The sequence below is a fragment of the Xiphophorus maculatus genome, chromosome 19 (genome assembly GCF_002775205.1).
Source record: "Xiphophorus maculatus strain JP 163 A chromosome 19, X_maculatus-5.0-male, whole genome shotgun sequence".
NCBI lineage: Eukaryota > Metazoa > Chordata > Actinopteri > Cyprinodontiformes > Poeciliidae > Xiphophorus > Xiphophorus maculatus.
Genome location: NC_036461.1, coordinates 25,779,130 through 26,020,782, shown reverse-complemented (window position 1 = coordinate 26,020,782; position 241,653 = coordinate 25,779,130). Strand labels below are relative to the sequence as shown.

Genomic DNA, 241,653 nt, shown 5'->3' with positions numbered 1-241,653 from the left:
TTGCGATGTGTACCTTAAGGTTCTACATTTGGTCCTCTGTTTGGTAGTTAGTATAATAAAAAAACAATCTTAAGCTTTTTACTTGTACACTGCAAAAACACAAAATCTTACCAAGTATTTTTGGTCTAGTTTCCAGTGTAGATATCTTAGTACTCTTGAAGTAAGACAAACTAACTTAAAAGTAACTTTTCAGCAAGACATTTAGGCTTGTTTTAAGTAAATAACTCCTTAATATTGATGAAAAAGTATTAGTTCCATTGGTAGATAAATTAACTTATAACATGAGAAAAATGTCTTGTTATAAGTGAAGCAATCTGCCGATGGAACTTTTTAATCAATATTAAGTGGTTATTGACTTAAAACAAGCCTATATGTCTTACTAAAAAGTTACTTGTAAGGTAGTTTGTCTTACTTCAAGCATACTAAGATATTTTTGCACTAGAAACTAGACCAAAAGTACTTGGTAAGATTTTGTGTTTTTGCAGGCATTGTATATTTCTTTGAAAAAACAACCAAGCTGCAGGCTGCAAAAGAGATGTAAGCTTCGATGATTAGGATCCCCAGCTTATTATGTAACTCATGTTTTCATCTCAGTGTGTTTAAACCGTGTATGTTAACTTTTAGTGTTTTGTAAATAGCGGCCCAGATCTTATAGAAGTGGGGTGGGGCGGGATTTAGATGGGCTATTGATATCACAACTTCCTTTTGAAACATTTAAAAGCAAAAGATTAAAAAAAAAATACGATGATGAATTTTAGGCACAAAAACAACCCAATTACTGACACTTTGCAGATGTACAGATTGTTATGGTGAATTAGTGTATGACGAGTTTGACTCAAACTGGATGAAAAACAATACTCAGTGAAAAAAAAACTGTTTAGTCAAACTTTTAAAAAAGTGGGTAAAATCAGATTCCTGTCATCACTCCAGATATTTAGCCAATCGACAATCTGTGGCGACATTCGAAATTGCCGCTTACATAAGCTTTCCGTCCACTTGTTGCGAGTTTTGGCGAAAAACTAGTCTAGACATCGACGGCTGGTGGAGACTTTCCCAGAAAGACTTGCCACTGTCTTTGCAACAAAGGCGGATTCTCAAAGCGTTGACTCGAAAGGGCAGGATACAAATGTATTGGTTAGTATTTGTAGGAATTTAAAAAAGGAGGAACCTTATGCATCATTTTTCCTTTATTTAAAAATTATAAATTGGTTAGTGTTCTTTCATATGAAATTCCAGTAAAATCCCCCTGAAGTTTGTGGTTGTTGTGGACAAATTGTGGCCGATGTTCAAGGATGAGTGTGAATACTTTGGCAAGATACTGTTGAAATTAGACGGTTCCGTCAATCTGTGAAACGACCAATTAAATCTGCGATTAAATGTTGCTTAATGAGAGTTGTTTGTGTTTTTTAAATGTAGATTTTACACTTTGACAAATCCTGTGATTGATTGTTTTTATCTTGTTTTATATCATCTGCTGCAGATGGAAATCAGCTTGTGGCTTCATCTCTCACACTAACATTCTGAACATCGTTTAATTTTGATCAAAGCAATAAAAACAACAACTTCTTGAGCACAAATGCTCTAGAGTCAAGCAAGGACAGACTCAATAAGAGTGCATCAGCACTGTGGTGTGACACTGTCACAGCTACCTCGTAGTCGGTTGTTGAGAGGCTCAATTTGGCCAGCGCCGAGAGTGCTTATGAGCACAAGTTAAACATTATAAGATCAACCAGAACAGCTTAGTCAGAGCTCCGCATGCTTTACAAGAACATGTGGTCAATATAAACAGCGTGTTATCTGCGCTTCAAATCACATCTGTCTCACAGCAGATGGTGCAAGCTAGCCAGTGTTGCTGTAGGTAAATTTAGCCTCATGGAGAACTATGTCAAATATGTTTAACTGCTTCAAGAAATTTAAAAACACGACAGTTTAGTGTAAATTGGCAGTGGGTGTGATGATGGCAAATCCAGCTTGAATAGGTTTTTGTAAAACAATTCTGCGCACCAACAGTACCAGTGTTTGGCTACGTTCACACTACAGCCTGAAGTGACCTAAATATGATTTTTGAAATTTTTTTTGTCCTTACGTGAGCCGTATCTGACTTTCTTCGTGACAGTCTGAACAACACAGGTTCGATTTTTTTTTTACAAATTCAACCCAGGATGTACTGATTATCGTCCTGATACGTGGAGCTCCACCATTAAAATCCATGTTTACTTCTTCAAACAATGAACTCGCTCGCTAAGGGTGACGCCATCTTCCTCCTTCTGTCTTCTTCTTCGTCTTCCCCGCAAGTAGCGGCGTCCGTTGGTTGATCAAATCACTCATCTGATGCAAAAAGAGTGTTTCCATTGCAGTTTTGCGAAATACGCAAATTTTGATACAGCTGAGAAAAACAATCACCTCATTCAAGCATTTTTAAAAAAATCAAAAAACATGTTTCTTTTCTAAAAACTCGTGTTTTTAGAAGACTTGATGGAAACCGCTTCCATAAAGCAACTGGTTTCCATCACTGGTTGTTCGACGTTACTCAGTGTTTCCATTAAGAAAATCTTATTTTGTACTTTCAATTTGCGCAATTTTATGGTCAGTGGAAACGCAGCTACTACCTAGGAGAAAAAAAAAACTCTCAAAAGCTTACACCTCCATTTTCTAACACCCATTTCTTCTAATACAAATTTCACAAGAGGACACTGCTGTATAGTTCTGTTCTGGTCCTACGTGAAGCTCAGCCGGGATACATCACTGTGGACAGATTGGCTTCGTGTGACAGGAGCTCTTCTATCTTGGACGTCGGACAGGTGTCCGACCGGTGGCTCAGACCAAGCTCACCCCGAGCCCTAGGCCTGGCTCTGGTTGCCGTAACGCTGGAGGTCAGGGGTTAATGGAGCAGAGTGGCGCCGGTCGGTCATCCCTCAGGATCCTGGGTGGATTTGGTAAACAGTGAAGCTGTCACTGCAGATTAATACTGAGAGGAGGAAGAACAGGGCCAAGCGCACGGGGGGCTAATAGCTCCTAACTCAGCCATGAAAGTGCCTGTCTTCTTCCTTCTCTCCTCCCTCCATCCCCACAGATGAACCTCACCGGTGGAGAGAAACAGGAAAGAAGGCAATAACTACAAGCACTCTTGAGCACTTAAAACTCTAAAAGACAAATGCATAAGAGTGTCCTTAAGGTGTGGGGCCTTTTAGATTGAAGGGGAGTTTGGGTTTCTTCCCGTTGTGTGGATGAAGGGGTCAGTCAGTGGTTACAGCTCGAAGAGCACAACCCACCAGCTCTCCTCTGCGGGGACTTTTCAGCTCTGAGGCCTCGACACTAAAGGTTTATCTGTCTCTGCATCTTGAATTTGAGGGGGAGGCCCCCGTTTTCGTATCCAGATTGTGCACAGGCAGGATATTGTATGTCATGTCGCTGCTTTGCTCTAGACTGCGGTTACACTTTCACCACAGTGTATGCGACACAGCGTGACAAAAAAAAAAAAAAAAAAAGAAAAACAGATGTGAATCTCAGCAAAGGGGCCTGTCTAAATACTTCGTGTAATAATGATGCCCGTTTTTGTTACTCTCAAGCAGCTGGGGGTTTTCCATTTATGTAACGTGACGATCGCTCAATCTGTAATCTGAACAGCGCCGTTTATAAAGGGTTTTTTTACGTTTTTGTCAGTTTGCAACCACAGAATTTAGTGATGTTTTTTTCCTTCTGCGATAGAGTGAGTGAAAGTAGCATGAAATCGTGAAATAAAAGGGAAAAAAAAACCAAACATTTTGACTGTCCTTTGTGGAACTACCTTTTATTTGTCTTTTATGGAGCCATTTTTTCTGCGTGAAAGAGCTTTATAGCATTCTCTTTTACCTCTGGCTGTACCTTCCAGGTTCACTGGAAGGTACACCTCCACTTCATTTTCAAATCTTTCGCCTCTAGCATCATAGCTTGATGCTGCCACCACCAGGTTTCACACTGGGGGGTTGGTGTGTGCAGGGTCACATGTGTTGCTACTTGTCTGCCATGTTTAGCGTGTTTTTCACGCAAGCCAAAATATCCAGTTTCCCACAAGTTTTCTGCTTTGTTTGTGGTGAACTTTAAACTGAACTTCTTATGGGTTTCGGTCAACAATAGGTGTCTAAACACTTATTTTTGATAGATCAAACACCAAATATACTTTAATATGATTTAATAAGCACAGTGGAAGTTGATATCTACAGTCTTCCTTATCTTTGCTCAAACGGGAATAGCCAGTCAGTGAGAGAGAAATTAAATGGTGCTCCTGGATTGGCCGCTTTGCAAAGAACAGCCAATTGCACGACTAGTATCATTGTGCCTTCCCAAGCTGTACTTTCCTTCAAATATTGTAGATATGCTTTATGAATAAATTCATAAATAGCCAGGGATGACCTGTAGACTCATGCTGGGCTCAGGTTTTCAAAACTTCCACTTTTCAGCCTTGCACTACTCTGTGTCACATGAAACCTTGATAAAGTTCATTCAAATTTGTGACAGTGGTGTGAGGAAATGTTCAAATGGTGTGAATACTTTAGCAAGGCACCGTGTTTATAAAACGGATTTGGTTGAACAGAGGAATTTTGCTTTGGTACATGTTTTTTTTTTGGCTGCGCATTCATTACTTTATAAATTAATTCTTGAATGCCGTCTTTTATTGACACAACAAATAGTACCTGTGCGGATCAGATGGAAGGTTTGATATGAAGAAAAAGTGAAATATTTCCATTCTCACCACACAAAAAAAAAACAACTTTTTTTGGTTTCCATCTGCAGCTGTTTGCTCCACAAACCTGCAGAACTCTACCTGCTCAGCACAGAAAAACCAAATCCGACAAAAAAAAACAAAACGCTGACATAACATTTGTGGTTGCTCAAGATAAGAACAGATAAGTTCGACTGCATTTAGGCTTCACTCTTTTTTTTTCTTGGAGGAAGGCAGAAACAATGTGGTAGCAACAGCAATTTTTTCTTAATCATATGTTTGTTCTGCTGCCACCAAGTGACAAAAAAAAGTAGGTTTCACCCAAAACCAACCTTACAGTGGAAGCATGAGCCACTGTGCTGATGCAGCTCTAAAATCAGGTGTAATGAACTTATGACCTGATTTGTTAAAATCACTTCATTTACCTCACAGCTTTATTGCCAGTTGGCCTCATTGGGGGGGTTTGGAGGGGCCTGGGGCAGTGGAGGAGGTATTTTAGCAGTTCTCCATTGCACAGTCTTCACAATAGAACCGAGCCTTTGATCTTGGAGGGGTGCGCTTCGTCCCTCACTCTCTTCCTCCTCCTCCTCAGTTCTGACCCTCCACGTACCGCCAAGAGGGCCGAGAGCAGAGAGCAGAGAAAAGGAAATGAAACACTGATTGAAACGAATGAAAATATAATGAAGTGAAGAGAGCGGTCGAGCCTGGAAGACAGGGCAAGGAGGGGAAACAAAAATCAGTTGTTATTCCTTCCTTATTACAGAGCCTGAGGGACTTTTGGCTCTTTGAAACATTGTTTGCGGTGTACCGTCGAGGCCCCCTCGTCTCTCCTCTGACACAGCGTGTGTGCTGCCACAGAGGAACATGAACCGACGGGGGGAAATCAAACGAAAGGGTTTAAGCTTGTAGGAAGAACCAAAGGACTAGGTGGATGAAAAAACGAGGATGTATGTAATATATCCCGATTCTTTTCTCTTTTTTTTGCTTTGTTATTCTAACAGCACTGCTTTTTTGAGCCATGTGATTTTATTTGCTTCTCCAACCAAATCATGTTTTCTTTGCTTTAAGAAAAGCCAAGACTTAACCCTCGCAGCCTCGTCCATCGATTCAGCAGCCCAACGCTGCGGAGCGTGTGTTCAGAGCTGAACAGCGCTGCGTTGTCTCCCCTCGCTGGCCCCCTGCCAAGAAACAAGCCAGCTTTGCAACACCTGAACTCTACCAAACCCCAACCTTTCCTTTTCTACGCTTCAGTCCTTTGCACCTGTTTATTTCGTTTCCGTTCTTCCAGCGTGTGACTGTTTTGCACGGATTCTTACTTGATAGAGTCTGAAGGTCTGAACGGATGACATGTGCCCCGGCTGGAGAATAAAGAGACCTCCATGCTGTATAGATATTAAGCTGTCATCGGGACCCCAGACGTTCTTGTTTCGAGGCAATAGTGCTACCTATGCCACAATGCGGCCTACAAACGTTTCTTTTCTGCTCAATTGGTCATAAGTCCAATATCCTATTCTGGTCTATAAAACTTTCATCAGCATTGAAATTACAGGTTCAGTTAAAAGTTCATTTAAATTTTGTGGCAAATACATTTTTGGCTGTTTGTGATGCATTTGAACCACTTTTTCCCCCATGGGACTATAATTGTACAACAATAAACTTCTATGAACTTTAAAAGCAACAACCACACAGCTTTAGATTTATTTTGGATTTTTTTCTCATACGTCCCCTAAAGTTGCAACTGTAATGTCAACTTTTCCGAGACTTTAATAAGGTCCTGGCTTGTCCAATCACTTTGGATGAACTAGTAAAGATGATTTAAACCAGTGTGTGTCCCTGGCACGGCGACTCCAGAGGCCTGATTTGTCCATTCCTAAACCAGTTTCAATGTGTGTGCTTGGGATCATTATCCTGCTACAAAACCTAATTCCACCCAGGTTTTACCCATTTGACCCTAAAGGTCAACTGGCTAAGATGTCTAAAGTGAGGTGAGTTCTACATCAATATGGACTAATTAGGTGCGAGACAGAGAGTTTAATGTCCAGATAAGATAAATGTTATTTGGCGAATATATTTGCTAGGAGGAATTATGCTAAGCCTTTCATACCATAGAATGACTGTTAATCATGGTGGTGGTTGCATCATACTGAGTGTATTTCACTGCCAGTGGTATTGGTGAATCTTATAAAATGGATTTCAAACTGGAAAAAAATAGGATAACCTCCAAATTGTTCAACCTAAATAGTTGAAACATAAACATAATTTGGTCTTCAAACAGACATCTAACATAGCTAGGATAAAGCGGGGCAACTTTAAGCCAAACACAACCCCAAAGAGAATTGGTGGACTTGGTTTAAAAGCAATAATCGCCTGGAAACCAGTCAACTCAAACGACTGGTTTCCTAGGATGATACAATGAGCTGCTGAACTGTTTGAAAATTGTCCAGCCTGAATTTAGTTTTGCGTTTTTCCAGACACACCAACCAGTCAAAGTGATTTCCACTGGAGCCACATTCACAGACTGCAACGCGTGTTTGTTCCCCGAGGTTTAGTCCCACTGTCTCCTCTGGGAAGGGTCAACTATTGTTTCAAACTTTAAGGCAAGAGTCGAAATGTTATCATTTGTACAAATGCACCACACTTTATTTATGTGCTAGGTGTACTGCCCGTTTAAAATATAAAAAAGAAAAGAAAAAAAGAGTACTTCCCTTCCATATTATGACTCATTCACTATCTCAGTCACTCATTAACATGCTCTAAATCTATTCTGTGCTCTCTGGGACATGATAAGACCTTTGTTTCCTCAGGACAGCTCAGAGGATCTGCCTTAGAAACCAAGAGGCCTTTCCTGCACTCCTCCACCCAGATGTTGACCCCCCTCGGCTGAATCGCCGTGTCCCTTATCCCTGCACCCACACCCTTGAGGGAGTTCACGGGGGTGGAGAATATCCTATTCCGACAAAACTCTGCCGTCCCAGACGTAAACACGGGTGACAAATGAGCCACAATGTCAGCTATCAGGTGTCGGCACGGAAGATTAATAAGGTAACAAGACAATGGGAGGCAGGCAAAAAACCCTATCTAGCACCAGAACAAAGGAGATTTCTTTCCCACCACAGCACAGTGCACTTCAGCTCCAGCGACCAAAAAAAAAAAAGAAAACATTTCCCCTCCAAGTCCCTCACTTTTCTTATCGATGCTGCACAGATTGGACTCTGTCACAGAATCTAATCAGTGGTCCATGGATCACTTGCGAGACTTGTTTTGGTGCACTGCAGGGAAGTTGTTGTTGCGAAATGAAGCATTATTGTGAAATTAAATGAAGGAAGCCGCGAGTCGTGGAAAGGGAAGTCAGAAGTCAGACAAAAAACACCCGACTGTAACGGGATCGTGTCCACAGCCGGTTAATTCACAACGGTGCTGTGAAAAAGTATTTGCGGCATTACAGATTTGATCTGTTTTTGGCACAGCTTTAACGTTTCAGTGATCTTTGGTCAGCCACTTTTTCTGGAAAACTGAAGCGTCGAGAAATCTCTTAAATAGAGCCTGCTAGGAGATATGAAGTCAGCTGAAAGATCTTAAAAGTATCAACAGGCTGTTGATGTTTGAAAATCCTCCAAAATGGTTGAATTTACACAACTCTGCAAAGAAAACATGGGCCAAAACCTTTCCACAGCAATATAAAAGACTCACAGCCAGTCATTACACATGCTTGTTGTTAGTTTTCACCAAGGCTGGCATAAAAATTAAGAGGTTTGCAGGGCAATTACTTTTCACATTGTCCAAGTTTGGTTTGGATGTTGTTCATTTAGTAAATCTGAGCTGCATTTTGTGTTCACCCAAGTTTTCTTTATTTTGTATGAATAGTTTTTGATTAAAAATCAGGAAAGCCCTTATTTTTTCATATCACTGTACAAAGACTTTAGATGGAGTCGTCCACTTTTCCTTCAGGATATATGAAAAATAATTCAGCCTTCCTTATCTGGAACTTGACATTATCTTGAGGTCTGCTGACCAGAGAGAGATATAGCACATAAACCCACAGCGACGCCTCCGTCTCCAAATTATCGAGGTGATGACGGTCAAGAAACGAGACAAACCTCCAAGTTGGAGAGGAAGGGAAACCCGGTTACCCGATACCCCCAGAGATTAGAATATTTAAATATTCTAAACAGTTTTTCTGATATGCTCTGAAGATTCACTTTAATTCCTTTGCAGCATGTCGGCAACCACCCTGAAGAACTGAAACCGTAGACTCGGTCTACAGGAGAGAACCTCCATGCAGCCCTTTGTCAGCTCACAATGCGAGGTGACACAGTGAGCTCTGACACTGATTCCTCATGCAGCTCCTCAGGGGAATTAACTGGAGCATGTGTAGCTCCCTGCATTTGCTCTCACTAAGCCCACACTTAAGCTCTAGATAGAGCCCGGTGTGGTTTACCTTGCCCTAAACTTGCCCTTTCATATCACTCAGACCGACTGAGATTCAAAGGTTCACTGGGTCCGACCCTGATAGCACAAAATCAAATTCTGCCTGAATTTATTGTCAGTGCTGTACTGATAACCATGTGTGGTTAAACAATTAAACAATTTTAGCAACATGTAGTGAAAAAAAAAACAAAAAAAAAACTGTTTCAAGTAAATGGTGAAGTTCTGTTTGTTGCAATTATCACTCGCTCCTCTAGGTGGCACTGGATCTCATTACCGGCATTTTTTTTTTTGTCTAGTTGAACAGATTTTCTCATTGCTTTTTAACACTCACCAACTGACTACTGAGAAAATGAATTATTCAAACAACATTGAAAGGAAAGTAAATACAGCACTGTATTTGAAACAAGAGGCAGTCCTTTAAAACAATAAACTAAATATTGAATGTTCCAGCTTCGCCTGATTGAGACAAGCTCACAAGAAGCTAAAATACATCTACAACATGCATCTAAAACAGGCTAATAATGGAAGAATATTAATATTTAGATCACAGACTGGAGTTAGACGCAGTGTTGATGATGTCTACAAGAAGGGACAAAGTAGATGTCAATTTTTGAGGAAGATGTTACAGCCAGAGCTACATCCTAACCACATTGTTGCATCGGAAGGGCCTCTATGAAGCTCACACCTAAATTCAAAATCTGTGGCTAGATTTCAAATTTGACAAACACAGACACCCTTCATCCGATGTGACCAAGCTAACAGTTCATAAGAAAATGCATCCTAAAGAAACAAACTTGCTGATCTGCTGTCATCTGTCAAAATCAGCATTTTTTCTTCACACCAAACAGCCACAGAGAAACATTTCTTCCTTCCCACTGACCATAACTTCTTGCTGGATTCTTTAAGTTCCCCCTTGTTGGTCAAGTTTTCCCAGATGGTTGCTGATGCTGGGCCCTGATTGGCTCACAGGGGAAAGCTGAGTTGAGTGACGGCCTGTCAGAAGGGATCCATGGGGTGACAATGTCCCACTCGAGAGGCTCGGAGATCAGCTTACTAACAACAGCTCCACTGGTGAAGTTTGCTTTCTCAGTGGGGATTCCGCTTTTTTTCCCCCCGCCACTTATTCTCAGAGCGTACCCACCCTGCCCTCCAACTTCCCCTAACAAGACTGTCTGTGTATATCATTGGATGTGTCCTTTATGTGCATGTTGAAATTTGTAATAAAAAATTAAACTTGAACTCACATTGATACCGTCTTGCAGGGACTGGGGTCACATGCAACAGGAAGAGAATCTGACTCGAGGTGAAAAGAGCTCGTCTGTGTTTTGTTTGGCATCAAAGATGAAGGGCAGGAGGCTATATATGGGAGAACAAAATAAAAAAAAAAATTAAAAAAACTTCTGCCATTTTTTGTAGGGTTCACTGTTTGTCCAGGCCCTTTAAACGTTTTCATCATTTCAGCTTTTCCCAGCTGTTTGACCTCAAAGCTTTTACATAATCGGTGTTGCAAAAGAATGCATCTCCCGAAAAACAGTGCGCTGATATGTACCATTCGCCGGAGTCTGACTGCTGTTGTTGTTGGCGGGCGGAGGGAGTCGGATTTTTAGCAGGCGCCTGGAGAACTCTGAGATCAGAAGAGACAGTGGATGCCCTGTGGAGGACCAGATAAATGGTGATCAATGGCTTGCAGAGAGAGAGAGGAGTGTTGCTTTGGGGCAGAACCCCGACAGACACAAGCTGTTTGAGTTCTACATGAGGGGGGACTGAAGTCCGTTTTGTTGCTGACTTGGTGTTTAAATATCTCTGTGCAAGAACCATATGCGGAAATGAGGATGGGTTGCCTTAGGTGAACTTGTGCAGAGACTTTTTCTATTGCAGCCAAAAAATCTCAATGCTTTTTATTTGGATTTTGTTTGGGCGTGCAACACAAAATAGTGAATTTTGACGAGGAAAGAAAACAGTCGTGCTTCCATAAAACTGCACAAATCGAAATTACGAGAATAAATTCGCTTAACGGAACCATGGCAATTTTGGAGAAAAAACAAACTGTTGTCGACAAGTGGTTTTTGTTTTTTTTTCTTCGCCGTATCAAAACAAAAACGCTTTTTCCAATCACACCAGTCACATGATCAACAGCCGGATGTTTCTAATCACAAAAACAGCGGGAAGTAGTAGGAGGATGACAGTTCATAAAATGTTGTGTGTCATTCAAACGTGACATTCAGCTGTGTTGGTTTTCTCACCAAGTGCTGCTACTCCCCCACTTAGCTCCATCAGACTAGCGGCAGCAGCAACTAGCAAACACCTGGTGGAACTGTGCATTATACCGGCTACGACTCGGGGCCACGCTCCTAAGAAAGATGTTCCAGGCTTAATAGAAGAAGGCTGTTGTGATGACTTCCTGAAGTGTCAGAAAGAGCGGGAGCTTCTTAAAGAGACAGAGGCCCAATTTCAAGGCGTTAAATTGCGAAGTCAAATTTCCTTTAAGCTATGTTTCATGCTGCCCCTTTGAAAAGTGTCTCCATGTAGCATGTAGCTCAGTCTGAGTCTGAGGTCTTGGTGCTGGATCTTCCTTTCAAGCGCATGAAGATGTATTAATCCAACAATACAACAGTATATTTCATGTAGAAAGTGATTCTCTCACTTGGCATCCAGACTTTTGCAGCTTCTAACAAGTTTTATTCCAGGATTTCCCTCCATTCAGCTGCCAAAATTCAAGTTTGTGGTTGTAACATGGCAAAAAGTAGAAAAAAATTCAAGGAACACGAATGCAGAGATCAGATCTTGTCCTTTCTCCCGTGAAGAAAGCGGCTCGTTGTCTTGGAGCTGTCTCGAAGCTAAAATCTCGCCTGGTCCGACCTGAAACCGCTATCGCACGGCTGAAGCTTGGTGCTTCTGCACACTGAAGACGGCCCTTGTTCCCAGCTGTTTATTCAGCTGGCCCACCAGCAGGGACACCGGGGGAGACTCCGACCCAACCCCTCCCTAAGTCCAGTCAGACACCTCCACCTCTGCTCCCACCCAGGTCATCAACCTCCTGACCCCTTTACCCTGCGGTTATTTGCTCCGAGGCCTCTGTCGCCTAAGAAGGCTGTTTTGTTCTGCCCTCATTTCGTCCAGAGTCTCGGCTTTAGCTCTTGTCATCAGCGCCATTGATCTGCTTCGAAATGAGAGGTGATTAGGGGAGCCTGCAGTTTGTCCCATTGAATAGGTTGGCCTAAGCTGGGCAAAGCCTGGCAGGATCATGAGGGAGGGGTTATGAGGATGAAGGACAAGGGTCAAAGGGCACAGAGAGCCAGCACAGTCAGCCACTCATGTTGAAAAGTGCAACATGAATTTGGTTTTTTGAGGAGAATTGGAACAAGCCTGTTTGGTTGTGTTTTTACTTCCAAACTCATCTGGCTCTAAGAATTGCTCAAAAAGAGATTAGCATGTGACATTTATTTTTAGTAGTTTCTCTTTTTTCACAGCAAAGTGTCAAATTTACTCGTTCCGCAACTAACAGCTAGCATGAAACCAAAAACAATATTCAAAAAAGTGACCCGGCTCTAGATCCAATGTGCTCAAACCCAGCCTCCCTAAAATCAACAACTTGATCCGTTTAGATCTTACTTGAGGCTGGATTACGTTTCCCATTCAAACAAATAACTTCAGTATGTATATTAGGCCGGACTAAGGCAGACTTCCTCCCAAGCTTGGATGTTTCAGTCACATCCAGGCTTGATTCCCATGTCCACATGTGACAAATCAGTTAGAGCAAAGGGATAAACAAACCAGAGTCTGATCCAATTGCAGAGCTCTCTGAAAAGGCGCCGCGAGGCAGGATGGGGCTGCAAAATGCCCCAGATTGGTGGCCGCCTCAACGTTAGACATCTCTGACCACAGTTAAGTTCTGCATCCCGAAGCAAGGCGTTCATGTCTGTGAGTGCAATCCACGCATTCGTCTTTGCTAGGATTCATATGTGTGTGTTTATCAGCCAAGGGGCCTTATAATTACAGTCTTAGTGTAACCTAATACTCGCACCACTCCCTCTATAAACCAAGAGTCCCGGACTCTCCTGGGTCGGAGATTAAGGACGAAGCCCCGCTGAATGAGTCGCAGATTACTTTGAGGCATCCTCAACACTTGTCAAGCAAAAAAAAAAAAAAAAACGTCAATACTATTAGAGGACGGGGAGACGGTCAAAGTCTGGCTGATTGGGACACGGAGCACTTAATGACAGAGAAACTTCAAACAGCCGCACAATTAGTTTCAGAGGCAACGACAGAAGTGGTGATTTGAAGTAATGAACGGTGTTGTATATCAATGGAATATGGACATATTGTGGACATGCTTGGACGGGGACTTTCCTTACATATCTGATCTGAAAGATCCTCAGTGGTGCCTTTGTTTCCTCGCTTGTTTACTGCGCGCTGAGATTTTCCACAGATTTGAGCTGGTTTGTAGCATCACGCTGCGTGGAGACAGCAAAACTCGTCAAGTCAGTCCTGAAAGTGGAAAGGATGTGGCACAACTTCAAATGCGCCAATACAGAGCCGTTTCCAAAAGTCCAATGCTATTTCTGGAGGAGCTGCAGACAAGAGGGACTCAGCATCCATTAACTGGACAATTATTAGTAATAAGCTACACAAGTGTGTCTTTTTTGAAAGAGTCGCAATATACTGTATATTGTGGCGGTAGCATCATGCCGTATGGATGCTTTTCTTCATCAGGGACAGGGAAGAGTTTATGGAAGAAGGATGGAGCTGAACACAGGGCTGTCCAGGAAGAAAGACTGTTAGAGGTTGCAAAACTCTTGCAGGCCAAAAAAATAAATAAAAAAACTAAAGTCAAGCAAATAAAGTTGTCTTTTTTCTGCTATCTGTAAGAAAGAGGTTATTCATCAGAGATCCAAAACGTAAAATGGCTTTTGGACCTTTTTAAAGATAAAACTAAACTATTTGGCTCGATGGAATAAATGTATTCTCAGTAGAAGACTAGCATTTGGGTCACTTTCTTCCAAGAAGTTTGCTATATCTAGCCAAGTTTAAAGCTGATTTGGACGCAGCAAAGTCGGCTTTTCAGCAAAAGTTCAGCTCATTATAAAAGCTTGGTTCTAAAAGGATGAATACTTAATAAGTTTGCATTCACTGCAAGGAAACTATGTTTATAATAATTTTACCACGGCTAAAAATAGCTTAAAGTGGTAATAAAGTACACCGTAAATAAAGTTAAAGGGATGTTAATACATTTTGCAAGCATTGTTTGTCACATCATTAAACAGCAAATGAAGCCAACCCCTCTTGACAGATTTCCCTTTTTTTCTTTTCTTTCCAGAGCCACATGCTGATCCGATGCTATGCTGTGTCACAGGTCAAAGTTTACAAGGTTGGGGGGGTCAGTTGCGGTGTCCTCACATCCGTCTTCATTCATTAGAGGTCTGGAAGCAGTCAGTGGCCAGACCTCCTTTTCCTTCTGCAAACTATCTGTCCATTTCTGATAAACAGCCAGATCAGACGAGAGCTTTAAGCCGTCAGCCGCGGCCTGACGTGATCCACCAGCGAGACGCTCTTTGTCTCTCTGCAATAAACAGCACCCTCTTTCTCCAAGATGTTATCTTTGCGGTGACAAAAAAAAGAGAGAAAAAGATTGAATTAATGAGATAAGTCGCCCTGCTTTTCCACGGAGTTTCCTGGTCGTGGTTCTCGGAACACATTCAGGTGATCTTTTATTTATACGTCGGAGATTAAAGATTGCGACCTAATTAGATTCACGTAAGCGCAGAAATAAAAGCCCAACAATGCTCGATCTGTACGCAGCGTACAGATCTCAGCGATCGAGTTAGCTGCTGTAGAAGAAGAAAATCTGTAGGAATCTGTCAAGCAGATGGCATTTTCCTCATTGTCGACTTTAACATTTGTGCCCTTTGAGTGGAAAAGTTTGGAATCGTCTCATCTGACTAAAACTTACCGTAACAAAAAAAGATGTGTCAGAGACTTTGTTTACGGGAAGGTGAAAGGCGTTCACGCACAAAGAGCGCACAAAGTGATTTACAGATAAAACCAAAAGTCACAATCAAAGTAAAAAAAAAAAAGTCAAAGTAATAGCCATGCAATGTCAGTATTACATAGAAACACATCAACTGTAAAAAACACAATTTTAAAACAAGAAAATGGTTAAGATCTGACAGAAAGTGGTGTGACGACAATAAGAGCTGTAAGCTTTAAAGTAATCAGTAATGTTTTCAGCTCTGATTTCAGGAGTCAACAGTTTCTGCTCATCTCAGCTTTCGGTGAGTTGACCCCAGAACTGAGGAGCACAGAAACTGGAAACTGCTTCCCCTTGTTTAGTTCTAGTCTGGGGAACGCTGAGTAAACAGCTCTGACGACTTCAGGTCTCTAATCTAGCTCACCTGGATAAGTACCTCCTGAGATCTATGGAGGCACAGGACTACTCAAGACTAGAAGCAAGATGTTAAAACTTGAACTTTTTAAACAAGGAAGTAGGGCTGTTGTAAAATAATATTTTAGTACTCAAGTACTTTCGATTATTTTACGATAGATTGAGTAGTTGAGAGAGAGAGAGAGATTTCCCGCTCACCTTTAGCGGTCTTCCCACCGTTCGCTCTGAACCGTACGGAGCCCTATAGGGGACATGGGGAAAATTTTTCTTTTGCATTCCCTTGCAATATGCTTACTGCGATATTTGCTAATATATACACATATAAAGAGCCTCAGTGTTTATTCTTAACTCTTTGGTGAACGATTGAAAATGGATTTATACACTGCATGTTTATGTCTGTCTGTGTAAGGTTGCGACGGAACTGCACATGGAAACATTCCTTAAAACCCTTCAGACCAGCAACACAAAAGAGACACAATCAAAACTGTCAGATGACTTCTTACCCCGCGATAATAACTCAGAAATAGTCCGAATAGTTTGAATGTATTTTTTCTTTCTTTTCTACTTACGGAAAGTTTCTGCTTATATCACAGGTTTGTGGTGCATCTCTATCCTAAAGAAAAATATATAAAACTTCAGATATTCCACAACGAGATTTTAACATGGAAAAACCTCACATAACCCTATATTAAAGCAGAAAGTACAATGGCCACAGCAAGAAAGGCTTACAGTATTCAATTATGCCGCATTAACTGATCAGTACATTATTGCGAGAGAATGCAAAATGTTTTGTACGGAAGAAGATTAGGGCCACCAAAAAAAAAAAAAAGAATTCTGAGTTTAAAGTCAGAATTCTTTTTTTTTTTCGGTTGCCCTAATTCTCTTCTGTAGTTTTGCGAGGGAAAGCAAAAGCAAAAAAAAAATCCCCATGTCCTTTGGGTTGCTCCGTAGAACCGGCCCAGCAGGCAGTTCCGGAAGGAGAAACGCTGTCGTACAGTTGATGAAAATAGACAGAGAAAAAAATAAAATAACAATTATAATAATAATAATAATAATACAAAAAATAAAAAGAATAATATTATTAATAAGTAAATAAAATAAAAATAAAACAACACGACAGAAAAGTTACAGTATCAGATGTAGTATCCGATGTAAACTTAAGTCAAAGTTGGGTTCTACGTTTTGAAGTAGAATCACAGATCTGTCATGGAGTTCCTTCACGTTCTCATAGCACTGCTCTGTCAACAGACACCAACAGCATTTTGACCTAGATTCAATCAGACACAGAAGTAAAGCAGAACAGACACAACACTTGACGTGACCGTCTTTCTCACTCAGGGGGGCTTTATCAGAACAACGTGGTCATTCTAGTTATATCAGCAAAACCTCTGACGAGGTTTGGGGCCAGAAGAGGAAGTTGTTGAGTGGTCAAAAAAAAAAAAGAACAAAAACAAAAACAAAAGAAAAAAACAGAAAAGGAAATTAAACCGTTTGAAAGAGTAAAAGATGAGCAGAAAGAAGCATTGAGATAGATGCAACAGTCCCAGAAAGAGAGAGAGAGGAAGAGACAGAGAGAGGAGGGAGGAAGCCTGGAGCAGTGGCTTGGCTGAACTCGCTGTGAACCTCGGCAGATTTATTTTCTCCGGAGCCTTTTGCCTGCTCAAAGGGGGCGAGATTTACATGCCTCTCCCTGGACCGCTGTGAAACACGGACAGGGGAGACGATGATGAGAGCCGAAGAGGAGAAGATGGAGGCTTTTTTTTCACAGGTTATGGAGGTGACGGGAGTGGGAGGCCAATTATTTGCTGTTTTAGCAATGCGTCCGAAGGTTTCACGTGTCCGTGGCGGAGCCTTCCAGCTTGCCAGTTTGCCATCCTAGTTAGAAACAGTTCCCCCCTTTAACCGGGGTGTTTCATTTAAAAGCCTGTCATTCTTGCGGACGGGGCTGGTGTGAGCTGACGGATCCCTCCTCTTACTGCTCCGCTCCCTGGCAGCCGCCCACCTACTGCGGCAACACATGCCTGTGTTTTGTTCTTTTACCGTGAAGGTTATGTAAGTTTTGCACAATAACTGGTTTAAGTAACACAGAGTACAAGGAAACAGTGAAGTGAGCCAGGAAGCATAGTGAGAAACTATACAGTACCGCATTATGTTTAAAACAAACAAACAAACAAAAAGGGATATTGAGTCAGAGGGATTTTTTTTTTCTCATTTATCAAAACAATTTTTTTTTACACTTTCCTCATTTACTCTTAAATTTTGCAAAGCAGTAGCAATGAGGTGACACTTCTTGTTAAATCTAACTGGATTTACAATAAAACCACAGTTGATTTTAATTTTACCAGAGACATTCAGACTGACCACTGATGCCTGATTTCCTTGTTGCAGTCGCTATATGATCTCATTCAGGACAGAGGGAATGCTGCGATCAATCTTGCTCCAATCTTTCCTTAAACTTAATGTCATTGTGTTTTGTTTTTTTTCTGAACAATACCACTGACTCTGGTTCTCATTCCCAATTTGATTCAAATATGCTTTATTGATCCCAAAGGCAAATTAAATTTGGGTCAATTTGCCCATGAAACAAACCGTTGGTGGAAGTCATTAACTGAAGTTGCACGACAACATTTGACTTTCAAGGAGATAAATGAGCAGAAAATCCATTTTATCCTACAGTGAAGCCCTACCGATTCACGGTTCAGTGTTCACTATTAGTGGATTTTTCTGTGTGATGTAATTTCAAATTATTTGGGGAAAAATTGCCTCTAGTCACAGATTCTTTTTTATTTATTTATTTATTTTTTACAGTGAGCATGTATAAAATATTTGAAGGAAAATGTAGCTCTGGAAGCTAAAATAACTAGGGTTACTTGTCATGCTCTTCGTTGCCATTTGCAAACCACCCAATCCAGAAATGCCACAAATTTTTCTTGCCGTTGATTCGCTGTCCTCCAAAGAGCGAACCTAAGAAAGGCTGTGGATGCTAGCTTCTGCAGTGGTGCTAAGACCGCTCCATTGTGACGAGTAAAGCATACTAAGATATATTTGCCATTTGAATTGTTAAAATAGTCATTTATAAGCATTTTAGAGGGAGCATCATGTACATCAAAATGATTTAGCACTTGAAAGAAATAGTTCTAAAACTCACGCCAACAGTGGCTACCACTTTTTCAGCTTTAAAAGATTAGTCATTTTCTCTTGAGCAATCTCTACCAATCACTGAATACTTTTTCTAATTACAACATGTATTCATTTCTGTCAGATAATCTAAGTAAAGACCATAGGACGGAATCTGGGTGAAGCTTGGGAAGACAGAAAGAAAACGGGGAAGCTCTGTTTTGCTAACCTGGCCTAGCGCAGATCTAACGTGTGAGACAGCGAGGCCAAAGGCCAGAAAGCACTTGTGAAACTGCCATTAAAACATCATTTAGAAGAAGTGAAATCAAGTTCTGCAACCAGACTATTTCTTGAGAAAACATATTATTATTAATATTATTATTATTCTAAATGCTGTACAGCCCAGATTAACAAGGCCTTTCTAGGCTTGTAGCAATTATATTCATTTCAATGACTGAAATTAAGAAAATAAATAAAAAAATTAGTAAAAAATGAAACACACCGTGTCTGCACAGGACTATAGATTTGATTTCATTATGTGAAGAAATCACTTCAAATATCTAAGCTTGGTAGTTGGAGAGGTAAAAAAAAATGGGACCATATGGAGAAACTCACAAGCTGTCTGTTGCTTGTAATTCAGCACGGTCAGAAAGGACAATTTGGGACATGTAACTCCTAGCCTTAGACAGCCTTAACTTATAACACGCCATTTGGCTCTAAAAGCCATTTACAGCTGATGCTAGTATGCTACATATGGAAAGTTAAAACCCTGCTCTGCAGTCAGACCCTGGCTGCAATCGTGTCCATTCAACTAAAACACGCAGGAGAAAATTAATCACAGATGCAGCTAATTGTCATTGCTAAAAATGTATCATTTTAAGAGAGTAACCAATTGATCGTACAGTCTTCAGACATCTGAAGGTGAAAGACCGCACGAAAACTGGAAACCGCTGCAACAAAAGGAATTTATTCGCAACCAACCTCACTTGAGTGAGCATCATTCTCAACTCAGCATCGATGAGGCCTGAACTCATTTTTCTTCAGATTAGGGCTCCCTTTGAACTAATATTTAGAATTTTTCTAAATCTCGTGACAAAAATTGTATCCAACCAAGAAATGCGTCTTTCCAGAACACGTCTACCTTTCCTGCTAAAGGTAGACATAATACTTTTTTGTATTACCGACAAGCAGCCACACGTACCTTGGACACAGTCCTGCTGACGAACGGTCTATTTTGAAAAGACACAGTTTTGTGTTTAACCTCAAAAATCACCAGACTGTGATGTTACGAGTCGTCACCCACATTTGGAAGGTGCCTCCTGCTTTCATCAGGCAAAGAAAAAGCTCTTTGTGTTCCAGGAAGGTGCGTTTTTGAAATCACTTATCCTCACTCAATATGGAAATCTTGCATACTTTAAAGATTTTTAAGTTGTCTGGCTTCAAATTATGACCCACATTTGCATAAATAAATAAATGTAAAAGTTTTGGTGAAAGCATTTGTATTTTATTTTTCATTAAAATAGTTCACTATTAGTGACATAGTTTCTCTTCCAGCACAGACCGGTTTAAAACAGCTGCTCGTTTAGCATCCAAAAGCTGACCTCAGTCTAATTTCAGAAGGATTCAGTAGAGGATAATGCTGCATGCGAGCTCACACTGCAGCCCACTAAGCAATGGAGGTCAGGGGGATTATTTAGCTGTGCTGTGCCTCTCACTCAACTCTCCGTGAACCGCCTGTGGAACCAGGGGTCAGTGACTCCAGGTTTCATATCATTTTTCCCCCCTTCCACTCCTCTGCTTATTTGGGTGAGCTAAGGAGGAGGCAGGAGGGCCTGCGGACCCCCTATCCCAGAGCTCGCTCTGACAAGTAACGCGGCACACGCACGTAGGAGCGGGGTCAACTGTGACACGGAGAGAGTGAGGAGGTGTGAGGGTGAAAGGGCGACCGAGGGAACGGCATAAAACCCAGGACTACAGATTGATGAAGTGGGAAGACGTCTAAACATCAAGCTGGGCTGGACTTGTGTTTGTGCTCAACAATTATACTTTATATGTTTGCTTTATTTGTTATTTTGAGGAAGCGATAAAAGCACCTTTGATTCACATTTGCTCACTATGCAGTTTTACTTCCCTGAACTACATGTCGAAAACCGCTTAGCGAACAACAAAATCTTTGATGTGCAGGAGAAGCTGACAAAGTTTTTGTAAAGCCGTGATTATCAGTAAATGATATGAACTCGCAGGCGGGGAAGCTGGAGAGGATAGCGGTGCAAGGCCTGGTGCCAAACACGGTTTCTACTTGGTTTCAGTTTTGTGCAGACATGCATTGAAGTAAGGCCTTTGCTTTGAAACTTAGAAACTTTGTGGGGGGAAAAAAGCACAACTTTGGGCACAACAGTTGCTTTCAGCCACCACGCTCTTTCTGGATTGATATTTATTTCTCCAGTGTCTCGTTTTCATTTGTCCTGATGCTTCCATCATCTGGGATGATCACATCGGTCACCACGATTATCCTCTGCTGTTTATCAGTGATCAAAATGTCCTGTTGGTTGACCATTACCGTTTCGTGGTCTAGAAGTCGCACAGGATAATCATTCTCTACCCACTTTCACCCAGTGGTCTCCGTTTTGTGTTTCTGCACAGATGTTTCTGCACGCTACACCAGCCAGTTGGTTATGACGTGCATGTTTTCCTTTTCTGCTGGTATCTTCCACTCCGCTGAGAGATGCTGGATGTTTCCTGGGGCCTCTTTGCACATTCCAAGATAATTCTGGCTGGAAATTGCTAAAAAAAAAGAAAAAAAGGCACTTCCTGTTTTTTTTTTTTTGCTTTTTTTTTTAGGAAGTTGAACTTTTATTTTACTTACGACACCTTGTTTCATTTGTTTTGTAGCGATTAAAACTGTAAATTTTAATATATTTGCTTTTTAGAATTGAGAACAAAGGTTTCAAATGTGGTTTTAGAAATGTGTTCCAAAATTATTGTGAACATTTTTGCAGCTCAGAGTGAGGAGAAATAAACTCTCTAAACCATAATCAGTGAGATATATAATTAAGGAGTGGAAAATATGAAGACGGGGATAGAAATGTTTTCATTTACTCATCACAGAGACAAAAAGTACTTCATTTGATTCGCTTAGAAATTCACAATAAACAGGTTTTAATCTTTTTCGATTATCTTTCTGATGTCTAGGAGGGTAAATATTACTTTTTAAAAATAATATGAATCAGCTTTTGGCGGATGTTTTGGACGGTAAATTAAGTGGTAAATTATTGAAAGATAACTGTTAGTAAACAAGAATAACACATAATAGAAGATCAAAAGATTGAAACAAAGTTACATGTAGAAATTTAAGCCGAAGAACAACCAGTATAGGTTTGAATTTCTAACACGAGTACAGTACTGGTGTTAGAAATCCAATTCTAAGAGGTGTCAGCAATTATTACGCCAGCTTTATTTCTTTAATGTCAATAAAAATGTCCATTGACTATTAAACACAGCGAGCAATAGAAACCGTAAACAGCGGTTTCTGTGTTTATTTACCTGCTCTTCTTCAGCCGTCAACATTTCCACGTTCAGCTGATGAAAGCCTGTAGAGATGAAACAAGACAAACTATAAAGTCGTCTTTTCAGTCTTCCTGTTATCTCCCAAAAAGCTAGCTCCGTCCTTCCCCGAGTATAAACCCCAGACATGTCTCGACATGTTCGAGAAAATACAGTTTCCTTCCTCTGTCTGTATTTTTAAAACCCGTCAGTGGCACTGACGGGTTTTAAAATAGCTACATTTGAGTCTTCTCCACTCGGTTCTTGAACAAAGAATGTCTTTGGGTTTGTGACAGGTCACAAGGAGGTCAAGCTGAAAAATCATCCGGTTCTGGTCGCCAGTTGTCTCACCAGTTTGCTCGAATTCACGCGGCTTAAATGTAAAATTTCGGACGGTCTCGAAATGGCCTTTCAGTGCTCAAAGTGTCTTTTTGTCTTTCGAAACAAAAAAAGCGTCATTGTGCTTCTTCAGACTCTTAAAAGTCCCATGTACACGTACGCAACGTGATCACATTTCAAGACCATCACAGTGTGTGTGCATGTGTTTCTCCTTACAAGTTAATGCTGTAACCATACTTACCTGAAACGCACACACCTCGCCGCACTCGAGGGTCAGAGAGAGAGACGGAGGAACAGATCAAAGAAAAGGTGGTTAGAAAAGAACATGAGGAGACACCGGGCTCCACGAAAACACGGGGATCTCCTTACTGAACACAAAGGGGCAAAAAGCTCCCATCCAGCGGAACAGGGGAGGGTAGGAAAGGGCTTCAGATCAAAACAACGCGCTACATGCGGAAAGGTGAAGCGTAATCATTCATCAGCGTAATTACAACCTGAGCTCACTTACTCTTTCATTCAGCCAACGGAGAAAAGCAAAGAGGGAGAGGAGAGAGTAGAGGTGTTAACCGCACACTGGGAAATAGCTCCTGTTTTTTTATTTTATTTAAATAAAAGCAGTTGAGAGACAAATTTAGAAAGAAGAGCATTTCTTTTCTTTTTTTTTTTTTTTTAAAGAACGCTCTTTGTTCCTATCATGACTGTAATTCTCTCAATTTCTCACCCCTTCCTATACCTAAACAAATAGTTCGGGATTTTTACATTTCCCATAAAAAAATATTCATCCTCATTCATTTTTTACCCATTTTGTTGCTTTTACACAACTAGCATTAGACCACCCCTAATGCTAATGTCAAATTGAAACCTGTTTTCTACAAAATGATGACAATGAAATAAAAATGTCAGACATACAACAGATGATTGCATAAATATTCACCCAATTTAAAGTGACTGATCTAATTTAACAGACGTCCGGCCACGTTCCGGTTCTGGTCTGCTCTGCATCCCCAGAACCAGAACTAAACGAGGAGAAGCAGCTTTCAGCATCTATGCACCACAAATTTGGAACAAACTTCCAGAAAACTGTAAAACACCTGAAACACTGACTTCCTTTAAATCTCGACTAAAACCCCACCTGTTTAGGATTGTATTTGAAACGTAATCAATTACAAATTTATTGATGGAACTTGACTTAATGTCATGTTTTTATTGTTGATTCTAGGTTGCATTGTGTTTCTGTCTTTGCACTTTGAAATGCCTTGCTGCTGAAATGTGCTATACAAATAAAATTTGATTTGATTTGAATGCAGATCACTTAACTGCAGTGAGTGTATTTTCAGGTGATTGTAGTATAAAGATACGTGGGTCTAGAATGTCAATTCACTGGTTAATCAGTATTTCTGTCGGCCATCACAGCATGAACAGTTCCAGCAAATTGGAACTGTTCATGCTGTGATTTAAAGGTACATGTCAGGGGATGGAAGCAAAAAGGTCCTGAGCATCCCCTGGAATTCAGTGAAATCCATCGTCAAGAAATGAAAGGAACATGTTTTTTGTTTGGGTTTTTTTTGCATGTTTCTCGTTACAAAGGCCAAATTTTGTTGATCTTGATTCTGATTGGAAAAAGCAATAAAACAGGGTACAACATCCAAGAAGGGGGTTTAAGCAGGCACTGTATCATGGAAAGCAGACTTGCTGAGTTTGCTAATGAGCATAAGACAAGTTAGTCGGAAAAGAATAATCCAAACTTGTTTTATTATCAGTAAACAAGCACAACAACTTTCCAAATGCTTGGCTCTGTCACGCTCTTATTGGTCAAAGTGAAGTGTGACTTAGCAATGTATTAAAGCACACACTTCCCAAAAGTGGTGTCATATGCAGTGTCTCTGTTTTGTTTTGTTTTTTTTCTTTTGTGGTGCACAGTGCCAGCTGACTAATATTTACTTCTTCTGTGTAGGTGTGACTCATGCTGGCGATGCCCAGAGTTTTACAGGAATAGAGTACGTTTGTTTAACGTGGCGCCGAAAGCCTGGAGGCATGAAATGTTTTGCAATCAAACACCATGAGGCGGGATCGCTCCCCACGTTTGGCGAATCGGCTGCTGGTGCAGCAGGGTGGAGTGTCAGTTTTCTGAAAACAGCATTTTATTTCTCTCCAGATGTTTTTTTAATGTTATAGTTTTTTTTTTTTAAATTTGCATCTCCCCTTCCTAATTTTTTTCTTTTCCTGTCATGTTCGTTTTAGCAAAGACTCTTGACGATCTTCCTAACAAGCCACACATGTCGAGTTTTGTTTTCTAATTGCGCTCTCACAAACTCACTGACATGTTGATTATTTCGCCCTGGGAAGATTACCAACTGCTTTTCATCTTTCTCACTTGTTTCTCACTGGTTCCATAAACTGATGGCCTTCTAACTTTTTTGGAAAAGGCTCTGAGATCCTGCACACACTGATAGAATCAACAATTGCATCCTTATGGCCAGTTTTTCATAGCAACATGTCAACAGGCCATTGCATACACCAATAAGAAAGGCCACACTTCACTAAGCTCTTTATCTTAAGACTGTATACTGCTGCAGTTGAGACAATATTGGTTTATTGTGCCCAGAAGGTGAGATAGCTTTAGTATGAGTGTGGAGAAGTAATAAGCTAATGTGACTTTAGCATCTGAGAAGGTTAGTAATCCAGTAAATTAATCAAAGATCAAAATAATCCATACAGATTTCTTTATCTCTATCTGGAAGCTTAATTCTTTGTGTCATCAATCAAACTGCATACTTTACAACGAAAGAATGAAACAATCAACCTATACTATTGGGATTTTGGTGGTTGGTGTGTTTTTGAGTGTGTGTGTGTGTGTGGTGTGTGTGTGTGGCCTTGTATTTGCTGGAGAGTAAGCTCCATTTTTACAAGAAATACTATGTGGCAAGGACCAACTTCCCCTTATGGTGAAGAGGGGTTTCTTTTTGGGTTATGGTAATGGGTAGGGTCAGGGTTAAATGAGTGGAAGTAAATGCAAAAGTCCCTGAGAAGATGGGAAGACATATTGTTTGTGTGTGAGTCCGATGAAAACAGAATTTTTCTGGTAGCGTGGCCATGCTGCTGCAGACTCCACACCTTTCTACAATCACTCCATGATCTGCTCCTGAAACTCAACCTTTCCCAGTAGAGTCAAGCCAAGTGTACCTGATGTCTGATCGAGTTCATCACCAGCTCTTACCCTGCTCCACGTTTACTTCTCATGTTCTCTGTCCCTCCAAAGGTTGAAGCTGTTCCGTTGGCTTCATGTGCCAATTCTGGATCCTACCGAGCGTCTCCTCAGCCATTCAGATATCCACACACTCCACAGTCGTCCACTGAAGATTTCCCTCAAACCTTCATCGGACTGCCCGCTCTCCAACACACTCTGTTCAGTAGCAAACCAGATCCCATAGGCCATCTGCTCTGTTTCCAGTAAATCTGCATGAAGAATCCATGAATCCACAAACATAATTCCCCCCTATCCACCACCAGGGTCATTCCTTTCCCTTGACACCGGCTTCCTTCCCCCAGAACTGTGAGTCAACATCACTTCCTATTCACCAAGAGTTATTTTCATGCCAGCTTCCTAAAACTGACACCCAACCTTTCATTCTGCTTTGTGTCAGGAAAATACCTGGAAACATGACAACAGGTGATCACATTAAAATGTCTAGGCAAAAAGCTTTAGAAATGTATGATATCTAACTTCTTCCAGTGAATATTGAACGTATCACTAATTAAATCTTGCACATAATTATCCAAATGTCTCTCTAAAAAGTGAACGCTGCGTAATATGGTTTCTAAATATCTGACTTAAGACTAAAAGGCGAAAGGGAGAGAAAGGTTATTGAGGTCTTGGCTGAAATAAAAGCCTTAGATAAATTGACACCATACTTCCTGCCTGGTTCTTGTTGAGTCACTCAGCAACAAACCTCCATAAATGAGACATTTCTGCACAACATCTGTCCAATCGAGCCTCGAAGTAAACAGTGTGAGTTTGGAATCTTGAAACCACAGCGACGCGGGGTTACAGGTCCACGAGATGTCATAGAATTGGTGATCATTTATTTTTTATTTCAGTCTTGAAATAAGACTTGACATAGAGAACTTGTGAACATCTCTGACATTTCTGCAGAACGATCAAATTTCAGATCCTTTCCACCTCTACGCAGACGACCTTGAATTATAAGAATTAAGCATGAAATATAGTTGGAATTGAAGCCAATGCTTGAGTTATCTTCTGATTCACTTAGTTCTGGTTCCAAGGAACTCTAAATGAAAACCATCAAGGGCAGTACTCTAGGTTTTAGAAAGATTATTAGAAAATCTTTTTGTGTTGTTTGTTCTCTTATTTCCAGGCAGCATGGTCAGCAGTGTTAATGGCAAATCAGCAGGGACAAATATGTAGATTTATTTTTTTATGCCTTGTAGTTAAAAGTCTGAAATCACTGTTCTTTCACACAATGATTGTGTGCCACTAAAGACTGTTGTAATTTTTAAGATAAAATAAGCCAAGTATCAGCAAACAAAAATTAGGATTTCTTTATCTCTTCTGCTTAGCCTCTGACAAATGTTTCTTTATTCCTTTGTATGCTGACTCATGTGGAGTTGTTAAAGTGCGTGTCACTTCATCTGTTCCTGATTTCATGCTTTCTGAAACAAACTGAACCTCTCGCCTCGCTTTTCGACTGCTTCCGGTTTCTCCACCTCGGTCTTACCGGTCGACGTGTTTACCTTGCTCTCGTCTCTTTGTCCCACAGGACGTCCTAAGCACCAGAGTCCCTCTGGGGAATGAAACCGACTGCGGGGAGGAAGAGGAACCGTGGCCCAATGAAGTCTGACGACGACAACAACAACAACAACACCAGGAAAGTTCACCTGCAGCGCTCCATTCTGCTGTGGCTTCAGCTGGAGCTGTTTCCAGTGGTTCAGAGATGCTGCAAGTGTTCATTTGGCAGGAAACACCCCTCTGTTATTCTGTTTCAGTTCTACCTGAAACAAAACATGCACCGCATGTCTTTTGTAGATGTCTAGATAGTTTTGTGCAGTTGTTGCACTTTCTTCTGTGTGGGTCGCAGGCAGAAATACGTCTATAAAATGCAGCTTTTACTTTTTTTTATTATTTGACCTGCTCATATCGGAAAAGCAGGCAGTGACGTAATATTCTGAAAGGCCCACCGGGTCTGCACAAGTCAGCGTGCAGAGGTTCTCTCCAGTGAATTAGTTCAGAAGCAGAGCACAAGTATCACCCTGTGGACGTAAACGGGATTACGCCCTGACTCAGGATCCTGAATCGCTGCAGAGCACCATCTTCAGTGACAGCTAAACTGTAACTGATAATTACTCAGATTACCGGTTACTGTAATCTGAGTAACTGATATGATTTGTCTGTTTTGCAATACAGTTGGATTTCTCCACATTGTAGGTCAACCATCTCAGCGTCAGGATTCTGTCTGTTCAACCTGGAGTCGCTTCAGAAATCAGACTTCAATCAACTTTTATTACAATTTTTGTTCTTTTAATTTATGAAACAAACCCGTCATTAATATCTAAGAACTGTCTCACTTGTGGCAAGAATAACTGGAACAACACTGAAGGTGGCCTTTTAGTAGCGGCAAAGCATCTCTGCTTCTTGCATTCAGATTCCTGAGATTTATATTTATAAAAGAGTTTTTGTTAGTTAGACTATATCTGTTTCTATGAAGACTCATTTCCCCAGAGGCAGAAAGTACCCCTTTCCTTTGTATTTTAGACCACAGGTTCACAAATTTTTCAAATCCATGTCGCTACAAAGCAGCGTTTGGTTCGGGACTCTCTTTACAGAATATGCGTATCTTTACAAAATATTTTTTTCCTCGCTTTTATCTGATATTGAGTTTATTATTCATTTTGTTTAGCATAAGTGCGGCCTCATATCTTTTCAATTTACTTATCAAGTCGTATATTATGACTTTTTGAACTTAATATTTACGTCATTATATGTTACACAATAAAAAACGTATTTTGTCACCACCAGCTCCTCTTTTGATTATAAGAAAATGTGAAATATTTTATATTAATCACATATCAAATTTGATTCCATCCCCACAGTTCTTTGGGGTTTTTTGTTTTTTGTTTTTGCAGCAGGAGCTGTGTCCTTCACTGCAGGGCTGCTGGACGGTTCCTTCTGTCTTTTCCTTCACAGAAACGTATCCGTTTCATGGGATCAAAGAGAATTTATAAATTCAACCGGCAGCCAATCAGAAAGATGAGCATGGTAACCAAAATTTCATTATGTATTTGTAAGTATATTTTATAATATTGATTGAAAAAGAGGTCATATTTAATTTTAAAAAGTATAATTAAAAATGTATGATGAAAAAATATATAGGACTTAATTTTTATTTATTTATTTTTTCCTTCAAAGAAAAAATTCTCATCTTCCGTTACATTTTCTGATACTCTGGTACTTTGAAAAAAACGCTGTTTTAGGACATTTCAGCTGATATTTGCTGTCTCAAAAAAAAAAGAAGAAGCATATTTTAGCCAAATTAAATATTGCTTCAAACTCATATCAACACTTGTTACTCTGATGTGTGGACCCGGGACAAATCCCCCATGTCTTTCTTTTATTTGATCTCCACTTTTTCTTTCCACTTTTGTGTTATTTCTCAGAGTTTATGTGGAGGTCAGACCATCTCTTTCCATCTGCGCCTCCTGCTGACCTGGAACTATTTTCTTCTGCCCTTCATACCTGTCAAGTCTGTGTGCTTTTCTGAATGGAAAGCAGCTCTCAATGCCTGACTGTATTTACTCCCGTGAGGTCACGCCCGCGATCCTCTCTTTTTCCACCCACAAACTGCCGCCTCTGCCACGGCCCATTTGGTTACATACATAGGAGCACGTGTGCGCAGTCACTTCATAAAACGCAAATGTGCAATGTGCTCCCTGTGTAAACATGGACACTCGCAGTTGCTCATAGACACAAGCACCCGAGCACGCATGCGGAACTGTACTGCAGCCTCTTTCCATCTGCTGACGGCACATCTGCGGCCCAGATGTGGAGGTGCTGCTCGAGCCGGGATGTTTTGCATTCCCCCCGTGGTACATGTGAGGCGTTCCCGTGGGCCGTCCGTCTGACTGCATTTGTCTGTGTGTCATTGGGATCTGTTTGCCTCAGCCCCTCGTTGGCTGGCTGCAGGGGTTTGGGTACGTACGTTTGCATGCTAATACGGGCCAGATGTGGGAGGCTGAATCAGGTGGAGAGAGGAAACTCCAGCCCTTGCAGGAGGAAGACGCAGCGTGTGCTCTGTGCGACGGCCGGGACCTCACATACAACAAAATCGTCCGAGCTTAACATCTAATGGTGCAGAAAATTATTATTTTAACACCCCAATCCAAACAGACATAAACAGGAGCCAAACACCCGAACAAAGAGCACAGATTTTGAATTTTGTTTTGTTTGTTTTTTGGAAAAAAATATTTTCCTACATTTCAAAGCCAACCGTTGTTTTAGGAATCTGTTACAGCAACGCATGAATTGTGAAGAGGGCATCTTTTGTCTACTAAGTGCATCTTAATGACTGATCTCATTTGAAAACCATTTTAAGCTTGAATAATAATTTTTTTGTGCAGTTGTTGTACAGATAGGATTATTGTTTTCAGAATTGGACAAAACTCTTTGCTTTTCCTAAGAAAAATCTTGATTTTGTAATAATCAAATTCCTAACGTACGTACATGACAGATGACATCCTTGACAATTACCTGCTTTAAGTTACTCAAGCAGGTCGTCTGACCCGGCCTGAAGCTGTAGGGTAGATGTTTTTGTATGTGTTAAAGATTGCATTTTATAATTTTGATGCCACTCTCTCACTATCTTGTGTATCTGCACTTCATCTTAGGAAGACGTGTCAAAGGAAAACTACACTCCAAAATCATGTTAAAATACATTTTATACTGCAGTATAAGCCATCTGATCACCAGGTTAGCCTGAAATTATTATTTTTTTTGGATATTTCAAGAATATCCACCAGAATTTCCACAGGTTTTGTATATCATACCTATAATGAATTGCAAATATCACAAAAGAGACACAATAACAATTTTGCTTATCCCTGTCTTTCATGATGAAGATTCACTCACTTATCATGCAGGATACTTGAAACCTAAATTGATATTTAAGGTTTACTCCCAAACTTTACCAGCAGTGCCAAAAACTGTGGGCAGTTACCCAGGGCTGCATTACAAAGGGAGTGGCACATGCTTTTATTCATTTGCCCTCAAGAGGCAATTAGTCTCCTGTTTGCTGATTGTCTTGATTTTACCCTGACTGAACTGCATTTTATTCCACCTGAGAATGAATGTAGCTGATTTTCTTCATTTTTAAATGGCTAATGGGTTGCAGACGGAGGTGGCCATTCATTCAGGAACCACAAGCAACTGAGTGACTAACAGCCTATCTATCAATCACTGGGCAAACTGGACAATGCTCATATTCATACAGCACCAGCTAAACAAATGCCTTTTCTTTGGGAAGTGGAAGGAAACCGGTGCTGTAACGACTGACGTAATTTTAAATCATACACTTCCTTGGCCCATCGCTATGTACATAAGCCCATGCATCTATTTCCATACTGGGGTTTTTCCTTAGCCAAGTTTTGCCGTTGGCCAGCATCTCCACAGCTGGCCTGGAGCAGATTCCAATAAGTCTCTAGTCCAGCATTTGTTGCCCTCACACCACCTGCTCAGGGGTCACGGTCCTGGAGTGAGACGTCTCACCACGGAGTAGAGTTTGCGTATGTCGGCGCACGTGAGCGTAGAGTGTTGGAGCAAAGGGGCCATGGAGGATGCTTAAACGCACAATCACACATAACTGAAACAGCATGAGGTGCCATTGTGTCGTAATCACTATAGCTGGCCCTAAATAACCATCCTTCACTCCAGTTGACTGAGTCTTGCAAGATTGCAACAGTCAGAGACGGAGAGCAGGAATTCCCCTTTGATCAAAATGTCCGTTATTCAATGGGATGTGGCGTTGCTGGGGCAGGGGGGTGAGGGGGCCGGGCATAGAGAGAGAGAGTACTCAATTGTCTCGTCCCTTCCTATATTCGCCCCCACCATCAGGCCAATACGGAGATCGTGACCTTTCTGCCCCCTGTTCCTGTGCTCATAGAGAAACGCTTTCTGTCATGTGTGTGTTGCTACTGAACAGCCGCCTTTCAGAAATGTGTCCGTTCCAATTGTCACACACAACTATGTCTTTCCTGCTTCAGCTGGGATGTGCAGACCGAAACGTTTGCTGGAGGGTGGGGGGTTGGGGGCTGCAAAGGGGGAGCTTTGGGAATAGATTAAAGACAAAAGCTGACAAGAACGGGACAAAGGACAAATTGACTGCGTCGCTCAAGAGTGCAGAGTGTGTTAGTGAATGCAGCATCTGTTAAATGGAGTGTCGTGGCAGTTTTATATATATATCTAAAAAAAAAAAAAGAAACCACAAGCGTTTTCTGGGAATGGCAGGGGGGAGCTGTTTGTTTCAGAATCTGGAGTTATTTATGCTTTGTTTTATCTGTGTGTACAGACAGACCATCAAAGACTCTTTAGTAGAACATTTGGTCATCAACAGCGCTTTTGTGTTTGACAGCTGTAACACATATTGAGTCTAGGAACCGTCAGGTCTTCAAAGAGCGCATCTGCAGCCTGCAGAAGATGCAGTGAAGGTCAAGAACCGGTAACTATTTACCAAGTACAGTTAAAAATGGATATTTACATGCATTCTATAATCAAACAACCTGCTCTTCCTCATTGTCTTCCTTACATTAAATCAGACTAAGTTTTTCTTGTTTTATATTGGCTAGGATTACATTACAGCATTATTTAAATTTACTAAATGCCAGAATAATGACAAAGACAATTTTTTGTTGTTGTTGTTGTTATTTTTCATAAAAATGTTTTATTACGCTTTTAGTTCTGGAGTTTATATAAGCTCAGATACGAGAACAAAATCTCTTGTTCATATCAGCAACTCCACCTTTCCCTAAATACATAAAATGATTATTTGAAAGCATTTTTTTGAATTTATTTAGGTTCTTTCGTTGTAATGTCTGATGCGTGAGTTGACACAAGAAAAAAGGAAATTAGAAAAAGAAATCATGTGTAAGGCTGCACATACTGCTGTTGTATGTTTTACATGCCTTATCTGCGTAAACAGTTACAAAACTATCCTGCACCATATGCAGCAAACGAGTCCCTACCATATTACCACTCATTTTGCAGAAACAAAAGGATATTTATAACAGATGTTTGGGGACCTTAGAGTCCATCAAACACCTTATACATGCTATCTTCAGAACTGCACAACACACAGGAACCCAGAGGCCACATTTACAGTATTTGCAGTATGAGGCGTTTACATATTCTTTTTTTATCTAATAATGATCAAATCAAAACTCTGTCTATGGAAAGTGACACTTTTTGTGAATTACATTGAGTTAAATCAGTATCGACCCCCTGCATATCATGAAGGGCATGACATGGGAGTTTTGCATCTCTGGCGGCCTCTTGTGGTATAAAATTAATACTACTTTAGATTAGTGCAACTGTTGAGCCACCAGAGGCCAGTATGCCGCCAATATCGGAGCCTGCCTTGAAATTCCGCTGTCAAGGGAGGACAGCGACGAGCATCATCATAACCCCATTGTACATTCTCTCCATTTCCCCTGACTTCCGTGTTTATTACATGTTTACACTTTTATTCCCCGCCTTCCCACCTTATTCTCTTGCCCATTTTTTGATTGTGAGTCAGTTTTAGTTATTGATGCTCTGAAGCACTGAACTTTGCTAAATTAGACAGACAGGCAATCATAAAGTGTTTGAGTTGTGGCTCAGAAAGCAGCTTGTGTCTCCCGTCTGACCTGCAGTCCTCTCAAGCATGAGTCTGCTAAATCTATCACCCTGTCCCCCTCTGACGCTCACCCCTGTTTTTCCTCTCAGTTAAAACATTTTCTCCCCTTTTCCCTCCTACTTATTTGCCTTCTCCTGCTTTTCCTCCCTGCGTTTCCCCTCGTCTCTGTTTATTTGCCCTGAATTTTTTTCCTGACTTGTGTTTCATATTTTATCAACTGCCTTTAACGCAGGGGTCTCAAACTCCAGTCCTCGAGGGCCGCAGACCTACAGTTTTTAGATGTGCCACAGGTACAAACTACTGGAATGAAATGGCTTAATTACCTCCTCCTTGTGTAGATCAGTTCTCCCAGCCTTGCTAATGACCTAATTATTCTTTTCAGGTGTGGTGCAGCAGAGGCACATCTAAAAGTTTCAGGACTGCGGCCCTCGAGGACTGGAGTTTGAGACCCCTGTTTTACCGTCTTAGCAGTTAGCATGATTAGCATTGTTGCCTCTTAACTGCTAACAGGATTCTCTGTGAGTATCTCTTCAACAATAATGAGCCTTACCTTTATCTCAACGAAGGCTGCAAACATTTCCAAATACAGCAGGTGAGTGTCACTCTCTTTCACAGCCAAACTGGCCTCAGACATGTATGTACAACATACAGTTTTTTTCAAAATAGCTTCTCACATATCTGCTATTCCTCTGAATTCATTTAAAACAGCTCACTGACACTAAAACTAGCAAACTTTTATTATTTTTCCTTCCTTCTGAAGAGTGTTGTCATCGCCATGTAATGGGAGTCGACATCCCAGTCACCAGTAATGGCCAATCAAGCTGAAAATCGTCTGATTCCGGTCATATTTAGCTATGCATGTACTTACTGTAAGCTCCAACAAAGTGCCTTGTTTTGAGCAACCATTCTTTTTACCAGATGGATATTACACCAACTTTTCTCTCGCTTTGATAAATGAGACCGACATGTAAGAAATATACTTGAACCAGGATGTAGAAAATGCACATGAAGACTAAATTAGCTTTTTAGTTTTCCTCTACCACCAGAGTGTTTCCCACATTTTTTCCTCGCAGAAGAACATTCTCATCTAGCCAGGAGGCTGAATCAGCCCTGACCACAAGACTATTTTTTTCCATCACATTTAGCTTTACACGGTTATGTAGCCTGAGCGTCCAAAATTTAAATCAAATCTAGTTAAAAATTGAAATAAATTGTGATTTCTATTTGAAAAATACAGCAGAGTAATTTGAAAACTTGCCAGAACTGAACACAATTACAGGATAACTCCACTTGGACCAAGCTAGTGGCGCCTGTAATTTTTAACTACACTGTTCAAACTGAAATAACAACGACTTATCTTAAAGGCTTGCTGTAAAACATTATGAAAGTTGAATCTTTGGCCAACTTCTTCCAGGCAAAATGTGTCGGATGAACAATTATTCCTGTTCAATTGTGTTAAAAATGGTTTGAGCTCAATTGTAATCAAGCCAGAAAGTTACCCCTACTTATAGGCACATTTTATTTTTCTTTTGAAAGTGCTCTCTTTCATTGCCTCAGTATTTAAGTTCCTTGTTGTCATTTACTCCTTGCTGCACTTATCATGTCATCTCCTCATTGTTCCTGGATTCTGATATCTTATCGTGACTTCTGATGCCATGCTGCCATCTGCTACATACGGCTGTTGATTATCTAGGTAACAGGAATATGAGAAAGTAGTTTCCATCTTTCTATCAATTTCTTCTTGAACAGTTGTGACGTTTACAACGAAAACGCTGACTTAAAAACATTCAGAACTCGATTAGCAGACATTCCTCTCCCCTTAAATGATCCCAACATTAACTTAAGTTTATGTTGTGCAGGTGTATTAAGTTAATTCACAAATGTGGAGAGCTCAGGGTAAATGATGGGTTTTATTTAGGCCTAACCTTAGCAAAGACACACTGTGTCCCTGCGTCAAACGAGGCCCTACTCTCTTTCTGGCCCTGGACTGCAGGGCAGGACGGCAGCCAAACGCTCCTCATACTAGTAAAAGTTTCAGCCCGCAAAGTTACATTTTATATTGCTGGGTTTTGCTCCATGGTCTGCTCTCACAGTCGCCATTGTCTTTGAGCCTTTACAGCTCTCCATCTGCAGGGATTCTACAGTCATGTGACATTGCCTCATCCTCTGCCTGCAAAACTCCTTCCTTTTTTTTTTTTCATCCCCACCCTGTTTGACAGCTGTTTTCGTCCAACTTTCTGAACAAATATCTAAGCTATCTGGCAAGTACGCTAAAGTTCCGTCTTTCCCAACATCATTGTTTGTCTCTTCACTTCATTTAGCTTTTTCCTGCATGCACAGACAATGTTCAGTGTCAGAGGAGATCTTGTTTGTGTGTTTGGTGCTGACTGTTTTGTCTGTGCGAATTGCCATGCGCGACGCTCAACAACAAGATCAACAATTAGGAGTTTGCTTTTATACCGATGACGCTCAGATCTATTTCTCTGTAAAATCTGACAATCCTCATGACTAAAGAAATGGACGGCACGCTACTTTAAGTTTAAACGAGAGCAAGAAAACGATGTTCACCCAATACTTGCAGCCTTGCAGACTCAATCATACCTCTTTTACTTTGAATTTTGTCAGTTCACCATGAACTTAAAAACCTTTGGAGATTTTTTAAGAAAATAAATAAATAAAAACATAAAGCAGTGCATAATTGTAAAATGAAAGGAAAGGTTAGATGTTGTTCCCCAAATTAAATCTGTTTTCAGTCCCTCTAGTTCAATTATTTGCAGTGCCAGGCTCCATTGATTTCACAGCTACAAATATTTTAGGGGTGTCTCTTCAAGTTTTTTTTTTTTTTTTTTTTTTACAAGATAGCTCAAGTTTTAAAAGGAGCGTCTGAACATTGATTCTTATGTTTTGTCACAAATCCTCAATTAGGTGTAGATTAAAACTTTGACTGGGCCATTCAAGCACATAAATATGATGCGATATAAACTATTTCATTGTGGGATTACTCTGTGTTCAACTCCATTCATCCATCATCATACCAACTCTGACCAGTATTTTCTTAGCAATTTCTCTGTTAGTTGCTGGTTTCATGTTTGTTTTTTTGTTTTTGGGTTTAGCCTTTCTTCAAACTGAAAATAAATAAAGGAGATTTTTAATTAAAAAAAAACAACTCCCAATACAATCTTCCAATCCCAAACCAAAGTCCTAATAGCGTACTTCTCAAGATAAATAGAGTTTTTTCTTACAACATATTCATTCCCTTTCTGCAGAACCGCCACTGTAACATGATGAATATTATCCTGTTTTCTTGGGGCATGTGTTGTCCAGGGCTGTGGTCCCTGGTTGTAATACTACGTTAAATTTATCACAGGGGTAATGCAAAAAACTTCTTATAAGAATTAATAAGTTCAATAGCTGTAAACCTCCTTCGAATCTCAGCCAAGACTGCTTTTTCTTTTCTACCGTTTGACAAATTTATAGCCATGTTTTGACTGAACAAGCCAGTCAGCTAATAAAAGATAGAAACTCTGATCTAAAAGTGAAAAATATATTTAATAAAAACTTCAACAAACACTTGTGGTTTCGGTGGTGTGTGGACTGGATCTGATTTGCGCCGCAGACTATACTGTAAACACTGTGGTTGGATCATATGACAAGAAGATGCTTTGCCCCAACGCATGATTTTCTGCTCCGGGTCTAATCTTTACAGGATTTTTATCTTGCAACAGACAGGACTTTATGCCTGCAAAAACATATACTTATTGTACAGAGGACACAGGGCTTGATTATGTCCCGAGGCACCGAACCATACATGCAGTCTCTTCGGTAGCTTTTTAAAATGAGTAGTATTTCGAACTAGCTAAACACTCATCACTTTGCGGACCTGTGATTTGAGGATCAGTGCCTAACCGCACTCGCTCCGTCTGTCTCCAAAGCCACTGTCACCAGATCCGCTGCATCACAACTCACTCATCAGGCGTATTTTCCAATAGCCCCTAAATGGTGACGATGTTGACAGCAAACGAAATGCCAACCCAAACTTCTGCTTAAGTACCTACTACACATGCCCAGTATTATGTCACAGTAGGCAAACTAAGACTAGGAGCTCATTTGCTTGGAAAACTACATCAGAACGGGGCAAATAATGAATCAAACTACACCTATGTAAGATCACCACTACCTTTTTTTCTACGACAACATGCCTTTTTATTAGTTGGTGCTGATTCCTCTAATTGGTAGAACACACTTTTGAAAACAAGACCTCATATCTGACACAATGTTGCAAACCCCTTAACTTTTTCATATTTCATGATCTTCCAAGACCAAAGTATTTTAGTAGGAGTTCATGACATAAAGTTGAGTTGAGTTGTTTGATGTATCTCTCTGACATCTTTCAATATCCAGAGACTGAATTTGTTGCCTATTCTTTACAAAATTAGCCAGGCTGGATGGATGGTCCCTGTGAGTATGATTCTCTGTTAGATTTTGGTTTGGACTTTGACTGGGCCACTCTACCACATGAATATGATATGCAACAAGTTTTCTTCTAGGATCATCTTGTATTTAGATCTACCCATCATCCAATACTCTCAGTTCTTACTGGAAAAGATGTTTCACGGTGGAGACTATGGAGAGAACTAAAACACGCAGGATGTCGGCCCTCGAGGACCGACTTTGGGCACCCCTGTTTTACATGTAGACTGAAAAGATACTTTTACATCTCATTTGTAGATGTCTGAGGCTCATCTAGTTATGAACGATACGCTGGACATCTTGGTTGCTTCTCTGTTTGCTACTTCCACCACACTATTGCCTATCTTTTGTTTCAAAAATCTAAGCAATAGCTTTTTGAAACGTTGTGTTGGAAAAACACGACGCAAACTGAGAATAACGCTTTCCGTGTCCTTCCAGTGAACTTGACACTGTAACAGACACAATTTAATCTCTAGTTAAGACAAGCTAAGCCAGATATTTCTTTTGGAGATGTCAAAAAGTTCCACCACATCAGTTTTCACAAACATTATATACTGAACATGTGCACGAAGAAGCAACATACCAGTTCACGACACAGCAGAACACTGTGAATCCCACACTACCAATCCCAATATACACACACCATTCAGAATGATGTGCATCAAGCAAAATAAACCATCTTAGTCAAAGTCAGGACAAAGTCCTGCCCTGACATAGAGATTCTTCAAAGTCAGGGCCGGACTTAATGTTGAACAAAAAACACAATTAGAACCATTTAAGAGTTTTTTTTTTTTGACACAGCAGCAGACATGGGAATATCTTAAACAGTATTACAGCAGTTTTAATCAAAAAGCTGCAATGAATCAAATCAATTGACATGCGTCAAATGACACTTTTAATAAATGAAATGCATCATACTAAAGATGCACCGAGACAGAACAGATTTCTGGAATTCAGTCTTGGATGAATTTGTCACAAGAATCGTCAATGCTGTTAAGGTGTAGCAATAGTTAGTAGTTTTGCACCAATAAGAATTGCCCAGAATTAAACGTGGATATATTTCAAAATCTAAAGTGAAAACAATGCACTGACAATGGAAAAGGAAATAGACTAGCGACCTATTCATGATGCACCCCTTCTAACACCCAATCTCTGGAGATAAGCACCAGCCGCCTCCCAAAATGAAATTCCTCTTAGGGTTTCATGCTTTTAATTTCTTTAAATGAATAAAATTAGAACAAACTCTAAGATTGACTTTCAGAAAGTAGAGTTGGGGGCAGAGGGGGGGTAAACTTGGTGTCTCAGCTTTCTCCTTTCACAGCTGTGTCTGAAAGAGAAATAACCCTAACCTGCAACGTTGGCCTTTGTCAGTGTAAGGCCACTCTGACACTACTTAGGCAGACCACACACAGAGCGAGAGGAAGCTCAGCAAGCCCAAAAAGGAGGCGAAAAAGAAAGAGGCAAAGGGGAGAGGAGTTAACTGTCTTGTTATCACAGAGGGGGGAACAAAAATGAAATGGTGAGTAGTTTTTTCCGCCATAAAAACTTATAATGTATGTCCAGTAACCCCTAAGCCCCCTTCTGATTCCAGTGTGTTATCCTTTGCATTTCTTATCCAGAATCCTGTCTTCTCTTCAACAAAGTTGCTGCTGAAGTGAGCTGGGTTTATTTTCTTTTTTTATATGGAGTTTCCATCAAGCTCCACTCCCTCCGCGGTACCAGCGTGGCTGGCCAAGCGGCAGTAAAACGCTCAGAGGACATCAGAGATGGAAAGGAGACCTATTTGTCAATCTAACAAAATCTCCAGTGGCTGAGCAACCGGACAACATGCAAGCGAAAGGGAGCAACGCTCTGCTTAAGGCGTGCAGGAAAGCCAAGTGGCTCGACAGCTGCTGAGATATTTCTCACCATGGTTAGCGTACGGGCGGAATATTTGGGGGTTTTCTTTTTATGTACAGTCGCAGGGAAAGCCAACACACTGGAGAACACTCACTGAAAATGTAAGGAAGCTTTAGTTATACAAAAATTCAAGGAACGTTTTACGAGCGAGTGTGCAAGCCCAATATGCAGCCTTTTGCCTTATCGTCCCGAGTCTGCTGCTTGTGTTTTTGTCAGTTCTGTCACTGAAAGAATCTGCCAACTCTTAAGATCATGGGTTTTTTTTTTTCTTTAAAATGGAAAGTATGTCATATTTATCTGACAAGCTAACTCTGGTAAATCAGACGTCTGGTGTTACAATACGACTACCAATGTCTGTTTCCCTCACCTGATCTGGTTTATTAGATTCAAGTCATGATTATTATTCAGCAACCTGTGGATGTGGAAAACAGAAAAAAACAGAGGATAAATTAGTACAAATCTTGGGTATCCATAAGACCAGATAAATTGATTGCAGCAAAAAAAAACCAACTCTACTCTGTTGACAGCTGCAAATATATATTAAGACACATTTGTTAGCAACCCTGGTGAAGATGCATGAAAGAAAAAAAACCTTGGAAATCACAAGATGTTAGCAAAATTCCAGCCAGATGTTTGGGAATAAAACCATCACAACTTGATGAAATACCAAGTCAGGCTTTAGCTGGAGCCGTGTGCATTAATGTATGTGAAACCACCTCTATACACTTCTGTATATGGGTGGGTCTGTGATGCTGTGGGCCTGTTTCTCTTCTCCCATTGGAACCTTGCTAGTGCACATTGTGTCATAAACCCGTGTGACATAGCAGGTGATTTTAAGTAAAAATCTAGTGGCCTCTGCCAGTAAAATGGAAAACTGTTAGGAATTTTAACACAAATAATAACCTGCAGCATATGTATAAATCTGAATCTTATCTAAAAGTCTTCCAGATTTAGTCTCCAGAACTAAATCGGGCAGAAAACCCGTGGGGTAAGCACAGGAGAGAATGCAGCTCTCTACTTCACAAAGGAAATTTGTGTTTGCCCACATAAAACGCCTTCAAACCTTGTGTTCAACATTTTTATACTATTAAAATCCATGCTCCCTATAATCTAAAATCAGATGCAATATAAGCGTGTTAGCTGTGTTGCTCTGTGACCTGGCTGCAGCCCAGGTCATCACATACCTCTGGAGGCTAAATAGGTGCAAGAACACACACTAATCTGCAAACACCTGATGCAACCGGTCCTGCCGTGCTGCACCACGGCCGCCGTGCTGGGGGTGGGGGGAAGCAGTCATGTAAACCCTGTAGGCCCTGACAGCAGTTGTTTTGACTGAGAGCACTGAGGCACTGACTTATTGTGCAACATAAGGCAAAGACTTCAGCCCGGCCAGCTATAAAGCTGAATTCCCTACTGGAACCTCCTTTCTCCTGGAAATGTTTCCCCCAGGAAGGTGCAGTTAATCATATCAGAAACTACAGAGCTTCACACAGAGTGGTGCGTACATATCATCAGTGCCTCATTGCTCTGGAGAGAATCCCTCCCACTGAAGTCAGTGGAATGGTTGCTTTTCTTTTTTTTCTTTTTTTTAAAGAGTTTTGAAGAGGCATTAAGAACCACATCAGTACAGACGGGGACAAAGAACTTTCCAGATGCTAATTAAATACTGTGCATGAAACAGAAAGCCCACTGAGGCACCAAAACCAAACCGTCTGCCTAAGCAAGGCGGCGCGTTATATTAGCTTGAAAAACTTGCAGTGTAACAATTTTAATTTTTGAATAAGAGGAAATCAGAGTAAGCAATATGGTGCAGACTCTCAGTCGGCCAGAGATGGACAATTCTGGCAACTGGGCATCATTTCGATGCTTTTAGTTCTGAACACTAAGCGGAAGTACATTCCCAAAACTAATTGTCTAAAAAAAATAGAGTTTATTTTATATAGCTACATTTTATTCACCTTTTTCATTCAGTTTTGATTACACGAATTCAGTGTGAAATAGACCTTTAGGGTGATTTACTCAATTATAATAGAAAAATCCAGAAAAATCTCAAATACTCCAGAGAACACATAACAGAAATTGTATTTATGGGTGCACACACATTTAAGCTCTTTAAATAAAACTCAGGAATTTATTAAAATCCATTATTTAAACTATTTGATAAACTATATTAAGATTAATTCATTACAAAATAAAACAGTATCATGTGGTAAAATCATGTACTTTATCCTAATTTCTTTGATAAAAATTTTAATCACTTAACAAATGTTAGTTTGAGATATATTTCTTTACTCACCAAAGATACATTTTCATAATATCAGAGGAGTAAGGGGAAAAGCTATTTTTGAGAGATCTGACTTAGTTCCTATCAAAAGTAAACTTCTTTGATGAATATAAATAACTTTAAATCTGAAGTTATTTAAGATTTTTGTTCTTTAGTTTCTAGTTTTCTGTAGATGTGTTCAATGCTGATTTGCTTTGTCCTTCCAGTTCTACAATCAAACCACCATCTGTGGACACATTTGAGTTTTTGTTTATGGATTATTTGGGTTGCTGATGTTGATTTTATGACCCCGTTAGAAATATTTAAACTTGAATTTGTTTTTTTGCTCTTAAAATGCATATTAAATATCCATGTGTACAAATATGTTTGAAAAGCATACAAAAATCTATGTTCATAGATGTAAAAGTGAAAAATTCAAAGGGGGTAGTGCTAACTGGGACTGACCAGAAAATCCTCATCTCTTAAATAGTTTTTGTTCTTAGTGTGCGACTCAAATCTCTGGCCACTTTAAATGAACACAGCTGCAAAAGTCGAGCAGTATTAACTTTTACAGTCAGTGGGCCAGCAGGGTGTGTCACACCATTACAAAGTATGACTCCTCTCTGTATCTAACATTTTAAGGAATCCTTGAGAGGTTTCAGCAAAGCGGGAGCCACCGCTGTGGGGACCGGAGCAGGCTGGGATCTCAAGTAAATAGTCTTAGCCCGCCCAAAAAGACTCCCCCTGCAACTCCTTTACTACCCAGATAATGATTCATTACAGTTGCAAAGTTCCACATGTGAGTTTAACAACATATTATCCCAGTAAAGTCTGCCCTGCAAACCTTTGCAACAAACAAACACAATCTGTAATTAGACTACCTTTAAACTAAAGAAGTTGGAACTTTTTGGTGTTATTAGTTGGTGGTCTTGCCATTCTTAATTTCCAACCCGAGGCAATACTCGCGCTACTCTTAGCGAAAAATATTTGTGCAGGCTATTTCACGTTCATCTGGTGGAGAAGAAAAAAAAATCTCTGAAAGCAAAGTAGTATAAATACAAAACAAACAAAAACTGAAGCCTCAAGTGAATAGAAAGAACTACTTCTTGAAGTTGAAGGTGACACTTTCAGCTATTTCAACCTTTTCATTCTGCCCCAGTGGAACAAAGTCCTACCCTATGTGTTTGTGCCATCCCCTTACAGAATGATGCCCACAAGACCCCTACCAAATAAACCACTGACCAATGTTGGACTGTGGTGCACATTAGCTGTGTTTCCATGAGAAATCTGAGCAAATTTTGGTCTATCTTCTACTAATGTTGAAAAAAAAAAGTACAATTTCCCCATTGTGGTGTTTCTATTAAATAAGAAAGAAAATTTAAATTACCTGTGAATAGGCTTGTTCAAATGATTAAAAATCATTATCCCGGATGTAAAGAATTGATTATGTACATAATTCATTCATGGCACCAGTGTGTTAATCAGCAGATGGAGTGACAGGTACCTTATATTTAGGAGCCGCTATGTATGCAGCATTTTGGGGAAGTTGTAATTGCCGATTAAATTCAACTGACACAGAAGTCTTTATGAACTATGCTGTGCTGTGAGCACTCGGGTGGAGTCAGCTGCACAATGTCCGAAAAGAAAGAAAAAGCAAACAAAACAAATCACAACAAAGACTACTTCCTGTCACCTTTTTCCTGGTTTTCGCCGGTAGTAACATCCGGTTGTTGGTCACGTGGCTCGTGTGACGCAAAATTTGTGTTTCCGTTGCAGTACTGCGAAATATATCATTTCAATGATTTTCTTGAAATTGGCGTGTTTCCATTAAGCTAATTTATTTTTGGTAATTTCAATTTACGTAACTATATTTAAAGGAAACGCAGCTACTGTCTGCAAGGTTAGGCAGTTATAAAAATCAATGTACTAAATTATTGAGCATTTTTCTTTTCTTTTGAAAAAACAACAACTTTGGAGTAGTTATGCAGATAGTAGGTCAGTATTTAAAAATCTAATCTTCACCTCAACAAACCCTTTAAAATCCAATCTATGCAATATCCCGAGCAGCTCCTGCGCACACAAGAGGGGGCCTGACTCTTGGAGAAATCTGATCCCGCTTTCGGCCCTTTAAAGGAAAATGGGATGAGTCTGTTGAATGGAGCTATGAGAGAGTTTCACCGGAGAGTTCAAAAGCAAGCGAAGCGCAGCGGCAGCAGTGACGGGACTGCCCGGCCACGGAGCTCATATGAAAACGCGAATAAATGAGATGAATGAGTGGAGAGGAGGGGAAGACGGCAGAGCGGAGGGCAGGTTATGAGCCGAACTGCGACGAGTCGCCGAGGAAGAGACCCGAGAGAAGAGGAGACAAGACAGCAGAGTCACAAGGTAAAGCTACCGCCGCGAGCGGTTCCGTTGTCAAATGTACGGAGCTCCCTGACTGTCACTATCCTGTTAGCAGAGGAGACTGTTAACTTAGCCTCGGGAGGCTCGTCTGGACAAAAGACGCCAGCACAGCTGTGTATTTTGAGAGATGTCTGGCTGAACTTTTTTCATTTTTTTTTTTTTTTTCATTCTTGCTGACCGACAGTTTATGGTTGCTGCTATATTGGAGCTATAGCAGTGCGCACACCTGTTGCTCGTGGCCGTTTTCGTGGAGCATTTGACCACATTGTGCCCTTCGGAGTAGCTATAAAGATAATTAAAGCTTCGGTTAGTTTGTGGAGTAAAATAGGGAGCAGAATTGGCATAAATAGAAGATTTCTAGACCGATAAAGAAGATGTGATATAAGCAGTTTCAGGGTTTAAAGCTAAAAGCTAGACCTTCTTGTAGAATGAATCAAGCAAGCTTTATATGTAGTTTTCCACTTATAGAACTACATGCAATGGTCAGGTTATGTATTTGTCTGTTTTTTTGTTTTGTTTTTTTAAAGTAAGTCATTATTTAATCAACAAAAAAATCCACCTCCCATAAAGAAACGCACATTCCGTGTGACATCACACAAGGCGTCTTGGTGCATTGGTTTCTGTTGGAAATTGTGGTTTTATGTATATTTGTAGGTAAAAGTTGGAAATCCAGTATGTCTTTTTTGTTGTTTAGGTACTGACAATACGAGGTGATCATATAAGCAACAAAAAATGTACTTCTCTCCATTCTGTTTATTCAAACCATTAAGAAAGACATGTTTGCAAATAGAAGTACAGAGTGTTATGGATGTCATTGGGTTAATACGGTACATTCCATTAGAACTTCTAAGAATTAGTTAATAATTGAAACTTTCACTATCCTATATGTGTGGGAGGCATGTCAGGATTCTGACCTTTTGGGGCTCATTTTCGTGTTTTCCTTTGGGAACCTGGGAAAACCAGACTTCCGAGTTTAAGAAGAACACACCAGAAACGTATTCATCATCGTCTACTGCGTCTTTTTGTTGCCATTTGGTTAAATCAGGGTAAAGGCGCATCACCTGCACTTAGTGGGCTGGTTGGTTTAACGGGAGATTAAGCACGAATCATGTATACATGTTTTTGAGGCAGTAGATTTTCTGAATGAGATCATATTTCTTACATGTTGATAACTAGAAGGTGAGATGAAGGCCTGCAGAACTGACAGGGATTAATCACTCCTTTCAATAATCAATTTCAGACGAGACTAAAATGCGTCCTACTGCTTCTAGACATTTCCCAGTTAGATGCATCTTATGTGATGTGTATTTAAAACCTGTACAATTCTAAATTTTAGTAGATTCTCTGCATTTGCAGCGGAATGTTTCAAAAACCTCTTGTGATGTTATTAACTTAAATATTAACAATAAAAATTTGCAGTCTTTTTTTTTTCTCTTCAGGACACTTAAAAAGACACATCCATACTCCAATAACCTATTGATTTTTTTTATTATTATTTGTTTACATTTGTTACCCCATTTTTTTCCTGCAGAAAAACTAGTCCTGCCTCCATGCCCTGCAGGGTTAGTCAGAAATCCACGACCTGAACACAGAGGGGCAGGAGAGCTTGCAGAGGTAGATGTTTACACCTCAGAGGAGAGGAATGTCAGGACCCTGTGTTTAAGTCTGAGACTGATAATGAGTGTGGTCAGTTTTTTGTTGAGGTCTGTCATTAACCTGAACTAGTCGGAGAGAGAGAGAGATGCAGGATTGCTCGCCTGGCGGTGGCTTGGAGGAGGAGGAGGAGAGGCAGCGGAGGGAAGAGAGGAGGGTGGGAAAGGCGCTGCAGGAGGAGAGGAAAGGAGTGCAAGGAGGGAAAAGAAGAGAGGTGATGCAGAGGTAATGGCAAGAGCGATAAGAGGGTAAAAGTAGGGAGGATGTGCCATGAGGCAGGCTGACCTCTGGGACTGACATTTATTGTGCTCTTTGTTCAGTTTTACTTTCATTTTAATCACTTCTTCACTTGCGCTGACTTAAAGCTGTTTTGCATATGTTGGGGGTCAAAAGGTTGGGAAACAATGACGCGGGATTTGAAATCCTTTTGCGCCGTACATGTGAGCGCGCACTACGGCTTTGCAACAAATTTAAACCAAAATGCAAGACTAGCTCAGTCAACTGGTAAGAACCACAATGATGTAAGGACCGAGGGGCAACGTCTCAAGCCCTCGTACTCTGATCTGCTCAGATCATTTGTCTGTGTCACCCATAGCGTACACGCACACACACACGCACACACCCACACACACACACACACAGGGATCTGCCACGCTGACACAAACCTGCAGCGACTGACCCAGATCCGCGCTCAACTCTCCGCCTTAACGGGAGTCATTCTCATTTTCCGAAAAACCCAGGAGGTGCCAATTCGGTCCCCGACAGAAGAGACGGCAGCGGCGGAGATTGAAAATGTCTGCTGGGAATGATATCACTGAACCACCTAATCACTTACATCACCGCAGCTGCATGCTCAGCAGTGTATGCCTCTGCCTGTGTGAGGGCCGATGCACACGTGTCTGTCTCCAATCTGTTTCTCTATGTCTCCTTGTGTGTGTGTGTCTGTGCTCCAAAGAGAAGAGTTACGACTGGCTGTGTAGTGTGTATGTGTTTGAAAATCTGATGATTAAAATAAAGAAAAATGGAAGAACTTGCTTACTTCGGTCCGGACTCGTACGTGTGCTGCATTTCTCTTTCATCTGGCGGGTCATGCCAGAAGAAAACATCCCACACGATCCCATAGAAATGATTCTATAACCATCTGCGTCCTGGATGGATATGCTATCACTCTCTGATGAATTATATGTCAGTGGAAAGCAGCAGACCTTTATAGCAGTCATTGAAAGCATCCTGTCGGGATTACTCTGGTGGCATTTCTAAATACTCGGCCCACTTTTCCCAGTGTTTGCTCTGGCTGGGACCGTCTGCAAGATCCTGCAAGCAGTTTAAAGCGGAGCAGCTCACAAGGTCATCGAGTTGTTAAATGTGGAGACGGACTCAAAAGTTCAAGCCGTCATCTTCTCTTTTTTACTTTTTTGGGTGGCTCAAACATGAAGATATACAGAATTGAATGCTTTTAGCACAGACACATGCCATAATATCAAACTTGACAGCCTTTCGACAATCCAAAACCAAAAGTTAAATACTACAATCGCTAAAACCTGACGCTACTCCATCTGCATTTGTGAAGAAGAAACATGCGCTCGTGTCTTCTATGGATGTTTTCGTAATGTTTCTTCCGGTGGTTCTTGCTGCAGTGCCGCCACAGGCGGGGAGGAGGAACAAATTTTTTAAATGGTTTGGATCATTTTACACAGTGCAGTGTGAAAGCAAACCACACCAGCTGAAAATGTAACAAATGTTGCAATTTGGTCCCTAATCAAACCAAGTCTCCCTCATTGTCCGGTATGAAAACAGCCTTAGAAATAAAAAGAAAGGTGAGGCGTGCATTTGTAGGCAGCTCCTTTTACACTGAAACCCATGAATAAAATCCAGCGTTGCCCGCCTTCTTTCAGAGGACACGCATGTAATAATCCACATATGTGTATTTTAATCTCACTGTAAATTAAGCTGGTGCAGTCAAAGTCTGAACCCACTCTCTAGATCAGGGTTCTCAAACTCCAGTCCTCCAGGGCCGCTGTCCTGCAACTTTTAGTTGTGCCTCTGCTGCACCTCACCTGAATAGAATAATTAGGTCATTAGCAAGGCTGGGAGAACTGATCTACACAAGGAGGAGGTAATTAAGCCATTTCATTCCAGTGGTTTGTACTTGTGGCACATTTAAAAACTGCAGAACAGAGGCCCTTGAGGACCGGAGTTTGACACCTGTGCTCTAGATTGTTGAAAGCTGGTGGAGACAGACATCCTAAAGATTTGTCGCTTTAATTGCAGTGGAAGGTCGTTCTGCAAAGTGCCAACTCAGACGGGGCTGAATACAAATGCACGTGACACTTTTCAGATATTTATATGCAAAAAAGAAAACAAAGAATTGTACGTCATAAGAAAATGTGAAATTCAAATGAAATGCGTTTTAATTTTTTGCCTGCACCATGTCAACATTTGAAATAATTGCAAGTCTTTTGTAACAACCTTCTGCTACTTCAGTGTTCTTTTGGCGCTTTACAACTTTAGCCTTTCCTGAAGTAATGGAGGATCTTGCTTGAGAGAGAGCTAGCATGGCAGCGCAAATGGCTTGTTTACATCTGTTTCTGCTCTGATGCTGCTCTCCACACGGTTTGACCAAAAAAAGGGTTTCTGGCTGGCTTTCCCCCCACCTCTTCCACTCAACTTTGCTCAGAGCACAGACCTCTAAGTTTGTCCCGGACAGAGGAAGAGACGCTGGTAGTTGGACCTTGACTTGTCCGGCCTGGGCACAGCGGTCGCCTGGTGAAACCTCTGCAAGCATGACTTCTGTAATCTGCCTGCTGGGTCTGCATTTATGAGCACGCTAATTGTAGGGGAGCAACGCGGTGCACTTATAGCTGCTGGACTTTGAACGTCTGCTCTCCTACTGACGCAGTCTGGCTGTGCTTTGATTTTTCTCTCAAGCTGGGCCGTCCTCACCTATTTTTTTCACATCTCACCTTCCGACATCTTCACCCTGCTTTTATTATTTTGCAAATGAACATACAAACCGGTCAACAGCCAAGTCAGGATTTGGTAAAAAAAAATAAATAAATAAATAAAATAACTTGAATGCACCGTTTTTTCCGCTTTTGGCGTTCTGCCCATTCGTTGTCGCACATTCTTTCCTCTTTTCTCTGCAGAGGCAAGCTGACGGCTCCAGCCTCTAGCTGTGATGGGACTGTCATGCAGAAAGGCACTATTGTGCAGTGTAGGATCCTGTTTCGCTCCTTCCTTGTAATTAAGAAGGGATTGCATGGACTGGGAGTTGTGGGTGGGTGACTGGGGAGGGGGCAGGGGGATTGGGTTAGTAGGTAATTGGGCTAAAAAGCAGAGCTCTGACCTGCTTTGTGGTGGGTATGCAGGCCTGGGAACTCCAGCTCCCCCACTCACAGCGTCTCCCCGCTGAGGTTTTGTTCAGTGTGTGTGGGCATGTAGAGAAAAGATGGAGGACAAGAAAGGGGGATGCAGGCCGCTGCAATCTGTTTTTGTGCAACCAACATGTATGTGTGTGCATGTTTCATTTCAGTTACACGTGTCTCTGACACAGAGAGGTAGAGGAAGCTTTCATTTAAGTCGTGTCACTTCTGACTCATCATTAGGGGTTGCTTTTTGCTCACGCTTCCTCTGTGAATCATGGGAAATGCGGTCAGCAACGAGCTCCTTTTGATGTTTAATCGCTTTTTTTTTTTTTATCATCTTGTGGTGTAAATGAAAACAGGAGCTGGACTGAACACAGAAATACCATCTCGGAACTAGCTGTGCCTCGTGTTCAGAACTAAATTAGTGCTTTGCAGCTATTCTTCATGGGCTGGTCTAACAAAAACTTTTTCTTTTTTTTTCCTCCCCCCTTTTCATTCCAGCCTGAGTCCAAAGGCGGAGGCCTGAATCCTCGCCATGGCTGACGTGCTGGAGAGCAGCGGAGCAGGACCCGGAGCCGGAGCCGTAGGAGCGGCCAGCGTGGACTGGCAGAAGCGCTGTGTCGCTCTGGAGATGCAGCTGCTGAGGTTCCGCCTGCAGGCAGGGAAAATCCGAGAGCTGCTGGCAGAAAAGGTGAGACGGTGAGAAAAGACTGCACACGAAATTGGATCAGTCTCTTCCAAAACATAACTCAGCAGGGAGCCATCATTTTGGAATATGGACAGAAATTTGGGGATGTGGCCTTGGTCACGGATTCAATTCATAGATACAATGAGACTTTATGACTAAAAAAATCTTGAGATTTAACGGCCAACTTCCAATCACTGATTTTGTATAATGGTTGATTCTGTTTGTTCTTTAGTAACTTATAAATAACTTTGTTTCTCCTTTCTACACAAGTTAATAATGTATCTGAACAATAAAATAATACAAGAAGATAGAACTATAATTTTCTCACATATGTGAGGTGCATCACTGAAAATCCAAAGCTACAAAGTCCTCTAGTTTAGACAGATTAATTTGTGCAAATAAACCCCAAAAAACAAAATAAATGATTAGATTTTATTTCTCCTTATTAAGGAACATTACAGATGAATAAGTTTTGTAACTTTGTCTTATATCACACCATTCTTTTTGATCCATTCAAACTAGAAATGTCCCATTTACTGCTGTTATAAAATCACTGTTCTGTTGTGAACCATTACTTTTATAAGGCAACATGAAAGAGGGAACGTTTTCTGTGATGCCTCAGATAAACAGACAGCAAAACAAAGACAGAATGATGTCTTAACATCTAAAATTAGCATTTAGCATGGTTATCATAGTTAGCACAGCTAGCATGGTTGATGTTACATGAGGTGTTGGCCAATGTGGCCTCAACACAGTGTTATCACAGTGTTTTAAGAAAACTTTGGCACAATATAACCAATACTAGTAATTCATCAATTTAAAAGAATCAATTGAAAATGATGAAAATTGAATAAATTCAGCTGTTGGCTCTAATTAGCAAAATATAGGGATTTAAGTCACCTGTGTCCTCAATAAAATGATTAAATACATATTGTCACAAGATTAAAATAAAGGATGCCTCTTTATATTTATATATTAATTTGTGTACTTTGGATGTGTCAACAGTTATGGGGTGCAGCTTTTTTTCCAGTTTTGCTTCATCTTTGGTTAAAGAAAACTGAAACAACAGAAACTGTGGTTTGTGTTTTCACACACCTGAGGTTAGATTTCAGTATTTCACAGCCTGGTAAAGGTCCGCTTCATTCACAAGTTTCAACCCTACATGTGAAATAAAGTGCATCTTCCTGTATCAGTCAGACTGAAATGATTAAATAATTACTGAGGTACTTTAAACTTGCAAAGCGTAAAATGAGCTGAATTTCCAATGGAAACTTCAACACAGACTAATTGGAAACTAACTTTGGACTTTAGTGTCCACCAGTTTTCCTCACGTTCAGAGAAAATCCCAGTACAGATTTTCTGCACAATGTGTGAATTCGAGTGCCACGCATCTGCTTCTCGTCGGCAGATTTTTGTTGTGGAAAAGCTCTGTTTATAGTCTGTGACGACTATAGAGGGCGGTACGATGGTATTTTTACATATTTACGTGCATGAGGAAACAATTACAGCACGTGGATCGGTTTGAACTCCAGGTGCTGATGACTGTTTATTTGTGTGCGTAAATACACGAGATTACCCATCGCTTTTGGTAAACACTTGGTCCAGTCATGGTGTGTCATCAAGAGTAGGTTAAACTTTCAGCTAAAAGGAATGTTCAAGCTCATTCGTTCTGGTAATTTCCCCCCCCCCCCTTTAGTTGGTGGAAACAGCAGCCGACAAAATGCTTGTAAAATTTTGGTAATAAAACCGATTCGCTGACCTTTTTGGAAAGCAATCATCGGGAGATAAATTGGCGCCCGTTAAAAGACTCAAAGGATGAGTGGCGTCTCAACTTTTCCACCGTCTTGATTTTGGAGAAGTATTTGTGTCATCCAACTAACCGGCTTCAGATTGCCTTTGTCGTAGTGGTTTCAAACTCTCTCGTCTCTGAATTCCATGGCCGAGCAGAGCTGCTCATTCAGTCTGCTGGCAGGATGTCCAAACACAACCGTGTGGTCGATAAGAGGAAGACGACTCCATGCCGTCGTGTTCTCTGTCAAGCCTTTTAAGACTTCCACTTCCCCTGTGAGATCTCATGCTGTACAGAAGCCCATTTGAAAAGTGAAAATGGTAGAGTATGAAACATCTCATCACTGAAATATTCAGGGAGGAGTACAGTCATGGTGTGACAGGGCTTTTTCCTGACCTGGCAACCTCCGTTAGCTGATTAACATTGCAACTTGTTTCCCCCGACGGGGAAACGTGAAGAAGGTTACATCTCAGTTTTGTGCAGATGAAGTTGCTTTGGTTGCGTTCTCAAGCCAAGATCGGGAGCGGTTGACAGCAGAACCATGGCGTGACCAGGATGGGATCTTATTTTACAATGAGTAATGAAAACGGATCATTTAGAAAAAGAAAAGATGAAATGCAACATTGATGAGTTCAAATAAACGTTTCCACAACACTTAAAAACCCAATTCCTAAATATGATGTAGTATTCCTAAAGAAAGAGTAAAACTCTGTCAGTGACATTTATCAAAGCTGCCCCTTTTTCCATGCTTTGACGTTTGTTTTCCCAGTCTGGACAGCTTCTTATTTTGCTGAATTATAATTAAGAGCAATTTGGCCTAAAACACCACCTTCTTCTTTACTCCCAAACACCACATGCAAAAGTGTCAGGTTCTAATTTAGTTTTTTGCAGCTCTCTGATTTAGATTTAGATTTAAATGTTTGTAAATGGAGACGACACTCTCTTGCTCGCCGTCAAGGGACTCCATGTATACATGGTCATTTCAGACTCTCACAAACGTACTACGCTTCTTGCCTTAGTTCTCTTTCTGGTTATTCCACAGTTGTTGTTCTTTTTGTGATGATACCTAGTTTTTAGGTTATTGCTCCTTATTGCAATAACTTACATGCGTAATGAAACACAATTACATAGAAGGTTTACAGTGAAGGCCCGCATTGCTATGTGTGGATTAGTGTGGAATGGGGGACTACTATGCTGTCATCTTATTGCTGTTTGGAAATACCGTTTCATGCTCCTCATCTTGCCTCTTGCCAAGTTAGGAGTGTTTTATGCATTGACCCACTTAGGAATGGAAAAACATAAGTGAAAAAAAAAAAAAGTTGACGCAGTTTGCCTTTGACATAGGATTTATCTCCAGCAGCAGACAGTGAGTCAGACAAAATAAGGAAGAGAGGAAAAAGTCCCGTTTGACTTGTGGATTTTAACAAGTCCTAATTAGAAAGATCTGTAAAGGAAAATTGTTCTTTTTTTTTGGATGAAAGTACCAAAACGTGACAGTTTATGAAGGTCTTTTGATGTTCCAGTGACGGCATTTTAAAAGAACTCACTATTACAAAAAATAGCTACCTTTAGAGTTTTCTTCCCTCAATAACAACTTCACACCAAAGAGGGTTGTTACAATGCACATGGTTGTCCTGGTTCTGTTTACTGCAGGGAGGAGGCAGGCGGGTCAAAAATGAAGGAAGGTCAAAAATCCCAGAGTTCAGAGCAAAAAAACGAAACTGTAGAAGTAATGGAAAGAAAACTCAGAAACGCCAGTGGCAAAACAGGATCTGACAAAGAGCTGACAAACTTACAGGTATTTATCTTGGGGTGTTGATCACTAGAATCTGGTTTGTATAATAAACAGACAGTGATGCAGCTGAGGCGAAATGTGTTCTCAGAAAAATAAGTGACAAAACTAAAACAGGAACTATGGTCTAAAGGAGAAAAACTAAAACTACAGCACAGAATGTAAAACAATCACTTAAAATACTTAAAGCACCCAATTCCCAAATATGATAGCACTAGGACTCCCAATGCCAAAGGATGAACTAAATTTAGATCCACGTTTAACAAAAAATAAACAAAATACATGAAAATAATCTAAATGCAAAACCAGTGTGCTGCTCTTATGACTAGTTAGTAGCCCACCAGAAACGGCCAGTTTTTGTCGCCAAACATGTTGATGAGATGCAGGGTATTCTATGGTTGTTTACCAGTCAGAGAAACTAATTTACAAGCACTTGAAAAGAGTAAGGGACCAAAGAGAGCTGTGGACATTATACTGTAGAAGCAGCCATTGTTCACTATACAAGATGTTCTGCTGTAATATTTCCGCTACAAGTCACAAATGAATAGCTGGAAACCGTTGAACGACTTTCTCTGAAGTCGCGTCTCAGATGCAACATAGCAGTAGCGAGTCTAAACTACACCAGCTGACCATTTCTAATTCAATTTAGGACAAATTACATTAATCACTTAGCCTCACATGGTTTGATCTTCACAGTGTTGCTTGACAATTAGTGTGGGTCAGGAATGGATTGTGCTGAAAAGTCACAAGGTTTACTGCAGTGTGTGAGAACACTTATTTATCTCATACTTTTTTTTATTACTTGTTCAAAAATAAATCTAAATTGTTGTCTTTGTAGGCATTTCGTAGGATGTCTAAATGTTTAGATGTACATATTGCTCTGGATTCATTCCTAACTGAAAGCCTATACAACTGTGGCACCTGTGTATATTTATATTTTCTAACTTAGAAAAACATTCAAAGGAATTGTGAACCATCACCATTTTTACACAAGAAGTGATGGCTCTTACATTTAGATCTTAAAATTCAAATGAATAAAAAAAAAAATACATTCATCTGTTGTCAAATAGCTTCTTATTCTTTACATTTAACGTAAATTAAATAAATTCAATTCCTGGTCTCAGGCCATTTACTGCATGTCTTCCCCTTCTCTCTCCGCCCCATTTACTGTATAATAAAGTTTCAAAGCTCGCCAGAAATGTTATCCCAACTTATGAACGAGCTTGTTTGTGCAAAGCAGTGACCACCATTTACAACCCTCCTGCGTGCAACATAAAAACCACATGTAACTGTCCCATATGTAACCAAACCATGTACTGGTTTGGTTACATATCTCTGGTTTCATCATGTATAGCTGAATTACAGAATTAGACAATGTCGTATCATAGAAGTGGAGACGGAAAAGGCCAGTATAATAAGGTTATATGTGGAGATTAGTTATGCCCCAAGGTAAAAAATAAATGCATGCATTTTACTAATTTTGAGAGATAAAGTAAATTTTAGGGTAGTTAATTATCTGTAATATATCTTTAAGTTGATTGAATTGCTGTATCTTACATGAGATTGTTCTCATTGGTTCCCATTATCCAGCGTCTAGCAGGATGTTGCCTCCATTTTTATTTTTTGTTCTTTTCTGATATGAAGTTCTTCCATCTTCCTTCCAACATTGGAACCTTAGAGGGGCCTTAAAGTCACCACTTGTATTTGCTTGTTCTAAAGGTTATTAGCTTTCAAATGCAAGATGCATTCAGTTTGCTTCTCTCTATCGATGAAGCCTTTCGCCCCCGCTGACCTTAGGAAGAGGAGTCATCCCACCAATAACTGACGGTCGGTCTTCACCCCCGATCCTCCGGCTGTTGGCGGACTTTAATCTGGCTGAAGAGAAGTTTTTCCATGCTGGCCTTCATTGAGGCAACGAGGAGTAAACAGGGTAGATGGAGAAAACACAACGTCTAAGGGGAATTCACACGTTTCTCTCAACCAGAAAGAATCCATTAACATGTTTGTTCTCCTTTGAACCGGGTCGTTGAACTCACAAAAAAGAAAAGGCCGTCCAGGCTTTCAAGGGAGTGCGCGAGTGTGCGACGGGGTACTTGCAGATGTGTGAACTGTCATGATGACGGTGTGCACACAACCACACTGCTATTATCTACGTTTATAGTGTGAGAGATGCTGTTCCACATAAAAACTGGCGACGAGGAGGGTTTTTCTCTCAAGCTTGCGTTGTTATGTGTTCTTGAGCGAATGCTGAGACTCGTGTCTGTTTTTAATGCAGTGCTGCCTGAGGTCCCAAAGATGAGTCAGTACATTTCTGGCCTGTTGCCATTTCAACTAATTAGCTAAGTTGCTAGATGTTCCACCAGGTGTTTTTAGATTACAGAACGTTTCCAGCCATTAGTCTGTCTTTTTGTCAACATTACAGCCTGCATCCGTTTTTTTTTTAAACATGAGATCAGCTTATGTTTTTATGCTAGTTTCTGTTTTAGTGTTACAGCAATTTTCTTACTGAAGAAGCGGTACTTAGCGTTTCAGCTACACCTCGCTAAGTACCGACTTCTTCCCTCTGACGGAAACAGTTGATATGTTGAAATATGTTTTAACATTTTTCTCTCTACTATAGATGCAGGAGCTGGAGCACAGGGTGTCAGACGCTGATCAGAGGGCAGAGAAAGCTGAAAAACAGGTAATGGATAAAATGTGATTTTTGACCACAAAAGACAAATGAATGTGAGTATTTCTGGTTTATGACATGAGACTGTCCATAAACATGACATAACACCTTTTATGAACATGAAGGAGTCTTTATGAATGTCCATGCCTCTTGTCATGAAGTGTCATTTGGTAAGTAATGACCCTTTTAATGCATAGTTTACACTTTTAATTGACTTTTAATGTACGTTTTAGTGCAATTTTGCATTAAAGGGGCAATTATTTACTGAATAATGGAAAGTTTACACTTTTAATGGACTTTTCATGCAACTTTTTGGAGCACCTTTGCATTAAAAGTGGCATTATTTACTGAATGAAACTTCAGGACAACAGTTGTAATCATTTATGAAGAGTCATAAATGATAAACAGGTGTTTTGTCACGTTTATGACAGTCTCATGTCAGTCTTAAGCACACCCCTTCAAATACAGTGTTATCATATTACCTGATTACAAAGCAGCAATTATTTTAGGTGTTTAAAATTACAAAAAAATTCAACATTGTCATTTTATTTCAGTGCATCAATGTAATTTATTAAGTAGTTTAGATTTGCTGACAAAGTACAAAACCAGTTGAGAAAATAAGTTGTTTTTTGTTTTGTTTTTGCCTCTTCCTCATTTCAAATTCTATAATGGTTCATACATGTCTCATCTGATGAAACACAGCCAAACAGAGGGATGCTTTTTATTGGAAACAAAGAGAGTCACTTAGCCAATACTGACAGTAGCTAACTAAGTAGATTCTTCTGGAAAAGAGACACAGCTAAACATTTGGGAAATTTCTTTTTGAGTAGACAAAGGTCAACGACTATCCAGGCGAAAGACACTTCTAAACACAGGAGTGATTTGAATTAGAAAGAAATGTTATATCAGCAACAACTATGTCAGTGGCATTGCCCAGGAAAAAAAAAAATACAAACAAACCCAAACACACTGAGCCAGCCATATTTTATTTGGGAAAGAAAAACAAAGAGTACATCAACTTATGGGTAACAGTAGCTCCAGGAGAGAGACGCAGCTAAACACAGAAGGGCTGAGCTGGGAGTACTGTTTGTATGTTAAAGCAAAGTACCCATAAAGTACTGAAATACGCATAATGAATCCAATGTAAAACTTGAGGGATACCTCACATTTGAACTTAATTATGAACTAACATAGCTTGCCTTAGCACAACTAAAAAAGCATTTGTAATTCTTTGTTTGTTTTTTTTTTCTGTTTCTTCTGCTCTCATGCTGTTGGCTTTAATCGTGAATTTTCCATCATTTCTGCCTGCTCCAGGTGTTCTCTGTAGGTAGTAATTTAAGGACACCGTGTCTTTTCAACCCCAAAAACTACCTCAGGGCTATAAAGGGCTTTTCTGAGCAGAGCTGGGAAATGGCATGCTCTTTTTTTTTTTTTTTTTTTTTTTTTTATCGTTGCCTTGTCAGCAGTCGGTGAAAACTAAAAAGGATCATATTGATTCGAGTCGACATTGCTTAAATGCACATTTAATTTTGCATTTCAGATCCAGGTCATGGAAGAGAAGTTGAAGTCTACAAACGTGCAAACTGGTGACTCAGAGAACTCGCTTTACAAAAAGTATCAGGACCTGACCAATCAGCTCCAAGAGAAGGATGCTGTAATCAGGAGATTAGAGGTCCAGCTGGAACAACAGGTACGGGCTGAAGCTTCAGATAAAGAAGCGAAACGTCTATTTATGTGCCTGAAGTGTAAGTCGAAGCCCGCAAATCCCATTTTCTGCGTTACAGATGTTAGTCAGAGCCCAGGAGGCAAAAATTATTGAAGAGAAGGCTGCCAAGATTAAAGACTGGGTCACGTTTAAGCTCAGAGAGGTAAGATCAGGCATGTTCAGATGAATCCGCTAAACAAACAGAGACCGCTTGTTAAGTACACAGTAGCTGGTGTACATGGATAGAACCAAGTACTTTGCCTTACCTTTTATGGTTCAAATCCCATTTACTTGTTCTCTTGTACAGATGGAGCTGGAGAACCAGCAACTGAAACTTGCAAATGTGAAGCAGACGGAGCAGATTGTGCTGCTGCAAGACAAGCTGCAGTGTGAGTTCTCAGAAAACAAGCTGGAATGTTTTGTCACGTGGAAATTAAGTTTCTCTTCATTCTCCATTTAGCATCACTATGTTTATTGGAGAAGACATCTTAGATTGCGATTTAAGAATCGCATGTTTTATGTGCCGATTTTAAACTTGCATCAGGAGAATGGGTCAGGAAATGCATACATTTTTGTTATAGAACCATGGAATCACTGCTGCAGAATTCACCCCGGCTTTGTCTTGCTAAAAAACGTAGAAGCATCCCCGAATAAGACGTCATGAATCAGGCACAAATTTGGGCCAAAAATGTTCTACATTTAAAAAAAAAAACAAGCTTTGTAACCATTATAATAAAATGAAATGTGTATATTATGTGAAACATTTTAGCACTTTCTTGTCAGTTTGTGCAGAAATAAAACACAAGTCCGCCTCTGATCTGCTTGAGTGCGAATTTCTGGCACAATCTTTACGCCTCAAACTGTTTATGGCTATTTTGTTGCATTTAAAGTCCTCAGGAATAAATGGTTCTAATTCTGGGTTTTAGTGTCCTTGCTAACTTTCCTGGCTGCATGTTGTACATTTGTGTTGAGTAAATTAACATTTGGAAATAATGAGGGCATAATCATCTAAAAAGCAAAGTAGACAGACTATTTCACTGCAGGTAAAACTATAGTTTTCTGTAGCAAATTGGATTTACACACACAAAACCAGCAGGGATCCAATTACTACAGTACGAACCAATAGAATACAAAGTTTCATAATCCGTATCTCGTCTTTGTTGCATTAAAAATGCAGGTTCGAATTTAAAAGTATAATCTTCTCGTGAGGAAGCATATACATTTTTAGTAACAAATCTTTAAATACATTTTGTGACAAAGTAGTGGCATTATTTCAGAAAACCAATAACTTCCATCCTGCAATATCTGTCCAGATTAATTTCTCTACTCTGAAACCCGCCATCATTCTGTTGCTGAATCAGAATAGTAAATGGTGGCAGATGTAAATTGTTTTATGTTTTAATGGTTACAGAAGTCTGACAACCAGTCAGTGGTGACTTCATATATTTACTACCTTGAGTGAAACTTTCTAGCCGACTGGCTTCTTTTGATTATTTATGGAGTATTTAGAATGCATTGCCTTCGACGAGCTTATTTCTGCTTTTCATCTGTAAAAACTGCATCACCAACACAAATATGTTGTAGAGCTGTCCAAACCTTTCATTCACATATACTTGATTTCACTACACCGCATGTTTTTGGGACAAATTAAATTTAAATATATAAAAAAACAAAACACCACCTACAACACAAAGTATTTCTCTTATTCAGTGGAATAATCTGCTTCATCCCCTCAGTGAGCTTCTTTCTGGTGAGCATGTCCTGTAGCAGCGCTCAAACCGTCCAGACAATAACAGCATAGAAGTGACCCAACACTGTGGTGCACTACCGGAGCCGGGGTTTACGCCGCTGCAAAACATGCTTCTTATGATGAATGGCTGTGTGGACAGTCTGCTGAACTGTGCAATCTCTACCGCTTAGCAAGCCTGTAGTTAGAGACAGCAGTGCAGCAATCTCTAAATCTCTGTACCACGGCCGTCCCTTAATCCTCCTCTTGTCTGTGTTTACGCAGACGGGACATCCGTTATGCTCTTAGACTGATGTTAACTGGTGGTCTTAGCTGGAGTGCGGTGTCAATCAGAGTTGTTTGAATACCTTCTGCTTTTGTTTGTTTTGCAGCTCTCTTAGAGAAGCCTCTGTCCTCTGGATCCCCTGCCACCTCCCCCGTGTTAGATGCCCACCTGGTGCCCAGCAGTCCGCTGTTTCCTCCCAGCTGCCCCGGCACGCCACCCGCCCAGGATGACAGCTGGAGAGGTCTGCGTGGGGCAGCCTCTAACATCAAGAGCCTGCCAACAGGTGGACTGCCTTTAATTTGGATTATTTTCCACACTATGCCATATTATATCCACAAACATCAATAGATTCTATTGGGGCTTTTATGATATTCTAACACAAGTCGCTATTCAAGTGTACGCTTAAGGAAGTCAGTAGTGAACATGCAGCACCACGAAGACCAAGAAACACACACCGAATGCTGATCCACACCACACTTCTATTTTTGTTGTTGTTGAAATATTAGAAAATGTGTTGGTTTTCTTCCACTCCCCAACAGTGCACTGCTTTTAGTGCTGAAACGATTAATCAGATTAATTGTGATGAATCGGTTATTGTAATAATCAACTAATTTAGTAATCGGTTAACCCTTAACTGGAGTATAGAGACAAAAAAAAAAAAGCCGTTTGCTGAGAAAACAAAACAACACAGTTAAAGCAGTAATTATGTCAAACCTGTACAAAAAATACTCATTTTGCACTGAAGATAAAAAATATTTTAGTTTGTGTATATAAAAAGTAATGAGCAACAGATCAACCCTACACTGTATCAATGTTAAACTGATTAGAAAGGGCTGAGTTTTTCACATGTTGATGTTAGAAGTACACTGCTGAAAAAAATAAAGGGAACACTTAAACAGGTGTTTAACACTTAAAGTGTTCCCTTTATTTTTTTGAGCAGTATATTTTTTTAGCTCCAGGTTCATCCTTTGTTACAACGATCAAGCGCTCGCTAAAGGAATGCTGTTATTGCATTTTAGGCAATTAAATGTTTATGTTTTTATTTTAAAAAAGAATTTCAATATTTATATAGACGTGTGCGTATAAAAATAGATGAAGTAGTTAAATGAAAAATTGGTTAATTTTTTTATTTTTATTTGATTGAATGTCAGAATAATCAATAGAATAATCAGTTACTAAAATAATTGTTAGTTGCAGCCCTGAACGCTTTATGTTGGTTTGTCACATGAAATCCTACTAAATACAGTGAAGTTTAATCAGTATTAATAGTAATTTCCAAAGTACTTTATAATCTGCCTTTTTTATGTGTATTTTCTTTTGCACCTTTAGATGTTCTGCTTTATGTTTTAGCCAATTACTGCCCGTTTTGTCTGCTGCAGATGTGAAAAGGACTCCAGAATTGGTCAGCAAAGGACTCTGTCTCGGAGACCTGACAGCCTATGACAGTCAGAGCTGGATCAGGGACGGTCCCAGCAGCTCTGTTACCGGACCAGAGCTCCCAGTGGGCCCCGAGAGCAAACCAGGGGGCCCCGACAGGGACAACTCCTCCGATGAGCTTAGCAGCAAGTTCCGCTCTCAGTGCCTTCACTCGTCCTCGTCCTCTTCATCTTCGTCCTCTGCGTATGAGTTGGCGCACAGACCGAGCTCTCCCGGGTTGACCATGACCGTAGCCCCCAAAAGCCCCCTCTTTTCCCGATCGCCCTCCACCAACAATCCCTTCCCCATTTGTCCTCAGCTTCCCGGTCATCAGTCAGGCACCAGCATGACGCTCCCCAAAGTACGAACTCCGCTCACCCCCAGAGACAGCATCCAGCTGGTGAAGAAGCACTACAGCCAGCCGCAGCCCAGCCTGGACAGACTGCACCACCTCAACGTCCACATAGACATCATGACGCCGTCCTCCGCCTCGTCCACCCTGAAGAGCACTGGCACCGCCGCTTCGCCGTTCTCGCAGCTCGTGGAAGAAACGGACATCGACGACGGGCTCCTCGACGGCATGGATGAAGCGATGGAGGGGACGGAACTGGAGGAGCTGTGTCAGGACGGCGTCTCCTTTGTGGGACTAGCAGAGGAGCTGGAGCAGCTGGATCCGGAGGCAGTCAAGCCACCGACTCCTCCTCTGCATCGCTTCCCCTCATGGGTACAAAATGACCCAAAGCTGTTTCAGTTGTTGAGTAAGGAGGTTAGAGAAGGTTGTGAATTAGAATTGGACTCTGGATCAAATTAAGGCTGAGGGGGAAAAATAAAAGAAACTAGAAAAACAAAATTTCTGAAGAAATTTAGCCGGGGCCTGCCAAGGCGCGCCCGTGGGGTTTGGGCCCGGCGTCGTCACGCCACAAATTTGCATCGACGCTAAAGAACGCCGCTACGTAATCAGTGGCATGCGGAGAACCGCAAGAACGTTAAGTGAGGTGGACGTGCACCATTCGGTACGATTTAAAATTTTCTCAAGGCTTTTATTTTGGAAGTTTTGTTAAACTTCATTTCAAAGGGCCAAACTAATCCCATGCGTAATAGTCCTTGGGTTAAAATAGTTATATAATGCTCAAAACACAAGTAGCTGATGTAAAAATATTCAAGGCTTTTATTTTGAAATTTTCAGTATGCTTCATTTTAAAGTTCCGAACTAATACCACGTGTAAGAGTGCTTTGGATGAAAAAGTCAAATAAAGCCAAAAAGAGCAATTACGTCATGTAAAAATATTCAAGGCTTTTATTTTGAAATTTTCAGTATGCTTCATTTCAAAGGGCCAAACTAATACCATGTGTAACAGTGCTTTGGATGAAAAAGTCAAATAAAGCCAAAAAGAGCAATTACATGATGTAAAAATATTCAAGGCTTTTATTTTGAAATTTTCAGTATGCTTCATTTTAAAGTTCTGAACTAATACCACGTGTAAGAGTGCTTTGGATGAAAAAGTCAAATAAAGCCAAAAAGAGCAATTACGTCATGTAAAAATATTCAAGGCTTTTATTTTGAAATTTTCAGTATGCTTCATTTTAAAGTTCTGAACTAATACCACGTGTAAGAGTGGTTTGGATGAAAAAGTCAAATAAAGCCAAAAAGAGCAATTACCTGATGTAAAAATATTCAAGGCTTTTATTTTGAAATTTTCAGTATGCTTAATTTTAAAGTTCCAAAATAATCCCATGTGTAACAGTTACTGAGTTAAATCAGTTATATACAGCCCATAGCAGCGGGTAGTTCTAAAGGCCAGTTCTCAGTCCTGATCTGTTTCAACTGAGGATAGATAGAACTACAGCGATGCGAATTTGTAGTCCAAATCAGCAGCCAACAGCCTCTTGAGTTCCGTTGCCATGGTAAATAATGGTCTCAGCAGGTGTGAGCTGTGAGTCATACATGCTCAAACACACAATTGTGTGTTTGAGCCAACACGGTTTACTGAAAAAAAGCATTGGAAACAAATCCTTCTTGTTCGGGAACCGTAATACATATTCGAAAAGCGTTTCGAGCGTATGAGAGGCCTATGTGTCGTCTGCGATAGTCCCGAGATTCATATCTGTACCTCACTCAGAGCATTTACAGTGATGAGAGAAAGAAATGTTGTGCCCAGATCTGAAATTCTATTCAAATACATGGGAGAGAGCCTCAGACAGCCTCAGAAAATCCTGTCGCATGACTTTGCTCTGAAGCACCGTGACAGAAAACCGTACGGTCTAGATAAATTTCGAAAACATTTTACCGGAGCAGACAGGCGTATCAATGTCAGGACCGATTTTGATACTAATCGTGCGATATTTGTGGGCGTGATGGCGATTTCAAAAATGATTTGGGCTGAAAAAGTTGTCTTCATCTCTCACTCTAAGCAGCCAGAGACGCACTCTAACTTTAGGAAAAATGAGAAACTTTGGGTCGCTTAGAGGCAAATTGTGGACAAACCGTAACTGGTATCGACGAGCCGTCTTCACTTTCGAAGAGATCACAGACGTATCTACAAAATGAAATTTGAATGGCATTTCTAGGTGAATTTGTGACGACACAGCAAATCCTCAAAAATAGGGTATTTCTAGGATTTTTCCCATTGAGTTATAATGGGGTTTTTTTCGTAGTTTTTTGCGAATTATGTCGCCACGTTAAGGCCAAATCCCACCAGAAGTAATAGCTGGAATGGCGTGAATTTTCTGCAGGTTTTGATACCTCATTTGTAGGTGTGCACCAAGCGGTATGAGCCGCATTAACGGTTACGGAAGAAAAATAAAGAAGAACTAGAAAAACAAAATTTCTGAAGAAATTTAGCCGGGGCCTGCCAAGGCGCGCCCGTCGGGCTTGGGCCCGGCGTCGTCACGCCACAAATCGGCGTCGACGCTAAAGAACGCCGCAACGTAATCAGTGGCACGCGGAGAACCGCAAGAACGTTAAGCGAGGCGGACGTGCACCATTCAGTACGATTTAAAATGTTGTCAAGGCTTTTATTTTGGAAGTTTTGTTAAACTTCATTTCAAAGGGCCAAACTAATCCCATGCGTAATAGTCCTTGGGTTAAAATAGTTATATAATGCTGAAAACACAAGTAGCTGATGTAAAAATATTCAAGGCTTTTATTTTGAAATTTTCAGTATGCTCCATTTTAAAGTTCCGAACTAATCCCATGTGTAACAGTGCTTTGCATGAAAAAGTCATATACGGCCAAAAAAAGCAATTACGTCATGTAAAATCTTCAAGGCTTTTATTTTGAAATTTTCAGTATGCTTAATTTTAAAGTTCCAAACTAATCCCATGTGTAACAGTGCTTTGGATGAAAAAGTCACATAAAGCCACAAACAGCAATTACGTCATGTAAAAATATTCAAGGCTTTTATTTTAAAATTTTCAGTATGCTTCATTTCAAAGGGCCAAACTAATCCCATGTGTAACAGTGCTTTGGATGAAAAAGTCAAATAAAGCCAAAAAGAGCAATTACATGATGTAAAAATATTCAAGGCTTTTATTTTGAAATTTTCAGTATGTTTCATTTTAAAGTTCCGAACTAATCCCATGTGTAACAGTGCTTTGGATGAAAAAGTCATACAAAGCCAAAAACAGCAATTACATGATGTAAAAATATTCAAGGCTTTTATTTTGAAATTTTCAGTATGCTTCATTTTAAAGTTCTGAACTAATACCATGTGTAACAGTGCTTTGGATGAAAAAGTCAAATAAAGCCAAAAAGAGCAATTATGTCATGTAAAAATATTCAAGGCTTTTATTTTGAAATTTTTGTTAAGCTTCATTTTAAAGGGCCAAACTAATACCATGTGTAACAGTGCTTTGGATGAAAAAGTCAAATGAAGCCAAAAAAGAGCAATTACGTCATGTAAAAATATTCAGGGCTTTTATTGTGAAATTTTCAATATGCTTAATTTTAAAGTGTAAAACTAATCCCATGTGTAACAGTTACTGAGTTAAATCAGTTATATACAGCCCAAAGCAGCAATTAGTTGTAAAGGCCAGTTCAGTCCTGATCTGTTTCAACTGAGTATTCCACTATAGATAGAACTACAGCGATGCGTATTCGTAGTCCAAATCAGCAGCCAATAGCCTCTTGAGTTCCGTTGCTATGGCAAATAATGGTCTCAGCAGGTGTGAGCTGTGAGCTCTGAGCTCTCAAACACACAAGTGTGTTTGAGCAAACACACTTTACTGAAAAAAAGCATTGGAAACAAATCCTTCTTGTTCGGGAACCGTAATACATATTCGAAAAGCGTTTCGAGCGTATGACAGTTCAATGTGTCTTCTGCGATAGTCCCGAGATTCATATCTGTACCTCACTCAGAGCATTTACAGTGATGAGAGAAAGAAATGTTGTGCCCATATCTGATCCGAGGTCTGCTGTCACTCTAATTTGAGCAAAAATGAGAAACTTTGGGTCGCTTAGAGGCAAATTGTGGACAAACCGTAACTGGTATCGACGAGCCGTCTTCACTTTCGAAGAGATCACAGACGTATCTACCAAATGAAATTTGAATGGCATTTCTAGGTGAATTTGTGACGACACAGCAAATCCTCAAAAATAGGGTATTTCTAGGATTTTTCCCATTGACTTATAATGGGGGTTTTTTCGTAGTTTTTTGCGAATTATGTCGCCACGTTAAGCCCAAATCCCACCAGAAGTAATAGCTGGAATGGCGTGAATTTTCTGCAGGTTTTGATACCTCATTTGTAGGTGTGCACCAAGCGGTATGAGCCGCATTAACGGTTACGGAAGAAAAATAAAGAAGAACTAGAAAAACAAAATTTCGGAAGAAATTTAGCCGGGGCCTGCCAAGGCGCGGCCGTGGGGTTCGGGCCCGGCGTCGTCGCGCCACAAATCGGCGTCGACGCCAAAGAACGCCGCGACGTAAGCAGTGGCACGCGGAGAACCGCAAGAACGTTAAGCGAGGCGGACGTGCACCGTTCGGTACGATTTAAAATGTTGTCAAGGCTTTTATTTTGGAAGTTTTGTTAAACTTCATTTCAAAGGGCCAAACTAATCCCATGCGTAATAGTCCTTGGGTTAAAATAGTTATATAATGCTCAAAACACAAGTAGCTGATGTAAAAATATTCAAGGCTTTTATTTTGAAATTTTCAGTATGCTTCATTTCAAAGGGCCAAACTAATACCACGTGTAACAGTGCTTTGGATGAAAAAGTCAAATAAAGCCAAAAAGAGCAATTACGTCATGTAAAATTATTCAAGGCTTTTATTTTGAAATTTTCAGAATGCTTCATTTCAAAGGGCCAAACTAATACCACGTGTAACAGTGCTTTGGATGAAAAAGTCAAATAAAGCCAAAAAGAGCAATTACCTGATGTAAAAATATTCAAGGCTTTTATTTTGAAATTATTATTATGCTCCATTTTAAAGTTCCAAACTAATCCCATGTGTAACAGTGCTTTGGATGAAAAAGTCAAATAAAGCCAAAAAGAGCAATTACCTGATGTAAAAATATTCAAGGCTTTTATTTTGAAATTATTATTATGCTCCATTTTAAAGTTCCAAACTAATCCCATGTGTAACAGTGCTTTGGATGAAAACGTCAAATAAAGCCAAAAACAGCAATTACCTGATGTAAAAATATTCAAGGCTTTTATTTTGAAATTATTATTCTCCATTTTAAAGTTCCAAACTAATCCCATGTGTAACATTGCTTTGGATGAAAAAGTCATATACGGCCAAAAAAAGCAATTACCTGATGTAAAAATATTCAAGGCTTTTATTTTGAAATTATTATTATTCTCCATTTTAAAGTTCCAAAGTAATCCCATGTGTAACAGTGCTTTGGATGAAAACGTCAAATAAAGCCAAAAACAGCAATTACCTGATGTAAAACTATTCAAGGCTTTTATTTTGAAATTATTATTATGCTCCATTTTAAAGTTCCAAACTAATCCCATGTGTAACATTGCTTTGGATGAAAAAGTCATATACGGCCAAAAAAAGCAATTACCTGATGTAAAAATATTCAAGGCTTTTATTTTGAAATTATTTATATTCTCCATTTTAAAGTTCCAAAGTAATCCCATGTGTAACAGTGCTTTGGATGGAAAAGTCAGATAAAGCCAAAAACAGCAATTACATGATGTAAAAATATTCAGGGCTTTTATTTTGAAATTATTATTATGCTCCATTTTAAAGTTCCAAACTAATCCCATGTGTAACATTGCTTTGGATGAAAAAGTCATATACGGCCAAAAACAGCAATTACCTGATGTAAAAATATTCAAGGCTTTTATTTTGAAATTATTATTATGCTCCATTTTAAAGTTCCGAACTAATCCCATGTGTAACAGTGCTTTGGATGGAAAAGTCAGATAAAGCCAAAAAGAGCAATTACATGATGTAAAAATATTCAGGGCTTTTATTTTGAAATTATTATTATGCTCCATTTTAAAGTTACAAACTAATCCCATGTGTAACAGTGCTTTGGATGAAAAAGTCATATACGGCCAAAAACAGCAATTACCTGATGTAAAAATATTCAAGGCTTTTATTTTGAAATTATTATTATGCTCCATTTTAAAGTTCCGAACTAATCCCATGTGTAACATTGCTTTGGATAAAAAAGTCACATAAGGCCAAAAACAGCAATTACATGATGTAAAAATATTCAAGGCTTTTATTTTGAAATTTTCAGTATGCTTAATTTTAAAGTTCCAAACTAATCCCATGTGTAACAGTTACTGAGTTAAATCAGTTATATACAGCCCAAAGCAGCAAGTAGTTGTAAAGGCCAGTTCTCAGTCCTGATCTGTTTCAACTGAGGATAGATAGAACTACAGTGATGCGTATTCGTAGTCCAAATCAGCAGCCAATAGCCTCTTGAGATCCGTTGCTATGGCAAATAATGGTCTCAGCAGGTGTGAGCTCTGAGCTCTGAGCTCTCAAACACACAAGTGTGTTTGAGCAAACACACTTTACTGAAAAAAAGCATTGGAAACAAATCCTTCTTGTTCGGGAACCGTAATACATATTCGAAAAGCGTTTTAAGCGTATGACAGTTCAATGTGTCTTCTGCGATAGTCCCGAGATTCATATCTGTACCTCACTCAGAGCATTTACAGTGATGAGAGAAAGAAATGTTGTGCCCAGATATGAACCGAGATGGGCTGTCACTCTAATTTGAAGAAAAATGAGAAACTTTGGGTCGCTTAGAGGCAAATTGTGGACAAACCGTAACTGGTATCGACGAGCCGTCTTCACTTTCGAAGAGATCACAGACGTATCTACAAAATGAAATTTGAATGGCATTTCTAGGTGAATTTGTGACGACACAGCAAATCCTCAAAAATAGGGTATTTCTAGGATTTTTCCCATTGAGTTATAATGGGGTTTTTTTCGTAGTTTTTTGCGAATTATGTCGCCACGTTAAGCCCAAATCCCACCACAAGTAATAGCTCCAATGGCGTGAATTTTCTGCACGTTTTGATACCTCATTTGTAGGTGTGCACCCAGCGGTATGAGCCGCATTAACGGTTACGGAAGAAAAATAAAGTTCTATAATAATAATAATAATAATAATATTAAAGAGACGCTTCTCTCCGACAATAGTAATAGGTTCCTGCCATTGCTTTGCATGGCAGGCCCCAATAAAGAAACACTTTCTCCGACAATAGCAATAGGTTCCTGCCATTGCTTTGCATGGCAGGCCCCAACTAGAAAATTTCGGAAGAAATTTAGCCGGGGCCTGCCAAGGCGCGCCCGTGGGGTTCGGGCCCGGCGTCGTCACGCCACAAATCGGCATCGACGCTAAAGAACGCCGCAACGTAATCAATGGCACGCGGAGAACCGCAAGAACGTTAAGCGAGGCGGACGTGCACCATTCAGTACGATTTAAAATTTTTGTCAAGGCTTTTATTTTGGAAGTTTTGTTAAACTTCATTTTAAAGTTCCGAACTAATCCCATGTGTAACAGTGCTTTGGATGAAAAAGTCATACAAAGCCAAAAACAGCAATTGCATGATGTAAAAACTATTCAAGGCTTTTATTTTGAAATTTTCAGTATGCTCCATTTTAAAGTTCTGAACGAATCCCATGTGTAACAGTGCTTTGGATAAAAAAGTCACATAAAGCCAAAAAGCGCAATTACCTGATGTAAAAATATGCAAGGCTTTTATTTTGAAATTATTATTATGCTCCATTTTAAAGTTCCGAACTAATCCCATGTGTAACAGTGCTTTGGATGAAAAAGTCACATAAAGCCAAAAAGCGCAATTACCTGATGTAAAAATATTCAAGGCTTTTATTTTGAAATTATTATTATGCTCCATTTTAAAGTTCCGAACAAATCCCATGTGTAACAGTGCTTTGGATGAAAAAGTCATATACGGCCAAAAAGAGCAATTACATGACGTAAAAATATTCAAGGCTTTTATTTTGAAATTTTCAGTATGCTTCATTTCAGAGGGCCAAACTATTCCATTGTGTAACAGTGCTTTGGATAAAAAAGTCACATAAAGCCAAAAAGCGCAATTACCTGATGTAAAAATATTCAAGGCTTTTATTTTGAAATTATTATTATGCTCCATTTTAAAGTTCCGAACTAATCCCATGTGTAACATTGCTTTGGATGAAAAAGTCATATACGGCCAATAAGAGCAATTACGTCATGTAAAATATTCAAGGCTTTTATTTTGAAATTATTATTATGCTCCATTTTAAAGTTCCAAACTAATCCCATGTGTAACATTGCTTTGGATGAAAAAGTCATATACGGCCAAAAAGAGCAATTACGTCATGTAAAATATTCAAGGCTTTTATTTTGAAATTTTCAGTATGCTTAATTTTAAAGTTCCAAACTAATCCCATGTGTAACAGTTACTGAGTTCAATCAGTTATATACAGCCCATAGCAGCAGGTAGTTCTAAAGGCCAGTTCTCAGTCCTGATCTGTTTCAACTGAGGATAGATAGAACTACAGCGATGCGTATCTGTAGTCCAAATCAGCAGCCAATAGCCTCTTGAGTTCCGTTGCTATGGTAAATAATGGTCTCAGCAGGTGTGAGCTCTGAGCGCTGAGCTCTCAAACACACAATTGTGTGTTTGAGCAAACACATTTTACTGACAAAAAAGCATTGGAAACAAATCCTTCTTGTTCGGGAACCGTAATACATATTCGAAAAGCGTTTGCAGCGTATGACAGTTCAATGTGTCTTCTGCGATAGTCCCGAGATTCATATCTGTACCTCACTCAGAACATTTACAGCGATGAGAGAAAGAAATGTTGTGCCCAGATCTGAAATTCTATTCAAATACATGGGAGAGAGCCTCAGACAGCCTCAGAAAATCCTGTCGCATGACTTTGCTCTGAAGCACCGTGACAGAAAACCGTACGGTCTAGATAAATTTCGAAAACATTTTACCGGAGCAGACAGGCGTATCAATGTCAGGACCGATTTTGATACTAATCGTGCAATATTTGTGGGCGTGATGGCGATTTCAAAAATGATTTGGGTTGAAAAAGTTGTCTTCATCTCTCACTCTAAGCAGCCAGAAACGCACTCTAACTTGAGCAAAAATGAGAAACTTTGGGTCGCTTAGAGGCAAATTGTGGACAAACCGTAACTGGTATCGACGAGCCGTCTTCACTTTCGAAGAGATCACAGACGTATCTACAAAATGAAATTTGAATGGCATTTCTAGGTGAATTTGTGACGACACAGCAAATCCTCAAAAATAGGGTATTTCTAGGATTTTTCCCATTGAGTTATAATGGGGTTTTTTTCGCAGTTTTTTGCGAATTATGTCGCCACGTTAAGCCCAAATCCCACCAAAAATAATAGCTCCAATGGCGTGAATTTTCTGCACGTTTTGATACCTCATTTGTAGGTGTGCACCCAGCGGTACGAGCCGCATTAACGGTTACGGAAGAAAAATAAAGAATTATAATAATATTAAAGAGACGCTTGTTGGGTGTAGAGTAATAGGTTCCTGCCATTGCTTTGCATGGCAGGCCCCAACTAGAAAATTTCGGAAGAAATTTAGCCGGGGCCTGCCAAGGCGCGCCCGTCGGGCATGGGCCCGGCGTCGTCGCGCCACAAATCGGCGTCGACGCTAAAGAACGCCGCGACGTAATCAGTGGCACGCGGAGAACCGCAAGAACGTTAAGCGAGGCGGACGTGCACCGTTCGGTACGATTTAAAATGTTGTCAAGGCTTTTATTTTGGAAGTTTTGTTAAACTTCATTTCAAAGGGCCAAACTAATCCCATGCGTAATAGTCCTTGGGTTAAAATAGTTATATAATGCTCAAAACACAAGTAGCTGATGTAAAAGTATTCAAGGCTTTTATTTTGAAATTATTATTATGCTCCATTTTAAAGTTCCAAACTAATCCCATGTGTAACAGTGCTTTGGATGAAAAAGTCATATACGGCCAAAAAGAGCAATTACGTCATGTAAAAATATTCAAGGCTTTTATTTTGAAATTTTTGTTAAGCTTCATTTTAAAGGGCCAAACTAATACCATGTGTAACAGTGCTTTGGATGAAAAAGTCATATACAGCCAAAAAGAGCAATTACGTCATGTAAAATATTCAAGGCTTTTATTTTGAAATTATTATTATGCTCCATTTTAAAGTTCCGAACTAATCCCATGTGTAACAGTGCTTTGGATGAAAAAGTCATATACGGCCAAAAAGAGCAATTACGTCATGTAAAAATATTCAAGGCTTTTATTTTGAAATTTTTGTTAAGCTTCATTTTAAAGGGCCAAACTAATACCATGTGTAACAGTGCTTTGGATGAAAAAGTCAAATAAAGCCAAAAAAGAGCAATTGCATGATGTAAAAATATTCAAGGCTTTTATTTTGTAATTATTATTATGCTCCATTTTAAAGTTCCGAACTAATACCATGTGTAACAGTGCTTTGGATGAAAAAGTCACATAAAGCCAAAAACAGCAATTACCTGATATAACAACATTCAAGGCTTTTATTTTGAAATTATTATTATGCTCCATTTTAAAGTTCCGAACTAATCCCATGTGTAACATTGCTTTGGATGAAAAAGTCACATAAAGCCAAAAACAGCAATTACCTGATGTAACAACATTCAAGGCTTTTATTTTGAAATTATTATTATTCTCCATTTTAAAGTTCCGAACTAATCCCATGTGTAACATTGCTTTGGATGAAAAAGTCATATACGGCCAAAAAGAGCAATTACATGATGTAAAAATATTCAAGGCTTTTATTTTGAAATTATTATTATGCTCCATTTTAAAGTTCCAAAGTAATCCCATGTGTAACAGTGCTTTGGATGGAAAAGTCAAATAAAGCCAAAAAGAGCAATTACGTCATGTAAAAATATTCAGGGCTTTTATTTTGAAATTTTCAATATGCTTAATTTTAAAGTTCCAAACTAATCCCATGTGTAACAGTTACTGAGTTAAATCAGTTATATACAGCCCATAGCAGCAGTAGTTCTAAAGGCCAGTTCTCAGTCCTGATCTGTTTCAACTGAGGATAGATAGAACTACAATGATGCGTTTTTGTAGTCCAAATCAGCAGCCAATAGCCTCTTGAGATCCGTTGCTATGTTAAATAAGTTTCACACCAAGGTGTGAACTGTTACTGACAGAGCCTGAGAGCCTCAGAAAATCCTGTCGCATCACTTTGCTCTGAAGCACCGTGACAGAAAACCGTACGGTCTAGATAAATTTCGAAAACATTTTACCGGAGCAGACAGGCGTATCAATGTCAGGAGCGATTTTGATACTAATCGTGCGATATTTGTGGGCGTGATGGCGATTTCAAAAATGATTTGGGTTGAAAAAGTTGTCTTGATCTCTCACTCTAATCAGCGAGAGAAGCACTCTAACTTTAGGAAAAATGAGAAACTTTGGGTCGCTTAGAGGCAAATTGTGGACAAACCGTAACTGGTATTGACGAGTCGTCTTCACTTTCGAAGAGATCACAGACGTATCTACAAAATGAAATTTGAATGGCATTTCTAGGTGAATTTGTGACGACACAGCAAATCCTCAAAAATAGGGTATTTCTAGGATTTTTCCCATTGAGTTATAATGGGGTTTTTTTCGTAGTTTTTTGCGAATTATGTCGCCACGTTAAGCCCAAATCCCACCACAAGTAATAGCTCCAATGGCGTGAATTTTCTGCACGTTTTGATACCTCATTTGTAGGTGTGCACCCAGCGGTATGAGCCGCATTAACGGTGACGGAAGAAAAATAAAGAATTATAACTAGAAAATTTCGGAAGAAATTTAGCCGGGGCCTGCCGAGGCGCGCCCGGGGGGCATGGGCCCGGCGTCGTCACGCCAGAAATCGGCGTCGACGCCAAAGGACGCCGCGACGCGATCAGCGGCACGCGGAGAACCGCAAGAACGTCGAGCGAGGCGGACGCGCACCGTTCGGTACGATTTAAAATGTTGTCGAGGCTTTTATTTTGGAAGTTTTGTTAAACTTCATTTCAAAGGGCCAAACTAATCCCATGCGTAATAGTCCTTGGGTTAAAATAGTTATATAATGCTCAAAACGCAAGTAGCTGATGTAAAAATATTCAAGGCTTTTATTTTGAAATTTTCAGTATGCTTCATTTTAAAGTTCTGAACTAATACCACGTGTAAGAGTGCTTTGGATGAAAAAGTCAAATAAAGCCAAAAAGAGCAATTACGTCATGTAAAAATCTTCAAGGCTTTTATTTTGAAATTTTCAGTATGCTTCATTTCAAAGGGACAAACTAATTCCATGTGTAACAGTGCTTTGGATGAAAAAGTCAAATAAAGCCAAAAAGAGCAATTACGTCATGTAAAAATATTCAAGGCTTTTATTTTGAAATTTTCAGTATGCTTCATTTTAAAGTTCCGAACTAATACCACGTGTAACAGTGCTTTGGATGAAAAAGTCAAATAAAGCCAAAAAGAGCAATTACGTCATGTAAAAATATTCAAGGCTTTTATTTTGACATTTTCAGTATGCTTCATTTCAAAGGGCCAAACTAATACCATGTGTAACAGTGCTTTGGATGAAAAAGTCACATAAAGCCAAAAACAGCAATTACCTGATTTAAAAATATTCAAGGCTTTTATTTTGAAATTTTCATTACGCTTCATTTTAAAGTTCTGAACTAATACCATGTGTAACAGTGCTTTGGATGAAAAAGTCAAATAAAGCCAAAAAAGAGCAATTACATGATGTAAAAATATTCAAGGCTTTTATTTTGAAATTTTCAGTATGCTTCATTTCAATGGGCCAACCTAATCCCATGAATAACAGTCATTGGATAAAATCAGTTATATAATGCTCAAAACACAAGTAGTTGATGTAACAATATTCAAGGCTTTTAATTTGAAATTATTATTATGCTCCATTTTAAAGTTCCGAACTAATCCCATGTGTAACAGTGCTTTGGATGAAAAAGTCATATACGGCCAAAAAGAGCAATTACATGATGTAAAAATATTCAAGGCTTTTATTTTGAAATTTTCAGTATGCTTCATTTTAAAGGGCCAAACTAATCCCATGTGTAATAGTCATTGGGTTAAATCAGTTATATAATGCTCAAAACAAAAGTAGTTGATGTAAAAATATTCAAGGCTTTTATTTTGAAATTATTATTATGCTCCATTTGAAAGTTCCGAACTAATCCCATGTGTAACAGTGCTTTGGATGAAAAAGTCATATACGGCCAAAAAGAGCAATTACGTCATGTAAAATATTCAAGGCTTTTATTTTGAAATTTTCAGTATGCTTAATTTTAAAGTTCCAAACTAATCCCATGTGTAACAGTTACTGAGTTAAATCAGTTATATACAGCCCATAGCAGTTCTAAAGGCCAGTTCAGTCCTCCTCTGTTTCAACTGAGTATTCCACTATAGATAGAACTACAGTGATGCGTATTCGTAGTCCTAACCAGCAGCCAATAGCCTCTTGAGATCCGTTGCTATGGCAAATAATGGTCTCAGCAGGTGTGAGCTCTGAGCTCTGAGCGCTCAAACACACAAGTGTGTTTGAGCAAACACACTTTACTGAAAAAAAGCATTGGAAACAAATCCTTCTTGTTCGGGAACCGTAATACATATTCGAAAAGCGTTTTAAGCGTATGACAGTTCAATGTGTCTTCTGCGATAGTCCCGAGATTCATATCTGTACCTCACTCAGAGCATTTACAGTGATGAGAGAAAGAAATGTTGTGCCCAGATATGAACCGAGGTCTGCTGTCACTCTAATTTGAAGAAAAATGAGAAACTTTGGGTCGCTTAGAGGCAAATTGTGGACAAACCGTAACTGGTATCGACGAGCCGTCTTCACTTTCGAAGAGATCACAGACGTATCTACAAAATGAAATTTGAATGGCATTTCTAGGTGAATTTGTGACGACACAGAAAATCCTCAAAAATAGGGTAAAATAGGGTATTTCTAGGATTTTTCCCATTGACTTATAATGGGATTTTTTTCGTAGTTTTTTGCGAATTATGTCGCCACGTTAAGCCCAAATCCCACCAAAAGTAATAGCAATCATGGCGTGAATTTTCTGCACGTTTTGATACCTCATTTGTAGGTGTGCACCCAGCGGTATGAGCCGCATTAACGGTTACGGAAGAAAAATAAATAAAGAGACACTTCTCTCCGACAATAGTAATAGGTTCCTGCCATTTGCATGGCAGGCCCCAACTAGAAAATTTCGGAAGAAATTTAGCCGGGGCCTGCCAAGGCGCGCCCGTGGGGTTCGGGCCCGGCGTCGTCACGCCACAAATCGGCATCGACGCTAAAGAACGCCGCAACGTAATCAATGGCACGCGGAGAACCGCAAGAACGTTAAGCGAGGCGGACGTGCACCATTCAGTACGATTTAAAATTTTTGTCAAGGCTTTTATTTTGGAAGTTTTGTTAAACTTCATTTTAAAGTTCCGAACTAATACCATGTGTAACAGTGCTTTGGATGAAAAAGTCATACAAAGCCAAAAACAGCAATTGCATGATGTAAAAATATTCAAGGCTTTTATTTTGAAATTTTCAGTATGCTCCATTTTAAAGTTCCGAACGAATCCCATGTGTAACAGTGCTTTGGATAAAAAAGTCACATAAAGCCAAAAAGCGCAATTACCTGATGTAAAAATATGCAAGGCTTTTATTTTGAAATTATTATTATGCTCCATTTTAAAGTTCCGAACTAATCCCATGTGTAACAGTGCTTTGGATGAAAAAGTCACATAAAGCCAAAAAGCGCAATTACCTGATGTAAAAATATTCAAGGCTTTTATTTTGAAATTATTATTATGCTCCATTTTAAAGTTCCGAACAAATCCCATGTGTAACAGTGCTTTGGATGAAAAAGTCATATACGGCCAAAAAGAGCAATTACATGACGTAAAAATATTCAAGGCTTTTATTTTGAAATTTTCAGTATGCTTCATTTCAGAGGGCCAAACTATTCCATTGTGTAACAGTGCTTTGGATAAAAAAGTCACATAAAGCCAAAAAGCGCAATTACCTGATGTAAAAATATTCAAGGCTTTTATTTTGAAATTATTATTATGCTCCATTTTAAAGTTCCGAACTAATCCCATGTGTAACATTGCTTTGGATGAAAAAGTCAAATAAAGCTCAAAAGAGCAATTACATGATGTAAAAATATTCAAGGCTTTTATTTTGAAATTTTTGTTAAGCTTCATTTTAAAGTTCAAAACTAATCCCATGTGTAACAGTGCTTTGGATGAAAACGTCATATACGGCCAAAAAAAGCAATTACATTATGTAAAAATATTCAAGGCTTTTATTTTGAAATTATTATTATGCTCCATTTTAAAGTTCCGAACAAATCCCATGTGTAACAGTGCTTTGGATGAAAAAGTCATATACGGCCAAAAAGAGCAATTACATGACGTAAAAATATTCAAGGCTTTTATTTTGAAATTTTCAGTATGCTTCATTTCAGAGGGCCAAACTATTCCATTGTGTAACAGTGCTTTGGATAAAAAAGTCACATAAAGCCAAAAAGCGCAATTACCTGATGTAAAAATATTCAAGGCTTTTATTTTGAAATTATTATTATGCTCCATTTTAAAGTTCCGAACTAATCCCATGTGTAACATTGCTTTGGATGAAAAAGTCAAATAAAGCTCAAAAGAGCAATTACGTCATGTCAAAATATTCAGGGCTTTTATTTTGAAATTTTCAGTATGCTTAATTTTAAAGTTCCAAACTAATCCCATGTGTAACAGTGCTTTGGATGGAAAAGTCAAATAAAGCCAAAAAGAGCAATTACGTCATGTCAAAATATTCAGGGCTTTTATTTTGAAATTTTCAGTATGCTTAATTTTAAAGTTCCAAACTAATCCCATGTGTAACAGTTACTGAGTTAAATCAGTTATATACAGCCCATAGCAGCACGTAGTTCTAAAGGCCAGTTCTCAGTCCTGATCTGTTTCAACTGAGGATAGATAGAACTACAATGATGCGTATTTGTAGTCCAAACCAGCAGCCAATAGCCTCTTGAGATCCGTTGCTATGTTAAATAAGTTTCACACCAAGGTGTGAAGTGTTAGTGAAAGAGCCTCAGAGCCTCAGAAAATCCTGTCGCATGACTTTGCTCTGAAGCACCGTGACAGAAAACCGTACGGTCTAGATAAATTTCGAAAACATTTTACCGGAGCAGACAGGCGTATCAATGTCAGGACCGATTTTGATACTAATCGTGCGATATTTGTGGGCGTGATGGCGATTTCAAAAATGATTTGGGCTGAAAAAGTTGTCTTGATCTCTCACTCTAATCAGCGAGAGAAGCACTCTAACTTTAGGAAATATGAGAAACTTTGGGTCGCTTAGAGGCAAATTGTGGACAAACCGTAACTGGTATCGACGAGCCGTCTTCACTTTCGAAGAGATCACAGACGTATCTACAAAATGAAATTTGAATGGCATTTCTAGGTGAATTTGTGACGACACAGAAAATCCTCAAAAATAGGGTATTTCTAGGATTTTTCCCATTGACTTTTAATGGGGTTTTTTTCGTAGTTTTTTGCGAATTATGTCGCCACGTTAAGCCCAAATCCCACCAAAAATAATAGCTCCAATGGCGTGAATTTTCTGCACGTTTTGATACCTCATTTGTAGGTGTGCACCCAGCGGTATGAGCCGCATTAACGGTTACGGAAGAATAAAGAATATTAAAGAGACGCTTCTCTCCGACAATAGTAATAGGTTCCTGCCATTGCTTTGCATGGCAGGCCCCAATAAAGAGACGCTTGTTGGGTGTAGAGTAATAGGTTCCTGCCATTGCTTTGCATGGCAGGCCCCAACTAGAAAATTTCGGAAGAAATTTAGCCGGGGCCTGCCGAGGCGCGCCCGTGGGGTTTTGGGCCCGGCGTCGTCGCGCCACTAATCGGCGTCGACGCTAAAGAACGCCGCGACGTGATCAGTGGCACGCGGAGAACCGCAAGAACGTTAAGCGAGGCGGACGTGCACCGTTCGGTACGATTTAAAATGTTGTCGAGGCTTTTATTTTGGAAGTTTTGTTAAACTTCATTTCAAAGGGCCAAACTAATCCCATGCGTAATAGTCCTTGGGTTAAAATAGTTATATAATGCTCAAAACACAAGTAGCTGATGTAAAAATATTCAAGGCTTTTATTTTGAAATTTTCAGTATGCTTCATTTCAAAGGGCCAAACTAATACCACGTGTAACAGTGCTTTGGATGAAAAAGTCAAATAAAGCCAAAAAGAGCAATTACGTCATGTAAAATTATTCAAGGCTTTTATTTTGAAATTTTCAGTATGCTTCATTTCAAAGGGCCAAACTAATACCACGTGTAACAGTGCTTTGGATGAAAAAGTCAAATAAAGCCAAAAAGAGCAATTACCTGATGTAAAAATATTCAAGGCTTTTATTTTGAAATGATTATTATGCTTCATTTCAAAGGGCCAAACTAATACCACGTGTAACAGTGCTTTGGATGAAAAAGTCATATAAAGCCAAAAACAGCAATTACCTGATGTAAAAATATTCAAGGCTTTTATTTTGAAATTATTATTATTCTCCATTTTAAAGTTCCAAAGTAATCCCATGTGTAACAGTGCTTTGGATGAAAACGTCAAATAAAGCCAAAAACAGCAATTACCTGATGTAAAAATATTCAAGGCTTTTATTTTGAAATTATTATTCTCCATTTTAAAGTTCCAAACTAATCCCATGTGTAACATTGCTTTGGATGAAAAAGTCATATACGGCCAAAAAAAGCAATTACCTGATGTGAAAATATTCAAGGCTTTTATTTTGAAATTATTATTCTCCATTTTAAAGTTCCAAAGTAATCCCATGTGTAACAGTGCTTTGGATGAAAACGTCAAATAAAGCCAAAAACAGCAATTACCTGATGGAAAAATATTCAAGGCTTTTATTTTGAAATTATTATTATGCTCCATTTTAAAGTTCCAAACTAATCCCATGTGTAACAGTTACTGAGTTAAATCAGTTATATACAGCCCATAGCAGCAGTAGTTCTAAAGGCCAGTTCTCAGTCCTGATCTGTTTCAACTGAGGATAGATAGAACTACAGTGATGCGTATTCGTAGTCCTAACCAGCAGCCAATAGCCTCTTGAGTTCCGTTGCTATGGCAAATAATGGTCTCAGCAGGTGTGAGCTCTGAGCTGTGAGCTCTCAAACACACAAGTGTGTTTGAGCAAACACACTTTACTGAAAAAAAGCATTGGAAACAAATCCTTCTTGTTCGGGAACCGTAATACATATTCGAAAAGCGTTTCGAGCGTATGACAGTTCAATGTGTCTTCTGCGATAGTCCCGAGATTCATATCTGTACCTCACTCAGAGCATTTACAGTGATGAGAGAAAGAAATGTTGTGCCCAGATATGAACCGAGATGGGCTGTCACTGTAATTTCAGCAAAAATGAGAAAGTTTGGGTCGCTTAGAGGCAAATTGTGGACAAACCGTAACTGGTATCGACGAGCCGTCTTCACTTTCGAAGAGATCACAGACGTATCTACAAAATGAAATTTGAATGGCATTTCTAGGTGAATTTGTGACGACACAGCAAATCCTCAAAAATAGGGTATTTCTAGGATTTTTCCCATTGAGTTATAATGGGGTTTTTTTCGTAGTTTTTTGCGAATTATGTCGCCACGTTAAGCCCAAATCCCACCAAAAATAATAGCTCCAATGGCGTGAATTTTCTGCACGTTTTGATACCTCATTTGTAGGTGTGCACCCAGCGGTATGAGCCGCATTAACGGTTACGGAAGAAAAATAAAGTTCTATAATAATAATAATAATATTAAAGAGACGCTTCTCTCCGACAATAGTAATAGGTTCCTGCCATTGCTTTGCATGGCAGGCCCCAATTAAAGAGACGCTTCTCTCCGACAATAGTAATAGGTTCCTGCCATTGCTTTGCATGGCAGGCCCCAATAAAGAAACACTTTCTCCGACAATAGCAATAGGTTCCTGCCATTGCTTTGCATGGAAAGAAACACTTTCTCCGACAATAGCAATAGGTTCCTGCCATTGCTTTGCATGGCAGGCCCCAATAAAATGTGAACGGCAAGTGGGCCGGAGACCGCTCCACAACAAGGAAGCAAACTGTAGTGCAGGGCATTCTGGGTAAATACAACTAAAACAAACGCGAGTCAAATGCTAGAGGGAGAAATGGTTTGATGTCCTTTACCAAACACAAATGAGAAATCCTGCAACTGCTAAAATCTTACGTCATTTTCATTTTACATGAAGAAAGAAGTTGCACCTTTTTCTTCTTCTGAGGTTTTTGTGTCATTTCCTTCAGTGGTTGTTGGTGCAGCGCCCCCACAGGCAACAGGAGGGGAACAGGTTGCTCAACTGGTTTGGATCATTTGACACATTGTCGTGTGAAAGCGAACCGCACCAGCTGAAAAAGTAACAACTGTTGCAATATTAGATTCCCAATTGAATGGATTCTGCCGGATCACGAGGTGTGACAGCACCCTCAGCTTTAAAATTGAAATCAAGTATATTGCTGGCCAAATAAATTTTTTTTCTCTCACTCGATCATAATACTGTCTTCCAATTGGATGTAAACAGAGTCAATAATCCTCATAAAAGCAACTCCTTTAAAGGTTTCTGGAGAGTGGAAACAGCGAAACTTGAGTATTGGTGTTTGTGTTGTTCCCTGCAGGAGAGTCGGATCTATGCTGTGGCGAAGTCAGGAATGAGAGTCTCGGAGGGCGGGGCTTTAACCAGGGGTCTTGGACGAGGTGAGAGAGTCACCGTCTCATTCATCACCACACTCATTCTATAATAGTAATCAAACCCCATAGTTCCTGTCCGTTTTGAGCCGCAGCGGGGCTACCTGTGGGAATGAGTCAGTACTGCGAAGAAACTCATCATTTAACTGATGTTTAAGCTGCTGAGACAGGGAGAGTGGCTTATTGGGACCCATCATTGCTGCTTTTGATGTCACTTCCTCTGGCCTCAGGCTACACACACCTGTTCAGGTGTCTGTTTCACCTCAACCAGGCTTTCCAAACCTTCACCTCCCCTATGATTTTTTTTCTTTCCTCCAACAGCCTTGAACTTAAAAAGAAAGGAAGAGAAGAGGATGGGAAGGCTGCTCTTTAATGAGCAGCAGTAAAACGTCACGGTCTGGTTGTAATAACGGCTGTGGCTTCAGTCCTGATGTCTCTGTTATTGTCGAGATGCAAACACTGAGGTTTGAAATGCTGGGTTGAAGGGCATATATTATCAGTTTTACCATTTTTTTCCATTTGTGTCCAGACCTGTAGCTCTTGATAAATATTTTTATTTACAGGTTTGAAGACAAAAAGCATTTTTTTAATAGTGTAGTAAAAAGAAATCTATCCATTTCTCAATGGCCACTCAAGAAGGACATATCTCCAGATTAAAGGTGACAATTTTAATGGCAATTTGTGCACTGAGGAGGAAGAAATCAGAAGGAAAAAGTGTGACAAATGACCTGATGTATTGCACCAACAGTGCTTTCACAGACTGACTGAAAGTTGAAGTTGCAACATGCCTGACCATGCTTGCCAACTTCCACCCTTTTGTTTCCTTCTTGTGGCATTATCATACAATGACAAATGTTCTTAAATGTCATACCTAATTTGGCCACTAGATGGCAACTAAATGAACTAAAACAGTGGAATAGTAATAAGCAGACATTCAACAGAACAGTTAGTTTTCACGCTGTGTTACACTTGCTGCGGTTGGAAATGAGGCCCAAATACTAATATGGAATCTGTCATTCATTTGGCTCAGGCACTAAGAGAAAACAAAAACAAATGCAGCTGCAGCTAGTTAGGGTGGGTAAACGGACAGACGTTTTTGCTTCTTTGTTACGCCTCAAGAATCCCAGTTGCAGCCATCCATTTGTCCGCTCATTATAGAAAGTGTCCGTCTGACACTATGCAGCTCATTCTGGGGGATCCCAAGGCAGTCCCAGACCTAAAGGAATGACATAATCCCTGAATCTCCTCATTTGACTCATTTGGATGTGGAGGAGGCGGTTCTGTGTTCTGAGCTCCCCTCTGATGCACCGTGACCTCAGAGGCTTCATAGTGATCCTGCCTGCTGTGCAATTTTTCAGATCTCTGATAAAACTCTGTAACGTTTCAGGCTCCACCCTACCCCAGTGTCCTGCATCAGGGCCTTTTACTCAGCTGATCTACAAGAACATCAATGTTCCAGTCTACACCACACTGAAAGGGGTGAGTACGGTGTTACACAAAGTCTCACTGTTACACAAAGTACTCAGTATTTCCAGCATCCATCTTTGTTCAAGCACTTTATGTCCCGGCTTGACAAACGTAGGCGTTGTTAGCATGAGAAAGACTTTTGAATTTAGACATACGTTTCCTAGAAAGCCACTCAGATCAGCAGCGTGCCTCTCCCAGACGACGACTCCGGCTCGGAGGACGACAGCAGCTCGCTGGCCAGTTTGCGAACCTCCATCTTGAGCCCAGAGAGGAAGGGCAGCGTTCCCGGGAGCCCACGTGCCGTAAAGAGAGGTGAGGAGAAAGCGGAGAGTTCAGACAAGCCCTTCGCGTTCACTTGGTGTGTTTCTAGATTGCTACGTGTCTCTGTTGTCCAACAGGTGTGTCCATGTCCTCCATCAGCTCTGAGAGTGACTACGCGATCCCACCGGATGCGTACTCCCTGGACAGCGACTACTCTGAACCCGAACACAAAGTCCAGCGCACTTCCTCCTACTCCTGTGAGAGCACCGGGCCCGTAAGTCCACGTTTGCTGCGCTACTTTACACCCTTGATTTGATTTCGTAGCAGCGAGGAGAGTACAGTCTGACCCAATAGCGTAACTGAAATATATTTCCGCCTCCGTAGGAGACGATGGAGAAGTCGGGGTACCTGCTGAAAATGGGCAGTCAGGTGAAAGCCTGGAAGCGTCGCTGGTTCGTTTTGAGAAACGGAGAGATCCTCTACTACAAGTCTCCAGTGAGTTCCTTCCTGCTCACCTGTTATCTTGATTCTACCCCTGAAAATACTGCTGGGATATGTGTAAGATTTTTCTATCATTCTGAGGACGGTGATTCTAAAATCTAAACTTGCATATGGTTTTTGAATATCAGCTAAAACCGCATGTGGTGACTTGACGTGGTGTAGAATACAATAACAGCTGCAAAATGTGGGTGGTGTATTAATAGTTTTATATCCTAATGCCACTTTAAACATCTCCACAAACTTATCCCTCAGACATTTGTTTGCCAACATGTTATTCAGGTGTATCAGAGTCAAGAGGGGCTGAATTCACACTTTTCCAAGTTTTTAATGGCAAAAAACGTCATTATTTCACAATTATGCCTCACACTTATGTACTGCTGAGAGGATATTTTGAACGCAGACCTGTAGGCCTACTTATTTACTGTCCGTATTCTTTTCTTTTTTTTATTCTTTAGAGTGATGTAATCAGAAAACCTCAGGGTCAGATTGAGCTGAACTCGTCCTGCTGCATAGTACGTGGAGAGGGAGCACAGACTTTTCAAGTAAGTGGAAACACATTTTACCTTAAACGCTTTGTTCATAGACTCCAATACCGCTGCTGCTGGTTGTTTAACAGCAGAAAGTCTTATCTGGAGAGATCCAGAGTTGGAGAGCTGAAAAGACAAAAAAATAAAATAAAAAGGAATACGAGTAGAGTTTTACTGCTACATACCAGAGAAACGCATAGAGGAATGGCATCAGGTAAAGAGTCAGACTGGAATGTTTTCAGAAGCTGATTCTGATCTCCCCTGACGTGAAACGCATTTCTCATTTTGATTCTTGCGTTTTTCCATTTCTCTCTTTATTTCTCCCTTTCGCGCCATCAGCTGATCACGGAGAAGAAGACCTTCTATCTGACCGCTGACTCGCCCAACATCCTGGAGGAGTGGATCAGAGTTCTGCAGAACATCCTGAAAGTCCGATCCAGCAGCCCTGTTACCGTGGAGACGAGGGCAAAGCCCACCGTGAGAGGCTGGCTTACAAAGGTGATTCATCATATTAACAAAAAAAAACCAACAGTAACAGGTTAAGTTGAGCAATGGAAATGGCAGATAAGCCTGTCGCAATTAATCGATTAATTGCACGATAAATTTAAATGAGATTAATAAATTTTATGCCGATGATTAATATTTTTTTAAAGAAAATTTTGCTTACAGAGGCATCATAATCCATTTTATTTATGGTTTTATTCTGGATATTTAAAACATCTTCCATTTCTAGGGTTAAATGTTCTTTACAAAATGAAAGTTTATTAGTCCTCCAGAGGGCTAGCTTGCATTACACCACCATTATCATTGTATTACTGGAAAATGGTTTCGAAACAATAACATTGTCATTGGAACACTTTACCATCCAGAAATATTTATTTTTATGATGAACCTAATGGCAGATGTAGCCTGAGATGAGGATGTTTTTCTCACTGAGATAGCCACCTTCAGACAAACTCTTCATGTTCAGACACGGCCGCCGGATCAGGAGCTGCAGGAATGTTGCCCTCCGCACCTCACGCCGTTAAAACAGGCACTTGTTGCGGGGCGAGCATGACGGGTCTGTGGCAGACGAATGATGGCCTCAAGCTGAGACGATGGCACTCACATCCTCTCACTGCGGCACGACTTTGATCTGTGGCTCGTGACACGACGGTGGTTCAGGCGCTGGAGGTGGCTCCACCCCCATCTGGCGAGGGCGGTTTACCACGACGACCCCGCTTCTGATGGAGGCACAACTGGCTTCGCCTGGACGGAAGCCCTCGTCAGACGCGGATGTGTAATTATCATCTCCAGCTGCACTGCCTGTTTATGTTATGTAGCGGAGGATGAGATGAGTTGACGGCAGGTAGTTGTCACCTTCCCTTCAACATGGAGGGTTGATTGTAAAAGGTTTGCTTGCCTGATGACAAAACTTCCAGAACATCTGCAGCTTGGATGTAGAAATCCCCTAAATAAATATATGTCAGGGTCTTAACAAAAACAAAATCACAGATGCAACGCCGTGAAAAGTTTTCACATTCATGTACTCCTCTGAATATTTGCTGCACATTTGTATTCAGCCCCCCTGAGTCAGAACTTTGTTGATCTTGACAGCGAGATAAAAGAATCTAAATCTCTTTCTGCATTTACAAGAAGTTTGAAGATCATCGCGATGAAGCGATATGGCATTGATTAAGCTGATGTGTAGTTTTTGTGAATTTGAAATATGTTTGTAATAATGTTGAAATAATTTCCCTACTAGGATGAATAAAGTAATTCTTCTAATAGTCTTTAGAGTAGAATAGCTAATTTTCTCTTTATGTGAATCGGGGAAGAATATTAAAAGTTTATACTTCTTTCTGCTCCTTTTCATTTATGGTTTATTTGAGCTGTTATATAAACTATTCAGGCTTATTGAGTGAATTAAATAAAAAATTAAATGAAAATGAACTGTTTTTTCTCCTTGCAATCCATTTTGGACACATATTCCCATTTCACTTTGCAAAAGTAAAATGGGAAAACTTGCCCATTTTAGCTCACGCAAAAGAAAGCATTCCCACTGCATGATGCTGAAACCCTGTTTTCCAATGCAGTCACTATTAAAACACATTCAAGTTTCTGGTTTTAATGTGGCAAATTTCAAAAGGTTCAAGCGGTTTCATCCCTACTGCTAGAATCTACGAAAGAAGAAGTTATTTTGCAAATAGCCATACTGTTGAAGCTTTTTCTAAAACTTGTGTGTGCCGTTTGTTTTCTTGCAAAGGTCAAACATGGACACTCAAAGCTGGTGTGGTGTTCGTTGGTGGGAAAAGTCTTCTACTACTTTCGCAACCAGGAGGACAAGGTTTGAGATGTTAAAATTTCTCTTACTTTTACTTAATTTTGTTCAAATAAATTCCCTTTAAGGCAAAAAACATTTTACTGCTTCTTAAGTTTCACTTACTTGTGCTAATTTGTCACGTCGTAGCTTCCTCTGGGGCAGCTGCAGATGAGGGAGGCGTCCGTGCAGGAAGTCGATCGCTCCTGCGACTCAGACGAGGACTACGAGGCCGGCGACCGGGGCTTCCTCTCCTCTCACTGCACCTTAGTGGTCCAACCCAAAGACCAGAGCCCGACTTACCTGCTCATTGGCACCAAGCAGGAGAAGGTAGAACAGTAAAAACTTTTTTTTTGTTTGTTTGTTTTTCTCTTTCTCTTGATTTCGACAAGTACGTTTCATTTTGCGCAGGATACCTGGCTGTATCACCTGAATGTAGCCGCCGGCAGCAGCGCGACGTTGAAAGTCGGCACGGAGTGCGAGCAACTCATTGGTAAACTGATGGATGTGGAGGGAGACCCAGGTGAGAAATTGTAGCCGACTCTTTCAATATTTGCGTCTCTTTGAGTTTTATGTTTGGGAGGTGAAAGTAAACTTGAAAGCAAGGAGGTATTAAATTATATTTTCAACTGCTGGGCTAATGAAATTTTTTTTATTTTCAAGCAAAGGATTTGAACAAGATATTTTAATTTAAAGATTAAAACCTTTAAATTTAGATTTTAATCTCTGTGCAAGACACTAGGAAACATTATTAAATGTTTATTTTTTTTGGTTTGTTTAAAATTTACTTTGTGAACACCTTCAAATTGTTATATTTCAGCCTGGCGTTGCATGCTTTCCTTGACCCTGTTGTATTCTTGCTTTAATTTAGATCTAAACAGGGTTGCATTTCTCCATTTTCCCTCCTTATAAAATGCTTTGTGTTTTCTGCACTTGTACACATACAATCGAAGAATTTACTGGAGGTAATGTGTAAGTCCAAGGACATACACATTACCTCAGTAGCACTCGATGTGTTGTTGCGGTTCATGTTGTGCGTTAGCTCCACTTCCCACTGCAGACTGTGTTTGTCATAGCAGAGCAGAGCCTGTGATTTTTTTTATTTTTTTATTTTTTGTCCAGCTGTTTTCTGACTCACTGCAGTTTTGAAACTCCATCTTTGCTTCGTCTGGTTTACGCATAAACACCCACTCCTCTTCCCAGAGTCTGTGCTATGGAAGAGCGAGGCCTTGAGCTTCTGTAAGGAGGGTCTGCGCTCGCCTCTCACCACTTTGCCGTCTGAAGCCCTGCAGACCGAAGCTCTCAAACTCTTCAAGGTCCGTCTCCAAACTCTTCATCAACATTTTTTTTGTTTGTTTGTTTTCTTATTTGTCTGCCGCCACCCACTAGCGGGAAAAAAAAATAAATAGAAAAACTCTTTGCAATTCTTTCCGCATCGCTTTCATTTTGTACCGACCTGGATGTGCGCCGCTTCCTCCCGCTTCCAAAATAGATCAGACGCTGGCGTCCGAGGGGTCTGTGCTCATCGAGAGCGTGCGAGCGAGATAATGGCCTTGATTATCTGCTCTGTTTGAGGCCAACTGTTCCTGTGGTTTGGCTGCCACTCTTCTGCTTTGAGAAGAGTCGTGACAGGTTGGGGGCCGGGGGGCCCTTGGAGAGCGGCACCACTATGTGGAAGGGGACGGGACTGGGGACGCAAAACAAGATCAAAGCAAAATTCGGGGAGATTCTAGAGGGACGTCGGTTCCTTTTTCTCTCTTTTCAGCTCTCATTGCCGCCCCTCCGAAACCTTCCTCCCCCTCGCTCCCTGAGCTGTCAATGCTCCACACCCCCAATTGCTCAATTGAAGGCAGAGATGATGGGCTCTATTTTTGAGCAGCCAGCCCTAAAAACTGTCCCAAATGCCAAACAATGAGTCAAAAATGGAACGAGTAACGGTCTTTTCAACTCGGGCCATTGAAGTTTTAATGAATCCGAGGAGACCGATGAGAAATATTACACAGAGTCCGTGTTTTCAGCTGCCTCAAACAAGAGGAGTCCGTAATTAAGCTTCCCTGTATATGCGCTGCTTCAGACCGTCTAATTTTCAGTGATATGCAAACACATCAGAGGAGCATCATTTCTATCTTATTTTGCTGTTGCCATGAAGACTTATTGTATTTTTTTTTTTCATTTTTATGGTAAATCAACACAACGTAGTATATAATTGTGAAATAGAAGAAAAACACATACATAATTCCCACCCAAAAGTCCCATAAAATTGTGTGTACCAGTAATCATACCAACTACTTTTATCTTGGCCTTTCAATTAAATATTAACTCGCTAAAAAGTTGCTCTCAGGTAAAAGTAACACTGATATATCAAGCAAAAGTAATACGTAGCTGTCCAAGAAATTACTCAAATGTAAAATGTAAATGTTACAGAGAGACTCTTCAAGTAATGAGTAATTGTTCGATCAAATCACCTGATCTAATAATTATAAATAATGTAATCGGATTGGCAAAAGTAGAAAGCTTAGTGGAAATACTGGTATTTTAAAGACTAATATAGTACAAATAACAGTAGCATGACTACACATTAACTAAATAGCGATGGACTTTTATACCTAAAATTGATTTTGTTTCTTCTAAGAGAGTGATGCAATACAATGTTTTTTAACATGTTGTGGACTTTTATTTTTTCCATTTTATTAACTGTTTTTGTTTGTTGTTTGTTTATTTTGGCTATTTAAATATCTTCCAGTTCCAGAGTCAAGTGTTATTTACAGAAAGTTTATTTGTCTTTGCATTAGTATGCCACGATCAATATACCGGTAATAGCTACTTGAAAATGATTTCAAAACAACATTATCGTTTATCGCAATAATTACTGGGACAATTTATCATCCGGCACAATTTGTTATCGTCACAGGCATATCCAGTACCCGTAAATAAAATCCTTTTAGAATCCTTTCATAAGTAGAAAATGGTCCTGCTTTGATTTATGTACACGGGTTGCATCCAAGATTACTTGTGTGTCTTTGCGTCACTCTGTTGTTAGTTATTCTAAGTGACTTTGTTCCATCTCTGCAGTCCTGTCAGCTTTTTATCAATGTTCTGGTTGAGTCCCCTTCCGTTGATTACCACACATCGCTGGCCCAGAATGCTCTGCAAGTGTGTCTGACCCACCCGGAGCTGCAGAACGAGATGTACTGCCAGCTGATCAAGCAGACCAATCGCCGGACGCCGCACAACTACTCCCTGACCCAGGTCAGTTGGATGCACACGATTCAGAAAAACAAAACAAAAAAGAACCCAGATGGAATAAATTGCTATTTTGTAATTTAGCCAACAAAGCGGCAAAAAGCGTAACTTTTTTCTGCTTTCTGTAGTGTTGGCAGCTGTTGTCGTTGTGTGTGGCGCTGTTCCTCCCACAGCAGCATTTCCTCTGGTACCTCAGGCAGTATCTTCAGCACAACGCTGACCCCAGGTGGGAGCTGATCCCGTCACTTTGCAGTACACTACAAAGACACAGAATCCGGCCTTTTGGGCGCCTATTTTTGAGTTCTTTCCCTTTGAGTTCGTTATTGTTTCTGTTCTCTCACCACGAAGGACTGAGGTGGGGAAGTATGCCGTGTACTGTCAGAGATCTTTGGAGAGAACGCTACAGAATGGAGAACGGGAAGCGAAACCTTCCCGGATGGAGATTGTGTCCATCCTGCTGAGGAACCCTTACCATCATTCGCTGCCTTTCAGCATCCCAGTACATTTCATGAACAACACGTATCAGGTACCAATTCGCTCTTAAAAGGACTGTCAGAGTCACGGTCCAGCTCTCATAGCATCCAAACGGTAGCTGCGTTTCCATTACAAATGTGTGCAAAACTTTGTCAATATTCCGCTAATGTCAAAAAAAAACACAACTATGCAATTAACGTGTTTCAATTAAATAAGAAACTCACACGTGAATATGTTTTTTCACGTGATAAGTCATTTAGAAACATGCTGCTTCATTGTCCTCCAACTACTTCCAGTCGTCTTCCACGTAGTTTTCTGACAATGTCCGGTTGTTGGTCATGTGACTTGTATGATGCGAAAAAAGTGTTTTCATTGCAGTTTTGCAAAATAAAATCATTTTGATACGGCCAAAAAATAAAAAAAACGCCTCATCCCTCCAAAACTTTTTACCTAAACACAAGTTGTTGTTTTTTCATTTTTCAAAATTGGCATGTTTTCATTAAGCAAATTTATTTTTGACATACTTTGTCCAATTACAAGGTCAGTGGAAACACAACCAATGATCCTATTGACTATAAATCAAAGACTAATGTTTGATTTGATAGTATGAGGCACATGTAGACTTTAAGTCTCCTGATTGAGAACTCCTCTAAATATAATCATGTTGGGTTATAATATAATGTAACAAATATAATCAACTTGGGTTCTAACTTTAGGAAACTTTTGTAGAAGAACCTTTTAAAGAACTTAAAAGGAAATATATTCCCCCTTTCCTTATTGACTGCATGATCATCACTGCTGTCACTTTTGGAATAAAATTGAAAGAAGAAGATCTTGTATGACATGAGCTCTGATTGTTTGCCCAGGTTGTAGGGTTTGACGGCTCGACTACGGTGGACGAGTTCCTAAGCACACTGAACCAGCGGATCGGCATGAGGAAGCCGCAGCTGACAGGGTTTGCCCTTTTCACCGATGATCCGTCTGGCAAAGACCTGGAGCACTGCCTGCAGCCGTCAGCAAAGGTAGGACTTCTAGCTGTTGGTGGGTGTCAAATGTTTGGTCTGATTTACTTAAACTTCAAAAAGGACTTGGAGGAAGTGGATTTCGGATATACAGGCTGTGTATAACTTGGAGTAACAATATTGAGAAAACTGCCACAGTGCAATAAACGCTGGTCAGTATTTTTTTACATGCAATAACTAAAAAATTAATATGTAAAATATGTAACAAATTTATAATTATTCTGATGTGTCCGGATCTTTGTCCCGCCTGGAACTGCCACTGCCATCTGCTGGCTGAAATTAAATAAGGAAAAATGGAAGTCATACAGTACGTCCGTTGTGACATCTGGCTGTTTTCCCCCTTTCTCCAGGTCTGTGATGTCATTTCCAAGTGGGAGCAGGCTCTGAAAGAGCTGCATCCTGGGAAAAATGAAGGGACGCGAATTGTTCGGCTAACCTACAAAAACAGGTCATCTTTTTTTTCTTTCTTTTTTTTAATCTTTGGGGATTTTTAGCAGGAAGACCATCGTTCTAAACTGTCTGGGCTCAGAAGTTTAAATTGAATGTTCTGTCCACATGTACACTTTTCTTCAAATTCAAACATTTCATCACTATGAAGCGCTCTATAAAAAAATATGCCTCCCAACCAGGAAATTCCTCTTTTCATGTAGAGTTTTGTAGCTGACTGAAGGGCTTTTCCTTTGAAAACAAGATGTCTCTGTCTGCACGTTACCACAGCAACACAGACTTTACTTTGTCATGCAGATGAAAGGTCACATCTTTAGTGAAATTATTATTTTTAGAAGGTGTACAAGCCTGGACAAGGCCGCGGAATGCCTTTTTAAGAGTTTGGGGATGAAATTTGGCAGATTGATGTGAGGAGTCGTTCTAGGAAAACACGTTTCATCATAATGTTTCCCTCCTGCGTGCCCAGGCTGCGTTTCAGATCTCAGGTCAAAGGAGAGACGGAGCGAGAGCGCCTCCTGCTGGTCTACCAGGTGAACGACGAAGTTCAGCAAGGCCTCTTCCCTGTGAACAAAGAGCTGGCTCTGGAGGTGGCCGCACTCATTGCACAGGTCCGGAAAACGATAATTCAATGTTAGAGTCGAGATTATTGGTAACCCTCGAACTGTTTCATTCTTGTCTTGTTACAATTATGAGCTTTAGTCTGATAAATTGGGATTTTATGAGCTTGACCAACAAAAAGGAGCGCGTAATTGTGAAGTGAAAGGGAGAACATGCATAGTTTGCAGAGTTTAATTTGTAAAAATGTTTAAAAAGTGTGGTGCGCTTTTAATCTCAGTTTTCCTTTGGCAGTACGTCGTAGGGGACAGCGATCACAGCCGCACTTCTTTTGAGTTTGCGTGTTTTCAGTTCTTGCCTTGATTCTGAATTAGATTAAGGTCTAAACTTTGACTGGGCCATTCAAATAAGTGAATTTACTGTAATCTAAACCATTCCTTTGAAGCTTTGTTTTTTTTGCTTCAAGTCAGTGTCCTGCTGTCTTGCACCCTCTTCCAGATTTTCTCCTACATTTTTCCATTTCTTCAGCTCCATTTGTCTTCTTATCAACTCCCTGTTCCTGCTGCATCGTTAATTTCCCTTTGGGATTTGAGTAAAACTGATCCTCATTGGCACTATCACCATTTAAAACTCTGCTATTTTTCATGCTTTTTTTAAAGAAATACCAACACTATTTTTGGTCTTTGTGATTTAATGCGTTGTATTAGAGGAACCTACCATGTCAAGAAAATGTTCTGTCTTATCTGTCATTTGAGTAATTTTGGAAATAATTGATACGGATATTTTTCAACTTCTTTTGTTGAAAATACCAAAATGATTTTCCCCTCAGGTTGAACATGGTGATTTCGAGCGGTCGGGCGTTTCCTCTCCTGCCGGCTTTCCTCAGTCCAAATCTCAGCTGATTCTTCTGCAGGCCTTGGAGCGCTTCTATCCCAAACGCTACAAACAGGAATGCACCACAGAGCAGCTAAGGTGAACCAAACATCACTCTCCTTAAAGAAACAATGTTGGTGCACAATGAGGTTTTCTGGAATCTTTTCTTTAGTTTGCGGCGCAATAAAACAAAAGCAGACCCGATTCATTAGGGGGTCTCTGTTGCTTTTCTCCCCTTCAGAGATCTTACCGAGCGTCTGGCCTCCAAGTGGTCGATGCTTCGTGGGTGCAGTGCGGCCGAATGTGTGAGAATATATTTGACCGTAGCGCGGAAATGGCCTCTGTTTGGCGCCAAGCTCTTCAGTGGAAAGGTATAAGTTTTAATTCTCACTTCTTTCTATTGGCTTTTTGGGGGAGAAATTCTTTTGGCTTGTATTTTTTTTTGTGGAATGGAAAATAAATAGATGTTACCACTGATGCAGTCTTTGATTCTGAGATGTTCAGGAGGATGACACGTCTTCCTTTGTCCGCAGCCTGTTCCTCCGTCTCCGGTTGACCAGAGCCAGGTGTGGCTGGCAGTCAGTGAGGACGGAATCTGTGTCCTAGACGGCACAATGGTGAGCTCGAGGCTTGGAAAAACCGAAACGATATAAACACAATTTATCCTCTAGGAAGTCTCTCCAAGGTTACATGTCAGACTGTTTCACTCCAAAGCTCGGAAACTGAAGTTGGTTGGTGAATTTATGCCGTACAGCTGGCTCCGCTACAGCTGCAGAGCTGTCTTGACCCTGGAGACACAGCGCTGTGTCAAGAAGCAGAAATCCAAAGGAAAATAAACTGGTCTGCTTTAGATTTGGATGTTCTTGATCCTGACAGATGGCCGTTCCCAACATGTAAACAATGTTAGCGCAAGCTCTAATTTTCTGCAGCCCGCGTCGATCCGTTTCAGTCCTCGGTTTGGCTCGTCAGTTCAGACGAGCGCAGAAAGAAACGTAGTGAAAACCGTGTCATTCTCTGTTTTTCTCAGTTTGGGCCACAGAAAAGCAAAAGTTGAAGTAGCTTCCCAAACAAACTACAGGCTCTGCTTCGTGTGAAACCAGAACATGCTCTCGGCTTCTGTTTTACTTTTTTTTTTTTTCTTTTTCCCACTGACTATGTGTTTGTGTTTTCTTGTTTTTTTTCCAATGTATTTCAGCACACCTTGTTCATGTACCCCTACCATTCAGTGGTCACCTTTGGTGGGTGTCGTGAGGATTTTATGGTGGTCACCAGCCAGCAGAGGGAGTCTGGCGTTGGAAACAAGAATGTAGAAAAGCTGGTTTTTGCAATGACTAAGCCAAAGGTAAGGTGCTAGCTCCCTTCCACTTTGTTTTGATATGACTCTTTGATTACCTTGATGATAGCATGATTTTGCTATCATCAAGATAGTAAGATTAATTACGCGTGAACAAAATCTTTTTTTTTTCCCTCTGCGTTTTGCTTCTGATAAAGATCCTGACTTACAGAGGACTTTGCAGAAATGTCAGGCTAACGCTATCTTTGCCTCTTCTCTGTTTGATATGACTCTTTGATTAGACTCATGTTTTCTTTGCAGTTTTAGCAAAGCAAGTGTAAACAAAAAAATGTTTTTACAAAGAGTTGTTTTTGCACTTTATAACCCAATGACTATGCTTTTTAACATTAGAATTCACGTTACAGCATTATGCTGTGTTATTGTTTAGGCAGATCATAAGAATCTAAAAGGACAGACAGTGGGATTAAAACACACATGTAGGTTAAAACGCAATTCTACGATATGAGATGGTTTGTTTTTTAATAAGATTTTATTTAAAGTGTACATTTACACGATTCCTTCTGCATTTTCTGCACAGAGAAAATCACAGAACTTTAGTAGTTCTCTCACTGACTCAAGCTTGGCGCAGAATCTAAACTTTTTTTCTCTTCAAATTGCAAACCTGCCATCGTGGCTTATGGGTTGATCATTTTGACCCTGCTTTTGAAAAGTGGTGTGTCCTAATTTTCACCCCTGTGACATAATGATGGACCACGCCAAGTTCTCACTGTACTTTTTAAAGACATATTGAGTCGTCTTTTATACACACATATGATTTTACTCAGTTCATGTACAATGATGAGCCATGTCAAGTTCTTGCTGTTCTTATTTTTTTTTTTTTTGAGATATTGGTTCTTCTTTTACATAAAGTCTCAGGACTTTATTCAGTTCTTGAATAAAAGAGTATGTAAGTATGTAAAAGAGTATGGCAGGACATTATGCTGAGGTGGCTAAAAAAGGTCATTTGAGGAGGTGACAAAATGTGAAAATATGGGTTTGTAGAATAGATCTTTTCAGGTAAAACAGGCAAAGGTTTATGGAAGAAAAACAGGCTTCGCACTACTCCTTTTTGTTAATGAAGAGACCAGATTTCCTTCTGTTTTTGTGCATGAAGGTCTGTGGAGCTTGAAGTCGGGGTCATGTTACCCCTCCAGGCGAGGCTAATGGGGGTAACTTCATTCTTGATGGAAGATCATTTGGGTTTCTCAAGTTTTTATGGTCTCGGAGCAAAACGTGACAGGCCACCTCCCCGGACTCAAATGAAATGCGTTCATGTCATAATGTTAAAGCAATTAGGTCTGCTGTGATCTGTCTCGCCTTTTCTCCCATCTCAGATACTGGAGCTGACTCTGCTCATGGCTAGCTACATCAACCACTGGAACCCCACCGTCCCGTCGGCTTCCCACCAGCCCCTCGGCCACTGGGATGTGGACAGCCGGCACTTCCCTGCCATGAACTACACCACCAAGGGGCCGACCCTACTGTAAGCAGCAGCAGAGAGGCTCCATGACCGCAGTTACTGTTGGAAGACGCTGGGCCGCGCCACATGCTGAGTTTTTATCCTTGCAGAACAGAGTTTTTATTCTTTTGTTTTTAACATCGAGACTAAAATTCAAAGTAACAGGAAGAGTGCTGTTACACAATTTATTTCTGCAGGAGAGTACTACTCTGTGCTTTTCTTCTGTTTTCACTTGTTTTATTTATTTTGAAAATTGGAGGGACTGTCGGTCACAAACAGCTCAGTTTTCTGTCTGCGTCAGCAGTCATTCACCATGGATGTGACAAACAACTTTTCGTTTTATTTAGGGTACTGCTTGAACATATAGGCCAAGTGGGATGTGGTAGTGTAGTTATTAATGTAGTATTACTGCCCCTTAAAACTTTCCACATTTTTTCATGTGACAATTATTAACTACGATGTATTTTATTGGGATTTTATGAGCTACACAAAGTAATGTATGGCTTCCAGAATAATGTCTAATAAAAGCAACTAGATTGCAACAACTTTAACTAAAAATACTTCAATTTGGTATTTAAATTATTTGATGTAACTCACGTAATATTTCTAAAACGTAATATTTTTTTCCTATTGTTTATCAAGCAGAAGGAATTTTATTTTATTATGAATCACCTAACTTATTTTCTCAATTTACTGTTTGATTTAATTAGTTTTGTTTAGTGTAAAAAGTTTATTTCCTCTTGCTGATAGTTCTGGCAAAAATATTTTAACAATGCAGAAATGTTTTGTTACTACCGTGTGATAAAATTACATCTAAATCTAGTCTAAATGAAAAGTTTAGGAGTTGGACTAGATTCTGGACTTGACTTGAGGCTTCACTCAAGACTTGGGTGGAAAGACATGAGACAAAACAATGACTTCATCTAAGATTGGATTCCACAATAAAAACTGTAACGTGACCTCTGAAGGCTCTGGATTTTATTGTGGGGTATCAGATTATCAGTCAATGCAAGTCGCACTTTTTAGATGTTTATTTTGAAAATATTTTTTAAAGTCATCTATTAATTGCCTTACATTGTTATGCACCTCTTTGTGTTGGTTTATCACCTAAAATCCCAACAAAATACATGGAAGGGTCACGGCTAACTGAAAAAGTTAAAGGGGATGTGAATACTTTTACAAGGTACTGTAATTATTTGTCTCAAATACATTATAATTGTCGCATATTTGTACTCAAGAGTATAGGAAGGTCATTGTAGATAAAGGTAGTTGGTAGATAACGGTAATCAATACGACTGCCAAATCAACAAAATAAGTGAAAACTGCCTTTTTAATAGATTTATAGATTTTTTTTTTACTCTTAAGAGACTAAGGTTAAATTGATTTATTTTGTTGTTCTTTGGGGTTATATAAGCTTCTCAATACAGCCAGATGTAGGCCTTGCAGAATTAGATGGGCTGATAATGAAAGGTTCACAAGGGAAAATAGTGAAACATGGAACAGAGTAGTTAGCCATCTACGATGCATGTGGAGCAAAACATGAGACTTGTGACGTTTTCCTGTGCTGCAGTGACCATCACTAAGACTACTCACTGTTTTACTGACAGTTTGTACAAAGAGCTATCAAACATTTGAAAGACTTGAACTGCTTTGGATAAACCACTGTTTCACTTGTGTTTTTATTACTAATTTATTTGCTCTGTAACAATTTGGGACTTGTGAAAGGTTTTCCATAATTGCAATGTTTTCATTAGAAGACCTAGGTTTGCTCGGGTAATTTAATTACAACGTATGTTTTCTTTGATTATTTTTTTTATATGGCTGTTTATGTTGCCCGTGCACATGTGAGGTAATAAACTAAATGGTACGACCTTTAAACGTTGAACAAATATTCCGTGTATGTTGTTCATAAAATAAACTTGCCACCTATTGAGCTTGGTTACTTTTTGTACCACTAAATATTCCTCTGTGGTGCCAGTCACATTTATTGGTGCCTCTGTTTAAAAAAGAAAAAGCAAACCGTGTTTATCTTCTTCTGAAGTAAAATAAATATTTGCTGAAAAATGTGAAGAAAGAAGCAGTTTTATCTCCTGTTAGGAAATTACTTTTCTAAGAAAGTAACCGGTCATTTCATCTAACAATTTGTTAATGACTTTTTAAAAAAAAGATTGTTAGTTTTTTAGTGCTGGACGATACCAAAATTTAGTTTTCTGGTTTGATTTGGCCCCTAATACCTATTGACAAGCGCAGCAGAGAATCTGTGATGCTGCGGATCTAAGGCAGCATTTGACTATTTGAAATGCCACCACTTTAAATAAAAATCACCTGACCTATAAAAATTGTTCTCTAAATTGATGCAAAACATCAGTCCAAGTGAGAAATCTCTGGCTTTGTATGTAGCTGAGACGAAACATTTATCCTTGGTGTCACGCTGATGCTTTAAATTTGAAACTTTTGTCCAGCAATATATTTGAAAAGCTGTTGCAATTTGTCCTTGCTTCAATTATTCCTGAATGTTTTTTCAGATATCGAACAATTAAAACCCATAAACTTGTTTGATCACAAACGATTTTAGTAAAAAATGTCTCTGCTTTCTATGCAAAACAAAAACAAAGCCATTCCCCTAGGCTTAGCAGTTAACACAAAAATCCAGGAAACTTCATGCAGCAATAATTCTTAAAGGGAGAGAAAAAAAAGAAGTTTTATAAACAAATTTTCATCATTCTTTCAATCCATTAACCGAATAATCACCCTGTGTGTTAGTTACGCATCGGGAAGCTGTACGGCTTTTTCTTGTCCAAGAAGGTCAATGTAGTAATGGCGTTTTCTTGCCAAATTTAAGCTGTAAATGCCAGATTTTTATAGCTTGTCTGAAACCCTTGTTGTTCCCGAGTTGCTCGCTTATAAAGGGAAAAACTCATTATAAGGTTCACTGCTGAATTATTGGGAGCATTCATCTCTCGCCAACAAAGAAGAAAAATTCCTCCATTCTTTGGGCCTGAAATGCAGCCTAGACCGCTTGCTTTACAAGCGTTTAAATCATTTTAAAAAATTATTTAATAGCAAAGATGCAGAGTAATAGATGGGCTTTTTCATATTTTTACAGTAAACCCTCATTGCATTTCACTGGCTCTAGTCATTATTTGTGCTGCAGACGTAATGAGAAAGGTTGGTGTAGAAAACCTATTAGGCAAAAAAACACACACACAAAAATGCTGGGTTCTAACAAAGGACCACAAATCTTGGGGGAAAACAAACAGTAAACCAGCAGCTTTTTATCTTTCATATAGTTCTTTTTTATTATACAATTTTATAGATATCCACTTCTCATATTGTCTTATTTTAACCAAAATAAGAAACATAAAAATTAACAAATTAAGCTCCTTTCTGTTTGTGCTAAGTGTACAAAAGCACAATCAAGCAAGAACTACACTAGTAGAGACAAGATTAGCCAACCTGCAACCCATTTTCCACCCATGATACTTTAATCAAACCTTTAACACCTGAACATGCTAACTTATCTCAAATAACTTTTTGAATCTGGATATTTGTTGATAATTTCACACAATCAAAATAGGCAACCTGTTAACAGCGACAAATATTTGGCACCTGACGGTTTACCTTTTGTTGTGAAGGGTCTCGCACCAGGGCTACCATACAAAGAAGCAAATCAGCAGAATATTTACATATTAAATTGAATAATCGGTCCATTTTGGCTCACGGGTACCGGAGTTTCAAATGACAAGCCAACAACAAAAGCATTTCAAGATACTACTTGCAATATTATTAATGCTTCTAACCGTAATTTAACGTAATAAAAATAAATTGAGTTCATTGTGTGTTTTAAACTTTTATAGTACAGACTGTAAAATGGAGTTTGTGGTGTGAATATGTGTACAAAACACCACTTTAGAAAGGACATACGAGGGCATATTTAAAGAGTAGGTGAGTGGTGGGAACGGTTTCCATGTTAGCTTAGCGGAGTTAGCCGGTGGCACGCGGAGAGATCTCACCGTTGCAGTCTAGCGCGTGCAGAGGGACGTGAACTTTGAGCAGCGAGACACACGCCGAGTAACCTCGTAGCAACTGGAGACGGCAGGTTTGTAACACTGAAGCAACTGCTTTATGTCTGACAGGTTAAATGCACGGTTCTTAACAGCTTTCCTCCACGTTCCCAGAGTTGAGACCTCGCCCAAGAGCCAAAACAAAACAATGACAACCAACAAGCCAAGGAGCGTGCTCCGCGAAGCCTCCCATCAGATTATAGCCGGTGGATCCGCTGGTGAGTTAATTATCCACAGCCATTAATTTTTGACGCCTTTGTTCCGATTACGCAACAGTTCTAGCCGCTGTGTATTAAGTGCTCTAAGGGGCAGCTCCTCTTGAGTTATTTCCATTAAACAAATAATTGCGGAACTGGCGCGTGTTTGTTGTTGTACTCTCGCAGCTGAAACGCATACTCGGCTTCAACGAGAGATGTTTAGGTCACAAAGAGTTGGCGTTTCTCACCAAGATGGTTCCCACCCGTTTTACGTACACTCGCTTTACGCCGTTTGCGCATGTTTACGCATGCGTAGCCGTGTTTCCCTTTTCGACTAAAGGTAACATTATTTGCACTTCGTGCGACACAGACGCTATCTCAACATACTTAACCTGGACAGGGTTCAAAATGAACCAGTAAACATGCTGTTAATCACCTACATTTTCATGCAGCATCGAGAAATAATATGTATAAAGTTATGTGCCGTTTGAATGAGTTAAGAAATTCAGAGGTACGAGCTTTGACTGAATATTTATGGTGACAAGGTAGACATTAAGTTTCAGTAAACTAAGGAAGTGCAATTTTCTAGCGGTCTCCCTCGGGGTTAACGTAGCAAAAAAGATATATTTATTTTTTTAAAAAGGTCATTAATAGCTAAACTATGTAGAACTATTAATGGTAATGTGTGCATGCAACGTTTTTCATGTCAGGCACAGGCAACAAAGATAACGAAATTAACATTAATTTATCACTGTCTATGTAGACAGAATGCCCCAGATTTATATAAAAGTGGTAGAAATGTTAAATGTAGGTATTTTGATGGGGACATGAGGGATGGACTGGTGTCTCTTGCAATCATTTGAATGTGACGGGAGCCTAATTTTCAATGGGATAGACGGTGATGGGATTTGGATCCATATTCCATTACAAATAACCAGCTGTATTAAATGTTTGAACAGGACTTTAAAGTGTTGAGCGGAAAAATTAAGTGTAGTTACAAAGTGCAGACACTAAGGGGAGACACTTGTAGAGTTCAAAATGAAGGGGATGAGAGGAAAGCAAAGAGGCAGCAACAGAAAAAAAGTGTTGAAAACTGTAGAATACAAGATCCATATTTGAATTGAGTTATACTAAACATGACAATAGATTTGCAAATCACTAGACAATATAGGGTAAGGATTATCCAAATGTTAAATTTCAAAGTAAAATTGTAAGTCAAATTTGATATACGTAGCATTTTTGAACGACTGAAGTTAACACAGTTATGTGATTGTGCTATAAAATGCCACTATTTATCTGGAAAGCGCATAATCCTGGGCTCTTTGTGCTGTTTTTAATTAACTGATTTTTCTTTTCTTTAATTTGCATGCACATGTAAAGCCACTATTACAATAATTTAATGTACAGAAAATTATACTCTCTATTTTACTTTGTCCTCTTTTCTCCAGAATACCTAATTTTGGTAGATTACTTAAGAGAAAACTGTCGAGCTGTTTTAGTTACACATTTCTTGTGGCTGTTAAGGTTTAGTTTGACTTCATGACTACGCTTAGGTTTCTCTCTGCACCACTGAGTTGGTTATGTATTAATTCCCATCATTGCATGAAGCTACTCTTCTCGGACTCCTAAGCAGTGAATATGTCTTCATGGCGATGCGTCCCTGATCATTTTTAAACATTAAGCAGGACTTCAGCTTACTACTCTTGTGTTATGCATTTTAAAATAATAATTGCAAATTATTTTAAAAGTCAAAATGCATGCATAATGTTGGCATTTCAACTTGGGTTAGTGTGTTGTTTTATTCTGCATATAAAAATGTCCATTGTTCTTAACCAGGAAGTTTGAAGGTGTGAATGTTTGTGTGCATTTGTTAACCTTTGCCAATTTAAACTTCAGACTGTTTGTCACTTTCAGCAGTGACTTATTGCAAACTTGGGATATTTACATATTGACATGAAGCATTTGCTCAGTTAAAGTAAAACGGGAATGACCCAGAGCTAAGCATTAGCTCGCGATATGGCAGTTAAAATGTTTGTACAGCTTTCCTGAGCCTCCAGATGGCAAGAGACACTGTCAAACAATTGTCAGTACGTAAACAGATTTGGTGAAACTACCTGTTCTTATTTTAGTTGATTTCAAGAACTATAAATGCTAACATCATGTTTTTTTGTTTTTTTTTTAGAACTGCTTGAAAATTTAAGTGTCCTAATAGTAAGATTGAAAAATCAAAAGTGATTTTCTTAAAACCAGTCAGTGAGGTTTTAATGAGAATGAGACTGCAAAGTAATAGTGCAGCCTCATTCTGCATAGGTGGTAATCAATAAATACAACATTATTCAGATTATGAAACAGTGGTATATGTGCAAAACTTTGCAACATGATTTTTAGTGCATCTTATCTGCTCCTTTACAAGACAGACTGTAACTATCTTTTTTTTGCTTTTTTACATCTGAAAATGTACATTGGAGGTTGACTGTTACATACTGGTCTATGGCCAAGACCGATATTTGAAATTTAGGGCAGTCCATGACCAATATTTTAAAAATACACTATGTGTAATTTGAAAAGTTATGCAGGAATTTTGTGCTGAAATGAGCTGGCTGAAGCAGCAGAAGCAGCTCCTTCTGTAACGCTACTAATATGGCAATGGAGACATTTAAACATGCACCTTAAAAGTCAATGAAAGCCAAGCACCCAGAAAGATCATGCTTCTTTTTCAGGGTTTGTTTTCAACATATTCAACCACATTTTCCCATGTTGCGATGTTTTCTGTTGCTACTGTATTCTTACCCAGCCTTTATCTAATATTGGCAAATACTGCACCAAGAAACCGTCACTGAGAAGATGCCACTGCTGAGGGCGTGCACAGATGAGATAAACGAGCAGAGCTGGTTGCCCACTGCCGAGTGCAACTATGTCAAAAAAACATGTGAGAAATTCACTCATATTCCTTCCCTCTTATTAAAACTCTCTACATGCTTTACGTTCATAATGTTCAGCTCAGATTACCGCCACTTTTTCTCCACCTTTTTTGAAAACACTGAATAGAAGGAACAATCCCTTAAAGAAGAAAAAAACATTTTACTTTTGTTGAAGAGCTTTACATTTTCTCAAACTTTATTCAGAGTACCTGTGATAGTAGCAAGGGCTAAACAAGCTTTAATTTTACATTAGTAAGCTGAAACACTGAAGATTGTTGGCTGGCGTATGTATGGAGCATTTCCTGATTTGGGAAAAATGTATGTATATATTTTATCTCTGACGAGGCCCCATCATGCTCAAATAAACAGATGGCGATTACTGCTGATTTGATCAAATGTCAACACATAGTTAAAAAAACAACAAAAAAAACCATTTTATTGATGCTTATATTTAAAAAATACAGGTCTGATAACTCTCAAAAGCACAATAATTACTCAGTTTGATGTATCTTGTGCAGATGTAGAGAAAACAAGTTTAACATGAGCTCTTTCTTGATTGGTCAATGCAGATAAATACTCCACAAAGTCGGTTACATTAATGTGTTTACCTTTTTTCCGCCATGGCTGTGAGTTTTTGTTTGCAAGAATTATTAAAAGTGTAGAGAACAAGTGTGGATGCTTGACAAAACTCTTTCATCTTCTACACGTTTTTCATGCTTCACACCTAGCTTCACGCCTTGATGATTTTTAATAACGACTGCATTTCAAAGACTGCTCAGAAAGCTTGACGACATCGGGATATTTACATTTGCTCATCATTCCTAATGAGCCATGTTATTTGTTGGCAAACCTTGCCTCTGTTAATTTTTGGTCTTAAGAATCCGTTGCGTGATCCCACGCGATGAAGGGGGGGAAAAAAAGCCGGATGTGTCATCCGATCTGGCACCAGGAACAAGTGCAGATTGTTTCTATTCCATGTTAGTTTTTCCAGCTGAACAAGCTGACTTCTGTTGACTATACGGGATCACAAAACTATTTCCTTATTTTTTAGGCTAACTGATGTTTCAGAGCATTTCAGCAAGTTGAGAGGCATGGTATTTGCTCTTCTGTTGACAAGTGGATGTAAATCATATTCAAGACAGTTTGCCTGTTTGGGTTCTCTCAGTTTGTTGACTATTTAATTGAAAGTTTTGTTAACTTTTAGAGTATATTTTGGGGCAAACGTAGTTGATGAACTTTATTTACTACATTTTTTTTAAAGCTTATTAACAGCACTGTGTTCGACAGCCAGAACGTATAGAGATTAAGAGCTGAGAATCCATCCCAGAGTCACCTTTCTAATGTTGTTCAAGTAAACAATGAAAGAATTATGCTTTTATGAAATGCTAGATACATTATACGGCTTATTTGATGTTACTTGTTACATAGCCTATAGTCCAGCTCTGTTATCACCTCACAGGTCTCCTGGGCGTGCTAACCGGTTGACTTGAACTCCTATCCCGAAGCTGAGGGGCTCTCATCTGTCTTCACTAAGACTGATGGGGGCACGCAGGGGACAGAAGTTTTATGTGAGGAAAATGGGCTTAGTGTTTCTTCATACCTTCACCTCCCCACCAGGACATTTTTTTTCTGCCTTCGGTTTGGTGTTAACAAGAGTGGAGAGATATAATTTATATGCTCCTTTGTCTCTGGGCTTCTTTTAAATGTAGTTCAGGAGCAAACGCTGCATTTGGGCTTTCTAAAGTCTTAGGTTCTCCACAACTGAGCTCCGTATCTGTGTCAAGACGATAAGAAGTAAAAATTATAATCTCAGTTGACATTTGTTTGAGAAGAGATTATATTTCTTAAATTCTGATTATCTTGAGCCCCTAAATAATTCCATATTTTACTTTTTTTATTTATTTGTTTTTTATCATTTTATTAAGACAGTCATGGTTTAAAAAAGGTTTCAGAATTAGACTTATTTTACTTATTAATTACATCTGAAATCAATCTAATTTACAGCAAGCTTTTGTGAAGGCTAATTAAAAAGAAATGCATATAAAAATAGGGACTTTTATATCTAAAAAAAAGTGTATCCAAAGAATGAAACTATTAGAAACAGCTCTAAAATACAGCCCTGAGCCCCTTCACAACCAGTGTTAAACTGAAGCCAAGCAAATAGTTTTTTCTTATTAATTTAAATAAAAACTAGTTCCTTGGTTTGGATAGATCTTACTTGAAAAGGGAGTGTTGGTGCTGAAACCAAAAATGGACTGTTCTTTTTGTTGTTTTTTTTCTACTTTTTCCTGGATCTAGGAACTTGTAAAAATAGCTCGTTTGACAACCTTAGAGCTCTGGTAGGGCTGCAAGTGATTAAATGATCTATCAGACACTACGGTGCCAGTCCATGAAGACTCTTTAAAACCTTACAGGTGATGAAGTAAAGACTGATCCAGCCGACTGTGCAATAAATCTTAGCAAAAAAAAAAAAAATAGAAACATGCTTTCTGATTGTTGACTTGCTAAAGGAACCAGGAGTTCGGTTTGAACTTTCATTGTGTCCAAAATTGTGGACGTCCTAAATGCTTTGGAGAATATTTTTTTACCTAAACTGAATAAATTGATCTCCATTCAAGACAGAGTATTTTTAAGACTTCAACTTTATGATGACTAAGTTGAAGCAGAACTAGTATGAAAGCACAATTTTATCTGTAAATTATCTGGAAAGAAGTAAGAAAACATATTTGCTTTTTTTTCTGGTTGATGTCAGTGCTGGCAAAATCCCATGAAAGTAGAATGAGCTCTCAAATGGGAATCTGGAGTACTTTGCAACTAAGATGGATGGTGAATTGAATGGTTAAGCTCACGTTGTACAAATATGACTGAATCTGCCAGATTGAACAGTTTAAAGCAAACATTGAGTGAACAACATGGGCTAACACTTTTAGAATAAGTGATAAAGTCCTAAGATCATGTAAAGTGGTCCCCATTATTTGTCTTTTTTGTTTTAAATTGTCCAGTGGAGTGAAAAAAAACAACTTTTCCATATGTGTTAACCTCTGCTCTGTACATGCCTTACAAATGTATAAATAATTCACACAAAAACAAGGCTGCCACTCTAAAGAGGCTTTATTTTGAGCTTTTCCATATTGTTTTGTTTGTCCTTGAGCTTTGTCAGATAGCAGATCCTTATCATTGGCATCATCTTTAGCTACTTCAGCCTTCGCAGCTCCTCTAGCAACCTTAACTCCACCATCTGGCATAGTCCAGTCCTCCCTTTCCTGAGAGACATTCATTGGCCTTGGAGAGGTTTACAAAAGTTTTAGCAGTAAGATATGTCAACTCTTTTGTTGCAACTATATCAAAATGTTACTATGACCAACAATATTTGCACTCCAGTCAAATATTGGAGTGCTGGTGCTATAATATAGCACCAGCTATATTAACATAGCACCAGTTGACATTGTGAACATGATATTTTCGGTTTATATTGTCCTTACATTAATGCTGCATTCAATTTGTCCCAGAAATCTGAGTGTTCTAGTTACAAATCTGAAAATCACTGGGATTTTCTATTTGTTTTGGTGCCAACTACAATTAGCAATACATCATTATGACATATTATATCTAGAGACATAGTTATATCAACAACCTTTCCTACATGTCTGTATGCTTGAAACTCTATTGAATACTAAACCTGGGACTTATTGTCCTCCCAGTCAGAATTTCCACATCAAGAAGAGGATTTTTTTAAAAAAATCTTTTTGTTCCAGTAAATGCTTTTTTTCTCTTGGAACCAGAACACTTAAACAATAAGTGTTTACAATATTGCCCATTACAATATTGAATAATGGGTCATCATTATGAATGAGAGGACTGTTTTTGTGTTAAAAACCTGCCTTGAACTTAGTGGTGAAAAACACCTTTTTTTGTCATTTTGATGTCATTCGCATTATGTCCACAAGGGGGTAGTAGCTCCATGCTGGATGCGTTTTATGGGAGAGGTATGTAAAGTTTTTTAAGTTTCTGTCGTTACTTTCAGGTACAGGGAGATTGATGCTTGACTGCTCTGCAACTTGTCATTGGGGTCTAAACAGAAATAAGAACAAAAACTAGAGGCAACTTGTAAATAAAAATAAAATCGAAATGGAAGCTGAATTCTTAAAGAAAATAAACAATGATGAAATAAAGAGTGCAGTAACTGTATAAATAGCTAATCTATCTAGTTACACGATCTTTGCTGTAATGTCTTTTTTCTAAGTCCTTTGTTATTTCCTCGCTGGGAGCTTTTTCTTTTTTTTTTTTTTTTTAAACTCCATGAGTAAATCGATCCGTCTCCAGCAAATGGACTGTGACGACATGAGACAGATGTGATTGCCGCAGCTCTCCCTCCAGACTGTCAGAGCCTCGCTCCGGCTGCACCGCAACCCTTTCCATTTAATTGGTTTTAAACAGGGGGGGGGGCTGAAATCAGTCGAGGAAGAACAAATAAAGCCCATTACCCTAAATGAAAGAGAGGAAGAAAAGAGGAGAGAGAGGAGGAAAATAAAATAAATAAAGTTGAAGAAAATGCACGTGCGCGCGTTGTGCCAGTTCGCGCGCGCACTTGCACTTTTCAGCTTTTTTTCCCTCCGCAATTCCCTCGTGGCAGCAACCAATCACAGTCGAATTAGGACTAATATTTATTTCCAGAAACAATTGTACATGTTTCGGGAGAGGAGGGCTTTGATTGAACTCCTGGCGGACATGTTGTGGACAGATGTTTAGATGACCTCATGTTTGAAGTAATGTTGGTTCTGGATGGATCTGCTTGGCTCCCTCTGCTTCCCATCTTTTTTGTCTTCAGTCCTCCTGCGCAGTGCTCACATTTTGATGTGTGCTTTGGCTCTCATTGAATGCCACCCATTTACTTATTTTTTTTTTTTTTGGTTCCATCCTTGACAGACAGATGTTCAGGCATGCTGAGACGGTTAAAATGGGCCATGATGGTGGTGAAGGATGGCTACTTAACCGGGCACACGTGTGCTTTGTTGTAGACATGTCTGTCCTGCAACGAGGTCAGGATTCATCATCAGCGCAGCTCCGCTGTCATCCTCGTAAAAGCACGAGAAAAGAGTTTTCCTCTTGATGGACCTACCAGTTCTTTGGCAATATGTGACTTTCTCCAAATGATTAAGTTGATCGTGCTTTAGTTAAAGTAACCCCTCATTTAAGAATGGAACAAAAAAAAAAAGAAAATAACATGCTAATCAATATCAAAATAAGCATACGAATTAATGATCGTTTCTCACTAATTATAAATGTTAATCAAAATGTCAGGAGAAGTTAGATGAACGGGAAAAGGGTCTTATTGATTCAAAGAGTGCCGAAGAAGAATGATAACGGTGTTTAATGTTAATAATGAACCGAAGCGCATTTGTAAAACATGTGTAACAATTTAAAAGTCACGCAGATTAACTAACTTATTTATCGTCTTTTCATTGCACGGCTATCTACAACTACAACATTTCGAGTCGAAAGTAACCGCTCTGTTTTATTTTTGGGAAATATGGTCATGCTTGTGGTTAAAGAAATATCTCTATATACACAAATACTCACACACGCATTACCTCTAAATAAAGCAATTGCATCTCATTTCCTTGCCTTTCTTTTTATACAGTATACTTGCAGATAAAAATCTATATCGAAATATTGATTTCATATTTCCCTACATTAAAATATGACATAAACAAGAAAGAAATGGTCTTAGTTTTTCTCTTTTTGTTATATAACACTCATCAGTTTTAATTGAGGTGGCCGCTCTCATATTTATATCTACGCTAGATGGTAATTTCAACAACGCTACTTATGTTTTTGTACATCTAAAAAGCACAACCAAAAAAAAGCGTGCAAGTTTAAAACTGATAATGTTTTTGAAGACAAGTGTCCTCCAGGTTGTAGAATAGATCTACAAACTTATATTGAGGGCATAATTAACTTTAAGTAAAAAGGGGGGAAAAAATAATGAATGCATGGGTTCATTCTGAGATCTTGACGTTATCTCAATGATTAATGAGAATGGTTCAGTAAATGGGTTTAGAGGAGCGCCTTACTCACCGCGATCTGGTGTTGCGCGGGCGGCCTGAGTGTGAAGCGTGACGGGAAGGAGGGCGCGCGCGGTTTCAGGACATCAGCGCAACATCGAAAAGATCACACGCACCGCATTACGTCAGTTGCCAACAAACAGGAGCGCGTGGACGCATGTACTTCTGTAACGGGCAATTACACTCAACCGGAATAGATGACGTATGAACACTGATGGGATTATTACAGTGCAATATTTCAGTATTACAGCCTGATAATGACCTTTAAAAAAAAAAAAAAAAATCAACGCAAAAACCAATTGGAACATTTCCCCAAATAAAACGTGTATTTTTACTCAAACGCATAGTAATGGTGTTATGGTGCAATAGTTTCAAATAAAAACCCAAAGGTGGTTTTGTTGATCTATGACGAATTGTTGGAATAAAACAAGCTGTTGTAGGACGCAGAAAAATAGAAGAAGACATGCACAGAAGACTCAGAATAAATAAAATGTCAAATTGAATAAATGTAAAGAAAAAAATGAATGAATAAAACAAAACCTTTATAATAGCAAGCATAGCTTATTTCCTTTGATCATAATACACAATCGACCAGTTTTCTGCTGAATGGCAAGACTATGAACAGTTTTCAGTCTTTCAGTTTCTTTAATGAATTGAGCATTTATGTTTTGAATGTGCTAAACAATGTCAAGTTTCAACTAATTTGTTTTGTAGATAAAGTACACCTTAGCTACGTGTTAGTTTATCGTAAGCCAGAATTGTTAATAGTTTATTTTAAATAAGGCTTCAGAATAAACATTCACTTATTAGAATTTTATATAATACCACTACAAGAATGTGTCTGTGTGTGTGTAACAATTCAGGCAAATGACACAGCTGCTTTCAGACACTAACAATGAATAATCTAATATTAATAACTAAACGTTGTCATGGTTGCAGCTGATTCAGGGTTGTAATACAATGCTGTCTCTTTATCATGGGCTCCTATTTCACCACATCATTTAGCTGTCCAGGAGCACAAGTTATTATAATATGATTAGCGTGAAACGGCCTTGGAGGAGGACAGACGTAAATGAAAAGCCGACATCACTCAAAATTTCCAGGGTACCAGAAAACCGAACGCAAACACTGTACAGCACATGGCAATGTCAATAAAAGTGGGAGAGGAAATCAGCTCAACAAGCAATGCTTAATTGAGCACTTACACTAAGTAGGGAAGGAGCAGGGAAAAAAAGAGACAAAGTATGCAGTTGTGGGAATTGGCTGTGTGTATGGCTGCATCCATCTGGAATATGTATTTATGAAGAAAAAAGTGAGTGTGTGTGTGGAGGGGGTTGTGTTGTAATGTAAGAGTCAGGTTTGTGTTCTGTTTGTTTCTGCGTGTTGGGCATTTCTGTGACATATATTTGCTGGTAAGGAGGCTATAATTGGATGGGTTTGTGGGTGGAAATCTACATGTAAGCAGTGGTGTATGTGTGAGGTTTTTTGTGTTTTCGTGTATTTGGATTATGTTGTGATGTGTGTGTTTATTTTTGAGTTGTCAGCTTTGGTATTTATGCTCAGTTTAAACAAATCTTTAAACAGTCTTTACCTTCAAAGTAGAGACTGGGCCGCTGTCATCGTTCCTTTCATGTATATAACCTTGATGTTCGATCACCAATATTTAGGTTACTACACAGAGATTAAAACATATCAGAGAAACAACAAATGCAAGAATAACACTTTTTGTTTCATCTGGATTTCGCTTCTCAACAGCCACAACATGCTTTCTGTTTATTCTCCAACACTTTGTTCCTTATGAACTCTGACGTGTGTTGAAAACTCTTGAATTGGGCATTTAACCTCCTGCCCCGCAACCCGTATCTACGGTTGGTAGCAGGTCAGACACACGGGGTCGTTCTCTTGCAGTAAAGGTTAATGCTGGATGAATTGCTAATCCTGCTTTTTTTCCCCCCTCTTTTGATTTGCTATTGTTTCAGAAAATCTTCATAAACAAAAAGGTCAGGGTCATAGCAAACATTTCTTCTTCTTCTTTTTATTTTTTTAGATCTGATTTTGACAGCAGAGTTCATATCCAATAATTACAAGTCCTTCATGCTCTTGCTGCAAGCACTGATATATAAATAAACATAATAAGTACTGTCAAAAAAACAAAAACATGAAACCCCTGAATTACATGCCTGTTTTAGTGCGTGTGGGCGTGTGTGTGTGTGGATGTTTGGTGTGCTGATTCTCTGGATGAGCTAGAGATTTACAGCACAGGTCTGACCAGCGAGCGTCTGCCAAAAACTGTCATTCCTTCTCCCCTTTTTAGCCCTGCAGTCGGGAGGCCGGGTTAGCCATTTTTGGGTTAACTCTATCAAGAAGAACAGCACTTTGGGCCAATGCAGTAATTATAATGCAATTTGTTGGGCTCAGGGGCCAATTTATGCCATTTCAAAGGATCAAGTCTATCCTCTGCCTGGTGGCCATGCTGGTAGATGTCTCAGGGCAAGGCTTTAATTAGGGAAGCTCACATTTTGAGACACTTTGCATTATTTCTGACCTCCTGTGGTTGGACGATGACATAATTTTGGGAAAGATACTGGCAGAGGATGAGGGGCGGGGGGTGGATCTGATGATTTAATGAGAAACAAAGCTGAATGAAAGGTCGTGTATGGAATTTGTTTACCATTATCATTTTGAAATCAAAGTCGTGCAGCGAAATCAAAGCAGACACGTGAAAACGTCACAGTCTGGAAAGAGTTTCTGAAGAGCTGTGGGAGGAATCCACCAGTTCTCCTCAATTTGTTTGAAATAAGAGCGAGTAATGAAGATTTTGAGGACGCTGCCAGCTTGCTGAAAAGAGCAGTGTGTTAGCGTCTTAATGTTCATCTGCTGCGACCCTGAGGACACTGATGTGTGCTTGAAATTGGTCTGGTTTTCATTTTGGATTAAAGGGCAAAGTTTAACATCTGTGCAAATTAGGAGGAATGGAAAAAACTGGCTATTTAATTAGGTGCACAGCTGGTTAATAAGCCTTTTATCCAACTATTTAACAATTTTTAAAGTCGGAGGTATAGAGGGCAGAAGAGAGCTTTTTTACTTCTCCTTTATAGTATGCGAAGGGAGAAATCTGTATTTATCCCTGTAGTACTTTTAGCATAAAGGCCTGGGAAAGATCATGGTCTTTAAGCCAATATCAAGATGGATAAGTTCACTGATTCTTTTCCATGTACTTGCGAGTGAGTTCAGTTAGCCAAGATGTTCTATCCTCAGAATAGGAGATGATCGCATCACATCTGGGTTCAGTTTGTCACAGGTATCCTTGGAAATGTTAATATTTCCAGCAGACGTCTTCATTTAAGCTGAAATTTCTCCAAGCCTTCATTCAACACATGGATACTTGAAAACCGCTTGCTCTCCACTGCGGTCCAAATCATGACTCAGGAGTGACACAAAATATTTTTTGCGGTCTGCGTGAGTTTTAAAGACAAGAGTTCCCACTGAGATGCGTTTGACGGCACAGAAAAGCGCCACTGTTTACGATGTTTGAGGCGAGTCGCGAATAAAAGAAGAGCGGCGGCCGAGAGGTGGGACAGTAAAACCTCATCAGCGGTTTGACACTGTGCGTTTAACACGGACCAGATTCAGATTCTAACTGAATGATGACTTGGAGTAAAAGAAAAGTACTAAAGTTCATGGCCACCATTGTATCTTTTTTAAATTTTTTATTTTTTTTACCCCTCCAGGGGGTCTTTTGTGGGCTCTAGTGTCCCTTATATGATAGTAGGCTGACAGGAGAGGGGGGAAGACATGCGGCAAATGTCGTCGGGTCCGGGAGTCGAACCCGCGACGGCCGCGTCGAGGACTCGAGGCCTCCAAATACGGGTCGCGCCAACCACTATGCCACCACGGCACGCCCATTGTATCTTTTTATATACATTTAAAACACAAATTTCTGTTTATTTGACACATTTTTCTAAAAGCCTTGTGCTCATGTTTTCTTACACTTTGTTCACTAAAACTAAAAAGATGATTAAACACTAATATTTTAACAGTGATGATAAGATAAACTTTAAAATAAATTTATTATTTTGATTTTTTTGCATAGTAAATAAAATTACAGGGCAAACGGCTTATAAATTTCTCTTTCTAAAATAATTTAGATAATAATTTATTACATTAAATAATTTATTTAATGTAATACAAGTTGAATATGCTGATGTCTGGTGTCAGTTAGTCAGGCCATTATCTGGCTGAATATTCTTTTTGCTGTTGTACTTTTTAAAAATAAAACATGCATATTGAGTAACATTATTATTACTGTTTAACACGTTAATGTTAGGTGTCCGTCAGGCTACCTGCCATCATCTTAATAAAAAAAAAATCTGTCTGTGTGTGTGTGTATATATATATATGTATGCTACTAAATTCTTAGTAGCACCTTTCTGCTCTTTACACAGAAACATGAGGATTTGTTTATTTTATTCTTTTGAAATCATTTTACAAATGTTTAAACATTTGATTTATGCCAGAATGCCAGAAAAAAAAGCATTGGATGATTTTGGTAATTTTAGCTGGTTGATTAAACAATTCAGTTCAAATTAGCTGGTCTACCTGCAGTCAAAACAGTTTTATCATTATAAGAATGATTGTTGGTGCTCTATTAGTTTAGTCGAAACATTATTTCTCTCTTTTTTTTTTTTCAGACGAGAATATGTCCAAACAGTCAAATGTTGCTTTCTCTTGAGCAAGAGAAAAGTGTAGTAGCCTTCTTCCTTTATTCCAGCTGACTGGCAGTATGCAGCAAGATGTGGAGGGGGGGAATGGGCAGCGCTGCTCCACATTGCCAGCAAAAACTCCAGTTACTTTTTCACCGTCTCTGACATCTCCAACAAAATATCTTTCAACCGTACAAAATGCTAGAACTAAAGTTTTCTTTTGCTTTTGTGTCTTTTTAAACCCTTGCTATACCTTTATACCAGTAACCATATGTGTAGTGAGGATGCTAAGCAACTAATCAGACAGTCTGGCAGAGGCATTCTTGATAAGAACCACCTGCAGGCTCATGTAGGCTGACGGCTGTTTCTGCAGTGAGACACTGATGTTAAAATCCTCAAAATGAGAAAGTAGTTTCAAAGATAGAAGAAAGAGCAACTCTTTTGAAAATCCCAATGTAACTTCAGTGATGTATCAGAGCCTATAATTTTCTCAGCTTTTTTTTCCTGTCTTTTATTCTGACTTAGACACGGGCTGCTATGATACCGTACTGGTATTCTGACATGGAGTGAAAATACTATAGATTCATGGTGCTTTATAGACATGATGCTCTAGCTTGTTAATTGTAGTTTAAAATGGTGATGCCATTATAAAAGTCATGAGTTGCATTTCTTTACTATCCACAGCACGATTGTGTGTATTTTTGGTGACCATAAATACTTCTAAACAGAGAAAAGTGAGTAATTGTTTTTCAGACAGCTGATCGGCACTGCTGGATTACTACAGCCAGGTAGAAACAACCACAGTTAAAGTTATGGGTAGTTCGCGTTCATTTCTACATCAAGACAATTTTATATTTCTTGTTGTTCTGTTTCTTCTTGAAAGCGAGCTAAAATTAAGCACCCCTCTTTCAGCCAGCTGACTGGCAGTGCTCAGCAATATGTGAGGAAGGGTCAGCGCTATATTTCTCTGGTTTTTTTAAGTAGTTTTTCTGGTTATCTCGTTAAAAGGACTTTAAAATGTGAGGTGGGAAAGGTGTGTCGGAAACCTTAAAGGCTTTCTGACAGCTTGGTAAACTTTGATGTCATTTAGTGACCTATTCCTATTTGATTAAAGCTTTCTGTCTTCCAGCATTTAGTTTTTTTTTTTCCTCTTTGATTCTTTTCCAGGTTTATACTAGCTGTGTAAGAGTAAGAGGAAAGTTGTTCAAAAATTTCTCCCCGTCTCCTTTCTATGCCGCACAAGAAGAAATCTTTCAAGGGCTCCATTGGTGTTCTGCTCTTTCCTGAATTGCGGTACTCTCGGGTGTGTTTCATAATGGTACTTGGACCGTTGCAGCCTGATGTATCACACCCGAGGGAGAAACTGCGCTCCGCACCAATCTATCAGTCCCCAGTTTGAGGAAGACGAAATGACACGCTCATACGTCTGCGATTATAGCCCCGTCATATTCAGAGTTTGCTTTAATTTGAGGCTACATGGTCTTTTTTTCCTATTGAGGCACACCTCATATGTGATCACACACAAGCTAACATGGTTTTGCAAATTTCGATTTCATTGTGCTTACTCAGGAAACGCTCCGTTAGTAGAATATTTGCTGCTGGATTATTTTATCGTAGCCATTTTTAAGCTGCTGTGTAAACATAAGAATGTAAGCAAAGCCCCTATTAGACCACCAGTTGCCTGTATGCTTTATTTTAGTAGTTCATTGGTATTTACAGCACCCACTTTAGTACATTTATTATTCTAACTGTAATAATGACTATACAAATATTACAAATTTTTCCTAAATTCAATTTCTACATTATACAAAAACTCTATAGCTTTTGGTTTGTCTTAAGTGGGAAGGAGACAAGGTAATTACCCTTGGGGCAATTAGAGAAAGGGGCTGAGGGAGTAGCAAGTCATTTTCTAACCCAAACATCCTGGTCCGAGGGGCCGGAGTGGCTGGAAAGCCTCCCGGAGGCTGCTGGCTGGCTCGCTGGGAGCCGTTCGCAGGGAAGCAGATCAGGGTTTGTTTTCTTTCTCCAGAGGCAGGCCCCTGAAACTTCTGCCAGATGAACAGCACCTGAACGCCAGCAGCTCTCCCGCTGCAGTCGGCAGAGGGAGCGATTCACTGTACTTGGCCGAGTGCGCCCATGTGCATGCAATCCTGCAGACAGCTTCATCGCATTAGCCAGCGCCGAAGATCAGAGACGAAGCATGTTGCTGGGTGTTATTTTCATGCAGCCTCCGTTGGGCGGTCTGACAGTGTTTGTGTGGCTCTCTAAACATGCACAACCACTACAGTATTGTTGGGCCACTACTTCCAACTTTCGGAACAGTAACAACAAAGAATCCCTGCTAATCCTTGCGGAAAAGTGAACTTTGAAGGAAAACATAGTGCAGTGTTGCATGACTTTTTGTTTGGTGCATTTTTACCATGTTCTCCCTTTTCGATAAATTATTCAAAAGAAATTATTCCATTCATTGCCATTTGGATTCAACTACCAATGTCATACTATAAAGGTTTTAATATTTAGATGATTTAGGGAATGTAAATAGACAAATAATACAAGTTCCTAAATATATATTTTTAAAATGTCTTTTTTGGTTTTATTTTGCCATATTTATTTAGAAAGAATATTTCATCTTGCAGAATGATAAATAGAAAATCTCTCTGAAATTATAAATTCTGGCATTTCCTGCAGCAGATTACAACACTGAGGAAAAATTCTTAAGAATCTGCAACAAAGAATTATTACATATCTCATTTCCCTTTTGCTCTTTGACAAGACAGACAAAACCTCCACATCTTTCTCTTTCACTATAGAGGTGGATAATATAAGAAGATATAATTTTTTAAAATAAAAATCCATTTAAAAATATAACCCCATCTGACTTAAGTATTTGAAAGGAAAAAGTTGTGATATACTTGTAAGGTTTCTTCAATCATTACATTTTTCCTTCATTCTTTGTACAGGAGCTTTTCCGTGATTGATCATTGATTTATTTTCATTACGAACAGAAGCCACGCTACATTGTGTTTGTGAGAGCGAGAAAGTAGTTGGTGTTGCACAGTTCTGCTGTCAAACAAGATTTTCATTTTGTCTATTCAAAGTAAAGACAATATGCTTATATATTAGAACAATTAACTTGGTTTCCTGTAGTTTGAGCCCAGAAGTTTTACTCTGAACAAAGAAATTAAATTCTGTCAAAACTGAACTTTAAAGAATCGGCTGACAACAGAGGCCCTCCTACTTGGACTCCAAAAAAATTGGACTGAATTTCAATTTTATATGCAAGGGCATTTTCAGTTCTTTAAAATGTTTGATTTTGAAACGTTAGATAATCAGAGTGAATGTATGGGTATACTCACTCTTGATAAATGATTATTACAAACATAAGGTTTTAATTCTTTATTCTGAATGATAAGTCAGGCACTCTGCCTAAAGATAGATTTGTAGAGGTTGTAGTTCTTGATTCAGTCGTCTTTTGTTCGATTCCCGGTCTTGGACCATTTGTGGCATGTTTTCAATTTCTCTTTCCTCCCAATTTCCTCTCCATTTACTGTAAAATAAAATCCACTAAAAAAAAGAGATAGGTGAGCTAAAGTTGTGGCATCATATTTAAAAAAAATAATAATTAGGCTAGTTGTTCTACCTAAGGTGGATCAACAAAATATTAAACGAAGGCTTAATTTTGTTTAAATTAATAATACGGCTTTTATAATATGTATCTTAATTATATGTATGTGATTTCTTGGTTTTCTGTTTTTAATGCGTTTACAAAAATCTCAAACTTTTTTCCACATTGTCATGGCGTGATATTTGTATGTTCGTTTTTTGAAGAAAGTGATTAATTCAGTACAATTTGGAATAAAGCTGTCTCATAACAAAATGTGAATACTTTCCAGATGATACCAATACCTTCATTTTGTTTGTGTATACAAGCACTGGTATCATTTTAAGCTAATTGTTCAGACTTAATTTTTAAAATTTGTCTGACGCTAAAACATTTATTCACTTTCCTAATATATGCCAATAACATACTTTCATTCTTATTTTTACGAGGCAAGGTTCCCTTTTGATCTGCAGCACAGAGCTAAATTAAAATTCATCAAAAGTTGCATACACTGACCAGCAGTGACACAAAGAGTGTACAGAAACTGTTGCTGTTCATAGGAACGACAAAAAGGGAAGCCAAACTGAGAATGTGGGTTGAAAAAAAGAAGAAATCTGTAAGGTATTTGAATGGCAACAGAATAAAAGATGGATGGAGCAGGTAGCCTTGTAGACCTCCTCTGATTCAGACACGGTTTCTGTTTAAGAATCACTCAATAAGTCGAGTCACAGCACTGACAGAATGGACTAAGGAGCCCTTCAGAAGCTTAACAGCTTGTGAGTGATACCCAACAGGAAAGAAACAGGTTAGAAAGCTCCACTTGAAGACTCAGGTGAGGATGAAATAGATGTTTTTTTAATGTAAATAAATCGAGTTAGGGCAAAGTGAGCTGACTGAATGATCAACGTTATCTCCTCATTTGTCACTCTAGTGAACCCGGCCTCCTCTTCTTTGTATTTTTACACGCTCTAAACCTCCATCAGGGCTGCCAAGAGAGAATAGTAGAAGTGTTTGTATTCACGACTGAGTGAGAATTGGTTTTGGCTTACTGACAAGAATTTCTACGCTGGATCATATCATTTTGAAGGTTTTCGGCAAATTAGCTTGATTAGAACAACGCTCCACTCACACTTCGGCCAGAAGCCTCTTTCACCTACGATGGTTTTGGTTTCAAACCAAATGCCTCCGACTTAGTTTCGGTAGGCTTAACGCAGAAGAAATGAATGAAAGAAAAAAGAAATTCTAGTGTTCACGTTTCGATTTGCTTCCTTCGGTTCTGAAGTAGAGCGGAAGGATCGGTAGCGTGGGTTTTATGTCGTTTAGGGTTTGTACAGTATTTTGATTTTTTTTTCCTGGGATGATTGAGTCTTGCCATCAGCTTTCTAAAAATAACAAGCTGCGCCTGCCAAACTTCCTACATAATTAGTGAAGTATTTCACACTTTGCAAAACATCAAAATGCAAAATCGGTAAATTAAGCATGGTCTGTGTGGAGTGGGTGGGGACTTTTTAGAGGAGACATGGCTGACATCCAGTGCAGCACATGGTCACTCCTAAAAAAGCGTAAAAAAAAAAAATAAGGAAATATACACAAAGCAGCAATGCTGGCTATTTCCTGTTATACGGCTACAGTACTACAAGAAATCTGAATTGGAGATCATTTGTTCATATTTATTTATCATATAGCCTTCTATTTTATATTTACAAACACCCGGATAGACATGAGAAGAATGTGTTAAAGTATCTTTTAAGGAGCCATGAATGGGATTTCTAAACAGAAGGAATGTTATTGCACTTCCTGGGTGGGTCAGGCAGAATTTTAAAACCCAATCAAATGCTGAGCTTTAAATAGGATCAAAATGTGTTTGGTTTGGAGTGTAATTTGTATAAAGTTCTCATTTGTGTTGTCTGTGCATGTGAAAAAAAGAAGAAAAAGCTTTGTAGTCCTAATGAAATTAAGTCCTTCATCCAGACTCGCGAGATTAAGGTCAGGAAAATTCTTGACTTGCAGCATATTGCACATGGGTTATAAAGGTTCAATACCAACCTGTTGATTCTCTGCTGGATATACAGAGCTGTTCAAAATCCCCAAAACATGAACCTTTATGTATCAAAATGTTTTTATGATATTTCAACAAGTACACACATACCGTTTTTGAAAACGTTGTAATTTTTCACAAATTGTTACGTTGGAGTCACATGTCAAAGTATTGCATTGGATTTTGTGTAATGGGCATTTGTATTCAGCTCCCTTTACTCTGATGCCCCCAAATAAAACCTACCTAAAGTCTACCAGTGTGTATTTCAATGTCAGTATAAAAAGAGCAGTTCTGTGACAACCTTAGAGGTTTGTTGCAGATAAAAGGAGAACAAACATTAGTAAACTGTATTATGAAGACCAAGGAACACAGCAGGTGGGTTAGGAATAGGATTGTGAAGACGTTTTAAGCAAGGTTTGATTTTAAACAATGTTCAAAGCTTTTAAAATCTCACACTGTTCAATCTATCTGAAACTGGAAAGAGTATGACACAATGTCAGATCTACCAAGAGATGACCATACTAGGCCAGAAGAGTTTTAATCAAGGAAACAAACAAGAGATGTCACTCAGAGGGGACATCAGAGATCCACAGCCCAGGCGGGACGATCTGTTGTCAGGACAACTATTGGTTGTGAACTCTACTCAGCTGATCTTTATGGAGGAGTGACAATAAGGAAGGTATTGTTTTAAAGAAATACAGGTCTCCTGCAGTTTCCATAATGTGATGACAACACACAGTGTTTAGAAGAAGATGTGCTGGTTGAGACCAAAATTAAACCTTTTAGCCTACATGCAGAATGCTTTGAGTGGCAGAAAACTGACATGCACATCACCCTGAACAAAACATCCCTATGATGAAACATGGTTGTGGCAGCATCATGCTGGAGTACTTTTCCTCAGAAAGGTCACAATCAGGAGCAAATGCAGGGCTTAGAAAAGAACCTATTAGAGGCTGGAAAAGACTAAGAGAAAGCTGTTACAAGTTCAGCTTTCTGTAGAACAACAATCCTAAGCAAACAACCAGAGCTGTGATGAAATGGGTTAGTTTGAAGCATGTGTGGTAGAAGAACCCAGGCAAAGTCCAGTAGCAAGACATAAAATTGGTAGTTCAGTCATTCTCTGTCCAAGCTGAGTTTAAGCTATTTTACAAAAATGAATTTTAGTCTCTAGGGATTTAAATCGGGTAGAGTACCCTCTTTTCTCTAAAAAAAAAAAGAACTCCAGCTGTAAATGGAACAAAAAGTGGTTCAATTGACTCACAAATGGTCAATCCAAATAAAAGCCACAAAATCAGCATCAAAGTCATAGTTGTTGCATGATAAAATCTTAAAAAGTTGAAAGGATATGAATATTCATGATGCACAACTTAATACACGGGTTCTGACCACTATGCCGTCAGCCCTCCAGCCCCGAGTCATCAAGGCCAAGCCATCAGAGCCAAGCCATCAGAGGGAACTGTCACCATGTCCACTGTTGCACTCTGGAGAGTTGAACTTGACTAAAACATATGTTTTCAATTTTAATAGCTCTCCATTCTCCCCCCACACCCCTGCAGATGGCTCGAAGGGGGGGAGGGGTTGCCTGAGAAGCTGCGTTTCATGTAAGAATAATTTGCGCTAAGTAGCTGGGCGATCTGTTTGTTACGCTAGAGCTGACAGTTTGTTTATGTTTCTTGAGGAGTATGATGGATGGAGCAGGAGTTGATGCTAATTAGACTAAATTGTTGCGAAAAATGCTGAGGGTCTGCGCTGCACCTCTAAGGCCAGTTTCCATTGTTCTTGCGTCTTCGCATTCTGGACGTAAATGAATGGAGTTTGGGCCCATTCATCACGGCAGCGGGCGTCTCGAGCAGGAACCAAACGGCTCGAACTGGATGGAGTAGTTTGAGGAGAGGGATGTGACTGTAGGGCGGGGAGAAGACCACTGCAGTGAAGAAGTATCACTTTCTTTCCCCCTGTTCAATTAAATGAGACACAACCTGATTCCAACCGGCCATGAAATTATGTTTACTCATGAGAAAGCTGAAGGTTTTACCCTTTGCAGATTGACATATTTGGTCAGTGCCCATTTTACAGTGATGATGCTTGTTGTATCTTATAGTTCATGTTGCATTTTGTGCATAAAAACAAATAAGTAAACAAACTTGGAAAATAATTTTTCACATACTTTACACTTTTTTTCTCATGGTCTGAGATTATACTTAATTTTTCTGAAATATTTATTTTTATTTTTACTGATATACCTGAGTCAGGTTTGTAGACCAACAATCTCCTATTCCATTCTGGCCATAATTTTCAATAGGTCACTCCAAGACATTGACTTTGTTGTCCTTAAGCTGCTAGGTTACTAATTTGGTCTACCTGGATAACTTTGCTTATTGTTCCCTTGTAAGACCCATTTGTGTTCAGGCTTCAGCTTCCTGCCTGACGTATTCAGTTGTTGCTTCAATATTTCTACATATTGTTTTTTGACGTTAAGCAGCTCACAGCTCTTCCAGGGCTGCAGCATGTACTTTCGGGGCAGCACTCCATCTAAACAGCAACAGAAGCATTGAGCAGATTCTGCAGAGAACTTACCATTCAACAATTAGTCTAAACCTTGTCTGGGAAGAGTTGCAGGATTTAAAAATGAAATATCTTCTAGATTTTATTCAGATCTATCAGACACAATCACACTGAAGAAAGAGCTGCATTTTGTACAAACTATTATTAGAATTATTTGAATTGTAAATTACTCGGGTGTTTTGATGTGGGGAAAAAAAACAAAAACATGTCTGACTCATAAATGCTTTAATGTGCATCCGGAACAGGCGGCTGGTACACCTTTCCCTAAATCAAGTATGCTTTTAGTCTGTATGTAATCTGCAAATGTATGTATTCATTTATGGCAAAACCTACAACAAACAGAAAACTTCATAGATGAAGATCTTTGAACAGCATAAAATGTAGTCCTTAGTGTTTCAGCTGCTTTTTGCGCATCTGCAATATTAGCACTGTCTCTTTTTCCCTATAAAGTTTACTGTAAAGGACAGAAATCATGGTACACTTTGAAGAACCTACATTTGCTGTCAACAAAATAATATACATGTACTGTATATGGCCTATGATATAGTTTTTCATGACACCTACATAAAAATAGGTGTGATTTTTAATTCCTGCTCAAAATGGGACCCCATTACCACTGGGCAGTCTTTCAAGGTTGCTGACCTCAAATCACAGATTGTATACCAAATACAGGTATTGAATGTTGAGTCTAGACTCAGATACCAATACTTTGAACACTTGCGTGCTTTTGGGGACGGAGCAAGACATTTCAATCTGTTTACCAAGTATTGTATTGACTACGCAAGATCTGGGCTGTCATAGGGGACAAGTGTAGAAATATTGTCATATTATGCTATTTTAACCACTATTTCTTTTGTGCAATAATTTCTCACTTGAGAAATTTTCACCATTCATGTGAAGAACACGAACCAGCTCACAGTACCACAGTGTATTTTTAATGACCAGCATGACTGTAACAATACGCTCAGACAACATTTATCTTATTTGAAACAGATCTTAGTCCGTTGCTGAACTCTGTGTTCTCATAATGTAAGGTTTGCCTCCACATCTGTGCAGTGCCTTCTTTGGGAAATTGCATGTTTTACCAAAGTAATTCTGTGTACACAAAACTTTCATGTCTCTACTGTATATTGGTTTTTCTGTCTTGTTTATTTTCGTTTCATTTTCTGTTTCTTTTTTCATCTGGGGAAATAGTTTGAGAAAGAATGGAAGTAAATTAGATTACTAAATACTTAGACCTGTAAGTCCTGCCTTCAATGCTTTAGACATGCCTTGGCCCCTGTAGGTACACGCAATTGTGCATTGACTAACTTCTCCACTCCCTCGCCCTCCTCTTTTTTACAGTTGATGAAAAACATTTCCACCATGTAGCTTTAAAAGAACAGTGTAATTTCTGACATTGGAGCCAAGTAAACATATGTGTTGGACCTCATAGTTACTACCAGGCTTGATGAGATATTGACAATACAACACTGCTGTGTCCTCTCAACACGTTTGCTGTTTTCACTCTCACCCTGTTACTTCCTCTTCTAAGAAACATATCTAACGCTTCATCTGCAAGTCATTAACTCCTAAACACAGCAAGCACAACAATACTGCAAACTGTACGGCATTGTCACAGTTGGATGTAACATAGAACAGAGCTCAGCTGAGCAGACCGGACCCTCCACATGGTCTGCCATATACGGGGTTGACAAGGTTCTACCTTCCTCATGTTTAACTGGATGTAAACGTGAATTTCCTCCAAAGTTCCACATTGTAAACGAATAACAATTGGTTTTTAATATCCCGAATCTCTCATGAAAAGGCTAAACTTTATTTTGATGAGAGACATATGCCACTGAAGAGCCGTTCTGTGTAAGCTTTCAAGCAACAGAACTCACTGAAAATGAATTTTAGTGTTTACATGAGCAACACTGAGACGAACCTTAGAACAGATACAGAGTCAAGGTGATAGGAGATTGAGTGAAGGATTACATGACTGACCTCTGTTCCTTAAAGCTCCACTGGCATAAAAGAGGCTCATCATGAATGCTGTTGATCTGTAAACAAAAATAACACCAAAAGTAGATGTTGTACTGTGTTTGCAGTGTAAAATATTATTTATTAACTTCCTGAATGGGGCAATTATTAAACCCAGAGAAGCATCGATAAGAAGCTTGCTATGATGTTCTGATCTATTTTTATTGTAAGACTGTGAATTGATTCTGATTTATCTACATGAACTTTAAAATGGGACGCAAGAACCGCTTTCAAAATGTTTTTCTTCTCTCTCATACCATAAGAAAACATTCATTAATATTATAAACGAGGAATCCAACAGTCGCTGGGTTTTATTGCTATATCAAAATAAAAGATCCAACATTTTACACTTTCATTTGGATTTTGTATTCCTAACACAGTTCTATAGTTTAAGAGCTTTTATTCCGACTGGTGATTCATTTGACTTTTCAACTTTGAACATGGAAATTCAAACACCTATATCATAAATCGAGTGCATCATAAATACACTTTTTTTTAATCTCTTTTTTGCCTGGCGATCAGAACACACAAAAATGTGCAAGGTGGCCTAACATGGAATCCTGCCTGGAAAGTAAATAAATCAATGTGAACATGGCAGAAACGTCTCCAAAAAGAAAAAGGCCTTAGCAGACTTCGACAATAGCGCCTTAAGAGCTACAAGATGTAATAAATTTATTGAATTTTAGAAAACAATACACTTTCTTTTATATTTTTTGATGTCTTAGTTCTGATCAATATCTTCATAGTAGTTTTATGTATGCTGTAGTAAACCTTTTTTTTTAATTATTTTGCACTGCTTTGTCCTTTAAGCATATATCCTGTTCTTCTGAAAGGCAAATTTCTCAATTATCCATTGATATTCTGCTACAACTTGTTGCAAGAAGCAGTCAGTCGCATGTAAGAGCAAACAGAATTTCACTTTAAAAATGGAAACTTTTTCCAAGTCAGTAAGAATAAGTGACAGCTGTGGGTTTTGTATAAACAAAGCAAAATCTCCAACTCGGATGGGGCATAAAAAGGCCAGCCAACCTGATGAAAGTTCTGCTCAGTTAGTTTGTGTCCCAAACTGTCAGATCAGGGAGCCTGGTTTCCTGTCTTGTTAAGCAGACATGTCTGTATGTTTTTTTTTTTTTGTTTTGTTTGTTTGATGGACTGTGATGGAGCGAGGCTCGTCTTATTGCACAAAGGGTTATGTGCTCGCACTTTTTCTACTCCTTTAGTTGATCACATGTCAGAGGGAAACGAGGCTGAGGAGACATTGAAACTGAACCCTGACATTTAGTTTGAAATAAATGAGAAACTTTGCTGCGACAATGAAGGATCCCTTTGTATCTGCACTGGAAGTAACTGAACATTACTTTTTTCTTTTTTTTTTCATATTTGGCACATTGGCTTGCATATGGAGAAAACGCAAACAAACAATGAAATGGAGAAGTGCATTACCAGTGCAAAGTTTTTTAAGCAATGTCATAGTGATTTAAGGATTGGATTTTCCTAAAGCTTTTTGGAGAATTAAATGTTTAGGATTTTCTGAAGCAACATTGGCCTGCGTGTGGATGTGTTGTATATGCATTTTCTTCCTCTTTTTTTTTTTTAAGTTTATGATTTTAAAATAGATGTTGAGCAGTTCAGTAATTGGAGGTTTAAGAGACAAATAATATAAATTGATAAAAAATGTTTTGTAAATGCATAGATCCTACTGTATCCCCAACTTTTTAAATACCTTTACTGTACTATGGCCAAAAAAAGAAAAGTCAAACTGTATGGGTGGGATGTGAGTTAAGGATTTGGAGCATGGGGGGCAGAATGAGGGGATAGAGAGAGGAAGCGAGTTAGCCTCGGATGGGCGAGAGTGAAACCTGAGCATGATTGAGTTAGGGGAAAGGAGACAGGAACCCCGAGGCTGCCAGTCAGATGCTGTGTGTGTGTATATATGCTGCTCTTGTCATGCTGCCCTGTTAGCATGGGGAGATTGTGATGGAGTTATCTGGCTTGGCCCTAAAAACTGCTTGTCATCTTGTGTATACACAAGGAGGTAGCGTTAGTCTGTGTGTATGCTTATACGGTGCCAGCAACATTACTCACCGGCCTTTTGGGACACCAGCAAAGCCTCGCCTGGTTCCTTTCCCTTTCAGTGGAAATGTACTCATTGTATCCTCTTAATTCTCAGAAGATGAAGGTTATACAAACAGACATGGAAATTAGGTCTTAGAGGGTTAAACTATTACCTTTCTTGTGGGATTCATCTTCACCTGCTTTTCAAATGTGCTGTGAAACGGCTGGAAACGTTGCCATGCATAAAGGCAAGTGGCATTACCGAACCATAATGTAATTTTTGTTGCCATTAAAATTAAGCTTTATACCTTTTCCACTGTGTGAGATGTTGTATAAACTGTGGGGGGAAAAAAAAAAAGTCCCGAACTGAACGCAGTATGGAGCCCCTGCTTCACACTGCAGCGGCACTAAGCAAAAGCAGATGTTATAAAGTTTACAGAAATCAGAACATTATTTTCCTGTTTCCATTGCATTCTTCTAAACACTTAGTGAACAAGCTTTGAAGTCACCCAAGAAATCTCGTCTGCGGGAGAAATGATAGGATCTCCTGGAGCAATGGAAGCTATTGTGGAGAGGTGGGGAGGGCGGCGGAGGTGGCTAGAAGTCTGGGGGATTTGTAGAAGCCTTAAAAAGGGCGGTGGGTTGATTAAGAATAAGAGGTGCTTCTATTGTGTTGATTCTACTTTCTCATCTGATTTAAGCTTCTGAATGGGTTTGGTCTGCACATCTTGATCTTTTTTGTCAAGATGTATTCCACAGACCTGATGTGATCTGGGATGTAGGTAGGAGATAAGATGTGTTTAGGCAGGTCTGCTGTGGGTCTGATCATAACATCAGATAAATCCTAACTGTTAGCTGGCCTCGCTGCAGGCTGTGTGCAGGGTCGACACGAGCCCACATTAGGCCTCTGTAATCTGTAGGAAACAACCAACCAGACTAGCTACAGAACCTCCAACGGTATTCAGACCCATTGAATTTTTTCTCTATGTTTTGTCACATTACCTCCACAAACTTAAAAGTTTACAAGTTAGACAAAGAAAAATGTGCATAAATGTGAAGGTGGTTGAAATATATAGATGCACCTTTTTCATTGCAGAATGCCATAAGTCAGATTTTATTGGTAACCTTAATTTCCAAATCTCTTTGAGATTTAAGAATTATTTGAGTTTAGGCCTGGACTCTGACTGGACAGCTCTAACAAGTAATAATCTTGATCCATCTGTATGTTTATCGGGTGCTTGTCCTGCTGGAAGGTGAATCTCAGCCACTGACAGATTTTCTGCCAGAATCTAATTTTGAGTTGGTCTCTCACATCAAATGACCGTGGAATGTATTTCAGAGCTTCTAGATGTAATGATCCTGCCTCTATCAAATTTTGTAATGCCGTGTTTTGTGTTATTTGCAGTGTTCCGCCATACATAATGTTTTGCATAAAGGCAAAAGTCCGATTTTGGTCTCGTATCACATTCTGCTTCTTTTGCTTTTTGTCAACAACGGCTTACATATTGGCACTCTTCTGTTGAGGCAGGATTTAGTTAGTGCATGACATGATGGTTGTCTTGCCTACAGATTCTTCTACCAGAGTTTGGTGATATCTGCATCTCCTCCAGAGTTACTGTGAGTGTCTTGGCTGGTTATTCAATTCTTTCTCTTCTGACCAAACTTTTCGTCTGGGTGGGCGGCCATGTCATAGTGAGTTTGCAGCTGGCCTATACTCTTTCTATTTATTTGAATTCAGTTTGTTAGCTATTAGCACCAACTCACAAGAAATGTCATTTCAAAGCACTTTACCAAAAAAAAGAAAATCATTTCAATTCAATCACACATACTTTCCAGTTGATCCTAGTTGTCTTAAAATGTCCAATGACGAAGGAAACCCAGTAGACTGCATCAAGTCACTGACTTGCAGCATTCATTACGCTTATGTTTGGTTGATGAATTGAAGAGTCCTGGATTGTATTCACAGGAATCAAAGTAAAGAGGGGCTAAATAAAAATGCACTCAGTGTTCACTTGTTAAAAAAAGAAGCTTAGACAACCATTTATCCATTTACACAGTAAATCAAATTATGCGCCCCATGTGTTCTGAATATTAAAATCCAAGAATGTTTGTGGCTTACTGTGACAATATATTAAAAAATATATAAGGGGTATGAATACTTTTGTAAGGCACTTTATGCCTTGTAAATTTCAACTCTCCATGGAAGTGCCTCATTTTCCATTTGCAGTGCACCAATCGTTCATTAGTACATCTTTAGGAGTCGGAACCTGTTTTTCCTTAAACATTCTCAAATAACTGAACACTTCTGTTGCTGTTAATGTGAAACGTGTGTACCCATCAAAGTGGCGTGCAACATTGTTCCTTACACCACATTCTAACTAGATGCAACTCTGAAAGGGAGAAGAAATGAAGCAGTAATGCAGCAAGGTTTCAATAAAGAGTGTGACTTGTAAGATGGCTACATCTGCTGCGCATTAGAGTTCAAGCACGCTCTCACAGGTTAACTAATTCTTTATGTTACCTTGACTGACTGAGTCCCCTGAGAAGCGAATGAGCTCCGATGTGAGGCACAATGAGGAGCTTTATCATTTTAAGATGCATTGGACTTCAATGTCACCATCACTCGGTTTTGATTTAACTGTGCAAATCACCCTTGTTACCATGTATTAGGAGCATAGGAAAATACAAATACCTTGTCCCTCTCTGGTACTGTTCCGAGCAACTCTGCTTCCTTTCAGCCCTTGTTGTGCTCTAATACAATGTGGCATATGAATCACGCACACAATGCATGTCTTCATTCGTACTTCATAGAGACAGGACCTCACAGGGCAGGCACTTTAGCATTTCCTGCATTCTCATCTTCAAGGCTTAGCAAAGACGTGCATTCCTTTTCTCTTCACATAATTAAATAGAGAGTTTGACAATCACAATTAGGCTAAAGGCAGAGTACCCTGGCAGCTTTCCTTTGGTTATATGGAATTACAAAACTATGCCCATTTACCCATCCATATGCGGTGGGTCTCAAGCAGTGATGCATCTGTGTTGGGTTTGACCCATAAGACCCCCACCCTCTGCTAAACAAAGTGCCTACAGAGAGCACTGGAAGATGGCCAGATTAGATTGCCACTGAAGACCCTTGGGAACTTTTCTACGGGCTTGGAGGGTTACAAAATTTCCTAGAGTGTCTGAGTAAGTAACGCGTCTCCTTTAATGTGTGATGGAAAAGGAGGTTGTACACGCAGAAGGTCGACTTGCAGGTATTTCAATCGGTGAGACCTTTTTTTTACCCTGATTGTTTGCCGTGTTTCTTCTCCACACACTTCTTTGTTTTTATTGGCTGCACAGTTGATGATGCTGCAACGCTGGAAAACGACTGGTGTGATTTTTACAGGAGGACAGGGAACACGGGTGATGAAACTCGCCTCCTTTATTTTCCACAACCAAAAGAAAAATGTCCCCTCCCCTTCACCTTCCCTGTCAAAACACAAGCTGTCTGTAGGAAGTCTGCAACATACAAGAAGCAAAGATGTAAACTACCACCCTCGTCGAGGCGGTCTCACGTCAGACTCAGGAAAAACTCGCAGACAAAGGTGTGACATGATGTCGTGATCAAAATATTTTTCTGTGTTTTTTAGTCATTTTTGGGAGCTCACTGGCAGTGAAGGGAATCCTGTGGGACTTTGGAACAATAAGCAGCCATCCTGGTCTGAGGACTCCTGGGAGAAGGAGAACCCACAGCATTCCTCCCCTCAATGCAAACTGCCTCTCCTGGACAGACGGGGAGCCCATCCTTCTTTTTGCCCTCAGGAACCTCTATTTCTAAATTCAGATGGTTGCTACAGTGAGTGGATGCTGTCCAAGCGTAGCAAAAAACAGCCATCTGTTTGCTCCACATAGCGTTTTTTGACCACTACTTTAATAAAAACTTGTAACCCTCTGCGTGAATTCACACATAGTAGACATTCCCATTGTCTTGACCTTTCTTGTAGGTCAAACTGACCATTGGGGATTGCAGATGTGTGTGCATGTGTAGGTCAGATGGCTGCAGCAGGAAATCTCTTCCGCTGCGTGCTGTTTTGGGGTGTGAAGGCGGGGAAAACACGGGGTGAAAGATGGTCCTGCAGGACCCGAGTCAAGCCATGAAAGTTTAAGTAAATATGAAGAGAGGGGGATAACACTGGTGGTCCGGGGTCCCCTCCTAATTTCTCAGCTGATGTTTTTCTTCTCCTCTGCCCTTGTTTGGACAACAGTGTGCGGTGCCGTATGATGACCCTGTGACCCAGTCTTCAGCTTTGCTTTCCTTAAGAACAAACTACTGTATTTTCAGTGTGCTGGTGTGAGTTCTTCCTGATTTCATGGGGTCACTCGAGCCTAAATTTAGGTAGACGAACTTAAAGGGGCAGGACAACTCGCATCCGTAGATATTCGACTTTCCGTAGAGATAATCAAATGTAGACATTTTATAATGGTGTGGTTTAGTACAACATAACGTTAAATCAAGAGATTTTTTGTCACACACATTGCAAATGACAACACGTTTCTCTTTTTGTGCTTGTCATGTAATCACAACTTCATGTCAATTATTTATCCCCTCTTTGGTGTATTTTTCCACCTTGATCTATTCTTCTCAGCTCTGAAAACTGCATCATCAGCATTTGAAATGATTTTTCACACCTAGTGCATTGACACGCTGATTGCTTTTATGTGTGGCTACAAGCAGACTAATCGGCACCTAAAAGTGCCAACACATATTTGTGGGATTGTCGTGTGTTTGGGTTTGTACTTGCACTGCCTTGCCCAAAGTATTCATACACTGTGAACATTTTCCACGTGTCACATTGCTACAACAAACTTCAACGCCTTTTAGAGGGAATTTATGTAGCAAACACAAAGTAGTGAATAAATAAGTGAACAAAACAAAAAATATATACATGGCTTTCTAAAAACTACTAGATGAACTTGGATTCAGTCAAAGTCAATACTTTGTGAAAGCACCTTTCACCCAAGTTACTGCTATGTGTCTTTGCATAGCTAGAGACTAAATGTTTGGCCTTACTTGCAAAATGGCTCTAGCTCAGATTGGATGGAGAACATCTGTGAACAGTAATATTCAAGTCCTCCTACTCAATTGGATTTAAGCCTGGAATTTGACTGGACCTTTCTACCATATGGATATTCTTTGACCCATTTCATTTCTTCTGAGATTTTTATTCCAAGATCTGTATTTAGTTCTAGCTTTCTTCTCTAAACATCCCCAGTTCATGATACTTCCAACACCATGTTGGAACCATGCTCAGATTGAGAGTAAATTACTCGTGGGTAATCTCTATTTTCTAAATAGGTTCTATGGGGAATTTGTTGGGTTTTACTGAAATATCTGAGTCAATGGGGCTTAATGCAAATACAAGCTGTGCGTTTTTAAAAGCATACATCTTTCCTTTTCACTGCACAGCTATGCACTGCACTACTTTGTGTTAATCTCAAAAATACAATCGAAATAAAAACAATTAAATATTTGGCTCCATTCTCAAAAGTTTAATGGGTATGAATACTTTTACAAAACACTGTCATTTCAGTGCTTGTCACGTCTATGTAACAATGTCAATGCAGACCTTTTCAGTCAGTGATTTGTGAAGCTGCTCTGGAAATGTCTTACATTTTTGTAGCCTGTCGGGAAGGGAGGTTTGCTGCAATCTGGATGTATGGGTTTAGTGAGAAAGCGACGAGGATTAGATTTGTTTTCCCACTGCTACCAGCAGCAAGACGGAATCACAGTCTGGTGTAGGGATGGAGTCGCTAAGAGATGAGAGCATATTCCTACATAGAGTGATTGAATCACAAGCTGACCTGTTAGTCATGGGAAATGTTTCAGTGTTCCTCATAATTTGTTCAAAGGGATAGTTGAAGCTTCTTTCATTCTAATGACAATTTAATTTTAAAGACCTTGGTGAGGAAAAAGGGAGCATAAAATGCCAAAAAGAGCACATTTTGCTATACAACTTTGAATTATTTGTCAAATAATAATCCTGCTGGTGGAAGCTGTTGTCAAAACAAACAAAATTAAAAGCCATACACAGATGTTTAAACATGCATCCACAATTACTTGAGTCCCCAATAAAAAAAGCATGAAAGGTTCAAAATAAATTTTGATTTATTGCTGTAAGTTATAAAAGAAAAAGCAACCTTTATTTTGAGTTTAGATTTTTTGTGATCAAAATCACCAGTGCGATTATTAGCTCTTTTTAGTTTCTTTGTTACTAAAATATTTTTTTTTAAATTAGCAATCCTGCAAGTATATAAAACCCATTTCTGAGTCCATTCCTGGTGTAGAAAGATATTACTTTCCTCATTAGTGACCCTCTACTGATTGAAAGAGAAATGCAGCAAGTGTGCCAAAATAACATGTTTTTGTCATTAAATAACATTAAATGACTGAATTGAATTTAAACTGCAGGGTTTCCCCCCAGTGTATTATAAGCCTGGCGGGCCACCAGGCTTTACTTGTACCCCCACCAGGCTTATTTACAGATGTTTTTTTATACACCAGTAACAGTGATGGTAGTAGAGGTTAAGACTCTTTGGTAAAATGGTTGGAAGCACAATGGCAACATACAGTATGTAGTATGGTCAGTATGTGAACACAAACAGAGACTGAGGTCAGGTGTCTTATTTTTTATTTTATTTTTTATTTTTGGTTACTGGAACATCATAACCACTACCTGTCAACACACTAACAACTTCAGCGAATAAATCACAACTCACTGATAAAACATAAAAACATTTTGGACTCTTTAATTAGTATGAAACAACAGAAGCGCAAAAAATGTCTATTTATTTTAATTGTTTTTTTTTATATGTTTACATTTTTTAAGACTTTATAGTTGGTGTTTTGATATTGCTACTCATACCTTCCAATAACACATAATTACCTAGCGATATTTTCAGATTCTTTGTCAACTTTAAACATTTTATAACTCAAAAACATAATGGGGCGCTGGACGAAGCACTTTGAACCGTCTTGCACCATTGTGAACCTATGTGCGTTGTAGCCTGCTTTCTGTGTTCATTACTGACAGGAGTTGCATAAAGTGTGGTATTCTGCTGTAGTAGCTCATTAGATTCAAGGTTTAGCATGTTGTATCCTCAGAGTATGTAAGTTCTACATACATAGCTTGTAGCGACTTATCATCTAGAACCAGCCTGCCCATTCTCCTGTAACTTCTAATATTAACAGGACATATTAACTGGTTATTTTCTCCATTTTCATACCAATCTCTCCATATTTTAAAAATGCATATGTTTTAGCCTGTCTCTTTCTTTCTGCTTTCTCGCGTTGAAGGGTTGCAGGAAGCGTACTCCATAGAATAAAAGTAACCATGCTGCATTCTGTTACAATATTTAGAGATGTGAATTTGAATGGCACCATCTGTTAGATCGCTCAGCTGTTTTTAGGATGCTTGTGGTAATTCATAGGTCTTTCCAGAGATGAAACTATTTTGGCTCAGACGGTCGCGTTGCATTCTGTCTGCTGCAGCTCCCAATATTAAAATTCATCATTGGACTTTTGAAACTTTGTGGAAATTCTCAATTTAGCAGGTGTTCACAGCTTGTTGGATCTTTCCCACCATGATTAAATTGGTATGTTTTCAATTATGTTTGGGTTTTTTTGGCTCCTCATGGTTTAGAGGTTCTGTTCGTATTTGTTTCTCTTTTCTTCTGCTTCTGGGTTGAGTATAATTACTGTCTTTGCTATGAAACCAAACCTTAATTCATAATGACAGGGATGTCTGAGAAAATGGATGTACTAACAAAATATGATTTTTACATACAAAATAAGAAGGGTTTTGCAATAATAAACCAAGTGCTCATTCAGATTTTTGAAGTGCAGAGATTTTATGCTTTACTGCAGAGGTGGACAATTAATGTGTAATAAAAAAATTCAAGGAAAGAATTTTTGATTTTGGATTCCCTCTGACTTATTGAAGTAGTCTAACATAATTTCTTTCTGGTTTTCAAAGGTCAAAGAAAGTTTTGAAGGCTAAAAAAAACAACCCAGATTTAACTTTTCTCATTTTTTTTCTTAAGAGAGCCACAAATCAAAATATGAGTCACTAGGTCCGAAAATCTGTCAGAATCCAGCATGTTTAGTAGAAATTCAGATGGAAATCTGGTAGGGTAACTGTTCGGCCTGTCCACAAGTAACAAATCTAAAAGGAAGAAAATCTGACCAGTTTTGAACTCACCCAAGTTTCAGGGTGTTCCCCAATACAGCGACGATTCTCCCATCTCTACGGCGGCGGCCCTGAGACCTCAGCTCTAAATCTGATGGGTGGATGTAAGAGGAGATGCATGGCACAATAACAGAACGTGGATTTTGTTCACCCCTTGGCTGCAGTAAAAATCTCAGAGAATTACAGAGTGAGAGACAGTTTAACACAGAGTCGTAAATATGTCTTTGGAACATTTTTACTTTTTCCCTTCCTCTACGCTTCTCCTGTGACATCTCTGTTACTGTGCTGCATTGATACTTTAGAGTTATTTGTTATTTTACTTTTTATGATATGTATGTATCCCACTAAGCAGTTTTTCTTAGTTTCTAGTTGGGATCTTGCAGAAAGATTTATACCAATTTCTCAAAACGCGTTTTAAAATTCTTAGACGGAGTGGTGGAAAGGAAGAAAGTGTGCCAGATCAGCTGTGTGTGTAATTGATTGACTTCAGGGAGTGAAGTTAATGTTTATTAGTAATGAGGAATAACACAAGGAAGCTTCACTCTTTTCATCGTCGTTCAATATTATTCTCGTGACCTTGTAGGCTGTACAAGTGTCCAAAAATAAGCTCCATCAACTATTTCAATGGAAATTGCTTGTTTAGATATAAATTCAAAACCCAGCAACATTTAACCCTTGGTACACCAATTTGTCGGTGCAGATTTTCTTAATTTTGGGTGATCAGTGATCAGCCGAGACCTACATGGGAAGCTTGTCGTTCAATCTTAACTATTTCAGCAAAGGTCTAAAAATCAACCACTGTCCTCTTCTGCTTATCCGTGAAAGAGGTTTGACTTGCAGGCCGGCCCACCACATCATGTCTGTAGTTAGCAATAGTCACCCCACTGTTGCCAACTCAACGACTTTCTTGCTATAAGCAGAAACACTTCAGACTAAAAAAATTGGTATCGGTCAAAATCGGGGATCGGCAGGTCAGGCTTTTTAAAGATCGGTAGTTGACATTGGTTCGCCTCTAGTGGATTTCAAGTGCATTCCAAATCTTTCAGACTTGTATTTATTTAATAATATATTTTTTAAACCATATATTACTTTTCCTTCACTTCACAAACACTTTGTGTTGATCAAACACCAAAGAAATGCATTAAGGTTTGTGGTTGTACTGTGAAAAATTCATTGAGTATGAAACTTTTGCAAGATGTGTGTGTGTGTGTGTGGCCTTGTATTTGATGCAGTTTAAGTACCAGTTTTTTGAGAACCAACTGCTGCTCAAAGCCTGTGTGCCCCATGAGGAAATGTGTTGCTTTTGGCTTAGGGTTAAGATTAGGACTACTAGGGTGTGAACTGAGTTTAGGTAAGGGTTAGGTGTGCACTGGTAATGGTTAAGTTTAGGGTATGGGTCAGGGATATGCTATAGAAATGAATGGAAAAATGAATAAAAGTCAATGCAAAGTCTCTGTGAAGATACAAAGACATACTATGCGTGTGTGTGTGTGTGTCTGTGTGTGAATGCCAGAGAGGTAGAGGTCTCCCTCTTTTCGTTTCCAGCCTGTGGGAGAGTCCCTACCCAAACCGCAGCAGGGTAATAATCACTTAACCCAAATCAAGCGCAATCAGGACGAGCTGGGCTGCAGCTGGGAGGCACCCAACCCACGGGGCTGAGGGGTGGCAGCGGGTGAGAGGGTGGGTGACTTAAGTTAGTCAGAGTCTGGAAGGGCGGCAGGGTGGGGTCAGTCTGCATTACGATGTGGACACTGATGACCAGGGAGAAGATCAAGAGCGCCAGCCTTTGTTGTGCCATCCTCATCCTCATCTGGCTCCAACAGGGAATGAATCAACAGGGGGAAATTGGGGAAATCAGAGATGAGATTCCTCCCACTGAGTGAAGGTTAAATGGAGCTCTGGTTGTGTGTGTGTGTGTATTTTGTTCACATTTGATTGTTTCCCACCAGCTCCTCAGGCTCGTGCTGAGTCACTGAATCTAATCTCGAGTGATCCAATTATTGTGATCAGAAATGTTTTGCCAATGTTTGTGTTATGATGGAGGTCCTGTCACATTTTCAGGATCCACAAGAGACACTGGAGCATACACTCTATATACTCACCCACACACACACGCATACCCACCCCAGTCTGTGGAGGCTCTGACAGAGCTGGGTCTGTTGTGGATACAACAGAGGATTAAACATAGCCTGACACACAAATGTGTATGTCATATACGCTGCACATACATTGCTCTGGAAATATATTCATATAATATTAAACTTTTCACATGTTCTTAGCTTTAATGCACTTTAGAGATTTTATGTGAAAGACCAACCCAAAGGAAGAAAAAAAATATATATTTATCTTATTTATTAAAAACAGAAAAAAACATCTGCTACAAATTCTCAATTGGATTAAGGTCTGGACTTTGACTGGACCATTCCTACTCCTTTAATCTCACCTTTGTTTAGTTTTCTTAGAGTTGTTGTTCTGTTATAAATTGGTTGAATGTCCACCAGTCTTGAGTATTGTATAGCCTTCTTCTGGGATTGTGTTGTATGTAACTCCATCCGTTTCCCATCATGTCTGACTAAGCTCCCTGTCCATAGGCGTAAATCCCAGGGGGTCCGGACCCCCCAATCTTGGAAAAGTCTAGAATTAAACCCCCACAAAGAAAAATTATTGAAGAAACGTTTGCATTTAAATAATATCAATACGACAAAAGAAACAAAAAAGAAGTAAATCTGCCATTTATCTCAGAATAAAATAAGAATGATTTTTTAGGTCCCCCCTCCCATTGTTAGAACAATGGTTCAGTCCAAAGTGAAGGAGGAGCAACAGCAGCGCTGAAGTGAGGAGCTAGCTGTTAGCTGTAGCTCTGCAGCACAAACATAAAACCCTCCAGTAAGTAAATACTTAAAGCAAAATACATGCAAACCTTTTATTTACTTTCACTGCTCAGTGGGAAGAAACACATTAACAATAAAAATCAGACTGCAGTTCGTTGTTTCATTACTTTGGCTGAATCATGATAAGCTGCCTCATTAGCAAAACTGCTACACTGCTTTCATAAACTTAAGTTTTTTTGTTGAAGGTAGCAAACATTCATATTGAGATTCTTTAATTTTAAGTTAATTAGAAAAGTTTGAAACGGCAGTAAGAGGCTGAGGAGTGGCTGACCGCTCTGTGTTTGGGAGCCGAGAACAGATAGAAAAAACTACAAGTTAGGCCTTTATTTCTCACTGTCTTCAATGTAAAGCCTTTAAAACCACAAAGTAAAATCTGAATATTTTTCTATATAAGCCCAGTGCTTTAAGTGTTGCATTAAAGTTATGATACTCCCCAGATATCAATTTCTATCTACTTATTTGTTCTCAGTTACCCAGGACATGCCAAAACTAAAAAAGGCTTAAAAACAAAGCAACTGAACAAGTTATAATTTAAATAGCCCAGAACTTGTATTGGGAGCCATTTCAATAAATCAATGTTTATGAGGAATTTTATTAAGAGCAGTTACTCAATAAAGCTTTTGTATTTAGAACCTTAAATTTTTGTAGCAGAGATTAGACCAGTGAGACTGAACATAATTTGCATAGAAGCATCATTTGAATTTTAATTTTACTTAACAGTTTGTTTATTGAGAAAAACACGTTTGATGTGCATTACTAGTCATTTTTGGTCCTGCAGCTTGAATGTGGTTTAAAAACTTTTTAAACCATATCTTGCATTACATTTCACTGTAACTTCGCCGACCCCCCAAAAATTGGTTTTAAGAAATTTTGCTGTTTATGGTCCCCCCCAATAATGAGATGGGATTTACGCCTTTGTCCCTGTCCGCTTTGAAGGACCCCCACAGCATGGTGCTGCCACCGCTATGTTTCACTGTTGGAATATTACTGAGATTCACTGAGATTACGTGACGCAAAGAATAAAAATGGTCATATTTGAATTTATTTTAGAATATTAAAGGAGGCTGAATAAGAAATAAACATACTTTTCAGATTTGTGTTCATGAAAACATATCAAAACCATGTATTTTCCTTTCACTCTACAATTGCACATCACTCTGTGTTGGTCTGTTGGTGTTGGTCACATAAAATCCCAACAAAATACGTTTAATGTTGTGGAAGTAACATGACAAAATTAATAATGCTTTTGGAAAGCACTATAGGTTGTTGGATATTATAATGAAGGTGATTTATTGCATTCCCCTCAGGCTTAAATCTACAATATTTAACATGTCAAAGCCGTCTCCATTTCCTCGTCCATCTGCCTCTCTTGGTGGTTATCTCCTCAGCTCGCTCCTCAATGACTCAGGCCTTCCTCTAATCAGACTGAAACAAAACTATATCACGCTGATAAGTCCAAGCCGCTTATGGGAATACGTGACTGAGTCTCTGTTTGTGTGCTGAGATTATTATGTTCTGCAGGATCCTGGCAGTTCTTTAGTTACCCACCTTGCATCTGTCATTCATTTGGAGTAAAAGACATACAGGCTGATGAGAATGACTCAGACCACAAGAACATTTCAGTCTGGATTTGTCTCTTTCACTTCTCTTCTCTGTCTCTGCTCGTGCTTCTTTTCTTTTTGCAGCCTTCCTGGGTCTTACAGGAGGTTCCAAAAGTATCAAACCGGCCCTGTCGCTTTGTATATGTGCACATTTCCACTGCATTTTTAAACACGCTGTTGCGTATAGCGCACGGACCGCATCTTAAGCGCCCGCTAAATCTCCACAATTGAATTTCACTTTGTTTAAACACTCTCTGGCCGAAGACTTCATATGTCTGAGGAGATGTGTAGTGCATCTGCATTTGATTTTTTTTAAACATGTTTAACATGTGCATTCTCAAAGAGGTAGAAAAGGAAAATCCTAATGCAATTTCGAGGCCTTAGCGTCTTTCCCGGGCTATTTGTTGCAGTTGATGTTTTATTTTCCATACATTTCAGACCAGGCAGGGTGGCCTGGGAGTGTTGCCATCGACAAAGCTCTTTGGTTGTAGAAGGCTCACATTAGTGGAAAGTCTCGCTTTAATGGCCTGTGTCTTCATTTTTATAGTCTTGATCTTCACTGCTTTGAAAATAAGGGGAAAAAAAGTTTTTCTTTTTAAATACATCCAGTGGGAGAAGGAGTTGGGGATGCAAAATTTCCTAAATACTCATGATTTAGCAACGGGGGGTGAAGAATTCGCAGAAGTGTTTGACAGGTTGGTTGGTTGGTTGAAGTAGAGCAGCCCACAGCTCAACAGGGTGGACACCTGCTCCCTGGAGCAAGTGACCCGGAATGCTCCAAATCCCTCATCATGCAATGAGGAAGCTACATTAACAACAGCTCAAGAAGCTGCATGCACGTTCACACTAATCAAGTCTCTGCTGTCATCCGTGTGAACGCTACTGTTGGGTTGAAACACCTGGACGTTTGTCAGGCATTCCATTTATCTCCCTGTAGCTTTTAATTAGTCTTGAGCATTATTCATAAAAAAACAAATAAATAAAATTATATATTCAGCTTAGGAGATGTAACATCAAACAATATTAGGTTCACAAGGTGAGATTTTAGAAAGCTTTTTATGAAAATTAGGAATCTCCACCTTCCTTTTGCCAAATTATAAATTGTATTTTTAAAAAAATAAGTAACAGAATAGAATATTCTGCATTTTTCATGCTTGACAGCAATAATGCAAAAGAAAAAAATACTTTTTAGTTTTCTAGTTTTATGCATGATAAAATTGAAACTGCCGTTTAGCCATGGGCAGTTCTAGACGGGGATGAACAGAGGCCAGTGCTCCTGTAGAACGGGTTCCAGCTCCCTTCATAGTTTTACTTTGAATTAAAAGTCAATGTGTTGCACTTTTATCTTGCGCCACATTGAGATAGGATCACAGTTTTTATCTCCTAGATTATGGGTCTGCAAACTGCAGCCCTGGAGCCACAAATGTAGCTCATTAATATGAAAAAAACTATATTATCGTTTTATTCTTTATTTTATTCTTTTGTACTGTACTTCCATGAAAAAACACTAACCCCACCCCGGTCCCCTGACAAACATGTTTTGCAGTTCGCCAGTGGCTGCATCCTCCCAGTGCTCCCAGTGTTGACCTGTGTTGGACTGTTGTTTCCACATGGAACATGCACAAAAGAAAGCAAGCGGTACAAAATTCAATTGTTTTTGCGCTGGTGTTTTTTTTAGAGACGGACTCATATTGGCATTTTTTGGTGTTCTTGTTTGCTCTGCTGTTGATGACTTCTGTGCTGTTTTGGTGGATTTTGTTTATGCTATTCATGGTTGCTTCAGTAAAGACACATTTAACCCTTTAGTTAACCGAGCGATTGACGGGTTAATGGTGAACTTAAGTACACATCTGTAAATCGAGAGAGTTGAACCATCATCATCGTGATGGCGCCGCTTTGTGTCCTGATTGAAGAGGTCAGATTTGACTACAGAAGACTGAATTCCAGCTAGCACATATTGAGCTCACAGGACCCTGATTTTAGTATCCAATATGGCTGCACTTATAGAGAATGTACTGAAGAAAACAGTAGCAGGTATTCATTAGCACTTCTGATGGTTTGTGTGTCACTAAAAGAATGACACGCATAGTGCTCTGTAATAGCTAATTGTGAACTTGGTCCTTTATTGTTTAAACACTGAAAATGGAGAGAAGATAATTATCAAGTTATTTTGGTAATAGAGGTTGGAACCATACAAATACAGTTGATTAAATAAATTAGATATATTCTGTTGAGGCTTGTCTATCAGACTAAAAAAATATCTTTTGAATATAACTTTTAAGCAGATGTTAAACATACTTTTTTTAATTAAAAGCACAGTTCTGTATTAAAATGTCATGTTTTCATTAGCTGTAAGTGTAAAACCCTTATAATTAAAAGAAATACAAAGCTATGCATCATAAAGCCAGTGATTTCAACCTTTTATATGTTTTCCTTAATAAATTGAGTTACTAAAATTACTGAACTTTTAAACAATACTTTTAATTATTAAATGATGTCTGTAGCCAGAGCATACCACTGTTTTCTGCCCTGCAACTAGAAAACGTTCGTCTTGTGCGTGGCATCATTTCTAGCTCTGGAATCTGACTTGTGAGATACAAGATGTCACTGCTGAGAAAACAATACTGTTACATAACAAGATTGGCAGCAGAACAAGAATTAAGAGGAAGTGCATTTTTCACACATTAAAATAACAGAACGAAAACAATTTTCACCTCGTTTGAAAGGCAACATGAGATTAGCAGCATGGAATGGTTAAAGCCATACTATTGCTAGTTTTGAATTCTTCCAAGTAACTTTACTCTGTCGTGCAACAATATTACAAAATATTTTTTTCCCACATAATCCATAGTAAACAGCAAAAAATAAATAAAATTTGATTAAAAATATTGAAAATCACCCTCTTTATAGTAATGACTTTATGCCACTTTGCAGTGCTATCATGCCCTTCGTTGTTTCAAAGCAGCTCAAAGTGCCAATGTCCTGTTCCCCCCTCCCCTCTTCCCCCAAATAACTTTGCACCTCTCAGTGCAGGCTTTGATAAGGGTAATAGGAGTAGTTGCACACTGAGTGTGTTCTGAAGCACCTGACCCTTAAATAGGTGCTGAGTGTAGGGCTGAGGCTGGGCTGCCGAGACGTGCTCAGGCTCTGTTGACTTAAGCATTCAGACGAAGCCATCAATCATCCGAGTGTGACGGCTCTGCCCCTGTACCCCGGCATACTATATCTGCCAGCAGAGCCTGTCTGCTCAGAAGTGTGCATGTAACAACCAGCCCTGATGTGAAAGAAGCTAATTGTCTTGTTGTTGCCGTTATCTCCTTGCAAAATTCGGCTTTTCTCACCGCCTCACCCACACCTTCCTTCTCCGTCTTATTTCTTTCCCTCTGAAATCCTTCCTTCCTAGTTTGTGCAAACTGCTGGGGGCATTTGTGGGGAAGAAAAAAAAAAAAAAAGGTTATTTGTAATTATATTTAATCATATGCGGCCATCCCAATCAAGGCTGATTCTGGTGATCACATTTACATGGGTTTCAGGTTTTACCCATGCAGCCTCTGGGGGGAAGGACCACCTTGATGATCCACTGATTCTTTCCTTCTTTTTTTTTTACTCCTCTTTTGTTTTAACTTAAGTTAAAGTTAGCGTGTGTTATTCATCAATTTTCATATATTCTCCCTCAGTGCGAGTCGTTCAGCTCATCGGGTCAAAGTAGAATGAAAATGTTAAAAAATGTATTTATTTCTTTTCAAAGTGTTTCAGCAGAATTCCCCAATGAACTCCCTCATCCAAGTCCTGCTGACCAGCCCACCCAGCCTGTGAGAGAGTGGACTTCCATTTTTCCATTTCTCTCTGGACCGTAGAGGTCAGCACAACTCTTTGAGTCTGTGTGTGTGTGTTTCAGGATATCAGGCATTTTTATTTGCACTGAGCATGTGTGTACATGTACATATGCTCGTGTGTGTCGCTGGAAAGCAGCTTCTGTCTTCGAGACCCAGCTCTCCTCATTTTTATTTTTATTTTCCTGCTGAAAGGTGGCATTATTGCTTCTTTCTATGACCTCAAGCTGGTGTTTTTGCTCCCTTCAAGGCCTGCGTGGCCTGCGCCTTTAAGGCGTGGGTGTATATGTGTGTGTACATATAAATATATACATATATTATTTGTGTGTGCACGTTATAACTGCTTTCCATGACCTCCAGCCAGGACCTTCCTCTGCGGCCTGCCTCGCAGCGCTTGTTTAGACAACAGTGGTGCACATGTTGGCTGAAATATGGCCACTGTGCTCGGGTGAATTAAGCTACGGCATGTGTGCTTAAACCCAGACGGGTCGCTGATTTATCCATATATTTAGATGATTGATTTAGGAGTCAGCCGGCCAACACTTGTTGAAGCCGAGGATAGAGGCGAGCTTGAGGAGATGAGAGAGAGGAAGGGACGCAATTCAAAGCAGAAAACACACAGCCCCCCTCTCACGCAGGTAGTGATATTTACGCCATCCATCCTGCAGCTGAGAGACATTATTCACAGAGCCCAAATGAATAATTCAAAAGTAAAGCTTGGCTATGCACAAGATGGATAAGTCTAACGATGTACTGATTGCTTTTTAACATACTCCATTTTCAAATGAGCTATAAAATTTTGTTTATTATGGTTCAGAACATGACATAGGCCATCTATTTTAATGTCAGAAGGGCCTGGAAGAGAGTGTATGAAAACACATTCTCCCATTTGCGGTTGTGTGCGGGCGTGTGCATGTGTGTGTGTGTTAGCGGGTGCATGCAGTGCCAGTGTGTTTTATTACCTGTCTCATTATTAAGTAGAGGCCGTCTGAGCAGGGACAAAACATTCCAGCTCCTTTAATGTCTCCCTCTCGTCTCGCACGTCCTTTTCGCTTCTCTCTTTGATAATACTTCGCCTTATTAGCCCATTAAACCAGATGTTTTCAAAGAGAACCCCCATTTCCTTTTTGCGCTGATAAAAACTAAATGTATTATAGACTGTACAACTTAATTTATGCACTGATAATCTGCATTTCTTCTGGTGTAGATGGAGAGAAGTGCAGAGTTCTATAAATGTAATATATGTCTATGGTTTAGTAGTGCATATGTATATATGTGGTGTGTGTGTTGGCATGTACACACACAAGTGTGTGTGTAGATAAAGCCATGATTTTTATGATGTAAAGGACTTTGAACTGCGTTGTTGCTGACATGTGCAATACGAATAAACTTGACTGATTGGTTGACAGAGTAGTACATGTTCCAGAAGCGAAATGATTCATGGTTTTCTAATTTTTTATTAAAAATAAAAGAAATTTCAATGTGTATTATACTTTTGTCTTCAGCCTTTCTGAGTCAATATTGTGTATAGCCACCCTCCCACCAATTACAGATCACTAGGTGTATGTCTCGCCCAGGTGTGTGCCACTACAGACTTTAATTTTTCTGCTTTCTTCTTTGCAAAAGAGCAAAGGATCAGTTCGGTTGGTTGGAGCGTGCCTGTGAACAGTATTTTTAATTCATGCCTCACCTTCTCAATTGAATCCAGACTTTGACAAAGTCATTCATCAAATGAGTTGGGTTTTTTTTATCTAAAAAAAGTCGAACGCAAATTTTAAGATGTCCACATCAGTAAGGCACCCATGAAGCAATGGTTTGTTGTGATTGTGAATGTGCTTTTGTTTGCGATTACTTTCTTAAAAGCTGTAAATCGTGTTTTGCGTTTTAAAGTGATCAAAATGTCGTGTGAACTCATTATACAAGATCTGCACTTAGGAACTCAGTGGGACCGACTTTGTCTGTCTTGACACTTCCTGCGTCTGCCTCTCCAATAATCAAAACTTGTGCATCCATTTGAGCAATTGATGTGGTGCATTATGGGAAAAATTCAGTGAAGTTGATGAATTGATGTGAGCAAATACTGGCAGGCAATTAACAATAAATATATAAAATTATTTTGGGGCTTCAGTAGAATTGAGCTTGACATGTTTTATGTAAACCCTTCTATTGTATCTCTCCTGGAATTTAAATCTCCGCCTTAGTTTGAAATCTATTTTGTAGTATTTAACAAGTTTCCTCCCATGACTGCTCTGTATTAGCTCCTCTCAATTTAGCTGATTGAAATTGGCTAAAAAACATTTTAACCTGATTTATATGTTTATTAAGGGTTTATAACGAACCCTGATCCCTTCACATACCTGTATTCTGATAGTAATTACACCCAGGTGGACTTCATTAACTAATCAGGGGACTTCTTTTAAAGACAATTAGTTACACTGAGATTTATTTGGAGGCATCAGAGTTAAAAGACTTGAAATAAAAATACTTGCCACTTTTGTTTAGGATTTTTCTCTGTAAAATAAAAAATAAAATTGGAAACATGTATATTTTCCTTCCTTTCTGTGATTCTGTGCCACTTCACACCAAAGTGCATGAAAGACTGAGGCCAAAATTGGAAAAGGTTTGAGGGATACACTTACTTTTACAAGAGATCCTACCCATAAAAATGTTGGAACTGACATTCTTTGCGTCAAGACAGACCTTTTTCATCAATCCTCCCTTTACAGTTCAAGAATTTACCTCAACAGAAAAATGCTCCCACTAATTTGTTCCTGTATTTTCCCCTGTGTCCTTTTTCCACTCATTTGTTTTACTGCATTTACTCTCAATATTCCTTTTCCTCTCCCTCACTCCACCTCCTCCTCTCTCCTCTTTCTGTCTCTCTTCTCCTCTCCCCAGCTCTCAGTTTCTCTCTGCAGGGCCGAGTTAGGCATAAGCGAATAATTAGGTAATTGCCCCCTTGATTGAGCTCAATAGGAAACATTTCAATTAGGCTAAAACTGCGCAAGGAGGAAGTAGGCTCTTACAAAGGGAAACATTCCTTGTCATGCAACTGTCAGCCCCTGAGCCCACACCACGAGCCAGGATTAACTGGATACTAGTGGAGGAAATGCTTGCGAAGATGGAGGTTGTTCTGAAAAGCCAGGGGGAAAAAAGGGAACAGGGAATGGTGGGGGCCTGCCGGAGAGAAGGAAAGTTCGGGGAACAGAGGGTGGGGCTTTTAAAGTGGGAGGCTGGGGCCAAAGAGACGGCAAGAAATGATTGCCGTAATTACGGCTGTATTTAAACACGCCTTTGCTCTGATATGATTTTCGCTGTGATCCCCTGTCCAGATAACAAGGAGACCTCTCTGCCGGCCCTGCTGCCTGTAACAAATTACTCCCTCCCAGCCATGGAAGGGACAAGGTTCCTGAGCGAGAGGAGGGGGCTGGAGAAGAGGCGAGCATGGAGCGAGGCAAAAAAGGCTGGAGTAGGCTCAAAAAAGGCAAAATCCAACCGTAGCCAAATTCAGCCTGATCAAGACTAATGAGCATCTCCCCTTGTCAAGAAAAACACAAAGCCGTCTCTTTAAGCTCAGGGATACATCCGAACTCATGTCCGCCACCTGTGTGCTTGTGTGAGGATCAGCGATGAAGCGATTTCAGCTGCAGCTCACATGTCCTTCTGTCATCACATTCACCTCTGCTGCCCTCATACATGGGCCATGAAATTGAGGAGCCGGGTGCTGACCTCTAATAGAATACGGGTGCCTGTAGGTGTTTTATGTAGGTGTTAATGGATAGTGTGTGCACATCTGTGCAGACAGGTGCTAACACTCCGAGGGGGAGAAACCAGTTCCTCCTCTCTGTCAGTGAGAGCATCTGTGTCGAGTAAAAGGTGCGTGAAGCCGATGTCGGTCAGAATCCGACCTTCTTACTGCGTTTTTTATTTATTTATTTTTTAAGATTTCTACTTATGTTACCGTGTGTTTTAGCCCCTCGAGTTTTGCTATTTATTTTTGAAAATTCCCTTTTTTATATATTAATGTCAAAAGCCTACAGCAGAACGAATATGTTTAGGTGTGTTTATTTGCATGTGTGTTTAAATTGAGACGCTGACCCGAGCCGTCTAATCCCTGCCCCTGTGGGACACGGTGTGGTCGGGAAAGCAAACGTTGTTCTGCGTTAATATATTTCCTGTGTCTTGGCCACCATACCTGTGCGGTTCACCTCGAAACAAACTCGCCTCATAACTGAGCAAACCAGATGCAAACCTATACTTCCTTTGGCAACACCGGGGACTGCGCTTTCGAGGTCTGGAAAACTAGAGAATCTGATTTCTGTGTTTGGTAGAAGAAAATAAAAATATGGAAGGATTATCTTCAATTAACTTTTTTTGTTTCTCTTTTTTCTCCCACTTTCCATTCTTTTCTCCCCCTCTCTGCTTCCTTACTTTCTTCACTCCCTGTCTTCTAACCGTCCTTCTTTTCTTTTTATCTTTCTTTTATCCTCGTGTCCTCCCTCGCTGCCTCTCTATCCCAAATCCTTTCTTCTTTTCCCCCTTTCTTCCTCACAACCTTTTCTTGCAGGTTTCATGTTTAAAGCCTCATCTTATCCTTGTAGCGGAGAAAAAGATTAAGGTGATGGAAAGCAGGGCTTACACCCGTAAAGACTTTGAGACTATAACCAAAGGTAAATTGTCAAAAGACCAAAGAAAATGAAAAGAATATATAAAAAAATGAGAAAACTTGTTGGCAATTGTAAGAAGGGTTTAATAGTTGTACCATATAAAAAATGTGTAAGAGCTGGATAATGGATTATCATATTTTTGAGGCTCCTCATGTATGGTGTCCCACAGGGCTCAGTTTTAGGACCCCTTTTATCTTTATTAGATAGGTGGTGATAAAATCAATGCAAACCATCAGAAAATGCAAAGAAGCTGAAGAGCACAGCTTATGTGATGCTAGGCTAAACATTAAAAAGATTTTACTGACATGTAGTTCATATTTTCTTTAACAGGAATGTTTGTTCATCAATTTATTTTCTTTGAAGTTTAGTTGTTTGGTTAAGAAATTAAGTGTTTTATCACAAGGAATTTTTTTTACCAACCAGTTACCAATCAATTTATACATGCTTGGGGATGTTTTGTACCCACTTTAACCGCTGATTATTTAAAGTAATTTCCAATAATCTGCATTTAGCTTCCTGTTAGGGAAGTTTTATTATCTCTCAGATTACGTCAGAATCTCTAGTTTCCAAATGGGGATAGCAACCAGTTTATAAGGATATAGGAATTTTAAACTCTTCAGAATTTATATATATATATATATATATATATATGAATAGAGGATTTGTAAAGACAATTTATGTTGATTATCTATAGAAATAGATAAATTAACTGTTATTCATTTGTTCAAGTCTAAAATAGTTTGTGTCCAGGTATGAAACATAAGTAGAAAGGGACAAAATGGCAATGTCTCTGAATGACTTGACTTAAAACTAGGACCGAATTGACAGAGAGCCCTTCGGACACGCCCTAGCCTTTGGGAAAAGCATCAGAACAAAGCGAGATAGATGTGGAAAAATCAAAAGATAAACGGCTCCATGATTTCTAGCGCAGAAAGAGGCCAGGCACAAAGTGTGCCTCTGTGTCACTGGTTTTAATAATCTCCTGATTATCCACTCCACATAAATACAGGACAAATGGAGTAAAAAAAAAAATTTAATCTCCACTTTGTGAAGTGTTTTTAAAAATCCCCTGTGGCAGAGACGTGTAAACACTGGAGAAAGTTTCTTTTTTGCAAAACATCCGTTTCAGAGCGAAAAGAGCATTCATGTTGGCATTGCAGCAAAAGGTTTAATCAAAGGAAGTTTTATAAATAATGAGCTGCAGAGATGAAAAATTGTAAATATTTTGATATTTGGTATTTTATTTTGTAAATTACCAAAATATGTGTAGCGTAAATAAATTAAACTTTGTAGTGAGAGACAGTATTTCCAGCTAAAGCGCATTCGTTCTCTCCTTTTGAACAAAAATCTTTCTGTCTTTCTGTATATTTTGGTCAGGAAATGAGGTGGCTTGTGTATGATTACAGCTTGTTTCTATGATTTGTTTACAGCAATCTTACCATGAAATTACAACACAAAAGAGACTGATGTACTAGGATTTCATAATAGTACCTTTAAACATCCTATTAATCATCCCCGGGTGCCCTACCTTGCATGTTTTGTTTTTCTCTTCTGTCCTTTGTCAGCTATCCAAGCCATTTTCATTACAGTTCCCACTGACATTCATAACAGGAATCACATAAACTGACCACCTCTGCAAGCCCCTGTTATGACAGCTTCTAGTGCTTGACTTGATTTAGTCAAGGCGGGACACACACATCCGCACGTATAATTCAGTAATTTGTGTTTGTGCTTTTGGTGACAATTGTGACAAATGACTGGCCTGGAGTGAAATGCCTACCTGCCTCCCCCTCGTTTCCTGCTGCGACAGACGCTTGCTTACTCTACTCAGGTGTACGGTCAGAAAGCGCACATTCCAAGCGTAAATAGACTACCTGAAGGTGTAAAGATTGCAAACATCTCGCTTTGATTTAAATGAGATTTTAATCTATGAATCCTATTAACTTTTGTGGGATGTGATGATCTGATCCCAGTGAGTTCTGGTCCATTTTTTTTTTACTTTACAGTACAAGAACTCCTTAAAGGGCTTGTTGGCATAATTTGTAGCTTCGCAGGGCAACATGCTCTGCCTGAGCGAACTCTCATCCACCGATCACCCGCATCCAACCAACCCCCTCATTTACATTTTCCAGGGCATTTTTCATCGTAAGCACTCTCTGTCATCAATATTTTTGCGGGGAGCCTACGGGGTTCGCATCAGAGCAGACCTTCATCTCGACACGGAACGCATTATGAAAGCCAGGCAGAAAACAGGAGGGGATTCTGGTAATGTTTTATCTGCAAAATGAGTTCCATTCTCCCTGAAGTTCTGCACCGAGTTAGGACATGTAATACTCATATGGAGCAGTTTATGAGGATTAAGAGGTTTTATTTAGTCTGCGGGACCAACAGAAATCCTCTTGCTGCTTGACCATAAGCAGGAGAGGCTGCAGAAGTCTGGAAGTGAACATTTGTGGAGACAGATGCTGCTTGACTTTACCATGTTAAAGCTTTAACACCTGTCTTTTTTATTCTTCACCTGCTTTTTGTTTTTTGCTTCTCTCCAAGTCATTTGTAAAATTGTAAAATAGGTATATATATATATATATATATATATATATATATATATATACCTATTCCAAAAGCAATGTGGATATTTTGTTGAGACAAAATTTGTAAACATTTATGCTTGTAGTGTGCGTGTGTGGCTTTTCTCCATGTTCCTCCCTGAAGGAAAAGGCTCATGTTCGCTCTCTAACTCGTCCTGGTAGAGGGTCAATTGCAACCAGTTGGCCGCCAGTCTGGTCCAAAGTAAACATTTGCAGAGAGTCGACTGTACAGGCAGGTACTTGGGGGCTCTGTGTGTTGCTCAATTTTGCTATTCCCCTTCCTCTTAGACTCGCACCCTTCTCCCCCCTCCAGTTTTCTGCCTTCTTCATGTGCGCCGGTGGGCCACGGTTTCCTAAGGGCTGGACGTTGAGCTGCTCTTTGAAATCAGCCAACTGATCGGCTGGACACACAGGATCGCCTGCTTTTTGTGGCCTGAGTGCAGATCACATCCACGACAAAACCAGCCAGCCTGGTTCTGTTTTGAGTGTACACAGCTGAACAAAAAGCAATTCTTCCTCATTGTGCAAGCGATCAACAAAAGGCTTTAATTGCTTAAAATCCCCGCATAAGATCCAGGCATGCACTCCCTTTTGTTTTAGCACAGAAGGGGAGGTCTGCTGCAGATTTGCAGGGAAATGTCAGCAGGACTGCAGTTCAGAGCACTCAGCGTTTTGAGCCTGATGATCGGCGACTGCTTTAACTGGGGCTGGGGCGCTGTCTGCACAGCTCAATTTTGCCCACATTAATCAAACTCACATTTCCTCACATCAGCCGGTGCGCCTATCAGCAGGGCTGGCTTGTTAGCATAATGAATGCAGGTGATTTTACACAGAGGAGCACAGTCTTCAGCTGGCAAACTAATACTGTTGGGAAAGGAATAAAATGCAGATTAAATTTCTGATGCATATTTATTATATTTTTTTCAAACTTAGAGTTGGTTTTACTTTAACACCAAAGTCCTAAATGAAACAAAGTGTCATTGTGAGTTTTCCTGTTTGTTTTGTTGCGAATTGTGCTCAAACTGGTTAAAATAGCCTTACAAACCAATTTCAACATAAGCTCATGATTAGTTTACGGAACAGAATGTTGCTAAGAGTAATGTGCTTAAATTTAGACTATTTGCGTTTTTATCTACTGCTGTTCTCAGTAGCATTTATATGTACTTTATTCAATGGCAGCAAAACCTGCTGAGCCGTTTGTTGAGAACACTGTGTAGGTTTTCCCAAAAAATTTGGCAACAAGAAAATGGAAACAGTTTGTCAAGAGGACTAGAGAGGACTTTAATGGCCAGATTGGACTTTGAATGACCAAATTTATATCCTGTAGGATCCTGCATACCTGATGCATCAACCATATTACATATACAACTACCACGAACACTGAGTTACACAGATTTACAATAATGCGGACATTGTTATTACAGCATAAAAAGCGAGGTGCACCATAGTGATTGAGAGAGGAACCATAAAAGATAGCATTCATTCCATTCTGCACAACTTTGGTCCGCCTGTCCGTTTTTGCACTTTTTACAGTGCTTAATGCATGTTACACTGGATTTATATGTCTGCTGTATGACTGGTGGGTGTACTTGCTAATCATAAGTTCAGGTGATGTCAGCAGAGTATAGAGTTCACAAATCACAAGCGTGCATCGAAATTAATGAAGTAAAAATGCCAATAAGGAATTACTAGCACTTTCTATTTAACTTTTGGATTGCCAGATTCATATTCTAGCTAAAATATATAGTAATCAACCCCTCTGCCTGCTCTTTATTTTATTATTTTCCACATAAGTTATATTCCTGAGGCATAAAGTTCATCAGGTTGGGTGTTTTAAACAAAAATGTATGAAAGTATGTACAATGATTACCAGCCTACAGTTGGCTGGGAAAGAGACATGCCTTTAAAACACTGCTACCCTAAAAGGAGTCATGGGGTTTTCTTTGTGGCTGGGAATATTTCCAGACAGCTGAATTTATATTTCTTGGTAGCAACCAAAAACTGCAGGAGACTTCAGTCAGCCAGCTGATCAGCAGGGGCAGCTGCATTACTCTACGCTTCGTTGTATAATACGAGTTACAACAACATCCAATTTCCCGCTGGGATTAATGAAGCATTATTTTATTAATTGGATTGAATTCATGCAGAAAACAAAACGCCTGTTACTCCGACACTTTCCCTCTCATCAAAAGGGACTGTAAACTGTCGGGACAGAGACATTGTTGTGCTTTTGAAACCATTATTTTTTTTAAGACGCTGGATTACTTTGGTGCCAGTAACCAACCCATGTCTATGTCAGACATGATGGAGTCGCTTCAGAATCCATTCTTGAATGTGTCAAAAGCCGCACACCCAGGGTGGTGTTTACTGAGGCCTGTGAATCCCATTGAAACCTGCTTCCTTTGTATTAATCCCACTTTCCTAGTCATACTCTCAGCTTTAAAAAAAATCTTGGGACATCAGGCATCTAGATGTTCACAATGTGAAAATTAAATATTTTTTATGAAGTGCCCTAGTTTGTAAATAAAACCTTTTTCTTTTTTTTCTTTTTTTGCAAAATCCTGCTTTTTTGTCGTAACTGTGCAACAGCTGAAAAGGAAATGCACCACTGCTAACTTTCTTCCAAGTTTGACACTCTTCAAAATAACTTTTTTTTACTGCCTTCCGTTATTTTTCAGCTGTGATGTTAAAATCTGACCACATTCAAGCATGTCAGTTTCTTTCACACACCCTTAAAGTCACCTCTGCATTAAATATCAAAATCTGTTATTTCATGCCGAGTTCAAGCTAAAATGGCCGTTTGTGTACGTGCTGAGTTATTTCTATTTAGGCAGACTTCCTCTTGGTTGAACTGAAAGGAGGGCACTGAAGGTCAGAGAGGAGTGTGGGGGTTGTGGGGAGGGGTCTGTCTGAGAGTGAAAGCTTGCAGTCAGACAGTGAGAGAGACCTTTGCTTTACCATTCATACATACAGGTGCTTATAATTTGCAGCGTGTGATTAATCATTGTTGTTTTTGCGGGTGACATCTTGTTTAATGGATCTGTCCATCTCTCTTCTTTCGCCCATTCAGTTGGAAAAAGGAGCTATGCAGCACGACCGGTTTTACATATTCGGCTTAGACGCTCATGCGTAAACACAGACTCTGACTCAGGTTCGTATCAAGATCGAGCTAATTGTAATTTCTAGCTCGTCTTTCTTTTTTTTCCCCCCCCGCTGCAACACTGTCGTGTTGTTAAATCCGCAGACGCTGTCCAAAGTATGAGGTAGCCAAATGCAACATGTGTGCGAGCCCACCAGCTGCCACCGCACAGAGGCGGTGGTGTTTTCCGTAGCTGTTTGCTTTGGGCGGAGGGCAAACTGGCTGGTCAGCGTGGCTGTAAATCAGAGTCTTCCTGATGGAACCCTGATGGACAGGAACCTAATCTGTCCCCGGTGTGTCATTATGTCCAACCTCCCAGATAGCTGCAGATCCTGCTGCTCCTCTCATCTCTCTCAGCCTTCACAATACACACGCATGCACGCCCCCACACACACAGGCCCACACATACCTCAGTCTCCTGGAAACCAGAGACAGTAACACAGACACACATGTTGAACATAAACCGGTTGAGCCGGTGTCAAGAGTTCATCATCAGCATCTGTCATAGCAAAGCCGATGCCCAAAAAACCACTGGCTTCTCCCGCGCCACAGCCCCGGCGTTCCTGCCTCAAATGTTCACAGGCCGTGCATCTACAGTCGCCAAACTGGCTTCAGTGATGGCTAAACATAAGCAAACAGACAGATCCTTTTAGGACATGTTAGGATTTGTCCCATGAGCCAACTGGCTCTTGCACAAAATGGCCCTCACACATTGTGGAGAGTCTGAGTCAAGGTGTCATCTGTTTCTTTTATGAGCCCTGACGTTGCCAGATCCAAAAGGAATGCCTCTATCTCTATGCACCACAAATACATTAAAAAAAAAAAATCACTGCAATAATTTGCTCATCGTTTTTTTTAAAACATTCACGTTTTACTTTCCTATCATTTTCTCATGCGAGTCTCCTTTCTCTGAATCTTTTTTTTATCCTCTAAAAAGCTAAAATTCATAACTCTCCGCAGACAGTTTTGAGTTATTTCAGCTTTTCTGACAACAAGGAGGGTAAAAGCAAGAGACTCAGCACAGTTCACTTGGAGTTTGTCCAAGTAGAAGCTCTTGACCTCTCAATTACAGGATGATGGAGCCATTTCTTCTTTTGCGTGTTGCTGAATTTCATTAGCAAGCAGGCATCCGCACATGTTTGTGCAGCTTTGAGCTATACCTTTGAATTGTTTTGCTGTGTTTTTCTTTTTTTTTTTTCTTTTTTTTTTCTTCTGCAGATTCATGATATGAAAGCTAAGCATGGAGCAGGATTATAACCTTAAGTGAAAACGCCATGGTTTCAAAGTGTTTCCATTTATTTATAAAGGAAAAGCAAAAATAATCTCTACTGGTGCTAAATTCTAATATTGTATTGGGTGATGTAAAATTTACAGTTGTAACATTAACATTCATACTCTACTTTGTGGGACGAACCAAACCCGTTTACCACCTCACCTGCGGTGGAACTACACCACTAACTACTAAATAAAATTACAGAAAAACCTCAGAAGACATGAGCTCAACTTTCCTCTACGCAAAACGTAAGCAATAATGAAGAAGCATCAGATTTCAGCAGCTGTAGGATTTCTCTTTTGTAAAAGACCATGACCTATTTGTCCTGCTATCTTTAGACTCTCGCATTTGTTTTGGTTGTATTTACCCAGAATGCCCTGCTGCATAGTTTGCTTTCCTGCTTTTGAAGGAATTGAATGCATTCAAACCGCACCAGAGTTAATTTTAGTCGAACCGAGACATAGGTTTTTAGGCGGACCAGAGTTTTCTTTCTTGGTCCTCATCAAAGTTCGATTGTGCTTTCACACCTCTCCAAAAAAAGACTTTGATTAAAGTGGACTAAACAGGACTGGTGTGAATGCAACCTATTTTTTTTAATTATTATCTTTTACTTCGGTACCTTGATATCTGCAACAAATCCACGCCTACATCGTAAGACAGGCTGCTTTCAGGGTTTCGCAGATTATCTCGTTTTAAAACTCGCTCGTATGTATTTCTTTTCATTCTCTTATCTTACGTTGCAAGTTCCTTACAAAACCAGAAAACTAAACACACACTGGCATAATCTGATGCCATCAAGAGACAAAACACCGATGCACTCCATCGACAATGAATGCAAGACTTATGCACTCAAAGAATGTTTGCTTGACCTTTCTCAGCATCACCTCAGACACCAAGCCACCTCTGAAAGTAAGCCTCTCATTCAATGCCAGTGGAGCAGCGCCGAGGTTTGTCTCTCTAATGCCCAGAGAGCCTGAAGTCTCATTTCCAGCTCAGGTGACAAGTGATCTTTTAAACAATAAGACCAGCTTTCCAGATTTATACATTTCTCTTTTTTTATGTTCTCTACCAACACAACGCACAAGCAATCCAGTATTAGTCTTTACACATCTTTTGCACCATCTCTTCATCTGTTGTGTCTTTGTTTATAATCCAGGAAGTACTGAAAGGCTTGAATGGTGATTAAGCCCAAGGGCTGTTTAACTGGTGCCGGGCGAGCAACGTGGCACTGAGCCATCTGCCAAAACAAAAGCCATCAGCGATGCCCTTTCACACAGAGAGCCAATAAGCCTGGCTCTGCACCCGGCTGTGGAAATGAATTACCCTAATTCAAATAATGGAGACGAATCATAGACACAACACAAAACTCGGCTGCTGATTACATAATTATCGCATCCAACCGCTGTCTTACGGGACGTAATCACTGTCTCTCATCAGCAGCAAGCTGCCATTGTGCATCTGGAGCTGTGTTACGCAATATTTGGAGAGACTCACAGCAAGCTTGCTAACAATGAGCGCGATGCTTGTATGTCGTGTTGGTGGTGTGGATAAGAAAGCGCTTTCTTGTTTAAACAAGAAAAACCTACTCGTAATGCCTGCCACTTTTTCTTTAAGTGCTGGAACATATTGTGACTTTGTTTAACCAGTAATGGCTGAGTGCCTTTGCTCTTTTCTAATCGCTTCCTGCCTTTAGCGCCAACGGTGGCGGACAAGAAAGACACATGCAGGTTTCCCTTTCTTTGAACGTGGAACCTTCACGGCTTCTCTTTATATTTTCCTCCTTGTGTCTAAATGCTGGAGCCAGGAAAGCCAGACCACCCCTTGAGCTTATTCAACACCGCCATGACTGTGTCAGTCCTACCACGAATATTTTGTAGATCATAAAGAAGATCATATCACCCCACAGGAATGTCCGCTGGTTTTTCAGCCCCTGCATCATTTGCATTCATCTACCTTGCAGCCGTTTTCTGTGCCCACAATGATTGTGTGTTTCGGAGAACATCTCTTCCGTGTTGGATCCCAAAACATCTGCCAAAGGGGGTTTTCTTCCACAGAGGATTGTTACCCTGAGCTCTTTTTTTTCCCACTTAGAACCAGTCCTGATCTGCAAAGGTTTAAGCTGTCAGTGGCTGTTTTTGTCTTTAATTGTCTCCCAGCAGTTTACTGTGGTAACACGTCCTGTTAACAGTAAAAGCGAGGGTCTTTATTTTAAAGACAAGCTCCTGGCCTTCTGTCTGAGTGTCCATCCAATCTGCTCCAGACAGCAGGCACTAACGGGTGTGGGGCTGGGGGGGCTTCTACCTATCCTATAGACATAGGGTGTTAACAACTAATTAAAGAATTTACTGCCTCACTAAAACATTATTATTGCTGTTCCCTCCCAATTATTGCCTCTATTATCAGCTTTTATGGACACAGGTGAGCTTCCACAGAACGTTCTGCGTGTTTTGGCCGAGCGGTCAGTTATGACGTCGTGTTAACACCATGGCAGCTGTGAAGCAGAGAGGTTGGAATCAGAGGGGTAGATACAGGGCTTCTCTACTCATTTGCAATTCTAGTTGCTACATGAAATGGAAATATGCTTTTTCAGCTGGCCTCTTTCTCTCTTAAGTAAAGAGCCATCTTTTGTGTGGTTCCCACATGTGCTTTACATCACCTCAATCAATCTCTGTCTCCCCTCTGTCCACTAGGTGACAGTAATGACACAGCTCTCCCCTTTTAGGGGCTGGGGATGGGATGCACTGTAATCTTTGTTTACACAAGGTAAAATACTTAGGCCTATGGGGTGTAGGATGTTAAAATGATGTGGGAACATGCTGGTGAAGGTAATAATGTTTGTGTCTATGGTGGGAAGTCCACACATTTCCTACTCTGCTCCTCATCACTCAGCAGCATGTAAAGGCTCGCCATAATGACCCACATTATGGCGCTCTGTACACTTTCACAGTATCAGATTTAGATCAATTTGGATTTAGTGATTTTAAGTTTCAATTTTTCTAAAAGGATGTCATGAGGGATTTTTTCCCAGCAGAAATTCTGACAATCCGTAACCTGTCTGAGACTCTATATAGATTAGCTTGATTAGCTCACACCAATCTTTTCTTCCCTCCACACATTCGCTGTCAGACTCCAGATTCTGGCCGGGTCACTCCAAAACGTAAACATTACGACCAGCCAGAAGAAACAATTTGGTAAAAAATTAAGACTGTCTTAAACTGAAATCTGACAGATGTATGAATAATTCTGGGCTGGCGTCTTCTGCTGTGAACCAGCAATAATTTAACACCACTTTTGTGTTTCCATTGTTTGCAGCCACATTTAGGTGGATATTTTATTATAGATCACTGCATGTTGGCCAGTTTGAATTAGTGTGATAAAGGAATAGAGCTAATATATTGAGCTGTTTTTAAATAATTCAAGGAATTACTTTGAAAGGTGGAATAATCTGAATTATTTGGAAATCTATAAAATGTGACATTTTTTACCTTTTAGATTTTTTTTGTACTGTATTAATCCGGTGAGAACCGGTTTGTCCGCCTTGAGTCAAGACCTGTAAGATGACACTGTAGTTGAAGAGTTTTAGATTTTTTCAGTCTTTTTTTTTTTTCCCCCAACCGAAATGTATTTGCCATTTTATTTATGTGCCATTTGGAAAAGTGAATAATAAGTGCTTATGACTGAAAAATTCATATGAAGTTGTGATAATGCTAACTTTGTTTGTAGATAGATACCCACGTACCAGATTACAGAACAAATAATGGATAAATGTGTTGACTCAGTGAAGTGTTTCAATGTCACACCTATTTTACCAGAAATTCTCTGTAAACTAAACAAAAGTAAAACACCAGAAAAAAAGTAAATGTTGTATTTCTGTTTTTGCTGGAAATAGTTGTCTCTGTGTCTGTGCAGTTGTGGTCACGTCTAAACTTGATCTACAACTGGAAATTGATGACTGCACCAAACGAGATTTGTGGCTTTTGATGAAACTAGAAAAAAACTTTTTATCTCGTCTATTTTCACTTTAATGTCAGCGTAATGTGCTCCTTTCTAATTTTGACTCATGTTTGTGTAATTACGCTGCTGTAATGAAAGCATTTGGTGCCAAGAATAACACAACAAGCAGTTTCAGAGCAGGACTGAGACTGTAAATGTCTACAAATGTTCTGCGCATAACGTCCTTGTCTGTCTGATGACATCATTTTAAAATATTACATGATATAATTTTTTTTAAAACATTATGTCTATATGTCTGTTTTTTTCAATGTGTTAAAAAAGTATTAATATTGTCAAAAACAAAGGCTATTGCTGATATATTATGCATCACTGTTTAAAAAGTCGATAATTAAAATAATTTACAGTGTAATTAGTTATCAAGATATTTTTAGGTGTCTAATTTTAAAGAGTAATAAAAACTAAGAACGTGTTTGTGAATAAAAAAAAGTGTTAAAGAAGTCATAACCAAAATGCTTAAAGCCTAATATTCAAATTTATTTTCATCTGAACCTTGTTCATAAGTTTTTTAGCCGCCTACCCAGAAAGGAGATGAAGAGAGGAACTAAAAAGAAAGACAAATTTTTGTACGCCCTAACTCTTCTTCTACTACTTCTTGTTTAATGGTGGGTGGCAAACAACTTAATGAATCATTACTGCCACCAAATGGGTAAGTGTGAACCAAGTGTTGCCAAAGGGGAAAGATAAACAAACTCATATTCTACCCATACAAATTACAGCAGCTTAAAAATAAAATATGGCCTGGTATGTTTTACATATTGAGTCTATCTGAAATAAATCAAGAACAAAAAAATAAATACCAGTCTTCATTAGATGGAAATTACCTCATCATACAATCCAGACTGCATGCCTCACATCAACATACAGTGCTTGCTGTTGGCACAGCTCTAACCATTTTATAGAGAATACTTCTCCTTTATGCCACGTTCACTCCTTCAGACACTCACTAAAAAGGTGAAATATAAACTTTTTCCCTGATAAAACGGCTAACCTGTACCAACCATCGGCAGCAACTGGTTCAGGGTCTTGGCATGCTAACAAGAGACAGCCTCAACACTGAGCCAGCTAAAGCTGAATACAAACCTCTTTTAAATTCTTTCTCTGACACACAAACCTTCTGAACCACAAGTCTTATGAGAATTATTGACTTTGGCAAAGATATATACATTCATAATACATCCCATATAAACATATCAGCGTTCCTCTTCCTCTCTGGATGCCGCAGACCACATCAGAATATTCTACTAGGATTATTTACCAAAATAAAGTAGCTGGCTTGGTTGGAACTTGACCATAATTAAACGTTACAAATTACTGTAATATAATGCAATTTTGATGATTTTAATTGCTTATATTTAATACCTTCCAATTTTTAAAAACTATTTAAACATGCTGAGCCCCAGTTCCATACAAACAGCATCTTATTACTAGAAAAATCCATTCGGCCAGAAATATATTAATGATTACATTATATAAATCAGCAAAACAATTTGCAGACTTGCATGTTTGAGCTCTTTTCCCGCATCGGATGTGTTTCACTTATCGTTTTGCTTCTTCACTTAGTGACTGATATCAAGACTTTATGCTGCACAACTTCATTTCACAACTTCACTGATCCAGAGTTTGAGATAAATATTTCAAACATAAAAGTGTACTCATGTTGACTAAAATATTTTACACTGAATGGTGATGTACAAACTACCTGTTCTTGTTGGAAGTGTTTAAAAAGTACAATTTTAGACTGTGGTCTTTGTTCTGAGATGTTGCTGTTTATTTAGCTGGAACAGGTCTCGTCTAGGGGCTGGAGATAGTTTGTTTAGAGAGCAAGAAGTCTCAGATAATACTTCCTCTCCAAAACATCAGTTACTGCACGTTTTGCATCCATTTTATACCCTTTTTGTTTTTACTCTGTCACACATTTCCGCCCGTCCGGTATCTCTATTTGCATCAATGATGATGTATTTAAACACACACACACACACACAAGCACAACAAGCCACAACAGGGACAGTAATGGAGGAACGAAGGCTCTGACACCGACATCTGAAAGCTGACATTTATCATTAGCGCGTCTGCCCAGGCAGGTCGGGTTGACCCAGTCAACCGCTCACACACCTCTACTCATCCATCAACATCAGAGTTCAGTTCAAGTTTGACAGACTGGGATGCACCATGCCAGATTGCTCTCTCTCTCTCTCTTTCTCTTTATCTCTCTGTCTACCTAGTAAGGGAGAATTGGAATTGAAATTGCGTTCAAGATGACTTTATTACTGAAAGAATTTCCACAAAAAAAGATACTGTGTCACTTGAAAGCAAGATATAAAAGTCTGTTTAGTGTTTTTTTTTTTTTTTTGTCTTACTTTGCTGGTAAGTGTGTAGTTTAGAGACATTAAGAGGAATGGTTAATTTTATTTTGTGCGTGATTTAACTTTTACCTGTACAATATAAAGGCAAAGTATCAGTTGATATACAGTACAGACCAAAAGTTTGGACACACAGTTGTGTCCAAACTTTTGGTCTGTACTGTATATATATATATATATATATACCTATTTTTTTTCATTCCATCAACCCTGAATGATGAGAAAAGCAACAACTATCCTCACTATAGATAAAATAATATAACAGATTATTGCAATAATTTTTCTTTTGCAACCATAATCGTTTACAAACCACAGAGTTTATTGTTGATCTCGGCGTGTTGAGTGTAGTGGACTGTTTTCAGGTAGCTGCATTGCTGCAGCTTATGGTTCATAAACTGATTAAAATGACAGGCACTCTGGCACTTTCTCTGCCATGTCACTAAAATGACTTTAAACCATAGAAACGATATGGGGGAAAATGTTAGCAGCTTTAAAAATCTTGCTATTCTTTGATGCTGGCCCATACCTCCATTTTTTGCAGGGTAAAGTGGGCAGAATGAAGATATTCCTTAATCGGTCACCTTCTGTAATTAATTTTGTTGAAATTTTAATTACGTGTTACATGAACGTGTTTAGGATCACATACTTGTGAATTGTGTGTATTTTCCAAGATGGTAAAAAAAAAAAAATCCTATGTGATTGCAGCTTTGTTGATTCGTATGCGTCAGAGTGAACGTAAAAACAAATAAGGATTGCAAAACCAAGCAGGACTTAGACTTTCGTGTTATTGCAACATGCACGTATATTATTTTTTTCATGACAACTTTGCTTTATTTTCCAAAACAAGTCAGTTTTTACAAGCGTTTACTTACTACTTATTCAAAGTTATCATTATTTTGTACAAATCTTATCTAAACGAGGTTGTTTTCCCAGAGGGATTTTAGTTTGTCAACACATCTATTCAAAAAACACCAAAATGTTTAAAATCAGTATTTGAAAAAGTTTATTATTTCTCTCATACTTAACACTCTGAACAACGTGGTTTGAGTTGAGCACCTGGACATCCTATTTTATGTTTAAATTACCACTTTTGTCCATTTTTAGCAGCTTGTGCAAAACTAATATAGGCTTGCTATTGGTGTACTTGGCAAAAGTAGTTTACTCCACATTATGTAAAGAAGAAGAGTAAATTGCAATGCACCTTTTTAAAAAGCATTATTCAGGGTTGTCTGCATTTACCAACAGGACAACATAGCACACTCTCTACACACCTTTACAGCTTAAGGGGAAAAAAGAAGTACCTACTGGAATTGTTTCTACAAAACTGGCCTCCTCCCAACAGTGATGACCCAGGCTGTTTGCATATCTTAATACCACAAATGACTCCTAAAATTATTAATTATGAGATGTCAGCAATGCCAGAAAGTTTTCTCAATGTTCCGAGGAAGAATTTTGAAATAATAAGAGAGAACTTAGCGACCCTGAAATATATTACTGGTTCAGTCTTTAGTGCATTTTCTTTTATTTCGTCTCTTTTAGATTTGTGGTTGTTTTTGATCTTATAGCTGTTTTATAACATCTATTTCGGCGGTCAAACAATAATCACGATGCAGCTTTCATGTTAATATTTACTAGCATCTCCCATCGGTCGTAAGGTGGGAGTGTTGAGTTGCATCCAAGCTTTCAGGCATGAAAATAAAGTCTTTGTTGCAAAGCAGCGACTTCATGTGAACATTTAAGCAAATTAGAACAGATTTTATTTTATATTTTGTCAATATCCAAAGAGACCTACAGTACATAGCAATGCAGCAAGTCTCACAACTGGAAACACTCAGGAGTGTTTCCAGTTACAAAATTATCCAAAAACCATACAGTTTAGGATTTGCAGATTTGTTTGTGTCATGGTGAGAAAAGGTGAATGAAAATCCACAAACATCCATGATAGATGTTTGTTTCTTTATGTTTTCTTCGTAAAGACGAATACAACAACTAGAAAGGCCGAAAAAGTTAGTCGCAGTGAGAACTTGTTGGATAATTACTGGTAATATTCACACGTGGGCTTATTTTGAGATCTTTCTGACCCTTCTTTTGTGTGAAGTGCCACGCATGCGCCAGGAATTGTCTGCTCCATTCACACAAGAGCTCGGATGGACATTATTCCCAGCAAATATACTTATTTACATGCAGTCCTCCGAGGCGATGTACAGGAAATCTCAGTCCTTCAACGGGTGTGTAAAAACAACTGTGGCGGCTGCGATCTAGCAGCCAGCACAGGCCCATGAACGTCTAAACCTTTTAACTGCAGCCTTAAGTGAGAGAAATCCCCTGTTGTCATTGGCAATGACTCCACTTGGGTTTTCTGTTTTGTAAGATCTCTTTGAGTTTTTTTTCCCAAGTGCAGATTTAGCGGAATTAACTGGGACATTTCTGCGCTCCTGAACCAGGAAACTTGAACTCTGTGATTAATGGCTTTCTCCGTCTTTGTTTCCGTGCTGCATCTTCTCCCAGATGATCTCTAAGCCATAATATATTTTCCTTTTATAGTACAGCTCTGGCCACATTTATTTGGCTCTCCTGTTCAAGATGTGTAAATTCATCTTTTGTTGCAGTCGCATAATCTTGCTCTGAAAATCCAACCTTTAGTTTGTATGCTATAAAATAATTGATTTGCCCCTAAAAATCAATACATGTAACTGAAGTATTTTATATTTATGCTTTACTTTGTAAATTTTTCAGAAACTTTTAGCTTATAATTCATAATTTTCTCTTTCGCTAGACTATAAATCTATATCTCCCTGCCATTACCCACATTGATCAGATATTGAGTCGTACTTCTAAAAACAGGTTTGGTTTTAAAGCCGTCTCTCCACACTTGCTTGTGTGTTTCTTTGACTTAAACTAATAGTTTATTGGCTTGACAAATTTGTGGTACGTAATGTTACGTTTATTTTTTAACTTGCTGAATTTACTTTGATGTAAACCACAACTGTTTTTTTTTTTCTAAAATTAAAATGCAAATTTACTGTAATATATTACAATTACCCAACTCAATATGGGCTTTTAAGTTTCCAAGTCTTTTATCTGGGTTTTCTCACAAACACAAAATGAATGTCTACCTTCACCACAGTCAGAACAGCTGAGGCAAATTTAACTGTGAAAAATGGACATATCAACCTACAGTAAATGAATAAGTAAATTATTTTTTGACCAACAAAATCTCTCCTCGCCAGCCCACCCATGATGATCTATAGCCAGCAAAACAAACGTTATACCATGCATTTTAGCAAGCAACTAATGAGCTGCGTCTGTATTCACAAGGTACCTCAGAAGGCGTTGCCAGGTTTTATCAAATTGTTCGGTTTTATCTTTCTAAACAGATTCTGTTTTTTCCTGACTGGTTGTAGTCGTTTTATCCTCCTCCAGTCACATCTTTATTATCGGCGCATCTTTTATCTTCCGTATTATGTGAGGACTTGCTTTTTGTGCTATTTTGTGCTAGACCATAAAAAACGTAACATTATTGTGCTATGTGTAATGATTTTAGGGTTTGAGATACTCCAATAAGAATAAACATAGAATCCGGCTTGATCACAATACCCACAGTTGCAGACATTATATTAAAAATATCAATTCAGAAAGCTTAAATCTTTGGACTTACTGTATAACAATGAAGGCGGATTGCATTAGAAGTTGTGCATTTTTCACAAATAATATTTCTGTGTGTATGTTATGCAAGTAATTTTCATCTTTAAAAAATCAGCCTGTACGTAATTCTAATTTGTAGAAGATAATGTCTTCCACTATTTTAGCAGGTATTGATATTCTGAAGGGCTTTTTCCTGTGGAACAACAATTTATTTCTCTAATTTTCATGTGTGAATATGAACAGGAGGAGAACATAATAATATGAGATTAATACAAATTTGTTTGATCAACTTTGGTTCATCTATCAGCGATGTGGGTCCATATGTAGTCTCTGATTTGTAAATACTGGGGGGGAAAAAACAGCTATTTTTCCCCAATCTAAATTTCTGACAGTTGGAAAAAAATGAAGCAAATAACCGTTGTATTTAAATTGCAAATCATCGACATATTCAATACTCAACCACTCCGGAGGGAAGGATAAAGACTAAAGCTTAAAATTTGTCTTAATTTTCTTCCGTTTATGAATCATGTCGTTATTAATAGGGTTATTTTTGTATAGCTGCTTATTTACGTCAGTTGGAGCCAATAAAATAAGGTAAATCTTTATTGTCATTGTCACAAGGACAACAAAATTCAAAGGGTGCCATCAGTCGGTGCACATGCCCAAAAACAAAAAATAACTGTCTCACAATTCACACACAATGCAAGAATCAACAAACAACTGGCAAAAAAAAAAAAAGAACAGCCACCTTCTCACATACATCATTTATGCGTTTAATCATCATTTATGATGATTAATGGTTGTTTTTGATTGCATTTAGTTTTGTTATTGCTATCGGGTATGTGATGGACCGAGTTAAAAACAGGAGGAGTCACAGGACATATTAGAAAAATAGGGTTTTTTATTTTAACCCAAAGATTATAAATAACAAAAGATAAACTGAGCTCATAAAAGAGGTCAAAGAAACAAAACTGAACTCAGGCAAAAAATGTAAACAAACTGGCTGTACAAACAAACATAACTGACCTAACAAAGAAATGACACACAGGGGTTTATATACTGGCTGATCAGACCAATTAAGACACAATAGGGGTAACTAAACAGAATACAACTACAAATAACACAAAACAAATAACAGTACAGCTAAGTTTGGCTAAACTAAAGACCCAAAACTGAAAATCAAAAATATTAAACTTTAAATACTAATATTTACTTAAATACAAAACTTATCTAAAGAAAGAAACTACAAATCCCCCTGCCAGCAGGAACTAGTGGTTCAGTCCAATCAGCAGGTAAGTACCGGAGGGAAAAACAAACAGAATTAATCTTAAGCAAACCAAATTAATTTTAAGTTGATATAAATACATATGTTAACTAAATGTGCGCGCTAACAAATAGAACAAATGCATTCAAATCAACTAATGTTTTTATTGAAACTAAAGTGTTGTGTTTGTATGAAAAATAAACTGTGCATAAAAAGAGTTACCGACAGAGTGTGGCCATGGATTTGGCCATCACAGGGTAGAAACTGTCTCTGAGACGGTTGGTTCTTGTTCTGGTTGCTCTGTATCTTCTGCCTGAAGGCAGCAGTGTGAACAGAGGATGTCCGGGGTGAGAAGTGTCCTTTGTGATGTGTTGTGCTTTTCTTAGACAGCGGTCGCTGTGGAGGTCCTCCAGTGAGGGGAGAGGGCAGCCAATGATTTTTTTGGGCTGTATTCACAACCCTTTGGAGAGCTTTCCTTTGAGTCGTAGTGCTGCTGTTGTACCATACGCAGATACAGTAAGTCAGTATGCTCTCTTTGGAGCACTTGTAGAAGGACACCAGCAGCTTCTCCTTGATGTTGTTCCTCCTGAGAACCCTCAGGAAGTACAGTCTTTGCTGGGCCTTTTTTATCAGCTCAAAGGTGTTCATGTTCCATGTGAGGCCCTGTTCAATGTGGACCCCCAGGAAACGGAAATCAGCTACCCTCTCCACACATTTTCCCCCAATGGTTAGTGGTGTAATGTCCGTTTTATTCCTCCTGTAATCTATTATGAGTTATTTTGTCTTTGAGTTGTTGAGGAGCAGATTGTTCTCCCTGCACCACTGCAACAGCCGCTCCACCTCACCCCTGTAGGCGGACTCGTCGCCTCCTGAGATGAGCCCCACCACTGTGGTGTCATCAGCAAACTTGATGATGGTGTTGCTGTGGTGGGCAAAGGTGCCTATAGATACCTATAGAATGAGAATAAATGTCTTCTTACCATTAAACACCATCTTAAATTGGCTTTTAAAATGAAAATACATCCTTCCTTGTGGTGTTTGCAGTGACCTGTGATATCAACTAATTTTACCAATCGTTCTACTTTTACAGAAGAAACATGCAAGCACTGCCTCTTCTTGTTTCTGTGACGTTCTTTGTTCTCTCACCCCTTTTCATCTGCCTGAACATTAAAAGAGCCTGAAATTAATCAAGTTGTCTTTGACATGGCGCTTCGGTCTCGTCGCTGATGGATATCATGTTGGCTTTGTTAACCGTAGCAGACAAATTACAGGGAGCGCATCACCCTCGCAGGCCTTGTTTGGCATTCCAGCTCCGCCATGTTTTGAAATGTATTAATGGAGGACATGCAGGCGTGAGACATTACCTGCAGGTTCAGTCAGGAGCTACTGTCAAAACCAGAACGGGCCTGTGAGGTGTAGCCCTGTCATCGCGGCACTCCTCTCACACCTTCAAACCGCAGGGCGAGCTGCTATTTTCTGCCTTGGCTCTCAATGAACCAAAAAATGCGCCATGTTTGTAAAACAATTAGGAATATCAGGGTGTAAATGAATCATAAGCTCAACGTGTTTCTTTGTGATTTTCTTTCATTCGTTGTATGTTTTAAGAAGAAATAAACAGCCAGACACCCAATTTACCACTTGCCGTATTTCTTTTCCTTGGAGTAATCAATAAAACTATCGATGTGAGTAGCACGCAAGCTGTCTTTGAAGACTGAAGCAAACTTGTGCAATGACAGGTCTCTGCTTCTTTTATGTATTAAGCACGTTTACCCGGGTGAGTCTCTCTTCCAGTGGCAGTGACCTCCTCCCTGTGCCTGCTGGGAATTACAGTCATTCAGTGAGTTTCTCAGCATGATGGATGACACCTGCACCCGTTGAGCAATCGCTCTCTGGTGTTGTATTGTTTTTCTTTCTCACTTTTGCGTGGGAGCGAATGGTGTGCATTCCCCGAGCCAAAACCAACCCAGATAATCATCTCATCTGAGTGATGCATGATCTTCGCTCCGTGGACGACAAATTATCAGGAAACGTGGAATGTCTTGCCAGTAGGGCAGCGGTGATACTGGTGCTACCTGTTGGCTCAAGTCTCTTGACACCTGTGCATTGTGTGCAAAATGCTAGCAAGGCATTCATTCTTCTATAAAAAATTTATTCTTATGCAAAGCCAAACCCCAATTTCTGCAGTAGGTTTGGGCATAATTTCATGTTGTAACAATAAATAAATAAATCAAACTAGCGTATTTATCTTCTTGCAGCTTTATTGGCTCTGCTGCAGATTTGAGACCAAAGCATATAAATTTTGTCCCGTTTCAACCGCAGACCTCAGTGTGTTGGAAAAGGAGGATAAATGGTTTGCAATATGTTTTGCAAATGAACAAATCAGAACGGTTTCGTCAACAATTTGTACCCTCATTAAAATCTTGTGCAACCAATACTCTCAAAAGGCATCATTACACGCTGGATGCAGCTGGAATTAAATTTTGCATTGGTTTAAAGTAGAGTTATGTCAGATTGGAAAAGAATATACTATTTTTTAAACATGATATGTCTAATACACAATATCCACTTGGAAGCACGATGGTCACCTTGGTGTGGGTGGATAAGAATGCTGGAAGAGAACCTATGGTTGCAAAAGATTTAAGCTACTTGCACAACCCTAAACACACAACCAGATTGGAATAGTTTCAATCAAAGCGTTACTATGTTTTATAGTGGCCCAATCTTGATGCAATTTTGCAATCTGAGCCAAAACTTGAAAATTGCTGTTCACAGACATCCTTAGTCATATCTGACTTTGGGATTGAGCTGCTCTGCAAATAAGATGTACAAAAATGTGTTCTCTAGTCATGAAACGTTTGAAACCATTCACCAAAATCCCTCCTGCCCGTACCTGCAGTGAAAAATGTATTTAATTGTCAGCGTGTGTTGCAATATTACACTAAATACTGTTTTGAATAGAGAGGTTGTTGACTTTAATGTTCCAAGAATCAGAAGTTCACATATTGTTTTAATTATTCAGTCTGATAGATGAGTCCCTGCAGTAAATCCCTACACATGGAAACGGATTAAAGTACCATAAATTAAGTGTCAGAAGTACAAATGAGAAGTTTAATAAACTATGTTTCTTAAAATACTTAGTAGTATTATCACAATTATATGGTTTTCTTATTTGACAAAGTCCTAACTCAGTTCACACTTTTCAGATTTGTATTTATAATAGATTTTAAACCCTGTGTAATGTATCTTCCATTTCCTGATTATGAATTATTTTGTCTCGGTTTTCCACATAAAATCTGAATACTGTAAAGTTTGTGGTTTTAACATTGCAACAAGTTGGGAAAATGTAAAGGCACTGTCTAAATATAGTTATGCATGATCTCCTTTCTCCAGAAACGTCTTTGGTATTCACATGTTTACATCTTCGAGAATGTGACTCTGCGAGGCAATGGAAGACAAGCACTTCCTTGTAGCCCAGAGACAAAAGACTGTCAAAATAACAAAACATCTCCATATGTCGCTCGCTGATGCGAAGCCATAAATGCCAACCAGATGGGCACGTTGCTGAAAATATTAGGGCGCTTGCAAGACAACAAATGAGAGCGACTTGGTGGCATCGTCTTTTAAGCCGGGCCCTCTCAGTTACTGGATTGGAGAGAGGGTATAGAGGCGAGTGAAGTGTGTGGGTTCACTACCACTGAGCTCTATGATTAAACAGTAGCATGTGCTGACAGCTGGAATAGAAGGGCGGTGATCCTCTAGGTCACTGTGGAGGGCAAAAGCTGCCTCTCAGCAGTCCTGTGGAAATCACATACTTGGCAGAGTCTTTCACATTTTATCACATTACAATCACAAACTTTAGTGTTTCAAATTTTTGTTCAGTGGGATGTTGCTTTAAATGTTGCTTTAATTTCTTAAAAACTTTCTAGCTGACATGTCTGCTGTTCGTTCTCCATTGTTCTCTGACAAACCTTTGAAGCGTTCACATTTATAAGAAGATTAAATTACACACAACTGACTTGGTATTGGATGCACTGGATTAAATTTAGACTTATCCAAGAAGTTTGAATACAATGCATGCTATACTTTTTTCAATTTTAATTAGATAAAAAGCTACTTTTTGTCTATTATCTTATACAATTCAATTCAAAAATGCATTTGAAATTTGTGGCTGTAGTAAGATAAAATATGAAAAGGTTCACTGAGTTTGAAGTATTGATATAGCCTCAATCTGTTTTAATTGTGTTTTGCGGGTTTATCAATGTTACCATTTATCAATAAATCATGAAAAAGCTGGGATAGAAAAAGGTTTCTCTTTCTGTATCATCTATAACTTGCTTTAGGAAAATATCCACGGTGAATAAACTTCTCTTTCTGGCTAGCTGGGGTTTTTACATGTTTGTTTTCATAACTTGACAGGACAGTGTGGCATTGTTTTTTACTTTCATTTTGAAGGGGCAAAGGAGGAAACATCTCACAGTTACAGTTAATGGCCTGAAAATGTTGTGCCAGCTGCTCCAAAAGACGTTAGAGTAGGGCTAAACCTTCTGCCGTTTCAAATATTTCTCCAAACCTGAATGGGCTGTCATCTCATCTGCCATCAGCTGCTTTTAAAGTGTCTGGTCTGCAACCGTGCCGCAAAGTCGCTTACGTAGACGCAAAAAGGTTTGCATTTCTGCATGTCACCACTTGATCCTGCCACAACTACCGAAGAGCACACTCCACGTTCGGTCACTGTTTCATAAGGAAAAATGAATGAGTAAAAGTTAAATGTTTGTATTGCAACATGTGTGATTGATGGCATCAAACCTATCTTTTGTGATTTGTAACTGCCTCTGTCGCTCAGTCAGGGATGGTTCTTATCTTTGCTATGCGACAGATTCACTGAAGCTGTTAACAGTGAAGTTTTAAAAGAAAGCATTTGATCTGTTTTATCGCTACTGCGGAAGCTGTTTTTTTTTTTTATTATTATTATTCAAACTCTGCTTCCCCATCATTAGATGAACTTGAGCATGTTCGGTCACCTCCCCCCGTCTTTGTGTTTGCACAAACCGATGGAGCAGGCCAACAGGTTTAGTTTCGTCATGTAATCGGATTACTTACTGAAAGATTTGACGCACCTTTTTCCCTCCGCAGGAAAGAAAATGATTGTTCCAATACGGTCTTGCATTTACCTTTTCAGCATGCCGTCATTAGTAACCACAGTCCGGACGAGTGATTGAATTTTGTTCTACTCTTTGCCCCATGCTGCCCCGGTTCATTAGTTCTCGGTTTTCCCATTCATACTTTAAGTAGCAACTTTAGACAAAGTCATTTTTTTCTCTGGTATTTTGCTTGATAATTACTTCCCTAGAAAACCCCCAGAAGACACACTCTTTTATAGACAATGTGTTTAATTGGGCAAATTAGAAAGAGCCCGTATTGCGCAGCAGCTGTGTACACACACATTCCCCTGTGGAATCTGCAAGGAAAGCCCTCAGAGCAGCGGAGAAGCAATGCAGAGAGAATCAGGAGTTAAAAGTAACTTGATTGAGTCAGAGGGCCTCCGTGCCAGAGCAGTGGCTTTTTCAACACAGATGCACATAGTTAGGATTTGTGTGAAACCTCAGTCTCCAAATGATCTCCCAGCTGCATCAATTCTCCAACTTCTGGCAGATTGGCTGACATATCCAGTTTTCATGCATGGTATGGTTGGTGTCATTAAATTGTAGCAAATTTCAGTCCCTTGAAGAAATTTTAGACCGTTTGTTCACAACCGAGTTGTGGCGCAGACGGTACCTGAGCAAAAGAAAACACTAAATTCACGACATGAACGCTAATATGGCAAAATCCTTTTTGCTTGATTTGTACTTTCAAATCGGAAAAATAGTTCACATGAGCAAAGCTCCAATTTAGGCCAATTACATCATTTTAGAGTTGGTTCTAATGTTTGACATGGTAACGTTTTTGGAAACGCCTGACTGTAAATTCAGCCTAGGAAAGTTCTTCAGTTCGCTTGTTGTGTCCAGACCAAAGATCTGGCTGTTTTTATCATTTGGTGAGGTTTGCTTTGACAATGTACTTTTAGCAAGTGAGCTGTACCTTGTGTACAATGATCATTGCTCCCACTGGAAAAAAGTGACAGAGCCAGGACAAGGCACAGAACGACAACAACCATGTAATGTCCTGCTGCTCATTTCTGTTGGCCACAGTTGTGACGTTATTAAAACTGCAAAGCCATTTTAAATGACAAGAGCAGCTCATTCAATGCAGATTTCACTCCATGTTTTTTTTTGGTAAACAGGCTGGACACAAAATTCGTGTCTTTTCTACCAGTTGGGTTATGTGCGCATCTGCCCAAATGTTGAGGAGGCACAGTAACCATGCAGTAGTAGCCTTAGCAACACTGAAGGACTAATTTTTACCATGATGGTCAGCAATGGTGGCTTGAGATGTCCAAAAAAGGTTGATGTTTTCTGTAATTGGTTCAAATTGAGGTAGGTTTTGCATTCACATTGGAATTGAACAGCACCAGAGTTCGTTTGGAAGTGGACTGAGACCAACTCAATAAGCTCGGTCTGTTTTTTTTGTCCATGCCATGGTTCACTTGAGCGTATTAGCCCCTGCATATAAAGTACAGACTAACAGAGGAACTAATGCTAAAAATATATTCTTTTGAGATTTTGTTCTTTATCATAGCATCTCTAGTTGCTGTAGATTTGCCAGCTGGACATCCAAAATTTGAACCTCCTGTTCCACCACAATCCACTGTATTGGATTGAGATCTGGTGACTTGAAGCGAAGGCCACTGGTGCACAGTGAACCTATTGCCACTTTCAAGAAACCAATTTGAGTTTATAACAGCTTTTGTGACATGAATCATTATCTTGCTGAAAGTAGCCATTGAAAGATGAGAACGCTATGATCAGAAAGGATGGAAAATGGTCAGCAATAGTGATGAAATGCTGGTTGATACTTGGCAGGGTGAAACAGTGTTTGGGGCACATTTTGACTGCACCATCTGAATGTTGAATAAGATTCATGTGTGAACTGTGGCCCAAGACTCCTCATTATAGCTACCAGCAGTGGTGCCTAATGTGGTTTTCTGCTGCTGTAGCCCATCTGCATCATAATTTGACATTTTGTGCAATCAGGAATGGTACTCCATAAACCTTGGTGGTTACTTGAACTACTGCAACCTTCTTATCCTCTTCAACCAGCCTCCTCTGACTACAGCAAGGCATTTTTCTTCACAACCTTCTCTGTAAACCTGAGAGACGTCTGTGTGTGAACATCCCAGTGCTTTGCTTAGTTCTAGTTGGACCTTGGTTAGAATTTTGTGCTTTGTTTTTGAGATCAATCTTGGTTTCTTTTTACTAAACACCCCAGGTAGATTTGATATAAAACAAATCTATCTAAGGTCTGTTGTTTTGTATAGGAGACGTTTTAATGACTCTGTGACCTGGCTTCACACCGTGTCAGAGGGCTTGTCATCACAAACTCTTTGAAATACTTTGGCATTTCAACAAAAATGTGTTGGACTACTCAAACGTCCCTCTCTCATTTCTGTGAAATGTTACAGGAGAAGACTGAAAGGGCCACTATAGCCAGGTCGAAGCCGAACAGTCAACACATCAAGTGGTTGAGCTTCATTTTTCCACACACTCTTCCCCAGACACTCTGTGGCGAAGAGTGTGACAGAGTGTCATCTTAAGACCCCTCCCACTGCGGTATACATCATGGTGTTTTGTCATATATTTGCGAACCTTTGTAAGTCAGTCTGGAAGAGTCGCGCAGTTACGTACTTCTGTCATGCAACTGCGACAATGAAAGCCAATATTGTCACATTGACCCGACCTTGCTGAGTCCTTTAATGGGGTAACGGCGGCGCATTATGTATTTTCCAGGCACGTAGTGCCATTTTACAGTACAATCAAGTAACAATGTTGCCTTCAGTTATTATGAAAATGCAGTATATAACATAAACAACTTAAAAGAAATTAGACTTTGCATCCTAGCTGTATCTTTACAATTGCTCTTAGGAGCTCAGCAGACATGCAGTTCCACCAGATGCTTGTTAATTGCTGCTGCCACTAGTCTGGTGGAGCTGTGTGGGAGAGGGGTGTCCTGTGGAGTGGGAGCTCCGCTCAGGACTGAAACTCAAAGGCAGTGCTTTGGGTAAGGTTAAAAAAAAAAGTTGATTTTGCATAATATCTCCCACATTTATGTACAGTCCTTTTGGCAAAAGGAGGCAGCCCAAAGTTTAACAGCATGATACCAATAATTGGGCCACTGGTGAGTTTGTAAAAATAATTGTTCCTTAACATCTCAGAACTGGAACTCCCATCTTTCAGATACAGATTACAAGACACTGATGACCATAACATCTGCTGTGATTAAATTATGTCAAAGCTTTAACTCCCTGAAGCACTTCAATTCAATAACTACAGTTTTAAAACTGAATGCTTGTCATGTCTGTTTTTCTTTTTTAGGTCTGGTGGAGATCTGCTTAATGCATCCACTTGACGTTGTGAAGACGAGGTGAGCGTAAATTATAAAAATCGTAATCTTCCTGTTTGTTTTCTCGCAATGAACGAAACTAATTTAGCTGGAATCTGCTTCATAAATTTTGGTGATGGGATTTTTTTTTTTTTTTTTTTTTTGCGGCCAACAGTATACGGGGTGTTAAATCTTAAGATTAGTAGGCCCCCTTGGATCTGGGCTCATTCCCCACAAAAGTAGGTGCCAATGTTGTAACTTTCTCACACATTTAGTTGCAAATTAAATGCACCGTTTCACTGTTCAAACCTCACAAAATGTGCAAATATGCCGCTCTAAATTTATGTTTTATATTTGTCTTATTATATAACCAAAAAGCACAATATATAGTTTCTTCTTTTCTGCAGTTCTTGCCAAATCAATCAGTACCCAATGAAAGCAGCTTATGTTTTTATCGGCTGCTTTTCCGTTACCATCCTAAGAACAGCAGCGGCGTTGAGCTGTAGAGTTTCCTGGAGCCTAACACCACAGTGTCTCAGTCAGTCATAAACAGATCGTGGGCTACTACTAAAGCTTTATAGTCTTTCACAGGACCAGCCAAGACCTCTGCCTTCACCCCCCTTCCTCCCACTCGCTCCTCGTCTGTAAATTGTACCACTTTTTCTGTCATTTACGGCAGCACTTTCTTGGTAAATAAATTGCCCGGCGTGCCTTTTAAAAAAACTGAGACGCTTTCACTTTGAAGGCCGTGCCACCGCTAGAACGCGGGGAGCAAGAAGTGGGGATGAAAGCCAAGGGTGAGCGGTGCTGTATTGGTCGATATTTGATACTTTGAAGGCACACGCCGTGATTTATGGTCACGTGTGGAAACTGCGGGCTTTATTACAGGTAAGTCTTGAGCTCTGGCTGTCCGTCCTCACATGAGGTCAGGGTTAAAAGTGCGCTCGCTATTTTCTTTGTAACGCTCTTCCCTCAGAAGTGATAAAAGTCGCTTTAAAGCAGACATGTTTATCTGTTTGTTTTCCGTTTGTGTCACCATGTGTTTATGCTGATAAAACTTTTGTTGTTTGCAGTGGGCCTGGGTAAATTGATTCCTTTTGGTCTTGACTTACTTATTTGTTTTGAGTTTTTAAATGTAATTGTTTCCATATATGCATACAGAAGACACAATAATCTGTCTATGGTTCCAAATAACACAGAAAGAAATATTTCTGCCTAATCGGCCGGACGTTTTCTACATTAAGGAATACAAGCAGAAGGAAGTTGTGTGAAAACATGTTCATGTTCGCACTCTAATATCTACAGATGAATTCATAAAGCAAGCATACACACCGGCTAATTGGGACACTTGGGGAACTGAAATCTATTAGCAGGAACCTTGGAGCCGAGAGTCAGACACACCTCGGCTGGGTTTCTCTCCCTGGCTCGTGTGTGTGTGTGTGTGTTTCTCTCTCAGGCATGGCTCTTATTAGGAACTGCTTTAATGTCCAACAGTCCAAATTGAACAGCAACTGGAGTGAATTTACTTTTTTTTTTCCACAACCAAAAAAAAAATCAAAGGGTTTTTTTCCCCTTTGCCTTTTGATTTTCAGGAAGGTAATCTCGACTAAATGTGTACCTGTTTGCCTTGCTGCGAGGGTTTATCTATCTCTCCTTCATTTGAAAGGATGAGGAGAGTGTGAATTAGCACAAGTTAGCAATGACTAGCTCAGTCCTGCTGTTTTATATTAAAAACTGCAAAGACAAATTGGCCACTTTGGAAAACCCCTACCAAATTTGGAGCTATTTTTAAATCACATTCATGATGAGAAACACACTGACAAAAAAATACTTTGTAGTTATGTAAGAATTGCTAGAGCTAACTCAGCTGCAAATCGCATGAGATCTGACACAAAAAACTTAAAAAAATTTCACATATCGTGTTGCCTTTGTACTAATCTGCACTTTGACTCCGACCAGTTAACCTCCGTTATTCACTTTTCCTAACAAGTACATGTTTCTTGCATCTGAGCGATTCCATGTTCAGTCAGTTGGATTTACAACCTCTTTCCTTGTTGAGAGAGAACCAGACATGTATTTCTGACTAAAACAGTAGAACAAATTCCTTCGAACTACTGAGTGGCTCTGAAGATAACCCATATTTTATCTGACAATTCTTTTCCTGAAAAATCTGCTGGTGCTTTTTTGAACTGTGTGACTTTGGCTCATGGTTGCCACTAACATTTAATAATCAGTTGATTACGTTTTCAAATAAGCTAAACAACTAATCCATCTCAAAAATTGAAAATATATTTCATTTTTATTAGCTTTGTTTGATTTAATTATCTTTCAACAAAAGTTAATATTGATCTGCGCTTTAGGTTATGAATTCTAAGAATAAGGTGAGAAATGACACTACCAGACTAAATACAACAAATTTTGTATCATTTATGTACTTCCAGATGCAGAAAACATACTACATATTTAGGATTCAAATATTTTGAGGCTCAATTGAAAATGGACAACAATAGACATTATATCTGTTTCTTCTCCTTAAATTCTAATAATGAAGATGGTAACATTTCCATGTCAGTTACACATTTGATAACTGTATGTATTGGTTATTATCTGTCTGGTTTAAACATAATTAATTTAGTTATTAGCAGTATCTTTGTAGTATTTCTTCAAACATTTATTTTCTCCAAAATGTAGCAGACAGAAAAACAACCCCCCCCCCCCTGAGTTCATGGAGTAATCAGCAGCTTAAGAAAACTTTGTGACTTTGTCTTTTCTGTTAGCTCACCAGTTGCCCCTCAGGTATCAACTCTTCAGTTGCTCGTCATGCAAAGCTTGAATAACCAGATTCATTTGAAAGTGACGTAGACGACATAGCCGCCATGTTTGTTTTGAGCCTGTTGGTCAGACAAAGCCGACTATTGACTTTGGTTCAACTCTGCTGACATAAGCACGGCTCACAGTAACGGCGTTTTATTTACATCCAAAAATGTGCTAAAAATATCGTTTGTAACGTTTGCTATCTACTAAACATATCAAGAGAGCATTTTAGTTTTCTCTAAAACTTTTTCACATTTTTCCTTGTTACAGTTGTAGTAACAGGCCAAAACATTCAAGTGGGATTTTATTTGAAAGTCCAATGCAGTAAGGGGCATAATTGGAAAGGAAAATGGCAAATAGTATTTTAGTTTTTCTAAAGAAAGATCTGAAGTGTAGTATGTAGTGTATAGAATCCCCTTTACTCTGAAACCATGGACTAAAATCCACAGTATAATTGAATCTCAGTATAAATCCAGATGTTCTGAAGGCCTCGGTTGTTCGTTAGAAAACACGAGTGAACAAATGGCATCACAAAGAGCAAGAAACCATGGTTACCACGAGGGTAGTTGCATTGCATAGATTTTCCAGATTGAATTTACAACAATGTTTTATAATACTGTCATGTATAGAGTCCAAATATGAAAGCAAAATCTGACATTAAAACTAGACCATCATCATGCCGACATGAAAGTATAGCATAGTTCACACGATGTAAACAGTTAATTACCCCTCACCCTGATACCATGTTCATATGTGAAGGTGGGGGGGTTGTGAGGTGCTGGAAAGGCCTTCGTCGGAGACGGTGAGACCAGAGTTACAGCTTTTCATTAACCTGGAAACCACCTAGTTACATGGTTCATGGGCTGGTCTCAGCTCACTTGGAGGTAACAAAGGGTGTCGGGCGGCTTTTTCTGTAGGGGGCTGTGTGCTCCAGGCACCCCATCTGACTCTGATCAGGGTCCACTTCTCATTAGAGAGTTGCTTCAAGCCTGGATTTCCCTTCATGTCGAGATCCTGTTACATGGGGCTCCGCCCTCAACATAACTTGCATGCCCAAACCGTATGTACCAATCTAGGAGCAGCTACTCACCAATCTCCTTTTACTTCCTTCTGTAGCAGAAGGGCAACGCCTTTCTCATGTTTTGGAGTCTGTGTGAATGTTTTGCAGCGTAATCTAATTTGTGTTGGAAAGATCCCAAAAGTGTATCTGTTGTAGTAAGTCTTGAACAAGCCACTCCTCCTGCCCCTCTCCCTTTTGTTCTCACTGCCCCTTTTTTTTAATTCCTCTTTTCCTGATTTCCTACGGCTTCAACTCCTCCCCCCATATGAACTATGCCTTTCTGTGGTTTGAGATTTTCAACAACTACTTCTGTTAACCTGTTGTTGAATCGGCTTCTCTGCTTTTTTTGTGAACAGGAACCATATTACATAACTACCTCATAAATAACATGTAGAATCCATTGTTTGGTTTGCTGTGGTCGCCGTGTGGATTTGTAGGTTGTTTTTATTTTTTATTTTTTTGGAACGATTATGTAATGTTTTGTTTGAAACCCCCGGTTTGGAAAAATAAAAAGTGTGTACATTTAAAGGAGTCTGTACTGAATTGTGCAATTCTGTAAATTGTGTTGTATGACATGGCTGTCATTGCTAACCACTAAGCCTGCCAGTAGCCTGTTTCAAGTCTGATTAGAAAAACCTGGTCTTTGCTTGTTGTAGCGTTTTGGGACAACACTACACAGGAGGATGTGAGTCTCTTGAGAGGCTTGAAAGTGATTTTTGATGAGGGCTTCTACTGATGACAACCAGTCTCTATCTGTACAACCCCGACGATATCTGAAAGTCTTCACCTCCACCTTCCTCTGCCCTTTATACCCCCAACTGCTTGGTGAACCCCTATGCACTTAAAGAGGAATCCCTTACACCACTCTCAAACAGCAGGGCACAAAGCAGCAACAGCCCTGATAGCTGATCTTTCCTTGTAAAGGAGCAGGCAGGTCAGCGGTAGTCAAACTGGCTCCTAATCTCCTCCTTCCACCCCCGCGGCAATGTGAGACTCCAGGGCAAGACTTTACTCGCAGCGTTAAGACAAACACATGCCACGTGCATCCAGGATAAACCGATGAACTCAGTCCACGTACGAGAATCAGCAAGTCCAGAATTCAGGCCATGAGAGAGAGAGAGAGGAAATAGTTTGTGAGTAGTGCAGCGTAGCATGTTCAATAGGATTAAATATGATCCATTTACTTTCTAGTAGTATTCTTTCCACTTTCCCTAGCCTTTTATTTGCTGAAAAGTAGGTCATCTAAATCATCTGTCCAAGTAGGTTTCTGAAAAAATGTAGCTAGCCTTCCTGACAAAGCAACTTAGTGACTTATGTAGAATTAAACATAAAACCTCCTCAGCCTCTTCTCATAATGTGGAAACCCATATTCAGTGAATATAAAAATGTAAGTTAAAACATATTTTAGACATGCATCAACAAATCTGGGGCTTTTAAAGTGACTTGGTCTTAAAGCTGAGTTAGGGCAGGACCGAAACACAATCTTTGGAGATCTCGGAGAGGGAATCTATCAGAATAGAAAAGAAAAAGAGAAGAGAGAGTGTAGAGAACAACTGTAAAGCTACCAAGACATGGATGTTCACTGACAGTGACAGAATCGACGATGAGAGCGTTAACCTGAGAAACAAGAAAAAAACATTCATGGTGAATTTGGAGGAGATGCCGAGATCCTGAGCTCTGGTTGTGCACTCCAGAAATCTAACCTTGATGAAATGATGGCAAAAAGAAAGCCATTGTTGAAAGAAACTTCAAAAAAGTCACATTTTTAGTTTAGTACAAGCTGTGCAGGAGACGGATGAGAGGTCAAAAACTGAACCTTTTGGCCTACATGTAAAATGGCTGTGGGTAGCGGAAAATTGACACAGTACGTAGTGACAACATCATGCTGTATGGATGGTTTACTTTAGCAGCAACAGGGTTTGAGTTAATAGAAAGCTAAATATGGGCCACTACTGGAAGAAAACCTGGTTCATACCTGGTATATACAGGGTCAGAGGTTCAGCTCTTAGCAGGACAAGCCTGAAAATACAGCCTGAGCTACAAAGGAGTGATTTTTGTTTAAATAATAATCATGTGCTACAGTGGTTTAGTCTAACTCCAGACCTTAGTCCAGTGGAAACTGGTAAGAGCTTAAAAGTGATGTTCATCTCTTCATTTAGACTGCCTGAGCTTGAGCTGTTTTACAAAAGATTTACAATAAAAAAATTTTAAAAAAACGTTGCAGCTGGCAATGCAACAAATTGTCTATCAAGGTATTAACTGTACTAAGGAGGGGAATCCAACTGCATACCACAATTTTTCTACTGGTTTTTGGAAGAGATTTTACACTAATTTGTGTCGCTCCGACCCAATAAAAATCCCCTGGAGTTTGTAGCTCTGATGTGACAGAATGTGAAAATACCTCAATGGGTGTGAATATTTTTGCACGACATTATATAAACGCACACTTGTTACCAGCCTCTGTCAGTATTTCCTGTGACTAAGCCATTCCATGACTTGCCACAGCTTTAACATCACCTGAACCATTAAAACTTGTTTTCACTTCGAGGTGTCTTATTAAAGCTGGTAGCCTGTTGGGTATTTTCCCGAACAGTCCTTGGCAGTGAAGCCAAGGTATGGCATATTACTGCAATTCAAGAGCAAACACTCTGATGTAATTTTGGAGTACTATTTTTTTTATTATTTTATTTATTTTTTTTGGAGGAATTTTGAGAAGAGGTACAGCAAAATGACGAATAAGCAAAGCAGAAAGCCTCAAGGCCTTTTAGTGAGGCCTAGTTCTTTATGCACCAAGCAGATATTTCAGTCCGTAAAACTCGAACAGAAAACTGGAGGTTGAATGTTACTAAAATAAGTTTAGCGAGATATACTTTGGGCGAATTTGAAAACAAAAAGCATACATGCTAAATTTTGTTCTCATTAAAGGGACTTGTCGAGGACACCATGTAACTACATCATCCATTTTTCCTCACGTTTTATTGTTATCTCATAAAGGCAAATGCCAAAAAAATAAACTTTAAGTTTCAAACACATAACTTTTAATGTGGTGACAGATGTTGCTGTAGTTACTCACAGATGTTGGGCATTCAACTAACACCCGCAAATGGTTTCCTATAGAGATAGAAAACTCAGTTACAGAGATTTACATAAAGAGCAGATGTGCATGTTAGAGCGATTACCTGTTATCATTATCATGGAGGGCCTTCACATTCCAGTATACTAATTACAGAGTGCAAGTTTTGGATTTCTCCAAACACTGGTGCAGAAAGAACCACAGTGTTGGCCCCCTGCTGCCTAAACCTAAAATATGCAACAGTGCCATCACATCTAGAAACTTTCACAGAAGGCAGGGGCATGTCACTGCCTGCTAAGCCGATGCTTGGACTTCTCACTGCCAAGCTGGAATTGCATCACAGTTGTCAAGCAATTTCCAGTGACACAACCTTTTGCTCGGAGGGCCCATCTGTTCTTCTGTTAATTAAATGAGAGTCGTTTTAAATATAGCATCGTTAGTTGGGTTTAGGTCACTTCTCCCTTTGTGAGTGCTTTTGTAAAAATCTGTGCATAAAGTAATAGACAGAGTGACAACAGTCTACACACATGAAAGAAATTCAGCCTTATCGTGCAAGTAACTGAAAAGAATAACAATGCCAATGTACGCTGCCTGCAGCACATCTTCCAACAAAAACTCGCCAATTTTGCCATGTTCAAGGCCCATTGTGTGCCTTTTAAGCTTGTTTAAAAACCCTTGCGTGGTTGCAGCTTACAAAGGGCTGCATCTCCATCTGGATCTGTAATACTTTTGCCAAAGTGAGAACAGAGACTGAAGGTTTTTATTTGTTTTGTTTTGTTTTATAGGATATTCAAGCAAAAAAGAAGCAAAGAATTCATATAACTTGGCAGCAATATAAAACAGTCATGGAAAATAAAATATGTGCAGATCCTTATTAAAGTTATAACACCTCTTATTTCATGTTAAAACCACAAACACTATTTTCTTTGTATAATGTGATAAACCAATACATTGTAATGCATAATTGTAAACTAAAATATTATTTTTACTCTGATTCATATTTTCTTTATTCAGATACCCCTAAATAAAATTGGGTACAACCAATTTCTTTAAGAAGTCTTCCACTTTGTAGGCAGAGTCCAAATGTATGTAATTTAATCTTAGCATGAATCTAGCTGTTCTGTGAAGACCTCAGAGTTAGAGAGTATTGGTGAACAAAAAGAATCATGAAGAAGAAGGTCAGGTTTTGAGCGTCTCATTGAGCCCTTATTTATTTAAAACATAAAACAGCCATAGCACAACTGCAAGCCTATCAAGACATGACCATACAAGTAAAATGAAAAGCTTAAGTCAGAAAAACAGTCAAGATGAACAACTGCTGAGTTGGGAGAAACACCTATTTTAAGTCGAGCCTCTATGAAACAATTGTAAGCCATTATTGAAAGAAAACCAGTGTGAAGTTCAGTTTGCAGTCTGCTACAAACCATGTAGTGGACACAGAAGATGATAGGAAGGACAACACTGAAATGTAACTTTCTGGTCTACATTGTAAATGCCAAGTATGGAGGAATACTAGAATTCTTTGCACATCGCCATGAGCGCACCTCCATGTTGTAACACGGTGGTGGTGGTATCAGAATCATGTAGTGAGAATACCTCTCTGATGGAAGAGTGTTAGTCGATGGGAAGATTGATGGAGGTAATTACAGAGTAAGCCATATACTCATTTTTTAAAAGACATCCACACCAACCCTGTTGAATCGGCTCAAAGAAGCAAGCTCAGGCCCATGTGATCATGTAGGTCTCAGTCCACTTCAAGAGAACCAAATGCAGGAAGCAGAGTGCAACACAGGACACTTTGGTTAAACAAAACACACTTGCCAGCAGAAATTCCCCATGGTCACATATGGAGGGGGGACATGTTAAAAGCCTGCAATAAAAATATGAAAGTATATCACAGTAAGTCCTCACAAGAACAACAAAAATGGCAGTGAGTTAAAAGAATTGAAACACTTATTATTATTTTCCCCTGAAAAACCAAGGAGAAATAATTGTAGGCAGTGACTTAAAGTCTGTGCAGTACTTACATGCTAGCGGTTCCACATATTTTATTATTGCTTTTATTTTTGGATTGAAGCACAGCCAAGAAAACCTTGCATGTTAAGCAAACTGCTCTCGCTGGTGTTAGAAGAAGAAATAGAGCCAAGGACTAGATGACAAGACTGGAGTTAAGAGTTCATACTTTTTAGAACTGGTAAAAAAAAAAAAAGAAAGAAGATACTTTAGTATTTTTTTCCTGGCAACATTTAAACATTAAAAGGCAGTGGGCCTACAATGGTTCCTTGAGGAACCATGCAATATAGAGGAGATACAGAAGAAATACATTACCCTAATTTAACAGTTTTGTAGTTTTTTTTGTTTTGTTTTTTTTACTAACCATAGCAAAATAAAATCTATAACAAAGACGAAACTAAGCTATAAAAGAAACTAACTAATCTACAAAGATGGCATCTGAAAAAGTTATTAAACATCAAAAAATATAATTTGGAAAGTGATATTATCCTTCACATCAACATATCTGCATTTAAAAGCCCTTCTAATTCCTGTTTATGGAAACATGCGTGCTAGTTGCCTTCTTTTTGGACTTCACAGTAGTAGCCTGCTGTCACATGAGCCCCAGAGTCCTGCAGCATTTCCTCACATCAAAGTGGCAGCTACTGTGTCGATCTTTACATCAGCAGCAGCAGCAACTGCAATTGACCTAATCTTATCGCTGTTACCCCACTTGTCCTGATTTCATCAAAAGTTATCTCATTAATTGCTAGTCTATTAGGAAAATTAATTTTCCCTAATAGAAAGTTAGTGATTTTGGAAAGAAAGCATTTAATGTCATTTTTAGTACGTTTCTTTCATTTTAAATGAAATGAACATTTTTGGTCATTGTGACCAAATTGTATTTGATGGAAGTAAGTAGAGGTGAAATCTGTGAATTTATTGTTCCGGATGTCCTTTTATGCTAACAAGTTGAATATGTGGCTAAAATCACTCGCTCATCAACTTAGCTGGCACCTACTTTGAACATTTGCAGAATTCAGCTCTAACATATTGTAGAGTTGTCTGTCAGTCAACAACTTTTAATGTCTAAAACATCTAGGTCTCCCTGTACTGTTTCCTGCTTGTCTCCAATAACACAGCCTTATCGCAAGTTACTGGGGTCATGGTATATAAGCAAACATCTGGAGGAACAAACTAGTCCCAACATGGTCATATAGGAAATGGGAGAAATCAATTTTAGCGGTGTGAGAGAGTCCAAAAAGACATAAGGATGTTGTCTTTTGAACAACTAGAGTAAATTATCCTTCCCTTTCAGTAGTCAAACCCACAGAGTTCTCCAAAAACCCGGGCAATGCCAAATTCAGAGAGGCAAAAAAAAAAAGTAGATGAAATCCAACTTGATCTGGTCTCATGATGCTTTGGTGGCCCTTCAAAAGTATCAGTAGATCATCCCGTTAGACTTTTTTTTTTTGTATGCAAAATGTGTTTGTTTTTTTTGTTTGTTTTTTTTTACTTAACAAACTAAACCCTTTATTAACCTTTTTTTAGCTTTAGAAATCCCAGTTTTTGGAAATATATTAAAAAGTTGAAATGTTATTTGTTTATTCTGAACTTCTAAGCAAACTGAATAGCTACAGAGTGGACTGTGGTAGTTTGCCACGCTCCTATGATAGAACATTTAGGCATTATTTACCAACTTTAATACAAAATGGTAGCAATTTGAGAAGAGGCGGTTTTTGTTTTATACCATATGGCTCACTGCTCTCAAAGGCTGGCACAAGCAGGGACAAAAAAGTTGCCACTAGGACTCAACTGGTTTTTGTTTTGCTTCTTTTGCAATGTCCATTTTATGGTGAATTTAAAGAAAATATGGTAGTAAAATTCAGATAATTACAGACATGAGGTAACGTGATTCCACATTTATAATCTGTGCTTAAATTAGGTGTTATTTTTACTCTGAAGCCTGAAGTTTAGTTGATCAGCTCTAATTAAACATTTAAATACAACAGAACTGAACTGGATTATTCTGCACTCAGCGGAGATTATTTACACAGTTTAAGATTGTGTTTGTTCTATATTTAAACACAAATGGGATTTTTAATGCTGTTTATCGGGACATGTTTATGTCAACAAATAAAACCTCAGACTAGTAAAACATAAACTAATTGACTAACTAAACAGATAGATTTTAACATTTTAGTTTGTGAATTGGTAAAACGAAATGAACAAATCAAAAACATCAAGAGCCTTTATGTAAAAAATCTGTTGAAAATCTTGTGTACCCATACAGTGTGCAAAAGTTTTTTTTATGGTACTATTCCTGCTAGAAGTGCCACTGAAGTGAAGAACTACTTTCTTATTTTCCTCAAAAAAAGAGCCTTTAGCAGTGACATGGGGTGCCAAATGCAAAGCACTCGGATTCACATATTAACTTTATTTTCCTGTAAAAAAAAAGACTTGTAATGATAGCAAGTAGATGGTGCTTTGTGATACAGATGTCAATTTGATGAGAAACAATGTATCTTGTGCTACAATATCTTGTTACACTCCCAGACTTAATTTAATAATGCTAAATGATCTGGTAAAAAGCGGTATGAACTTCTAAAGATGAGAACGTCCAGTCTCTACTTTTTTGTGTGCATAAATCTCTTTGCTGCCCCATTAGCCAGTTCAAATTCATGAATCATTATTGAGCTCCACCTCATCTTTTCAGTTCCTTAGAGCTGCCAGAGTCTGGGAGCAGACCACTGAAGTTCCTCAAACACTTTGTTGCCGTTTATAAAAAATACATAGAGTGGGGCTCTGGCATGCCTCTTTGCCCTAATTTACCTTTTTGACTTCTTGTGATTGCATACCTTTTGTACTTTTACAGGCACTAAAGGTCAGAGTGCTTGTCTTGTTCATGGAACCGCCAACCTGCCCTCACCTTCACCCTCACCTGGGCACCTCTGGGCCCGTAAAGCTAAAATACAGGGAAGGTAGAATGTGGGTGAAGAGGTCCTGGGAGATCATTTTGATAGACTAGCACATCTCATCACTTCGGAGTACACTGTGTATCTATCTTCAGTGACGGTTGAAAAGGATGCTGCAAACCGTATATCAGGAAAAGGCCCCAAGGTTTTTCTTATTCAGAGTTTATGGTCTATAACCCAAAAGCCATACTGAGGTTTGCTGTTCTTTACAGGAACAACATATCTTGTTACATCACATTGCTGACTAATTTTAACCGAAATCATAATCTTTTTGTCTTTGCAAATCAAAGGAACAGGAGATTCAGCTCGAATTGACAAAATATTCACATTATTGCAGTGAAAAGTAACATTAGAAGCTCCCTAGCCGGGGGCAAGACTGTTCTTCAGTTGCCATAAGTACTTCTACTTCACCCTATTATCTCCCACTCCTTGCGCCCCCTGTTTGGTCCCCGGCTTTTACAGGAGGGTAGAAGAGGGCCATTAGGAAATGAGTTGACCCGAAGGTCAAGAGTGGAGTCAGGGGGCTGGAACCGGACCAAGGCCCTGCCAACCTGACTTTTTTAGGGTTGGTTCGGGTCGAAGTGTGATGAGCAAGGAAACCAAGAGACTGGGGATAGGGTGTCTTCCAGACTCGACTAGCGATAGTTTGACTTTAAGTCAGATTTGACTTTGTTTACAAGCCCCAGTGGTCTTAAATCATCTGGCGCTTTACACCCTCTCCTATCCCGCTTATTTCCCTGTCCCCTCATACCGTGAGTCTTTCTTTTCTTCACTTTTAATGCGGTGTCAGACATCTATTTATTATGCCGTTTTTACTGGTTTTCAGAAACTTGTTACAAGCTATGGGGATTCCATCAAATAGGATATTAGGGACACCCCTCCAAGATGTCAATCTGTTAGTGATATGAAAGGCCGCTCACCCCACTAAACTCCCCCTTCGACTGAAACCCGGAGCTCTTTATGGCCCCATCAGGCACCCACATGGAGGACTTACCGCTGACCTTGTGACCAGGCAGTTGACGCCATATGAGGAGGGAATCTTTCTCTTGTCCCGTTACATCAGACATGTCTTTCTGTCCTCGCAGACTTGCTGACGTCTTTTTTTTCATTGGGAAATCATTCCCAATTCTTACTTTACCATATGTTCTGCTGTTCAGAACTATTGTAATTTTCTTGCTTTTTATCAGACCACTTTATTGAACTGATTTATTTGGTGATTTTTGTACTATCTGATGAAATAGTACAAATCTCTTTTAGTAACTATACAGGGAGCATAATTTCTGAGCTTAAAATAATATTCTTTCATATTTAAAATGCCTACACAAATCATATTATACTTTTATTAGGTATTACCTGCTTACAAAAACGCCCCCAACAATCCCCATCACATTAAAGGTTTACATGTAACTAAAGAGTTGTTGTAACAGGCTTACTGGCATGTTAGCAGTTGGTAAGCTTGCTGCGAAAACTCAGTGTTGGGGTGTAGGGTTACTAATTGGATCAGTTGGGTTAAATAAATGTTTGAGCGTTCCCCCGTACTAACATGACCTAAGGTTGCGAGTCTCTCATCTTTGCAGGAGCGGGTAGGGACTGGGGGGGTAAAGCAAATGAAGGAGAGGGGAGGAAAATAAAGTGGGAAATGAGCTCATTAATGATAACATCAAATTTGTTCAGTGTGTTTGACACATGTGTGAAAGTGCTTCCAGAAAAAAGAACAGCAAAAAGACATAACTACAGTAAAATCCCCAGTGACGGCTCAAATTTGAGTAAAAATCTTCTGTCCTTGCAGGTTTCAAATCCAGCGAGGATCAAGTGACCCCACCAGCTACAAGAGTCTAAGAGACTGCTTCCGCACGATTTTCCGCAGGGAAGGGTACGTAATTCCCAACCAGTTTTGACAATGACAGATCCTTAGAAATAAATGGATTTTTTAAATTGACATTTCTATTATGAAATGCTTATACAGCACCTTGAAAAAGACAGTCCAGGCCATCAATCACAGGTGCAAGATTTTTTTGTTTTTTTTGGGGGGGGGGGTGACTTTGCAAACAGCACATCTAGAAACTAGCAAAATAGTTCAACCTCAATCAGACTGGATGCAAAATGTTTATGAACATACATTTGCATGTCTTGCCACCAATTCACAGTTGGATTTTGATCTTGATTTTGACCTTTATAACACATGCATATGATTTATCCTAAAGTCCCGTCCTGAAACTATCCTGAAACCTTTAAATGCGTCTCTTCTCCAATACACCCAGATCAAATGAATGGCTCATTACCAGGCTTCTGCAGAGCTGAATGACATACCAGTGAGGGAATTCAGCTATTTGATTCAGGTGTGGTGGAGAAGGAATTCATCTAAAACCTGCATGAAAGCAGCTCTTTAGGACTGAACTTGCACACCCCTGAACTTAACCAATCCATTGTAGCTCTGGCAGTGTGTTTAGTTATCCTGGTAGAAGATGTACCCCCGGCCACAGTCTCAAATGTTTTTTTTAGCTGCTAATAGGTTTTCTTTCACACCACCTCCCATGTCTTTTGACTTGCTTTCAACAATGCCGTTTTTCTTGCTATTATTCCAAAAAAGCCACATTTGTGAAGTGCATGATTAATAGCTGACTTGTTGCCAGATTCTCTTACTTGTGCCGTGGATCTCTGCCGTTCATCTGCTTGACTGGCCTCTCACCTTAGTCATATCTTTGTATCTTTGAAATTAAATCACACACAAGTACGCTATCGATCTGAAAACATCTGTTGGAATTTTATATAGGCAAATATTTCAGATTTTCATATATGAAAAATGTTGCAATGGGAGACAGATTAAGAGGTATGCATACTTTTTGGAAGCGATTGTAGCTTGATAGCTGGGTCTGTAATTAGGGGAATATGTAAAAAAAACACATGCGTGCCTTTTAATTGCAAAGTAGCGATGTCTCAGAGATTAAAATCTTGATCATTCTTCTGTTCTTCTGGCTCGTCAACTGCTTGTCTCTGTCAAACACAGTCCTGAATATCTCCACGTTCACTATAGTTTGTGCCAGACGAGAGTAGACTAACTAATGACAGAGATCCTGCTGTGCTCCATCCGGCTCTGCTTTCCTCGTGACAGCGCTGTGAGACAGTGCAGGTGTAAGAGAAAGTGTTTGCCACTTGCTCTGTTTACGGCGAGTCGACAGCTTTACTGCGGATATAAAGTTGATCTGCTGCGAGGTGTGAGCAGGCAAAGGGCGATGAAAGGGCGGTTAGTGACAGTTGGCAATCTTCACTTGGCTGGCGTTCATCAACAACAGCTTCAGTCAGCCCCCCCGTCACTTGACGCACATTATTATTATAATATTTAACATCTTTGCTAGCACATGTTTTCTGAATTGGCTACTGGGGAAGTCGGTCTGAGTGAATTTCCAGAGAACTGTAATAGTGAAATGACTGCTATATTACATCATGTCCCTCAGATAAGCTAGAAAACTACGCTGACTTTGAGTTTATGTAGCAAAATAATGCCATGTTTGGAAGAGTCCCCAACGACAGTAGATCCACTTTCTTTGCTGGCCAAATATCTTTATAGTATATTTTTGCTCAGTCTGTAATAACTTCCCGGTAGCACGTTGTGGATCACCTCCAGGCCAAACCACTTAGTTATAATTATACAAGAGTATTATAGGCCCCACTGTTGTAGAATTATTATTAAAAATAAACATTTCCAGTCAGCTTATGGCAGCATTCAGCTAACACCAGACCTCACTCTGTCTGAGGTGAGGAAGAAGGAAATCTGAGCTTTTAGCTTAAGCTATGTCATTAAAATGAACAAAGACTTGAAAGACTACACATAAAACACAGGCATATAGGATTTGCTTATTCAAAGGAAAAAAACACATTTGAGCATTCGTTCTTAAAGTGCAAATTAAGAAAAACCAATCTGTGGGAAAAGAGTAAAAAAAAAAGTCACCTTTTTTTTATCACCTTATGCATTAAATCCTCTTACATTTGCTTGTAATTACTGCTGTTAATTGTTTGCGTCTGGAGTGAGACTAAAAATTAAATTTATGAGAACGTTTGTGAATATTTTCAGCAGGGTCACAAAATTGTTTGAAGTGCCTATGCATCATCTGAGAATGATGGAACTACAATAGAATTGTGATTAAAAGTTGGCATGGACTGGTATGAGATTCCCATGGTATGACAACCTTGAGTAAAAATACCACATTTAAAGTAGTAACCCAGAGATTTAAATTGAAAAAGGTTCAGCCTGGTCTCAGGTTTTATTTTAAACGGAAAAATCCGTCATTTTAAGTGCTGCTGCTGTTGAGCAACAGGTCGAATGACTGAAAGATAAGCAGCCGAGCTATAATGCCATCTATAAATATTGTTTATTGATTATGATACAAAGACACAGAGTATAGAAAGATTATTGTTGATGGGTGGTCTATTTTATGTATTCATGACATTATTTACTAATCATTTTATTTATGGTCTTGACTTAGACTTATGGTCTGAGACTCAAAGCTTGACTAAAAGAGCTTGACACACAGGGGGCAACATCGCTCTCTCCATTTATTTCCCATGGAACGTAAGCAGTGATGCAACAAATGCTTGTCCTCCTTCAACATGTGAAGTTTCAACACGCAGACTTCTGAAGCAACACAAGAAATTTGAAAAACTTTTGTTGCTGGTTGCTATCGTATCCTGAATGTCTGGAACCTTTTTCCTTTGCTGCTGCTGCTGTCCATGTCTTGAGCCCATAAGGAATCTAGACTTGACTTAGTCTTGCAGTCTAATGACTCAAGACCTGACTGAGACTGGTGGGTTGGGACTCAGTACTTGACAAAAAACACTTCTCTACCTTTACCTGGTTCTGCACCGGTTTGCGCTGGCCAGAATGATCTCCATTAGCAGGTTGTTTCCGTTTTTCATACTCGCTTCAGGTGTAGCACAAGCCGCGTCGAACAGGCTGCATTCGTTGATTGACCTGTGATTTAGTCACTGAAAACGCCAAGCAACATTTCAGCTACTGCAGGGAATTTCTACAAGAAAGTACTGAAATATCTGGGTTTATTTGAGTCGATCAAAACCACAACCTCAAGGTTATCCTCTGCTGAGTGTCATTGCTAACATCATCAGAGAGTCTACCACAGACCGTAACTGAGACTCGCTCTCCAACTCAAGATCTGACTCATGGTCTGTGAGTCGAGACTTAACTCATGGTACACTTGACCTAGACTTGTGGTCTGGGCTTAGAAGTGTGAGTTAGACTTGCATGCTAATGATTCAAGACTTAACTTAGGCTTTGATATAAAGCGGTGGTCTCAAACTGCTGTCCTTCAGGGCCAGAGTCCTGCAACTTTTAGATGTGTCCCTTGTCCTACACGCTTGGATAAAACTTTGAAACTGCCTCACTAATATGCAGTCAGGCTCTACAGAGCTCAGCGAATTAGCTTATCTTGGAGCCAGGTGTGCTGAAGCAGAGACATCTAAAAGTTGCAGGAGTCTGGCCCTTGAGGACTGGAGTCTGAGACCACTGTACTAAAGAGTTGACCTAGATTCACACTCTGAAGCCTCACAAGTCGACTTGGACTTATTCTTTGGGAATTAAATCTCATTAACAGCATTTATTTAATTTATTCAGTAATGAGTGCAAACTGAGATCTATTGTAAGCTACATATAACAACTTTGATGCAAATGCATAAGCAGCATTTTCTGTGAAAAGATGTGCATGAATTATTAGTCCCTTATCTTGGTTTACTGGTTTATAGCAGTCAGTTTGTGTTTGGTGTCACATCCAAAAGAGGTCCAAACAAATTTTTCTTCACCTGAGTGCTTTATTAAATGATTTTTGAGCCATTTCAGACTGAAATACCCTTATCTGGCCTTTTACATTTTATTATTTCACAGTTAAACATCCAGCACACTGTAGGACATATGTGCTGTTTAGACTTGACAATAGTTTTAATTGTGGATTTGGATTTTGAAAATCCTCTTGCCAAGATTAAAACCCTCCAAAGCCAGTAATATATAAAGTTTAGGAGTGAATAATTTAAACACGTATTAAGAAAATCTTTTTAAAAAATAAATAAATAAAAAGTACCTTAGTTTATTTAGAGATGTTAATTTTGTTCTGATTTTGTTAATACTGAGGCAAATATTGCACACAATCAATCTTCAAATTATTTAAATCACTTATTTAAAACTATTTATTGCTGTTGATTTCTTGTTGAATTACATGTTTCAAGAGCAGCAGTTGTGTTACTATTTTATCTGCACAGACAGGATTTCGCTTGAGTTACATAATTATGGTCATAAATTCTTTTATAGTCAAAGTGAAATTAGGCCTAAGAAACAATGGCATGGCTAGACAGCATAAATATTATAAATATTTTCACTCAATAGAGACGGGAGACTTGATTTGAACTCGTGTAGCAAAAAAGGACTTGTGAATATTTCTGCTTTATGCTAAAAAAATGTTTGGAAATTAGTGATTAAAGAGTGGTGAGCCTGTGTCGGCTAAAACAGAAGGCCATCAATTTTTACTTTCTTTTTATAGACGCACAGGATGTTTAAAAACAGATCATGTAGGACCACACCCCACCGCTCCTAACATTTTTGTGTCTTCCTGTACTGGTCTGTGTAAACCAGCAGTGGAAGCCTTAACAAGCGGGCATAAAATGGTGAATCAGTCTGAATATTTGCTCAGGTAGCCTGCCTGCAGAAGGCTGCGTAACAGACACGCTACTTGCTAATCTGCTTAACTGTACTTGTGAAACGGTGATGACTTTGTCTTACTTGTAAGGAAGTGAAACGTGTAGGAGTGGCAGACACCAAGCAGAAACAGGTGAGGGAGGGGGAGCATAGAGGTGCTTCACACAGCCAAATCTTTGGTATCTCATTAAAAGGACGTTAAGCTGTTGGAACAGTTTGATGGAAAAAAAATTAGCAGATTGAAAACAATATCTTTTTAAAACCTTTATTTCCCTTGATACCGGTAACTGGCCTCTGCCCATTTGGACCTATTGCATCAGGGTTAAGAGGGGATCTAAGGTTGACACCAGCTGGGACCACCCGTAACGGCAGTAAATACGGGTGGTATTTAATAAGCGTGTCCTCCAAATTAGATGAGAAACATTGTGTACACCTTGTTTTTTCCTGCACCTTTTGTGTACTTTTTTATGGGACCAAGAGAACATGTTAATTGTTCTCTCAATGTTATTTTGGTGGGGAATTTATGTTAGCCTTGAATAAAATAAGTCGGCCTGTCTTCTGTTTCGGAGAATTGTTTCCATTTAAAAACCACACAGTAAAATAAAACATTGCAGGTTATGATTTACAATTTGTATCTAATCAGATGCTTGAAATGTAATCCAGAACGTGTCGAAAGGTACAGTATATGCTCACATTGAACTTTTGCCAGAGGACTTTTGCCAGTGACTATTTAGTGTAGTCATTAGGATGTACAGTGAGTTGAAATATTTTTAGTAGTTTAGTGTATCCGCCTGGCCCACATCTGCTGAATTGTCCCTCAAGGTCAAGGTGAAAGTCGACCTTGGGTAATGGAAAATATTTGCAGGTGAGGCAGACACATTGTTTACATGATAAAATGTTCCCCGGGGTGGTTCATATTGCCTGGAAATCTTTTCAAAGCCATGGTGTGAAGCGTATATTTAAAAAAAAAAAACATTTACATTAAAACAATGCGTTTGCACAGTACACCTTCATTATTCACTGCTTTTCTTGATTGTTCTCATCAAGTGCAGTTCTGTCATTGGCACGCTCCTCTCCAGATGGATGGAGGCTGTTAAAAAAGGAAAGGTTTATGAAAATGAAAGCCAAATTATATACACCAGAACAAACAAACACAAACTCGCATCCATTTGGCTCTCCCCCGATGTCCCACTCTGTGCCATGAGGCCATTTGTTTAGAGGAGACAAAAAGAGACTTAGTGCGTACTTTACATTGACAATCAAATGAGGATTCAAATGACGGCCACTCACTGGAGTCCATATTTGTTCTGTAACAAATTTCACTCCTTCTTCATCACCCAGTGGCTCCCCAGTCTGACCACACCCGGGAAATCTGTGGCCACCATTTGCATGAACATAGAGAGCCGAGGGAAGGGCCTTCCGTCTGACTAAAATAACTTAACACTGACAATGCGAGTGATTCGTTTTTGTTTTCTACGTAAGAAACATGTTGGGATAAAATGATTAATTTTTACTTACAAAACAATTTCAGCGGTTGCATAAGAACGCTGCATAAAAAAAATCTACTATATAATGAGAAACGTATAGAGCCATTGTTCTCAAAGGCATATTATGTTAAAATGCCTCTACAGATTTAACCAACATAAGAAAATCCAAATGTTAAGAACTGTAACTTGCTGTGCATTTTGGAGCTTCACAACTGCATGTTTTCAGTAAACTCTGGATATGACATGAATTTATATCCCCAAATTATTAAATGTCAATCAGTGCCACGGAAAATAAATGGCGCCACTTGACTAGCTGCCAGTATCGTGTCAAGTAGCGTTGTGCCTATGTATTTCAGTTTCTCAAAACGTGTTTTCTTTTTAATATTTTAGAACGCCCTATAAAAAAAACATTGTGAGTAGACAGGTTTTCCAGGAACAGCTTGGAGTCATTTTCTGACAAAAAAAAAAAGTTAGAAATTGGTTTCCACAAAAAAATCTGATAAGGTAAAAGAAGTTTGACTGCTCAATTTACAGTGAGCTGCAAAAAAGACAATTTTAACATTTTGCCACCAAAAATCTTACATTATTTGATGTGAAAAAGTGCAGAAATCCACTAATCAATTAGGACAAATGGTTACCATGACGACTGTTGGTTGTGCACTCAATCTACATGGCTTACTTACATTGCTGAAAATAATTTATTGGAAACCCTTTTAGTAGTTTGGCTAGAGGAACGTACACAACACATCAACATGTTGGTGATTGTGTATACAGGTGGTTCCGGCGTAACGCTATGGTGATGCAGAATCTGGTCAAAGTTAAACTGGAAATGGTTACAGCTAAATATAGGATTATATTGGAAGAAACATTTTAAAGACCACATAAGACTGAAGACTGGGACCGAGTTTCACCCTGTACATTTAGCCAGACAGCTACAATCAAATGATGATGATCGAAGCACTTTTATGTGCTGTGTGACTAATCTGACAAAACTTGAACTATTTTGCAAGTGAGCAAAATTCTCTACCTCTACTTGTGCAGAGCTGATGGATACATCTGCCAAGATACTTGCAGATGTCTCTGCAGTAGGAGGTGATTCAAATAAGTACTTGCAGATCAGTTTTGCTTGTGCAATATTGTTCAGTGGCATATGGAAAATTAGCTATTAGTGCATTTGCCCTTAATTTGCAGGACAGCATCTACAGGCTGAGAAAGTCAATGCCAAACATGTACTATCCCATGTGGACTATTTGACAATCCAATCTTGACTCCTTACTGAATGGGAGTTTGGTTGATTTGCATGTGCTACACTGTAAGAGGAACTGATTAAATGAGGTCTTGGCCAGAGTTCAGCCAACCATTTGGCACTTTTTGTGGATTGGCCGGCTGAGCAAGTAGCCACAAGCCAGTTGGATTAGCTTATACACAGATCCCCATTCACTGAATAAGGAAAAGGGAAATTTTTTCCTGTATTAAGATTAAGTTCTTCCTAATAAATGCTAACAAAATGCACAACTTTGAAGAACACACAGAGGTTTGTTGAGATCAACTGAATTGTCTGAATTTAGTTAAAAATATCTCATGCTAATTCAATACCTTATTTATATCTTATATCACCACTGACTGAGCCCATTGTGACAGTTAATCCATCAACTAGTTAGTGCTAGGCTAAACAATTTTTTTCATACTTAGTGACGCCTTGTAAGAAAATACAATTCCTGGTCCAAATTGGCCTGTACTCATTACCACAGTTGTTCTAGTCTATAGAACAGGAAGTGCAGCTCTACATCAACTCAGCTGTTGCAGGTTTATTAGTGTCTTTAGCACATAAGGAATAAGTTGTCCTGAAGTAAGCTTGGACAAAACTGATTTCTGGACTTCATCTGCAGATTGTTTTATCTGAAGACTTAATTTCTCTGAACACGTTTAATCCAATTCAGTTTATTTGTATTGCGCCAAATTCAAAAAGAATCACGGGGAACTGTATCTTGCGATGTTGACCACTTACTAGATGCCACTGGTGTGGGATGTTTTATTGAAAATAATAGATATGAGTACTTCTTTGATGTACTTTGATGTACATCAAAGAAGTACATCAAAATACTTCTTTGATGTAAGTTATTACTTTCTGTCCTGCACAAATGTATCCTTTATGGAGAAGGGGTGAGTAGAAAGCTTAATCAGATGACTAGTGCTCTAGTAAGATGACACCAAAATAAAACTTTTTTGCCATTATGCAAAATGAGGATTTTCATATCTGCTAAAAAGGGACATGTGTGGCAGAAAACTAAAACTGTACAATCTCTTGAAAGCATCATCCCTATATTTAACACCTTCAGGTAAATATGTGACCTCTGAGTAGAGCATAGTCTTGTTGAATAAACAGTACATAGAAATTTATTTTCCTAAATGATTCCTATTATTAGTCCCTGGTTATGATTCTCTAAATTCTTGGACATTAAGTTTTTTTTTACTCCACATAAATCCTGCTGTTGTCACGTTCAACCTTATGAACAATGTGTCACATTCACTACCTAAAAATATCCTGGCTGGCTCCACTTAATGACAAGTGCTTTGATAATTAGTTGCGGTTCACTGCAGTTAATGGAAGGCGGCGCATCTTCTTTGGAAATGTAATGGCCCGTCTTCGTCTGGTTATATTGAGTGGAAATATGCGCCAGCAGCAAAAATATTTACACTCGTTCTGAATCAGCCAAGATCATCTCTGGTGACTTGCAGAGCGTGTTGTCACAACAGAGCCAATGCAGCCTTTCACAGGATGTAGTCGGTCACGCCGCGTTGTCCTCTCCGTTCACGAGCAAAGATCATCTGTTTAGAGGTTCTTCGATCTCGGTTTACAGGAAAATCCTGTATATTTATTGCCACCTTTCAGCTGACTCAAGGTTCAAAGTCAAGACTTACTTTTAAATTGCTTGCTTGATTAAAAGTTCTCTACCAGCTATATATTTGTCCACCACTCAGAATCAGGGCCAGAAGAGAAAATCATACTCACCATTGACCGAAATCCCTGCGCTACATTTTATAATGCCAACACTATGAACCTATTAGTTTCTACAAATGTTAATATTCATTCACTGCACAGCAGCAATTCATATGGCAATGTAAAAATGCCTACATGATTCTGAAAATTTTGGGCAAAAGACTCTGAAGTTGCTTGAAAAAATGTGTTGTCATGTTATAGGATTCAGTTTGGCTTGATCATTATTTTTATTTGTCATAAGTGCCATCTAGAAGAATTCATGGTGGATTCTATGATGTTGAGCTATCCTTCTCCTCCTGGGGCTAAATGTCCCCAGACTATACCCTTTGCATCTCATTTATCCAAGGAACAGTATGCCAGAGGTTCTGATCTTTGTTCATATTCTCTCAGGCAAACTCTTACCTAAGAGAGTAAAGGTTCCTGCTTACGTTCCTCCTGTTAAAGGACTTGTCTCTGTCTTATGGTCACAGTATACACTTTTATATCAACAGTAGGAACAAGCTGGTGGTCAGATGATGACATATGATTTCTGGAGGCTTACTCTAGCATGCTGCAGTTTTTTCTAGGGTATTTGCTTGAACTGTCAGATCTAGAGATTTTGGCATTTCTCTTTCATTTCTTTTCTCTACCCATATACGTTTTTCATGCAGTGGGATGGCTGATGTTGTTTTCTGAGACCCTTTTGAGTCCCTTTCTATATTCTTTTAGCTAAAAGCTCTCAGATACACCATGTTCACTCTCACTTCAACCGTCAGGAACACATCAGACTAAAGCTGCTTCTCGCCTGTCAAGTCCCAGTCTAACCAGTTAATGTATGGTTTGGGTTTCATCCCAGTTTGTAGTAGCTCCATTACGGTTTGCTCTTCACCATTGTGGGCGTGAATATGGGTGGGCCCTGATCGCAGCTGTGGTCAACTCTCCAATGATGTTGCTGGCCCAAACATAATGAACTGTCCAGATTTATTTTTTTTTAGCACTTCTGTTTTTTTTTTTTTTAGATGTGCAACCTTATGGATTTAGTTAATACAAAAGACATAAAGCGATATCCAGGCATGAACTTTATTGGAATTAAAAGAAAAATGGCAAACTAATACAATCGAGTCCCTGAGTTTCACACCGATCGGCACAAAACTGTAACTTGCTCCGACAGAACGCTTACCAGAGCTGCGCAGTTCCTCACTTCGTCATCGCGTGCCTGTTCCTCAGATGAACAGATTAAATCACAATCATTCTGCTACCAAAATGTTGACACATGTTCCTTGTGCTGCTCAAGATTAAACTCATAATTACGCTCCTCCACACTGTCCTGATGGCAGACGGCATGTCCGCTAAAGGCTACGGTGGATTAAATGTCCTACTTTATTCTTAACTGAAATGTGTTTTTGTTACATTTCAAGCACGTTTGAAACATATAGGCTGTCATAGGTCTACTCGTTTCTTTACATGACTCATATGTACAGGCTCATTCAGTAAATTTTAACATTATTGAAAAGCCTTTTTACACATATTATATAGATTATTTACACCAATGGATATTTGAAAGCCTTTATTTGTGTTAATCATGATCATTTTCCACTTACACCAAATGAAAACATGATATTTAAAATTCTAACATCACTGATCACACCAATAAAAAAAAAATGTTTCCAAAAATGAAAATGCTGGCTTAATAAAAAGTCTGTTTAATACATGCTTAAAGGTTATTGTTTTCATGAGGTACTTTTAATCTGACAAACGAGACTAATTGGGACATAGGTTTTAATTTATTGAATATCACTGTATTGTTATTATTAATATACAAGCAGGATATTTGGAGGTTTGGCTCATTTGGATAAGACCTAATTAACAGGGAATCCACTGAGAGAAGCTGCGTGCGCATCAATACAGGATGAATTGTGGTCTTTGACCAGTGACATAGACGAGATATTAAAGGACTTTTTTTATTAAATCCAGGAAGTATTTTTATCACAAGCATAGATGGGATGTGATATTTAGATCTTTTTTTAATACAAGTAAAATATGCATATCTTTCAAAAACCTCAGGAAGCTTTAAAGGCTGCAGATGAAATGTGTGTTTCCGATTTTCCACGAATGGAATATCTGTATGGTCACGGAAAAATACTCCATTTGTGAATGTACAAGGAAGTGTTCGAATATACAAAGCTTTTGACAGCATGTTTCCATAGCAACAGACTTGTTTACTGTTAAGCACTGATTATTTCCCACAAGTTAAATTTAGTTCATGTTTTTCACGCTACCATATAAAGCACATCTTTATACTCTGTATATTTTGAACCTGCAGGGAAAAAAAAGTTTTAAATTAATTGTTTTTTTAAATGCACAAGGGCTTGGACCTGTTTGACCTGTTTGACTTAAAGTCCATCCCCTTAAAACAACATTTAGGCATAAGAGCAGGGCACACACAGGTAGCTGTCTGTTGCTGGTGACAGATTGTTATCAACACAAATGCCAGCAACCTAAAAAACGGTCTGATGATTAGTCTTTGCTGTGTTTCAACATGGTGGAGTTCAAGAAATACAAAAAGTTACACTCCGAGATGCTAGAGGAATTTTAAATGGTATGTTTGCATACAAAATATACCTAAATTAGCTAAGTACCTCTATCATTTTTGGCACAACACTGTCACTGTAAACCTTACACAAGTTCCAACATATGAACTCTTCTTACCCATGTTTTCACCAAGTCTGAGGCTGTGGGAAACGCATGTGTGTGCACTTCTAAATGTATACGAAACACCCTTTGTGCTCCCTTAGCAAAACAAACCATTGCATTATCCCCTGAAATATACAACATGCTCCGACCTATCACTTGGCTCCATTCAGTAAAAAGAGTACATTCAGTTTGAAATAAAAATATAATAACCCTCTATGGCATGACTTTTTATTTTTGTGGGGAAGAAATATTTTCCTGCATTCTTTGGGAGCTTGGTGGTCCCTAATTACATGTCAATCATAAAATCGGACTCTGACACCTCCTGGAACCAGATTTGGGTTTGTTGCCTCAGGGTAACATTGGTCTAGAACACCAAGATTGTCTACACTGATTATGAGAAATGAAATACAAATCAAACAAAAACTATATTCATAAAAGAACTATTTTTTGGACAAAAATATGTCAAAAATCATGCCCCCCAAAAAATAAAATAAAGGAGCAATGTGAGGTACAGCTATGTGGTTTGTTGCCTGAGGGCAACGCCATGCCATAGAGGGATAATAATTGCAATGGCTTCTGAACGTCAATCTAACTAGCATTCTGCAAACGGCTCAACTTAAAACTGATTCATTTCAAAATACAGCCTTCGTCATACGCAGGCATACATCTTCATTTTCTGGCTCAAAGCGTGCTTTAAATCAGTGCTGGCAAAGCCAAGTTGGAAATATTACTCAAGTTGTACAGTTAAACGCTTTTGAAATGTCCAGTATATCATATTCTGAAAGTACTCTCGAATCGTTTCCTCATCATACACCTGAAGAACTTGTTTACTTAGGTTTGTGGTTTGAAATATGTCTCAGTTGTCATGGCTCCAAGCCGGCATAATTTACTTACCGTTTGTCTCTTGTTAGCTAGAGTCGAAAAGAAATTTAATGTCCTCGGCGGCTCAAGCCTGATGTACAGTGAGGAAAGTTAGAAAAGTAGGATGGAATAATCCATGTCATGAGTTTTAAAATAAATATTATTTATAAAGCCTCTTATGCCTTGTATTACTTCATTTTGATGTTTCAGTTGGAACCTCTGAATGGAGAGTCAAGTATGGCATTCAGTGTGGGTGATTATTCCTTTTTCTCAAGTACCACTTATTGAGGTTTCTTTGGAGTTGAAGTGAATACAGCTGAGGACCTGAGGAAAGGCAGTCCAGAGACTGAAGTTATTTATATGAGCAGGTTCTGCCACCAAAGACTCACTGTTCAAGAATGTCACGGACAACTCTTGAGAACTGGGTAATGTGCTTTCCAAATTCAACGAGTTTTACCTGCCTATAAATTGCTTTCTGAATGAGGAAACAGATCCGGCTATAGCAGTGAAAGCCTCATCAGCATTGAGAAGCTTCGCTGTCACTTTTCACATCCAGAGAAATGTTCTAGATAAGAAATGGCCATGAATTATGAAAAGGGTCTGATTAATTTTACGAAAATGAATATTTTTGTATTGATTGAGAGCAGTATGAATCATGTTTGTATAATACAAATGAAAGAAGATAAATGGTTGTTTTTGTAAATACTCCTTTTAGATACTTTTATTGTATTTTGAGAGATGCCTTTCACATTTCCTATCGAGCAAATTTTGTTGGTTGAACAAAGATAATTTTGAATCTTAACTTGCCAGAAGTCTGAATCATTTTATGCATAACTGTAAGATATACTGGCACAAAAGGTTTTCCATATTTAAATGATGCAGAGGCATCAGATTCTTAAATATAGGCTGTTTGCAAAGTGAAGATTGCATTAAATATTGGTTGTTTATTTTGAAAGCTCTTGGTAAATTTGATTGAAAGAAAAAGTGAAAAGAGCCTAGTATTGCAGGCATTGCTTATTCAGTTAAAAACATAAAATACTTTTAGATTGTTCCAACAGATGATGCTCCATATGCAAAGGTTGGTGAATTCAAATGAACTCTGAATAAGACCTGTCCTTATTGTTGTAGGGGATTGTGCAGCTCTGCTTTTACACTGAGGGTGAGAGGAGACACGAAGAGTGCACGTATTCAGAGCCAGCACTCTGAGATAAAAGCTAAATACTCTTGTGTTCGTTACCTGAAAATAATGGGATGTAGTTATGTTCAAGGAAGGATGAGAGTTTCTATTTTTGTTCTGTTATGAGCTACTTTTGATCATTTTCCAACCTGATTAAATCAAACTTTAATTCGTCTTTTTATCTTCAGTAGAAAATGCTGAATTATTTGACTGTCTTTTAGAATCAAACATTCAGATCACTTATTGAGTTGGAAACCCCATCCTGAATGTGATTCCTTCCTGGTAGTTAGTTGTTTTTCTGATCCAGAGGATTATCTTTTTCTCATGAGAGCCAGGAGCTCAGTAGGAGGAAATATTTAGCTGCATCTCTGTGTTACTTCTGTATCTGCTATCTAGGTGGCGGCTAAAATGTCATATTTAGATTGACATTAGCGGTTTTCCTTTTGAAGAGGAAAACCGCTACCTTTAGCAGAAAGAGGTACAAACTACTTCCATATGCACGACTTTATAAGCGTTTTGCGTATCACATAATTAGTGCTGTTTGTGTAGTGGATAAAGTGCAGAGATGGAGCAGCTGAGTGAAGTGCCATCCTTCAACTGGTTCCTTGTTGCAACTAAATGCCATGTTATTGTGTCAAGCTGTGTTTGGTATTCTACATTAAACTGAAGAGCAAATTGTGTCTCACAATTTGGACTACGGGCAGCAAAGTTCCTAAATATACAATCTAAAATTGGTTCTTGGCAACATTTTCTGTTGATTTAGAAACTTTCCTGGTGTCTGAATGAATAATAGCACATCGTATAGAAGTTTAACAAACACAAAACAAATCCTCTAAATGGTCAACTTAGACAATAATGAAAGAAAAACTGAAAAATGTCCCCAAAAAGCCAGTAAATATTGCTTGGCGTCACTTCTCTACCCTTATTTTTTTATAATTAGTTAACTTTATATGTTAGCACAGTAATGTTTTTGTTGTATTGAAAGCATGTACAGTACAGACCAAAGGTTTGGACACACAGATGTGTCCAAACCTTTGGTCTGTACTGTACATTTATGTTGAAAATACAAGGAGTCCAACATCATCAATCAGACAAAATCTCAGAAAGTTTAACAGTCCCTCCAGAAAGGTATGGTGTTGCAGTCGCAACTATTAATGCAAATTCAGTCGTTATTCGCAAATTTTGTGTGATCTTCCAATTTTCACCAATCATCCTAACATTTACTGTATTTCATTCTTTTATATTTTGACCAAGCTCCTTAGCCTCTCTTCTAATTTAACGTCCTGTTTCACAACACATCCTCAAGATAAAAGCATGCGTGATGCTTAACGGTAATATTTGTCTTGTTTTTTTTTTTTATTCATTTGCTTTACAAAAAAAACATTCTGAGATGTAGCGATGGTGGGTACGTATGGTCCCCTCCACTTCCTGTATCCGTCCTCTCTGGCCCTTGCACTTTTTTCAGCGGTTACAGCCGTTTAATCAGTTAAGATTCGGTAAAGGGGTTTTCAGAGCTGTCTTTGAATACACCACGAGTGTACACATGCTGACGCCGGTTACACTTGTGGATCAGATCACCGAGGGGAGGGCTGCTGCCGAGCCCGAGCTGCACAGTCATCTGCGTCATGACCAGCAAACAGCCAGAGCCAAAAGGCAAAAAAAAACAAAAAAAACTTTGCTAACTTTCCAAAAACCCCAAGTTGACTAATCCTGCTGCATGCAGACAATGACGATTACTTAATCCATGCCAGTATGTCATAAGCTTGTTACCAAGAATGCTGATGTTATTGTTACCTATTTTAACAAACAAGTCTACAAAGAAGAGCGTGTCAAAATTCCTCCACAATGATGTGAAAGACTCAGTACCACTAATAGCAAACATTTGATGGCCGTTGTTGGGTGGCAGAAGCGTTTCTTAGGTTCAGATGGATTTTCTCCTCATTAAAGGAAATACTAACTACAAAAATACATTTTGTTTTTATGCTGGTTATTAGAATTAGAATTTGTTAGAATTTGTTTAATGATCTTAAACAATTAAGTGTGACAGGAATCAAGTCACAGAACACAGCAAAGGTATGTGGGGCTGCATCTTGTGCTATGATGTCAGGCCTTTTTACGAGTTACCAGGCTTCATTTGAATACATCACAAGACTTGAAGAGTTCATGTTATACCAAAGAAGAAATGCCCTTTTAAAATATGTGGTTCAACAAGACCACCACCCCCCAAAGCGCCAGTGAACATCAGAGACAAACCAGATTAACATTTTGTTGTGAGCAGCCCAATCCCTGGGCTTTAATCTAATGGGAACCTCATGGAGGGACGTTAAACCTGATGCTTCTTCAGCAAAGCCTTTCAGGCAGGAATACCTGGACACAGGTACCAGAACATGTTTGTAGCATATGTGGACCAGTTCTTCAAAACAGTGATTGACTAAATATTAGCTCAGCAGTCTACAGAAAAGCTAAGTCTTCTAGCATTATTCAGCTTATAAACTCAAATGTTAAGGTTTATATACACTGCTCAAAAAAATAAAGGGAACACTTAAACAACACAATATAACTCCAAGTAAATCAAACTTCTGTGAAATCAAACTGTCCACTTAGGAAGCAACACTGATTGACAATCAATTTCACCTGCTGTTGTGCAAATGGAATAGACAACAGGTGGAAATTATTGGCAATTAGCAAGACACACTCAATAAAGGAGTGGTTCTGCAGTTGGGACCACAGACCACTTCTCAGTACCTATGCTGTCTGGCTGATGTTTTGGTCAGTTTTGAATGTTGGTGGTGCTTTCACACTCGTGGTAGCATGAGACGGACTCCACAACCCACACAAGTGGCTCAGGTAGTGTAGCTCATCCAGGATGGCACATCAATGCGAGCTGTGGCAAGAAGGTTTGCTGTGTCTGTCAGCGTAGTGTCCAGAGGCTGGAGGCGCTACCAGGAGACAGGCCAGTACACCAGGAGACGTGGAGGAGGCCGTAGGAGGGCAACAACCCAGCAGCAGGACCGCTACCTCCACCTTTGTGCAAGAAGGAACAGGAGGAGCACTGCCAGAGCCCTGCAAAATGACCTCCAGCAGGCCACAAATGTGCATGTGTCTGCACAAACGGTTAGAAACCGACTCCATGAGGATGGTATGAGGGCTCGACGTCCACAGATGGGGGTTGTGCTCACAGCCCAACACCGTGCAGGACGCTTGGCATTTGCCAGAGAACACCAGGATTGGCAAATTCGCCACTGGCGCCTTGTGCTCGTCACAGATGAAAGCAGGTTCACACTGAGCACATGTGACAGACGTGACAGAGTCTGGAGACGCCGTGGAGAGTGGTCTGCTGCCTGCAACATCCTTCAGCATGACCGGTTTGGCAGTGGGTCAGTAATGGTGTGGGGTGGCATTTCTTTGGAGGGCCGCACAGCCCTCCATGTGCTCGCCAGAGGTAGCCTGACTGCCATTAGATACCTAGATGAGATCCTCAGACCCCTTGTGAGACCATATGCTGGTGCGGTTGGCCCTGGGTTCCTCCTAATGCAGGACAATGCTAGACCTCATGTGGCTGGAGTGTGTCAGCAGTTCCTGCAAGATGAAGGCATTGAAGCTATGGACTGGCCAGCCCGTTCCCCAGACCTGAAACCAATTGAGCACATCTGGGACATCATGTCTCGCTCCATCCACCAACGTCACGTTGCACCACAGACTGTCCAGGAGTTGGCGGATGCTTTAGTCCAGGTCTGGGAGGAGATCCCTCAGGAGACCATCCACCACCTCATCAGGAGCATGCCCAGGCGTTGTAGGGAGGTCATACAGGCACGTGGAGGCCACACAATACTGAGCCTCATTTTGACTTGTTTTAAGGACATTACATTAAAGTTGGATCAGCGTGTAGTGTTATTTCACTTTAATTTTGTGTATGGCTCCAAATCCAGGCCTCCATTGGTTAATAAATTTGATTTCCATTGATGATTTTTGTGTGATTTTGTTGTCAGCACATTCAACTTTGTACAGAACAAAGTATTCAATGAGAATATTTCTTTCATTCAGATCTAGGATGTGTTATTTGAGTGTTCCCTTTATATTTTTGAGCAGTGTATAAAAAAAAAAAATCCACTCCATTTTCAACAACCCTGTATTCCTCCATTTTTTTCATTTTCTGTAGACTGGTATAGTAATTAAAATTTTGATGTAATGGCAGGATGTTATTTTTCATTTTCCTTTACCTGTATCCTCTTTTATCTTTCCATTGTTAGTTTGCCAGTATTGTAGAAGTGCTGTTCTCCTTATTTCGCTTCAAATCATCACCCTTATTCTATAGTAATTATCTAAAGAGATCCTTGGATATTTATAGTGCAGGTTAAGCCTACACTTTACTCACAAACTTAGAACTATGACTTGACCTGACCTGAAAATTGGACTGTGAGAGGAAGATGCTCAAGCTTTCAAAACAACTTTAAATTCTGCAAAAATTCTGCTTTTGTAACCAAGTTCTCTTTGCTCCACCACTAAGCTTCCCATTGACATTTACTAGCTTCTGTTTAAATCTGTGCTATATGTACAGGAATTTTCATGCTATAAGGAAATGTGTTTGATCTAGATTTTAATCCGTCAACCTAAAAGCACGCTTGTTGATGTGAAACTCACCCTGAATGTTGACTTGATACTCATGGTCATAAAGTAGACATCTTTTGGGTTGCTTTTGTGTTGTCTTTGACTTTTCGTGCCTTTTTTAGATCTAAACACAACCGAGCAGCTGACAGGAAAATAAGAGACACAACAATTTATTTTCCCTCCCTGCAGAATCTTTGGCTTCTACAAGGGAATCCTGCCTCCAATCCTGGCAGAGACCCCAAAGAGAGCAGTGAAGGTAGGATAAAGGATGTGTGTGTTTGTCTATGGAAAGCTAAAAAGCTTCTCACGATGTCACGCAAGGCCCAGGATCTAGTTTCATTGTGAGCCGCCATACTACCATATGAAAACACTCAAACGGCTGTTACATAGAACACACGTGCTGATTAAACACATAACGCCCTCAACCATGTCTGCCTCTTTAGACACTCCTGTTTGCCCTCTCTGCAAACTCAATATTGACTTACAAGTATTTGCTGTAAGCCATGGCATGAACGTCATCTTTTGATAGTTATAGGTGAGCAGAATTACACATTGGAGGTTAGGCTGGGAGCGAGGGGTGCAGAGGGAGTTGTGCTGCTTGGCACTATGCTGCTCTGTAATGAGACGCTGGAGACAAAGTGAACTTTATAAATAAGCACTCACACTGAGAAGATGGGGTAATCGCTCACATGGCAAGCAACACTGCTGATGGTGAGACATTACTGCACCAAAATATTGGCACAAATTAACGCTCTTCAGCCACCTCAACTGGTATTTGGCACAAATCAGAGGAAGTGCCCTTTGCTGACGTAAGAGATTAAGCCGGACGTTTAGAAGTACAGTTATAGAATATCAAATCTTAAAGCAGTGGCGTGTAATGGGTTGTGCCTTTTATGGAAACTCATTGGCACTTGAAAATGTTTCAGAAACCCTGGAGCGTTAGTTTGGATTTCTTTTTTCAAGCTAGGCTTTGTAAAGTTATTAAAAATAGATTAAAAGTGTCATATTGCCACAAGCTTTGTGGAAAGTTTCATAAATCCTTGCAGTGGTGGAAGCTAACAGGATAATCACAATCGTATCAATTCACGTCAACGGCTAATTTGGCAAAGCAGCTTTTGGCGATTCCGCCAGGATCATTCTTTAACAACTTCAAGACCAGGAACACACTGTAACCTACCGTCTTCTATGCTGCTGCAGAACTGATCCAGAATCTAAAAGGTTCCTCCCTTCTCCACAAAGCTAAAGTGCACTGGTGAGTTGCAGCTAGTCTGGCAGATCGAGACGGCCAGCAGACTCAACCAGCATGAGTTCATAGAAACACAAATTTTATTTGGTTTTTCCACCGCTCAGAAGATTGTTACTTTTAACCAGCTCACAGTAATGACACCTTTCTGTTGCTGATAACAGTTTCAGTAAACTTCACCACAATAAAATCTTTATTGTGCCTAAATTATTCTTTTATTTCAGCAGCATAATCTCACTGTAAAACTTAATATTTTTTTTAATTAATCATTTAACCTGACTATATTTATTCAGTGGTTGGGAGGGTTATATTTTAAGAAATAATAGTTGAACAACTCCAGTTACCCTTGAATTGCATGATTTTTACAACCTACTTTTTCCAGTAAAATATAACATATTCTCAGATTTAGAGCATACAGGGAGCTTTGAATATTTTGCTTTGCACTATTTCTCTACATCCTGGATCCTTGACGTTGTGTCTGACCAGCCATTTCTGTGTTGATCTGGTTGTTCTGGATCATTGCCTTGCTAAAAGACCTAATAATGACTCTTTCTCAGTTTACACGTTAGATATTTGTTTCATATTCCTGGTACTTCAAAGAGTTCATGATGGTATATGCTCTAACAAAGCTGTCTTTGGATGTGAAACATGCAACATTTGGACGAGTTGTTTTTTCAAGTATTCATCTTAAACCCACAACCTTGGTGTTCCTACATATTAACCAGGACAGAAAAGCCATTTCCTCTCCCCCAACATTCCTCCCAAACAAGAGTTTGGCATGTAGATGGTGTCTAATAGTTGTCATGGAAACTTGGTGCCCCAAAATGCCACTGTTAAGTGCAGTTTTCAGCATAAATGTACTCTTCTGTGTAAAGTGTCAGTCTGTGCACATGGATGGTGTTGCATGTTTTGTAACTTTCTGACATGTCGTTAATCCTGATCCTACCTCCACAGTTTTTCACCTTTGAGCAGTACAAGAAGGTGCTGAGTCTGACCTCGTTATCTCCTGGTGTGGTGAGTATACCAAACAGAAGCACCTGAGTACACTGTCGCTTAAACACACTGACACACACAGAACCAGGAAGAATAGTTCATCTGACGTCTGCTTAGCTGTCAAAGTCGGTTAAAGCAAACATGAACGGTAAGAAAACTTTTACCAGGCAAATTGTCATGCAAGTGCAAATGTTCTTATAAAAAGCCTTCAGTGTTGCTTCAACAATGAGCTAGGCATAAGTACAGAGGGGAAATTACTGTCACTCATTGTAGATTTTTTAAAATTATATATCTATCGACATTGTAGGTCTTTGCAGAGGCTTGATAGTTTACTTTAACAAGTTTACCGTTCAATATCAGTGTGACAAATATAACATTGCTTTTCTTTTCAGGCATAAAGACATATCGGATGGCACTGGACAAAATAAATATTTTAACTAGGGATTAAATGATAAAAGCCCAGAGTACCACTTTTGTTAAATGTTAAGCACATGTGGAAGCATTCTTGATGAATGACACACACTCTAAAATGTCAGGCCTATCACTGATGTATAATAAAAATATATGATAGCTTGTATAAATATCGCATAAGCCATTCAACTTATTGTTATTCTGTGAGATTAGAACCTGTGAGGTTCAGTCTTAAGTCAGGTTTAATCTTTGCCGAATAATAAAAAATAAAAAATCCCAACGATTTTCAGAAATTTGTCCAATGCCATGTTTATTCCGCTGGCAATTTTTGGTTAAATTTATTGGTTGGCATTCTGTGGGGATGAATAACAACTTACAACACAGGACTGCCACAAACTTCTTTGTATGTTATGTGATCAACCAACACAAAGCAGTACAAAATTTTTAAGTAGAAGGAAAAGTTCTTGGGGTTTTCGGTTTTTACAAAAATGTGACGCATTTGCGTTTAGCTCCTTTTTCCTTAGGATCTTTAAATAAAATAAAAAAGTGCGTCATTTTGTCTTTAGAAGTCACATAATTAGTACGCCGAGTCCCTCTGTGTGTAATTGAATCTAACTACAAATTAAGCTGTTTTATGAAGATCCTGGAGGTTTGAGAACATTAGTGAACAAACGGCATCATGATGACCAAGGAACCCAGCAGACAAATCAGAGGTACATTTGTGGAGAAGTTAAAAGAGGGTTTGGTTTAAGAACAATATTCCTTTTCAAAAAGCACTTTTTGATCCATTGTCTGAAAAGGAAAACAGAATGGCATGACTGGAAACCCACCAAGACATGTCCGTAACTCTGGAGGAGCTGCAATTACCCATAGCTCAGTGGAAAGAATTTGTTGACCTGACTGACATTTGTGGTGTGCTCCATGCCACTTCTTTCCCAGATTGGAACAAAGCTGTTACTCAAAGAAAGACGTAAGAAGTCCTGCTTGCAGAGGACACAGCAAACATGTGGAAGAATGCGATCTGTTTAGATGAGACCAACTCTTTAGCCCACGTACAAAATGCAATGTTTGACAGGAAACTAACACTGCACCTGAATATTCCAAAACACTGCACCTGAATATTCCAAAAACCCCTTGAAACATGGTGGTGACAGTGGCAGATGTTTTTCCTGAGCAGGGACAGTGAGACTGGTCAGAGCTGACTGGAAGGTTTGCAATTTCCCAGTGAGTGGATACATGGTTTCTGTTTTGATGGCGCCATTGTTTGGCTTTGCCCCTACATTATTTTTCTGCAGATTTTGTCTTTTTTAACCATTTTCATCTTGTTTTGGGGATGTTATATGTATGATTTTCACTGATGAGTGGTTCCTAAGGAGGCAGCATTCTTTGCGATGCTTCGATGGGCGGAAGAGAGGACAGAGAGCCGGTGTCCAGGTGAAGCTCTTTGGAAGCGTGGGGTCGTTGGCAATCTCTCACCACTCGTTGGTTTGGCTCTCGTGCTGATGAGGATTTTACAATCATTTCACCAACTTTGATATGTTCTACCTGAAACTCTGCGATGTTACTGCCCCAAGTACTCATCAAGGTTCATTTCTTCTGTTTATGGATTGCTTATCATTGTGCAGAGGGTTACTACATCCAAGTGGAACGTACTAACGGATTTTAGTGACTTTTTATCGGCTTCTCTCAAGCTGTAATTTTAACCTACACATTGATGATGACACTGACCTTTTTCCTTAGAACTTTATCAATATTACAGACTTAACTGTTTTCAGTATGTATCAGGACTTTCTCACTCCAAAGGACACAAAGGACTTTGTTTTTACTTTAGGTTTCAAAATTGATTGTATGTCCTCTGAGAGCTAACCTTACAGTGCACTGAAATGCAAGGTTAGCGTTCTCTTTTTAAATTCCTCTTTTTTTTTCTGCTGAATTTAATCTTTTCTTAGCTCCTTTTAGTGATGTAGATTCTCAGATAGATCATTTTTGTGAACATTGCCTCTTACTTTAGAGAGTATCTACCCTGTTAAGAAGAGGTCATTACTTGTCTCAAACACCACACCAAAGGTAAATGATAACATCCGCTGCTTAAGGCATACTTGTAGAAAAATTTGACGCGTGTGGACGAAAACCCATTAACAGGTATTTCTTTTGTAGCTTCTTTTAATAATACAGTCAGCTTTTTCTGTTTCTAAAAGTAGATTTTATTTTTTTCATAGACAAAGTTAAAAAGCAAAGTACGAAGTACAATATTTATCTATCTACACAATTCCCTCTCCAGCTGGGCCATTTATTTTATATAGTTTCCTTACCTGGCTTAGCTAACCCTGTTAGCGCCATGAACGCTCTCTGGACATTTTACCAACTTGCCAGTTCAAGACTGTTTTTCAGTGTCTAGGTCCTAAATGTACTTAACAAACACTAATTTTATTTTATTTCTGGTCAGTTTATCTGAAGAGTGCTGTCATTCACCCGCTTTAAAAAAAAAACTAATTTGTGTTGGTCTGTCATATATAATCTCAATTAAATACATTACAATGCCTCTTTTTTTGCTGATTTTGAGAAGGAATCAAAATCAGTAATTTTTTAGACTCTGTAAATGTTTTAACTGAGGAATCTCTTAACTAATTTATTTACGACAATGTTAACTTTTTATGTTTTGCTGTGAATATTTTGTAAAGTCTGTGTGCTGCTGCCAGTTTTAATTCTCATGAAATAATTCATCCATCCATTGACTACACCCAGGGGGCTGGTGAATATCTCCAACGATCATTAAGTGACCCTGGAAAGGTCACCAATCCATCTCAGGCCAATAAAGAGACTCACAGAACAACCAGCCATGCACACACTCACAGCTAAGGACAATTTTGAGAGACTGATTAACCTGACAGTCATGTTTTGGGAATGTGGGTGGAAGCTGGGGTACCTGGAGAGAACCCATGCATGCACAGGGAGAACATCCAATCTCCACGCAGAAAGACCATGGACTGGCATTAAAACCTAACTGCGTCATTGACTTGACATGAAAATTACTTATGAAAACATTTTAGAGAAACAGACTCCAGTATAAATGCTTAGGACTACAGAAAAAGCCTGGCACGCCAAAGATCCATTTATCATCCTCCTCATGGAAGCATCAGTGAGGGATTGTTTTCCTTTTAGGCATTTCCAGATCCAAAACTCAGGTAATTTTAGATATCTATTTTTGAAACATTCAAATTTGGCTTGCACTGTGGAATCTGTTTTTGTGCTGTTTTCACCTACCTGTACCTGATAAGTTTGCGATTTGACCAAAATCTCTGTCTTAAATTGACCGGTTTAGCGGTTGCTCATTTAGAAATAGATTTCACCACTGCCAGTGACTCCACAAAAAGTTTTATAATCTTTGAGCCATCGTCTTGCTGGTTTACTCAGTCCCAGGTTTGGAAATGGACAGATTTGAATTCCCGGGGTGTGGTTATCACACGCCCAAAAATTTAGTGGGGCGAGGGGTGCAATTGTCAGCCATGATGGATGGTTTACCTGTAAGTCTGTATCAAAACCACCTCCACACAGAGAACATCCTCTGCTGGCTTTACAGCCAATGGTGGAGAAATGTTTACCTACCTCATCCATCAAGCTCTTGTTCCACTTCTACTCCACCTCCTCCCTTACAATCTCCTTCCTGCAAGAGCTGCAAACCTCAAATCCCCCAAAGTATCAAGTGCACTAATTCACATCAGATCATTAGTGCAATTTAATTACAGATTAGCGCACTATCTCTCTTTCTCCTTACCCTATTCAGCATGGCACAGCTGAATGCCTTCACTCTGATTAATGAGGACACACACAGTAATAATACAAATAAGGAATTAAAACATGGCCGCTTGGCTGTGTAAACATCGTGAGGCATGTCTGAGAGGATGGGTCCTGCGGCTCTGACAGAGGGATAAAGACGCAGGAAGAGTAATGAGCTTCAGACACGTTCTCGACATGTTCCCATTACGCCTCTCGCTGAGCATGCATTCATGCACATTTGCACACCCCGACACAAAAACACACAAAAATACAAAGCTCAGTGTAATACATCTGGTGGTGCAGGTTCCATTTTTAATTACGTGGCAGGTATATGAAGTAATAAGACCTATAGTAAGTAGTCTGTTTCAGGACAAATTACGTGAAACTACAACAGTCTTGCTTCCTCTTTCCACTCACCTTCCTTTCCCCTCATAGATAACATCTAGCATATTGTCAGCTAACACCCTCAGGTGTCTTGCGTATCTTCGGGAACAATTTGTCTAACCATGACAGAGACACATTTGCATTTTGGAAAAAAAAAACACAAATTCTAGAAACACTTCACCGCTGAGTTTTTGGAACTCATCTTCAACGGTTTCTCTGCTCTGCTCCATCTCTATCCAGATGTTATCCTCTCACTCTCTGCATTAAATCATGTCCATCTCCCCTCCAGGCGCTCTCTGCAGCAGGCCTCGGCTCAGGCTTGACCGAGGCCGTCATCGTCAATCCGTTCGAAGTGGTGAAAGTCAGTCTCCAGGCCAACAGAGACTCATTCACAGAGGTTGAGTGAAAGAAAATGCTAATTTGACTTGTAAAATGTTGCTAAATGTTCACATTTTCCTTGTAGCTCCTTGACGAGATCCTTTTCAATTCTGTCTTTCGACAGCAACCGTCCGCTTTCGCCCAAGCACGACGTATTATCGAGTCAGATGGCTATGGATTGAGAGGTCTGAATAAAGGGTTAACATCAACACTGGGACGCCATGGAGTTTTCAACATGATCTACTTTGGCTTCTACTTTAATGTCAAGGATGCAATCCCTGCCAATCCGGTAATATGCAAATGAAAAATCTGCACTGTGTGGAATTTTGTCTGTGGCACATTCCTGTTGCTGTGCTTCAGTGCTGCCTAACCTTTCCTGACTCTGCCTACTTTTGGCTAACCTCAGCCTCTGTGATCCTCACATGTCCTCGCCACATTGCTGCGGGAGCATAACAAGTGTTTAACAGTATGATTAGCTTGCACGGCACGGAGGAAGCAGAAATCAGAGAGAAGCTTCCAAGATCAGCCCCACTAATACCTCGTCTGTTTGCTCTTCATAACATCCTCAAAGTTTCGGATTACACATCCGGCAGCGCCTGATGGCCCAAACAAAAGTTAATTTTGTTTAATGGAAACGTTACCATACGCCACTTCCACATGTACAATCCAGAGCATTAGATTAGAAGTCCAATGAACTAATTGGAAGCAGACAACCGTACTATTTTCGAGAGGAGGCTACAGTGGGAGGCCCGGCTCTGTTGTATTTTCCAAATTTTTCCAAAGCTGCATGATGCACATCGAAGTGGCCATCCTCTGTGAATAATGATTATGTGGCTGCATGACTTAAATAACTTTCTTCTTAGGTTATGGCCGTTACTTATAGGCTTCATCCATTTATGTGTGCGGTGCAGGAATTTTGTTTGCGAGAGGCTAACGACACACGCTTTTAAAATATACAGTGACTTGCAAAAGTGTTTATACTGTTTAAAACTTCTTGTGATTTTGTCAGATCATTTGCTACAACTTAAGTGTGCTTTATAGACCTATAGAGTATACTCTTAAAATTAAGGAAAGTGTAGTTTCAAGTCTTTAGGGCTATGCCTAGACCAACTTTGTACATCTAGAGACGGAAATTTATCCCCTTTTCTCTTCGTAAAATAACTCGTGCTCAGTCGTTTCACCTAAAGAACATCTGTGAACACAACATGGAGTATGGGTCAAACTAAACCATTCAGTTGTAGCTCTGGCTGTATGTTCAGGGTCGTGTTGTGAACCTTCTTTTGCGCTGTCCAACAGGATTGACCTGGTCGTCCTCCATCCATCTCCTCGTTAGATGGATGGAGCTTACCTGTCTCAACAGAGCATCAGTATTCATAGCACATGATTCTGCCAACACCATTATTCATTGAGAGTGATTTGCATAAATATTATTTTTTCGTGACTTTTATTCAAAACGGAATTTTGCAAGAAGGTAAAAAGTTAAATATTTTGTCTCTTCTGGCCAGAGCACCTTCTGCATGTTTGCTCTTTCTCCTTTCAACTTGGGCTTTATTTATGCCAATAATCCATGAATGTCAGCCCAATTTATGAGATTAAGTGGCCCTAAATTGGATTCTTTTAACAAACAACTGATTTCTCAGTGCAATTGGTTGCACTTCTTTTTATTTAGAGCTAATGAAGTTTAATACGTATTCACACTACATAATTCTGATTTTATTTTTATTTCAAACCCCATATTTAGTTTTATTCGACCTTGTAATCATACACTAATTTCTACAGTCAAAAATCCTTTTTAATAAATTATGTTAGAGTTTTCTAAAATATGAACTTCACAGAGCACTGTAAATGTGTCTTGTGTGTGTTTTGGAGACTGAGCTAAAGTTTCATTGCTTAAAGCTTGTCAGCAACATGAGCAATGAGCTTTCAAGTCAATCATGTCAATAGTCAAATTTAGATTACCGAGCCCAGGCTTCTGTTGTACGTACATTTGAATAGCACATAGGAGGCAGATGGCACACTACCATCATTCACTAGGGGATGTGTGAGGAGATGTTTGCTTAAGGCTGTTAGGAAGTGGCTTGATGGGTGTACTTAGGCCGTGGCTATATTCCTCCCCCCTCCGCCCCCTTAACCCGCATCCCACTTGAAAAAAACAGAAGAAGTGGGATTAGATGTTGATTTACCACAGCTCTCGGGGTGTCCAGCCGCTTGAGAAAGCCCTGGACCGGAGAAGCTGCTGTCATTTGTAAAAATATCCTGGCCAATTAGCTGTCAGAGCTCTCCGAGTCTGGGCTTCTTTGGTACAGTAATACCCCTGTGCCGAGTCACAGGCCAATTACCCAAATTGTCCCCATATGCCTCCCTACTCTGCCTGCGTGAACCCTGTTTATAAATCCTCCGTCTTGGCTCCTCAAAGAACATGTGGTTCTGCTCAGCCAATCACAACGTTGCACCACAGTCAGGAAGCGCAAATTTGCCCCTCGGAGCCCCTCCTTCCACTACCATAAAATGATCCGGGCTTTCATGCCAGGTTTGAAATCGTACGCTCCGATCCCATCATCTCTGTTTCACTTTCGCTCTCGCATAAAAATGCAGTGTCAAATTACTGTGTGTATTAACTTAGTGTCACTTTTTTTGTGTGTGCACTTTTTTATTTTTTTTTAGTTCTCAACCTCACTTATGAAAACGTTTCCAATGAAGATTATGCTTGTCAAACCAATAAGCTTCAATGTCGTCTTCCAAACAGGACCCCACGTTAGAGTTCCTGAGGAAGTTTGCGATTGGCCTGACGTCTGGGACCATCTCGTCAATTGCGAATATTCCCTTTGACGTAGCAAAGAGCCGCATCCAAGGGCCCCAGCCGGAACCAGGAGCGATCAAGTACCGCACCTGCTTCCAGACCATGTCACTGGTGTACCGCGAAGAGGGGTAAAAACAACACCGAAAAATAACGTCAAAAAAAAGATGATTCAAGGAATACTGAGCCAATATCTAAAACGGGGTTCCAAACGTCTGTCCTGCAACTTTTTATTGTGTCCCAGTTTCAACAGACTTGAGTCAAAGAACTCAATTATGTCCTCGTACAGTCAGGATCTACAGAGTTTTGTGAATGACGCTACTAAACGTTGCAGGACGCTGGCCCTCCAGGACTGGACACATGTGCCTTAAAGGAATAGTCCCGTTTGAGCTTCTGTTAAAGGGTTAAAAGGTTAAATAGCAGTTTATATCTTAACTCTCTTGGCGTCAGAGTTTAGAATAAATTGGCCCCTCTTGTTCAAAAGGGGCCGAGACCAAACCAGACTCTTTATGTGTTAAAAAAAAAAAAAAAAGTCTGGTTTCCAGTTTTAGAGCAGTGAATGCAAACAGGATTTATGAACCTTTAAACCAACATTATCTGAGTCGGTCTTTAGAACGGTCTCAGAAACCCACGGTCACAAAATAAATGTATTCGTTCAGGGGAAGACGCAGTGTTTTAAAAGTTAAGCCAATTCAGGTGAGTTGTTTTCTTGAATTGTTTTTTTATATGTATCTAACTACTTCTTAGGTGTTTGGAAACATTTACATCATAGCCTCACTTTTAACCCCACCTTCAAACTCAAATGTTTAAGATGTAACAACTGCAAGATTTAACCATTTTTCCTCTGTGATCTTGTCAAAATAACTGTCTGATATCAAAGGAAAGCTGCTTATTTTACTACTTTAGGTGAAGGATTCTTTAAAATTATTTTCAGACCTGAAACTTGGTGTGTTTCACACAGAAAAATAATTGATGGTACTCCAACCACTATTTCCTGCCTAAATAATTATCAGCTGCAGGGCAAATAACTTCCCAATACAAATACAAAAAAAAAATCTAAACAATTAATTTGTTTTAAGATGATTCAAGGTAGCTCTGTTCTTGGCGCTGAGTCTTTAGCTTTAACCTCCAGCATCTCCTAATCTGGATGCAACCTTATTCCTAATCCAAGAAGTTTTTGAGTGAATTGTGTGTGTGAAACATCTCTAGATAACCTGATTATAAATATGCATTGATCTTTCAAAGGTTGAAGGATGACCTAAAGAAATGATATCTGTTTATGTAGCTAGCATAGCATAGTGCTTTATAAACTGCACCAGTATGGACTGAGTTGGTACAAAATGCCCACAAAGTTCTTGATTTGTATTAGAAATAAGATGGGTTGCATTTTGTTGGGCAAAACTTCCTGCGCCTCAAAGTAGACTTGGCGAAAACATAATATCTGACGTCTTCTAAACATTTTTATCAACTGATAACTCACAGCCAAACAACTAGAATTTTCCCCAGAGGGTTTTTTTTTTGATATATGAAAGCTACAAGCATTACAGTGCTCACTTCAAATTTGGATTCTTCAGTCACTTTATCCTTGAATCTTTATCCATTAGTAAATGTTAGAAACCTGACTAATAATCGTAGCAAAAATCCTGTTTCAGTTTAGATGTTTAACACGCTACGCTTGAAGCAACAAGTAACAGTAAACAGCACAAGTACCAGAACTTTGCAGGGATATGTCTGTAGGATTGTGATTATTGAAACACATTATAGAGAAGACATTTAGCTAAACTGTGAACATTTTCAGTGAGAAGTGCATCTTGCTACCCACGATTATGAATTACTTCAACTTTCAGTGCCTAACCCGTTGTTGCAGCCAAAGTCAATCTTGCAACAACACCACCAGGGATGCCAGGGATCCACTGCATTTTCGATCACATTTTGTGAAGAATGAAATAGCCTTTGTCTTCTGAGGTTTTCATGTTATTTCCTTCAGGGGTTCTTGGTGCATCGCCACCACTGGCAAGGGAGTAAACAGGTTTAACAAAGAGTTTGGTTCGTTTTGCACAGTCCAGTTTGAAAACTAACCAAGCCAGCTGAATTTGTAATCAAACTGAGTCTACCAGACCTTCAGGTGTGAAAACCCCCTTAATGCAAAGCCGTAAAACACAAATGTCAAATTCTATGCTGCGCTCAGCATGATGCCAATCATAAATTTTATCAGTGACTGCAGAAGTTTATCACTTCTGGAGTAACTGTGGACATACTCTCAAGCCTCAGAGACTGACAACTCCAAATGGAGGTTTCAAGGAAAGATGTATGTTATGTTAGCAGTTGCCCCGGGCTTTCTATTTTGCCCCCATGCCTCTCCCTGAGACAAGACCCCAAAAGATGTTTGTCGTTAGTGGATGTTGTTAGTTTGTAGATGGGATGGGGGTAGCGGCCTGAGCGGCACTGAAGCCTTGTCGCGGGCGTGCACAAACTGTGCCCCCGCCGCCACATCCAGTCCCCTTCCCTTAACACAACACAGTCTCAGCTAATTAGTGGTCCCTATGGGAGACATCGTTAAGCAGACCCTAACGAGCCGCACGGCGCTCCACGGGTCAATCTAATCAGACAGAGGGCCAGGGAGGAAGTGGGTCGAGCCTTATTAACGCCATCATTGGCGGGGGCAGGGAGCGGGACAGGGAGCACGAGGCAGAGGCAGGCAGCCACTGATCACCTTGAACGCATTAAGGGACAGGTATTCGCCAGCGCTGCCTGTTAGTCCCCGATGGGGTGATGGACGTGCCAGGCAGCAGACAGACGGAAAGCGAGGCGAGATCAATCAACATCAACAGGAGCAGGGATGTGTGTTGCAGAATGTTCCCTCTCAGATTAAGGCGCGTTATCACGAAAAAGCGATTGATTTTACTTGTTCGTCACCTTGAAGTTGCAGCTAGTAAAGACAACCCTGCTTTTGTCGAGAGTTGAGCCAACATAATCGTTTTATCGTTTATTTGCTGAATATTTATGCTGCACTAATATTTGAAATCAGAAAATTAACCCAAGGAAAGGTTTCCTGTCAGTTCTAAAGGAGACTTATTTAAACTGAGACTGAATTCACTTTTTTTGTTTGGTTGTTTGATTACTTTGCTTGTGTGTGTCTGTATTTCCAACTGATTTTTCCATTTTTTTCCTGCAGTTTCTTGGCTCTATACAAAGGCTTGGTTCCCAAGATAATGAGACTTGGACCAGGTAAAAAAAAAAGTTTGACACTTTACGTTCATTGTTTTAGTTTTATAATGTAAATATAAATTTTGGTCCATAAACCTAAATCAGTCATTTTTAACACTTGAAACCCTTATTTTGAGATTTCATTGTACATTTCCAAAGAAGTGAAGCCATGACCAGCTTGTTCATCTTTTCTTGGAACATTATTAGGAATTATAAATTACATAGCTATGCAGAGCTTTTATAAAATCATTTCTGATACTTATCTCACAGTATCTCGCCTTGCGTTTCAAACCCAATGAACCTTTTCACATTTCAAGATATTGCGACCACAAACTTCTGTGTGTCAGCTTTGGATTTTTATTGATATATTGAAAAAAGCAGAATTGGGAAGTAGAAAGTTTCTACAAATAAAAATCCAAAAAGAGTGGAGATGATTTGTTTCCAGTTTCCTGAGTCAACACTTTGTCTTTTGACTCTCTGAGCGTTGTACTTTTAGATGAACTGAGGCAGTCTTGTTTGTTTTCCAGCCTCTAATATTTCATGCTGTATAATTTTACCCTGTGCTCCCACCAATTCTTTCTTGTCCCTGCTGCAGAAAAAAAAACATTCCCACAAAATGATGCTGCCACTGTCATGTTTCACAGTGCTGGCGATGTGAATGTTAAATTTCTTACAGGCCGAGAGGTTATATCCTGATGAAATATGATCAGAACACCTTTTCTTATATTTTGGTTTGTTGGGAACTGAAAAAAGGAACTAGATTTTGAGAGTGCTCCACTTATTCTGGAGGCCCATCTGCTGTGTGCCTTTGTCCTCATGATGCTGATTGTTCAGCGATGTTCTCCAACAAACCATTTTATAAATGTGCCCAACTTTGTATTTGTCTGCTATATAAAATCTGAAAACATTTCAGGATTTTTTGTAGCATAATAAGATGTGGAAAAGTTTAAGAGTTGTGCATGGTTTTGCGAGGCGTTGTATGTTTGCTTTCAGCAAGTATCATATATATACTTGAAGTTGTAGTCGTCTGTTGTCTGAATCTAATGGAGGCAGCAAATCTCCTTAATCCTCATTTAAATATAATGACAATTAAAGCAGTGCTCCTCTCCTGTCCCGTGTAAATGAGGCTGTGTCTCTGTCGTGTTTTGCTGCAGGTGGAGGGGTGATGCTGCTGGTCTACGAATATGTGTCGATCTGGTTGCAGAAGAACTGGTAACGAGAAAACCACAGGAGAGAAACGAAAGCCTGTAATTTCTGTTCCAAATTTATTCCTCATCGACAGCATTGGTGACTCACCACGAAGCCTTTGGTTTTGTTTTTTCTAAGATTTATAAAAATACCAAAACAGTGTTCCCATATTTTTACGATACATCTTTCTCACTAATAAAAGCTGTGTAAACCAATAGGTTTTCATCACCAAAAAGTATTTAGATTTTTTTTTTGTACCAGTCCTAGAATAGACAAAGCAGTGCCGACTTTATAAAGTGACCTTTGTAAATGGAGCTCTAAAGTTATTAGACAAAATATTTTTTTTTTTTCTGTGCCACTCTGTTTGTCCCCAACTTGTTTAAAATGGGTCAGAGTTTTGTTTTGTTTTTTGGTGCTTTTTTCAAAAATGACTAAATAAATAGGTAATTGCCTTCACTTTACGACAACTCTTCTGTTATTCCCTCTTTTGTCTAGATGAAGCCAGTGGTAGATGATTCCAATATTTTAATTCTTCATACATTTTAAAACTAACACTTTCAAGGCTTTCATTAAAAAAAAAAAAGATCCAAAGCACTAAAAACGTCATTTAAACTTCTCTAGATGAATGAATTAAAATGTAACTAAGTTTGTAAACCAACATTAATCAATTAGAGGTTCTCTTCCTCTTTGGCTCTTCTTCAACGGGAAGAATTGCATCAGTTTTAAAGTCAACTTTTACATCAGTGACTTTTCTTCTTTTCCCCCCCCTTGAGAGTTTTAGTGTGCAGTTTTTGTTTTAGGGATGCACATCATTTCTGTCATCATAAACATGTGTTTGTTCTTATTTGAACAGATTCACATACTTTACCTATCCCATGTGGGAATAGGTTCAAGCTAATTAGTGAGTTTTATGGAAAAAAAACCCAAACATTATAAACATAGGGATGACTCAAATTAAATCACTTGCAGTCCAAACAATTTGTGTACTTATTCATGTGTAAAGTATGACATTTTTTATAGATATAATTCAAAGTAGCCACATCATACCAATTTGTGTTTTTGCTTTTTGTTTATAACCACTGTGGTTATTCAGTTCTTTAAAAAAGGTATTTACACCACGCAGGATTTTTCACACTTTTCCACATTACAGCCACGTTGAATGCAGATAAACTGCATTTCATTGGGATTTCATGTGACAAACCAGCAGAAAGCAAACCACAACTGTGACATGGAGAGAAAATGACACATGGCTCTCGATATTTTCTACAAATTAAAATCTGAAAACCGATCTGGGCTCTATTTGTAATTTACCCCGGAGAGACAGCACTGTGTAGAGCCTTTCACTGCAGCCAGCTTTTCACCTAAAGAGGCTGACAACTTTACCTTTATTTTTGTCTAAATGGATTGAAAGCAAACATCAGTTTTCAAGTCTTTTTACGGTTTCTTACTGTTGAAATCTGAACTATGCCTGGCTGCAGTCTTTATGCTCCAAAAGGAATAAAATGCAATTGCTTTGTGAAAAAAAATAAAAAAAAACAGACTTCTAAAACCTGCATATTTTTAAAATTAAATGTACGTTGAAAAACATTAGTTTATTCTTTATCATTTTAAATTTATTAAAGATCCATTTTAGAAGGTCTAAAGAGCCGCAGGTTGGAGACCCATGAACTAAGCCGTCCAGTCACAGCTTTACTGCATGTTGAAGTCAACCTGAAGTCCTTTAGCAATGTTCCTTCCAGCATTGACCTCTATTTAGTGTCATCCATCTTCTTATTGCCTCCAATCAGTTTCCCTCTCTGTACAACAGGAAGCACCAAAGCATGATGCTGCCACTGCTGTTTTTCACTGTGGGGGTTGCTATGGTGACATGCAGTGTTAGCTTTGACATAACTCTTTCCACCTAGAGCTTTGTGCATTTTGTCAATTTGACCTCTTGTGTCCCTCTTCCAAAAATGCCTTTCTTCTTTTTATTTTTCCATAAATGTCAGACTGGAGCAGCGCTCAGCTAACAGTTGTCCTGTCAACAGATTCTCCCACCTGAGCTGTGGACCTGTGCAGCTCCTCCATAGTTACCTTGTTCCTCTTAGCATTCTCTCCTATCAGGGCTCTGCAACCTTCACAGCCTAAAGTGTCGTTTCCTCTTTCAGGCCAGCCAACCAAAACTTGTTTAGAGCTGCAAACGTCGCGAAACTATTTGGGGAAAAAAGACGACTTGTAATTTTTAATGAATACATCTACTCCCGAAAATTAATTTTTTAAGAACCAACATTTTATCTATATTTTTTACTGATCTAAAATAAAGATAAACATAAAATGTAGCAAAAAAGAGGATAGATCTTTTCTTTCTACGAGGTGGAAAATGATGTAAAAGTTTTATCACATAATTTCCAACAAACAGATTTTAAAAGCGTATTACTGGCACTTTTAGTGTCATTCTCTGTAGAGATTCAAATCAAATACTCCAAGAAGAAACCTAAAAAAAAAAAAAAACACCAGCTAAATCCTGCATTTCTTATTATATGCAGGTTTTATGTATTTAAAAATGTTAGTTGTGTATAACTTTTAGTTATGAAGAGTGATTATAGAAGACGCCTGGTTTAGGTGGACGCCCATGTTTTGGTAGGTTGTCATTCTTAACATAGTACCTCCAGTTTTGGATACTTCAGTGCTACGTGAAATCTCCAAAGCCTGAAATGTAACTTTTCTTAACCTAACCCGGATTTAAACAACGTTGATCCTGACCCGCCTGCTGTATTCCTCAAAACTCTGAGGCCTTCGCAGAGCAGGCTTCATGTTGAAGCTAAATTACACACAGGTGTACTATTTGACTCTATTTTCTTTATTTTCTGTCCAATTAAATGGGGGTTAAATGCAAACGCTTACCGCTGTTTTCAAATTTTTGTCTTTTTCCTTTCACTTCAGCGGTGCACTATTTTGTGTTGATCACAATAACATGAAATCCCGACAGAACGCATTAAAGTTAGTTTTTCTGTGACAACATGCAAAAGAGCTTGAGAGAAATAAATGTTTTCATAATTTGATCGCTTTTGCTATTTTAAGAATATCATTGAGTCATCACGTTTTCTATTAAATTACTATTTTCAACCTTTCCATGATCTGAAATTGACCTTTTTTTTTTTAACCACGCATAAAAGATGGAGTTTTGTGTCCATGTTTTGTTAAAAATTGAAAGGCTGAAACAACGTGCTCCTTATGCCCTCGTGCGAGCTGCGGTCGGGATGCATTCTTCCCCGTGCCCTAATGGCCGACTTCTGCTGTCACACATCCGTCTTCCCTGCTCGTGTTTCAGCTCGGCGCTGATATAAGCGTATCGGCTTTCCCCAGTTTACCGCGCCATCGCTCGCTTCTCGTCTCCCCGCCATCCTAGCCTTTTGTTGTTTGACTAGCTGTCAGTCGAACAAGTTGCGCTTGCCAGCTGAGTGTCAGTCTCTTCCGTGTCTTGAGCGTAGCTTCCAGTGCAAGCTAAGACAACACGCTTTAGAAAAATTCTGACGAGTCCTCGGGTTTTGACGGAGGGTGTGGGGAGTTCTTGTTCACGTTCCCTCTCTCAGCCCGCATATCTTTTCCACAAATATGCAATCTCACAACACACCTGTCCGATAGCTGCAGGGCGTCATGGCTGCCCTCGAAGACTCTTATCGTGACCTTATCTGGTAGCTCCGACCGAGCCACGTTGGCATTTGCCAGCCGCCCCCTTAATGCGGGAGTTTTCATCTGCGCCAAACTAAAACGGCTGCTACTTTTTTTTTTTCTTTTTTCTTTTTTGCCCGGGGACGTGCGGTGATAGATGAACAACCGTGGCTTGCAGACTGATGAAATTGTAAGCGCCCAACCTGTCCTTTTTTCGTAATGAAGTGCTCGGCGTGGATGTGTTTGTTTCGGGCCTGACAGCTTGCAACATGCGTGCCCAAAATTGCCGGTAGCTAGGCAACAAAGCCACCTTCAACTGAATTCCCCGCACATCTTGATCACCATAAATCAGCAAAGTATGCGGCCTCGATATGAAGCGTTTCACCTCGGTGGTTCCACTTTGACAAACCTGCAATCTGCGCTCGGCTCTCCCTGTGTTTTCCAATGCAAACACAGTCGGTGATTAATGTGCATTAAAATCTACCACAGTGAGGGTGCATGTATGCACAAAGACATCCTGGGTTTGTCTCTGCTGATTTCTTTTCTTTCCCCCCGCTCTCCACCTCTCAAAATCCCGAGTTCGAGAGGTTTTGCTCACCTGTCTGCTCGACGTTGTTGTTTTAAGACATTAGGAAAACACTCTGGCTGTCGTCAGCTTCTTTTAAAAGTGCTCACTGAGCAGAAGCACGCATGGAGCTCTGTGTTCAGCCAGTGTCAACATTCTCTGCTCTGTGTTACCCTGCAAAAACCGAAGGCTGCCTTGTTTCTGATTGCATGTGAAGAAGTAAAGATAACCATATGACACTGAAGTCAGACTCAACATAATTAATTATAAACACGTGTCGGCCCCTATTTTCAAAACTACATCTTGTAGGCCATAAAGCCGAGCAGCAACGGCTTTTGAGCGCCTTTTTTGAAAATGTATTTGTCACGCGGCCTTTAGACGAGGTTGAATTCTAATGTTTTGAGTCAAAGGAGGCCATTTCTATTCGTTTTTTTATTTATTTTTTTTTGTTCTTAGAAGAAAAAGTTGACTTTAAAACGGCATCCAACCCTCTTCTACCAGCAAACGAATCATTAGCTGTTGGCAATAGTTGGACTTCGGTTAGAGGATGGTGGCGATGGCCAGCCTCTGCAGTCTGCACGTCGCCCCTTCCCAATGCGATGTGGTTCACGTACGGTCAGACACTGCGACCGTGAGCAACGGTCCGTGACCACTGGATGCGGGGAGAGGTGCTTTCCAAGTCAAATCAGCTCCTGCATGGGGCGGACTGTTGACACTGCGACGCGGAGGCACTGTTTATGCTGCAACACGGGTCGGATAGACAAAAAAAAAAAGAAAGGAGGAAAAAAAAGTGAAACACCTCTCCAGTTCCCTCAGCAGCACCATAGTAGGAACAGAAAGGGAGCAGGTGAGCAGCTTTATCAAGAGATCAATCTGCGCCTCCACACCGCAGCGCAGTTTGTTTAAATCCTCGGCTTCCACTGCAGGGCTAGACGGGGCTTGCTAGACTCTCAGACGAATAATTTATTACTCCACACTTTTCCCCCCTTTCGGTATCTGTAGAAAGCGGTTTTTTTTGCTCTTTTTGTTTCGTGTCGTTTCTTTGTCTTTCTGCAAACTTGTCATATATGAACTTTTCTTACTTAACGAACGCAGCGAGCCGGTCCCGCAGAAACGGGCCCTGGCTTGACCCCTTATCTGCCTCATGCCCTGTCGATTGGCCCCGTACGGTGGCGTTTAAGTTTGGCGTTCCTTCCACACAACCCAAAACCCCATACAAACATTTTAAATCTCAAAATAAGCTGAAACTTATTCTCTCATGAATACAAACGGAGGTTTAAATGGACAACACGACATTGTAATTTACAAACGACTGTGGAGCTTTTTTAGGGTCCGTTTTTTGTAAACTGACACTAAAGTAAGTGTAATTTCCTTTTCATGTAAAATATATAGTTAAGCCCAATATTATTCATAACGCTGGCAGATTTAAGCTCGGAATATTTTTTTGCCTATTTGATTAACATTGACTGGAAGTTATATTGACGTTTGCGAGTCGCGCAGTTATTGTCCAAACTTGAATCTGATAGAAAGTAAAAAAGACGTTATTGGACACTAAACGTTTTGGCTGAATGAAAATAATTTTACATCTGAATTATTTTGGTATTTGGCTGTACTTCCAATAGTTCTAGGAATAATAAAAAAAAAATCTATTTAGTCATTGCCCTGATGTAACCACAATTTTTTTACACTTTCTGCTCAACAGGCACAATGCAGATTTATTATTACTTTCAACCGAAATAAAGAGCATGAATAGATGTAATGAGGTCAGAAGACACTCCTGCATGTGCTGTTTTTCTGGCTTTAAGTTGCAGTATGTTGCGATGAACTCGGCGCACTCAAATTCTTTCTGATGGACTGCCCAATGAGGCATGACGCATGGAAATCAAAAACGCAGACTTTGAGGGCCTGCTCGCTGTTTTCGTTTGGTTTTTGTTTATGAAAAGCAGCTTCCTAATCATGTAAATTAGACTAGAGTGCCAGAATACCCCGAATTTAGCAGAGATGGAGTAAAATCAAATGCTGAAAAACATTTTTCTTTTCTTTTTTTCCCGCGATGGGGTGTGTACCGTACGTCTTCCGTGTTAATACCCCCAATCCCTCAAAACAAGCAGGAATGCCCCGGGGGGGAAAAATCGGTAAACAGCCAAACAATTTAATAAGATACATTCAATTTCACTGTGCAACATTTGTCAATTGTTAATGCTCTGCAACATAATTCCAATTCTGTCCTAATGTGCATGGAGACTCCCACGCATTCTGCAACGCTAATTGCACTTCATTCAACGTACCTTAACCTAAATAAATAAGACTTCTGTGTGGAGCTCTTTCTTTGGCTACACTTTTAGTGAAGTGGGAAAAAGCAATGCTCCATTTATAAAATCATGAACAACAACAACAAAAAAGCATACAAACGTTTAAAAAAAAAAAAGCAATAGTAATTTACAAGCACCCTGAAACACTCATGCAAAGTGTTTTTCTTTAGGCTGATTGTATATTTCTGAAGTCGTACATTACCCCGTTTTTGCCCAAAGAGTGTGCAGTAAAGAATCTGAGAGGAATAGTGTTGATGGGTGGAGAGTGGCGGTCACACACTTGTCCCTTCAGAACACCTGCTCTCCGAGTCCTTTTAGACAACCAGTTTGTTGTGTTGACCGTTTTACTCCTTCGGCCTTCGGTCGCACCGTGTTGAGTTTGGAGTGCGGCGGTGAGGGGGGGAGGTCGAGGGAGAGCGTCCCGCACTCGGCGGCGTTCCTCAGTCCTTCATAGAAGGGCGACTGCAAGAGCGAAACGACAAGACTCGAAGTCCGTTGTCCTGTCCCGTCCACTCACCTCGCATCCACCCCCACCCTCCCCGCCTCCACTGTTCCCCCCTCAGACTCTGTCCGTCTCTAGTCCTCGGAGGGAACGCTCAAAGCACCGACGCGGCGACCGGGTGGATGGCGTCGCGGCTCGCCGCTATGTTCTTGAAGGCCAGAGAGCCGGCGAGGTCACAGCTGTGGGGAGATAGAGCACTGCCACTGGCCGGCTGCCATGTGGGTCCGGTCACATAGGCCGACGTGGTGGCGCTGTACCCCATGTAGGGTGACACTTGGGTGGGAGGGTGGTAGGGAGGGATGCTGGGCGCTGTGACATAGCTGTTCGCTGTGGGCAATCCACTCGGCGTCTGGAAATGAGAAGGGAAAAGTCCCGATTAAATCTGCAATGTGGATCAAAAAGGTCAAATTTAATCCGGTTGTTTTTTGTTGTTGTTGTCCTGAACTGACCCCTGTTTATGAGTCGCTTTCTTAGAATAAATGAAACGAATGTCATTTGTTGGCAACACTTTTCTGAATTTTGGTGACTTTAAGATTTGAGGAAGTTTGAGAAAGTTATATATCCCACACACATGCACACATACACACATAAATACACATGCACTGTGGCTTTAGAAGCAAGCTGTAGCAATAAGTGAAAGTAATATCGGTTGAATTATAAACAGCAGACCTAAATCCCTAACTTCACAGCCACCACATAAAAATCCCACTGTCCCAATTTTGATGAAAGTATGAATGATCAATTATGCGCGCTCACGTTCCTGCCACACATTAAAGGAGCATAACAACCATACATGGTTGGCTGCCCTGTTTTTTCTGTTCTTTTCTTTTTTTTTTTGCTCTGAAAATGGACGTTTCTCTGTCAGCGTCCACATACCACACCAGCCGATGGAGTACAGGCTTGTTGGGGGACGCCACAAAACAGATGGCATGATAGATTTGTGGGGGGCAGAGGGTGGAGGGGGGGGAAGAAGAGGAAATATGATAGAAAATGAGGAAAGGGAGGGCTACGGCCGAGGAACGAGCTCTGCTGCTCTGGCACAGGAACAGGATTCAACTGGAGGATTTCACATTTTGATCATGGAGACAGAATTTCTCCTCATGGGTGGCCTAGCTAGTGCTAGCACAAATATGTTATTAGTTTTTACAACTGGGATTTTTCCCTGCACTTACATGCCTGTCTGACATGGTTAAAAAAATAATAATATATATGCATCATTCAAAATCTATCTTTTAGCCATTACGCACTGGTACGTTAAAGGTGTCGGAGGAACGTGGAGGTCCTGAAAAGGTCGTTTGAAAACGCCGAAAATTTTCCGTCATACTTTTCCAAGGGTTTGAAATCCTTTTTAATGCTAATCCTTCAGAATGCTGAAGTGACCTTAATTTAGTCCAGGTGTACGGATCAAAGAGTGACATAGTGCCCCCCCCCCCCCCCATTCCAAATCTATTGCTGCACACTGCCGGTCAGTCGGCTGAAAGAATGCTAGCATTCTTTTGCCATATATACAAGAGAGTCTGCTGCTTTAAAAAAAAAAAAAAAAAGAGCAATGGAAACAGTAATGGCATGAAAATTAAATGAGAGCCCTAATCCACAATTAATAAAGTACATTTTTAAGATTTTAAAAAATCTATACATATATTGGTAAGATAAGAGCGTGTTGTCTGTGAAGCAGCAGACTTCAGAGTGGCAACCTGAGCTAATAGGCAGACTAATTAACCAGCTGTTAGCCACATTTTATATTTGTTGCTCTTGAATTAGCAGTATGGCAGAAAGTTAAATTTAATGTATGTTTATTCTATAATTTTACTTAGTCTGTGTACCAAAATTGCAATAGATAATTTTTATTTATTTTTTTACATTAAATCATGAAAACATTAGTAATCAATATGCTACGTTAACAGTAAAAACAACGACAGTTGCTTTTCTGTTTGAAATAAAAGCTGTTGAAATTACGCTACACTTTTTTTAAAATGCCTTTTGTGTGACTTTGGTGTTTTTTTTCCTCAACTTTGTCACGACATGAGAACGTCACACAGGCCTCCTAGTTTTACTTCACAACATTTTTTTTTAATCATCATAAGCCACGGAAATAGAGCGAGATTTTTACTTTTTTTTTTTTTTTTTTTTTTTTTTGTCGCTTTTTTAGCTCATAGCAGGCCACAAAATCCCATCTGCGGATCGGTGCCAAGTGTACGTCTTACACAATTTTCTCAAAGGTAAAGTACAACACAGCAGCTGCGCACACACAGAACACGGTCCATCCTGATTGCATCATTTTTGCTGGCTGTCTGCTTCTCAACCTCCAGCCCCTCCTTCCTTTTCTGCACATTTTTAAAGTAGATCAACTGCTGCATGTTTGGCTCACGTGATGTCATAATAAATGAATCGCTTTATTACTTTTTTATTAATTACGTGGACGTAATTGGCTAGAAAGACGCATCGGATTAAAAGCAGATCAAAATGAACTTGAACAAAATGAAATCATTTTTAAATGTACTTAATGTATTGGCTCAAGCGTTTATTACGTGGCTGTGAAGCCAGATTTCTGTTTATCTTTATGCCCGATTAAGATTTAAACGCCTTCCATTAATCCCACTGTTTATTATTTAAATCAGTGTTGCGGATTCAGCGTTTCTCAGCTTTTTTTTTTTTTTTTTAAGGAGGGAGGGCATGGGAAAGCATGAGGCCTGCTTCCCTTTAAGGCAGCTAAGCAGCATCCACTCCGACTGCTGCACTTCCCGGCGTGATTTCAACTCCAACACAGCTCGGTGATGCTGCCCATGTTTCCATGGATACCGCTGTCCCTCCCTGTTATCGGAGCGGAGCCTCCAGGCTACCTGTTTCCAAACGCAGCGTCTGGCCCTGCAGACGCACGACCTCCTGGCCTCCTCTGTGTTTTTAGTTTAATCTAACCTGCTGATGCTCGAGCTAAAAATAAACTGTGGAATAGTCCTTTAAACGGGTTAACTCTTGGCTGCCAAAGCCAGGAAAATGGAAAACAATATATATATAAATGAATCAGGCCTGCATCTTAAGGGGATGTTTGTAATTTGAAAACATAGGAGCTGTACATGTTTGCATGACTCTCCACTAGCTGCAAGTATTTTTGCTTTCTTTTTCCCTTCGTATTCTTCTTAATGCTTGAATTTAATTTCCTACTGAAGTATTTTTGTGTGTGTGTGATATCTGTCTACCAAATTGTTTCGGGAGCGCGCTCAAAGCGACATCTCCAGATAGATTTATTGCACACTGAGCCTGAAATTTCCCCACTGATAAAGTGGGACGATCAATCACGCCTCATGGACATCTCTCGAGATTTTTGCTCCTACTTGTCAAGTACAGAGGAAAACCATTCATGGGCCCACGCCAATGCGCCGTCACGAAAAACGAGCTTTTTCGCAATTTACGCAAAAATTATGATCCGCGTTTGCGTCCAAAACTTAGAAAGGCAAATGAAATTCTACATTTTTTTTTGTTTTATTAAAATGTATGGTAACATTTTAAAATAAACAGCTTACTTTAAAAATATATGTGATTTACTTTTGCCCTGTGTCCAAAATAAGTCATTTACTTTAATATCTTGAGGCCTATTTTTTCGCAAGTGTTAAATTATAAATGCGCTGTTGCGTTTGAAGTTGAAATAGGGCCTTGGTTTCCCCGCTATCTAGAAATTACCGTGACAGCGGGATTTATTCAACACAAAGTGAATATGTAATATATATATATTAAAATCACTTTTAGACAACATCATGAAATGAAAATATAAAGAATGTTTCTGAAAACATAATGGGTCCAACTTTATGGGCACCACTGTTGCAAATCTGATAGGCTATATATTTTTATTATTATTATTATTATTATTATTATTAAATGTTGTCCAACGGGCATAAAAAAAGTTTTTACTCTCCATGTTTTTAAAACCTCATAATTGTCACGAGGACATCGGCGTCCTCGTGGACCTATTGACTTGCATGTAAGTGTTTTTGGGGGGCGGTGACAGTTAAGGGGTTAATAGCTTAAACATTCACGGCTGCTTTAAGTCGCTCACATTAAATCAATTACTCTGCGCTCGAATAATTTACCAGAAAACCCCCAAAAAATCTGACTTATGATTTTTCAGGAGGTTTTGTTTTATGAGTGGAAATACGTTGCAATTTAATTCAAACCCATAATGTTACTTTATGAAACCTCTTTGACTTGTCAGTTGCTAAATGAATATTCCCCCCAAAAAGAAATGACCAAGCAGCAGGACCAACGGAATAATGCTGCTTGTAAAATGAAAATAATAATAATACTGAAGCGCACCATTAATGTGCTAACCTGCAATGCGTGTTGGTGGTTTTTGAAAGGGGGGGGAGGAAGGGGGGGACTTCAAGCCATATAATTATTTTGAAAAAAATAAATAAATAAAATCAAGACTGCTATAAATTGATGGGAAAAATCTGAGTTAAAAAAAGTGACTGATTAAAAAAAAAAAGAGAGAGAGAGAGAGAGACATGTCCACATTTTTACCTGTGTGAATTTTGCTTCGTGGGGTTCTAAATGCGCCTTATCCACGCCATTGACTAGAGACGAGCTTGCTGGTGGGAAATTACTCCTGTTTATAGCGCTCCATTCTTCTAGTTTGGCGCTGGAAAAGGATGGACTGTCACTAACTGGGGGAAGAGGTAGAAGAGAAAAAGAAGAACAGGGAAGTCAGGAAGGAAATTCTGGGGAGAAGGAGAGGAGAAAAAGAGCGGCCCTGGTCGCTGCTGCTCTCGCACTCATCAGCCGAGGGTTAGCAGACAATAACCCTGTGACTCTTTTTTTTTTTTTTTTTTTTGGCACTGAAGCGTGTGGCCATTTGCCATTTCTACGCAGCAATGCTACCATAAATCTACACGCTTTTGTTTGCGAAAAAAAAAACACCACACAAACATAATAATAATAATAATAATAATAGCCTTTAAATAAGATTTAATCTGAAACCAGTTTTTGTGTGTTTTGAAAATTAATATTCATAGATTTAAAATTCTGCTGCTTCATGAATCAATTTAACATGATCTAGATTATTTGAGAGAATTATTTAAGAAAGACAAGTAAAATGGGAGCTCCTTTTTCTGGTTCTTTTTTTCCTCTTTTTTACGTGTAAAGTCATGCGTTTAGGCTGGAGTGTTTGGGGATTTATATATATATATATATAAATAAAACGTTCAGATGAATATGCAGGCTGTATAACTGGACTCTACGGTGAGTCAGTCCATCCAATCTTTGTGGGTCACTGAAATTTACTTCCTCCCTTTCGTGCGTAATGGACAATCCTCCCAGTGTTTACCGCTGAGAGCTGCAACCCCATAAAACATTTAAACAAAATTCACGCTTTAGAAGCTAAAATAAAAGTCGGCCTGGCTATAAGTCAACCTCAGCAGTTTTGCATTTGTTGCTCGCAGGTCAAACGCCGGCGCGTACTTTTGAGTCCGTGCGCATGAAAATGGAAAAACAAATGAACCTACGCGTCTCTTTTGACCCCCAACTTTTACAAGGTCTCAAGCCACTTTTTTTTTTTTTTTTTTTTTTAAGTTGCGCAAAAAGCGAGATCAGCGCGAAAACCTTAAAAACCTGCAGCCACAAGACATCTGCAAGTGATTTTGGAAATGCATAAATTGTTTAGAAAGGCAGCCTTTCAAAAACACAATCCTCCCCCTGTGAGTTCTCGCAGATATCTGCCTCGCGTTTTGTCTCGTTTGAGCCGCTTAAGTTACAGATAGACGTTGTTAATATGACGGCGGTGGAAGTGGAGAGGAGCCCGGAACCCTGACAGCACTTCCCCTCCTGCCCCTGGTAAACAAGCTGCTGAGCCCGAGCCCACCATTAACACTGATTTATGCCGGATCCTGTTTCACTGTTTCCAAAACATCTGCGGTCGTGTTGAAGGGGGTTGTGGAGTGGAAGGGGAGGCAGGGGGGGCAAAGTCATCTGGGCCTTTACCTGCATGTGTCACACAGACTGGACAACAAACACGAGGCCCTGGCTGTGCTGGGAAACGCGGCTCTGCGCCAAAGAAAGCCGAATGCCACCTAGAACCGCAAGCCAACTCTAGATCAGCAAACTAACCGTAATTTATCATTATTATTATTGTTATTTTATTTTTATTATTATTATTAATCAACTACTACTCTGGAAACTATACACACGCCCACACTCAGACACACACTCACACACTACCCCCTGAAAGCTTGTTCAAATGTGATGTAGTGAGTAACAGTAACAGGCCTGTGCGCAGCCTTGCTTACTTTGTTGCTCTGTGATAGATCGAATCCCCAGAATATCTGTGACCGAATGCGAGGAGGGCCATATCCTGTGCATGGCCATGTGTCCGGGAAGGGTGGGCATGCCGGGGGGATTGGGCACTTTAGACGCCGGGTAGGAGTACAAGTGGTTGTAAGGTAACGACGGCTGAGGCGGCGGGTGAGGCGCCTGCTTGCCGGACTCGTACTGACTCTGCTGCGCCAGATTCCCGATCTTGTTCCGCAGGATCCGGCTGATGGAGCTCACGGAGGGCAGGTTGAACTTGTCGCACACGCCGTCCGCTAGCAGCCTGTCCCGGATCTCCCAGGCGAAAATCCCCGGGTCCCGTTGCTTGTAAGTCCGTATGTGCTTGACGACGGTGGGCGTGGTGACCCGCGGCTTGCTGCCCCCGATGGCCCCCGGCAGGATGGAGCCGGTCTCATTGTAGCGGGCCAGGATCTTGCTCACGCAGCCGTGGGAGACGCGGAGCTGGCGGCTGATGTCGCACGGTCGGATCCCGAGCTGCGCCAGCTCCACGATGCGGAGGCGGATGGCGTTCGGGAGAGGCCGGCCGTTCACGAAGACACCGCCGAGCTGGTTCACCTCACCGAAGGCAGGTTCTAGTGTCGAAAACAGACAGAGGAGAGGGCTGTGAGACATGACGCTAATGGCCGAAACACAGAGACACACACACACCCTCTCTCTCTCTCACACACACACACGTCTCACACATCTGACATGATGGAAGCGATTTGACACAATCTGATTTCTGGGTGAACTAATGAAGCAGATGGAAGCTTTTTACTCTGCTTATAAACTTTTTTATAGCTGTTTTTAAAAAGCCCACAAAGGAACATTTTATGCTTTCGTCTCAGAAAAATTTTCGCTTTGATTTGGAAGCTAATCAGTACGAGTTATGAGAGATGTTTGTTGGTATTAACACGGTCCAAACGCCTCGCGGACGCCCCCCGAAAAACTCGTGCACAACTGTCGACGAACAGTTTTCCGCCTAAAACAACTTAAAAAAAAGAAAAGAAAAAAAGAAAGAAAAATCTCGCTGGATTTTCTCACCTTCCTATTAGAACCGATTGCTGCATCCTCCCCGTTAAGACGGGGGAGAAAAGGACAGTTGAACTCACCCATCGTGTTGAAGCCGCAAAGGAAGTACACGGTGTCCGCTCTGTGCCGCCTCCGTGGATCCTGCCGCGCGTCCAGCGTGTCCGCACTCGGGTGAAAAAAAATAAATAAATAAATACAACCCACTACTTGTGCGACAAAATGAAGAAGAGGGGACAAAATTCTCTTTCTGTTTCCCGAAGGCGCCGGAGACAGGCTTACATTTCAATCTGTTGAAATCAGGGAGGCCGGGCTTCCCGGAGCGTCTGCGCCCGCTCATTGGCCCGCCTCTCCAATCCGCGGTCGGGATCGCGCTGCGCTGTCTGCCATTGGTGAGGGGGGAGACGTTTGACATGACAGTTTCATCTCTCGCCTCCTCCCCGTTCCTGAGCCCCCCTCCCCATCTTCCCCTCACACACACACACACACACACACACACACACACACACACACACACACACACACACACACACACCTCTAAAAGATGGGGACAGCCAACGTGCATGTGTTTGTTATTGAGACAGATGGAGTGGGTTTTACGCAGAATCAAGATTCTACATCAGATCCTTCGCTCACTGAAGAGTGATGGGCAGCAAAAAATAATAAATAAATAAATAAATATGGCTCCTGTTGGGGATAATCAGGGATATCCCATCTGCAATAAAAAAAAACCCAAAAAACAACCCAAATGGTTACATGTAATATTATACATCGGATGCACATTTAATTTTTCATTGTAATTAGTAATAGTGAGTTCTATATATGAGCATGTTTCATATATATGTACATAGATAGATATATAGATATATGAAACATGCTCATTTTGAACACGGGTGATTCTTGCAATTTATCCCAATCCTGTTGCACGTTTCCATTTTTTCACAGCAGAAACATTGCAGGAGTTTTCTTGTTGAGTGTGGTTACCAAAAGACGGACGTGTTGCGTTTTCTTTACTTTTTTTTTTTTGAGAGAGAGAGAGAGAGAAACAAATCGACCGAATTTTAATTCAGACTTGGATTCTGACAATTTCACCATATTTAAGACGCCAAATCGCGCACTAAGTGAGTAAAATTTGGCTTGGTGCTCTAATATAAACAGAGAATCGCTTGGATCGTGGCTGCGCGCAAAGAACGGATCAAGTGTTCCCAAATAATCCAATTGCGCTTGAAGGCTTGTGGGCTTGCAGACCTTTTTTTTTTCTTCTTCTTTTTAGCTTTAAAGCGGTTATTGAGATTCGACGTTTGCACGCAAATGCATCAGGCAGTAACAGTTTCTAGCGGTTTCGTTAACACGCATTGGGCGGATAGAAAGCCCACTGGCAGCCAGTAGGAGAGATTTGTTGCCTCCCTACAAGAGAAGCAAACACGCCATAACTTTGCACCTCCACTTTCTCCCCATTATGACACATGCTTTGGGTTATCTTGTATCATAAGTTCTTTTCTAACAAAGGTCTGACCTTCATCTCCTACTCTAAAGGGATCAATGTGCATGTAAACATCAAACGGCGCTTTGTGCAATTAGGAATATTGTTGGGGGGGGGGAAGCTCTGCAGACATTAAACAAGCGAGGCGGCTGCGAGGGGCCAAAAGGTACACACAGATAATTCCTCAGTATTTGTTCCAGCACGTACAGCTCTGAGGTTTAGCTGCCGGACGGGAAAAGCGTTTTTTTTGTGTGTGTGTGTTTTGTTTACCTTCTCCAGTCTCAGTGATGATGAGCGCCTAATTCCCCCAGAAGTGTGAATAAATATACCCGGCTAGGTAACGCGCGAATTAGCGCGAATATTGTTTACCCTAACAAAAACCAAGTAAGACCCCCACCCCCCGAGCCCCCCTCCTCTTAAGCTTTCCACCGCGGCACGCTTTGCGCCCCACCTGCCCACCCTCGTCAGCGCCAACGCGTCAGTCAGTCAGTCAGGTCGGGGGACGAGATGTTGACGGTTTGCGAAACGCGATCGACCACGTTTCTATGCATCAGGAGCCCGTGTTGGCTGGAATAACAGGGGGTCCGCGGTGAAGGGTCAGAGGTCTCTGCAGGCTTGTTCCATCTTCAGCGCTTTCACAGCGGACGGAAACGCACCTTACTTTTTTCTCTGCCCCACTTCCCTTCCCTTCTCACCCGCAAGACAAATGTCTGAGCTGCAGATTCATGACACTGCGCGGGTAACAGAGGTCAACGCTCACCTGATAAATGATTCATAACAGGGCCTAATACTACTTAAATGTTTATCCTTATAAGCTGACTATTGTTCTTATTTATACTTTTGTAACTGGTCAAAGCAAACCATAAATAGCTTTTATATATATATATATATATATATATATATATATATATATATGATATGAATGATGCAATTTAAATGTGTATAAAATAAATAGAATTTTCTATAATTTCATGCATGTTTGTCTCAGGGTTAGATTATTTTGTTTTACCCTCACGTAAATTATATTAAGTTTAAATTTTCTGTCTTTTTGTCACATATTATATATGATTGATATATGTTCAGTCATATATATATATATATATATATATATATATATATATATATATATCTATATATATATATCTCATATTCCCTCTCTCCTCAACGGATAAGGTGATCTGTACCTGCACGTCTTCTTTCTGATAAATGAGAATTATTTCATTCACTAAAGCTCAATGATAAATAATCTTATGATTTATGTTGATTTTTCGTTTTTCGACTCTCCTCCTGTTCACTGTAAATTACACCAACTTCTCCCTATTGAATGCATTTCTGTATTTTTCCTTTTGTTTTGACACAATCCAGTGACCGTGCCTGTAATTGGACTCCGTTCACATTTAGAGCGTTTCATCGACGCCTTTTGGTCTCAACTATCCTTAAATGTGCGACGACGGGAATTGAACGCACCTTAAAATCCCCCTCGCGAGGATGCCACTTTCTTGCGCGAACCTGTCGCAATAAAATACCTGCTCTGATCATCAACAGAGCGGAGGAAACCCACAGAAGCGTTTTGTCAGGCTTGTTTACCTGCGCGCTGCTGCCATAGCTACTGTTAAACCGCCGCAGCTCTCGGCTGAAACTCTCCCACATTATGCATATCATTCCTTCTGTTATAAAGTCTCTTATCACATTTCTTTATTATGATTGATCGCTTCTTCTTTTTTTTTTTTTTTTGTTTGTCGAACAAGTGGGGACACGAGGACGTCGGAGGATTTCCTCGCTCCCTGCTTCGGGGCTGTTTTTGTTAATCAACCAAACCGTAAAAAAACAACAAAAAAAAAACTGCTCTAAACAATTTCCAAACCCTCCTGCTGCGTTTCATTTCGATCGCTGCTTATCGAAACGGCTCCCAGAAAAAACCCTCCCTCCCCCCATCCATCCATCCATCCATCCATCCATCCTGCGCTGTTTGAAGGGGTTGACTTGGAGCTCATCCATCATGTCAGCGGTAAATGAAGACAGAAATTTTTTTTTTTGACGAACTGGTTTATGGACCAAAGCAAATTTCTAACGGTTTCTTATGGAACGAGTTTTGGTCGTGGGTGCCAAGCATTTGTTTGTGGAAAGGTGCAGAACTCGACGCGTCCCAACCAAACTGCTTATAACACACACACACACACACACACACACACACACACACACACACACACACACATATATATATATATATATATATATATATATATATATATATATATATATACCAGATTCATTCGAAAATCGGAGAATTTGAGAAACAAAATTATAATAAATTTAAAAAAAAACAACATCACAGTGCGGAATACTCCGCATCTGTAAGAAACGGAACCAGGAAAACGGCGAGGATGATGCAAGAAAATGAATTCCGTGCGTTCCTGGTGTCATCATCCATTAAGTTAATTAAGTCTTTCACCCAATAAATCAGGAACGGTTCACGCGCCTTCAACGCCAAATATTTGACTCCTCTCAGCCAATCAGATTTCAACACTATCTTTAAGGCGCTGATGACCATAAATGCCTGATAAGTGACTCTATGAACGTGTATTACAGCCCAAAAGTATAAACGAATAACACAGGAAATCAGACTAATAATAAATATGTTATACCTAGAAATAAATTCGTTTTTATAATGGAAATAATAATAATAATAATAATAATAATAATAATAATATTCACCCATCGTCCACACGCGCTTATTCTTGTGAGGTCGCGGGGTTGTTTATTGCTATTAATGCTTTTCAAATTTCAATGCATTATATTAACTCTTAAAGCGACTCGGATAAAACCACTAATACATACATAACCTAAATAAATAAATCTGTCAGAGGTTATAAAATCGTTTAAAAAAATGTTTTTTTTAAAGAAAATCTTGTAGTCTAGCAAAATTTTGTTCTGTCACATTTTATTATTATTGTTTATCATTATTTTTTTTGTTATTATTCCCTTAATTTGCATTAAAAACCTTGTTTTTTGTTTATTTTGTTTGTTTGTTGTTGTTTTTTAGCAATGATGTTCCATTGTCAATTAACGTGTACAAGCCTACACATTTTTCTTTACATTTTATTTTAGTTTTAACTGATTTATTTGTTTGTTTTATATATTTATCCCTTGTGATTATTATTATTATTATTATTATTATTTTACCATATACTATTCCCCCCCGTGATTTAATTAATTCAGCATAAATCCCCTTTTATCGTATGAAAACAGCCTGGAAAAGCAACGCATATCTTCAGTTCTAGATGAAGCCATTTGTTCGATCCAGAGTCCGCAGAGCCGCTTGGTTTCTACGTGGAGAAAAAGCGGCTGAAAGAGGGAGAGAAAAAATGGCTCCCAGTTGGCGGTTTAATGTTCCCAGTGTGATCCTGTGGGAAATCCAAGTCACCACTAATGGGTTCTTATGGGGACGCGCAGTGATTTCTTGTTTCAGAGGAGCTGGAGGTCTGTCATCTCAGAGTCTACTAACTGTCCCAAAAAAAAAACAAAAAAAACCTGACAGCTCAGACAGTCCGGCCGTGTTTCTGTCTATGGATGCAGTTTGGTGCCTCGAAGTCACGTCGATTTCGTGTTTATTTATTTATTTGACGAGGAAAATATTGATTTCACCTCCATCCGTTTGGTATTAGTCAAACAGACCCGTGCGGATCCTTAATGTGTTGACGCTGCTGCTTTTGAAAAAATTATTCTTTAGATAAGTGCGCCTTTAAAATAACGCGCACACTGACGACTCTGACTTATGCCGCTAAAAAAAAAAACTAAAAAAAAACCGCGCCTGTGACACTTTTAAGGTCTTTGTGCAGGTTAGCACTTCTCTTGGCCCGGCCGGCTTGGTAACTTTAGTGCGGCCTTAATGAGGACGAACGCGGGTTAACGACCTATGTAGTCCCGTTTCAGAGGCCAGGGCCCGGGCTTCATCGGAGAGGGCCCGAGAAGAAACAATATTTACGACACTTTCGCGCATACATCACTTTGACGTCTGTTCCTGTTGCACCTGGCATCCATTAGTAATAAATATTTCATCCCGCTTTAATTTGAAGCCGAAAGACACCGAGGGGGGAAAAAAATGGGGAGCTCCTCGTTTACTGCGCTTTCACGCGGCGCTTGTTTGTGCAGAAAAGTGCAAATGGGGTGTTGATACAGAACACACCGCCCCTCGTGAACTAAGGACACGGGGAACCGTTGACTCACTCCTGAACGAGACATATATTAAATTTCCTCATCCATTATGATACCCCCGTTTAGGTGCAGAAATATGCTAGTAATTAGTCAGGTTTGGGCGCAGCGGCGTCAATTTTTTTTTTCACGCGGGCGTATTGGATAAGTAACAGTGGACTGAGTGTTTAATATCCGCAAACACTAACAGCGAGCCTGGTTTAAGTATGTTTCTGTGAACTTTGACAAAGTATCTTCTGAGAGATTTCTTCTTCTTCTTCTTCTTCTTCTATAATATCCAGCCTGTGTTAAATCAATCATTTTTAAAATGGTGTCATGTATAGCCTATATTCCATTAAAAAAAC

At 39.5% G+C, this 241,653-nt stretch overlaps 3 protein-coding genes across 5 annotated transcripts; 2 read left to right on the top strand and 1 right to left on the bottom strand.

Moving 5' to 3' along the window:
* The first annotated feature begins 44,203 nt into the window (after positions 1–44,203).
* On the top strand, positions 44,204–98,183 carry plekhh1 (pleckstrin homology, MyTH4 and FERM domain containing H1). Its single transcript, XM_005799296.2, has 30 exons — positions 44,204–44,426; positions 49,964–50,153; positions 56,352–56,414; positions 57,943–58,092; positions 58,187–58,270; positions 58,415–58,496; positions 60,226–60,402; positions 61,499–62,259; positions 81,720–81,798; positions 83,177–83,268; positions 83,421–83,568; positions 83,655–83,791; positions 83,902–84,012; positions 84,474–84,560; positions 84,885–85,043; positions 86,791–86,871; positions 86,995–87,174; positions 87,256–87,367; positions 88,048–88,160; positions 89,917–90,093; positions 90,216–90,313; positions 90,436–90,613; positions 91,428–91,583; positions 91,934–92,031; positions 92,497–92,638; positions 93,415–93,557; positions 93,700–93,829; positions 93,992–94,075; positions 94,654–94,800; positions 96,126–98,183. The coding sequence occupies exons 2-30, from the start codon at positions 49,998–50,000 to the stop codon at positions 96,276–96,278; spliced, it is 4,278 nt and encodes a 1,425-aa protein (XP_005799353.1). The 5' UTR covers positions 44,204–44,426; positions 49,964–49,997; the 3' UTR covers positions 96,279–98,183.
* A 1,376-nt stretch (positions 98,184–99,559) lies between these two features.
* slc25a21 (solute carrier family 25 member 21) lies at positions 99,560–222,436 on the top strand. Of its 2 annotated transcripts, XM_023353241.1 has the most exons (11): positions 99,560–100,349; positions 100,429–100,532; positions 174,456–174,504; positions 188,166–188,249; positions 207,070–207,136; positions 209,078–209,137; positions 213,978–214,085; positions 214,191–214,355; positions 216,813–216,994; positions 220,039–220,091; positions 221,225–222,436. In XM_023353241.1, the coding sequence occupies exons 2-11, from the start codon at positions 100,463–100,465 to the stop codon at positions 221,284–221,286; spliced, it is 900 nt and encodes a 299-aa protein (XP_023209009.1). In that variant the 5' UTR covers positions 99,560–100,349; positions 100,429–100,462; the 3' UTR covers positions 221,287–222,436. The 2 variants fall into 2 exon arrangements, with proteins under 2 accessions (XP_023209009.1, XP_005799352.2); XM_005799295.3 differs by lacking the exon at positions 99,560–100,349 and having other exon boundaries at positions 100,356–100,532.
* A 5,170-nt stretch (positions 222,437–227,606) lies between these two features.
* On the bottom strand, positions 227,607–235,911 carry pax9 (paired box 9). 2 transcript variants are annotated; one of them, XM_014468826.2, is made up of 4 exons: positions 235,698–235,911; positions 234,564–235,178; positions 232,804–232,946; positions 227,607–228,637 (listed from the first exon to the last, which is right to left on the bottom strand). In XM_014468826.2, the coding sequence occupies exons 1-4, from the start codon at positions 235,699–235,701 to the stop codon at positions 228,383–228,385; spliced, it is 1,017 nt and encodes a 338-aa protein (XP_014324312.2). In that variant the 5' UTR covers positions 235,702–235,911; the 3' UTR covers positions 227,607–228,382. The 2 variants fall into 2 exon arrangements, with proteins under 2 accessions (XP_014324312.2, XP_023208135.1); XM_023352367.1 differs by lacking the exon at positions 232,804–232,946.
* Positions 235,912–241,653: the final 5,742 nt, after the last annotated feature.

Bases quoted from the DNA above. Each gene is read 5' to 3' on its own strand.
- plekhh1 (XM_005799296.2), top strand. From the start codon at position 49,998: ATGGCTGACGTGCTGGAGAGCAGCGGAGCAGGACCCGGAGCCGGAGCC. The intron at 58,497-60,225 runs GTGAGTTCTCAG...TTTGTTTTGCAG, and splicing joins GCTGCAAGACAAGCTGCAGT to CTCTCTTAGAGAAGCCTCTG. The intron at 83,269-83,420 runs GTGAGTACGGTG...TACGTTTCCTAG, and splicing joins TCTACACCACACTGAAAGGG to AAAGCCACTCAGATCAGCAG.
- slc25a21 (XM_005799295.3), top strand. From the start codon at position 100,376: ATGTCTGACAGGTTAAATGCACGGTTCTTAACAGCTTTCCTCCACGTT. The intron at 207,137-209,077 runs GTAGGATAAAGG...CTACCTCCACAG, and splicing joins CCCCAAAGAGAGCAGTGAAG to TTTTTCACCTTTGAGCAGTA. The intron at 209,138-213,977 runs GTGAGTATACCA...TCTCCCCTCCAG, and splicing joins CCTCGTTATCTCCTGGTGTG to GCGCTCTCTGCAGCAGGCCT.
- pax9 (XM_014468826.2), bottom strand. The intron at 232,947-234,563 runs GTAAGCAAGGCT...CTCTTCCCCCAG, and splicing joins ATCTATCACAGAGCAACAAA to TTAGTGACAGTCCATCCTTT. The intron at 228,638-232,803 runs GTAAAAATGTGG...TCTCATTTCCAG, and splicing joins ACGAAGCAAAATTCACACAG to ACGCCGAGTGGATTGCCCAC.